At 38.3% G+C, this 288,358-nt stretch overlaps 1 protein-coding gene across 1 annotated transcript; it reads right to left on the bottom strand.

The window, feature by feature from the left end:
- Positions 1 to 4,456: 4,456 nt before the first annotated feature.
- Positions 4,457 to 217,675, bottom strand: ATRX (ATRX chromatin remodeler; the record flags this gene model as incomplete). Its single annotated transcript, NM_001009018.1, is given in 34 exon segments — positions 4,457 to 4,735; positions 16,875 to 17,003; positions 17,491 to 17,586; positions 18,347 to 18,472; positions 19,335 to 19,484; positions 53,972 to 54,166; positions 55,189 to 55,366; positions 70,732 to 70,840; positions 86,318 to 86,424; positions 90,187 to 90,340; positions 95,890 to 96,059; positions 96,195 to 96,283; positions 96,900 to 97,030; positions 113,095 to 113,212; positions 115,292 to 115,467; positions 116,882 to 117,019; positions 132,224 to 132,401; positions 132,583 to 132,729; positions 133,614 to 133,723; positions 134,937 to 135,078; positions 151,153 to 151,392; positions 153,143 to 153,245; positions 155,613 to 155,706; positions 162,437 to 162,613; positions 163,688 to 163,821; positions 175,269 to 175,341; positions 180,560 to 183,633; positions 183,979 to 184,046; positions 187,851 to 187,960; positions 192,861 to 192,974; positions 195,607 to 195,734; positions 196,612 to 196,664; positions 197,602 to 197,657; positions 217,563 to 217,675. Coding segments are annotated over 34 exon segments (7,459 nt in total), but the record flags the coding sequence as incomplete, so codon positions are not given.
- Between the last annotated feature and the right edge of the window lie 70,683 nt (positions 217,676 to 288,358).

The raw sequence follows: 288,358 nt of genomic DNA on the forward strand, positions 1-288,358 counted from the left end.
AATTCTGAAACAAAGCCTCCTTAGGGGGAAAGTAAAATAACAGGTTTTTATTATAAGTATCATTGTAAAAGTTCACTATCCTATACAGCCTCTAATGATTTTTTTTTCTTTTGTCCTTCATACTTGGACCAATTATCTTCCTGTCTCCAATCTTCCACCTTGCATTCTAAACCAAATTACCCTCACCCAAATAGCCATCTTTACTTGCTAAACATTATCATCTGCCTCACAAACCCTTGTTATCCTCTGTACTGAATTACTCATTCAGGATTTCAAGGCTCTTCATCAATCCACTCCAATTTAGTCTCTTTCCCGATCCTTCTTTGCTCTCTTTCAGTACTATACTTTCTCCTCATATAACTAAAACAAATCCCATCCTTGCATATAAGCCATCTTTCTTCACCTTTCTTGAAAAACAACACATATACGACACAAGGAGCATAGGGATGGACCTGGGTATACTTAATAGGAAAGTCTCTTAATAGTCATTGTATTTGCAAAGCTGAAGATTACAGCCAAGCTCCCTCATCCCTTACATGTTTCTATCAGAGAAGGGTAGAATGTTCAGGAACTTAATGTGGGGGAGTGTTGCTGGGTAGAGATTGCTTGTGATATGCTGTATTAAAGACGGCCTGCCTGCAGTATTTTAGGATTTGCCTCACTCCTTCATTCTTTCAATTATAGTTGTATCCTTATCTTTACTAATGGCCTCAATTTATATGCTCTCTTTCTTGGTGAAGGTGTGTGCAACAGTCGCTATCAAAAAGATCCCTAGAAAACGAGGAAGGATGATTCCCTTAGTTTAGTGGCACAATGGTGTCAGGAAGGTTGTTCCAAAGAGAGGGTGGTAGTACCTATCATAATGGAATTTTATGGCAGCTCTTGGGGGTGAGCCACTATCCTGTTATTACATCCAACGCTAGTGATGTTAACAGTTTAGTTACCTGGCACATATTGAGCTTTGACACAGTATATATTTCGGATTTAAAACTTTATTCACCCCATATAATAGTATATATAAAATGTTGTGAAGATGAAAGCATTTCTGAAACTTGATCACTCCTTTGGGACTGGCTCAGATTATAGACTTGAAAAAAATTAACGGTAGAAAAATGTTTATTCTCTAAGGGTAGATCTGATTTGGAGATAGCCAAGTCACTTGAGATTGAGTCTGGTGAAATAAAGTAGTAATACCCTGAACATAATTTTTAGTATAATAAACATGTAAAAGGATTGACCTGTTTTACTGTTAGAATAAGTCTCTATAGCCTCACAACATGCTACTCTCAAAGGAAACAAGGGCTACTGGGACAGAATGTAACTGCTCTTAAAGTTTTGTTTGGGGCACATAAATATCGATCTGATTTTATGATAATGGAGGGAAAATGAACATAGCTAAGGGAAGGCTACAAAATATTCAGCTTATTTGGAGGCCAGGTAATAAGGTTTCCATCTACCTGCTATAGCTTCTGAATGGTAAGCAGCTTTTCTATCAAGTGTGGGTTGGTAGCCCTGCTTGACTTAAAATGAGTGTTACAGCTGTTGGGAAACAGGAAATGGGGCTGGATTACACAAAGACATCCAAAACTAACACAAACACACATGGACTTCCTGGTATGTAAATTCTTTTTGAGATTAGAGATCTCCCTTTACAGAATTTAGTATATAACAGATTCAATAACCAAACTTCGTGACCTCTCAATATTAAATAACTAAATGTGCAAAAGAACCACCATTATATAGGACAACAAAAGCTATACATTTTCTATGAAACAGTATGTGCACAGATTTTCAAAGCTGTGAAAATACAATAAAGAGCACAACACATTTTGGTCACTTTATTAAATGACATTAAATAGTTTAAGTTTCAACTACTAAACAGCACTTTGAATGGTGAAAACACAGATAGTATATTGTCATACTTGAATGCTTTTCTTTAAAAACACAATTCCAGTCCTTATATATATTACAAAACAGCCTTAAAGGAAGAAGTGACATCTTTTCTACAGTACTTAAGATACTCAATACAGAACTGAAAAGCAGTCTAACAGAAACAAAGGCAAGTCTTCACAGCTGTAGGATTTCAGCAGCCAAAGCTGGATGATGGACTGAAACATTACTATACAACTGGGACAAAACATATACAATATCACAATACTAAGCAAAAACGCTTTACACCCAAAGAAATAAAACAGGTTACAAAATGTGGAGAATTTAGCAGGCAAAACTGTATTACAAGCAACATTTTAAATCATCATTTTTAATCCATTGCAACTATTTAAAACATCTAAAACAAATATAAAAATGAGTCTTTTAGTATTTTACTGACGTGATTTTTTTGTCTTTAAATATTTGTTAAAGCTTGATGTTATACTCAAAGTACATATTATATAGCTAAAATGTCAAGTGAGAAGAGTGTATACAAAGTGGTCCAAGTTTTATTTCAAACTCTGATTTCCAATTAACCCTTCTAAGTATTATTCTTTAAGTTATAGTTTCATCCATGGTGAAAAAGATTTAGAAGGTTGCCTAAAATTTTCACATCTATGTCTTTGAGTAAATAATTAGACCATGTTGAAAATTCCCAGGTCTAGTAAATCAGGTTTAAAATATTCTGAACTTGTAGAAATACCAACTGGTAACAGTTGGCCAGAGTGTACTGCCTTCAAATATTTCTCATAAATCTTGTCTTTTTCATTTTTTCTAAAGTAAATACACACCTGCCCCACCCAATTAAATAAATCTGATTACATGGCTAGCATAATATCTAAATATACAGGATTTATTAGTGATATTTCTCATGGGAAGGTGGGGGAGAGGGGTGTGGATCCACCAAACCTCACAAATTCTGTATCACAATCCTAGTGCTCTTGGATGTTTTACCACTAGTTCTTCCAAGATAAAAATGGCAATCTCTTAATCATCCAAACAACTCAAAGCAGTTTTAGCTAACGTTAAACTCATTCTAATCCAGTGATACCTAAAGCAAAGCCCAAACCCAGTTTTCTTTTCTTTTTTTTTTTTTTTTGGAATTCTTAAGCTGTTTCACTACCTGTTGTATCATCATCTCAAAAATGGTTCTGCCATGTTGAGTTGACTCCCATAGTCAAAAACAATGTTTTCTTTAACAATTCAAGTAACCAAAATTGTACATGAATAAATTTATAGGTCATTTTTGCAGAACTGGATTAAGAAAAAATAAAATGTAATACATTTTCTAGTAAAACTTCTAGTAAAGGGGTATTGGATGAATTAATTTTGATTTAATAATAGCCTCACAATCTAAACTAAGAAAAAAAAAAAACTCTGAAACAATTTTAAAAAATGTAAGGAAACTGGGGTAAAAGAACATGATGATGAGAGAAAAGAAGCGCATAGAAGCCAGTGATTCTTATCTTTCAGAGGAATTATTTCACAATACTGATAGTACTGGGAATTGTTAAAAGTACATTCCTCATGTGAACCTAAAGTCAGCAATGGTTCTGCCATTTTGATGTTGTTTATAAAACAGGGTGTGAACCTAACAACCACAACTTCAGTGTTAACCTACTAAAATGCTAGAACTTGATTTTCTAAGTCCACATCCCACTGCCAGCAACAGGATGAAGCATTAGCACTGGCACCATGCAGTTAAGAGATGTGCTTTATATTCGTGCCAGGAGAGAGAAAATTCATGTGTGGAAGATAATCCACAACCCTGAAATTTTACCAGTAATTATTTCAGCACATATAACTGAAAATAAAAAATGGCAGAAGGACTAAAGAAGAAAAAGGAATTCTCTTCTTAGGCTATACTTAAGGCTGTTTATACAATGCTAAGATAACTGCAAGACTTCTCCAACTTTTAGAGCAGTAGTATTTAAGAATATTGCACACAATTCTGTGTCAAAGATAACCCTCAGTTTCTAACTTTCAGTCACAGAGACAATAAAGCAGGAGCCCAGTTTCAGACTTCAGTCAAAAGAACATTAAAACCATTTCAATCACTTTAATCAAGAAATGGATTAAGTACAAAAGTATTTCATAACTTGAGGAATCAACTCTAAGAACTCAGCTGTGTGTTTTTATATGTAAAGAATGAATATATAAATCTTTATTCTTTCCTAAATTTATTAATTTTATGACAATTTTATGGTTGCTAAAAGCAGGCATAAAAATTTAGAGAGGAAATCTGTGGAGTTGTTACTATTATGGAAGGGCTTGTTTTCACTGAAAACAATTTGAAATATCTTCTGTACTCAGTGTGTGTAAGAAGATTCTAGGCAACATCACTGACAAATGTCAGGAAGAAATGGTATGCCCTATTTTTTTAAAAAAAAAGTAAAACTAATATGGAAGATTGGCATTTAAGGGGACCAAACTATTTATACAGTTGAGTTCTGTTAAGTCATTGATTCCTAAAAAAATAAAAGATCTTTCTATGATTTTAACAATCCATTAAGCTTTTAGTGCAAAATCACATTGATTTCCCTTGGGAAGGTCCTGGATTTTTGCTTCTCATTGGGGGTGGTGCACGCTGTAATGGTGGTGGCTGCATACCACCAGCCACTGGCTGATACATTCCTCTCATATCAATCTGCTGGTAGTTAGAAGGATTCATGATCAAATTTGGAGGCTTTGGCATCATGAGGTGACCCAGTGTTGCTTGTTGATAAGTCATTTGTTGCTGTTGCTGCTGATTGTACTGCTGCTGGAGCCTTCTGTTCATAAGTATTCGCTGAACACAGCTGATTAACTATAGAGAAAAAATGGGAGTCATTACAAGTGCATGACCTGTCTCAAAAGAGGTATCAAGTTTTGACTTAAAATCAATTTGTTAAGGGGGTACCATACCAAAAGGAAAACACATTATTGTTAACACCATTACTAATGTGATGGCATTCACAGGACCATTACTGTAGAAACCAGTTAGTAAGATCATTTAGGGCTAAATTCTCTTAATGTCTTGACTATTATATTGCAAGCAGCATTTAGGTTAGTTGCCATAGTAACGTGTTCTGTGATTAGTCTCAAGTATTAGTTACAACACTTTTTGTTAAGACTCCTTTCTTTGTCATTCTTTTGAATATTTCACATGATGACAGACAAACATTTTAGTGACAAACACCAAAGGGAAAGGCACTTGCAGTAGGAATAATTCTGACCAGGAATATCTCAAATTTACTAATATATTGTAAAACCACATAACCCTGCAGTGCTTTCTAAGTAAAATATATGCCACAGAAATAGATTCCCTGGTGTCAAGCGTAGAAATTTCCAAGTATAAGGCAGAAGGCTGGCAAACGACTGTGCTGGGAAACATGATCAAGGATCCTGGAATACAGTACCCTTTTAAAGAATTATATAACTTAGTAGGAACCTTTGATATGTATCATCCATAGCTCTACCTTTTATTCTCAAATTAAACACACTGATAAGTATACTACTATTTCAAGGTTGTTTAACAATGGCAAATGTGACTGGAGGCAGAGCAAGATGGCTGAATAGAAGCCTCCACTGATCGTCCTCCCCGAAGGAACACCAAATTGAAAAACTATCTGCAATAAAATCACCTTCATGAGAACCAAAAATCAGGTGAGCAATCACTGTACCAGATTTTAACTTCATATCACTGAAAGAGGCACTAAAGGGGGTAGGAAAGACAGTCTTGAACTGCCAATGCCACCCCTCACTCATCCCCTGGCAGCAGCCGTGTGGCAGGGAGAGAGAATCTATGTGCTTGCAGGAAAAGAGTACAGTGATTATGGGACTCTGCATTGGAACTCAGGGCTGCCCTGTCACAGTGAAAAGAAACACCAGGCAGAACTCAGCTGGCACCCACAGAGGGAGCATTTACACCAGCCACAGCCAGAGGGAAATCACCTATCCCAGCAGGCAGAACCAGAGTTCCGACAAGCTTTGCCACTGTGGACTAAAGAGTTCTGGGGGCCTAAATAAACCTGAAAGGCAATCTAGGCCACCAAGACTCCAAGTCCTGTACTGTGCTGGGCTGAAAGCCAGTGGACTGGGGGGGGGGGGGGGGGCACATGACCTAGTGAGACACCAGCCAGGGTGGCCAGGAGATTGCTTGTGCCACACCTTCGCAAACCCCAGGCAGCACAGCTCACAGCTCCAGGAGAGACTCTTTCCTTTTGCTTGAGGTGAGGAGAGGAGAGGGAAGAGTAAAGAAGACTTTGTCTTGCAGCTTGAATATCACGTCAGCCACAGTAGGACAGGGCACCAGGCAGAGTCCTGAGGCCCTTGTTCCAGGCCCTAGCTCCTGGATGACATTTCCAGACATAACCTGGGCCAGAGGAAACTCATTCTCTTGAAGGAAATGACTCAATCCTGACAGGATTCAACATCTGTTGTCTGAAGAGCCCTTGGGCCCTGAATAACCAGCAGTGGTACCCAGGCAGTACTTGCAGTGGGCCTTCAGTGAGACTCAGAGACATGCTACCTTCAGGTGTGACATAGCACATTCCCAGCTGTGGACACTATGGGAAGAGACTCTTGCTTGAGAAAAGAAGACGAAAGAGTAAAGAGAACTTTGACATACAGCTTAGGTACCAGCTCAGCCACAGTGGGCTAGGGTACCAAGCAGACCCTCGGGGACCCTAATTCCAGGCCTTGGCTTATGGATGGCATTTGTGGACCTTCCCTGGGCTGGAGGGGAGCCCACTGCCCAGAAGGGAGAGACGTAGTCCTGGTAGCATTTAACACAAGCTGACGGAAGAGCCCTTGGGCCCTGAGTGAACATCAGCAGTAGCCAGGCAATACCTGCTGTGGGCCTGGGGTGCTAGTGGTCACAGGGAGAGACTCCTTTGCTTGTGAAAAGTGGAGGGAAGGGTAGAAAGATTTTGTCTTATGGCTTGGGTGCCAGCTCAGCCGAAGTAGAATAGAGCTCCAGGCAGATTCCTAAAGATTCTGACTCCAGGCCCTGGATCTTAGATAGCATCTTGGGATCGGCCTAGGGCTGGGGGAAATCTGCAGCCCAGAAGGGAAGGACACAAGAGGAGCTGGCTTTGCCACCTGCTGAATGTGGAGCCTTAGAGCCTTGAGCAAACAAAGGCGGAGGCCAGTAGTTACTGTGGATCTTGGGTGAGACCCATTGCTATGCAGGCTTCAGGTCTAACCCAGTGTGGTCCCCGTGAAGGGAGCCAGAGGGGTGCTTGTGTCACCTCTCCACCAGCTTTCCAGACAGCTTAGCACAGACAGAGAGAGATTCTGTTTGGGAGAAAGTAAGGGAAGAGAACAAGAGTCTCTGCCTGGTAATCCAGACAATTCTTCCAGATCTTATCCAAGACCACCAAGGCGGTACCTCTATGAGTCTGCAAGACTACAAGAGTCACAGCATTACCCGGTTTGGGATGCCTTCTAATGCATATACAGATGCAGTGACCATTAGATCACAATATCCAACTCCCTTTGAATACCTAGAAAGCCTTCCCAAGAAGGATGGGTACAAACAAGGCTAGACTACAAAGATTATAATAAATACCTAACTCTTCAATGCCCAGACATGAATCAATGTCCACAACCATCAAGACCATCCAGGAAACACGACATCACCAAACGAACTAAATAAGCCCTCAGGGACCAATCCTAGAGAGACAGATACATGTGAATATATGTGACAGAGAATTCAAAAGAGCTGTCTTGAGGAAATTCAATGAAATTCAAGATAATATGGAGAAGAAACTGATAATCACATCAGATAAATTTCACAAAGATATTGAAATAATTTAAAAGAATCAAGCAGAAATTCTGGAGTCAAAAAATGCAATTGACATACTGAAGAATGTATTAAGAGTCTCTTAATAGCAGAACCGATCAAGGAGAAGAAAGAATTAGTAAGCTTGAAGACAGGCTATTTGAAAATGTACCATCAGAGGAGACAAAAGAAAAAAGAACAAAAAACAATGAAGCACATCTACAAGATCTAGAAAATAGCCTCAAATGGGCAAATCTAAGAGTTATTGGCCTTAAAGAGGAGGCAGAGAGACGGATAGGGGTATAAAGTTTATTCAAAGGGACAACAACAGAGAATTCCCCAAACCTAGAGAAAACTATCAATATTCAAGAAAAAGAAGGTTATGGAACACCAAGCAGATTTAACCTAATGAAGACTCCCTCCCACCATTTAATAATCAAACTCTCAAAGGTCAAGGATAAAGAAAGGATACTAAATGCAGCAAGAGAAAGGAAACAAATAACATACAAAGGAGCTCCAATACATCTGGCAGTAGACTTTTCAGTAGAAAACTTACAGGCCAGGAGAGAGTGACATGAGATATTTAAAGGGGTGAAGGAACAAACAAACAAACAAACAAAAAACTTTTACCCTAGAAGAACATATCTGGTGAAAATATGCTTCAAATGTGAAGGAGAAATAAAGACTTTCCCACACAAACAGAAGCTGAGGAATTTCAATATCAAACCTGTCCTACAAGAAATATTAAAGGGAGTTTCTCAATCTGAAAGAAAAGGATGTTAACAAACAACGAAAAGTTACATGAAGGTATAAAACTCACTGGCAAAAGAACATTAGTTTTCTCTTTGCTTGTTTGTTACTTTGTTTGCTTGTTTATGCAATCAGTGTTATCATCAGCTTAAAATGATGCATTATATTATTTGCAAGCCTCATGGTAACTTCAAAAAAACAAACATACAACAGATAAACAAAAAACTATAAGCAAGAAATCATGCCGGGCGCGGTGGCTCAGGCCTGTGATCCCAGCGCTTTGGGAGGCCAAGGTGGATGGATCGCCTGAGGTCAGTAGTTCGAGACCAGCCTGGCCAACATGGTGAAACCCTGTCTCTAGTAAAAATGTGAAAATTAGCTGCGCATGGTGGCGGGTGCTTATAATTCCAGCTACTCAGGAGGCTGAGGCAGGAGAATCGCTCAAACCCGGGAAGGCAGAGATTGCAGTAAGCTGAGATCATGCCACTGCACTCCAGCCTGGGCGACACAGTGAAACTCCGTCTCGAAAAAATAATAATAAAAGAAATTAAAACATACAACCACAGAAAATTGCTTTAACTAAAAGGATGATAGGAAGAAAAGAAGGAAGACAGGGATCACAAAACAACCAGAAAACAAATAACAAAATGGCAGGAGTAAGTCCTAACTTATCAAGAATAATGGGGTTGGAGGCTGGGCGCAGTGGCTCATGCCTGTAACCCCAGCACTTTGGGAGGCCGAGGCGGGAGGATCACAAGGTCAGGAGACTGAGACCATCCTGGTTAACACAGTGAAACCCCGTCTCTACTAAAAATACAAAAAATTAGCTGGGCGTGGTGGCGGGCGCCTGTAGTCCCAGCTACTCAGGAGGCTAAGACAGGAGAATGGCCTGAACCCGGGAGGCGGAGCTTGCAGTGAGCTGAGATTGCGCCACTGCACTCCAGCCTGGGCGACAGAGCGAGACTCCGTCTCAAAAAAAAAAAAAAAAAAAAGAATAATGGGGTTGGGCAAGATGGATGACTAGACGCAGCAAGGTGGAAAAGCTGCCACCGAAAGACAAGGATGACTGGCACACTCCTAACAGATCTTCAGAGAGAAGGCAATGAGAGTGGGCGGAGGGAAGAAACAGAAGCTTGGTTGGAGGAGGAAGCTGGGAACCCTGAATGGGGTTACCGCACACCAGGACTCATTCCTGGCCCACAAGAACTCCAGGGGAATGAGTGAGTTGAAGTGGCAAGAAGCAACTGGCTCTTGCCTCGGGCCTCTGGAATTCCGCCAGGAGGAGACCCACAGCCAACATTATACTGAATGGGCAAAAGCTGGAAGTATTCATCTTGAAAACTGGCACAAGACAAGGATGCCCTCTATCACCACTCCTATTCAACATAGTATTAGAAGTCCTGGGCAGAGCAATCAGGAAACAGAAATAAATAAAGCTTATCCAAATAGGAAGAGAGAAAGTCAAACTATCACAGTATGCAGATGCCATGATTCTGTATCTAGAAAACTCTAGTCTTGGCCCAAAATGCTTCTTAAGCTGATAAACAACTTCAGCAATATCTCAGGGTACAAAATCAATGTACAAAAATCAGTAGCATTCCTATACACCAACAAAAGTCAAGCAAAGAGGCAAATCAGGCATGCAATCCCATTCACAACTGCCACAATAAAGAATAAAATACCTAGGAATACAGCTAACCAGGGAGGTAAAAGGTCTCTACAATGAGAACTCCAAAAGACTGCTAAAAGAAATTAGAGATGTCAAAACAAATGGAAAAACATTCCATGCTCATGGATAGGAAGAATCAATATTGTTGAAATGGTCATACTGCCCAAAGCAATTTATACATTCAATGCTATTCCTATCAAACTACTAATGATATTCTTCATAAACTAGACAAAACTATTTTAAAATTCATATGGAACAACAAAAAAAACGTTGAATAGCCAAGGCAATCGTAAGCAAAATGAACAAAGCTGGAGGCATTATGCTATACAACTTCAAACTATACTACAGAGCTACAGTAACCAAAACAGTGTGGTACTGGTACAAAAAGACACACAGACCAATGGAACTGAATAGACAGCTCAGAAATAAGGCCACACACCTACAACCATCTGATCTTTGACAAAGTTGACAAAAACAAGTAATGGGAAAAGGACTCCCTACTCAATAAACAGTGCTGGGGTAATTGGCTAGCCACAGGGAGAAGACTGAAACTGGACCCCCTCCTTACACACCATATACAAATATCAACTCAAGATGCATTCAATACTTAAATGTAAACCCGAAAACTATAAAAACCCTGGAAGACAACCTAAGCAATATAATTCTGGATATACGAATGGGCAAAGATTTCATGATGAAGATGCCAAAAGCAATTGCAACAAAAGCAAAAATGGACAAATGAGATCCAACTAAACTAAAGAGCTTCTGCACAGCAAAGGAAACTATCAACAGAGTAGAGAGACAACCTACAGAATTGCAGAAAAGTTTTGCAAACTATCCATCTAGCAACTAATATCCATTATCTATAAGGAACTTGAAGAAATATAGAAGAAAATAACAACCCCATTAAAAAGTGGGCAAAGGACATGAACAGACACTTTGCAAAAGAAAACACACACGTGGCCAACAATCATATGAAAAAAAGCTGAACATCACTGATCATTAGAGAAAGGCAAATCAAAACCACAATGAGATACCTTACACCAGTCAGAATGGCCATTATTAAAAAGTCAAAAGATGCTGGTGAGGTTGTAGAGAAAAAGGAATGCTTATACACTGCTGGTGGGAGTGTAAATTAGTTCATCCATTGTGGAAAGCAGTGTGGTAGTTCCTCAAAGAGCTAAAAACAGAACTACCATTCAACCCTGCAATCCTATTACTGGGTAAAAATTCAAAGGAACATACATTGTTCTATTATAATGACACACGTATATGTTCATTGCAGCACTATCCACAAAAGCAAAAACATGGAATAAAGCTAAATGCCTATCAATGGTAGACTGGATAAAGAAAATGTGGAAATAAAAAATAAAAATAAAGAAAAAGTTCAGGAGGGGTAAAAAAAAAAAAAATCCACGTGTGTAAAGGTGTATTCTAAATGTGCCTTTCTTCCTGATACCTACAGTGACTGAAGCTCTAGATACATGTGCCCTCTGCCTACTCATACTCACGTCCCCTCATACGGCATTCATTACGGAATGCCCCATTATCAAGTTCCACAGCAAAAATTGAGGCGTTGCATCCTGTGATTTCCAAACCTCAGCTAGCAGAGCCATAGCCTGCTACTAATGCCTCTGCATTTGGTTTATTGAACGCAGCTCATCACAAAGAGTCTGACAAATTCAACATGTTATAGACAACTAGAGCTTTTCTCATTCCAACAGTAGCTGACTCAACTATTAGAAATCTCAGAGATCAAAAATCTACTTTCTCATTCTCGGCTTGTAAAGCTGAGCCCAGACCTCAGCACACATTTTCAAGACTGTTGTCAATCTATTTATTTAATTTTATTAATATCTTCTATAAACCTAATAATAAGAACAAGATCATGTCCTTTGCAGGAACATGGATGGAGCTGGAGGCCATTATCCTTAGCAAACTAATGCAGGAACAGGAAACCAAATACCATATGTTTTCACTAAAAAGTGGGAACTAAATGATGAGAACACATGAACACATAGAGGGCAATAACAGACACTGGGGCTGACCAGAGGTTGGAGGCTGAGAGGAGGGAGATGATCAGGAAAAATAACTTATGGGTGCTAGGCTTAATACCTGGGTGACAAAATAATCTGTACAACAAACCCGTGACACAGATTTACCTATATAACAAACCTGCACATGTATCCATGAACTTAAAATGAAGTTTAAAAACAGAATAACAGTGAATATAAAAGGACTAAACTCTCCAATCAAGACATATAGTGTCTGAATGGATTTTTAAAAAAGACCCAACCAACTGTTTCCTGTAAGAAATACATTGTACCTATAAAGACACATATACAGTGAAAATAAAGGGATGAAAAAAGATATTTCATGAAAATGGAAACCAAAAATGAGCAGGACTAGCTATACTTACATCAGCCAAAACAGATTTCAAGACAAAAAATATAAAAAGAGACAACGATGGTCATTATATAATGATAAAGGGGTCAATTCAGCAGCAAGATACAACAATTGTAAATATATGTGCACCCAACACTGGAGCACCAGATATAAAAAGCAAATATTATTAGAGCTAAATAGAGAGACAGACCCCAAAATAATAATAGCTGGAGACTTCGACACCTCAACTTTACACATTGGACAGATCATCCAGACAGAAAATCAACAAAAAAAACCAACGGACTTATTCTGCACTATAGACCAAATAGATATTTACAGGACATTTCATCCAATGGTCACAGAATATACATTCTTTTCCTTGGCACATAAATCATTCTCAAGGAAAGACCATATATTAGGCCACAAAACAAGTCTTAAAACATTCAAACAAATGAAATCATATCAAGTTTCTTCTCTGACCACAATGGAATAAAACTAGAAATCAATAACAAGAGGAATTGTTTATATATAACACATGAAAATTGAACAATATGCTCCTGAATGACCAGTGGGTCAAAGAAGACATTAAGAAAAAAACTGAAAAACTTCTTAAAACGAATGATAAAGGAAACACAACATACAAAAACCTATGGGATACAGCAAAAGCATTACTAAGAGGAAAGTTTACAGCTCTAAGTGCGTGCATCAGAAAAGAAAAAAAAAAAACAATTAAACACCTACCAATGCATCTTAAAGAACTAGAAAAACAAAACAAAACCCCAAATTAGTAAAATAAATAATAAAGATCAGCACAGAAATAAATAAAAAGTTGGTTTTTTGAGAAGATAAACAAAACTGACAAACCATTAGCCAGATTAAGAAAAAGGAGAAGATTCAAGTAAATAAAATCAGAGATCAAAAAGTAGATATTAAAACTGATACCAAAGAAATTCAAAGGATCATTAGAGGCTCCTATGACAAACTACATGCAAAAAATTGGAAAACCTAGAAGAAATGGATAAATTCCAAGACTCATACAATCTACCAAGATTGAAACATTAAGAAATCCAAAATCTGAACAGAGCAGTAACAAGTAACGAGATTAAAGCTGTAATAAAAAGTCTTCCAGCAAAGAAAAGCCTGGAAACCAATGTCTTCACTGCTGAATTTTACCAAACGTTTAAAGAAGAACTAATACCAATCTTCCTCAAACTGCTGTGACAAGTAGAGGAGGAGGGAATACTTCAAACACATTCTATAAGGCCAGTAACACCTTAATACCAAAACCAGACAAACACATCAAAAAAAGAAAACTACAGGGCAATATCTGAGATGAACATTCATGCAAAAATCCTCAACAAAATAATAGCAAACACAATTCAACAACACATTAAAAAGGTGTTGTTGAACATGACCAAGTGGGATTTATCCAAGGGCTTCAAGGATGATTTAACATATGCAAATCAATCAATGTGATACATCAAATAACAGAATGAAGGACAAAAACTGTATGATAATTTCAACCGATGCTGAAAAAACATCTGATAATATTCAAGATCCTTTCATGATATAAATCCTCAAAATACCGGTTATAGAAGGAACATACCTCAACACAATAAAAGCCATATATTTACAGACTCACAGCCAGTATCGTACTCAATGGGGAAAAACTGAAAGACTTTCTTCTAAAAATTGGAACACAACAAGGATGCCAGCTTTTACCACTGTTATTCAACATAGTTCTGCAAGTCATAGCTAGAGCAATCAGACAAGAGAAAGAAATAAAGGGCATCCCAGTTGGAAAAGAAGAAGTCAAATTATCCTGTTTGCAAATGTTATGATCTGGTATTTGGAAAAACCTAAAGACTCCACCAAAAATATTTTAGAACTGATAAACAAACTTAGTAAAGTGGCAGCATACAAAATCAGCAGCATTTCTAAATGCCAGCAGTGAATAATCTGAAAAAGAAATTGAGAAAGTAATCCCATTTACAGTAGCCACAGTCAAAATTAAATACCTAGGAATAAACTTAACCAAAGAAGTGAAAGATGTCTACAATGAAAACTACACAATGCTGATGAAAGAAATGGAAGAGGGTACAAAAAAATGAAAAGATCTTCCATGTTCATGGATTGGATAAATTAATATTGTTAAAATGTCCATACTACCCAAAGCAATCCATAGATACAATGCATCCTTATCAAAATACCAATGACATTCTTCAAAGAAATAAAAAAAAAAATTCTGAACTTTTCATGGAACCACAGAAGACCCACAATAGGCAAAGCTGTAGTGAGCAAAAAGAACAAAACTGGAGGAATCACATTACCTGACTTCAAATGATACTACAGAGCTACAGTAACCAAAACAGCATGGTACTGGCATAAAAAGACACACAGACCAAGAGAACAGAAGTGAGAACCCAGAAACAAATCCACACACCAGTAAACTCATTTTTTTGCACAGGTGCCATGAACATGCATTGAAGAAAGGACAGTCTCATTAATAAATGGTGCTGTGGAAGCTGGATATCCATACGCAGAACAATGAAAGAAGACCCCAAGCTCTTGCCATATACAACATTCAAATCAAAATGGATTAAAGACTTAAATCTGAGACCTCAAACTATGAATTTATTACAGAAAAACACTGGGCAAACTGTCCAGGACATTGAACTGGCAAAGATTTCTTGAGTAATATCTCACAAGTACAGGCAATCAAATAAAAAATGGACAAACAGGATACCACTAAGTTAAAAAGCTTCTGCACAGCAAAGGAAACAATCAACAAGGCGAAGAGACAACCCACAGAATGCGAGAAAATATTTGCAAGCTATCCAACTGACAAGGGATTAATAACCAGAATAAATAAGGAGCTCAAACAACTGCATAGGAAAAAAAATCTAATAATCAGATTTAAAAATGGGCAAAATATCTGAATAGATATTTCTCGAAAGAAGACATACAAATGGCAAACAGGCATAGGAAAAGGCACTCAACATCATCAGTCATTAGATAATGCAAATCAACACTACAGTGAGAGGCTGGGCATGGTCACTCACGCCTGTAATCCCAACACTTTGGGAGGCTGAGGTCAGAGGATCGTTTAAGCCCGAGAGTTTGAGACCAGCCTGGGAAATATAGTGAGACCTCGTCTCTACAAAACCAACCAACCAAACAAAAAAGATAATGAAATATCATCTTACCCCAGTTAAAATGGCCTTTATCCAAAAGACAGGCAATAACTAATGTTGGTGAGGATGTGGAGAAAAGGGAACTTGTGTACACTGTTGTTAGTAACGTGTATTAGTACAAGCACTATGGAGAACGGTTTGGAGGTTCCTCAGAAAACTAAAAACAGAGGTACTATATGATTCACCAGTCCCACTGCTAGGTCTATACCCAAAAGAAAGGAAATCAGTATATTGAAGAGGTAGCTGCACTCTCATGTTTATTGTAGCACTGTTCACAACATTAAGATTTGGAAGCAACCTAAGTATCAACCAACAGATGAATAAACAAAGAATATGTGGTACATATATACAATGGAGTACTATTCAGCCATAAAAAAGAACGAGATACTGCCATTTGCAATAGCATGCATAGAATTGGAGATCATTATGTTAAGTGAAATAAGCCAGGCATAGAAAGACAAAGTTCACATGTTCTCACTTATTTCTGGAAGCTAAAAACTAAAACAATTGAACTCATGATGATAGAGAGTAGAATGGTAGTTACCAGAGGCTGAGAAGGGTAGCAGGGAGTGGGGTAATGGGGGATGGTTAATAGGTACAAAAGTGTAGTTAGAATGAATAAGATCTAGTATTTGATACCACAACAGGGTGACTACAGTCAAAAATAATTTATTGCACATTTAAAAATAACTAGAAGAGTATAACTGGATTGTTTCTAACACAAAGAAAGGATAAATGCTTGAGGTGATAGATATCCTTTACCCTGATGTGATTATTATGCACTGTATACCTGTATCAATATACCTTATGTACCCCATAAATATATATACCTATTATATACTCACAAAAATTAAAAGTTAAATAAAATACAATTGGCAAATGTGGTAAAACTCTGGCAAAAATTCCTACGTAGATATCCAGAATATATGAGAAATAAAATTATATGGACTAGATCATATGTAAACTTCAAGGATTCCCATTTAGGTAGCTGTTGCATTTTTGTAACAAAATATATTACTTTTACTTGACATTCCTGGGTTTTTTACATTTCTTCCAGAATTATCAATGACTATCCATCCCTCCATAGTAGGAATAATTACTGACGTAGATGTCATACAAACTTATTATAAAGTCAAAGAAAATTAAACATAACCTAGAAATAGTCAGACGTCAGAATTCTTACCATCTGTTGTTTTGTCAATACATCATTGTAGATTGCTTCTCTTCGTTTAACATCAAGTTCCTGGCTGGCTTGTCTACTTAATGCTAACGCCTGTACTTGGGCCTCTGAGAGATTCATGTTCTCCTTCCACTAAAAGAAAAATTTTCTATTTACTCCTTATTACTGTACAATTGAGGAAAAATAATTAAGGTATTTTAAGATATTTGGGATTTCCCAAGGTTCCAAACCCCCCTTTTCCTTTATTCTTTTCTGAAGAAAAACATGATGCAAAACAGGGTACTAAGTTGTTCACTGCTGTACCTGGGCTGGCTATCTCTGGAATGAAACAATAATTTAGATTTAATTTGTACAACTGGTAATTAAAATGTTTATATAAACAATGCATACATTTCCATGTTTGATTTCTCAATTCTTACATTTTACCCATTTCTCTCTTGTGCCAACATCTATGTAAAATTGCTGGGTTACGGTTTGGCATTATCCATCCATTTTACCAGTATTTTACTATTGCAAATCAATTTATAAGAAGGAAACAATTAAAAATTTTAAAAAATGGCAGTAGGGGGTGGAGGGTACAAATTGGAGGTTGGAATAAGACAATTGCCAATTAGCTTACTACAGCTGAAATTATATCCTCAAGAGGTTGAATCCTCACTGCTGTCACACTGTTTGTTGCTTCTACGACTTTTTCTCTTCCTTGATTAATGAGGTCCTAGAAGAATGCAAGAAATAAGTTATATAAGGCAGAAAGACAGCATAGTGTTAAAGTATAGGGAATCCTTCCATTTGCCAACTTATAGCAGTCGGTTTTAAAACTTTAAATAATTGAAGAGAACAGCAAAATTCAGTATCAATAAAGTGGAGTAAACCATATCAATGCTCAAAGAGTCTTGTTAGGAAGATTAAAAGTTTGAGTTTTATCACACCAATAATTTAATAATGCAGAAGAATCCATAAGTACATTTTATAATGTGTTTCAGATTCAATTAAGTCATTATTGGTATAATAAAAACCCAGTCTTTCCTATTTAATTTACAATTGATTCTAGCTTTAAATCATTTATTTCATAATATTGGGCATTATATATTTAATTGTGCATCTATAATGCACTAGAATAGAAGTTAATGAGTATATTTATCTTACTTTCAAACAGTAAGATAGCAATTTATTATAACTATTTTATAACTGAAGAAGGTGCTATTTCCCAAGCGAGTCAGCAGCCCTATTGTTTCTTAATTAAAATAATTCAAACTACATTAATTCACCGACTGATTCCTTTGTGCTCTGAACAAACCACATTTTACAACATCATGTTGGTTCAAAACGGTCAACAAATAAAACAAAAATTTATTCGTCTTTTCAGGGGTAATCTTTTGGAGAATGTGATATTTCTGCATAGGGAACCCTCAACAACAAGGCACTTGAAATTGCCTTTAATTCATGTCAAACTACTTTTGTACTTCACAACTCACCTCCAGCTGTTGATTACTCATTGCTGACAGGGCTCCCAAATTGAAAGGAATATAAGGAGTTTGAGAGTTGAAACTGACAGGGGGTAAATTGGTCCCAGTTGGTATGTTGAAACGCATGGTCAGTCCCTAAAAACAAAAAAAATATGCACTTTTCACATTGTGATTTAAAACTTGAAATTCTACATCACCTACTGGTTTAGAAAAGAATCCACATTCTCAGATCCAGGAAATTATTAACACTCTTCCACACACAAACAAAACACCCTTTTCACCCGAAACCAAGATCTTATTACATGGAAAGCTTTAACCCCTAAAGGTGTACTTTTTTTTCTGATAATTCCCACAGAATGGGGGCAACTCAAAGAATTCTGATGAGACTCTGAACATCACACTAATGTTAAAGAAGTTTGGTACAATAAGTTAGGAGTTTGAAAAGGATTCAGGTATTAGGATAAGGTTTCCCATGCTCAGGCACATTTTTGCTCAAGTGGGTTGATGTTTAAAACAGACATAGAATGATCTTAAATAAAGTTGCTGCTGGAGCAAATGGCATTAATGTCTAATAATGAAATATTTTTGTGTTCTGATATTCAGCCAAAATTTAGATTTCATGGTATACATGCAAAGCTACATTTACTACAACCTCCAAACACTAAGCTCCTGTATGTTTGTTACTACAGAGAGGGTACTGATGGGAGGTTAGTGATGCTAAATATATGGCTTCCCACTCATTTCTCAATTCAACAAATACTAGGCAGAAATGGGATTACTACTCTTTAAGTGTAAACTGTTTTCTTCTGTCTTCTCCTCCTACTCTACCACTAAAGGTAGCTGAAACCAACCCATAAAGAGATTCTTGTAATTGGGGAATGTGTTCCTAAAACCCACTATATTATTATTACCTGTTTCAAATGTGACCCTTTTCTTCTGCATTGCTCTTTCAAATCACTAACATAACAAAAACAAAAACGCATTTTGCATCAACTACCTTCTTCTCTGCTTCATACTCAGCCCAAGCTGCTTTTCTTTCTTCTTCAGTCAACTCTTCTTCTTCTTTGTGGTCCAAAAGAGAATCATGTTCATGGTATCCTACAATGTGTTCTTTATGTATCTGAAGGAGTTCTGCAAGTATGGTATCCTGTTTAGAGGGGTTGAAATAAGAGACAATTATTTTTCCCCTCTGGACAGTATAATATCTCCATAGTTCTATGGTCAACTGTACTAGAAACTAAAACCTGATTGCTATATATATTTCTGATATATATGACAGATTACCTAAAAAACAGCAGCAAAACATGTAACACCAGCCTCTTATGTAAGACTTTCATGTTTATACAGTATGGTTTAGGCATTCCATTGTTTTTTAATTACCACTTTTCAGATTTCAAGGTCTTTCCACCAACTTAACATTTTTTTCATATGCATTTTATTTTGTGCTTAATTCTGAGTTGATAAATGCTAACATAAGTCTGCTTAAATTAGTGACTATATTGGATGCCTGTGCTAGAAATCAAGGCTACTCCTATTTATACATCATAAACAACTTTATTTTCACAATCATTTCAACTGCCAACCACTATATTAACAAAAAACTAATCTAAATTAATCCAAACAGTTATAGGAGAGTTTAACTGAAACATATAGCCCTTATATTCCAACTGCAGGAAGGTAAATGTTAAATTACACTGTAAAGACCCATGGGTCAAATTTAAATTGATATACATTTTTCAATTTATTATCATAGTATATATAGTTTAAAGAAATCATGGTATCTTAAGCCAGTCTTTTAAGATTAAAAAATTAAAAGCTTAAAAATTGGGATCATTTATATACTCAGTAAGAACAACTAAACTCCTGCTCTGTTTAATTATGACTGTGAGAGTGAGACACAAAGATAGATGGGGTGGGGGTTTAAAGTGAATTACAGATAATGTTACTTTTAATAAATTTAAAATATTCACAAGTTGTTCATTAAGAAATCACATATGAAAACCTGGATCTATAAAAGGCAAATTAATTCACTTTACAGAAGGATTTTCCATAGCTTTTAACAAGTTTTCCTAGAACACACTTTCTAAATTGTGCATTTCTGATCAAATGAAGGTAGTGGAGGTATACATACAGCACACTGAATTCAAATTTAATCTGCACCTAGTGATGCTTAATGCACTCATAAATTTTTGCATAGACAAAGCCCACATTTGAAAATAATTATGCCTTTACACACCTTGAGTATAGGGTCCAAAAAGTGGTAAGAACTCAAATGTGTATTAAATAACTCAAGATGAAAAATTCAAATCATGAGGCCCCAGGTTTTTTTTCTATATAATAGCAAATACTGACACTAATTCCAAATATTCTGATATTTAATATCTTGTAAACAACTTTTTATCTTGCTACCCCAATAAACATTTGAAACAATTATTTCCTTTCTTAACAGAACTGATATTCTTAATAGATACAACCATAATAGAGACTTTATAATTCTTTTTTTTTTTTTTTAAGATAGGGTCCCATGTTGTCACCCAAGTTGGAGTGCAGTGGTTTGATCACAGATCACTGCTGCCTTGAACTCCTGGGCTCAAGTGATTCTCCTGCCTCAGCCTCCCGAGTAGCTAGGACTACAGGTGCATACCACTGTACCTGGCTAATTTTAAAAATTTTGTAGACATAGGATCTCAGTATGTTTCCCAGGCTGGTTTCAAATTCCTGGCCTCAAGTGATCCTCCCACCTTGATCTCCCAAAATACTGAGATTACAACAGGTATAATCCATTTTGAGATGTATGTGTGTGCTATTTCCTTTGTTGAAAACAAAAAACAATAAAAGACCATACAAATGACAGGACTCAATAAAGTCTACTGATAGAATACATGGATGCTAACAGGCTTAGTTACTTTGAAATATTAGCTAAATGCTTCTCTCTCATGCCAATGTAGAAACTTGCTATCGAAGCTGACTTCTCTGGCTTATGCCACATACAATAGGTTTATCATCACTAGATCAATCTCCAAAGTCCACTGTTACTGACCAGGCAGGCAGGAAGACAGGCCAATCTGCATTAATTTATTCTACTAAAAGATAGGGCTTTCTTAAATGTGTAACTCCTATGCCCACCCCCCCAACACATACATGCCAAACATGACTCAAGAGATAAAATAAAACCAGATAACACTGACTTAACATTTTTAACACATTTACCAAATACAATGAGAAAAGTCAGGTGTTCTACAACACACCAAATAAATTACAAGATTAAAATGTTCTATGGATAATCTCTAATTTTACTTCTGTCTAGCAATAAATGATCTTAATCATAGTCAGATCAGTTCATTTCTCTAAGAAAGCAAACTGGTTAAGAGAAAGGCCAAGAAAACTGTATACTAGGAACTAATTCATTTCTATCTGTGCTACTGATTCTTTCAATAACATTGGACAATAACTTAGTCTAGCTATGACTGTAAATTAAATATGGATGATACACACATTCTCTGCTCACGTGTGTAACAGGATGGTATGAAAATACCAGGAATAAACAAAAGCACAAAAATACCCAATTCTTTGGAAATAAACATTGTCAAGTGTGGTATTTATTTCTCAATTATAAACAACACAATTTATAACATTAATTATATCTTTAATGGTTGGAGGGGAAGCCTTTCCAGAAATGCATGTGCACATACACATATACACAAACTCATAAACAGCCTTTTAAAAAATGTCTGAGATACCAGGAAAGCTTTATTAAGTCAGTCCTTAGCATCCTAAAATTTCTAAGTCCAACTGTGTCATCATAGAATTAGTAGAAATTGAGGCCCAAAGAGGCAAAGTAACTTTTTCCGATTATACAGCTAAGGACTACCTGGGACTGGAAACTAAATTTCCTGGCTCCTATGCAGTGATGATTCTATCACACCACAAAGAATGTCTGTTTTATTGAGATACAGTTCCCCTACTTCCCAGAACTATTCCCTTAGATAAAAAAAGGTAATTCAATGAAAGATTCCAGGGGAGGGGGAACTTATGTCTATTTTCTTACTTTTAGCACTTTTTAACTTTTATTTATTTATTTAGAGACAGAGTCTCACTATTGCCCAGGCTGGAATACAGTGCTCACTGCAACCTCCACCTCCCAGGTTCCAGCGATTCTCCTGCCTCAGCCTCCCGAGTAGCTGGAACTACAGGTATTCGCTACCACGCATGGCTAATTTCTGTATTTTTAGTAGAGATGGAGTTTCACCGAGTTGGCCAGGCTGGTCTCGAACTCCTGACCTCAAGTGATCCACCTGCCTCGGCTTCCCAAAGTGCTGGGATTTCAGGCATGAGCCACTGAACCTAAAAGTACTTTTGTACTTTTTGAACTTTTTAAAACAAGCATGTTAATTTAATAAAAGAAAACATAAAAACTGAAACAATGACAAGTCTCAAGACAAACTTGTGAAAGGCAAGTTCATGCTTATACTATGCCTGAAAATAATACCACGCACTATTTTACCATTTTCATCTTCAGGAGACACTTATTTTGAGAAACGCCATTTCTAAACCCCTTTAACGTATTCACCCCACTAATTCCAGATTTAAAACCTATCCTATCAAGTCAGACATGACTGTCTAAGGTCAGGTTATGGTGAAGGTTCAGCCTCTAATGACGCAATAACTTTCCTTTTGACTTACAGTCAACTGAAATGCCAATGTAAGTCACAGGAAAAGTACATGTGAATTTGTTTGTTTTCTATCTTTAAAAGTTTCAGATTTTTTGCCTAAAACATTACCTCCATCCTGGCTACTATAATCCTCTTTTCAAAGAACCGAACAAAACAAAGAAATGCAAACAATACTAACATCCAATTACAAAACCAGGAAATACCTACCAGTACCATTTTTTATTTTATTCCTCCACACATTGACACACACACACACCTTTGCATAAAAATGGAACTGGACAAAGGGCAAGATGGCTGATGAGAAGCAGCTGTGGTCTGTGGCACTCACAGAGAGGCATGAAAAGGGGTGAATGAATCCAATACCTTCAAATGAAATATCCAGGTTCTCACATTGGGACTGAATAGGCAAAAAGCATGGAGAGCAAGAAGGGCTACGGCCCATCCAGGAGCCACGTGGAGCAAAAGGAACCCCCACCCCCAGCCAGGGGAGGCAGTGAGTGATTGTGCAACCCGCTCAGGAAGCCACCACGCTTCTCCCATGGATCTTTGCAACATGCGGAGCAGGAGATCCCGTTGTGAACCCATTCCACCAGGACCTTGGGTCTGATATACAGAGCTGTGTGGAGTCTCAGCAAAACAGCAGCTCAGGCGCACACAGAGATCTGGGAGTTTTGCATGCTCCTGCCCCGGGATCCCCGCCAAGGCGTAAAATCCATCCATATACATCCCTAGGAAGGGGTCTGAATACAGGGAGCCAAGCAGCATGGCTCGGCAGGCCCCATTTCCATCGCACCTCACAGGCTAAGACCCACTGGCTTGGAAGCTCAGCTAGCCAACAGCAGAGGGCTGAAGTCCGCCTGAGACAAGACCAAGTTCCAGCAGGAGGGGCGGTCGCCATCTCTGCAATTCAGGGGAAATAGCCAATACAGCCTGCCAGCTGTGAAGAGTGGACACGGCCCAGAGGAGGAGGGGCCGCCCACAGCGCAGTGCAGTGGCCTTGCCAGATAAGGGGGCCAGACTGCTTCTTCAACCAGATGGACCCACTCCAAACTGAGCAGGACTTCCCATGCAGGGTCAGAGATCTGATCTCTCGCTGGGAGGGAGCTGGGGGTGGCGGGGGGGTGGGGGGCGGCTGATATCTCTGTGGTTTCTGGGGACTCAGTTGTTCCAGCCTCCCCATTGTGGAGAGTGCAGACCACCCAGACAAGGAGCACCCCCTCCTTCCCCGCACAAGGCACAGTGCAGCTGCCTTGCCAGATTGTAGCCAGACTGCTTCTTTGACAGGCCCCGACCCACTCCTGCAGACAGAGATCTGATCTCTCCATGGGAGGGAGCTCCCCAGGGGAGGGCCAGCGGCCATCTCTGTGCTTCCGTTAAATCAGCCATTTCAGCTTGCTGGTTATGGAGAATACAGGTGGTACAGAGGAAGAAAAGGGTCCACCCCAGTGCAACACACCTGCTCTACCAAGAAGCAACCAGACTGCTTCATTGGGTGGGTCCCTGATCCCATCCCTCCTGACTGGGTGAGATCTTCCAGTGCAGGTTGCCAGCCGCCTCCTGCAAGTGCTGGAGAAGCCGAGGAAACTAGGGTCTGGAGCAAACCCCCAGCTAACCACAGGAGCCCTACAGTAGGGTGGCGTGATTGTTAAAAGAAAAACAAACAAACAGAAAACAACAGCAGCAATGTCAACAACAACAAAAAAAGGCCCCGAAAAAAAACCCATTCAAAGGTTAGCAACCTCAAGGATCAAAGGTAGATAAGCCCACAAAGATGAGAAACAATCAATGCATAAATGCTGAAAACTCAAAAAGCCAGAGTGCCTTTTCTTCTCCAAATGACTGCAACACCTCTCCAGCAAGAGCACAGAACTGGGCTGAGGCTGAGAAGGATGAAATAACAGAAATACGCTTCAGAAGGTGAGTAATAACAAATATCGCTGGGCTAAAAAAAAGCATGTTTTAACCCAAGGCAAAGAAGCTAAGAATCACGATAAAACAATACAGGAGCTGATAGCAAGAATAGCCAGTTTAGAGAGGAACATAACCAACCTGATGGAGCTGAAAAACACAACATGAGAACTTCACAATGCAAACTATCAATAGCAGAAGAGACCAAGGTGAGGAAAGAATCTTAGAGCTGGAAGACTATCTTTCTGAAATAAGACAGGCAGACAAGAATAGAGAAAAAAGAATGAAAAGGAATGAACCTCTGAGAATTATGTGATTATGTAAGGAGACCAAACCTACGACTGACTGGGGTCCCTAAAACTGACAGGGAGAGTGGAACCAAGCTGGAAAACATACTTTAGGATATCATCGAGGAGAACTTCCACAACCTAGCAAGACAGGCCAAAATTCAAATTCAAGAAATGCAGAGAACCCCAGTAAGATATTCCACGAGAAGATCAACCCCAAGACACATAATCATCAGATTATCCAAGGTCGAAATGAAAGAAAAAATGTTGAGGGCAGCCAGAGAGAAAGGCCAGGTCACTTACACAAAAGAAAGCCCATCAGACTAACAGCAGACCTCTTAGTGGAAAACCTGTAAGCCGGAAGAGATTAGGGGCCAATATTCAACATTCTTAAATAAAAGAAATTCCAGCCCAGAATTTCATATACAGCCAAACCAAGCTTCATAAGCAAAGGAGAAATAAGATCCCATTTAGACAAGCAAATGCTGAGGGCATTCATCACTAGCAGGCCTGCCTTGCAAGAGGTCCTGAAGGAAGCACTAAATATGGAAAGAAAAAACCATTATCAGCCACTAAAAAAAACACTGAAGTACACAGTCCAGTGACACTATGAAGCAACCACACAAACAAGTCTGCAAAATAACCAGCTAGCATCACGATGACAGGATCAAATTCACACATAACAGTACTAACCTTAAATGGAAATGGGCTAACTGCCCAAATTAAAAGACACAGAATGGCAAGTTGGATAAAGAGTCAAGCCCCATCAGTATGGTGTCTTCAAGAGACCCATCTCATGTGCAAAGACACCCACAGGCTGAAAATAAAGGGATGCAAGAAAATTTACCAAGCAAATGGAAAACAGGAAAAAGCAGGGGTAGCAATCCTAGTTTCTGACAAAACAGATTTTAATACAACAAAGATCAAAAAAGACAAAGACAAGCATTACATAATGGTAAAGGGTTCAATTCATCAAGAAGAGCTAACTATCCTTAATATATATGCACACAATATAGGAGCACCCAGATTCATAAAGCAAGTTCTTAGAGACCTACAAAGAGAATTAGACTCCCATACAATAATAGTGGGAGAGTTTAACACCCCTCTGACAATATTAGATCATTGAGACAGAAAATTAACGAGGATATTCAGGACCTGAACTCAGCTCTGCATCATGTGGACCTGATAGATATTTACAGAACTCTTCACCCAAAAACAACAGAATATACATTCTTCTCATTGCCACACAACACATACTCTAAATTTTATCACATAATAGGAAAATACTCCTCAGCAAATGCAAAAGAACTGAAGTCATAACAGTCTCTTAGACCACAGCGCAATCAAATTAGAACTCAAGAATAAGAAATCCACTCAAAACCACAGAACTACATGGAAATTGAACAACCTGCTCCTTAATGACTCTTGGGTAAATAATGAAATTAAGGTAGAAATCAAGAAATTTTTTGAAACTAATGTGAACAAAGAGAAAACACATCAGAATCTCTGGGAGAGAAATTTATAGCACTAAAATGCCCACATCGAAAAGCTAGAAAGACTGGGCACAGTGGCTCACGTCTGTAATCCCTGCACTTTGGGAGGCTGAGGCGGGTGGATCACTTGAGGTCAGTAGTTCGAGACCAGCCTGGCCAACATGGTGAAACCCCATCTCTACTAAAAAATACAAAAAATTAGCCAGGCGTGGTGGCAGGTACCTGTAATCCCAGCTACCTGGGAGGCTGAGGCAGGAGAATCCCTTGAACCCAGGAGGCGGAGGTTGGAGTGAGCTGAGATCGTGCCATTGTATTCCAACCTGGGCAACAGAGTGAGACTCCGTCTCAAAACAAACAAACAAACAAACAAACAAAACAAAACAAAACTAGAAAGATTTCACATTAACAACCAAACATCTCAACTAAAAGAACTAGAGAACCGAGAGCAATCAAACCCCAAAGCTAGCAGAAGACAAGAAATAACTAAGATCAGAGCTGAGCTGAAGCAAACAGAGACATGGAAAACCCCTAAGAAAAAAAAAAAACAAAAAAAATTCAACGAATCCAGGAAGTGGTTTCTTAAAAAAATTAATAAAATAGTTAGACCGCTAGCTAGGCTAATGAAGAAAAGAAAGAAGAATCAAATAAAATAAAAATCAAATAAAAAATAAAATCAGAAATAAGGGGGACATCCCCTCTGACCCCACAGAAATGCAAACAACCATCAGAGAATAATATAAATACCTCTGCGCATATAAACTAGAAAATCCAGAAGAAACGGACAATTTCCTGGATAAACACACCCTCCAAGACTGAACCAGGAAAAAACTGAATCTCTGAATAGACTAGTAACATGTTCTGAAATTGAGGCAGTAATAAATAGCCTACCAGCCAAAAAAAGCCCAGGACCAGACGGATTCATAGCCGAATTCTACCACAGGTACAAAGAGGAGCTGAATACTGAAACTATTCCAAAAATTACAGAGGAAGGACTCCTCCGTAACTCATTCTATGAGGCCAGCATCATCCTGATATGAAAACCTGGCAGAGATACAACAAAAAAAGAAAACTTCAGGCCAATATCCTTGATGAACATTGATGCAAAAAAATCCTCAATAAAATAATGGCAAACTGAATGAAACCAGCAGCACATCAAAAAGCTTATCCACCATGATCAAGTTGGCATCATCCCTGGAATGCAAGGTTGGTTCAACATATGGAAATAAATAAATGTGATTCATCACATAAACAGAACTAAACACAAAAACCACATGATTATCTCAATAGATGCAAAAAACATCTTCAATAAAATTGAGCATGCCTTCATTGTTTAAAACTCTCAATAAACTAAGCATTGAAGGAACATATCTCAAAATAATATGAGCAATATATGACAAACCCATGGCCAATATCATACTGAATGGGCAAAAGCTGGAAGCATTCCCCTTGAAAACTGGCACAAGACAAAGATGCCTTCTCTCACCACTCCTATTCAACGTAGTATTGGAAGTCCTGGCCAGGGCAATCAGGCAAGAGAAAGAAATAAAGTATATTCAAATAGGAAGAGAGGAAGTCAAATTATCTTTGTTTGCAGATGACATGTCCCTACAGCTAGAAAACCCCACTGTCTCAGCCCAAAAGCTTCTTAAGCTGATAAGAAACTTCAGCAAATTCTCAGGATATAAAATCAATGTGTAAAAATTACTAGCATTCCTATACACCAACAACAGGCAAGCAAAGAGCCAAATCATGAATAAACTCCCATTCGCAATTGCTACAGAGAGAATAAAATACCTAGGAATACAGCTAGCAAGGGGGAAGTGAAGGACCTCTTCAAGGAGAACAACAAACCACTGCTCAGGGAAATCAGAGAGGATACAAACAAATAGAGAAACATTCCATGCTCATGGATAGGAAGAATCAATAGTGTGAAAACGGCCATACTTCCCAAAGTAACTTACAGATTCAATGCTATTCCCATTAAACTACCATTGACAATTCTTCACAGAATTAGAAAAAAAAAAAACTATTTGAAAATTCATATGGAACCAAAAAAGAGCCCAAATAGCCAGTGAATCCTAAGCAAAAAGAACAAAGCTGAAGGCATCATGCTACCTGATTTTATCTATACCACAAGCCTACAGTAACCAAAACAGCATGGTACTGGTACAAAAACAGACACATCGACCAATGGAATGGAATAGAATAGAGAACCCAGAAATAAGACTGCACACCTACAGCCATCTGCTCTTTGACAAACCTGACCAAAACGAGCAATGGGGAAAGGATTCCCTATTTAATAAGTGGTGCTAGGAGAACAGGCAAGCCATATGCAGAAAACTGAAACTAGAATCCTTCCTTACACCATACACGAAATTTAACTCAAGATGGATTACAGACTGAAATGTAAAACTCCAAACTATAAAAACCCCAGAAGAAAATCTAGGCAATACCATTCAGGATATAGGCATGGGCAAAGATTTCATGAGAAAAACACCAAAAGCAATTGCAACAGAAGCCAAAATTGACAAATGGGATCTAATTAAACTAAAAAGCTTCTGCACAGCAGAAGAAACGATCATCAGAGTGAACAGACAACCTACAAAATGGAAGAAAACGTTTGCAATCTATCTATATTACAAAGGTATAATATCCAGAATCTACAAGAAATTTAAACAAATCTATGAGAAAGAAACAACCCCATTAAAAAGTAGGCAAAGGACATGAACAGACATTTCTCAAAAGAAGACACACTTGTAGCCTATAAACATATGAAAAAAAGCTCATCATCACTGATCGTTAGAGAAATGCAAAGCAAAACCACAATGAGATACCATCTGATGCCAATCAGAATGGCTATTACTAAAAAGTCAAAAAACAGCAGATGCTGGAAAAGTTGTGGATAAAAATAACACTTTTATACTGTTGGTGTTCAACCATTGTGGAAGACAGTGTGGCGATTCCTCAAAGACCTAGAGGCAGAAATAACATTTGACCCAGCAATCCCATTACTGGGTATATACCCAAAGGAATAGAAATCATTCTATTATAAAGATACATGCATGCGTATGTTCACTGCAGCACTATTTACAAAAGCAAAGTCATGGAATCAACCTACATGCCCATCAATGATAGACTGGATAAAGAAAATGTGGTACATATACCAGATGGTACATATACACACTATGCAGCCATAAAAAGGAACAAGATCATGTCCTTTGCAGGGACATGGATGGAGATGGAAGCCATTATTCTCAAACTAATGAAGGAACAGAAAACCAAACCCCACATGTTCTCACTTATAAAGTGGGACCTGATCGATGAGAACACATGGACACATGGAGGGGGACAACACACACTTGGCACCTGTGGGGGGTTGGGGGAGGGAGTGCATCAGGAAGAATAGCTAATGGATGCTGAGCTTAATACCTGGGTGATGGGATGATCTGTGCAGTAACCCACCATGGCACACGTTTACCTGCATAACAAAGCTGCACATGTATTCTGGAACTTAAAAGTTGAAAGAAAAAAAATGGAATTGAAGTATATGTAGTTTTGAAACATACTCTTATCTCTTAATACCTTTCCGTGGATATCATTTTACATCAAATCCAAACCTTCATCATTTCTAATAGCTGCACAGTGCTTATATAGTTATACTTTATCATCTATTTAATCATTCCCTTACTTAAGAGTTTATTAAAACATTAAGACTGCTTCCAGTTTTTATTACCAAATCTGCGAACAAGGGTTAATGAATAAAGTTTAATGTATTTCAATCACTTCTTTATATGATTATGCCAAAAAATTCAAAGACTAAAGATAAGCATGCTTTCCATAATTTTCATTTTAACAAAGAAAAGACCGTGCAAGTAAGTTAACTGGTTTTTTAAATCGAAAATCATTTATGTAGTTCATAAGCAGGAAGGCAGAAGTCTTTCTTTCCTCCAGAGTGCTATGTAAGACATGAATAAGAGGAAAAAAAGACATAGGATTTCTGATACAAACTGTTTCTAAATCTTCCCCTTTTAAATTAATAGCAGCATACTATCAATATAAGAAACAAATAATGAAATTAAGAGGACAAAAAAGTATTTGTAACAGGATCTTCAGATTATTTCTTTGGGAAAAAACAGTTTTGCAAAGTCCAGAGCAAGTTATAAAAGTTAATAAAGAAAATTTCATCCCAATACACAACACAACTGGTGGAAAGGTTTTTGTTTTGTCCTGTAAAAGCATGCATTTATATTAGTTGCTAGAGTAACACTATTATTGAAAACAATAGTGGAACAGAATCTATAATCACTAGGCCAACAGTCATCAAAATGAGATTTAAATTACATCCAAATGTGTACCTTTACTTTTCTTTGTCTAAACTTTTTTTTCCTTAAATAAGTGAAAAAGCTTATACACAGGGAAAAGCAAGGTCTATATTCTAGCTCACAATCTAAATTAGTTTAAGCTTTTAAAACGACTAGTTCAATTAATAAAACAAAATTAATGATAAATTAAAAGTTTAAGTTAATTTACTTAGAAGTTTAAAGTATTTGGCAAGCTGACAAAAATTCCCATCTAATTAATTCTGAAATTCAACCTTGAAAATAAAATATCTAAAAAAATAATCAAGGCTTTGCCTGGGGGTAAGGGAGGGGGTTTGCCACGTTTCAAAAATATTTTGCTTGCCATTACTTTGAATTTGAGTTTTATAATATCTGGAAATAAAATCACCAGAATACTTAACTGCCACATGACCCACTCAAAAAGCTATGAAAAATTCCTTTTATTGCTTAAATAAATCTAGCTTCTTAGTAAAGAAATTTAATATTCCTGGTCAAAAAGCCTCTACTTTCAAATTTGAAGGTTCTTTCTTCCCAAACTACGCTGGAAAAAATGCAGTGAATTTGATAAGTAACTAGAGAGCTTACTGAATGAAATTCACATAACACCTTGTATCAGATTTTTTGGTCACGAGCACATAACCTTTGCCAAAGAGCATTTATAAATATATCCAGATTCCCAAATTGTTGGTATGAATAAGATAGTGACAACTACAGAACTTATCACTTTAAATGAAAGAAAAGGCAGGCCTGCCAAAATGACTTAGGTGGAAGGTAAAAGCCTCCTTTGATAAGAATGTTTTCTCCTTAACACTTAAAGAACTAGATACTATATTTAGCAATTTACCTTTAAAAATTGGATATCCATTACAACTATTACATATGCCACATGCCACTGTGAGGTAGAAAGTCATCATTCTAGATTTTATATGACTGCAGTGACATTCTAGAGGTTGCAGCTTTCCAAGTATAGCCTGAATCGAAACTCAATTTTCATTCTACACAATCTTGAGTTAACATTTCACAAACATTGTTACATTCTCTAACTCAATTATAGGTACAATGTAAAAAGGAAACAGAAGATATGAAATAGGAATGAAAGCAGCTATTTAGCAGTTTAAATTATGTCTTTTTTTTTTGAGACAGAGTCTTACTCTGTCACCCAGGCTGGAGTGCAGTGGCGCAATCTCAGCTCATTGCAACCTCTGCCTCCTGGGTACAAGCAATTATCTTGGCTCAGCCTCCCAGGTAGCTGGGATTACAGGCGCCTGCCACCACCACATGCCTGGCTAATTTTTTTTGTGTGTTTTTTTTTTTTTTTTTGTATTTTTGTAGATACAGGGTTTTACCATGTTGTCCAGGCTGGTCTTGAACCGCTGACCTCAAGTGATCCGCCCGCCTCAGCCTCCCAAAGTGCTGGGATTACAGGTGTGAGCCACCATGCCTGGCCACATCTTTTGTTTTTTAAGAGACAGGGGCTCGCTATGTTGCCCAGGCTGGAATGCAGTGGCTAGTCATAGGTGTGATTATGTACTGCATAGCCTCGAACCCCTGAGCTCAAACAATCCTCCTGCCTCAGTCTCCTGAGTAGCTGGGACTACAGGGGTGTGTCACCATGCCTGGCTTTCAAATATATCTTAGAGAAAGAAAATATTAATAAAAGATAAGAAGTACAATAATAAAGAAGGAAATAAATAAGGCCATCTAGTAATTCTTACACTGATCAAAATCTCTCTTGCAATTTATATTCCTTTAAGGGTCCAAAATAATAAATCTGATGTAAAAAACTTGGTCATGCAAACACTAGTAATGGAAGAGACAAAAGTGAGGTATTCACCTACTTAAACCCTTAAAAGGATCATAGCTTCAGTTTCTTGCTACTCTTACTCCAGGAGTGTTAAAAGACTTACATGTATGAATCAGTCAACCTAACCAATACAGTAACACCACTTTAGGATATTAATATACAGATACTGTGACATTCAAATATCTATATTAATTCAGAATCATTAATCATTCCAACATATTATGTTCTTCTGAACTTTAAATGAAAATGGGGAAAAAAATTAATGGACGTATAGCTTTGTTTCCCAGGTTTCTCTCTACAATGGATAATTTCATGAGCAGGTTGCCTGAAATGTAAACACCAATATAATCTCTGCAATCAACTTATTTGATAAAAAGAAGATCTGTTTCAGTCTTTTAAATTTCAGAGGTAAATTTAATGGAATGATTTAAATTATATATACTTACACACACACACACGCACATGCACACACACCAAAAAAAGGTGGTAACTTTGTCAACTGGGAGGCTTTAGGTGTAGTGATTAACATCACAGGCTCTGGAATACTGCTCTCTAATAGTACTCTCTGCAACGATGGAAATGTTCTGTGTTTGCACTATCCAAGACAGTAGCTACAAGCCACATGTGACTACTGAGTATCTGAAGTGTGACTAATGTGATGGAGAAACTGATTTTTTAACTTAGTTTTAATGTAAATGTAAGTAGCCATATGGAGCTAGTGGCTCTTGTATTGAACAGTGAGTCTCAAGCAGATTTTAATCCTAGTTCCACCACTTATTAGCCCTTTGTCCTTGAGCAAGTTAACTTGCTGAACCCTCAGTCTTCTGGTATATAAAATGGGCTACTAAGCATCTACTTCATGGGATTATTGTGGAGATTAAATACTACACATGAAGTGCTGAGTACAGTGCCTGGTTTACCAATGACCTTTGTGTCACTAAATCTAATTGGTCAATTATCAGACCTGATCCTATCTTACTCATCAGTAACATGTGACAGAATTTAATCACTCTCTTCATCAAAATACTCTCTTCTCTTGGCTGGCTTCTGGGAGAACTCTACTGGTGTTATTTACCACTTTCTATTATTTCTAACACCTTTTCTAATAGTGTGAAAGCTGACCCTCACCTTAAAAAGAAAAAAAAAGAAAGAAAAGAGCCTGGCATGGTGGTGCATGCCTGTAGATTCAGCAACTTGGGAGGCTGAAGCGGGAGGATTGCTTGGGCTGAGGAGTTCAAGACCAGCCTGGGCAACATAGTGAGATTCTATCTCTTAAAAAAAAAACATATTTCTATACAGAGGTGTTTTACACCCTAACCAAGTTTTTCTAATAAAAAATTGAGGAGATGTTTGACAGGACAAATTATCTGATATTGGAGTTGTCCAAGAAAATCCTAGATATATGGCTGTCATAACTTTAGAAAGACCAATAGTTATTACCTGTCCTGAATATATATATATGTATTTTTAAAAACTTAGCAGATATACAATAGCAAAGTCACGGAATCAGCCTAAGTGTCCACCAATGGATGACTGGATAAAGAAAATGTGGTATGTGCATGTTCTCACTTATAAGTGGGAGCTGAATGATGAGAACACATGAACACATTGAAGGGAACAACACACGCTAGGGACTGTCAGGGTGAGGGTTGAGGGGAGGGAGAGCATCAGGAAGAATACCTAATAGATGCTGGGCTTAATACTTAGGTGTTGAGGTGATCTGTACAGCAAACCACCATGGCACACGTTTACCCATGTAAATCTGCACATCTTGCACATGTGCCCCTGAACTTAAAAGCTGAAGGATAAAAAAGGAAATGTGTGTATACACACACACACACACACACACACACACACACACACCATGGAATACTACTCAGACATAAAAATAAATGAAATCATGTATTTTGCAACAACATTGATGGAACTAGAGAGGCCATTATCTTAAGGAAATAACTCAGAAATACAAAGTCAAATACTACATATTCTCACTTATAAGTGGGGGCTAAACAATGTGCACAAAGGGACAAACAGAATGGAATAATAGACACTAGAGACTCCAAAAGGTGGGAGGGTAGGAGGGAGATGAGGGATAAGAAATTACGTATTGTGTACAATTAACACTATTCAGGTGATGGTTATGCTAAAAACCCAGACTTCACCACTGTGCAATATATCTGTTTAAAAACAATGCACTTGTACTCCCTAAATCTATAAAAATAAAGAAATTTTTAAATTAAAAAAGTTAGCTGATGCATAAAGAACACCTCTCATTACCTAAAATGAAAAACACAGTAGCCTGAGCAATTGTGAGGATCAAATAATGTTGGAACTATAAGAAACTTTGGAAGTAAGTTAATTTGCTGCTCTTACTTTACCAGAGACTGAGGCGCAGACATTAAGTGATTTGTTAGTAATTTTTAAGTTTAAGTAAAGGTAAAGGGCCTTGTTGGATTTTTTTTCTTCTCTTTCTGAATGCTAACTTTGCTCCTTTTTTTTTTTTTTTTTTTTTTGATACAGAGTCTCACTCTGTCACCAGGCTGGAGTGCAGTGGCGCAATCGTGGCTCACTGCAACCTCCGTCTCCTGGGTTCAAGCAATTCTCCTGCCTCAGCCTCCCGAGTAGCTGGGACTACAGGTGAGCACCACCAAGCCCAGCTAATTTTTCTACTTTTAGTAGAGACAGGGTTTCACCATGTTGGCCAGAATGGTCTCGATCTCTTGACCTCGTGATCCGCCCGCCTCGGCCTCCTAAAGTGCTGGGATTACAGGCATGAGCCACTGCACCTGGCCACTTTGCTCCTTAATAGTTGGGCGATCCTTTACTGCAAAGGAATAATATCATCTATAGCTCAGAGCTATTGTAAGGAGTAAATGAGACAATGTATTTAAAAGTAGATAGTATAAGCACTCAATATATATATTACTCCTTTTCCCATACTGGTTTTTAAAAAAATATTAACCCCTTTTTACGTGTCATTCCTAAGACATTCTTGCCAAAAATGTATGTCATGAATCTAATCAAGCCTTTACATCTAATTTCTGATTTCTAGTATACAGAATATATAAGAGGTAGAACATATAAGAGGTAGAATAAGTTCAAACACCGTCAGGAAATAATCAAACAAATCCAGAATGGAGGGTGAGAAAATGAATGCGCTAAATAAAAAAGAGACATAACAAACAGAAACGACCACCACAGACTAACAGCAGATCTCTCTGCAGAAATCCTACAAGCCAGAAGAGAATGGGGGCTAATATTCAACATTCTTAAAGAAAAGAATATTCAACCCAGAATTTCATATCCAGCTAAACTAAGCTTTATAAGCGAAGGAGAAATAAATTCCTTTACAGGCAAGCAAATGCTGAGAGATTTTGTCACCACCAGGCCTGCCTTGTAAGAGCTCCTGAAGGAAGCACTAAACATGGAAAGGAACAACCAGTATAAGACACTGCAAAAACATGCCAAATTGTAAAGACCATCAACGCTATGAAGAAACTGCATCAACTAACGGGCAAAATAACCAGCTAGAATCATAATGATAGGATCAAATTCAAACATAAAAATATTAACCTTAAATGTAAATGGGCTAAATGCCCCCACTTAAAAGACACAGACTGGCAAATTGGATAGAATCAAGACCCATTGGTGTGCTGTATTCAAGAGACCCATCTCACTTGCAAAGACACTCATAGGCTCAAAACAAAGAGATAGAGGAATATTTACCAAGCAAATGGAAAGCAAAAAAAAGCAGGAGTTGCAATGCTAATCTCGGATAAAACAGACTTTAAAACCAACAAAGATCAAAAGAGACAAAGAAGGGCATTACATAATGGTAAAAGGATCAATGCACCAAAAAGAGCTAACTATCCTAAATATAAGAGCACCCAGATTCATAAAGCAAGTTCTTAGAGGCCTACAAAGAGACTCAGACTCCCACACAATAATAGTGGGAGACTTTAACACCCCACTGTCAATATGAGACAGATCAATGAGAGAAAATTAACAAGGATATTCAGGACTTGAACTCAGCTCTGGATCAAATGGACCTAAAAGATATCTACAGAACTCTCCACCCTAAATCAACAGAACAATGCATTCTTCTCAGCAACTCCTTGCACTTATTCTAAAATTGACCACATAATTGGAAGTAAAACACTCCTCAGCAAATGCAAAAGAATGGAAATCATAACAAACAGTCTCTCAGACCACAGCGCAATCAAATCAGAACTCAAGATTAAGAAACTCACTCAAAACTGCACAACTACATGGAAACTGAACAACCTCCTCCTGAATGACTACTGGGTAAATAACAAAATTAAGGCAGAAATAAAGAAGTTCTTTGAAACCAATGAGAACAAAGATACAACGTATCAAAATCTCTGGGACACATTTAAAGCAGCCTGTAGAGGGAAATTTATAGCACTAAATGCCCACAAGAGACAGCAGGAAAGATCTAAAATCAACACTCTAACATCACAATTAAAAGAACTAGAGAAGCAAGAGCAACATATTCAAAAGCTAGCAGAAGACAAGAAATAACTAAGATCAGAGAAGAGCTGAAGGAGATAGAGACATAAAAAAACCTTCAAAAAAAATCAATGAATCCAGGAGCTGGTTGTTTGAAAAGATCAACAAAATAGATAGACCGCTAGCCAGACTGATAAAGAAGAAAGGAGAGAAGAATCAAATAGACGCAATAAAAAATGATAAAGGGGATATCACCACTGATCCCACAGAAATACAAACTACCATCAGAGAATACTAAAAACACCTTGGTGCAAATAAACTAGAAAATCTAGAAGAAATGGATGAATTCCTGGACACATGCACCCTCCCAAGTCTAAACCAGGAAGAAGTCGAATCCGTGAATAGACTAATAACAAGTTCTGAAACTGAGGCAGTAATTAATAGCCCACAAACAAAAGGAAGTCCAGGACCAGATGGATTCACAGCTGAATTCTACCAGAGGTACAAAGAGGAGCTGGTACCATTCCTTCTGAAACTATTCCAATCAATAGAAAAAGAGGGAATCCTCCCTAACTCATTTTATGAGGCCAGCATCCTCCTGATACCAAAACCTGGCAGAGACACAACAAAATAAAGAAAATTTCAGGCCAATATCCCTGATGAACATCAATGAAATCCTCAATAAAATACTGGCAAACCGAATCCAGCTGCACATCAAAAAGCTTATCCACCACAATCAAGTCGGCTTCATCCCTGCAATACATGGCTAGTTCAACATACTCAAATGAATAAATGTAATCTAGCATATAAACAGAACCAATGACAAAAACCATATGATTATCTCAATAGATGCAGAAAAGACCTTCGACAAAAGTCAACAACCCTTCATGCTAAAAATTCTCAATAAATTAGGTACTGATGGAACCCATCTCAAAATAATAAGAGCTATTTATGACATACCCACAGCCAATATCATACTGAATGGGCAAAAACTGAATGCATTCCCTTTGAAAACCAGCACAAGACAAGGATGCCCTCTCTCATCACTCCTATTCAACATAGTATTGGAAGTTCTGGCCAAGGCAATCAGGCAAGAGAAAGAAATAAAGGGTATTCAAATAGGAAAAGAGAAAGTCAAATTGTCTGTTTGCAGACAACATGATTGTATATTTAGAAAACCCCATCGCCTCAGCCCAAAATCTCCTTAAGCTGATAAGCAACTTCAGCAAAGTCTCAGAATACAAAATCAATGTGCAAAAATCACAAGCATTTCTATACACCAATAACAGACAAACATAGAGCCAAATCATGAGTGAAGTCCCATTCACAATTACTACTAAGAGAATAAAATACCTAGGAATACAACTTACAAGGGATGTGAAAGACCTCTTCAAGGAGAACTACAAACCACTGTTCAAGGAAATAAAGAGAGGACACAAACAAATGGAAAAACATTCCATGCTGAAAGATAGGAAGAATTAATATCGTGAAAATGGCCATACTGACCAAAGTAATTTATAGATTCAATGCTGTCCCCATCAAGCTACCACTGACTTTATTCACAGAATTGGAAAAAACTACTCTAAACTTCAAATGGAACCAGAAAAGAGCCTACAAAGCCAAGACAATTCTAAGCAAAAAGAACAAAGCTGGAGGCATCATGCTACCCGACTTCAAACTATACCACAATGCTCCAGTAACCAAAACAGCATGGTACTGGTACCAAAACAGATATATAGACCAATGGAACAAAACAGAGGCCTCAGAAATAACACCACACATCTACAACCATCTGATCTTTGATAAACCTGACACAAAGAAGCAATGGGGAAAGGACTCCCTATTTAATAAATGGTGTTGGGAAAACTGGTTGGCCATATGCAGAAAACTGAAACTGGACCCCTTCCTTACACCTTATACAAAAATTAACTCAATATGGATTAAAGACTTAAACATAAGACCTAAAACCATAAAAATCCTAGAAGAAAACCTAGGCAATACCATTCAGGACATGGGCAAAGACTTCATGTCTAAAAAACCAAAAGCAATGGCAACAAAAGCCAAAATTGATAAATGGGATCTAATTAAACTAAAGAGCTTCTGCACAGCAAAAGAAACTACCATCAGAGTGAACAGGCAACCTACAGAACAGGAGAAAACTTTTGCAATCTACTCATCTGACAAAGGGCTAATATCCGGAATCTACAAAGAATTTAAACAAATTTACAAGAAAAAAACAACCCTATCAAAAAGTGGGCAAAGTATATGAACAGACACTTCTCAGAAGAAGACATATATGCAGCCAACAGACATGAAAAAATACTCATCATCACTGCTCTTTAGAGAAATGCAAATCAAAACCACAATGAAATACCATCTCATGCCAGTTAGAATGGCGATCATTAAAAAGTCAGGAAACAACAGGTGCTGGAGAGGATGTGGAGAAATAGGAATGCTTTTACACTGTTGGTGGGAGTGTAAATTAGTTCAACCATTATGGAAGACAATGTGGCGATTCCTCAAGGATCTAGAACCAGAAATACCATTTTGACTCAGCGATCCCATTACTGGGTATATACCCAAAGGATTATAAATCATCCTACTATAAAGATACATGCACACGTATGTTTATTGCGGCACTATTCACAATAGCGAAGACTTGGAACCAACTCAAATGCCCATCAATGACAGACTGAATAAAGAAAACGTGGCATATATACACCATGGAATACTATGCGGCCATAAAAAAGAACGAGTTCATGTCCTTTGCAGGGACATGGATGAAACTGGAAACCATCATTCTCCGCAAACTGACACAAGAACAGAAAATCAAACACCGCATGTTCTCGCTCATAAGCGGGAGGTGAACAATGAGAACATATGGACACAAGGAGGGGAATATCACACACTGGGGCCTGTTGAGGGGTGGGGATCTAGGGGAGGGATAGCATTAGGAGAAATATCTAATGTAGGTGACGGGTTGATGGGTATAGCAAACCACTATGGCATGTGTATAACTATGTAACAAAACTGTACTTTCTGCACATGTACCCCAGAACTTAGAATATTAAATATATATATATATACACACATAAAATAAAATTAAAGAAAATAACCACCAAATGCAGTGTATACAACTTGAATGGAACTTGATATGAACAAACTAGCTCTAAAAGACACTTTGGACACAAGCGGGGTAATCAAAATATGGATGTGTTATGAGATGGTGTTAGGGAATTAGGAAGTTATTCATTTTATGGTATTGTAATTATATAAGAAATGTCTTACTATTTCAAAGATGTATTATATACTGAAGTATTTACAAGTGAAATGCCATATACTTGTAATTTAAAAGATTTCAGAAAAATAGATGAGGCAAATGTGGCAAAACAATAATTGGTAAATCTAGCGGATGGGTATATGAATATATTTTTCTGGTTTGAATATGTTCACAATGGGAAATTTTTGAAAATTAATTAACAATTTTTTTCATATTTTCCTTGCAACAAGAGAGACAGAAAACATTAGAATATATGGCAGAATCCTGGGACAGCTCAAACTCTAAAAGAGAGGGTCAGTACCCTTCCCCCTTCTGATTAGCTCTATAATCTAGCTTTTCTTTTTCTTTTTTTTTTTAATTATTATACTTTAAGTTTTAGGGTACATGTGCACATTGTGCAGGTTAGTTACATATGTATACATGTGCCATGCTGGTGCGCTGCACCCACTAACTCGTCATCTAGCATTAGGTATATCTCCCAATGCTATCCCTCCCCCCTCCCCCTACCCCACAACAGTCCCCAGAGTGTGATGTTCCCCTTCCTGTGTCCAAGTGTTCTCATTGTTCAATTCCCACCTATGAGTGAGAATATGCGGTGTCTGGTTTTTTGTTCTTGCGATAGTTTACTGAGAATGATGATTTCCAATTTCACCCATGTCCCTACAAAGGACATGAACTCATCATTTTTTATGGCTGCATAGTATTCCATGGTGTATATGTGCCACATTTTCTTAATCCAGTCTATCATTGTTGGACATTTGGGTTGGTTCCAAGTCTTTGCTATCGTGAATAAACCTACTCATCTGACAAAGGGCTGATATCCAGAATCTACAATGAACTCAAACAAATTTACAAGAAAAAAACAAACAACCCCATCAAAAAGTGGGCAAAGGACATGAACAGACACTTCTCAAAAGAAGACATTTATGCAGCCAAAAAACACATGAAAAAATGCTCATCATCACTGGCCATCAGAGAAATGCAAATCAAAACCATAATCTAGCTTTTCAAAAGAGTATATTCGAAAGCTGGGATCTGGAAACTTAGCCATCTGTAGATTTGTTTAAAGCTAAACTGAATGCATGGCTGCATACCAGCACTGTTCTAAGAACTTCATTTAATTTTTCATAATAACTCTATGAAGCACATATAATCATCATCCCCATATTATGGACGAAACTACTCACATGGCAAACCAGCATGAGCTGCTAGCTCCTGCCCTCAAAACCAACTCTGCAGAAACTATAGAAGGGAAAAGGCAATATGAATTCCAGAAACTTATAGACAATGTGTGCATATGTGCATGTACACACACACAGACATCCCTGGGGTAACAACTGGCATCATATTTTATCTAAAACATAGTTACTGAAACAGATGAAATAAAGGAAGATATTACCAATATGGAATTCAAACAAATTTAAGAGTCTAAATGAAATATTAGGAAAAAAAATTAACAGTTGAAAAAATAACTCAGCATAAACAGCAAGCGGGGTACAGTTGAATATCTTAGTGAATTAGGAGATAAGACTGAGATACTCTTCCAGAAGATAGTAAGAAAGAATAAAGAAATATGAATGCAAAAGAAAAGCTAAAAGATATGGAGGCTAAAAGAGCAGGCATTCAGATAGTAACAGTCTCAGAAAGAGACAAAAATAAAAATGGAAAGGATGATATTTTTGAAGAACTAATGGACATACATTTCTCAGAAGTATAATGAAAAAACTGAGGCATAGAAGTCAGATATTTTGACTAAGATAAAGATTCAAACCCTGGTCTTGCCCCAGGACCCCTGTCCTTAACCACTCTGCTACACTGACTTAGGGCTAAGGATCAGTAAGTTCAGCACCAAAGACAATCAAGGAGGACTAGGATCAGCTCTGACACCGTAAGATTGTGTAGTAACTAGATGAAATCCATACCCTCCCCAATATTATACACCTTGATAACACTGTGCCTTTCCATAAACCCACAGTATTGATTAAAGCAGTGTAAAGTCATATCAAACCTCAATTTACTTCTCCGCAAGCTTAATCACATAGAATATTAATGTCAGGATAGTATAGTGTAATGGTTAAAGAGTGTGGAGTCTGGAGTCACAGCACTGAGTTCAAGCCCCGGTGCCACCACTTTCCACGCCATAATTTCATCAGAAAATAGAAAAAATTGTACCTGCTTTGTAAGGATTAAATAAGGTAATGCTAGTAAAATCCTTAGCACAGTTCCTGGCATAAACATTGCTCAATAAAGCTTAGATACTGTTTGTTTTTTTAATTCAAAGGTTTAGCTGATAACTATTGTAAAGGCAAATTATACTACTACATACCTTGTACACACAAGAGTGGTAGACCTTGTCAAAAATAGATTCCCAAGGCCTACCTCCAGAAATTCTGATTCAGTAGGTCTTAGATGAAGCCAGGAATCTGCATTTTTTTTTGAGACAGGGTCTCACTCTGTCACCCAGGCTGGAGTGTAGTGGTACAAACTTGCTCACTGCAGCCTCGACCTCCTGGGTTCAAGGGATCCTCCCAACTCAGTCTCCAAAACAGCTGAGACTACAGGTGCATGCCACCAAGCCTGGCTAATTTTTTGTAGAGACAGAGTCTTGCCATGTTGACCAGGCTGATCTTGAACTCCTGGATTCAAGCAATCCTCCCACCTTGGCCTCCCAAAGTGCTGAGATTAGAGGTGTGTGCCACTGTGTCCGACTAGGAATCTGCATTTTTAATCAAGCCACCAGGTGATTCTCCAAGAAGTACACACAAGGAAAAACACTATTTCAAAGGCATGTCAACTATTGCCTCACATCATTTAGCTTGCAATTTTAGCACAAAAATTCATTTGTTCACATAGCACATTTTTATTGAATACTTGTTATTTGCTATATTATGTATTATGCCAGGTATTGGGGATAGAGTGATGAAGATGCATTAATATAGTTCTTGCCCTCCTAGGCTAATAGGAAGTTCATATTCTAGAGAGAATAGATATTTTAATTTGCCTATAAAGTAAAAAAGCTTACCATTTAATTCATTTATTAAATGAGCATTTACTAAATGCAAACCTGGTATTTTAAATTTCAGGATTTCTATGACCTTAAGCAGCAAATATTTCTAGTACTTCCAACTCTCCATAAGGAGACACTTTTTAAAGTCTATCCTAAACTCTCCCCAATAGAATCTTGCATACCATCCCCAACTCTGCCCTCCACCCCAACACTGCCAGCAAGGCTGCCTTATCTACATTGATGTTTCCATGGACAATTATTTATAAGACAGCTTGCCAGCGTTAGGGAGGCTGCCATCTCAGGGTATCATTGGCTCCATGGTTTCTGTAACCCAAATGTTTTCCCTAAAAGACTTGGTAAATGGCTCCTTAATAGTTTTTCTTGTGTCATAAGGTGGTACAATAAAAAATAAGAAAAAACAGCACTATAAATAAAGTATGGTCAGTCTGTTAACAAGTATTTATTGTGTAGTTTGTGGAGGGAAAATAGAAGCATCTCTTTACTTTGGAAAATTACTACAGAAGCATCACTGGCTATAAGGTAGACTTTATTCTAAAGTTGCTTATATTATTTAAGAAAAAAAACCCCTTTCAATGTTCTTTGTCAACTGCATGCTAACTTTATTGAAAGTGAAGATCAATATCTAATAAATATTATATTCCTTCCTGATTACAACTGATCTCTGGGGGAATGCAAGCCTCAAATACCTATGTCTTCTGCAGCTTAGCTGAGATGATCTCCTCTGGCTCCTAAATGTTTTTAGTTTTCTACTGGTCTGTCATATATCAAGCTTAATTTTCTACTCAGGATCAGGACCTCACATGACTCCTCTGAAATTCCAAAAATGTAAGTCCATAAGTATTTCAGAGAAATGAACCTACTATAATGGTAATATTAATAACAATTATGGAAACAAAAACAGCAGCTAACATTTGAACACTTACTATGCGCTAGGTAGTATGTTTACATGAATTACCTCCTTTGTGAGAGAAGTACTGGCACTATTCTTATTTTCTTCAGAAAAATGAGGCTTAGAAAGCTTACATGGTTTGCCTAAGATTACATCTGAAAAGGGTGGTTGGCAAGTTATTTAGGAGAAGGCTTAAACAAGCTGCTCTTTTTACTTGGCATCAATCACCGCAACAAAAAACGAATAGGACACTTTTGTAATCTGCAAAGAAATGGTAGAATTCAAACAATTTTTCTGATGCCCGTTATTTTTTCTGGTGGTCTATTCATATCCTGATGAATAACAATCATTTTATACTAGTAAATACAAACATAGGAATAATATTCAAACTTGTTTTATTAAACAAACAAATCCAAAACCTGTGATTAAAAAAAAGGCAAAGAAGTAGGAGACAATGACATCAAACCTTATATATGCTTCAATTATGAGCATGGCTTCCTAGAAGAATATGACAACAAATATTAGGTTCACATACCACCATGTGGTTCATACCCCATAGGCTACTAACACTTGCTCTACAATTAAATGTGTTATTTTGAACCTTTATTCTCAAAAGTAAATGTAGGCATGTTACCAGAAAGTTCCTGAAATAAGTGGATTAGCTATTTCATACTTTACATCAAATTATTTTAATGGAATGTATTTCACACTGGTATTAAGAATGACTAAGGTGAAACCTTATATTACCATCTGCCGCCTAATAAAACTGTACAATAACATCTCTGTTCAGTAAATTATGCTTTGAAGTATTAAAGTTTGAATACAGGACTAAAGAAAGGGGAGAACACTGCACACAAATTCAGCGTAGAGAAAACAAACCTAAAGCCTCACTTAAGATACTTTAATTTAAATCCCCATTTTGTTCTCCCTGTAATCATCAAGTATTTCACATTTAAAAAGACATACCTAGTCCAGTGCTGGAAAAGGGAAGTATAAAAACATTTCTATGCCAGTTTTATTGGCTTTTGTTTTCTTAATAAAAGGTACAGAGTAGGCTGTGTATACTGTACTTAAGAGGAACAAAACACCCACTTAAGCATATTATAAAATATAACCTTGGCTGCAGGTGGTGACTCATGCCTGTAATCCCAGCACTTTAGAAGACCAAGGTGGGTCGATCACTTGAGGCCAGGAGTTCGAGACCAGCCTGGCCAACATGGAGAAAGCCCATCTCTATGAAAAATACAAAAATTAGCCAGGCGTGGTGGCGCATGCCTGTAATCCCAGCTACTCAGGTGGCTGAGGCACGAGAATCACTTGAACCCCAGAGGCGGAGGTTGCAGTGAGCTGAGATTGCAGCACTGCACTCCATCCTGGGTGACAGAGTGAGACTGTCTCAAAATAAAATAAAACATGACCTTGACCAAAATTTTCATCTCTGATATCTGTATAATTAATAAGTTTATTACCAGAAAAGGTACTTTCTCTAACATAATTTACATAAATGTTAACAGGTTAGCTATCAATTTAACATTTACATAAACGTTAACAGAGGTTAGCTATTAATTTAACATTTTAAACACAAGCCATTAAGAATAAGTTAACAAATCGATATTGCTAGAAACTTGTGTTAAACTACTTATAAGTCTAGATCATGCTACAGTTTCAAAATGGCTGAGAAAGATTATCCTGAACAACTAAAAAGATGCACAGATACTTGGTAGAGATGATTCAGGAGGCCCTTAAATCAACTTATTAAAAAATAGGTTCACAGGACGTCAAGGCTATTCTATTTCCAAAAGGGAAAAGCAGCAACAGTAAGAATCCAATGAGGGGATTTAAAATAATAAAGTGGACAGGCATAGTGGCTCATGCCTGTAATCCTAACACTTTGGGAGGCCGAGGCAGGAGGATCACATGATGCCAGGAGTTCAGGACCAGCCTAGGCAATAGAACGAGATCTTGTCTCAAAAATAAAATGAAATGAAATGAAATGAAATCAAATAAAATAAAAATAATGAGAGTAATGAGTAGAGTGGTGAATGAAGCTGACTAAGATAGCAAATTAAGAATCTAACTGAAGATATAAATTAAAGCTCGAATTCTCTTCCTTCCATAAACCCACTGTGACAGACTAACCAATCTTCATCTCAATTTTACTGCTTGAAAAGTAAGTCTAATTCCAACACTGCTTTTCAATGATATATGGATCACTAAGGAACACTATAAAGACAACTAGAATTTCAAAAAAGTCTAGATAAAAGTGCCAAGCAATTATCCACCATGATCAAGTGGGCTTCATCCCTGGGATGCAAGGCTGGTTCAACATACGCAAATCAATAAACGTAATCCAGCATATAAACAGAACCAAAGACAAAAACCACATGATTATCTCAATAGATGCAGAAAAGGCCTTTGACAAAATTCAACAACCTTCATGCTAAAAACTCTCAATAAATTAGGTATTGATGGGACATATCTCAAAATAATAAGAGCTATTTATGACAAACCCACAGCCAATATCATACTGAATGGGCAAAAACTGGAAGTATTCCCTTTGAAAACTGGCACAAGACAGGGATGCCCTCTCTCACCACTCCTATTCAACAAAGTGTTGGAAGTTCTGGCCAGGGCAATCAGGCAGGAGAAAGAAATAAAGGGTATTCAATTAGGAAAAGAGGAAGTCAAATTGTCCCTGTTTGCAGATGACATGACTGTATATCTAGAAAACCCCACTGTCTCAGCCCAAAATCTCTTTAAGCTGATAAACAACTTCAGCAAAGTCCAGGATACAAAATCAATGTGCAAAAATCACAAGCATTCCTATACACTAATAAGAGACAAACAGAGAGCCAAATCATGAGTGAACTCCCATTTACAGTTGCTTCAAAGAGAATAAAATACCTAGGAATCCAACTTACAAGGGATGTGAAGGACCTCTTCAAGGAGAACTACAAACCACTGCTCAAGGAAATAAAAGAGGACACAAACAAATGGAAGAACATTCCATGCTCATGGATAGGAAGAATCAATATCATGAAAATGGCCACACTGCCCAAGGTAATTTAAAGATTCAATGCCATCCCCATCAAGCTACCAATGACTTTCTTCACAGAATTGGAAAAAACTACTTTAAACTTCATATGGAAACAAAAAAGACCCCGCATTGCCAAGTCAATCCTAAGCCAAAAGAACAAAGCGGGAGGCATCACGCTACCTGACTTCAAACTATACTACAAGGCTATAGTAACCAAAACAGCATGGTACTGGTACCAAAACAGAGATATAGACCAATGGAACAGAATAGAGCCCTCGGAAACAATATCACACATCTACAACCATCTGATCTTTGACAAACCTGAGGAAAACAAGAAATGGGGAAAGGATTCCCTGTTTAATAAATGGTGTGCTGGGAAAACTGGCTAGCCATATGTAGAAAGCTGGAACTGGATCCCTTCCTTACGCCTTATACAAAAATTAATTCAAGATGGATTAAAGACTTAAATGGTAGACCTAAAACCATAAAATCCCTAGAAGAAAACCTAGGAAATACCATTCAGGAAATAGGCATGGGCAAGGACTTCATGTCTAAGACACCAAAAGCAATGGCAACAAAAGCCAAAATTGACAAATGGGATCTAATTAAACTAAAGAGCCTCCGCACAGCAAAAGAAACTACCATCAGAGTGAACAGGCAACCTATAGAACGGGAGAAAATTTTTGCAATCTACCCATCTGACAAAGGGCTAATAACCAGAATCTACAATGAACTCAAACATATTTACAAGAAAACAAACAACCCCGTCAACAAGTGAGTGAAGGATATGAACAGACACTTCTCAAAAGAAGACATTTATGCAGCCAACAGACACATGAAAAAATGCTCATCATCACTGGTCATCAGACAAATGCAAATCAAAACCACAATGAGATACCATCTCATACCAGTTGGAATGGCAATCATCAAAAAGTCAGGAAACAACAGGTGCTGGAGAGGATGTGGAGAAACAGGAACTCTTTTACACTGTTGGTGGGACTGTAAACTAGTTCAACCATTGTGGAAGACAGTGTGGCAATTCCTCAAGGATCCAGAACTAGAAATACCATTTGACCCAGCAATCCCATTACTGGGTATATACCCAAAGGATTATAAATCATGCTGCTAGAAAAACACACGCGCATGTATGTTTACTATTCACAATAGCAAAGACTTGGAACCAACCCAAATGCCCACCAATGATAGACTGGATTAAGAAAATGTGGCACATATACACCATGGAATACTATGCAGCCATAAAAAAATGATGAGTTCCTGTCCTTTGTAGGGAGATGGATGAAGCTGGAAACCATCATTCTCAGCAAACTATTGCAAGGATAGAAAACCAAACACCCCATGTTCTCACTCATAGGTGGGAATTGAACAATGAGAACACTTGGACACAGGAAGGGGAACATCACATACCAGGGCCTGTCATGGGGTGGGGGGAGGGGGGAGGGATAGCATTAGGAGATATACCTAACCTAGACGACGAGTTAATGGGTGCAGCACACCAACATGGCACACGTATACATATGTAACAAACCTGCACGTTGTGTACATGTACCCCAGAACTTAAACTATAATAATAATAATAAAGTGCCAAGCATTGCATTATTCACTAAGGATACTGAAGGAAGCACAGAATGCAGTTCTTGCCTTTAAAGAGGTACAAAGACAAGAAAAATAGTCAGGTGGCTAATTAAGTCTGAGGTATTAAATCAAATTAGAAGTAGAGAAGTAAAAACTGAACAAGAAGAGAAATGGAGAAACAGGAATTAAGTAATAATGACCTAAGGAGGAAGTGATGAAGCAGCAAGAGATACAGTAATCACATATCAAGTAAGTTAAAAAGAAGTGCTTTCGGGACTACCAAAAGACAAAAAAACCTCATAAAAGCATGGAATTTAATTATTACTTAGATAACAGCAATTGAAAGGATGAAAATGTATCATTTTTAGCAGTCTTTCATCTTAAAAATCATGGACAAGAAGGAAGGTGTTTGCAATTGTACTATAATAACAGGAACCAACTTCAAAATACCTTGAATAAAAGCAGCTTCAAATACCAAAAAATCCATCACCATGAATATCCAAACGTACCAAGAAATCCCTCGCCATGAATATCAAAACGTACCCATTTCAGATGACCAGTTTTCAAATTCTATTAAACTAGTGGCAATGTTACATGAAATTCTAATTATAAATCAAGGGAACATTAATAATTACTGAGTATCTATATTATGCCCAGTACTTCTCTGTCTCCACTGCTAACATCTCATATCAGGCCTGTATTACCTCTCCCACCTGAATCATTTTAGTAGCATCCTAACAAGTATCTTAATATCCATTTTCTTTTCTCTGATCCATCCTCCACACTGATACATAAAATGATTTTTTTCTAAAATGAAAATGTGACGGTAGTCTCTTGCTTAAAATTGTTAAATAGATACCACAACCTATAACACAACTTACAAACTAATTTCTATGATTTGATTCCCACCTACCTTTCCAGTCTTTACTTTTACCTCTTCCCACACTCACCCTTACTCTACCACTATCTCTTTATACTCTTATTTATTTTTAACTACTTGAGGTTCTTCAAACTTATCATGCCATGTTATGCATGTGCTTCTTTTTTTCTATTCCCCATCTTGAAGGGCCTTTTGCTCTTCTGCCGTCTTAGCAATGCAAACAGTTACCCAGTTCTACTTTCAACATCTGTTCAAGCACATCAATATCCATCCCAAACTTTCCAAGAAAGAAATGAATATTCCTTCCTTGGCACCTGCACAGATTTCTATTATAGGATCTGTAACTCTTACTATATTACTTGCTTAAGGTAAGCTTTTAAGACTATAGCTTCTTGGGAACAGAATCCTAGACTTATTTATGAGTGTATCCTTAGAGACCAGTACAATTGGCATATCATAGGCACCCCAAAAAGTTTAAATCAATGAATGAATAACTAAGCTTCATTATTTAAGATAAAATTTTTTGGCTGGGCAAGGTAGCTCATACCTGCAATCCCAGCATTTTGGGAGGCCAAGGCAGGTGAATCATCTGAGGTCGGGAGTTTGAGACCAGCCTGGCCAACATGGTGAAACCCCATCTCTACTAAAAATATAAAAATTAGCTGGGTGTGGTGGCACATGTCTATAACCTCAGCTACTCGGGAAGCCGAGGCACAAGAATCATTTGAACCCAGGAGGCGGAGGCTGCAGTGAGCCGAGATCATGCCGCTGCACTCCAGCCTGGGCAACAGAGCGAGACTCTCTCAAAGAAAAAAAAAAAATTTTCGCTGCCTATCCCTTTAAAAGCTAGTCTATTATCAGTTGAGTTCTATCATTTATTTTCATGAAATGTCTGATCGAGCCCACAATAATCACTCCAGGCTAATTTTCTAAAAGCCCAGATTCATCATACAACAGTCCCATTCAAGAACTTATAGTAAACATTATTTTAAAGCGCAATGCCTCCATTTGCCTTTCATGGCTTTCCTACTTATCTAACCTCCACTCTTCATCAATGCCAGGCCAATTTCATCATCCCTTAAGCCTGGTACATAAATTCTTACCTCTGTCCCTTTGCCCAAACTGTTCAATCACTCATTCACACTTGATTCTTCCCTTTATCCAATTAAATACTAACCATCTTTTATAGGCCAACCAAGTCTGATTTTTCTCCCATCAAAATTGTATCTGAATGCTCCATCCTTCCCCTATTATAAGCAAAGATACTCAGCACCAGTCACATCAGCACTTCATTCTTTCCCTTTTAAGAATGTTACTTTTTTCTCCCCAACCGGATTATCAGCTCCTTCAGGTATCTGATTGTACTTCCTGGATAGATCTCTCACAGTTTTTAGTTACTGTGATAGAAAGGCAACATGGCATTGTGTTTTAAAAACTTTTTTTTAAAAAGCAGGCACGTCCTCTCTTTGAATTAAATCTTATGTTGAAGTCCAATACATTAAAAAGATAAAAGAGGGGCTCTGACTGAAATGGGATGTCGGGATCAGAGTGTTCATTGCCTGGCCCCTCTGTACTTGCTTAGCCACATGGTAGCAGTCCCTAAAGCATCTCCTGGGGTTCCTTGTAACACAGTTTGAAAACGACTGGGTTCACAATGAGATGCCATCTCACACCAGTTAGAATAATGATCATTTAAAAAGTCAGGAAACAACAGATCCTGGTGAGGATGTGGAGAAATAGGAACGCTTTTACACTGTTGGTGGGAGTGTAAATTAGTTCAACCATTATGGAAGACAGTGTGGCGATTCCTCAAGGATCTAGAACCAGAAATACCATTTGACTCAGCAATCTCATTACTGGGTATATACCCAAAGGATTATAAATCATTATACTATAAGGCCACATGCACACGTATGTTTATCACGGCACTATTTACAATAGCAAAGACCTGGAACCAACCCAAATGCCCATCAATGACAGACTGGATAAAGAAAATGTGGCACATACACACCAAGGAATACTATGCAGCCATAAAAAGAATGAGTTCAAGTCCTTTGCAGGGACATGGATGAAGCTGGAAACCATCATCCTCAGCAAACTAACACAAGAACAGAAAACCAAACACTGCATGTTCTCACTCATAAGTGGGAGTTGAACAATGAGAACATATGGACATGGGGAGGGTTACATCACACACTGGGGCCTGTCAGGGGGTGGGGGGAAAGGGGAGGGAGAACATTAGGACAAATACCTAATGTATGCAGGGCTTAAAACCTAGATGACGGGTTGATAGGTGCAGCAAACCACCATGGCACATGTATACCTATGTAACAAACTGCATGTTCAGCACATGTATAACAGAACTTCAAGTAAAAAAGAAAAAAGAAAAAAAAAAAGGACCAGGCGCGGTGGCTCACACCTGTAATCCCAGCACTTTGGGAGGCCGAGGTGGGTGGATCACAAGGTCAGGAGTTCAAGACCAACCTGGCCAACATAGTAAAACCCCATCTCTACTAAAAATAGAAAAAAAATTGCTGGGCGTGGTGGCAGGCGCCTATAGTCCTAGCTACTTGGGAGGCTGAGGCGGGAGAATCGCTTGAACCCAGGAGGTGGAGGTTGCAGTGAGCTGAGATTGCGCCACTGCACTCCAGCCTGGGCGACACAGTGAGACTGTCTCAAAAAGAGGTAGAAGGAGAGGGAGAGGGAGAGGGAGAGGGAGAGGGAGAGAGGGAGAGAGGGAGAGAGGGAGAGAGGGAGAGAGGGAGAGAGGGAGAGGGAGAGAGGGGGAGAGGGAGAGAGGGGAAGAGGGAGAGGGAGAGAGGGGAAGAGGGAGAGAGGGGAAGAGGGAGAGGGAGAGAGGGGAAGAGGGAGAGAGGGGAAGAGGGAGAGGGAGAGAGGGGAAGAGGGAGGTGGGGGTGGGGGAGAGAGGGGGAGGGGAGAAGAGAGAAAGAAAACTACTGGGTTCAAATTCTAGCTGTAACACTTACTGGTCATGTACCCTTGTGTAATCACAAACTCTAAGTCTCAGCTTCCTGAGATAATGTATATGAGACAGCCCTTTGTAAACCTTAAAGTTTTCCATAAATTTGAGGAGTATTTAACCTTCACAAGACATAAGCTAAACTGACTATATTATACCATCTTAACAGTTATATCACACAATATTACTGACTGTGAAAGCATTCTATATTTTAAAGTCCAGATTTATTTAAACTAAAATAAAGCATCCTAAATGTCATTCAATTCTGGAAATCCCCGGTCCTCTGCTTTGCTTCTTGTATTTGAAAATAACTTTCTAATCTCCATTTGGAGGACAAAAAATTATAATGATTAAGAGTAATGCTTTTGAGTTGGTCAGATATGATTTGAAGACCAGCTTTACAATATGGTGTGTAAACTTGGGTAAGTTACCTAACCTCTCTGAACCTCAATTTCCTCATCTTGAAAATGAAAACAGGACTATCTGCTTTTCAGCTGCTGGATTGAGGGAGATAATCTGAACAATGTCTTGTTTTTCTTAGTATTCTCTCACAGTATACCTCTCAAAGTCAGCAAATAATACACGTTTATAAAATTAACTGGTTTCCTGCAACCCGAAATTCACCATATGAATAAATTCGAAGTAATTTCCCCTTTTCTAATTGGAAAATTTGTCTGTTACTTCTTATAAAAGTTGAAGTGTAAAGTATATTAGAAAATATGCTAATTAGATATATTATATGTGGCATAAAATATGTGTTTCAGAATATACTATCTTTTTGTGGTGCTATATGGAGAACTGATCAAGCACCCTATCATTTATAATTTTCTAGACAAAATTCATTAAATATCATTTTATTATCCTTGAAAAATTCTGAAATATAGCCTTAATCAGATGACTAAATTTGATATCAGTAGTAAAATTTCCTTAGTCCACGTTGGTTTGTTAAGCCAATAATCTAAATATGTTTACCTTTGGCAGCATGGGAGTATCCCTCTTCTTCTTCTTTTCTGAATTAGGGTCATCTAATAAGTCCGGCTCAAAAGTATAAAGTTCAGTAAGCTCATTCATAGTAAAATGACGCTCCACCTGCTGCTGATCAACAACTCGAAAAGACAGTGACTGCTTAGTTACTTGCCGATCATAAATCTTATCTTCCATGGTTCCCTTTGTAAAAAGAAGGAAGAATATACAAAAAAATAAAATTTTGTAAGCATGAAACTTAATCAAGGATAAATACGATTACTGGTTAATATGAAATGGTAAAACTTTATGGTAGTATATTGCCATAAAGAAAAACTCATCAGCAATTTTGCTTAATTCATGAAAGATTTCATCTGTTTAGCATAGTTTACCATAACAAATAAAATTACATTACTGATAATTATTCTATATTAACTGACCAAAATGCATTCATGTGTTGCTTTATTTATTTCTGTACTCTGTAGGAGGAGGACAGCAGGCAGATACCAGAGTAAACAGAAATAAAGGGACAGACACAAAAAACATTTAGGTAAATATTGAAGTTAGAATGCAAGAGAGCAGTTTGATTCCTTTTCAATGTAATATAATAAGCTATCAACAAACACCATAAAATGCCTTTATATCGTTTTATTTTCTATAATTTCAAGACAGAAAACAAATATAAAATACCATATCCATTACATATAAACTACATTAATTAAATGCATACATTATATTAAATGTATATTAAATATAATAAAAATTATAAATGAGAATGTACAGAAGTTTTAAACTTAACAGGAAAGAAAAAAATAAAAGAAAACTGAAAAAATAAACAAATAACAGGAAAGAGTTTACATAAAGTTGTCAATCAACTTATGTACTAAAGAAGATCAAATAAGCAAGGATCTATCAAAAAAACCCAGTCTCTGGTTAAGAAGCCCAGATTTGGAGGCAGGTTGAGAGGGGTTGCATCTGCTGTGGATAGCATCTGCTAAATGTGTTCATGCAAAACAATCTCAACCTGAGAAAGATGACATCACAGAAATGGATACACTACAAAACAGAAAATCAAGAAAAGCCAAAACTGACTTCTGCTGCTTTATGTACAGAAATGGTATTTCCAACTTTGTTTCCCTCTCTGTAATACACATATGTTCCATATCTCTAAAATATTATCAGTTTCACATGAACTTTCAATATGAAAAAGAGAATTATAAACCTACCTGAGCTAAGAACCTATATACATAAACAGGCTTAGTTTGTCCAAAGCGATAAACTCTGAATATACTCTGGATGTCATAAGATGGATTCCAAGAAGCGTCGAATATAATTACTCGATTAGCAGCTACCAGATTAATTCCTAGAGATCCTGCTTTAGTAGAAATGATAAATAATCGTCCTCTGAAAATGAAAATATAGAATAAATGCTTCAGTAATTAGTACTTTACAAATATTTTAATTACAATATGACTTTTTGATACTTAGTTTTTTTGTAACTATCAAGAGTTCATAGAATTCATTTCTTACTTACTGAAGAAAATAATATATTATCTAAGGAGTCAGGATGATAATACATATGCCCAGGAAGAATCCTATTGTTGGAAAATAAAATCGTCTGATTTAAGAATAAAGATGAAATGAAAAATCAAATATTTACAATGTAGTCAAGGTTTTATTTACAGATTTCTGAATAAATTTAGAGAATTTATATGTAACTTGAAAGTCTATATTGTATTGGGTACAGCTAGGGGCACTAAGTACATCAAAATGAAGGAAAATGCAAAAGTAGGTGAATATGTAGGGGTGACTCAACATTTATAATACAGCATAAAGAATGTAAGGAGAGGCGTTAGGCAGATGCAAGGTACTGAGGTAGATAAAACAGAAGCAAGAAGACAGACACGGGGCTCCAGGAAGGGTGTCTAAAGAAAAAAAAAAAAGAAACTGATAGATTACCTGATTTGTTGGAACACAAGCATTTATAATGTTTCTTTCTTTCTTTCCCTTTTTTTTTTTTTTGAGACGGAGACTCACTCTGTCACCCACGTGGGAGTGCAATGGCGCAATCTCGACTCACTGCAACCTCTGCCTCCCAGGTTCAAGTGATTCTCCTGCCTCAGCCTCCTGAGCAGCTGGGATTACAGGAACACCACCATGCCTGGTTAATTTTTGTATTTTTAGTAGAGATAGGGTTTCACCATGTTGGCCAGGCTGGTCTTGAACTCCTGACCTAAGGTAATCTGCCCACCTCGGCCTCCCAAAGTGCTGGGATTACAGACATGTGCTACCATGCCTGGCCAGGATTTACAATATTTCTACAGGATAATTTAGGAATGAATTGGTGATAGGTATATAGAAAACTAAGCAAATGGTAAAAACGAATCAATACTTCAGCAAAATATAATAAACGAGTACACGAAAAAGGAAAAACAATCACAGTATTCAAGTGGCTTACAAATATTCACGTAGCCACAATAAAGAAAATACTGCAAATTAATTTAGGCAAATATTATGAAAAATCATACTGGGAAAACGAGTGAGGAAAAGTGTGCATGTGCTTGTGGTAAATTACTACCTTACACTTTAGAAAGGATGTATGTAAGTAAGTAAGAATTGCCAAGAGTTGAAATTGGTTACCTCCAGAAAGTAGAAATCACAGGTAGAAAGAGGTTTGGTCACGGGACTGGTTTTTATTTGAAGCCTTGTAAAACTATCTGTTTTTTAAAAATATGTAAATATATTACTTTGATATTAATGAAAATTTAATTTGAAAAAGATTGGATAAACACTTTTTGAAAATAAAAACAACTCTAAGGAAAAGAATTACTCAGTTCCACTCCCCAGAAACAACCTCCATTCAAATCATGATATATTTCCTACAGGTTTCTTTTTTTCTAAATATATACTTTTTAAATTTTGCAGTCAGGATAATAACTGTATATACAATATGTATTATGAACATTTCCCCAAATTTCTTGGTAAACATCATGCTTGGTAGCTGCATAGTATTTCATTGGATGATTGTACAATAATTTATTTAATAATTTGCTTATTGCTGGTAACTTACAGAGTGACAAAAATCCCTGGAATATAATAAGCTCTCAATAATCAACACAAAATGTCTTCTTTTCTTTCATGAAAGAAAATTAATGACTAAAATGCCATACTAATTACATTTATAGCATTCATTATACACTAGAATGCAAAGAAACTCTAAATTTAAATGATGGGAAAAAGTTTACAATTTAGTCTACCAATCATATTATATACTAAAGAAAAATCCTGGTATAAAATAAATAGAGATACTAAATTCATGTTTTATGTCAATTTGGAGCTGCCACACATCTATGAATATAGACTATAGAAATTATCACAAAAGTTGACCAATTTTGAAGAAAATGTATTTATCACAGTGTTATTTTACAGTAGCATAAGGTTGAAAATTAAACAATATGTATAACATAGAGAAGTAAATTACACTCTGGCTATGTTACCATTAAAAATCCAAAATAATATGTTATGTGGAAGAAAAGCAGAATATAGAGCCTTACTAAATACAATTGCAAATGCATTAAAAACAAAACATATAAACACAATGTTAATAGTGGTTCTCTGTGGTCAGTGGGATTATGATGACAAGTTTCATCTTTATACCTCTATAACACATAGTCATTACAGAGAATAAACTGTAGCGTCTTTCATTAGAGGACATACTTGAAGGTATATGGGTAAATGCTGGTCCAAAATTATTCCAGTTATTAATATCTATCCCACATAAGCAAAAGATGGCATAGAGCTATACAAAAGAATCAAGCATATAGAATGGTATAAACTATGTAGGTTAAAAAACACACATACATACATACATACACACACACACAACACACATGAAACCTTAAAGAACTTCAATACGCAAGTCCATATTGAGATAAACTACCCAATACATTTTTTAGATATTCTTAATACTAAGTATTAGTATTAAAGTATATGCTCAAAACAAACATAATTAAAATATAAAGCATTATTTGCATAATGCTCCTATAAACCATCTTATACGTGTCTTTTGATAAAAGCATTTCTGTCAGGTACATATCTAAGAGTGGAATTGCTGAGTCATAGGGTATTTACATGCACTGTTAAACTGAACAAATTGTTCTATAAAGTAGTTATTCCAATTCATATTCCCACCAGCATTATATGAGGCTTCCAGTTGTTCAGGTCCTTGACAACTCATGGTACTATCTTTTTGTTTTTATTATAATCTTTCAAAAACAGTTTAAGGTTCACAAAAATTACAGCAGTCGAGCTCCCATATCCTTCACTCTCGGCTTCCAATGGTAACCTACAACTTATATAACAACAATACATTGTCAAAACCAGGAAATTGATGTTGGTATGAACTCAAGTACAGAGCTCATTTGGGTTTCATCAGTTTTTTGTTTGATGTATAGTGCTACAAAATTTTATCATGCATGTAGAATCACATAACCATTACCATAGCAGGATACAGAACTGTTCTATCATCACAAAAAAACACCTTCCTTGTGTTATCCCTTCGTATTCATGCCCTTCCCCTAACCCTAAACCCTGTCAACTACAGATCTGTTCTCTATCATTATACTTCTGTCAAATCAAGAATGGCATTTTCCAGTTAGCATGAGATCCATATAAGTTGTTATTGGATCAGTAAGCTGAGCAGCATTCCATTACATAGATATACCACAATTTGTTTATCCATTCACATGTTAAATAACATTTGGTTGTTTCTAGTTGAGGACCATTCTAAATAAAAGCTGCTGTGAACATTTGTGTTTAGGTTTTTATGTGAAAATGTTTTCATTTCCATGGGATACATTTCTGAGAGTGTAATTGCAAGGTTATATGACAAGTATGTTTAGTTGTTTAGTTTTGTTTTTTTAAACTGCCAAATTGTTTCCCAGAATGGTTGTTATTTTATGTTCCCACTAGTAATGTAGGATAGATCTAGTTTCTCTATATCCTCACAAGCATTTAATGTTGTCACTATTTTTTATTTTAGCCATGCTGATAGGTGTGAAGTGACAACTCATGTGGTTTTAAATTACATTTTCTTTCTTTTTTAGAGACAAGATCTCACTCTGTCTCCCAGGTTGGAGTGCAGTGGCACAATCATAGCTCACTGCAACCTCGAATTCCTGGGCTCAAGTGATCCTCCTTCCTCAGCCTCCTACGTAGTTATGACTATAGACATGTGCCACCATGCCCAGCTAATTGTATTTAATTTTTTGTAAAGACAGATTCTCACCATGTTGCCCAGGCTGGTCTTGAACCCATGGCCTCAAGTGATCCTCTCACCTCAGCCTCCCAAAGCCCTGGGATTGCAGGCCTGAGCCACTAGCCTCACCTAAATTACATTTCCCTAATGGCTAGTGATGCTATCTTTTCATATGCTTATTTGACATGCATAGCCTTCTTCAGAGAAGTGTCAGTTCAAGTCCTTTGCCCATTTACTAACTGGGTTGTTTTCTTTCTGAGTTCTTTATACATTCTGAATGAGTCCTTTGTTAAATATGCAAATTGCAAATATTTTCTCCAAGTCTATAAGTTGTCTTTTCCTTTCCCTAAGAGTCTTTCACAGACAAAAGTTTTTATTTTTGATTAAGTCCAATTATTGATTTTTTATTTAATGGGTTATATGCCTTTGGCATCATGACTAAGAACTCTGACTAACCCTAGATGCAGAAGATTTTCTTCTGTTTTCTTATACAAGTATAATAGTTTTACATTTAGATTTATGATTCCTTTTGACTTGATTTTTTAAAATATGGGTAAGGCTAAAGTAAAGGTTTTTTTTTGGCCTATGAAAGTCTAATTGTTTCAATACCAGTTTTTGAAAAGGCTATGCTCTCTCCATTTAATTGCTTTTGCATCTTTTGTCAAAACCATTTTTAACTTGAATTTCTCTGATAATTAATAAGGATCACCATGCTTTCATACATTTATTGGCCATTCAGATATCGTCTTTTGTAAAGTCCTGTTCAAGTTTTTGCCCATTTTTCTATTGGGTTGTCTAGTTTATCCAATTGATTTTTAAGAGTTCTTTATATATCCTGGATGAGACCTTTTTATATCTATGTATTGGAAATAGCTTCTCCAGCTTTGTGGCTTGCCTTTACACTCTTAATGTGAAATGACGTTTGTATTAGTCAGGGTTTTCCAGAGAAACAGAACCAAAAGGAGTTAAGAACTTGTGTGTACGTGCGTGTGTGTGTGTGTAGACATATTACGGCATTAGCCTCACTGTGATTATGGAAGCTGTGAAGTGCTACAATGTGCTGTTGACAAGCTGCAAAACCAGGGAGCTAATCGTATAAATCCTGGTCCCAGTTCAAAGGCCTGAAAATCAGGGGGTAGGGTTGTGGGTGGGGGCAGTTGGTATAAGTCCTAGTCTGTCTGAGTCTGAAGGCTGAAGAACCATGATTACCAATCTCCAAGGGCTCGATAAGAGGGATGTCCCAGCTCAAAGAAAGAGAGAGCAAATTTGCCCTTCCTCTGCATTTTTGGTCTATTCAGGCCCTCAATGGGTAGGATGATGCCCACTCACACTGATGAGGGCAATCTTCTTTACTCAGTCTATTAATTCAAATACCCTTTCAGGAGCACCCTCACAGACATATCCAGAAGTGTTTTATCAGCTGCATGGGCATCTCTTAGTGCAGTCAAACTGACACATAAAATTAACTATCACACCTTTGGTGAACAGAAGTCCTTAATTTTAATGAAGCCCAAATTACCAATCTTGTATATATACAAGGAACAGAAGGCAGCTCTGAAAAGTCAGAAGGATGAGGCAGATGGGTAGGGCCCTCAGGATATAAAGGATAATGTGGTACTGAGTTTCATGGGCTACCTTTTTATTTTTAAAAGCTTGTTTTTTTTGAGACAGGGTCTTGAATTGTCACCCACACTGGAGTGCAATGGCATGATCACAGCTCACTGCAGCCTTGACTTGCTGGGCTCAAGCACTCCTCCCACCTCAGCCTCCCAAGTAGCTGGGACTACAGAAATGCACTAATGCACCCAGCTAATTTTTAAAATTTTTGTGGAGATAGGGTCTCACTATGTTGCCCAGACTGGTCTTCAACTCCTGGGCTCAAGTGATCCTCCTGCCTCACTTCCCAAAATGCTGGGATTACAGGTGTGAGAGCCCAGCTGTTACAGACTTTCTTTCTGCCTCATGTATCCTAGATTGGTTCCTGAAGAACTCCAGAAGGTGCTGTCAAAAAAATCTCCAAGAAAAGCCTACCCTCCAGCCAAAGGACCAGGAAAGGGGCAGCACAGCAAGACAGAAAATGTTAGGATAACCACTCAATTCCAACCAAACAGTACAGCAAAAAATGCAGCTGAATCCTCACCTTTCTACCGTAACCAAGTTATAACAAGGCACTACCAGGGTGGGGTCAGAGAAGTCTGATTTCACAAGGTCCTCCCTGTGACCCAACAGTGTCAATGAAGACCATGTAGGGAAACAATACATCCACCCACACCCAGCAGTTACAAGAAAACCCCTTCCCTTCCTACTGGAATTATACCACCATCCAATAATAACTAATGAGTCACCCCCTGTGATGTCGGTGGAGGCCATCTGGAAAGAAGTAAACAGGTAATCTTGAGCCTCTGTCCCCCCACCCAGCCAAGGTAATACCAGTAGAGGCCTAGTGAGGAGACTGAACTCCCACTATCAACTGGCAACAATGTGGTAGGGCGCCTCATGCCCTGCCAAAACATTTGTCAGAAGATGCCTACTATACCAAAAGATTTAAATAAAATCCAGCATCTCATGATATAGTAACCAACATGCCCAGTTTAAATAGAACTTTCTCATAATAAGAACCAGAAAAATCTCAAGTTCAATGAGAAAAGACAATCAACAGACACCAACACTGAGATGATATAGATGTTAGAATTGTCTGACAAGGATTTTTAAAGTAGTCATTATAAAAATGCCTCATAAGCAATTATTAACATACTTGAGACAAATGAAACAAATAGTCTCAGCAAAGAAACAAGAAGACATAAAAAAAGAATCAACTGAAAATTTTAGGCTGGGCACAGCAGCTCAGGCCTGTAATCCCAGCAAGTTGGGAGGCAAAGGCACGCAGATTACTTGAGGTCAGGAGTTCCAAACCAGTCTGGCCAACATGGTGAAACCCCGTCTGTACTAAAATTACAAAAGTTAGCTGGGTGTGGTGGTGCATGCCTGCAATCCCAGCTACTTGGGTGGCTGAGGCATGAGAATTGCTTGAACCTGGAAGGTGGAGTGTGCAGTGAGCTGAAATCTTGCTACTGCACTCCAGCTTGGGCGAGAGTGAGACCCTGTCTCAAAAAAAAAAAAAATTAGAACTGAAAAATATAACAGAAATTAAAAACTCAGAATGTGTTCAGTAGAAAGCAGAGAACAGAAGATTTGGTGATTTTGAAGACTAAACAACAGAAATGGCCTAATCTGAACAACAGAGAAAAATGGAATGGAAAAGAGACTCATGTACCCATGGGACTATAACAAAAGATTTAATATTTTTGTCATTAGAGTCCTAAAAGAAGAGGAGAAGGAAGGAGGGGCTGAAATTCAAAGAAATAATGACTGAAAATTACCAAAATATATTAAGAAACATAAACCTGCAGGTTTAAGTAGCTGAATGAACCACAAACAGGATAAACCCAAACAAATACGTGACAAAATATATCAGTCATCTTCCAAAAACGTAGAAAAATAATCTTGAAAGAAGAGAGAAACGACACCTTATCTAAGGGGGGAAAAACAATTCAAACTGCAGGTTTCTCATAAGAAACCAGAGAGACAAGAAGGTAGTGACACATATTTTTCAAGTACTGAAAGGAAAGAATTGCCAACCCAGAATTCTATATCCAGCTGAAATACCATCCAAGAATGAAGGGGAAATCATTTGTTGCCAGCAGACTTGCTGTTAAAGAATGGCTAGGCCAGGCATGGTGGCTCACGCCTGTAATCCCAGCACATTGGGAGGCCAAAGCAGGTGGATCACTTGAGCTCAGGAGTTCAAGACCAGCCTGGGCAATATGGTACAACCCCATCTCTACAAAAAATACAGAAATTAGCCAGGTGTGGTGGTGTGCACCTGTAGTCCCAGCTACTTGGGACGCTGAGGTGGGAGGATGGCTTAAGCCTGGGAGGTCAAGGCTGCAGTGAGCTGAAATTGCACCACTGTATGCCAGCCTGGGTGACAGAGCAAGACCCTGCTTAAAAAAAAAGGAATGGCTACAATAAGTTCTCTAAATACAAAGCAAATGATATAAAAAAGAATACTGAAACATTAGGGAGAAGTAACAGCAAATAATAAATATGAGTCAATACAACAATTTCATTCTGTAGTGTTTTCTAAATTATATTCTATGGTTGAAGAAAGAATGATTACACTGACTGATATGGTTAAACACTTGAGACAGTCATATTATAAAAAGGGAATCAAAAGGATATAAAGAGGTAAGGTTTCTGCACATCAATTAAACTGGCAAAATGACACCAGTAGACTGTAATAAGTGTGTGTATAGGTATGATGTAATACCTACAGCAACCACTATCAAAGCTATACAAAGAGAAACACTAAAAAAAACTACAGATGAATCAAAATAGAATTTCAAAAATATAAAACTAACCCACAGGAAGGGAGGAAAAAGAAATCATAAACAAAAGAAAATAAAATGAAAGAGAACCAATTGAACAAAAAAATAAAACGGTAGACTGAAGCCTTACATTAAATATAAACGGTCTATATACACCATTTAAAAGAAAAATTAAGTGGATAAAAAATAAAACAAAAAACATGACCCAATCACATGCTGTCTACAAGAAACTCACTTCAAATACAACAACATATGTGAGTTGAAGTAAAAGGATGAAAAACTATATACCATGCAAACACCAATCAAAATAAAACAAGAGTGGTTATATTAGTATCAGATAAAACAGATTTCAGAGCAAAGAAGATTATGAGGGATAGAGAGGGGCACAGCAATACTAAACGTGCATAATAAACAACAGAGCTGAAAATATCAGAAGCAAAACCTGACAGAACTGAAGGAGAAACAGAAAAATCCACAATTATAGTTGGAGATTTCAACCTTCCTCTCAAAAACTGATAACCACATAGCCAAAAAAAAAAAATCAGCAAAAGTAAAGAAGAATACAAGAACTTCATCGAAGAACAAAATCTAATCAATATTTATAGAACACTCCACCCAACAACAGCAGAGTACATATTCTCTTCAAGGGCCAGTCTACTTGAGACATAAAACAAAGCATAACAAACTTAAAAGAATTGAAATCATACAGATTATATTTCCTGAACATAATTGAACTAGAAATCCACAACAGAAAAATAATGGGAACCTCCAAAGGCATGGAAATTAAACAACATGCTTCTAGCTGAGCCAAAGATGAATTCTGAAATAAAAATATACTGAACTAAATGAAAATATAACATATCAAAGTTTGTATAACTAAAGCAGTGCTGAAAGCGAAATTTATAACACTAAATGCTTACATGAGAAAAGAAAAAAAGTCTCAAATCAAATTAGTAATCTAAGCTTCTACCTCCAGAAAGTAGAACAAGAAGAGCAAAACAAACCAAAAGCAAGATGAAATTAAAATAGGAAAAAAAAAAAGAAAAAGAAAATCAAGGGAATAAAACACTAGTTATTTGTAACAATTAATGAAACTGACAAACCTCTAGCAAGACTAGTAAAAAGAAAACACACAAATTACCAGTATCAGAAGTGAAACAGAAGCTATCACTATAGACCCTAAAGACATGAAAAGGATATTAAGAAAATGCTATGAACAATTCTACACATACATCTGAAATTACGATGAAATGAACCAATTCTTACAAAAGCACAAACTAAAACAACACATTCAATATAAAATAGATCATTTGAATAATCCTAAAACTACTGAGGAAATTTAATTAGTGATTTTTAAACTCCCAAAAAAAGAAATCTTCAAGGCCAGAACTGGTTTCACTGGCAAATTTTACCAAACATTTAAGATTAACACAAATCCCCATAATTTTTGTCAGAAAATAGAAAACAATTATTGACTTATTTTATGAGGTCGATATTAACCTGATACCAAAACCAGACAACAACAACACGAAAACAACTGAATATATAAGAGTAACTCTCATAAATATCTCTCAACAAAATAATAGCAAACAGAACCAAGTACTATATAAAAAGAATTATCCTTACGATCAAGTGGAGTTTTATTCCAGGCATGAAAAGTTGGTTCAGTATTCAAAAACCAATCTACATAGCACACCATATTAACAGATTAAGAAGAAATAACAGATGATACAAACTGAGGCAGAAAAAGCATTTGTCAAATGTAAACACCCATTCGTCATAAAAACTCAGAAAATTAAGAATAGAGGGGAACCACCTCAACTTGATGAAGAGTAATTACAAAAAAGTACAACATGGCTGTGCATTCCTACTCAAAGAGGCTGAGGCAGGAGGATCCCTTGAGCCTAGGAGTTCGAGGCTGCAGTGAGGTATGATCACACCACAGAACTCCAGTCATGGTGATAGACAGAAACCTTGTCTCAAAACAAAAACAGAAACAAAAACAAACCCCCCACCCAAAAAAACAACCTTACAGCTAACATCATAGTTAATGAAGACAGAATGCTTTTCTCCTAAGATCAGGAAGAAGGTAAGGATGTCCACTCTCACCATTGCTACTAACTATATTACTCTTAAGTTTTAACTAGTATGAGGTATAGGGAGGGACACAGCAATACTAAACATGCATAATAAACAGAGCTGAAAATATCGGAAGCAAAACCTGACATAACTTAAAGGAGAAACAGACAAATTCACAATTATAGTTGGAGACTTTTCTTGCAGCAAGACAAGAAAAGGAAACAAACAGCATACAGATCATAAAAGAAGAAATAAAACTATCCCTCCTTGTGGATAGTACAATGATCTACTTAGAAAATCCCCAGAAATCTATAAAACAAACTCCTAGAACAAATGAAGTCAGCAAGATTACAGACAAAAGATCAACACAAAAATCAATTGCATTTCTATATCTGAGCAATGAACACATGGAAACAAAAATTAAAAATACAGTAACATTTACAATAACTCAGAAAGAGAAATACCTGGGTGTAAATCTAACAAAAGATCTACAGGACCAGTATACTGAAAACTACAAAACACTGATGGAAGAAATCAAAGATCAACGAATGGAGACATACACTGTGTTCACTGATCAGAAAACAATAAAGTTATCAATTCTCTGCTGCTAAAAGTATTACAGTTGAAAAATGATATCAATTCTCTACAAATTAGTAACAGGTTTAATACAATACCTATTAAAATTATTGCAAAACTTTTGTAGGTCTAGACAAGATTATTCTAAAATTCATATAAAAACAGCTAAAACAATCTGTGAAAGGTAGAACAAAGTGGGAAGAATCATTCAATGTGATATTAAGGCTTAGTACACAGCTACAGTAATCAAGACTATGTAGTAATGATGCAGAGAAAGACATATGGAATAAAGGAATAGAATAGCAAACTGAAAAACAGCCCAAAACAAGTATAGCCAACTGATTTTTCACAAAGGTGCAAAACCAATTCAGTAAAGGAAGTATGGTTTTTTCTTTGTTCTTTTTTTTTTTGAGACAGTGTCTTCCTCTGTTACCCAGGCTGGAGTGAAGTGGTACAATCATGGCTCACTGCAGCCTCGACCTCCTGATCTCAAGTGATCCTCCCACATCAGCCTCCAGAGTAGCTGGGAGTACTGGTGTGCATCACCATGCCTGGGTATTTTTTTTTTTTTTAGAGACAGGGTCTCACTATGATGCTCAGGCTGGTCTTGAATTCCTGGGCTCAGCCTCCCAAACCACTAGGATTACAAGTATGAGCCACTGTGCACTGCCACAGATAGCTTTTTTCAACAAATGATGCTGCAGCAATTGAACATCCACAGCCAAAAATATGAACCTTTAAACTTCACACCTTATACAAAAATTAACTCAATACAACATGGACTTAAACATAAAAGGTAAAATTACAAAACTTGTAAAATACAACACAGGACAAAGTCTTCAAGACCTAGGGCTTTGAGGAAGAGTTCTTAGACTTGACATCAGAACCATGATCAAAACAAAGAAACAAACACTGACAAACTAGATTTCATCAAAATTAAAATCTTTGTTCTCTGAAAGACCCTGTGAAGGGGATGAAAAGACAAGCCATAAACTGGCAGGAAGTATTTGCAAACCATATATCTGACAAAGGACACATATCTAGATTATATAAAGAACTGTCAAAACCCTACAATAAAAAAACAAGCAATCCAATAAGAAAATGGACAAAAAGACATAAAGAGATTTTCACCCAAGAGGATATACAATATTTGATGGCAAATAAACACATAAGATGTTCAATATAACTGGTTGTCAGGGAACTAACTGCAAATTAAGACCACAATAAGATACCACTACATACCTATCAGAACTCCTAAAATAAAAAATAGTGATAATACCAAATGCTGGTGAGGATGTAGAGAAACTTGATTTCTCACACACTGCTTGGTAGGACTATAAAATGGTACAGCCATTCTAATTAAGAGTTTGGCAGTTTCCTAAAAAAGTACTTACCATATGACCTAGCCACAGCATACCTGGGCATTTATCCTAGAGAAATGAAAACTTAGGTCCACACAAAAAGCTGGAACACAGTGTTCACAGCAGCTTTAGTTATAATAGCCAAACCTGGACAAAATGAAAATGTCCTGCAATAAGTGAATGATTAAACATCTGTGGTACATCCATCCCATGGAATACTACTCTGTAATAAAAAGGACCAAACTATTGATACATGTGACAACTTGGATGGAACTCAAGGGCATTATGCTGACTGAAAAAAGCCAATCTCAAGAGGTCACATATAGAGAATGATACCATTTACATGACAGTCTTAATATGACAAAATAATAGAGATGGAGCATAAATTAGTCATTGTCAGGGGTTAAGGTTAGTGACAAGGTTGGCAGTAAAAATGGGTGTGACTATAAAAGGGTAGTGAGAGAGAGAGAGCTTTGTGGTGATGGAATATTTCTGTATCTTGATTGTGTATATGTGGAAAAAAAGATATATGCAAACATTGAAACACTGTCAACTTCTTAGTTTTGATATTGAAATATAAGATTTAACCATTGGGGAAAATTAGGTAAAGGGTTCACAGGACCTCTCTGTACTTGCAAGTTCAGGTGAATCTATAATCATTTCTAAATTAAAAGAGAAACAAACCAAAAATAGTATCAAGCTAACGAGGCACTCTGAGACTGCTGAAAACTACTTCCAGGTCACATAAAACAACAACGTTACAAATGGTCATTATCTTAAAGTTTATTTTAATGTGTCTTTCAGATTGCTTTGGCATAAACAAGGATTATATTTATATCCTATTTATTGAAAATTACTGAGTCATGAAAAATTAGAATTTACAGAGATATAATCTAAAACATTTGTGGATTTTTTCCTTGCTCTTTTCATTTTGTTTTTTGTTTCATTTTCTGTTTGTTTGTGGATTTTGAGAGACTGCATAACATTTGTGGATTTCATGTGTATGGGTTCAGGTACTCAAGAGCAACTCCCCAAATCCATAATATACATGTACAGGTTGAACAGCCCAAATCTGTAAGTCTGAAATCCTAAATTCACCAAACTCCAAAACTTTTTGAGTGCCAACATAACACTCGAAGAAAATGCTCATTGGGGCATTTTGGATTTAGATTTTCAGATTTGGTATGCTCAACAGGTAAGAATATAATACAAATATTCAAAAATCTGAAAAAAATCCCATATCTGAAATTCTTCGGGTCCCTAGCACCCCCAAGCATTTTGGATAAGAAATACTCAACCAGTATATGCCTGAAGCATGAATTTGAATGACATGCTTTTTGGCATATGTTTAGGGGTAATTCACTAGTGAGTAAGCCAAGCTGACAGCTCAACATCTACATTTCAATGTTTTTCCCTACTAGTCATCAAGTATAAATGTCACGTGACAAGATTATATGCCACTGTCGTATTTTAAAATTTGGGAAACCTAGCAAGCCAAAGGTTTAGATTATGTTTGAGAAATTTGAGTTACTCAATAAAATTACTTCTTCACACTCATGTACAAATAATAATTTGTTTAAACATGAAAAACACAGAATATAAAAATGTATTTATTCTTTAAACAATTATATAATCAATCATATACATTTATAATTTAACTATACTCAAATCATCCCTTTGTAAGCTCTCTTAGGCTACGGGTTTTCAATAATTAATAATCTTCCTAAAATGTAACTGAAATTTCTCTAGCCTTAAGCCTAGGTCTAGTTCATGATGCTGCTAAAATTAAAACATGTTTTAAACACACAGTATAATATTCTCCATAGTTTAAAATATTTATTAAGGCATACTTCAGCCATCTTTCTACTAAACTAACCCCATCTCCTTTATCCTTTTCTTAAATGCCATGCTTTCTTATGTTTGTGTATGTGTATACGTATGCATATGTGCATATGTTTAGATGTATGTATAGTCATGTGCCACATAATGTGTTGGTCAATAACAGACAGCATGTACAAAGGCAATCTCATAAGAGTATAATACATATTTTTACTGTATCTTTTCTGTTTAGATATGTTACATACACAAATACCATTGTGTTCCAATTGCCTACAGTATTCAGTACAGTAACATGCTGTACAGTTTTGCAGCCTAGGAGCAATAAGCTATATCACAGAAAGCCTACTGATGTACGGTACACTCTATGATATTTGCATAGTGACAAAATTGCCTAATGATGCATTTCTCAGAATGTATACTGGTTGTTAAGCAACATATGACTATATATAAAACTTTTTCTTTCCAAATGTAGCTTGATTTTGTCAATTACTAACAGCTTAAAACAATATCAATACACACACAAATTGCCTTGTATCTACAGTTAACGATATTAAAATGGTCAATAAGCACATGAAAAGATGCTCAACATAATTTATCATTAGGGAATAGCAAATTAAAATCACAAGAGATACCATTACACATACATTAGAATGAGTAAAATAATTTTTTTAAAAAATGACAATACCATGTACAGACAAGAATGTAAGGAAACTGGAACTCTCATACAACTGCGGGTGGGAATGAAAAATTGTACAGTCACTTTGGAAAACTGCTTGATAGTTTCTTACAAAGATAAATGTACACTTACTATATGACCCAGCAATCACAGTCCTAGGCTTTTGTTTCATTTAAGTAAATACTTATGTTCACACAAAAACTTGAACATGAAAGCTTAGAGCAGCTTTGATTTTAATTCCAAAACCTGGAAACAACTCAAATGTCCCTCAAGTGGAAGTAGCTGAACAAACTGTGATACAGCCCTATAATGGAAGACTATACAACAATTTTTAAAAATTATTGGTATATGCAACAACGTAAATGATTCTCAAATAAATCTCACTAAGTGAAAGAAGTGAGACTCAAAAGGCTACAAATTATATGATTCCATAAGTGAATTCAGTGGGCAGGGAGTGATGACACTGTTTTGCAACCTGACTGTACCTTGCATTTGCTAAAAACATTCAAATACACAATAAAAATAGTGAACTTTATGTAAATTTTAAAATTAATTATTTTAATGTTTCTACATATACAGAAAATTTTTCCTACCTCACATTAGTTTCATCATTAAATTCTTCAGCCCACTTCTTCCTTGACTGTGCAGTAGTGGAACCATCTAAACGGTAATAGTCAATGTTTCGAAGCCACTTCCCCTCACCTGAAAATTTAACAAAAGAACACAAAAGGAATTTGATATATCGCTCTGCTTACTGGTAAGAACAGATTTTCCACCTTGCTCATCATTTAAAAGTGGGTTATATACATTCTATTTGTATAGCAAAATACATTATATACTATTCTTAATCAAGGAGTCATTACATTATAAATAAATTAACCACAGATTTCATTCAAATAGATAGTGATGAGCACAGGTATTTTTAAAGCCTATTTCATCTACATGAGAATTTCTTAAAAGGGTTTCCTTGATTAGAATCCTTAAAACTGTCAAAACAATATGATTAAACTTACATTTCGCTCATGAGGCATGCTTTAAGTTATATCTGTAAATGGCCACGTTTTTCTCCTTATCAACAACTTGATAATGATCAAATAAAAATGAGAGATAAAGAATGCCTTTATTCATTCACTGAACAAATCTTTACTGAATGCCTACTATGTGCCAAAAATTATTCTATGGGGTAGCTGCAAATTTCAGTGTACGTTTCCATTTCAAATGTGGTGTGTGTGTATGTGTGTGTGTGTAAAGGAGTACGACTTTATGAGTTAATGATATGACATGTCAATTTTAGACAGTGAGGTTAAGTTTTTTTTTTCCTTTAATCTACACCAGGAAGAAGTGAGGTGAAATTTTACCCAAGACTTGCATTGATACTAAAATACCAAGAGATTAAGGGCTTATGACATTTTTATATTTTATCATACATAATTTCTATTCTAATTATTTAACTGTAAACACAATGCTACTATTTCCAATCCAAGCAAAATTCTATCATGCCCCAGAGCCTTAAAATAAAACAGTTAACAAAACTGAGATTTATTTATGTCTTTCCAGCAAGCTCTTTAAATTTAGTACATTAGTTTAAAAAAAGATGCTTTTCCATGTTTCTTACCTATATCTTCACTGATATGGAAAACCCAGAATTTCCTTGTTAAAAATTCATTAATGCTTATGAAAGTCATTTTATTTATGATTTTTTTTTCAATTAGAAAAAAAGGCATACACATCCAAGGAAAAAAGAATTTGAGATGGATAGTTGCATAAAAAGGTAAGAGGCTGGAGTCACATTTGCATTAATTATTCACTTGAACAGGATAATTATTAAAATAAATAATCATAAATGAATGGAAAATGGTATGACTATTTTAAAAAGCATTTCAACATACTCACCTTTTATTATAATGCAAATGAATATCTCTAATACCACCTCGATGAATCCAACACTTAAAAACTGATAGAGTCATTATAGGTTAGTAGTTAAGAACACAGACTTTGGAGTGACACTCCCTGAGTTTAATCTCAGTTTCACCATTTACTAACATTTTCACTTATGGCAAGTAATTAAACTCCTTGTGCCTCAGTTTCTTTATCTGTAAAATGAAGATAATCAGAGTACCTATTGCATAGGGTTGTTATGAGGATTCAATGAGATAATATTTTAAAAACTACTTAGAATGGTGCCTGTCACATGGTAATTAAAAGCTTACTGAGTTCTTAATATTATCACTCAAGATCCCATGACAAATTACACCTGCCTCTATTATGGCACATAATATATGTGTCTGTTCCTCTTCTACACCATGATTTCCTGTAGTACCCCTTAAATCTTGCTCAGTGCTCAATACACAGTGGTAATGGTAATGGTAGTGGTAGTGGTAATAGCAGTAACTCAAAGGCAGACCAATCTGATTAGTAAACATTTGCTAAAGATAATTTACAAAATCAGAAATAAACTAGCAAGCATATAAAAGAAGTACAACCCTATTAGTGGTCAAAAAATTATTAATGAAAACAATGACAACTGTTTTTACCCATTAAAGATGAAGAAAATGTAGTTACAATACATATTAAGATAAGCATTTTCCATTTATTGATGGTAGTAAATTGGTATGTTTTTGTAACATAGGCTTTTCAATAATGAAAAACTGCCAGAACATAGAATCTAATAAAATGTATAGTGATAATAGAAAAAAATTTATTTAAGCTTATATTTAACTACAGTCAAATGTAAAAATACACATATATACTACACATATATATGTTAAAGATATGCCAAAAACTCACTCTAGAAACAAAGAAAGCGGGGAAATGAGAAAGATAAAAAGTGCAAGTATATACCTAGGAAAATGCCTAACTAGAGCATCATTCTCTGTATAAAAAAACTAGGGAAGTTACAGATAAGGGTAATTTATTCCCTTACCAGTTCAACAAGTATTCACTATGGACCTACTACATGTCTAGCTTGGTGCTAGACAAAGAGTATACAAAAATGGGTAGTAATGAACCTGTCTCCAATGATACATATATTTATGAGACAGACATAATCCCCATACAACATGGAGCACTCTGGGAAGCCCCGTGGAGTTATCTGTTCTCTCACACTCCCCATTTCCCCTTACCCACAGGCCCTGGCAAACACCATTCTATTTTATGTCTCTACAAATTTCACCACTCTAGGAACCTCATAATAGGAATCATGTAATATTTGTCCTTTTTAGACTGGCTTAGATCACTCGGCATATTGTCTTCAAGATTCATACATGTTCCACCATGTGTCAAAGTTTCCTTCCTTATTAAGGCTAAATTATGTTCCACTGTATGTATATACCACATTTTGTTTATCCAGTTATCTGTTGATGGACATTTGACTTGCTTCCATGATTTGGTCATGAATAATGCTGCTATAATGTGGGCGTACAAATACAAATACTTCTCTGACACCCTGAACTCAATTCTTGTGGGTATATACCCAGAAGTAGTACTTCTGGATCTCATGGTAATACTATTTTTAATTTTTTGAGGAACACCACACTGTTTTCCACAGCAGCTATACCATTTTACAGTCTAACCAACAGTACACAAGAGTTCCAATGTCTCCATATCCTCACCAACTCTCATTATTGTTTTTTCATAGTAGCCCATCCTAATGGGTGTGTGGTGGTATCTCATTACAGTTTTCATTTGCATTTCCCTAAGGATTAGTGATGCTAGGCATCTTTTCATGTGCTTCTTGGCCATTTGTATATCATTTTTAGAGAAATGTCTATCAACTCTTTTGCCCATATTTAAATCATATTATTTTTGTTGTTGTGTTGTAGGAATCCTTTATGTATTTTTGATATTAACCCCTTACCAGATGTATGATTTGCAAATATTTTTCCCATATGGTAGGTTGCCTTTTTACTGTCAAAATAGTAAATTTTATGTTATATATATATTTACCATAATACTAAAAAGAAAAAAAAACTACCTATAAGAAGAGCCCAGGCCAAGATGGCTTCAATGCTGAATTCTAACAAACATTTAAATAATTAAGCTCAATGCTTTACAAACAATTCCAAAAAACAGAAACAGGAACACATACCAACTCATTCAATCAGGGCAGTACTGGGGAAGGAGGTGGAATAAGATGGCTGAATAGAAGCTGCTACTGATCAACCTCCCAGCATAAACGGCAAATGTTATGACTATCTACACAAAAAAGCACCATCATAAGAAACAAAAATCAGGTGAGCAATTATAGTACCTGATCTTAACTTCATATCACTGAAAGAGGCACAGAAGGGGAAAGACAATCTTGAATCGCCAATGCCACTGCTATCTCAACCCCCAGAAGTGGCCACATGTCATAGGGAGAGAATCAGTGCACTTGCGGGAAGGAGAGTGCAGTGATCATAGGACTTTGAAATGGAACTCAGCCTACACGCATGAAGGGAGCATATAAACCTGCCCAAACCAGAGGGGAATCATCCATCACAGTGATCAGAAGTTGAGTTTTAGTAAGTCACGCCACAGTGGGCTAAAGTGCACTGGGGTCCTAAATAAAACTGAAAGGCTATCTAGGCCACAAGGACTGCAACTTCTGGGCAAGTCCTAGTGCTGTAAAGGGCTTGGAGCCAGTAAAATGGGGGCACTTGACTTAGTCAGATACCACTGGGGCGGCTAAGAGAGTGCTTATGCCACCACTCCTCACTCCTCCAATTCCAGGTAGCACAGCTTAGAGCTCCAAAAGAGACCTCTGCTTTCTACTTGAGGAGAGAAAAGGGAAGAGAAAAAGCACTTTGTTTTGGAACTTGGATACCAGCTCAGTCACAGTAGGACAGGGCCCTGGGCAGAATCGTGAAGCCCCCATTCCAGGCCCTAGCTCCCTGGGCCAGAAGGCAACCCATTGCCTTGAATCGAGGGACCCAGTCATGGCAGGATTCATCACCTGCTGACCAAAGAGCCCTTGGGCCCTGAATCATCAGCAGCAATAACCAGGTAGTACACATTGTGGGGCATGGATTAGACAGAAATGTGTTAGGTTATGGTGAGACCCAGCTTATTACAAGTTGTGGTGGCTACAAAGAGAGGCTCTTCCTGTTTGAGAAAAGGAGAGGGAAGAGTAAAGGGGACTTTATCTAGCAGTGTAGCTACCAGGTTGGCCACAGTGGACAAAAGCAACAAACGGGTTCTTGGGTCCCCAATTCCAGGCCTTAGCTCTTGAATGGAATTTGTGGACTGAGCCTGGGGCAGAGTGGAGCCCACTGCCCTGAAGGGTGAGTCTCTGGCCTGGCAGCATTCACCAAAAGCTGACTAAATAGCCCTTAGGCCTTAAGTGAACACTGGCGGTACACTGGCAGTACTCTCTGTGGGCCTGTCCTGGTGGTGGCCACGAAGAGAGGCTCCTCTGCCTGAGGAAAAGAAAGAGAAGAGTAGGAAGGACTTTGTTTTGTTATTTCTGTGCCAGTTTAGCCATAGTAGAATAAAGCACTAGGTATATTTCTAACATTTCTGGCTCCAGGCCCTGGCTCCAGAAAGCATCTCTATACCCGCCCAGGGACTAAGAGAATTTGCCAACATGAAGGGAAAGACCCAGTACTGGCAGGCTTCACCACTTGCTGAATGTACAGCCCTTGGGCCTTGAGCAAACATAGGCAGTAACCAGGTAGTGGTTACAGTGGGCCTTGGGCAAGACCCATTGCTCTGCTGGCTTAAGATCTGACCAAGTGCTATACCCGCAGTGGTAGTCACAGGGGTGCCTGTGTCACCCATCCCCCACCCCCAGCTCCAGGCAACTCAGCACAGAGAGACTCCATTTGTTTGGGAGAAAGTAAAGGAAGAGAACAAGATTCTCCATCTGGTAATCCAGACAATTCTTTTGGATCTTATACAAGACCACCAAAATGGTACCTCTACAAGGCTGCAAGAACTACAGCGTTACTGGCCTTAGGGTGACCCCTAATGTGGACACAGCTTCAGTGACTAAAAAGTTAGATCACAACACCCAAGTCCCTTCAAATACCTGGAAAGCCTTCCCAAAAATGACAGGTACAAACAAGCCCAGACTGCAAAGACTACAATAAATACCTAACTCTTCAATGCCAAGACACCAACGAAAATCCATAAGCATCAAGACCATTTAGAGAAATATGACCTCATCAAATGAACTAAACAGGGAATCGGGAAAATCCGGGAAAGACAGAGATATGTGACCTTTCAGAGAGAGAACACAAAATAGCTGATTTGAGGAAACAATGAAATTCAAGATAACACAGGAGGAATTCAGACTCCAATCAGATAAATTTAATGAAGAGGCTGAAATAATTAAAATGAACAAAGCAGACATTCTGGAGTCAAAAAATGCAACTGACATACTAAAGAATGCATAAGAGTCTCTTAATAGCAAAATTGATAAAGCAAAAGAAAGAATTAGTGAGCCTGAAGATAAGCTACTTGAAAATACACAGTCACAGGAGACAAAAGAGAAAAGAATAAAAAAGAATAAAGCAGGCCTACAAGGCATAGAAAATAGCTACAAAAAAAGCAAATCTAAGAGATATCGGTCTTAAACAGGAGGTAGAGAGAAAGACTGGCGTAGAAAGTTTATTCAAAGGGATAATAACAGAGAAACCCAAATCTAAAGAAAGATACTAATATTCAAGTAGAAGGTTATAGAATATCAAGCAGATCTAACCCAAAAAAGACTACTTCAAGGCACTTAATAACTCCCAAATGTCAAGGATAAAGAAAGGATCCTAAAAGCAGCAAGAGAAAAGAAACAAGTAACATACAATGGATCTCCAATATGTCTGGCAGCAGACTTTTCAGTGGAAATCTTTCAGGCCAGGAGAAGAGTAGCATGAAATATTTAAAGTGCTCAAGGAAAAAACTTTTACCCTAGAATAATATAAATGGAAAAAATAACCTCTAAACATAAAAGAAAAATAAAAACTTTCCAGACAAACAAAAGCTGAGGGATTTTATCAACACCAAACCTGTCCTACAAGAAAGGCTAAAGGAAGTAATTAATCAGAAAGAAAAGGACATGAATGAGCAGTAAGAAATCCTCTAAAAGTACAAAACTCACTAAAAACAGTAAGTACATAGAAAAATACAGAATATTATAACAGCGTAACTGTGGTGTATAAATTACTCTTATTATAAGTAGAAAGACTAAATGTTGAAGCAACAAAAATAACTACAACAACATATCAAGACATAGTACAATAAGATATAAACAGAAACAACAAAAAGCTAAAAAGTGGACAAAGTTAAGGTGTAGAATTTTTATTAGTTTTCTTTTTGCCTGTTTCCTTCTTTGTTTATAAAAACAGTGTAAAGTTGTTATCAGCTTACAATAATGGGTTTTAAGATAGAATTTCCAAGCCTCATGGGAGCCACAAACCAAAAAACATATAACGGATAAACAAACAAACAAACAAAAAGGAAGAAACTAAACCATACCACTAGAGAAAATCACCTTCATTAAAAGGAAGATAAGAAGGAAGGAAAGAAGACGAGCCCAAAAAACAACTAGAAAACAAATAACAAAATGGCAGGAGTAGGTCCCTACTAATCAATAATAACATTCAATGTAAATGGACTAAACTCTCCAATCAAAAGACAGAGGGGCTCAATGGATTTAAAAAAATACCCAATGATCTGTTGCCTACAAGAACACACTTCACCTGTAAAAATACACATAGACTGAAAATAAAGGGATAAAAAAGGATATTCCATGCCAATGGAAACCAAAAAGAGCAGGAACAGCTATACTTATATAGGACAAAATAGATTTCAAGACAAAAACTGTAAGAAGAAACAAAGAAGGACACTATATAATGATACAGTTCAATTCTACAAGAGGATATAACAATTTAAAATATATATGCACTCAACCCTGGGAGCACCCACATATACAAAGCAAATATTGTTACAGCCAAAGAGAGAGATAGACCCCAATAAAATAATAGCTGGAGACTTCAACACTACACACAGAAAATCAACTAAGAAACATCACACTTTATCTACACTATAGACCAAATGGACCTAATACATATTTACAGAATATTTCATCCAACAGCTACAGAATACACATTTTTTTCCTCAGCATGTGGATCATCCATATGTTAGGTCACAAAACAAGTCTTAAAACATCAAAAACAACCTGAAATAATATCAAGTATCTTCTCTCACCACAGTGGAATAAAAGGAGAAACTAATAACAAGGTATTTTGGAAACTATACAAATACATAGAATTTAAACAACACATTCCTGAATGACCAGTGGGCCAATGAAGGAATTAAGAAGGAAATCAAAAATTTTATTTAAAAAATGATAATGGAAACACAACATACCAAAAAACATAAGACACAGGGAAAGCAGTACTAAGAGGAAAGCTTATAGCTATAAATGCCTATATCAAAAAAGTAGAAAAACTGCAAATAATGTAACAAGGCATCTTAAAGAATCAGAGGCTGGTCGCGGTGGCTCATGCCTGTAATGACAGCACTTTGGGAGGCTGAGGCGGGTGGATCACCTGAGGTCAGGAGTTTGAGACCAGCCTGGCCAACACAGTGAAACCCTGTCTCTACTAAAAATACAAAAATTAGCTGGGCATGGTGGCGGGCGCCTGTAATCTCAGCTACTCAGGAGGCTGAGGCGGAAGAATCATTTGAACCTGAGAGGCAGAGGTTGCAGTGAGCCGAGATTGCGCCACTGTATTCCAGCCTGGGCAACAAAACGAGACCTTGTCTCAAAAAAAAAGAAAAAAAACAAAAAAGAAGAGAAGAGAAGAATTAGAAAAGCAAGAACAAACCAAGCCCAGAATTAGTAGAAGAGAAATAAAGATCAGAGCAGAAATAAATAAACTTGAAATAAAGAAAACAATACAAAAGATCAATGAAACAAAAAACAGGTTTTTTGAAGAAAATAAACAAAACTGATAAACTTTGAGACAGACTAAGCAAAAAAGAGAGAAGACCCAAAAAAATAAAATCAGAGATGAAAATAAAGATATTACAACTGTTACAGCAGAAATTCAAAGAATCATTAGTTGCTATTATCAGCAACTATATGCCAATAAATTGGAAAACTTTAGAAGAAATGGATAAATTTCTAGACACACACAACCTACCAAGATTTAACCGTGAAGAAGTCCAAAATCTGAACAGACCAATAAAAAGTAATGAGATTGAAGCCATAATAAAAAGTCACCCAGCAAGGAAAATCCCAGGACCCGACAGCTTCACTGCTGAATTCTATCAAACATTTAAATAAGAAATAAGACAAATCCTACTCAAAATATTCTGAAAAGCAGAGAACAGAATACTTCCAAACTCATTTTACAAGGCCAGTATTACCCTGATAACAAAACCAGATAAACACACATAAAAAAATTAAACTATAAGCCAATATCACTGGTGAATACTAATGTAAAAATCCTCAACAAAACAGTAGCAAACGGAATTCAATAATAAAATGATCATCCATCATGACCAACTGGGGCTTATCTCCAGGGATGCAAGAATAGTTCAACATATACAAATTGATGTGATACATCATATCAACAGCATGAAAGACAAAACCCATATGATCGCCTGGGTGTGGTGGCTCACGTCTGTAATCCCAGCTCTCTGGAAGGCCGAGGCAGGTGGACCGCTCGAGGTCAGGAGTTCAAGACCAGTCTGGCCAACATGGTGAAACCTCGTCTCTACTAAAAATGCAAAAATTAGCTAGGCGCGGTGGCACACGCCTGTAATCCCAGCTACTCAGGAGGCTGAAGCAGGAGAATCACTTGAACCTGGAAGGCAGAGACTGCGGTGAGCCAAGATCACGCCATTGCATTCCAGTCTGGGCAACAGAGTGAGACCGTCTCAAAAAAAAAAAAAACAAAAAACAAAAAACAAAAAACAAAAAACAAAACCATATGATCATTTCAATTCATGGTAAAAAAGCATTTGACAAAATTCAACATCCCTTTATGAAAAAACACTAAAAAAACTAAGTACATAAGGAACATACCTCAAAAATAATAAAAGCCATCTATGACAGACCCATAGCTAGTATCATACTAAAGAAAGAAAAACTAAAAGGCTTTCCTCTAAGATCAAGAACATGACAAGGATGCCCACTTCTATCACTTATTCAACATAGTAGTGGAAGTCCTAGCTAGAGTAATTAGACAAGAACAAGAAATAAGGGGCATCAAAATTGGAAAGAAAAAAATCAAATTATCCTTGTTTGCAGATGATCTGATCTTAACTTGGAAAAATCTGAAAACTCCACCAGAAAACTATTAGAAATGATAAAGAAATTCTGTGAAGTGGCAGGATATAAACCCAACATACACAAATCAGTAGCATTTCTATATACCAACAGCAAACAACCTGAAAAAGAAATAAAGAAACTTACAAATTAAAAGAAAATTTTTTAAGACATCAAGAAAGTAATCCCATATACAATAGCTATAAATAAAATACTTAGGAATTAACCAAAGAAGTGAAAGATCTCTACAATGAAAACTATAAAACGATGCTGAAAGAAACTGAAGACACAAAATCATAGAATGATATTCCAGGTTCAGGGATTGGAATAATCGATATTATTAAAATGTCCATACTACCCAAAGCAATCTACAGATTCATTACAATCCGTATAGAATACCAGTGACATTCTTCACAGAAATACAAAAAACAACCCTAAAAATTTATATGGAACCACAAAAGACCCAAAATAGCCAAAGCTATACTAAGCCAAAAGAACAAAAGTGTAAGAATCACATTACCTGACTTTATACTACAGAACTATAGTAACCAAAACACTATGGTACTGGCATAAAAACACATAGATCAACACAATAGAGAACCCTGAGATAAATGCATAAATCTGCAGTGAACTCATTTTTGACAAAGTTGCCATGAATATACCCTGGGGAAAAGACAGTCTCTTCAGCAAATGGTGCTGGGGAAAACTGGATATCCATATTCAGGAGAAAAAAACTAGACCCCTATCTCTCGCCATATATAAAAATCAAGTCAAAATGGATTAAAGATTTAAATCTTAGACCTCAAACTGCAAATCTACTACAAGAAAACATTGGGGAAACTCTCCAGGACATTGGACTAGGCAAAGATTTTTTCAGTAATACCCAACAAGCAGAGGCAACAAAAGCAAAAACAGACAAATGTGATTTCATCAAGTTAAAAAGCTTCTGCACAACAAAGGACACAGTCAACAAAGTGAAGAGACAACCCACAGGATGGGAGAAAATATATGAAAACTACCCATCTGACAAGCGATTAATAACCGGAATATATACAGAACTCAAACAACTCTACAGGAAAAAAAATTTAATAATCTGATTTTAAAATGGACAAAATAATAATCATTTCTCAAAAGAAGACATACCAATGGCAAACAGGTATAGGAAAAGGTGCTCAACATCATTCATTATCAGAAAAATGCAAATCAAACTATGAGATATCTTCCCACCCCAGTTAACTTGGCTTTTATCCAAAGTCAGGGAGTAACAAATACTAGAGAGGATTTGGAGAAAAGGGAACTCTTGTACACTGCTGGTGGGAACATAAATTAGTAAAACCACTATGGAGAACAGTTCAGAGGTTCCTCAAAAAATTAAAAATAGAGCTACCATAGAATCCGGCAATCCCGGCCAGATGCAGTGGCTCACTTACATAATCCCAGCACTTTGGGAGGCCAAGGCAGGCAGATAACCTGAGGTCAAGAGTTTGAGACCAGCCTGGCCAACATGGTGAAACCCTGTCTCTACCAAAAAAATACAAAAATTAGCTGGGCGTGGTAGTGTATGCCTGTAGTCCCAGCTACTGGGGAGGCGGAGGTGGGAGAATCCCTTGAACTCAGGAGGTGGAAGTTGCAGTGAGCCGAGATCACACCACTGCACTCCAGCCTGGGTGACAGAGTGTCACCTTGTCTCCCCCCACCAAAAAAAAAAGGATCCAGCAATCCCACTCCTAGGTATATACCCAAAATAATGGAAATCAGTATATCGAAGACATATCTGCACTGTTTATTGTAGCACTGTTCACAATAGCCAAGACTTGGAGACAACCTAAGTGTCCATCAACAGATGAATGGATAATGAAAATGTGATACATATATACAATGGAATAGTATTCAGCCATAAAAGAGAAAGATCCTGTCATTTACAACAACATGGATGGAACTGGAGGTCATTAAGTGAAATAAGCTAGGCAGAGAAAGACAAACTTTGCATGTTGTCATTTATTTGTGGGATCTAAAAATAAAAATAATTGAACTCATGGAGATACAGAGTAGAAGGATGGTTACCACAGGCTGGGAAGGGTAGTGGGTGGTTGGGGTGGAAGTACTGATGGTTAACAGGTACAAATATATAGTTGGAATGAATAAGAACGAGTAATTGCTAGCACAACAGGGTGACTACCGTCAAAAATAATTAAAAATTGTATATTTTTAAATAACTAAAAGAGTATAATTGGATTTTTTGTATCACAAAGGATAAATGTTTGAGGTGATAGATATCCCATTTACCCTGATGTAATTATTATCCATTGCATGCATGTATCAAAATATCTCATGTAACCCATGAATACATAACACCTACCATGCACCCACAAAAATTAAAAGGAAAAAATCAGACATTGGAGTCAGGAGGAGGGAAGTCAGTACTGAGGAGTGTCACTGGACATGAAAGATGAAGAATGGATAGGAATTAATCAGGTGAAGAAGATAGTGCGGGTGGAGAGAGCATTGCAGGCAGACAGAAACATAGCCATCAGTCAGCAGTAAAAGCAAAAAGAGATTAGCAGAGACAATCTATGTTACTGGTTATAAAATAAATGCAAATTAAAACAAATACAAGATATCATTATTCATCTATTAAGAAAGGTTTTAATTATTATGGCAATGGTGTAGTGATCATTCAAGGATTCCTATTAGGAGTACTAATCCAACTGTTCTGGAAAATAAGTTGACAATGTTTCAAAAGTCCTAAAAAAGATCATACCTGTTGGTAAATGATTTCTCCTCTTAGGAATCTATCTTAAGCAAAAAAGTTTAAAACGCAGATATAAACTTATGTACAAAAATTTTAAATGTTGAAAAATTAGGCCAGGTGTGGTAGCTCACACCTGTAATCCCAGTGCTTTAAGAGGCCAAGGCGGGTGGATCACTTGAGGCCAGGAGTTCAAGACCCAGCCAACATGTCAAAACCCCATCTCTACAAAAAATACAAAAATTAGCCAGGCATGGTGGCACACACCTGTAATCCCAGCTACTCAGGAGGCTGAGGCACAAGAATCGCTTGAACCCAGGAGGCAGAGGCTGCAGTGAGCCAAGATTGCTCGACTGCACTTCAGCTTGGGTGACAGAGCAAGACCCTGTCTCTAAAAAAAAAAAAAGTTGAAAAATTAGAGAAAGCAATCAAATGATTAAATAAGTTATGTACAGCCATATGACAGAATATTATACAGCCAATATTATATATGCAAGATATAATAATACTTTCATAATCAGGACAAAAAAAGCCAATTAAAACATTCCATTGCCAACAACAAAAAACACTAGCAAACTGAATCCAGCACCATATAAAAAGAATTATACACCATGACAAGTGGGATTTATCCCAGGTATGCAAGGTTGGTTTAACATCTGAAAATCAAAGTAATACACTATGTTAATAGAATGGGGAAAAAAAAACATGACATGATCATCTCAATAGCTGCAGAGAAATCAAGATAGTATGTCACACTCTTTCATGACAAACACATTTAACAAACTAGAAAGAGAAGATAATTTCCTCAACTTGATAAATAGTATCCACGAAACTAACATCATACAAAATGTTGAAAAACTGGATTCCTTCACACTATGATTAGAGACAAGACAAGGATGTCAGCTCTTGCCACTTTCACTCAACATTGTACTTGAGGTCTTAACCAGGGCAACTGGATAAGCAAACAAATAAAAGGCATTCAGATTAGAAAGGAAATTATCTGTACTTGCAGATGACATGATCTTGTATATAAAAAATCCTAAAGAATTCACTAAGAACAAATTTCACTCAGCCTCAGAAATAAAATATGTACAAATACATTTAACAAAAGTGTAAAATGTATACTCTGCAAACTATAAAATATTGGTGAAATAAATAAGAGACCTAAATAAACAGCAAAACACCCCATGATCATGGATAAGACATAATATTATTAAGATGGCAGTACTTCCTAAAATTAACTATACATTCAACACAATCCCTATTAGCATCTAAGCTGACTTCTTTGTAGAAATTTATAGGAGATTCTAAGGTTGATGTTGAATTCCAAGAGATCTGGAATAGCCACACTTTCCAATTTCAACATCACTTTCAAAGCAATGGTAATGAAATAGTGCAGTATTAGCACAGCGACTGACATATAGATCAATGGAATAGAATTGAGGGTCAGGAAACAAACATGTGTCTCCATCATCAATTCCTTTTTAATAAGAGTGACAAAAGCTATTCAATAAAGAAAGAATATTCTTTTCAACAAACAGTCCTGGGACAAATGGATAACCACAGCAAAAGACTGAAGTTGAGCCTTTACCTCATATCATGCATAAAAATTAACTCAAAATGGATCAAAGACCTAAGTGCAAGGACTAAAACTATAAAACTCTTTTAAGCAAACACAGGGGTTAAAGCTTCACGACTTTTTATTTCGAAATGGTTTCTCAGCTATGACAGTAAAAGCACAAGCAACAAAAGAAAAAATAAATTGGATGTCAACAAAATAAAATATTTTTGTGCATCAGAGGACACACTCAAGAAAGCAACAGATGGCCAGGTATGGTGGCTCACACCTTAATCCCAGCACTTTGGGAGGCCAACGAGGGAGGACTGCTTGAGCCCAGGAGTTCAAGACCAGTCTGGGCAAATAGAGGGAGACCTCATCTCTACGAAAAATTAAAAATAAATAAATAAAAGAAAGTGATACAGATCACCGGAACTATTTTTTTTTTTAATGAAAGCGAAAGATAACCCACAGAATGAGAGAAAATATTTGCAAATTATATATATGATAGGGGCCTAGTATGTAGAATATATTTTTTAAAACACTTACATTTCAACAACAAAAAGATAAGCAATCCAATTCAAAAATGGGCAAAGGACCTGAATAAACATTTTTTCCAAAGAAGATAAAGAAATAGTCAACAAGTACATTAAAAGATGTTCAACATTATTAGTCATTAGAGAAATGAAAATTAAAATCATAAGATACCACTTCACAACCATTAGGATGGTTATAACAAAAACAAAAATGAAAAATAACAAGTGTTGACAAGAATGTGGAGAAACTGAAATGCTTGTATATTGCTGGTAGGACTGAAATAGTACAGGCAGTGTAGAAAACAGTTTGGTATTGCCATTTGTTTAAATAAATGAAAACCTGTGTAACAAATGTACACAACAGCACTATTCACAACAGCTGAAAGGTGAGAACAACCCTAATATCTATCAAGACCATATATTACATGTTTCCATTTATGTGACTGGTCCAGAATATATGAATCTATTAGAAACATAAAGGAGATTAGTGGTTGCTTATGTGAGGGAGTTTTGGGCTGGATAGGGGAGTAATAGTTAAAGGGTACAGAGTTTTATTTGGTAGTGATTAAAATGTTCAAAAACTGACTCTAGTGATGTTTGTACATCTCTGTGAATATATTAAAACCATTGAGTTCTACACTTTAAATGGGTGACTTGTACAGGATGTGAATTATCTCTCAATAAAACTGCTTTAGAAACCAAAAAGTTTTAATTTATCCAACAATTTCAACAACAAAGACTGCTGTATTAGGAATTTTTCTTAAGTTGATATTAGCTGCTCTTGTCACCAAAAAAAACTATGTGAGATGATAGATATGTTCATCTGCTTCACTACAGTAGCCATTTTACTATCTATATGTATCCCATAACACCATGTTGTAAACCTCAAATATAAACAATACAATTTTATTTTGAAAAAGACTATACATATATATGGATAAGGACAAATAGACATTGCAAAAAAATTTTGGTATGTTAGAGTTGTGAGACTGGGTAGTTTTGTTTCTTTTGTTGCTACAATGTTTGTATGGTATGTTTAAATCAGTATTTTTAAAATTACGACACAGAAATATTTGTAGCTCACCTTTATAAATAAGGGGTTTATCTTTATCTTCTGTCTTCTCCCTACTAGCTAATTCAAGAAAATCTTCAATCAAGTCCAGAGATATGAGGGACTGGCTGAAAACAAGGCTAAAAAAACAGATTAGTGTTTATGGATTAGAAGATTCCTAGTAAAGATATCACTTCTTCCTAAATCGATCTACAAATTTAACACAATTATAACAAAAATCCCAGCAGGATTTTTTTGTAGAAATTACAAGGTGATTGTAAAATGTATATGAGAATGCCACCTCAGAGGAGGGAAGACAATTCTGAAAAAGAAAAACAAAGTTGGAGGGCTGACTCTTCATGATTTCATTACTTACAAAGTTACAGTAACCAAGACAGTGTAGTAAAGGGACAGGCACAGATCAATAGAACAGAATAGAGTCCAGATAGAGAGCCACATAGGATAATTAATTGTAGGGCCCAGGCATTTCAATGGTAAAAGGATAGTCTTTTAACCAATGGTCTTGGTAGCCGGGCGCAGTGGCTCACGCCTGTAATCCCAGCATTTTGGGAGACCGAGACGGGCGGATCACGCGGTCAGGAGATCGAGACCATCCTGGCTAACACGGTGAAATTCCGTCTCTACTAAAAATACAAAAAAAATAAGCTGGGCACTGTGGTGGGCGCCTGTAGTCCCAGCTACTCGGGAGGCTGAGGTAGGAGAATGGCGTGAACCCAGGAGGCGGAGCTTGCAGTGAGTGGAGATCGCACCACTGCACTCCAGCTTGGGTGACAGAGCGAGACTCTGTCTCAAAAAAAAAAAAAAAAAAAAAACCTACACAATGGTCTTAGCGAAACTGAACATCCACATGACAAAAACAATGGTCTTAGCAAAACTGAACATCCACATGAAAAAAAGTGAACTTCAACCTAAACTGCATACTTTATGCAAAAAATAACTTAAAATGGAGCATAAATCTAACTGTAAAAACTGTAAGAACAGAATGTTTAGAAGAACACAGAAGAAAATCTTCATAACATGGGTTAGGTAAAAAATTATTTACACATGACACAAAGTATGATTGTTTTAAAAGTTGATAAATTAGACTTCATCAAAATTTAAAACTTCTGCTCTATAAAACACACTGTTTTAGAGAATGTAAAAAGTTTCCCTATTACAAGTATTTCAGTAATTTAAAATTACATGCATTCTATAACACTTTGTCATTACATTTCAAGTATGTCTGCAAATTCCTGATTCTCTGCCCTAGTAATTTTCTAACTCCTTTTTAGCCATGAAAACTATTTGGTCACATCAAGTTTTGTGTAGAGTTCAAATAAAATAAATTATAAAAGCAAGCTGTTTTAGGCATTACGGGAGAAGGAGGAAAAATGTTACTGTTCCCTTACCCTCTCCTTTTGGTCACCAATTTGCAGGGGCTCTGAGAAATAGTTCTAAAATGACTATTCTGGTCTAACCCACTGGACAGAATTTATAACATACTTACACACTAGAAAAGAAATAAAATCTAGAAAGAGAATATAAGAGGTCTTCTATTGTCCTTTATATATGCAAACAAAGTAGATCAGTATATAAGAAACAATATACCTGTGGCAAGTATGCTTTAAGTTTTATTTTTATTCTAAAAGCTATACTATAGGAGAAAAAGGTACTTATGACTCCTGAAGATCCTTCAACATTCCCTGCTACATATCTTCAGATTTAGTAGAACTGAAAACAATTGAAGCTATGAAACGGCGGTTGGAGTTAACCACTTAAGTGTTTTTTATTGTATGACTTCCTGAGCTCCACACTGTTGGAGTCTACTATCTCCCAGTTAACTACTTCTAGAATGTTGGTAAGAAAATGAATTGACTCCTGGTGCTCAGCTCAAATGACCAAGGCCTATGCTTTGACCCCTCAGTAGTTTATCTTTCCCAAAATCAAAAACATAATTGAATCAATTCTTTCTGTGCTACAAATTAAGTTCTTGAAAGTTCCCATAAGTGAAAAACTTAAAGTCTTAGAAATACTAATTATTAAATTGGAATTAATCTGCAATCTGGGTTACTATACTGGAAAGAGGTTGATTTTAGTCAGTTAGCAATTAAGGCTGGTTCTGGGAACCACTGAACTCAGAGAAGTCTTACAGTAGAAAAGGAAAAAAGTTGTTAGGATTAAATGTCTATACTAATGGTTCTCTCTATTAACCTTTTCCAGTTGCAGACAACATGAAGAACTCTTTTGTTTGAGACCATATTTTGAGATTTTTTTTAAACATTAAAGATTATTTTATTTTAGCCTTATTTAAAATTTTTATTAAAAGCATCTCAAGCTAGGCGTGGTGGCTCACACCTGTAATCCCAGCATTTTGGGAGGCTGAGGCGGGTGGATCACCTGAGGTCAGGAGTTCAAGACCAGCTGGGCCAACGTGGTGAAACCCCCTCTCTATTAAAAAAACAAAATTAGCTGGGCGTGGTGGTGTGTGCCTGTAATCCCAGCTACTCAGGAGGCAAGGCTGGAGAATCACTTGAACCCAGGAAGTGGAGGTGATTTTAGTGAGCTGAGATTGCGCCGCTGCACTCCAGCCTGGGTGACAAGAGCAAAACTCCGTCTCAAAAAAAAAAAAAAAAAAGCATCTCAGATACCTTTTAAAAATCGTTTATAATCAGATGTTGGGACCTAGCAGCCTAGACAGTAAGTCTTGTTCAAAATTTTAAAAATATGTTTTTGGAGGCCGGGCGTGGTGTCTCACGCCTGTAATCCCAGCACTTTGGGAGGCTGAGGCAGGCAGATTACCTGAGGTCAGGAGTTTGAGACCAGCCTGACCAACATGGAGAAACCCCATCTCTACTAAAAATACAAAATTAGCTGGGCGTGGTGGTGCGTGCCTGGAATCCCAGCTACTCAGGAGGCTCAGGCAGGAGAATCACTTGAACCTGGGAGGCGGAGGTTGCGATGAGCCGAGATCGCACCATTGCACTCCAGCCTGGGCAACAACAGCAAAACTCCGTCTCAAAAAAAAATAATAATAATGTTTTTGGAAAAGTAATTTGAAGGGGGGTGAAGATGCAAAGAAAGGAATGGTGGCAAAAATGTTAGAAGTGGAACAAAAAACAAAGAATAAATGATAAAGAAAGAATAATCAGGCCAGGTGTGGTGGCTCACACCTGTAATCCCAGCACTTTGGGAGGCTGAGGCGCACAAATTGCTTGAGCTCAAGAGTTCAAGATCAGCCCGGGCAACACAGTGAAACCCTATCTCTGCTAAAAATAAAAACACTAGCTGGGCATGGTGGTGTGCGCCTGTAGTCCCAGCTACTGGAGAGGCTGAGGTGGGAGGATCACCTGAGCCTGGGAGGTCAAGACTGCAGTAAGCTGTGATTGTGCCACTGCACTCCAGCCTGGGCAACAGAGCAAGACCCTGTCTCATAATGAAAAAAAAAAAAAAAGAAGAAGAAGAAGAAAGAATAATCAAGCAGGTAAAATAAAATAAAGCCTGAGAGATGTCCACTAGATTTGAGGATTAGAAGGTCACTAATGACTTTACAGGGGGAAATCTCAGTAAAGCAACACGGTAGAAGTCACACTACATAAACCGAAAAATGATTTTGAAGATGGAGAAACACAAATTTCAACTAAGAGCTCTACCCAAGGAAATAAGTTCAAGTTGCAGTAGGTAGAAGCAGAAATTTACACTGAAGAAATAACCTGAATATGCAATCAGAACTAGTGGCTTACAAAAAAAGATAGTTGCTTGTATTGGCCTAGCACTACAATGACCAAATAAATCACATCTTTAGGAGGGAAGGAAAAGCAACAGATTTGTTCAAATACATTGTTTAAGCAATAAAAACATAATCAAAAGGTTAATTTATATAATAAATATGGTAAAGCACTTACACTTTATCCCCAATTTCCTCTGCCATTCGAAGAATTTCAAAGAGAAGTACCATTTTCCCAGAATGCTCTAAAACCTCAGCATCAGCATCTGTAACAAAATCTTTGTACCAGTCTGGAGCTGGGCTGCTTGGATTAGAAGAAGAAGTAGCTTTACCTAAATAAGACAAATGGAACATAAGTAGGTAAATTAGAAAAGAAGTGGAAAGAGAGCAAGAGAGACAGAAAAAGACCTACCCATGGGGAGAGTAAGAAAGAAACTGATGGGGACTTGGGAGAGGGGAGGGAAAAAAGAGAAAGGCAGGCACACGCACATACAGCACAGAAAGACAGAGACTATCCCAGAAGAGTGAGCTCTAGATAGAAAAAGGGAAAGGAAGGAGATGCCAAATAAGAGAACAAGCAAGAGACTGACTCTGAGAGAGTGCAAGTGTAAGAGACAAACCCTCGGGGTAGGAGTGGAGCTCAGAAAGACAGAGACCCAAAGAGAAGAGAAACCATCCCCCTCCCACCAGGCCCTAAGAGAGTAAAATGCCCCCAAACATACTCCATGAGACAGGAATCAACAGAGATGGAAAGGCTCAGTTATCACGAGAGAAAAGACCTTGGGGGTAGAAAACATTTCACTGTGCTACTAGGATCTGGAAACCGCCAACAAGAATTGACCCCAGAATCAGCATATCATATTAAATGATTTTGTTCTTATATATTTTCCCCACAAACTTTGATTATGAAAGGTGGAAGGAGAAAGTAGCATAAAATAATTTCTTAAAAGATTTAAACATAGTTTGATTCAAAATAAGAAATATGCAGGTTTAGCATGTTTATACACTTTCTCAATTGCTTTTTAATGCAAAGTATTTTAAAATATATTTTTGTTACAAAAATTTAAATACTCAGAAAAGTATATAAGATATAAGAAACAAATGTGCTTCCACATTCCATCTTCATCAAATTTTAACACTGTTAAAACTTCGGATGAAGCTGAAGCCTAATATATGATCCTACATGATCCCATTCTCTTTCCTTCCTTCCTTTCCAATAGGTAACTAAACCCCTAAATTATATATTTACCATTTTTTGCAGTGTTTTATGTTTTTTACTGCATGTGTATCACTAAACTGTACAAATGGCTATACTGTTTGTAAAATCCTACAAATTACTTTTTCACTCAAAGCGAGATTTACTCATGCTTGTCATGGAGCTCCCGTTCAATCATTCTAACTACCATGTAGTATTCCACTGCATGAATACACTATCATTTATTAGTTCTCCTCATAGACATCTAGATTGTTTCTTGTTTTTGGCTAATATGAAATAACTGCAATGAATGCTCATTGCTGAGTATATTTTTCTTAAATATTGTGTATTTAAAGTTTTAAATTTTCTGGCATAAAGTTATGATTAGGAATTTTAAAAATATCATTTTAGACATACTTATAGTCTTTATCAAATACTTCTATTATCAGAAGTTCTTGAGAATCTAATCATGCCATTTATTTTGTATGCTAACTTTCCTCAGGTTGACTACTAATACTTTCTGTTCCTAGCTTTTCCTAAGGTTATTTTCTCAGGTGTAGCTACAATCTGTGAAATTTCTGGGTAGCCTTGGTTAAGGTCATATATCTCCAGAGTGATTCTACATTTGCTTCTACCAGGTCTCCAGGGAATCACCAACTCAGAATTACTTGTGAAGTTAATATTTCAGCTTCGGATCTTTTAGACTATATGAGTAATATAAATTCAAACCATAAAGTATGTGAGGTGAAGGCCATGACCGTAAATTCAATGTAACTATTTTTCCCAACCAAGAGCCCTGGCTGAAATAGATAAGCTTCCTTGTCAACTCCCTGGATTGTCGATGGGATTGTAAACTTTAAAGGGATTCAGCTTTGAGAAGGGGTCACAGAACTCTCCAACTTATAGAGGGCTCGAAGTCTCAAATCCTGTCCCTGGATAAATGAAAATCAAAGCTGCTAGTCTCAAGACTAGCATCTCCCTAGGATTTCCATAGCATACCTTCTTCAATTTACCATTTAGGCTTATCAGTTCCCTCCTTATGTCTGGGCATATAGTAAGCACTTTATAAATATCTGTTGAGTGAATAAATATGGTATATTAGTACTAATATTACGGCTCTACATCATATACAAGGATTCTGTCACAAAACTTTATATCTATACAATTACATACGTTTTAAAATGCAAATGCTTACCAATGAAGCTTACTCTAAAAATACTTAAGTAATAATAAATCTAACACTTTGAAGTAATTTACATAGTCATTTCGTGATCATGAACTCTCCTTCTAATAAAACATTTAAAACACAGAAATGGGGATGATGTAAGCTAAACTTAAATGACTCATTCAAGATGCTGCTTCTCAGAAAAACGAGAAAGCCACTACAAAAGGATTAAAGCAAACAGTAACTCTTTGACGTGAAAATAAAATATGTGGCAAAAATCATATTGTAGCTCAATTATAGGTAATTAATTATTTAATATCCATTTCAAATTCCAGGTACAACATTGTTAGCCCTTTAATACTTCCTTCAGATTATGAGACCGATGTGCTGCCTACTGCGCTAAGGAGGCAGACTAGCCCCTTAATACTTCCTATTCAGATTTTCTTATATTTACTGTAAGAAAGTCATTTTTTTTAAAGTTATACAATACCAGCTACGTATGTCCATACATTATGATATACTCCATTTTATATGGAGTTAATTTAGATGCAAAGAAAAAAATAAATTTTTATTATCTATTAGTTCTGGAGAATGCTTCTAATATACTATACACGTATATAAGCTACAAAAATATATAAAATATATCCATATACAAATGACTTATATTTGACTGCACACAACTAAAATGAAACAAAAATCCTAGACAAGTGGTCAAAATTTGTCTTTTGGAACTGATGGCCTTCCCTGTGTGTTTTTGGGCTCACAACATGTAGCCTCCTACATTCTGCCCCCAGTGCTTTCCAACCCATTCACATTATGGCATATGTAAAAAACGTTAATGCTTATATAGCATACCAGGAAAAAGAGAAGAGACTACTCATTTACGGAGGCAAACCAGCTGCCTCAGATTCTAATTGTATTCCCAAGTGACAAAGGATCAATATCTCAGCACACTTTAAAAAAAAAAATCTCAGTATACTCTTACGTAACCCATTTATAGCACAGGATGATGCACACTGACTGGTCTACTCTTCTGCTCCTGTTAGCCATAAGCTATGAGAAAAAATTCAACAAGAGTATTTTAAGAAAATAATTTCCAGGAACATGTAAACTTTATATATTTTTAATTATGAGATGAGAGACTGAGGAATTTATGTGGAAAAGGCAGATTGGGGCAGCAGGGAGGGAGATACAGGAACTTCTCATTGCCTTAAATTACACTATAATAATTTATTATCCTGATAAAAATATTCTTTATATCTATCCAGAAGATGAACATTGATAGTAAACTGTTTTATGGGGTAACAGAAGAGAAGAATGAGAAGAGAAATTTTGTAGTTTAATTTTTACTATTCCCCTGATTTCTTAAGAGAAGTCAGAGTCTACTGTTAGACTGCCATCTGTCTATTCCATGGAGGTACTGAAGAGAGAAATGTTTATAAAGAAATCACCAAGTCAGAAAGAATTTATGACTAATTCCTCAAAAACAATTGCAACAGAAACAAAAATTCACAACTGGGACCTAATTAAACTAAAGAGCTTCTGCACAGCAAAAACAAAAAACAAACAAACAAACAAACAAAAACACAAAATAACAAAAAAAAACTATCAACAGAGTAAACAGACAACTTACAGAATGAGAGAAAATACTCACAAACTATGTATCCAACAATGAATATCCAGAATCTATAAGGAACTTAATTCAACAGCAAAAAAACAAGTAACTCCATTAAAAAGTGGGCAAAAGACAAGAACAGATACTTCTCAAAAGAGAACACACAAGCAGCCAACAAACATGAAAAATGCTCATCATCATTAATCACAGGAGAAATGCAAATCCAAACCACAATGAGACACAATCTCACACCAGTCAGAATGGCTATTATTAAAAAGTCAAAAAACAGCAGATGCTGGAGAAGGGGCAAAGAAAAGGGAACATTTATATTGGTGGGATTGTAAATTAGTTCACCGCCTATGGAAGGCAGTTTAGAGATTTCTCAAAGAACTTAAAGCAGAACTGCAATTTGACCCAGCAATCTCATTACAAGTATAAAACAAAAGAAAAATAAATCTGCCAGAAAGACACATGCACTCATATATTTATTACAGCACTATTCACAACAGCAAAAACATGGAATCAACCCAGGTGCCCATCAACAGTGGATTGGATAGAGAAAATGTGGTACATATAAACCATAGAATATACACAGCCACAATAAAGAACAAAATCATGTCCTTTGCAGCAACAGGGATACAGCTGGAGGCCATTATATACTAAGTGAATTAACACAGAAACAGAAAACCAAATACGGCGTGTTCTTACATATAAGTAAGAGCTAAACACTGGGTACACATGGATATAAAGAGGAGAGCGACAGACACGGAGGACTACTAGAGTGGGGAGAGAGAAAGGGGGCAAAGACTGAAAAACTAACTACTGAGTACTATGTTCAGTACCTGGGGATGGGATCAATCATACCCTAAAGCTGAGCATCATGCAATATACCCATGCTAATCAACTAGCATATGTACCCCCGAATATAAAAGTTGAAATTATAAAAATAAAATTAAAATAATTAATCACCAAGTTATTTCAGCTGTAGGCCTGAGACCAGCCAAGTTTATCTGGTCACAGGATCACTAACCTAGGTGGCCCCCACAACTCTCTTCTCCTTATAGACAGTTAACTGCTTTGCTCCACAACTCCCAAATGCCAAATATTTAGAGCCACTACCTTGTTCTCTCTTCATAATCTGCTATTTCAAATAGGCAGACATTTGGTCCCAGTTTTTAAGCTCCTAGGCATACAGGCTGCACTAGTAGGATACAGTGTCTCAACACTAATCCTTCAACTTACATATAGGTAAAGACAACTTAAACCACTGCAGAGTTCAATCTAAGACTTCACTTTCATGCACAAGAGAGACAGAAAGAAAACAAAAGAGGTGATAGAAACTGTACATAATACACAGGAAACCTAAAGTAGATAATTGCAGATTATGAAGAATCACAAAGGAAAAACACTAAATGATTAAAATTAGTTTTACTGTATATTACTGACTAAAAATTAACTACAATCACACTTGATTATCTGAAATGTTTCCATTTATTCCCATACAGTTAAGTGAAAATATCATGGTGGCTTTGAGATTAGACATATTTAGGTCTGAATACCAGTTCTCCTACTCATTTTTAAAACTATCAACTACATTGCAAGCCTGCTCAAGAATTCAGTTAGCTAACACATGTAGTGAAAATAATAGAGTTTAGGTATATGCAAGTAAATAAACATTAGTTTTTCTTTTTACCTTTCCCCCAAATACCAGAGAGCACAGAGTAGCTTGCTTATAATTAAAGATTCATCAGATATTTACTGTAATTATGAGTACTTGATTAGACTCATCAATTGAGGAAAGATTCCTTTGAGTCAATTAGTCAGGTAAGTGACTGAAAAAAGGACTAACGACATGACATTTTCCAAATTACTGTTCCATGATAAAGGCAACATTCATTAGACTCACTTTCTTCCAGTTTTAAAGAAACAGAAGGATTGTTTCCTGTTTCATCCACATTTCCTTCACCACCTCCCCGAGATCTTGAATTCCAGACCTTAATCACTTCAACATCATTGTCACTGCCACTTCCACTTGAGCTACTATCTTTTTTCCCCTTTTTCCCTTTTTTCTTCTTTCTAAAAACAAACAAACATATTCAGATTGTTAGAAAAGCATAGGAAAGATGTAAACGCCAATTATAAGAGGTCAATCAGCAAGTAGGGGTTTTAACTTTGTCAATACAGGATGGCACGAAAAAGTATTCGATTTACTTTGTATAATCATCGGAGCTTAAACTCATGGAGGTTTCATCAGAATCTGAGGCTATAAATTCATCCATACTGTCTTCATCAAAATAACCCTAGAGAAAAAAAAATGACCACTATTTTAATAGAATATCTCAACTTACACTGGAAATTATATTGATGTTCATTTAAGAATAAGTTAATTGGCACGAGCTGAGGAAGGACTGAGGAACTATTACAGATTTTAGTAGACAAAGAAGACAGGACAGATATGCTTACTAAATGCAACGGGAGGTCCTAGATTGGATCATGGAAAACAAAAAAGACATAAGTAAAAACATTGAAGAAATCCAAATAAAGTCTGCCATTTAGTTAATAGTATTGTACCAAAGTTAATTTCTTAGTTTTGATAACTTTACTATACTAATGCAACATGCTGATATTAGAAGAAACTGGGTCAAAGGTATAGGGGAATTCTCAGAACTATTTTTGCAACTTTTCTATAAGTATAAAATTATTTCAAAATAAAAAGTTTTTTAAAATGGGCTCAATAAAATAACATCTAACACTCCTTCTATAATCATAATACATGCAAGACATATAGAAATTAGAAATAAGACATAGAATAGAACAAAGCAATAGAAAATTTGAATATACAGTCTGTAGGTCAATTTTTTGTCTAAGTTTATTCTGCTTCCAATAGATGCTTTTAAACTAAGTTACCTGACTTACCTTATTTTCTTTGCTAATGTAGTCTAGCTGCAAACACCAAGGATGAGTCCATATTCTACTTAACATCTGAAAATCTTGGAAAAGCTTTGCACCTGCCTTTCCTCTTCCACCTTCACTATTATTGCCCACACCTGATCAAAAGAAATATGGTTAAAGACACAAAAATTGTCTATATCAACCAAGTTTCTAGATTAGGAGTTTTAATCTTACTTGTGACATAAACTCTTTTGGCAGTGTAGAGCTTATAAATTCTCTTGGAATATCATTTTGAAACACATAAAACAAATAGGATTACAAAAGAAACCCATCATATAGAAATTATCAAAATATTAAAGAATTTGTACTATAGAAATATGTGCTTTTTAAAATTAATGCATTAAGTAACAAAATATGCACAGGTTTAATAAATACCTAAAATTCTGAAGTATTGATAAACATAAATGATTTTGAGGTATCAGGAACAACATGTAAAAATATTTCTGATTTCTATTGGTAACAAAGTCATGGTTATCACTAACACTACTATAGATTGTTGCCTCTATTCATCACTGGGAAAAATGCTGCTGCTTTAGCTAGAGGTTAAGGGAAATCAATATATAATTTTTTTCTTATCCAGGTACATATAATCCCCTAAATTCTATCCATGGACCCTAGATTACAAACTCCTGTTATAAATAAACTTTGCTCCATGCAGATAGTCCTTTACTGACTCTCGCCAACTATGCTCACTCAAAAAAATTACTTCTAGGCAAGTGACAGTAGCTCACACCTGTAATCACAGCACTTTGGGAGGCCGAGGCAGGAGGACCGCTTGAGGCCAGGAGTTCAAGACAGGCCTGGACAACACAGCGAGACTCTGTCTCCACCAAGAAAAACAAAAACATTAGCCAGGTATGATGGCACACACCTATAGCCCTAGATACCCTAGATACTTGGGAGGCTGAAGTGGGAGAATCACTTGAGCCCAGGAGTTTGAGGTTACAATGAACTATGATTGCACCACAGCACTCCCGCCTGGATGAAAGAGCAAAACTTCGTCTCTTAAAAAAAAAAAAAAAAGACCTTCCAAAAATTATGTTTTTGATGTATAAAATGTAAATATTAGCTCTGCTCTATCCAGAATAATTTCAACAGAATTATCATTTTCCTATAAAACATAAAGAAAATGAATGCATGTTTCATTAATATAATAAAATTATCAAGAAGGTAATATGCAAAAGAACAAAACTGATTAAAAGGAAAAAACAGCATTTAAGCAATAACATATTTTCCTATCCACGGTTTTAAACTATGTAAGTTGTTTAAATAATTAGCAAATTTTGCCTCCACGAGTGAGAGAAAATTTAGTAGTGATATGAAACATTAATAATGCATAAAAATCTGCTGAGTATTATTTTGCCTGATAGAGGTTATTTCCATTGTGTAACAGAAATCACTGCTATGAAAATGAGGTATATAATTTCTTGGCATACAGCTGTTCACAATATTCACTTATAATTCTTTTTATTTCTGTAAGGTTAGTAGTGATACTCTTTCATTCCTTACTTTAGGTCATTTTTCTTTCTGTTCTTGTTTTTGTTTTTTTGATACAGGGTCTTACACTGTCACCCAGGCTGGAGTGCAGTGATGCAATCATAGCTTACTGCAACCTCGAACTCCTGCGGGCTCAAGCCATCTGCCTGCCTCAGCCTCCCAAAAGCTGGTACTACAGGCACATGCCACCAGGTTTGGCTAATTCTTTTTTTTATTTTTTGTAGAGACAGGGTCTCGCTTTGTTGACCAGGCTGTTCTTAAACTCCTAGCTTTAAAGGATCGTTCTGCCTTGGCCTCCCGAAAGGCTGGGATTAATAGGCATGACCCACTGTAGTCGGCACTTATTTTAGCTGTGCCTTTTTTTTTCATTACTTTGTAAGTGAAGGAAGGTTTGTCGATTATGTTAATCTTTTCAAAGAACCTACCTTTGGTTTCAATGATTTTCCCTACTGTTTTTCTGTTCCTCACATTTCTTTATTATTTCCTTCCTTCTGCTTGTTTTGGGTTTAATTTGCAAAGTAGAAGGTTGGATTATAAATTTGAGATCTTTCTTCTTTTTTAATACAGGTATTTACCACCATACATTTCTCTCTAAGTATTACTTAAGTTATATCCCATATTCTAGTACCCTGTGTTTTTGTTTTCATTAACCTCTAAGCATTTTTTAATTTCCCTTGTGATTTCTTCTTTGGTCCATTGGTTATTTAGATATATGTTGTTTAATTTACATGTATTTGTAAATTTTTAAACTTTCCTTCAGTTATTGGTTTCTAATTTCATTTGAATGTGGTTAAAGAAAATACTTTAGTAAGAAGAGGAATGTTTTAATGATAAATGCCTATGTCAAAAAAAGATCTCAAATAAGGAACCTATCTTTATACCTCTAGGAGCTAGAAAAAGAATAAGCTAAACCCAAAGCTTGCAGAAGGAAGGAAATAAGGATCAAAGCATTAGTAAATCAAATAATAGATAAGATATAGGGGGAAAAGTTGGTTTTTTGAAAAAAATAAGCCAAGCCAACAAACCCTTAGCCTATTAAGAAAAAAGAGAGAGGACTCAAATAAACAAAATAGACATGAAGACATTACAACCAATGCCTCAGAAATAAAGAAGGATCATAAAGAACTAGTATGAAAAATTATATACCAAGAAATTGAATAATCTACAGGAAATAAATTCCTACAAACATACAATATATCAACACTGAATAAAAAAGAAATAGCCTCAACAGACCAATTACAAATAAAGAGACCGAGGCTACTTGGGCTCTTATTTGGTTCCATATGACTTTTAGGATTGTTTTTTCTAATTCTATAAAAAATGACATTGGTATTTTGATAGAGTTAGGTTTGAATCTGTAGATTGCTTTGGGTAGTATGGTCATTTTAATAATATTAATTTTTTTTTTTTTCCTAGATGGAGTTTCGCTCTTGTTGCCTAGGCTGGAGTACAGTGGCGCGATCTCGGCTCACTGCAATCTCTGCCTCCCAGGTTCAAGCCATTCTCCTGCCTCAGCCTCCCGAGTAGCTGAGACTACAGGTGCCTGCCACCATGCTCGGCTAATTTTTTTTTTTTTTTTTTGTATTTTTAGTAGGGACAGGGTTTTGCCATGTTGGCCAGGTTGGTCTTGAACTCCTGGCCTCAAGTGATCCGCCTGCCTCCGCCTCCCAAAGTACTAGGATTACAGACGTGAGCCACCGTGCCTGGCCAATAATATTAATTCTTGAACAAAGCTGAAGGTATCACATTACTTGACTTCAAATTACCCTACAAGGCTACAGTAACCAAAACAGCATGGTACTGGTATAAAAATAGACACAAAGATCAATGGAACCGAATACAGAACACAGAAATAGAGACACATACTGACAGTCAACTGACCTTTGACAAAGTCAATAAAAACATATACTGGGGAAAGGACACTCTTTTCAATAAATGGTTCTAAGAAAATTGGATTCCCATATGCAGAAGAATGAAACTGGACCATTATCTCTAACCATATGCAAAAATCAACTCAAGATAGATTAAAGACTTAAATGTAAGAGCTGAAACAATAAAAATACTAGAAGTAAACCTAGAGAAGTAACCTAGAGAAAGTAAACCTGGAGAAAATCATTCTGGACATTGGCCTAGGCAAATAATTCATCACTACGACCTCAAAAGCAAAGCAACTAAAACAAAAACAGACAAATGGGACTTAAATAAAAAGCAGCAAAAGAAATAATTAACTGAGTGAACAAACAATCTGCAGAATGGGAGAAAATATTTCCAAACTAGACATCCAACAGGGGACTGATATCTAGAATTTACAAGGAACTCAAACAACAACACAAAACAAAACAAATAATTCCATTAAAAAGTGGGCAAAAGACATAAATAGACATTTTTCAAAAGAAGATATAACAAATGGCCAAAAAGCATATGAAAAAATTCTCAACATCACTAAACGTCAGAAAAATGCAAATCAAAACCACAATGACATATCTTCCCCAGTTAGAATGGCTATTATTAAAAAGTCAAAAAATAAATGTTGGCAAAGATGCGGAGGAAAGAGAATATGTTTACACTATTGGTGGGAATGTAAATTAGCACAAACTCCATGAAAAATAGTATGGAGATTACTCAAAGAACTAAAAATAGAACTAACATTTGATCCAGCAATCCCACTAGGTATCTACCAAAAGAGAAAGAAATCATTATATCAAAAAGATAAAAAAAAAAAGATACTTGCACTTACATGTTTATTGTAGCACTATTCACAATAGCAAAGCTATGAAATCAACCTAAGTGTCTATCAAAAGATGAACAAAGAACACGTGGTATATATACACAGTGGAATACTATTTGGCCATAAAAAAGAACAAAAGCATGTCTTCTGCAGTAACATGGATGGAACTGGAGGCCATTATCTTAAGTGAAACAATTGAGACACAGAAAGATAAATAGTGTCATGTTCTCCCTTATAAGTGGGGCTAAATAATGTGAACACATGGATGTAGAGTGTGGAATGATAGACAATGGAGACTTGGAAGGGTCGGGGGAAACGAGAAGAGTGAATGAGAAACTACTTAATGGGTAGAATGTACATTATTCTGTGGATACACTAAAAGCCCTGACTTCACCACTATAATATATCCATGTAACAAAATTACACATGTACCCCATAAATTTATACAAATAAAATTAAGATGGCTCACGTCTGTAATCCCAGAACTTTGGGAGGCCGAGGCAGGTGGATCACCTGAGGTCAGGAGTTCGAGAACAGCCTGGCCAACATGGCGAAACCCTGTCCCTACTAAAAATACAAAAAATTAGCCAAGCATGGTGGTGGGCGCCTGTAATCCCAGCTACTTGGGAGGCTGAGGCAGGAGAACTGCTTGAACCTGGGAGGCAGAGGTTGCAGTGAGCTGAGATCGCACCACTGCACTCCAGCCTGGGTGACGGAGCAATACTCTGTCTCAAATAAAACAAGACAAAATAATTAAATTAAAAATAGAATTAAGAAAAAGAAATAAGTAGTAATAAAAAAAAACCTCCCAACAAAAATCACCCAGAACCAGATAGCTTCAAAACTGAATTCTACCAAACATTCAAAAAACCATGAATACCAATTCTTAAACTCTTCCAAAAAACAGAATTACAGGAAATACTTCCAAACTCTTTTTGTGAGGTAAGCATCACCCTGATACCAAAGGCAGACAAAGATGCTGAAAGAAAAGAAAACCGTAGGCCAATATCACTGATGAACATAGGTATTAAAACCCTCAATAAAATACTAACTAACCTAATTCAACAACACATCAAAAAGTTTAAAAGTAGAAAAGTAGAAAAGATCAATGAAACAAACACTTGGTTTTTTGAAAAGATAAACAAACTCAACAAACTTTTAGCCAGACTACTTATGAAAAAAAAGAGAGAATACCCAAATAAATGAAACCAGAAATGGAAAAGGAGACATTAAAACTGATACCACAGAAATTTAAATGACCATTAGAGGCTACTATGACCAACTATATGCCAATAAATTGGAAAACCTAGAAGAAATGGATAAATTCCTAGACACATGCAATCCACTAAGATTGAACCAGGAAGAAATCCAAAACCTGAACAGACCAATAACAAGTAATGAGATCAAAGTAATAATAAAAAGTCTCCAAAGCAAAGAAAACCTAGAGACCCCAATTTACCTAAAGAATTTTCATTTTAGGTTCATGGGTACATGTATGGGTAAATTTACCCCAATTTATGTGCACATGTACCCCTGAAACTAAAATGAAAATGTAAAATGAAAGAAAATAAAATAAACATATTATGGCATGTAAAGCCCCAACCCCACCCCCCAAAGAAAAATTAAAAAATGAAAAGCCAGGTACCTAATACCTTCACTGCTGAATTTTACCAAACATTCCAAGAAGTACTAATTCCAATCCTCCTCAAACTATTCTGCAAAATAGAGAAGGAATACTTCCAAATTCTTTCTGAGACCAGTATTACAATGATACCAAAACCAGACAAGGACACATCAAAAAAAGAAAACTACAGGCCAATATTCCTGATGATCATTCATACAAAAAACCTCAACAAAATACTAGCAAAACAAATTGAACAACACATTAAAAAGGTCATTCATCATGACCAAGTGGGATTTATCCTAGGGATGCAACGATGGCTCAGTTTATGGAAATCAGCTGAGTGTGATGGCTCACACCTGTAATCCCAGCACTTCGGGAGGCCGAAGTAGGAGGATCCCTTGAGCCCAGGAGTTCAAGACAAGCCTGGGCAACATAAAGAGACCTCATCTCTACAAAAAAAAGAAAAAAAAAAAAAACCCTCACACACACAAAAATACATACATACACACATATAAATATACACACACACACATATATGGAAATCAATCAATGTGATACATCATTATCAACAAAATAAAGGATAAAAACCATATAATCATTTCAATTCATGCTGGAAGCACATGTGATAATATTCAACATCCCTTCATAATAAAAAGCCCTAAAAAACTGGGTATCAGAGGAACATACTTCAACATATTAAAGCTATATACGACAGACCGACAGCTAGTATCATACTGAATGGGAAAAAACTGAAAGTCTTTGCTCTAAGATCTTGAACACAACAAGGATGCCCACTTTCACTACTGTTATTCAACATCATACTGGAAGTCCTAGTAAGAGTAATCAAAGAAGATAAAGAAATAAAGCGCATACAAATGGGAAAGGAAGAAGTCAAATTATCCTTGTTTGCAGATGACATGACCTTATATTTGGGAAAGAAAAAAAACTAAAGACTCCACCAAAAAACTATTCGAACTGATCAGCAATTTCAGTAAAGTGGCAAGTAACAAAATCAATATACAAAAATCATTGGCATTTCTATATGCCAACAGTGAACAATTTGAAGAAATCAAGAAAGTAATCTTATTTACAATAGCTACAAATAAAATAAAATATTCAGGAATTTAAGAAGCGAGGCAGGGCACGGTGGCTCATGCCTGTAATCCCAGCACTTTGGGAGACCAATGCGGGTGGATCACTTGAGGCCAGGAATTCAAGAGCAGGCTGGCCAACATGACAAAACCCTGCCTCTACTAAAAATACAAAAATTAGCGGAGCATGGTGGTGCACACGTGTAATCCCAGCTATTTGGGAGGCTGAGGCATGAGAATCACTGAAACCAGGAGGTGGAGGTTGCAGAGAGCCAAGATCGCACCACTGCACCCCAGCCTGGGTGACAGAGACTCTGTCTCAAAAAAAAAAAAAAAAAAAAAAAAAAGAAGTAAAAGAACTCTACAATGAAAAATATAAAACATTGATGCAAGAAATGGAAGAGGACACCAAAAAATGTAAAGACATTCCATGTTCATGGATCAAAAGAATCAATATTGTTAAAATGTCCACACCACCTAAAGCAATCTTCAGATTGAAAGCAATCCCTATGAAATAAATACCAATGATATTCTTCACAGAAATTGAAAAAACTATCCTGAAATTTATAAGGAACCACGAAAGATCCAGAATAGTGAAAGCTATCCTGAGCTAAATGAACAAAACTGGAGGAATCACATTACATAACTTCAAAGTATACTATAGAACTACTGTAATCAAAACAGCATCGTACTAGCATAAAAAAGACACATAGGCCGGCCGGGCACAGTGGCTCACACCTGTAATCCCAGCACTTTGGGAGGCCGAGGCAGGCTGATCGTGAGGTCAGGAGATCGAGACCACAGTGAAACCCCGCCTCTACTAAAAATACGAAAAATTAGTCCAGCACAGTGGCGGGTGCCTGTAGTCCCAGCTACTTGGGAGGCTGAGGCAGAAGAATGGCGTGAACCCAGGAGGCAGAGCTTGCAGTGAGCCGAGATTGCGCCACTGCACTCCAGCCTGGGCAACAGAGCGAGACTCCGTCTCAAAAAAAAAAAAAAAAAGACACATAGGCCAATGAAACAGAATAATTAACCCAGAAACAAGTTCACACACCTACAGTGAATGCATACTCTACACAGGTGCCATGAACATGCACTGGGGAAACGATAGTCTCTTCAGTAAGTGGTGCTGGGAAAACTGGATATCCATACGCAGAAGAATGAATCTGGACACCTATCTATTGCCATATATAAAAATCATATTCAAATGGATTAAAAACTTAAATCTAATACCTTAAACTATGGAATTACTAAGAGAAACCACTGGTGAAACTCTACAGGACATTGGACTGGGCAAAGATTTCTTGAGTAATACCTCAAAAGCAGAAGCAACCAACACAAAAAAATGGACAGATGGGATCATATCAAGTTAAAAAGCTTCTGCATAGCAAAGAATACAATCCAACAAAGTGAAGAGACAACCCACAGGATGGGAGAAAATACCTGCAAACTACCCATCTGACAAGGGATTAATGACCACAATATATAAGGAGCTGAAACAAGTCAAATGGAAAAAAATTCTAACAACCTAATTAAAAAATTGGCAAAAGATCTGAGTAGACATTTCTCAAAAGAAGACATGCAAATGGAAAATAGGTATAAGAAAAGGTACTCAACATCATTGGTCATCTGAGAAATGCTAATCAAAACTACAATAAGATATCATCTCACCCTTTAAAGTGGCTTTTATCCAAAAGACAAACGCTGGCGAGGAGGTGGAGAAAAGGGAACCCACATACACTGCTGTTGGGAATGTAAATTAGTACAACCACTATGGAGAAAAGTTTGGAGGTTCCTCAAAAAAGCAAAAATAGAGCTACCATATGATCCTGCAATCCCACAGCTGGATATATACTCAGAAGAAAGAAAATCAGTATATTGAAGAGATTGGCACTCCTATGTTTGTTGCAGCACTGTTTATAACAGCCAAGATTTGGAAGCAACCCAAAGTTTATCAACAGATGAATGAATAAAGAAAATATGGTACATGTACACAATGGAGTACTATGCAGCCATAAAAGAGAATGAGATCCTGTCATTTCAAACAACATGAAACAGCAAGAAAGACAAATTTTACATATTCTCACTTATTTTGGGGAGCTAAGTTTTTTGTTTTTTGTTTTGAGGCAGCTCTGTCACAAAGGCTGGAATGCAGTGGCATGATCAAAGCTTGCTGCAGCCTCTGCCTCCCAGATTCAAGCGATTCTCCTGCTTCAGCCTCCTGAGTAGCCAGGATTATAGGCACATGCCACCACGACTTTTGTATTTTTTTTTATAGACAGGGTTTCACCATGTTGGCTAGGCTGGTCTTGAACTCCTGCCCTTAAGCCATCCACCTGCCCTGGCCTCCCAAAGTGCTGGGATTACAGGCGTGAGCCACCATACCCGTCCAGGAGCTAAAATTTAAAACAACTGAACTCACAGAGATAGAAAGTAGAACAATAGTTAATAGAGGCTGCGAAGAGTAGTAGGGCAGGGGGAAAGGAGAGATGGATATTAGGTACAAAAATATAGTTAGGTAGAATGAATAAGAGCTAATATTTTATAGAACAGGGTGACTACAGGCAACAATAATTTACTCTACACTTTAAAATAAATAAAATAATATAAATGACTTGTTTGTCATTTAAGGATGAATGCTTGAGATGGATACCTCATTTACCCTGATGTGATTATGCATTGCATGGCTGCATTAAAATATCTCATGTACCCCATAAATATATATACCTACTATGTACCCACAAAACTTAAAACAATAAATTTTTTCTCTATATAATATCATGTCACCTGCAAACTGAAATAGTTTTACCCCTTCCATGACACTGTGGCATACTTTTAGTTTTCTGGTATAATTGTCCTGGCCAGAACCTCTAGAAAATGTTAAATATAAGAAGCAAAAGTGACATCCTTGTTTTGTTCCTGACCTCAGGAGAAAGCCACTGAGTTTTACATTTCAATTAAATTCCTCTTAATAGCATAAGACACACATCCAAAGACAAAAACTACTTAGCTGGAAGATATGTCAGAATATACTAACTTAATGCAGCAGAGTTAAAATGATCAGGAATGTGGAAGAGATCTTGAGACGTGGTTGATGGAGTCAGAAGAGCTGATAAATGTCATATCAAAACAGAGAGAAGGGGATAGAGCCAATTTGAAGAGGTAATTTAATACACATTATAAACACAATTCTACTAATTTGAAAATATTAGAGTGTACACTAAAAAATATTTTGTGGCATTATCTTTTTGATCACTTTGCTATGCATTTTCATACATATCCTTTTTATTTCACAGAAATGGGTACTATTTCATCTTTATTACATAATATATTCTATATATTCCTAAATATTAACACACAATATTCCATGTTATAATATTTAATGTATCTTCCTGCATGGTATTAGATTATGGTGATATACCATAATATAAACTATCCCCAAAAGTTGAGGATTTGGGTTAATTTTCAATTTTTCATTATTATAAATAATGCCACAACAAGTAACAGTTCACTTTAGGTCACAAGCTGGATAATATAATTCCAGCCATTAAAAAAATAATAAATAAATATATATATATAGTATATAAACACAATGTATATGTATTGTGTGTTTATGTAGTGTGTGTTTATGACATTTAAGTGTCACACATACATTTTAAAAACTGGAAAGCAAGATATCAAATATTAAATAACTAGCAGTTCCAACTTCTAGTTTATGAGATTATAGGTAGTTTTTATTGTATTAGTGCCTTTCAATATTTCATATATATTTCACAATGAACACACATTGCTATTTCTGTAGCCAGAAAACTAAGTTTTGAAACAAACCCTGAGATTAACATCTTTTAATATAAATCTCTGCATACATTTCTGACCATTTCCTTTGGAAAAAAGCATACAATTGAAATTAATTTTGACGTCCCTTTCCAAATTACTGTCCAATTTATGTTACCATCAAGAGGGCTCATTTCTCTATAGCCTCAGAAACACTTAGTATCATTTTATCTTTGTAAATTTAGTAGTGTTCTGCATTTAATGGTGATTCTGACAGTACAACCACATTTGGAAATTACTATTATACATTCTTTTCCCAGCTTGAAGTACACTATTCCAATGTTAGTCATAATATTTTTAAACACTAAATTTAACTTAATAACTTATTGAAACAGCCAGATGAGGCTATTTCATGCGAGCATGGTGGCTCACACCTGTAATCCCAGCACTTTGGGAGGCTGGGATGGGGTATCACTTGAGCCCAGGAGTTCAAGACGAGCCTGGGCAACATAGCAAGACCCCATCTCTCTATATAAAAAATGTTTAAATAAATATTTTTAATTAAAAGAAATATAATTTTAAAAAATAGCTAGAAGAGAATTTTGAATGTTCTCACCACAAAGAAATGACAAGTGTTTGAAGTGATAGATATGCTAAATTACCCTAATTTTATCACTACACAATGTATACATGTATCAAAATATCACTCTGTGCCCATTAATATGTACAATTACCATGTGTCAATTAAAAACAAAATGAAACTTTAAACTATTTTTCTGATTATGGAAGTTTTATATATATGTATATTTCTTGGATTTTGTAATTTTGCAGAAATGTATATAACAAGTAAAATACAAAAGAATTAATATTTCCACCACTTAGAGAAAACCATCAAAGTTAACATTTCAGTGTCATTTCTCCATGTTCCCCTTGTCTAGTTCACTCATCTCAGGTCTCAGCTCACCCCTTACCAAAGAAAAAAATTTGGAGCAATGGTTCTTAAGCTGATGGTCCATCAAAATCACCTGTAGGGCTCATAAAACTGTAGATGCATCGGCCCTACTCCAGACCTTTTGAATCAATCTCTAAAGAGTGGCACTTGGGTCCATGCATTTTTAGAGACAAAAGCATATTACTGTGCTCCATTTGGGGGTACGTTTTAAATTCTGGTAAAATATACATTTTAAAAATTTACTGTTTTAAATGAGAACACATGGACACAGGGAGGGGCACATCACATACTGGGGCCTGTTGAGGGGTGAGGGGCAAGGGGAGGAAGAGCATTAGGACAAATACCTAATGCATGTGGGGCTTGAAAACTAGATGATGGCTTGATAGGTGCAGCACACCACCATGGCACATGTATACTTATGTAACAAACCTGCACGTTCTGCACATGTATCCCAGAACTTAAAGTAAAATAAAAATAAAATAAAATAAAAAATTTACTGTTTTAACTACTTTTTAAGTACACAATTGAGTGGCATTAAGTATAATCACAATGTTGTACAAACATCATCACTCTCTATTTCTAGAACTTTTTCATCATTCCAAACAGAACTTAGTACCCATTAACAGTAACTTCCCATTCCCTTCGTCCCCCAGAACCTGGTAATCACCATTCTACTTTCTACTCATAGAGTTTGGCTACTCTAGGTACCTTTAAGCAGAAGTATACAGTATTTGCCTTTTTGTGTCTGATATATTTCACTTAGCATTAATGTCTTCAAGCTTCATCTATGTGGTAGCAAATGTCAGAATTTCCCCCCTTTATAAGGCTAATATTCCACTGAAGTATGTCCATACCACATTTTGTTTATGCATTCATCCATCAATGGACATTTGGGTTGCTTCCACCTTTTTTTGCCATTATGAATGATGCAACTATAAACATAAGTGTCCCAGTATCTGCTTGAGTTCCTGCTTTCAATTCTTCTGGGTATACCTATAAGTGGAACTATTAGATCAAATGGTAATTCTATGTCTAACTTTCTGAGTTACTACAATGTTTTTCCATAGTAGCCACACCATCTGACATTCCTGCTAGCAATGTACAGGGTTCCACTTTCTCCACATCCTCATAAGCACTTATTTTCCTTTTTTTTTTTATAATGGCCACCACAATGGGTGTGAAATGGTATCTCACTGTAGTTTTGATTTGCATTCCTCTAATGAGTAGATATGTTGAGCATTTTTTTTATGTGCTTATTGGCCATTTGTATATCTTCTTTAGAGAAATGTCTATTCAAATCCTTTGCTTCTTTTTGAAACAGACTGTTTCTTTGTTGTTGAGTTGTAGGAGTTCTTTACATACAGTTGACCCTTGCACACCAAAGGTATAAACCACACGGGTCCACTTATACACAGACTTTGTTTCAACCAAATGTTGATTGAAAATACAGTATTCACAGAATGTGAAACCTATGTTTGACTTTTCATATATGCAGGTTCTGCGGGATTTGTGTATGAGCAAATTTTGGTATACACAGGCAGGTCCTAGAACCAATCCCCCACATATACCAAGGGACAACTATATTCTGCATGTGAATCCCTTATCAGATATATGTTTTGCAATATTTTCTCACATTCCATGGGCTATCTTTTCCTGTGTTCTATTTTTTGCACAGTTGTCAAAATAAGACAGTGTGTGAATTTTAAGTTTAAAGCCAGACTAATATTTAGTTATTAAAAAATTAAGTATCTACATGCTTATAAAACCTTAAGTGTTCACTGAATTGCAGAGGCTTACATGTTATTATAAACTTCTGATACCTGACAATAAAAGGCAAACCATAGAATTACACTGAAAAAAAGAAAACTAAGAAAAATTAAGAGGATTTTAGATTTCCTCAATATTCTTTAAAAGCCAGTCCCTTAGGACTTTCATTCTGCAAATATTATAAATTATCACTAAAATTAACATGAAACTGCTGCTAATGTTAAAAACAAAATTTGGGTGAACTTCTTAAAAGTAACCACAGTCTAAAAAAGCCTAATGTAGAAACAAAAAATTTCTGGAATATTTAACAGATAAAATACCAAACATTTTAAATGCAAGTAAAATAGGCAGGTGATATTTCAAGAGAAATACTGTGAAGATTTGTACTGAGAATCAAGACAGAGTAGCCATTCATATAACCCACTTGGCCTTTTATGAATGTTTTTCAAAGAGGCTATTTAACTCAGGTTATTCTACTCTATGGGTAATATTGCATTTGGTAAGGGGAAAACCCCACACCCTAAAACTTAAAGATTCACGGTACCAGGTGATAATTTAACAATCATATCTTTTAGATTTTAGCTATGGCAATTAGTGCTTTAGATATTTACTCCTATCAATGATAGTCACAAAGAATAAAGCAAAGCCCCCTAAATTCTTAAATAATTGCATTGCTCTCAAAAAGAGTGCTTTTTAAAATTTTTAAAAATTGATACATATTATTTTTACATATTTTGGGAGTGCATGTGATATTGTGTTACATGCATAGAATATGCAATGATCAAGTCAGGGTATTCAGGGTATCCATCACCTTGAGTATTTATCATTTTTATATGTTGGAAACATTTCGAGTCCTCTCTTCTAGCTATTTTGAAATATACAATGCACTGTTGTTAACTCCAGTCACCCCATTCTGCTATCAAACAGTAGAACTTATTCCTTCTATCTAACTATGTGTCTGTACCCATTAACCAACCTCTCTCTATCCCTCCCTCAACACACACATACTTCCCAGATTCGGGTATCTATCATTCTATCTACCTCCATGAGGTCAACTCAAAAGAGTAGAGCTTAACATTTATACCTGAGCTGTTACCATTTGTGATTGGTGGTGGTGGTTGTTGTTGTTGTTGAGACAAGGTAGTGCTCTGTTGCCCAGGCTGAAATCCAGTGGCACAATCATGTCTCACTGCAGCCTTGACCTCTCAGGATCAAGCAAACCTCCCGCCTCAGCCTCCCAAGTAGCTGGGACTACAAGTGTGCATTACCATACCTGGCTAATTTTTTGATTTTTCGTGGAGATAAGGTTTCACTATGCTGCCCAGGCTAGTCCCCAACTCCTGAGCTCAAGTAATCCTCCCACTTCGGCCTCCCAAAGTGCTGTGATTACAGGCATGAACCACCATGCTCAGCCTATGATTGGTTATTAAAGACAACTAATTCTATAAAACCTGAAAACACTATTGTGAGCATTTTCCCTAATATAAAACATTTTAAAAGGAAAAAATATTAAATGACCAAATTTATTACTCCTTATTACTGAGAGATTAATTAAAGACAGATCTGAACATCTGTCTCTTAAACTATACAGCAACTCTCTCATTGGGATAACTATTTGGTTAATTATGCCTGCAATTTTTATTATTCAAAACAGAATAGTATAGTAAATCTACCAGCTTCTGACAGATATACAAATGAAAATGTGTGCTTTATTGGAACTGATTTTCTTCCAAAAGTCAATACAAAAATTGCTTTTATAAAAGCAAAAAAGCAGTTCCATAAAATACTAAGATTCAAACACTGTTTTCCCCAGCAGAATGTTTCTTGAGAACCATCATATTTTACTCTCTAGGATGCACTGCTATTAAAAAAGAGTACCACTTTAGCTATAATTATCATGTTAATATGTGTGTACATACTTCCATCCTCCTTTATTTTTTTGATCAATTACTGTATTCACAATTGGCCAAAGAGCACCCTCTAACCTGTATCTCCTAATTAAATCTGTAATATCATTTGGGGAAAGGTACCAGAATAAGTGATCAACAAGTAAGAAATCTCACTCCAGTCCAAAGATTAGGTTTTGTTGTGTGAAGACAGACATCTTCAGGCACAGAGAGACACAGACACACACACACACACAAAAAGCTTATTGATGGTAAAACAAAAACTATTCATTGTATTATTTTAAAGCATAGAAAAATACAAGAAATAAACTAGAAGGTCTTCATAACAAAAGCACCTAGAAAACAACTTCTGTTAGCATTTTGGTGTATTTTAGGCATACTACATGCCTTGCCTTCTATTTTACTTTTGCCTTCAACCTTTGTTAATTAAATAACTGAGAAACAAAACTCATGAATTTAACTTATACACCTTTTATTATTAATGTGGGTAAATACTTTTTAAAAAAATACTCTGGAATTTTGTATATCTTCTTTTATGGATTTATTCACATTCATAACTTTTCTGAAATAAAAGCTCTCTACAAATTAAGGGCATTATTCATATGTGCTGTATATCTTTTTCATCAATTTGCTTCTTGATTTTAATTTTGACAGCATCAGTGTTTTAATTAGAAATATTTTATGCTTTTAAGCATACCCATTTTATTCAAATGCAAAACTGAAAAAGAACAACAGACATAGTAAGATGACTGAAATAATCTTCTTTGGAAAAAGAATGTCTTTATAGAGAAGATGAAATCAACAAGGTGTATTGGTTACCTGTTAAGTGATCTAAGTAGTACTGATAGAGCTTGCACTGAATAGAAGTCATTCTCACAGCTAACACATATTCGTGTTTTGGAGGCAAGAATTTTGTTAATGCTGTATAATCTTTCCTCTGTAATTAACAAGAAAGAGAATGAAAATTAATCTAAATATTTAACAGGAATGAACTACAAGTTCTCATTGCTTATAACTGAAATATACACATAAATAAATAGGCACTAAACATATAAGAAAATATTTTCTTAAATATATTTACCCTTTCTAAACCCACAATTATCTACACAATGTATTTCATATGACTATACAATATGGTACACTGGTAAAAAGACACTGCAACACACCAGGTAGGTTTTAAATTGAAGCAATCACATTACCAAGTGAACAATTTAAGTTTTCAAAATAGTCTTCTCTGTACAGAAAAAAAAATAACAAAAGGTATGGAGGGGATGTAGTAGGTAGTGTGAGCAAAATGCCTTGCTTTAATCATGTAATAAAACCTAGGAATCAAAGTCTAATGCAGTCTGAGTTGGCTTCTTAGAAAGATATGCTAATATGTCAAACAATAACATATAATTTTAGAGGGAATATTTGCCCAATTAAGAAAGCAACCCATCTACAAGCACTCTTGAAACCATTTTATTATAAGAGTAGAAAAACAGAACGCCAATGTGCTAAATAGAAATTACTCCTTAAACCAGAAAGAAAAATGCTGCCTGGGTAGTAGCAGCAATACAGAAACAGGGTACTTGCTAGCACATGTAGCCAACCTGACCAAATGGAACAACTACTCCTTATAATGATGGCAAGTACAGTCATGCCTCAGTATCTATGGGAGACTGGTTCCAGAACCCACCCCACCTCCACAGATACCAAAATCCATGAAAGTTCAAGTCACTTATATAAATAATGTAGTGTTTGCATATAACATATAAACATCCTCCCATATACTTTAAATCATCCCCAGATTACTTATAATGCCTCACACAATACAAATACTATGTAAATAGTTGCTATACTCTATTGTTTAGGAAATAATGACAAGAAAAAAGTCTGTACATGTTCAGTACAGACACAATCATCCATTTTTTTCTTAATTATTTTCTTTCTTTTTTTTTAAGAGACAGGGTCTTACTCTATCATTGAGGCTGAAGTACAGTGGCATAATCTTAGCTCCTTGCAGTCTTGAATTCCTGGGCTCAAGCAATCCTCCTGCCTCAGCCTCCCAAGTGACAGAGACTATAGGTGCGCACCACCGTGGCTGGCTAATTTTTTAAAACTTTTTTTAGAGACAGGGTCTTGCTCTGTCACCCAGCCTGGAGTGTAGTGGCATGATTTTAGCTCACTGCAGCCTTGAACTCCTGGGCTCAAGTGATCCTCCCACCTAGGCCTCTTAAAGTGCTGGAATTACAGGTGTGCACCACTGTACCTAGCCTCTGTCCATTTTATCTATTTTTTAAAAAAATATTTTTGATCCATGGTAGGTTGAATCCATGGATGCAGAACCTGCAGATATGGAGAGCAAACTGTATATCCAACCAAAAGAATAGCCTGTCTCATTTGTTAAAACATCTTTGAGGCTATCATCAGTACCTAACATCTACAGAGAAAGTGCGTATCTTGAGATCTATTAACTGCCAGCTCAGTCTCTAGACACTTATCCATTCATTAATATAGATTCACTGAAAATCTGTATGTAAACAACACCACTAGTCTGTTCAGGTTATTATATATACTTGAAAGTAACAAAACTGTTTCTCCAGGATTACTTTAAAAGTGGCTCCTCTCTTAATTCATACTGGCCTCTCCTATAACCATTTCAAAAAAGTGAGATTTATAATACTGTACTACAGAATTAGGGTGAGCATACGAACTTCATCATAGTAGCTATGTTCCTCTCAAGGAACTCCCTATCTTAAGGATGAAAAATCTAAACATTAACATAATAAGATATGAGGCTTTACACCTGGCAAATGAATTAACTATGTTTTAAACTTCTCAGCGGAACTTCTTTTTTAAAAGTTGAATGCAGCAGAAATTTTTTAAGACAACGCAAGGAGATATAACTGTAAAACTATCTGCTGAAACAGCGGGAAAGAAAACACAAAATTATTAAACGTTAAGCTCAGAAAATATGTTGGGGTTGTTATATAAAAAAGTAAGAATATTTTATTACTATGGAACATATTTGTACCTGAACACATCCAGCTAACATCTCATAGAGAATGTGAGCACGTTTTTTCATCACTCTGACATCTACCATGGTAGAATCTGCACACTGACCATTTTGAATTGGATTTATAAATCTATTCCTGAACTCCTTAATGGATCCAAGTAAATTTTCCTTGATAAAATTAACCATACAATGATCTAAGAGAGAAGACATTATTCATTAACAACATTAACAATCGTTAAAAAGACTTAGAAAAATTCCCCAATGAAATGCTCATGTCAAAAACACATGCATTAGAATTAAGCTATAAAGAAAGAATATCAAGCTAAGTATAGAATAAACATGGTTATAAGTCTGATCTACAAGTGAATTACCAAAACGAGAGAGAAAATTGAAGTAAAAACCATCCCTAAATACTAGACATGAACGTTTTTTAAAAATACCTAAGGACAGTTTATTCAAACTCACTATTCTTTATAAGAGATATGAAGTACAAAACAAGTGGTCCATTAATCTAACCATGATTTTATGGTCAGTGAGGCTATCTTGTGAAGAAAGGAGATACTAAGTCAAAACAATAAATAGGAGGTAATAAGCTACTATGCAAGTTAATTTATATTAACTGATTCATTTCCAGAATAACCAAATAATATTTGAGAGATCAAATAATAACAACTGTTATTCAGTATTCAGTTGGGGCTACACAAATAGTAAAAAAAAAAAAAATTAATTACTAATGTATTTTGTAAGACTAATCCATTTTGTAAAAATTAACAGAGCCATCACTTGTCCCATACTATATAGGACCACAATATGAAACAGCATTTCTATAAATAGGGTAACAGAATAGAAAAGAGGAAAACTGGAACAGATAAAAACAAACATAAAGTATAGGCTAAAGTGAAATGACTAGTATTACAAATAATAAAATAGCAAAAAGTTACCATAAATACACTAAAGGAATGTAACACAGAGAAAAATAACAAAAAGCCATTACAGTGGGAAAAAGAAAAAAAGTGAGAGATTATAACAGGAAATTTCAATTAGTTACTTGCTGAATAATCTCATGTTCCCTTCTTTAGTGTCACCACAGACATACGAAAATGAGGGAAATTCACAAGTCACTTCCCTAGGTTCACATCAACTACCTTTAGCCTCAGCAAACTGTCCTGCCATGGATTCAGCAAACCTCTCCTTCTCCCATCTCCACTTTACTAAAATGTTCACAGTTCCCATTTCTTTCTGATTTCTTGACAGTACATGCCCCAAAACTGGAATATCCCCTTAAAATTATCTGGAGTAATCACATATGCTTATGTACTTTCTAAAGCAATCATTAAGACTTCTGATACTCTTGCAATAATTCACATTCCATATTTATATATGAACATTCACAATAGCGTATCTCTTAACTGTATTTTACCACTCATATTTATAAAGCATCTCATTTGAAAAGTATGTTATTCTTTCACAGCAGACTAAGATGAACCTATGTAGATCATGGTCTAGGACTATACTAGAATAAGTAGAAGAAAGGTAAATGGTAAAGTTACAAAAATATATCTGAGGAAATACCGATATTCTACTGCATAATCAGAGATATTAACTCACACTCAATTAGGTTATTTTGAAGTGGTGTTCCTGTTAAAATAATCCTCCTCCTTGATCGTATAGAATTCATAGCTTTAGAAACAGCAGATGCTTCATTTTTTAGAATATGGCCTTCATCACAAACAACAAAATCAGGGCCTACAAAAATAAACAGAAAAATAACACAATTAATATATAATAAAACTGAAAATGTGATCCATTTAAGTAAATAAAGTTAATCCCTTTAAAGTGCTGATCTTACAGGAAGATAAAATGACATCGTTGTAAGTATAAACATATTTTATCTGCTCCTGTATTTGGTTAATACAGCACTAACTATATTAATTATATCCAAATGGTAGAGCATTGAAATACCACTATAAATGGTAGTCAGGGTCCTCTGAGATTACAAAAATAAGCAAAAATAAAAACAACAAGAGGGAAAAAGTTCCCCCAACAGACATAGCCTATTTTTAAAAATGTCTTTTAAAATTGAAAAGTCTTTAAAGCTATTTCAGCATTAGTATATCAACTTAAACTATCAGCAAAGACTAAGAGCAATGTATATATACATGAAAAGACAAATTTCAAAAGTTACACTTTAAGAATAATATATGTCACAATAGACCATATAATACTTCCCACTTAGTCCAAATAACTAACATTCATTGCTAGGGAAAAATTTTAACTGATAAAAGAAAGTGAAACTGGTTGTTACATGGGTATGGAGGGTAGGGAGAACAGCTTTTAAGCTATAAAAGATCTTAAAAGCTTAAACTCAGAAAATATTTGGGATTGCAATATAAAAAAGTAACAACATTTTATTACTATGGAATGCATTTGTACCTGAACAAATATGTTCCACAGCATCTGTGGACTCTTACAAGAAATACTAAAGGCTTATTTGTTAAAATAACATATATATTTTTTTTCTTTTCTTTTTTTTTTTTATTTGAGATGGAGTCTCCCTCTGTCGCCCAGGCTGGAATGCAGTGGCACAATCTTGGGTCACTGCAACCTCCACCTCCCGGGTTCATGTAATTCTCCTGCCTCAGCCTATCGAGTAGCTGGGATTACAGGTGCCTGCCACCACGCCTGGCTAATTTTTTTGCATTTTTAGTAAAGACGAAGTTTCACCATGTTGGTCAGGCTGGTCTCAAACTCCTGACCTCAAGTGATCTGCCCGCCTTGGCCTCCCAAAGTGCTGGGATTACAGGCATAAGCCACCACGCCCAGCTGATATATATTTTTTCCAGGGCATAATACATACTCTATTTGCTTGCTGGTTAACATATACACACATATTACTTAATTGCTGATTTCAACAAAGCAGCTGTCAAACTATCTCCCATCTGGTAAGCATTAGAGAAAATGCAACTTTTACATGACTTCAAAAGTAACAGCTTCAGTATGACAGATCAAATAATAACAACTGTTATTCAGTATTCAGTTGGGGCTACACAAATAGTAAAAAAAAAAAACAAAAAAAAAAAACAAAAGAAAACTAATATTTTGTAAAACTAAAATCTCTAGCTTTGTATTTAAAAATTATGCATCCCTTACTTTGAATCCGAAAACATTTTCTACAGAGAAAAAAATGCCTTTTACAGCAGTGATTTAAATGGTTTTACCACTTAATATTCGGTATCCATGAGGATGCGTTGAAATGGGTACTCTCATACACTCTGTGGGAGTCTAAATTAGTATCAAAAATTTTGGAAGTCAATTTTACAATAATTATCAAAATGCAAAATGTGTAAACCCTTTGACCCATATTTCAATTTCTAGGAATTGGTCCCAAAGATACTCTTCCACAGGCACCCAAAGATACATAAAAGAATGTTCTCTGCAGCATGGTTTGTTACGGAGGAAAATTGAAAACAACCTAAAAATTTGTCAGAGGGGATCTGGTAAATGGGGCTTAAACCATGGGATAATGGAATAAGTCACAGAGTTAAAATTAATGAGGTAGACACACCCCCACTGGAGAAGCTGAAGGTCTGTTTGCAGGAGAAATTCCTGACTTTAGCTGGAGTTAAGTGAGAAAGCCAAGCCGAGCGAAATACAGGGGTAGAGGAAGTAGCAGAAAGGCACTGGGAGCTTGCTGGATCCCCAAGCAGCCCATTCCTGCCTGGCAACACAGGGATCCATCAGGAGGGTGGCCATCAGAGCAGAGGGTAAAACTCCACAGGGAGAAGGACTTCTCTAGCTGAACTTTTTAACAATTTGAATGGGGCAAGAAGCCTTCTGGCCAGAACTCCGGGGAGGGCGCAAATCCAGATTGCAGACTTCACAGGTGGGGGATGAACTAAAGCCCTTTTCTTTTGCAGCTTGGAGGTGGAAAGCCGGGGGCAAGTTTTCAAGCCAGACTCAAACACACTCGGGGCTGTTTCGGCGCTGGAGGGGTAGGGGGTGCGGTACACCATGGGAGTGAGACAAGACCAGCCTTTCGGTTTGCGTGGGAGCTGGGTGAAGCCTGTGACTGCCGGCTTTCCCCCCACTTCCTTGACAACCTGCATGACTCAGCAGAGGCAACCATAATCCTTCTAGGTACACAACTCCAGTGACCTGGGAATCTCACCACATCCCCCGCAGCAACCACAGCAAGACCCATCCAAAGAGAGTCTGAGCTCAGACACGCCTAGCTCCGCCCCCACCTAATGGTCCTTCCCTACCCACCCTGATAGCAGAAAACAAAGGACAAATACTCTTTGGAGTTCTAGGGCCCCGCCCACCCCCAGTCCCTCGCCACACTACTACAGCTGATGCATTCTGGAAAGCGCCACCTCCTGGCAGGAGGCCAACCAGCACAAAAATAGAGCATTAAACCAGCAAAGTCAAGGACCCCCACGGAGTCCACTGCACCCTACACCACCTCCACCAGTACAGTCGTTAGTATCCATGGCTGACAGACCCATAGACAGTTCACCTCACAGGACTCTGTGCAGACAAACCCCAGTACCAGCCTGGAGCCGGGTAGACTCGCTGGGTGGCTAGACCCAGAAGAGAGACAACAATCACTGGAAGCCACAACCACAGGAAAAGGGGGAAAGTACTGTATCTAGGGAACACCCTGTGGGACAAAACAATCTGAACAACAGCCTTCAGCCCTAGACCTTCCCTATGACAGAGGGTACCTAAATGGGAAGGAACCAGAAAACCAACCCTAGTCATATGACAAAACAAGGCTGGTCAACACCCCCCAAAAATCACACTAGTTCACCAGCAATGGATCCAAACCAAGAAGAAATCCCTGATTTACCTGAAAAAGAATTCAGGACATTAGTTATTAAGCTAATCAGGGAGGGACCAGAGAAAGGCAAAGCCGAATGCAAGGAAATCCAAAACATGATATAAGAAGTGAAGGGAGAAATATTCAAGGAAACAGATAGCATAAAGAAAAAACAATCAAAAATTCAGGAAACATTGGACACACTTTTAGAAATGCAAAATGGTCTGGAAAGTTTCAGCAATAGAACTGATCAAGTAGAAGAAAGAAATTCAGAGCTCAAAGACAAGGTCTTCGAATTAACCCAATCCAACAAAGACAAAGAAAAAAGAATAAGAAAATATGAACAAAGCCTCTAAGAAGTCTGGGATTATGTTAAACTACCAAACCTAAGAATAATCAGTGTTCCTGAGGAAGAAAACAATTCTAAAAGCTTGGAAAATATATTTGGGGGAATAATCAAGGAAAACTTCCCTGGCCTTGCTAGAGACCTAGACATGCATATACAAGAAGCACAAAGAACACCTGGGAAATTCATCGCAAAAAGATCTTCGCCTAGGCACATTGTCATCAGGTTATCCAAAGTTAAGGCGAAGGAAAGAATCTCAAGAACTGTGACACAGAAGCCCCAGATAACCTATTAAGCAAAACCTATCAGATTAATAGCAGATTTCTCAGCAGAAACCCTGCAAACTAGAAGGCATTGGGGCCCTATTTTCAGCCACTTCAAACAAAATAATTATCAGACAAGAATTTTGTATCCAGTGAAACTAAGCATCATATATGTAGGAAAGATACAGTCATTTTCAGACAAACAAATGATGAGAGAATTTGCCATTACCAAGCCACCACTACAAGAACTGCTAAAAGGAGCTCAAAATCCTGAAACAAATGCTGGAAACACATCAAAACAGAACCTCTTTAAAGCATAAATCACACAGGACCTATAAAACAAAAATACAAGTTAAAAAAAAAAAAAACATAAAAAATGAAAAACCCCAAGTATGCAGGCAACAAGGTGCATAATGAATGCAATGGTACCTCACATTTCCATACTAACATGGAATGTAAATGGCCTAAATGCTCCACTTAAAAGATCCAGAACCCCAGAATGCATAAGAACTCACCAAACAACTATCTGCTGTCTTTAGGAGACTCACCTAACACATAAGGACTCACATAAACTTAAAGTAAAGAGGTGGAAAAAGACATTTCATGAAAATGGACACCAAAAGCGAGCAGGGGTAGCTATTCTTATATCAGATAAACAAACTTTAAAGCAACGGCGGTTAAAAGAGACAAAGAGGGATATTATATAATGGTAAAAGGCCTGGTCCAACAGGAAAAGATCACAATGCTAAACATATATGCAACTAACACTGGACCTCACAAATTTACAAAACAATTACTAATATGCCTAATAAAGCAGATAGACAGCAACACAATAATCATGGGGGACTTCAGTACTCTACTGACAGCACTAGACAGGTCATCAAGACTGAAAGTCTACAAAGAAACAATGGATTTAAACTATATCCTGGAACAAATGGACTTAACAGATATATACAGAACATTTCATCCAACAACCACAGAATACACGGTCTATCCAAGAGCCCATGGAAATTTCTCCAAGACAGACCATATGACAGGCCGTAAAATGAGCCTCAATAAATTTAAGAAAACTGAAATTATGTAAAACATTCTGTCAGACCACAGTGGAATAAAACTGGAAATCAACTCCAAAAGGAACCTTCAAAACCACACAAATACATGGAAAACAACCTTCTCCTGAATAAGCAGTGGGTCAAAAACAAAATCAAGGTGGAAATTAAAAAATTCTTCCACCTGAATACAATAATGACACAGCCTATCAAAACCTCTGGGATACAGCTGAGGCAGTGCTAAGAGGAAAGTTCATAGCCCTGAACGCCTACATCAAAAAGTCCGAAAGAGCACAAACAGACAATCTAAGGTCACTAGGAACTAGAGAAACAAAAACAAAACAAACCCAAACCCAGCAGAAGAAAGGAAATAACCAAGATCAGAGCAGTACTAAATGAAATCGAAACAAAACAAAACAAAAAATACAAAAGATAAATGAAACAAAAAGCTAGTTCCTTGAAAAGATAAAATAAAATTGATAGAACATTAGCAAGATTAACCAAGAAAAGAAGAGAGAAAATCCAAATAAAGTCACTGAGAAACGAAACAGGAGATAGTACAACTGACACCACTGAAACACAAAAGATCATTCAAGGCTATTATGAATACCTTTACGCACATAAACTAGAAAACCTACAAGAGGTGGATAAACTCCTGGAAAAATACAACCCTCCTAGCTTAAATCAGGAAGAATTTGATACCCCGAACAGACCAGTAACAAGCAGCGAGACTGAAATGGCAATTTAAAAATTACCAAGAAAAAAAAGTCCAGGACTAGACCAATTCACAGCAGAATTCTACCAGACATTCAAAGCATTGGTACCAATCCTTCTGACACTATCCCACAAGACAGAGAAAGAAGTAACCCTCCCTAATTCATCCCTATTCATCACCCTAATAGCAAAACCAGGAAAGATCACAACCAAAAAAGAAAACTACAGACCATTATCCTCAATGAACATAGATGCTAAAATCCTTAACAAAAATATTAGCTAGCCAAATCCAACAACATGCCAAAAAGATAATCCACCATGATCAAGTGGGTTTCATATCAGGGATGCAGGGATGGTTTAACACATACAAGTAAATAAATGTGATACACCACATAAACAGAATTAAAAACAAAAATCACATGATCATCTCAATAGATGCAGAAAAAGCATTCGACAAAATCCAGCATCCCTATATGATTAAAACCCTCAGCAAAATCGACATACAAGGGACATATCTTAATGTAATAAAAGCCATCTATGACAAACCCATAGCCAACATAATACTGAATGGAGAAAAGCTGAAAGCATTCCCTCTGAGAACGGAAACAAGACAAGGATGCCCACCCTCACCACTCCTCTTCAACATAGTACTGGAAGTCCTAGCCAGAGCAATCAGACGAAAGAAATAAAGGGGATCTGGGCCGGGTGCGGTGGCTCACGCCTGTAATCCCAGCACTTTGGGAGGCTGAGCAGGCAGATCACGAGGTCAGGAGATCGAGACCATCCTGGCTAACACAGTGAAACCCCGTCTCTACTAAAAATACAAAAAAAATTAGCTGGGCGTAGTGGCCGGCGCCTGTAGTCCCAGCTACTCGGGAGGCTGAGGCAGGAGAATGGCGTGAACCCAGGAGGTGGAGCTTGCAGTGAGCCAAGATCGCACCACTGCACTCCAGCCTGGGCGACAGAGCGAGACTCCATCTCAAAAAAAGAAAAAGAAAAAAAGAAATAAAGGGAATCCAAATCAGTAAAGAGGAAGTCAAACTGTCCCTGTTTGCTGATGATTATCGTTTACCTTGAAAACCCTAAGGACTCCTCCACAAAGCTCCTAGAACTGATAAAAGAATTCAGCAAGGTTTCCGGATACAAGATTAATGTACACAAATCAGTAGCTCTTCTATACACCAACAGCAACCAAGTGGAGAATCAAATCAAGAACTCAACCCCTTTTACAATAGCTGCATAAATAAATACATAAATAAATAAATAAACAAGAAAGATAGGAATATACCTAACAAAAGACCTCTACAAGGAAAACTACAAAACACTGCTGAAAGAAATCATAGACGACACAAACAAATGGAAACACATCCCATGCTCATGAATGGGTAGAATCAATATGGTGAAAATGACCATACTGCCAAAAGCAATCTACAAATTCAATGCAATCCCCATCAAAATAACACCATCATTCTTCAGAGTTAGAAAAAACAATTCTAAAATTCATATGGAACCAAAAAAGAGCCCGCATAGCCAAAGCAAGACTAAGCAAAAAGAACAAATCTGGAGGCATCACACTACCTGATTTCAAACTATTCTGTAAAGGCCACAGTCACCAAAAAAGCTTGGTACTGGTATAAAAATAAGCTCACAGACCAATGGAACAGAATAGAGAACTCAGAAATAAACCCAAATACTTAGAGCCAACTAATCTTCGACAAAGCAAACAAAAACATAAAGTGGGGAAAAGACACCCTTTTCAACAAATGGTGCTGGGATAATTGGCTACCCACATGTAGGAGAATTAACTGCATCTTCGTCTCTCATCTTATACAAAAATCACCTCATGATGGATTAAGGACTTAAACCTAAGACCTGAAACTATAAAAATTCTAGAAGATAAGATTGAAAAAACCCTTCTAGACGTTGGCTTAGTCAAGGATTTCATGGTCAAGAACCCAAAAGCAAATGCAATAAAAACAGAGATAAATAGCCGGGACCTAATTAAACTAAAGAGCTTTTGCATGGCAAAAGGAACAGTCAGCAGAGTAAACGGACAACCCACGGAGTGGGAGAAAATCTTCACTATCTATACATCTGACAAAGGACTAATATCCAGAATCTACAATGAACTCAAACAAATCAGTAAGAAAAAAACCAAACAATCTTACCACAAAGTGGGCTAAGAACATGAACAGACAATTCTCAAAAGAAGATATACAAATAGCCAACAAACATATGAAAAAATGCTCAACATCACTAATGATCAGTGAAATGCAAATCAAAAACACAATGTGATACCACCTTACTCCTGCAAGCATGGCCATAATCAAAAAACAGTAGATGTTGGTGTGAATGCAGCAATCAGGGAACACTTCTACACTGCTGGTAGGAATGTAAACTAGTACAGCCGCTATGGAAAACAGTGTGGAGATTCCTTAAAGAACTAAAAGTAGAACCACAATTTGATCCAGCAATCCCACTACTGTGTATCTACCCAGAGGAAAAGAAGTCATTATTCAAAAAAGATATTTGCACATGCATATTTATAGCAGCACAATTCACAGTTGCAAAATTGTGGAACCAGCCCAAATGCCCATCAATGAATGAGTGGATAAAGAAATTGTGGCATATATATATGATGGAATACTACACAGCCATAAAAAGGAATGAATTAACAGTATTTGCAATTACCTGGATGAGACTTGGGACTATTATTATAAGTGAAGTAACTCAGGAATAGAAAAGCAAACATCAAATGTTCTCACTGATATGTGGAATCTAGGCTATGAGGACACAAAGGCATAAGAATGACACAACGGACTTTGGGGACTTTGGGGTAAGAGTAGGAGGAGGGCAAGGGGTAAAAGACAACATATATGGTGTAGTATATACTGCTCGGGTGATGGATGCACCAGGATCTCACAAATCACCACTAAAGAACTTACTCATGTAACCAAATACCACCTGTACCCCAATAACTTATAGAAAAATAAATAATCTGAAAAAATGATGTATATCTCTATGTGCAAACCTTGAAAGATATGACAAATATATTATTAAATAAAAAGGAGTGTGTTGCAGAATAGTTATCCATATTATGATCCCATTTGTATATTTTTGCTGTAATAAACCATAACCATGAGTCTAATGGATTTTCTGAGTTCTGTGAGTCCTTCTTATGAGTTACCAAGCCTGAGGGTGGCTTTGAGGACCACCTAAATGTTGCAATACCAAATAAGGAGAATACATGCTTCTGTAAGCACAAAAAATTCCTATAAGGATATAAATGAAACAATAATGAGACTAGGAGGTAGGGAACTTTTACTTTTCAATATACAACATTTTCTTCTGTTTTTATTTTGCTTAAGGATATGTATTACTTTTATAATTTCTTTAACTTAAAAGAACTATTTGTTGGCATGGCAATGGAAGGAGAGTGGTAGCCCTATGGTTAGTACGGATATCTGAAGAACTAGAAGAATTAAGAATAAAAGTAAGCCAGGCGCGGTGGCTCACGCCTGTAATCCCAGCACTTTGGCAGGCCAAGACGGGCGGATCACGAGGTCAGGAGATAGAGACCATCCTGGCTAACACGGTAAAACCCCGTTTCCACTAAAAAAATACAAAAAAAAAAAAATTAGCAAGGCGTGGTGGCAGGCGCCTGTAGTCCCAGCTACTCGGGAGGCTGAGGCAGGAGAATGGCGTGAACCCAGGAGGCGGAGCTCGCAGTGAGCCGAGATCGCGCCACTGCGCTCCAGCCTGGGTGACAGAGTGAGACTCCGTCTCAAAAAAAAAATAAAATAAAATAAAAATAAAAGTAAATGCACTCATTAATAACCCTGAGTCAATGAAAAAGTTAAAATTGTTATTCATATATTAAACATGTTATTCATCATATTAAATAGAATATGAATTATAAGATAGGAATGTATATAACATTTACTAACATAAAAAATTAAAAATAAGTATTTTTAATGTTCGAAAGGAGTAAGTTTTAGCTGGACTTGGTGGCTCACACCTGTAATGCCAGCTACTACTCAGGAGGCTGAGGCAGAAGGATTGCTTGAGGCCAGGAGGCCAAGACTAACCTAAGCAACATAACGAGACCCTCGTCTCCAAAAAATTAGTTGTGTGTCAGGAGTTCGAGACCAGCTTGGTGTAACATAGTGAGATCCTCATCTCCAAATAATTATCTAGGTGTTGTCAGGAGTTCGAGACCAGCCTGGGCAACACAGTAAGACCCTGTCTCTACCAAAAAAAAAAATGTAGTTGGGCATGGCGGCACACTCCTGTAGTCTTAGCTCCTCAGAAGGCTGAACTGGGAGGATCACTTGAGCCCAGGATTTGAAGCTACAGTGAGCTATAATCATGCTACTGCACTCCAGCCTGGGTAACAGAATGAGATCCCCATCTCCCTGCCCCCTAAATACATACATACATACTTACATAAAATGAAATGTTTGTTACCTTATATACTTTCTAGAAAACTTAATTCCCAAACAATGACATATATATATCAGATAGGAGGGTTTCAAAATACCTACACTTATAAATAATTATACAGAAACTACAGGGGGAATGGCAGCCATGAGGCTCTGGAGAGCAGAAGAACAGGAATTTAGAGAAAGACTTGAAGAAAATTTCTTCTGTTCAAAAATTCAAGCCTGACTAAAAGAGTCTGTTAACTTAAGATGGTTCAATACACTATGGAAACCTGTCATTATTTTATAAAATTACATAGATATATCTTATTGCTTAAAGCAAACAGTACCTTGAGTTAATCCTGTGCATATGCACATTCATGCACACACATAAAAATTATGTCCTCTCAAGCTACAAAATGTGGAACATTCTTCTAAAAACAGTAATGTGAATTAGAAAACTCCACCAGATTGTTTAAGTACATTAAGTAGAAAAATATGCCTCAAAACAAATGGTAAGTTAGGGAAGAAAGGTCAAATAAAGGTTTTGTCACATGCTATTATAATAGTAATAAATGCAAATTATTTTTCAGTGTTACATTGCCACCTATTGAATTTTTTTACATAAAAAACCATAAAGATATTAGAGAGAAAAGTTGATAAAATGTTTAGAACTGTCCAAGTAAACCTCTATTAAATCCCTGACCCAGTAAAACTAGGAAAGTTAACAAAATGTTGTCACTTTCTTTTTTAAGAAACTGGGTCTCACACTCTGTGATGATTATGATCTCAGTGATCATAGTTCACTGCTTCCTTGAACTCCTGGACTCAAGCAATCATCCCATGTCAGCTTCCTGAATAGCTGAGACTACAGGTGTGTGCTACCACACCTGGTTAATTCTTTTATTTTTTTGTAGATATGGGGTCTCACTATGTTGCCCAGGCTGGCCTCGAACTCCCAGCCTCAAGCAATCCTCCTGCCTTGGCCTCCCAAAGTATTGTTATTACAGGTATGAGCCATTGCACCCAGCTGATTCTTGTCACTTTAAGCTACTAAGGCTTGGGATAATTGTTACGCAGGAATAGATAACCAGAGCAGCTAAGTTGAAAGATGAACACTACTATCTTAACTCTGGTCAGCTCTAAACACTGTTTCCAATCCTGATACATACTCCCAATTTTCCAGGCTTCTGATCTAATAGCCTACCTTATAAGTTTACAACCTCAGCTCATCCTTAAGAATCTCATACCCAAAACTGTCTGGTTCTGACATTTTGCTTCCATCTTGAACTTCAATTTAGACTTTTCTTTGACATTACACCCAAACTTCAGTCTTCACATACTCTGCTGCCATTTATATGATTCTTCACTATCACTAATTTGTTCCAAATCAGAGAAGATAAATTGGGCATAAAATGGAAAACATGTACTGGAAAATTAAGTGTTATACTTAACAGATCCCTTCTAATAAATTTAGAAGTACTGAACAGATCCTGACACTTTAGACTTAGGTGGCAAAGAAAATTATATCTAGATACTATCACTAAACCTTAAAACTTAACAACAGTTTTAATATATTCCATGTTATACATGATGGATATTAGAATATTCTTCTTGCAGATGGTTACCCAGCTATGGCAGAGGAACTATCTCTAATACTTATATATACTCTGGAAAATAAAATAAAAGTAGAGCTTCAGTTTCCTGAAGAACTTCCAATAAAACCTAATGGAGAAACCAGCCCCTCTTAAGTTTTAACAAGGGTAATCTAGGTATTTATTTTTTTAATTATTAAAACAAACAAAAAATATAACCCAATGTAGAACTTACTCAACCTGATAAAAGACACCTATTAGAAATCCACAGCTAATGTCATACTTAATGTTGGAGAACTGAAAGCTTTCCCTGAGATCAAAAACATGACAACCAACTGCTCTGACCACTTACGTTCGACATTGTATGGAAATTTCTAAGAAGGGCAATTAGGCAAGAAAAAGAAGTTGAAGATATTCATATTGGAAAGGAAAAAGTAAAACTATTTCTACTCATAGACTATGATTTTCTTAATAGAAAACTAAATCGCGCACGTGCGCGCACACACACGCGTGAGCGCACACATACAACTATTAGAACTTATAAATGGACTCAACTAAGTTGCAGGATACAGAATCAGTATACAAAAATCTGTTGTATTTCTATATACTAACAAATAATTATCTGAAAATAAAATTAAAACAATTTTATTTCCAAAAGGCTCAAAAAGAATAAAATATTTAGGAATAAATTTAAGAAAATAAGTCCAAGACTTTTACACTAAAGAAATTAAAAGACCTAAATCAAATTTCATTATTAAAAGAAATTAAAGACCTAAATAAACGGAGAGAAATTAGATGTTCATGGAGGGGAAGATTTAATATTGTTAAGATGGCAATATTCCTCAAATTAATCTACAGATTCAATGCAATATCTAACAGAATCCCAGCTAGTTTCTTTGAGGAAATATAAAAGCCAATCATCAAATTCAAATGAAATTTCAAGGAACCTCAAATAGCAAAACAACTTTGAGACAGAAAAATAAAGCTGTAGGACTTCTTCCTGATTGCAAAACTTACCACAAAGCTACGGTAATTAAAACAATATCACACTGGCATAAGGACAGACATATAGATCAATACAATAATATTGAGAGCCTAGAAATAAACACATACATCTATGGTCAATTGATTTTCAACAATGGTGTCAAGACTCTTCAATGAAGAAAGAATAGTCTTTTCAACAAATGGTGTTAGAACAACTGGATATCAAAATACAAAAAATGAAGTTGGACTCCCACCTCATGCCATATACAAAAATAAACTGAAAATAGATCATAAACATAAATACAAGAGCTAGAACTATAAAATAAGAAAACACAGGTGAAAAAATTCATGACCTTCGATTAAGCAATGAATACTTGGATATGCACTAAATGCAAAAGCAACACAAGAAAAAAATAGGTAAATTAAATGTAATCAAAATTTTAAAGATTAGTACTGAAAAGATGATATAAAAAAGTAAAAAGACAACTCACAGAATGGAAGGATATATTTGCAAATTATATGGGTGTGTTTACATTTGTAAATGTCAATTTTCAGTAAAAGGAACCATGATGTCTTCAAGAAATGGCTGATTCTGGGGCCGGGACAATATAACATGAACCTGGAGCATCCTGTAATGCCAGAAAGTAATAAAGTGCTCAAAGCCAAAAGGATAGGGACATATCAAAGGGTAGAGGACCTCACCTTAAAAAAAGCTCCTAATGGTCAAAGTGAAACAATTTGAGCAAAAAAAAAACAAAATGCAGTAATGGTTTATAGTCCAATGCACAAACTAAAAATAGATGAGTATATAATTAAATAAATCAAAGGCTAAATAAATGGGTAAGAAAAGATAATTTTTTCTTTAAAAAAATCCAAATTTTATGTGTAGATATTACCCACTATAGGAGATACAGCTTAATTTCCACCATCCTCCCATTCAGGTGGGCTAGATTGAGTGACTGGATTCCAATGAACAGATGAGGGACAGGTAAAAGTAGCAGCTCTACAGGAGAGAAACCTGACAAACTCTACCCTAGCCAAGTGATGAAAGTTAACATCATCAGTGACAGCAAGTGCTTATCATGTACCCCCGATATGAGATATGATGTGACAAAAAGGGTATGTCACCTCTGGTATATTCTTTCAAAACCTCAGTCTAATCTCAGTCTAATCACAAGAAAAACTATAAATTCAGATCAGAGAACACTCTACAGGATATCGACCTGGACGGTCCTCCTTAAGACTGATGAGATAATGAAAAAATAAAGATTGAGAAACCGTCATAGACCAGAAGACTGTTAGAGACATGACAGCTAAATACAATGTAGAACCCTGGATAGAAAAACTGGTGCAATACAAATGCAGTTTGAAGTTATTAATAATAATGTGTCAATTTCTTAGTTTTGACAAATCTACCATGGCAATGTAAGATGTTAACAATTGAGGAACCAGATGTAGGGTATATGGGAACTCTCTGCACTACCTTTTCAACTTTCATGTAAACAGAAAATTATTCCAAAATGAAAAGTTTTTTTTTGTTTTTTTGTTTTTTGTTTTTTTTTTTGAGATGGAGTCTCGCTCTGTCACCCAGATGGGAGTGCAGTGGCGCAATCTTGGCTCACTGGAACCTCCAGCTCCCAGGTTTGAGCGATTCTTCTGCCTCAGCCTCCTGAGTAGCTGGGACTACAGGAGTGCACCACCATGCCTGGCCAAAAATTTTTTTTAAATGTCACTAAATGATAAAATATGGCAATGACAAATGTTACCCTTCATGTTAGAAGCTTTAATTTCTTTTTTTTCTTCATTTTTTTCATGAACAAATAAGTACACTAAGCACCTGAAACTGTTGTATTAAACAGTTTCAAGGAAATCTTGTGGAAAAAATCTGCTACAATGATACTAGACACTAGCTTATAATTTTTCAACAATAAACCAGCCACAAGATTTATAGACACCTATTTAATCGTGGGAAAGAGATAAACTTATTATTAGGCCTTAGATTTGTGATGGCAGTTATTTTGCTATGTATTAACTACCTCATTATCTTTAAAAAAGAGGCAAAGCCAAGGATTCTAAAGATTACTATCACTTTGACAATGACAATTATCCAGACTTTCTCAACAAAAATAAAACCTCAATAGTGTCTTAAAGTAATATGATATGACAAGATAAACATATGAAGAAAAAGTTGCACAAATTAATAATCGTAGATTAAAAAATAATTTTAGTTTTGCAGACAGTACAACGTGTTGCTTTTCCAAGTGGCAAATATATCAACATCTGGCTCTCACATCAGATTACTATCACATAAGGATCAACAGTATTGAAAATATTAACCTTTCATACTGATGGCCCCTTAAAAGGAGATAAGCAAGCAGCAATTCTTCTAATGACATGAAGTTTGGAAAGACACAAACTGTTTTCAGGATATGGAGAGAGCTCTTGTTATCACCTAATATTTGGATAGCTGGAAGAATCTTTGATTGCAACACAGGCATTTGATGCATTTTTAAGTGTTTACAAGGTATCCCCTAAAACCCTAAACACTTTCAGACTCAGCAAATAAATTCTGAACAGCTGGCGACATTAAGGGTGATTTATTCTATTGAAATACTAAGAATTTTCTAAAAGGCAAAAACCTGAAGGATAACCACAACAAAGACCAGATACTTAGTAGCTGTGCAATTACTATTTGTTAAAATATAAACACATATTTTATTCAACTTGCTTCTCTATGTCACTGTCTATTAATACCTTACCTGGATCAACCAAAGCTTTGTTAAATATTTCTTTAAGTTTCCGACTCTTCACATTCCTTCCTTGAGCAAGATTTCTATACATCTCATAGCCTATGATCATAACACCACCATCTTCTTGCCACCTCTGCAGCATGTAGCTTCTCTCCTGAGGACGTTTCACAGTTGCTAATTCAGAAACCTTTTGTGGGGAAATAAAGATTTTTTTAAGTAGCTACTAAAAACATGTGAATATTAAATATTCCCACTGAAATATGCATCACTGGTTAAAAAACATTAAAAATTAAAAAAAATTAAAAATAGTTTACTATATGAATTTCATGTGACTATTTTAATAATAGAAAACATTTAAAATAAGTTACCTCAAGCTTCTCATCATCTTTTAATCCCTCTTGCCACTTCTCAAATTCATTCATCCAATTCAAAGCAGTATTAAGAGGACAAACCACTAACGCCGTGCTGAAATCCAGTTTGTCACACAAAAGAACTGTATGAAGAAAACTTACCACCTATAAGAAAACAGATTGTCACCTTCGTTTAAATATCCACAAAAAAATTTAATAAATTAAGCAATCTTACAATATTATAGCTTTGTTTTGCTTAAACAATAAACGGCCAGAATTTCCAAACCAGGCAAGGCACAGGGAAAGAGATAGTAAAATGCCAAAGTTCAACTAGATGATGTATCAGGCTCTTCCAACTCTAAAGCTCCATGATTCTATGATCAATGTGAATAGTATAAAATGATCCCATACCAATACTAAGTCCTAGGTCTCCACAGAATGTCCCTATAGTCTTTCAAAAAATACCATCGCTCATTTAGAAGAGAATCATGTTACATAATATTTTTCCACTTTAATGTGTTCTGACCCATTAACTCTATAATTACTTTATGGTTTAAAAGTACAAATACATTCACCAATTTTACATCTCTGCTACAACTCCTGCCATTTAGAAATGCAGCAATTTTAATAGTAAAAGATACTTTACTTTGTCATTACTTTAACATCATAAACCATTAAAAGTTGTAAAAAAAAAAAAAAAAAAAAAAAAAAAGGTAATTTCTACCTTAGAATCTTTGCAGTTGTTGTTGGCCATACCTGAAACCCCACAGCCTCGCTTCATTAGGACCTCTGCTCAAACATTACCTCCTAAAAGATGCCTTTCCTAACTCAATATCCTCCCTTAACATTCATTTTCTGAAAGTACATATTTCTTATTTGATTAGCAGCTCTCTCCTCCACTAGAATATAAGCTCCTTGGAGACAGATCTTGTTATTCTTGTTCACTGCTTTATCTTCAGCCCCTACGACTGTGCCTGAAACATAATAGAATCCAATATATATTAATGAATCCACAAAAACAGGATACCTTCATATTCTTCAGCTCTTACCTGTAAAGTCTTACCAAGGCCCATACAGTGGGCAAGAATGCATCCTGAACCTGGAGATTTCTTTGTTTTTTTCACAGACTCACAGCAGCAATCCCACATAAACTGAACACCTAAAAATAACAGCTTCATTAAGTTAAATTTAAAGGTCCAAGTTAAAAACTTCCTTTATATAAACACATCAAAAACATAACCAAAACTTCTAAGAAACAGCATTAAAAAAAACACTTAGCTAAATAATTTCTTACATGTAAATGGGATTTTTTCCCACCAAACTAAAGCAGAAACAAGTTAACACAAACATAGAACAGGGGGACTTTCCTTCATCTTCTCTAAGCTATCCACAGTAGATGTTCTCTATTCCCTGAGATGGTTCAAAGAAACATAAGAAAGTTACTCTAAAAGAGAAACGTGGCCGGGCACAGTGGCTCACGCCTGTAATCCAAGCACTTTGGAAGGCCGAGGCGGGTAGATCACTTGAGGTCAGGAGTTCGAGACCAGCCTGGCCAACATGGTGAAACCCCGTCTCTACTAAAATACAAAAAATTAGCTGGGCATGGTGGTGGTGTGCACCTGTAGTCCCAGATACTCAGGAGGCTGAGTTGGGAGAATCACTTGAGGCCAGGAGGCAGAGATTGCAGTGAGCTGTTATAGCACCACTGTACTCCAGCCTGAGTGACAGAGCGAGACTCCATCTCAAAAAATAATAATAATAATTTTTGTAAAAAGAGAGCAACTTTATCCAAAAAGAGAATGGCTTCCTATCAAAAATACCTTTGAGTTTATTGAGTCAATCAGGAAAAAAAAACCCAGGAGATAATTTCATCATCTTTTCCTTTATTCGATAGTAAACACTGAGCAAGAAAGGGGACTAGCAACTCAAAAGGTAGGAACTACAGAACCTCCCTTATGATTAATTCACATAAACACTCAAAACTGACTTACTGATTCAACTCTAATAAAGAAAACATACCTAAAAATGCTGAAATAGCATTTTCTGAAAAAGGCTTTTAGCTAGCTACAGCTCTTCCCAACCCCTAGCTGCCCTTAGGCCAGTCTTTGCTAATTAGGTGAAACCCACTTGCTATATCTACCCATTTGTAAGTAGCACTTCTTTCTCTTTTTATAACTCATTGTGTTTGCAATCACCCAATTTTGTTCTTCCTCATTTGTTTATGAGCTCCATAAAGGCAGGGGAATTGGGGATTCCCCACCCCACTCACCAATTTACCTCCAGGACTTAGCAGGATGTGAGGCAGCTGCCTCACACCCAAATATTGGTAAAAATTTAACTAAAAATTACTGAATCATCTAATAGTTTCTTACCATCTACTTGATGGGGTTTCAATTTGATAACCATATTTCTATGAACCTGCACTAAAGGTTCTTTGGTTTCTTCATCTTCATCTAAAACCAACTTGGTTGTTATTGGACACTTGGTGGGTGAAGCATCTTCAATTTCTATCACCTACAAGAAAAGGAGTTGTTGATAGTTAAGCTCAAAGAAATCATTCAAGCAATGGTCAGTCTTACCAAGGGAGATTTTCCAAAATATAGACACATTTACTCCCACACCACAAATCCAATTGGTATGATTTGGATCTGTGTCCCCACCAAATCTCATGTTAATTGTAATCCCCAATGTTGGAGGTGGGGCCTGGTGGGAGGTGGCTGGATCATGAAGGTGGATTTCTCATGAATGGTTTAACACCATCCCCTTTGGTGCTATTCTTGTGACAGTGAGCGAGTTCTCACAAGATCTAGTTGTTTAAAACTGTGCAGCACCTCTCCCTCACTCTCTTGCTCCTGCTCCCACCATGTGAGGTGCCTCACTCCCCCTTTGCTTTCTGCCATGATTGGAAGCTTCCTGAGGCCTCCCCGGAAGCAGAAGCCACTATATTTCCTGCACAGCCTGCAAAACCGTGAGTCAATGAAAACTCTTTTCTTTATAAATTACCCAATCTCAGAACTAATACACCACTATTTTGCTTCAATAAAGCCAGGACAGAGCCCAGGGTTTTATGTCTTCTAAAATCAAAACTCTCCAAAAAATTTTAAATCACTCTGATAATGTCAGTAATTTAGCTCAACAGATCTCACCCTGGATATTTCAACAACATTTATTACACAGAGTTGTGAAAAAAGCAGTGTTCCCTGTTGTTGGTTGCTATGCCAAAAAAAAAAAAGAAGAAGAAAGAAGGAAGAAGAAGGAGGAGGAAGGAGGAGGAGGAGGAGGAGGAGGAGGAGGAGGAGGAGGAGGAGGAGGAGGAAGGAGGAAGGAGGTGGAAGGAGGAGGAAGGAGGGAGGAGGAGGGAGGAGGAGGAGGAAGAAGAAGAAGGAAGAAGGAAGAAGGAAGGAGAAGGAAGAAGGAGGAAGGAGGAGGAAGAAAAAAGAAGAAGGAAGAAGAAGGAAGGAGGAAGAAGGAGGAGGAAGAAGAAGGAAGGAGGAGGGAGGAGGAAGGAGGAAGGAGGAGGAAGAAGAAAGAAGAAGGAAGAAGAAGGAAGGAGGAGGAAGAAGACAGTCCCAAACAAGAACTGTGCGACTCAGGATGTCAACATGACTACCACTGGAAAACACTGTAAATACATGATGTGAAAAGAAAAAAATATTTAGAAACACTGGTTTCAGAACCACAGGCTCAAAAATCATGATAGGAACATATAATACCTTCTAATTACAAAACGGAAACAATTATCACAAGCTCCTTATTTAGAATAAAACTTAAGTAGATATAATATATGCACACAGGTAACAAGTGTGTGTGCGCATATATTTTTTGCTGTCTTATCCTAATCTCTATCCGTTACATAGTATATTCAGTAACTACGCAAGATAGGTACAAGTATTACCATTTGACAGATGAAAAAACTGAGGGACAGAGAAGTAAAGTAACCTGCACAAGGTCATACAACTATTGAGTATCATGACACTGAGATTTACCCAGAGGGTTGATCCCCCAAGTCCATGCTCTTAAACATTACAAAATACTAGTTTAGTAAAATAAATGCTTGTGATAAACAGTTTTATGGTTCCATGAAAAAAAAATAGAAACTCGTGATTTTAAAATCATAAAAACATTACGCAGTTGGGCACGGTGGCTCACTCCTATAATCCTAACACTTTGGTAGGCTGAGGCGGATGGATCACCTGAGGTCAAGAGTTCAAGACCAGCCTGGCCAACATGGTGAAACCCTGTCTCTACAAAATATACAAAAATTAGCCAGGCTGGTGGCGGGCGCCTGTAATCCCAGCTACTCTGGAGGCCGAGACAGGAGAATGGATTGAACCTGGCAGCGGAGGTTGCAATGAGCCGAGATCATGCCACTTCATTCCAGCCTGGGTGAAAGAGCAAAGCTCCATCTCAAAAAAAAAAAAAAAAAAAAAAAAAAAAAACACAAACAAACAAAAAAAACTTTAAAAAAAAATTTAAAAACAAAAACATTACGATGGTGAAGAAATAAAATTTTAGGCACTTTTTTCTTATTTACAATTAAAACTAGTTAACAAATGAATTTGTTAATGTTCAATATAGAAATTTTCAAACATACACAAAAGTAGATGGAAGAGAATAATAAATCCTATTACCCATCACTCAGCTTCAAAAATTATCAACTTAAGGCCGGGCACGGTCGCTCATGCCTGTAATCCCAGCACTTTGGGAGGCCAAGGTGGGTGGATCATGAGGTCAGGAGTTTGAGACCAACCTGGTCAATATGGTGAAACCCCATCTCTACTAAAAATACAATAACAACAACAAAATTAGCCAAGCGCGGTGGCGCGCGCCTATAGTCCCAGCTACTCAGGAGGCTGAGGCAGGAGAATCGCTTGAACCTGAGAGGTGGAGGTTGCGGAGAGCCGTGATTGCTCCACTGCACTCTAGCCTGGGCGACAGAGTGAGACTCCGTCTCAAAAGAAAAAGAAAATTATCAACTTAAGGCCAGTTTTGTTTCACTGACAGCATTTTACCCATTGTCCAGTTCCCCAGATCCCACAAATCATTTTGAAGCGAACACAAGAAAATATGCAATGTCATCTATAAAATGTTTGTAAATGTCTCTTCAAAAGGACACTTCCTCTTTGTAAAACCATACGATCATTGTCACATCCAAAAAACTACAAATAAGTCACAGATTTGCAGTAAATTATCTGAATAGATATTGTACTTACATAAAATTGTGATATACAAACCAAGATTAACACTGAGAAACAGTGTGGTGAAGTAAAAATAGCATAGGCCATTCAGACCCAAATTCCATTTCATCAAGCTACCTAAACCCTCTTAGCTTCTGTGTCTGAATCTGCAAACTGGGAATGATTATCAATAGTTTCCACAAGGTTGTTCTGGAGACTGAATAAGGCAACGTATGCAAAGTATCTGGCATAGGCTAAGTATTCACTAAATTATTACTGTGTCCTAGCCTGGATATGTAGTAGCTTCATATCACTGGGGTAAAGCCATTATATAAAAATGGAAAATTCCCTAAATGTCTTGTCCTGTTTACAAGGTGTGGTACACAGAATCCTAAAATGGCCCCAGAATTACCGTCATCTGATATAAACACCCTGCATAATCCCCTCACCTTCTGAGTATGGTTGAGACCTGTAAATATGATTGGGCTATCATTCGCATAATTGGCCCACTAATAAGCTGACTCTGATTTAATCAAAAGGGAGATATTCTAGGTGAGCCTGACCTAATTAAAGTGAGCCCTTTAAAAGACTGAAATGCTTTTCTATTGATCTCAAAGATGAAACAATCTGCCATGTTGTGGAGAGAGAACTCTAGTAGCTAAGGACCTAAGTGTAATAATTGAAAGGAACTAAATTCTACCAACAAGTGAGTTGGAAAAGGATACAAAGTCTTAGATGAAAGCAAAACTCTAGTTAACATCTTAATTTCGGCTTGGTGGGACACTAAGCAGAAAACCCAGTAGAGCCACGCTCACTAAGCTATTCCCAACTTCCTGACCCGTGAGACAAATAAGTTTGTCTTAAGAGGTTAAGTGTGTGGTACATTTTAATGCCACAATAAAAAAAACTAATATACAAGGCTTTAATTAAGATTTCTGAACCATGTGTTCATCAGTGACTTGATGATACTTTTGTTATTAAGTGTTGTCTTCAGGATTGAGGATTAGTGTATCTTCATCCTAAATGTAGGAGGAGATAAGTTAAAAAGAAATCATCTGCCTATTAGTGACTAAGTAGATGTGTTTATGCACTCAAGCTATAATATAAGGAAACTTTATTTAACTAATAATACTGGGTATATACCCAAAGGAAAATAAATAATTCTTCCAAAAAAGACACTCATATGTTCATTGCCATGCTATTCACAATAGCAAAGACATGTAATCAGCCTAGATGACCATGAATGGTGGATTAGGTAAACAAAATGTGGTACATATACACCACAGAATACTATGCAGCCATAAAGAAGAAAATCATGTCCTCTACAGCAACTTGGAGGCAGCTGGAGGCTATAAATCTAAGCAAATTCACATAGGAACAGAAAACCAAATACCACATGTTCTCACAAGTGGGAACTAAACACTGAGCACACATGGACATCAACATGGGAACAATAGACACTATGGATTACTGGAGGGGGAGGGAAGGAAGAGGGCATAGGCTGAACAACTATTGGGTACTATGTTCACTACCACGGTGATGGGATCCACATCCCAAACCTGAGCATCACACAATATACCTAGTAACAAACCTGTACATGTACCCCCCGACCCCGTATCTAAACTAAAAGCTGAAATTTAAAAAAATGATAAATACACAGCAATGAAATAGGAGAAAAACTTAGGACAAATAATCACTTAAGGTGTAGTAAAAATAAATACAGACATGAAATATCTCCCATATCTGAATTGAAGGGAAAATAAAGGAAAAAAAATCATATGACCAAAATATTAAAAGGTTGAGCCAAACTTCTGCTTCCAGTCATGATGGTTTATTAGGAACCAGGTTTACCTTCCTGCTGTAATCAAGTAGAAAAGTAGGCAAAATATATGAAAAAAATTTTTTTCAGACATTAAATAAAGACACCACAGGACCCTGATCCCTCAGAGTAGGAAAACCAACAAGATCCCTATATTCCCCTTGAATTGGTGCCTGAAGTATCAGGGAAAAGGGATTCCCAAGGAGAGCACTGGAGATATATCAAGTTGAAGAAACAAAGGTCAGGCTGAGATGACTGAAGTTGCGGGGCAGAACTACAAAGAAAAAAGAGCTACACAAAAAGAACTCAAAATCAAGACAGGATTCACTTTGAGTCATAGCTGAACATTAAAATGCACACATGAGGAGTGAAACTTTGTGAGGCCAGGCAGAGCATGACCAAGAAGCTGTGAGCTAAACAGCTCCCAGTGATCACATGGTGCTGGGAGGCATTCGATTTCAGAGGAGGCACAGTAGCCTCTTCGTTTATAACCCAGGGCATTCAGTAGAGACCATGAAGAGACCAAATCTTAGCAGTGGGTCAAAGCAATTCATAAATTAAAGAGTATTGAAGAAATGCATTAACCAGGCTTTTTTAAAAGCTTCAAAATTAAACTGAACTTTTTAATAAAACATTACTAGGTTTGTCAAGAAGAAAAAAAATATGAAGAATAACCAGGGGAAAAAAGAGTCAACAAAAATGGGCCAAGAAGTAACAGAAATAATGAAATAGGCAGACAAGTAAAGTGAGACAGCTGATTAAAAATGCCCAAATAGGCCGGGTGTGGTGGCTCACACCTGTAATCCCAGCACTTTGGGAGGCAGAGGTAGGTGAATCGCTTGAGCTCAGGAGTTTGAGACCAGCCTGGGCAACATGGTGAAACCTCGTCTCTACTAAAAATATATAAAAATTAGCTGGGCATGGTGGCACACGCCTGTAGTCCCAGCTACTCAGGAGGCTGAGGCAGGAGAATCGCTTGAACCCAGGAGGCAGAGGTTCCAGTGAGCAGAGATCGCACCACTGCACTCCAGCCTGGGTGATAGAGCGAGCCTCCATCTCAGAAAAAAAAAAAAAAAATGCCCAAACACTGAAAACATGAACACAATGAAAACAAAAATAGAAGATATTTCAAAAAACTAAATGGAATTCCTAGTGATGAAAATTATAGTACACTGTAATTCACTAAGTGGATTAATATCATAACAGTGCACAAGAAAAGATCAACAAAATTGAAGACAAAGCAAGAAAAACTATCCAAAATGAAACAGAGGGGGGAAAATAAGAAACCTATGGAACAATATTAAAGAGCATAATATATAAGTCCCAAAGAAAAATAGAACAGAAAAAAATTATTTCAAAAAATAATGATGTGAACTTTCCAAAAATTTGATGGAAGCTGGATATGGTAGCTCACACCTGTAATCCAAGATCTTTGGGAGGCCAAGGTGTGAGGATCACCTGAGGTCACAAGTTTGAGGCCAGCTTGGGCAACATAGCAAGACCTTGTTTCTACGAAAAGTTTAAAAATTAGCAATAGGGCATGCCTCTAGTCCTAGCCACTCCGGAAGCTGAGGCAAGAGTATCTCTTGAGCCCAGGAGTTTGAGGTTACAGTGACCAATTATCGTACCACTGCACTCTAGCATGGGCAACAGAGTAAGACCCTGTCTCTAAAACAAACCAACAAAAATTTGATGAAACTATAAACTCACAGATCCAACAAGTTCAAGGAACCCAGAGCAGGATAAACAAAGAAAATAAAAATCTTCAATTTCCGAAAGCCAGACATTAACAGAAAATCTTAAAATACTGAAAAATCTTTTAAGACTATCTTTCCAAGAAATAAAAGGCACATGCAGAGGAGCAAAGATGAAGGAAAAAGGAGAAAGATAACAAACAAAATGTCACAAAGAAGTAACATCTTCAAAGAGATTTTTTTAAAGTATCAATTTAGAATTCTATACCCAGGGAAAACAACTTTCAAAAATGAAGAGATTAGCTTGCTCCTGTACTTCTAGCTACTCAGAAGGCTGAAGTGGGAGAATTGCTTGAGCCCAGGAATTCCAGGCTACAGTGATCATGCTACTGCATCATTCCAAGCTGGGTGACAGAGTAAGACTGTCTCCAAAAAAAAAAAAACAAAAACAAAAAGAAGGGAAAATGTAGATATCAACAAAACAATAGATTAGGAAGCTCCAAGCTCCAGTTCCCACACAGAACTATTTTGTAAACAAGTAGAAACTTTCTGAACCAACTTTGTCAGAGCTCTGGAACACAGTCAAAGGTTTACAGCAACCAAGCAAATACCCAATCAAGAAAACAACACCTTAGCCAGGCATGGTGGTGACCGCCTGTAGTACAAACAACTAGGCCTAGACAGGAGGATCGCTTGAGCCCAAGAATTTGAGGCTAGCCCGGGCAACATAGCAAGACCCCATCTCTAAAATAACGAAAAAGAAAAAAAGTCACCTTCAATACAATAGGAACGTTTTACAACATTTTTACTTGTCCTTGCCCCACCACCTACCAGAAGGTGAAGGTTTTAGTCTCAAAGCAGCAGCACCCTGTTTCCCAGTATCCTCCCACAAACCAGAGGGAGCAAAGCAGATGTTATTTACAAATTATTGTGTAAATTTTATCTAACCTGTCTGAAGGATACTTGAAGGACTGACATAAGGCTCTCATCATTTCTTCACCTAACTCAGAGCTTTGGTGAGAAGGACAACAAGAACAGCTTTAAAACACACACACACACACACACACACACACACACACACACACACACACACACACACACAAAACAACTGCAACGTGACTACAGGCCTGGGGCAAGGCATTACAGGGGAACACACCCAAAACACCACCTAAGGCCCAAATAGCTAGAGATAGGACACTTTTGGAATTTTTTTTTTCAAGATACAGGGTCTTGCTTTGTCACCAAGGCTGGAGTGCTGTGGTGTAATTATAGCTCACTGCAGCACTGAACTCCTGGGTTGAATTGATCCAGCCACCTCAACCGATCTAGCCACCTCAACCGCCCAAGTAGCTGGGACTATAGATGTGCACCACCACGCCCAACTAGTCTTTATTTTTGTAGAAACAGGGTCTCACAATGTTGCCCAGGCTGGCCTCACACAACTGGGCTCAAGCTATCCTCCTACCTCAGCCTCCAGAGTTGCTGGGACTACAGGTATGAGCCACCACACGCAGCTACTTTTAAATTTGGGACACTCAAAAGCAACCAGGTATATAGGATAATTCAAAAAGCCATATGTGCGTCCAGGTAAAATACATGCTCAGAAAAGATCTTTATTAAAATTTTAAGTTTTCCCCTCAGGCTTATCTTTAGGTTTAGTGGAAGCCTAGTTATGGATTAAAGGAGTGCACCAGCACAATCAATCTACAAACAGAGAGAGCAGGCATTAAAAAAAAAAAGCCTTCTTTTATTTTTTGAGATGGAGTCTTGCTCTGTCGCCCAGGCTGGAATGCAATGGCACAATCTTGGCTCACTGCAACCTCTGCCTCCCGGGTTCAAGCAATTCTTGTGCCTCAGCCTCCCAAGTAGCTGGGATTACAGGCACGTGCCACCATGTCTGGCTAAATTTTTTGTATTTTTAGTAGAAGCAGGATTTCACCATGTTGGCTAGGCTGGTCTCGAACTCCTGAATCCAGGTGATCCGCCTGCCTTGGCCTCCCAAAGTGCTGGGATTATGGGCGCGAGCCACCACACCCAGCAGACATTCAAAAAAATCTTTCAAAACATTAGTTGAACATGAAAGAAAGGGACAGAGACTTTACTGATGACACACAACAAGAACACTCTTTGAAAAAATAATGTGGGTGAGTCTTAAAACAATAGGTCTACTACAATTTATATATATTTTAAAATCCCAGCAAACCCTTGAAAAGGGAGAGAACCTCATATGCAGAGTTGCCAAGTTACAACAGTCAAATACCCAATATGCAATTTTAAAAAATCACACGAGTTGATGGGTGCAGCAAACCAACATGGCACATGTATACCTATGTAACAAACCTGCACGTTGTGCACATGTACCCTAGAACTTAAAGTATTAAAAAAAATCACAAAGGTACAGCCAAATAGGAAAATATGGCTCAATCAAAAGAGGATTAATAGCAGATTTGAGCAGGCAGAAGAATCAGTGAATATGAAGATATTAACTGAAATCCTCAAGTCCGAAGATCAAAAAGGGAAAAAAAAAACTAAAGTGAAGAAACAAAAAGGGATGGAAGGGAAACCATCATGAAGAACATCTTATGTATTACGAGAGTCACAGAAGGAGAAAAGAAAAAGAAAGAAGCAACAATTATTTGATGAAATAATTGTGGAAAACTTCCCAAATTGAAGGAGAGAGACTTAAATCTACAAATACAGGAATGAACTCAAACTGGGATAAACTCAAATACGTATAAATCAAAACACATTACACACAAACTGTCGAAGGCCAAAGACAAAGAGAATATTGAAAGCAGCAAGAGAGAAGCAAGTCAACACATACAAAAAAACTTCAATAAGATCATCACCTAATTTCTCATCAAAAACTTTAGAGGCCAGAAGGCAGTGTGACAATATATTTCAAAGTGATGAATGAAAAAAAAAGTTAGCTGAGGATTCTTTTTTCTTTTTTAAAAAATAGACACAGCATCTCACTCTGTCATCCAGGCTATAGTACAATGGCATAATCATAGCTTACTGTATCCTCGAACCCCCGGCTAAAGCAATCCTCCAACCTCTCAAGTAGCTTAGACCACAAGTGTGTGCCACCACATCCAGATAATTTTTTAATTTTTTGTAAAGACAAGGTTTCACTATGTTGCCCAGTCTGGTCTTAAACTCCTGGCCTCAAGTGATCCTCCCGCCTTGGTCTCCCAAAGTGCTGGGATTACAGGGGTGAGCTACTGTGCCAGGCATCAGCTGAGGATTCTATACCCAGCAAAATTATCCTTCAAAATAGAGGAACAAGTTAAGACACTCCTAAGCCGAATGAATTTGTTAAAACTAGACCTGCCCTATAAAAAATGCTTCCTACAGGGAAGTCTTCAGGTTGAAATGAAAGGATGCTAGAAGTAACTCAAAGCCATATAAAGAAATAAAGATCTCCTAGAAGAGATACATACAGGGGCAAATATAAAACCTAGTTTCACAAAATTTTGTTTCATAACCTCACTTTTTACTTTCTTTAGGATTTAAAAGACAAAAGCATAAAATACAATTATGAATATATGTTACCATTCACGACATGTATAAAAATGTAATTTGTGATATCAATAATTGTAACAGAGTCACCACATAATATACAGGGGAATGGAGCTGTGGAAGAGTAGAATTTTTGTATGCAACTGAAGTTAAGTTCACATCAATTCAAGTAAGACTCTCATAACTTTAGGATGTTATATGTAATCTCCATGATAACCACAAAGAAAATATAGAATATACAAAAATGAAAGTGAGATGGGAATCAAAATATGTCACTGCAAAAAATTAACCAAACACAAAAGAAAGCAGTAATGGAGGAAATAATGAACAAAATAATGAACAAAATGAAAAAGGAAAACACAAAATGGCAGAAGTAAATCCTTATTTATCACTACTTACCTCAAGTGTAAATGGATTAAACTCCTGGATCAAAAAGACATAGATGGACGTAATAATTTTTAAAAAATGATCCAAATACTGGTTATCTAAAAAAGGTTCGCTTTAGATCTAAAGACACAAATAGACTGAAAGTGAAAGAATGGTAAAAGACATTCCATGCAAATAACAACCAAAAGAGAGCTGAGATGACTATATAGACATCAGACAAAATAGACTTTAAGTCAGAAACTGTTACAACAGACAAATAGGATATTATGTATTGATAATACAGCCAGGTTCTCAAAAAATGTAATTATAAACATAAATACAACAAACAACAGAGCACCAAGACATATGAAGAAAGCACTGAAAGAACTAAAAGGAGAAATATACATCAGTGTAGTATGGGAAAACTAAAACAAAAAAAGAGAGAAACAGTTGGAGACATAAATAGCCCAATATCAATAAATGCGTAAAACAAGTAGACAAAGATAATTAAGGAAATATAGGACTCGAATAACACTATAAACCAATTGGAGCTGGCCACAGTGTTTCACGCCTTAATTCCACCACTTTAGGAAGCCAAGGCAGGAGGATCACTTGAGGCCAGGAGTTGGAGACCAACCTGGGCAACACTGTAAGACCCTGCCTCTGTAAAACAGTTTAAAAAAATTAGCTGGGGTGGTGGCATGCACCTATGGTCCCAGCTACTCAAGGGGCGGAGGCAGGAGGATCACTTGAGCCCAGGAGTTCGAGGCTACAGTGAGCTATGATCACGTCACTGCACTCCAGCCTGAGCAACAGAGCAAGACACTGTGTCTTTAAAAAAAAAAAAATAGACCTAACAGACATGTAAAGAACACTCCACTCAACAATGGTAGACTATACATTTTCTCTCAAGTGCACATTCTCAAGGACAGACCACATAATCAGGCACAAAAAAGCCTTAATAAATATAAAGAGACTGAAGTATCTTTTCCAATCACAAGGGAATGCAACAAAAAATCCATAACAGAAGACAACTGGAAAGAACAGAAATATGTGGAAATTAAATAAGTAACTAAAGGATCAAGTAAAAGATCACAAGGAAAATTAGAAAACACCTTGAGACAAATGAAAGTTAAAACACAAAATACAAAACATATGGGATGTAGAGAAAACAGTACTAAGAAGAGGATTTACAGCACTAAAGGCATACAGTAGAAAAGAAGAAAGATCACAATCAAGAACCTAACTTTACACCTTAAGGAACCAGAAAAGGAAGCACAAACTAAACCCTAGCTAGAGAATAAAAGGAAATAATACAGATTAGAGCAGGGACGAATAAAATGGTTGATGGATGCATACATAAAACAGATATGTAATAAAGCAAATACAGCAACATGTTAAGAAATGAAGAAGCTACATGGTAGGTACATTCGTGTTCATGTTTACAATTCTCTCCATATATTTACAAATTTCACGATAAAATTGTGGGGGAACAAAATTACTAGAAAAAAATAATGAGAAAATATACACCACATATTATTCAAAAACAAATGTACACAAGATTTTTGCCTTTCATTTTAAGTAAATTTCCTTTTACATAAAAAGGAAAACACATAAATATTGAACTTTAGCTAATGATACACCTGCTAAAGCATTTGAGATAAATGAAATGATGTATGCAATTTACTATGAAATGCATAAAAAGATGTACTGATGGATAAAGATTCGTACATAAATAGGAATGTAATAAAGGAAAGATGAAAATGAAAAATATGACAATGAAAAAAATCTAGGAAGTAAGTTTACAGGAAATCAATGAAATACTTTCAACCTGGCTGTATAAATGAAACTTTTCCTAAGATGTTGGAAAAGAAAGATGATGATGTCGTTACCATTATTATCAAATACAGCAGACTTCAGGTGAAAGAAAATTACCAGATAATACAGAGTCACATTACATGTTGTTAAAGGGGGAATTAACCAGAAAGATGTAATCCTAAATGTATATGTACCTAACAAAACAACTTCCAGCAAACATGAAGCAAAATCTGAGAGACCTACAAGGAGAAAGAGATGAATTAACAATTATAGTTGGAGACATCAACACTCCTCTGATTGGAGAGAATACCATTAAAACTACAGAAGATGTGAATATAATCAACCATCAATATAATCTGATCAAAATTTATAGAATATGTCACCCAACAACAGCAGAATATAAACATTGAACATCCACCAAGACAGATCATATTCTGGCTCATAGAAATTAGAAAAGATTCAGAGCAGAGTAAAAATGAACACAAAATACCAAAATCTGTAAGATGCAGTGTTTAAACAGTATGCACAGTGGCAAATTTTATACCTTTAAAAATGCATACGTTAAAGAAGATCCAAAATCCACCTTAAGTAGCTAGAAAAAGAACAGAAAATAAGTCCAAAGAAGGATAAACACAGTAAAAAGAAGAATGAAAATCAATGAAATAGAAAAGGGTCAAACAATAGAAAAAAAATTAATGAAATCCAAAGCTGCGTTTTTTTTTTTTGAGATAGTAAAATTGTGAACTTTTTGCACAGATTAATCAAGGAAAAAATGATAAAACACAAATTCCTAACAGAAACAATAAATGACAGAACCTACAAAGTATAATGAAAGACTATAAACAAATTTACATAAATAATTTGACTACTTAAATGAAATGGAAAAATTCCTTAAGTTTGAAATTTACCAAAACAGACCTAAAGAAAAAGAAAAGATCTAAATAGTTCTACATGTATTAAAGAAATGGAATATGCCAGGTGTGGAGGCTCCCTACTATAGTCACAGCACTTTGGGAGGCTGATGGGAGAGGACCACTTGAGGCCAGGGGGTCAAGACCAGCCTGGGTAGCATAGTGAGACCCAATCTCTAAAATAAAAAATTAACCAGGTATGGTGGTACATGCCTGTTGTCCCAGCTACTTGGAAAGCTGAGGCAAGAGGATTGCTTGAGCCCAGGAGTTTGAGGCTGCAGTGAGCTATGATCACACTATAGCACTCTAGCCTGAGAGACAGAGCAAGACCCTATCGTGAAAGAAAGAAAAAGAAAGAAAGAAAGAAAAGAAGGAAGGAAGGAAGGGAGGAAGGAAGGAAGGAAGGATTAGCAAATGCAATACAATATATAAAAGGAGTAATATAACGTGACTAAGCAAGGTTTATTCAAGGAATACAAGACATTTTCTAGGTCACTCCAACAGATGCAATGAAAAGCATTTGAAGAAATTCACCATTTATAATTTTAAAAAAATAAATGACAGATTGGAATGGAATTAGCAAAATAGTTTTTCTTTACAGACAACACAAACGTATACATGAAAGTCATAAAGAATTTATCAAAAAAGCTACTATAACGAGTAAGTAAATTTAGAGCTTAGGACACAAGGTCATTATGCCAACATTACGTGAAACTACATTTACTATATGATATGGCTTGGCTGTGTCCCCACCCAAATCTCATCTTGAATTCCCACATGTTGTGGGACGGACCCAGTGGGAGGTAATTGAATCACGGGGGCAGGTCTTTCCTGTGCTGTTCTTGTGATAGTGAATAAGTCTCACAAGATCTATAGTTTTAAAAAGAGGAGTTTCCCTGCACAAGTTCTTCTCTTGTCTGCCACAATGTGAAATGTGCCTTTTACCTTCCACCATGATTGTGAGGCCTCCCCAAGCCACATGGAACTATAAGTCCAATAAAACTCTTTCTTTTATAAATTGCCCAGTCTTGGGTATGTCTTTATTAGCAGCGTGAAAATGGACTAATACAATTTAACATCAAAAATCATGAATTACTTGGGGATAAATTTTTTAAAATATGTACTAGACCTGTACAGAGAAAACTACAAAACATTCCTAAGAGAAATTAAAGAGAAGGTAAATAAATAGAGAAGTACACTATATTCATGTAATAGGAGACAAAACACTGTTAAGATGTCAATTCTGGCCACATTACAAGAAAGATTCAACAAAATTCCAACAGAAATTCCACAGGGATTTTTGTAAAAACCAACAACGTAATACTATGTGGAAATGCAAAGAACTGAGAATATCCAAAAAGATTCTGAAAAAGTGGAACAAAGTTAGAGGAGCTGTACCACAAAAAAAGGGACAAGCAGTTTTAAAGTACCTCTTAATGAGATCCAAAAGGAAGTACATATTACTGCCCATGAGTATTTCTACCAAAAAGAGAACTGAATCTAAATCTGATCAGGACTCTAGATCTTATTACCAATTTATACGAAATATAGAAGCCAGTGAAACTGTACCACAGGGATGCAAATAACAAAACTCAGAATATAGAAAATTTTACAAAAATAATCTGGTTTCTTAAGCAAATGAACTGTAAGAATGGGTAAAGAAAAAGAAAGAACCAAAGGGAAACTAGGTTAAAATTAGGTAAGAGATGTAACATCCAAATACAACAGAATATGCAGATGGCCCTTGTTAAGACCCTGATTCAAACCAACTATTTTTTTTTTTTTTGAGACAGAGTTTCACTCTTGTCACCCAGACTAAAGTGCAATGGTGCAACCCTGGCTCACTGCAAGCTCTGCCTCCCAGGTTCAAGCAATTCTCCTGTCTCAGCCTCCCAAGTAGCTGAGATCACAGGCGTGCACCACCATACCTGGCTAATTTTTTTTGTATTTTTAGTAGAGACGGGGTTTCACCATGTTGGCCAGGCTGGTCTCCAACACCTGACCTCAGGTGATCCACCCGCCTCAGCCTCCCAAAGTGTTGGCGTGAGCCACCGCGCCAGGCCCATACCAACTATTTTTTAAAACTACTATGTGAGGCAATGAGAGAATTCAGTTTAATAATGGCACTGCAGTAATGTTTAAAATACCATTATCTTTTAACAATACATTCCCAACTATTTATAAACAGAATATGATTTCTGAGATTTGCTCTGAAATAATCTGAAGGAAAAAGAATAGATGAAACGGCCAGGCATGGTGGCGTGCACCTGTAATCTCAGATACTCAGGAGGCTGAGACAGGAGAATCACTTGAACCCAGGAGGTGGAGGTTGCAGTGAGCCGAGATTGGGCCACTGCACTCCAGCCTGGGTGACAAGAGTGAAACTCCATCTCAAAAAAAAAAAAAAAAAAAAAAGATGAAACAAGACTCGTCCTGTGTTAGTAACTGCTGAAACTGAGTTAATAGATCCAGGGAGAATTATTATATTATTCTCTCCACCTGTGAATTTGAAAATTTTTGTAACATAAAGTCCATTTAAAAAACTGAAATCTTTTATGGATTTAAGAAGTAATTTTGAAACATTTCTCTACCCAAAATACAACATAACCATTTTGGTGATCATTCAAGAATCTCAATGCTTTCCATGCACTTAATTAAATTAATAAAGCTTAATGACTATTTTAAGTTGCATGAAATAGTGACAGTAGGAAAAATCAATTGCAACTAGAAATCCTGTGGTTGAGGCTGGGCAAGGTGGCTCACACATGTAATCCCAGTACTTTGGGAGGCTGAGGCAGGTGGATCACTTGAGGTCAGGAGCGCAAGACCAGCCTGGCCAACATGGTGAAACCCCGACTCTACTGAAAAATACAAAAATTAGCTGGGTGTGGTAGTGCATGCCTGTAGTCCCGGCCACTTGGGAGGCTGAGGCACAAGAAACACATGAACCCAGGAGGCAAAGGTTGCAGTGAGCTGAGATCATGCCACTGCAATCCAGCCTGGATAACAGAGCCAGACTCCGTCTAAAAAAAAGAAATCTGTGGTAGATTACAACATTCTACTCTTAAAATGCTGAAATATATTGAAGTCATATACCAAATAAAATAAATCATTAATAGAAATAAATTAAGGCTGGGTGTGTTGACTCACGCCTGTAATCCCAGAAGTTTAGGAGGCCAAGGTAGGAGGATCACTTGAGCCCAAGAGTTCGAGGCCAGCCTGGGCAACAGAGCGAGACCCTGTAGCTACAAAAGAAAAAGAAGAAGAAAGAAATTAGTTACCTCTCTCAATTTTTCTCGCTCACGCTCCCTCTCAGCAATACGTTTTCGTCTCTCTTCCTCTTCCTTAAGAGCATTTTGTGTTTCTGTTCTCAGTTTATCATCTTTAAGAATCTTCCGAATTTTCTTTCTGCCTTTTCCAGGAGACTTGGAATCATCATTTTCATCTTCCTCCTCCTCTTCCTCCTCCTCCTCCTCTTCCTCCTCCTCTTCTTTTTCCTCCTCTTCTTCCTCAGAATTACTCTACAGAATTTAAACAATTAGAGGTAAACAGTACAAAGTCATTTAATTTATCCATTTCATATTCCATTAATTAACACAGCAGGAAAAGGTGGAAGAAAACATGCTGAAAACCTTTAGAATTATATTCAGCAATAGAGTAGTATTAAAAAAAAAAAAAACAACTCTTCGGCCAGGCACGGTGGCTCACACCTGTAATCCCAGCACTTTGGGAGGCCGAGGCGGGTGGATCACAAGGTCAGGAGATCGAGACCATCCTGGCTAACACGGTGAAACCCCGTCTCTACTAAAAATACAAAAAAAAAAAAATTAGCCGGGCATGGCAGTGTGCACCTGTAGTCCCAGCTACTCAGGAGGCTGAGGCAGGAAGATGGCGTGAACCCAGGAGGCGGAGCTCGCAGGGAGCCGAGATCGTGCCATCACACTCCAGCCTGGGTGACAGAGCGAGACTCTGTCTCAAAAAAAAAAAAACAACTCTTCAACACCTATTAAAAAAAAACAAACAACTCAATTAAAAATGGGTTACCAACTAGAATAAACATTTCTCAAAAGAAGATATAAGCATATGAAAAGATGTTGAATATCACCAGTCATTAGGAAAATACAAAACAAAACCACAAAGAAATGCCACTTCCCACTCATTAGGATGTTTCTTGTTAAAAAAAAAAAAGAAAAGAAAAAAAAGAAAAAAGAAAGAAACAAAGGAAGTGTTGGCAAAGATGCAGACAAATTGGAATCTTGGTACACTGCTAACAGGAACGTCAAATGTTACAGATACCAGAGAAAAACAGTGTGGAGTTTTCCAAAAGTTAAACATACAACTACTATATGATGTAGCAATTCCATTTTTCCATATATACCTAGAATAATTAAAAACAGGGACTCAGATATGTAAACACCCATATTCATAGCAGTATTATTCAAAATAGCCGAAAGGTAGAAACAACCCAAATGTCCATCAACAGATGACTGGGCTAACAAAATGTGGCACACACTTACAATGGAATATTATTCACCTTAAAAAGGGAATGAAATTCTGATATATGCTAAAACATGGACGAACCTAGAAAATATTATGTCAATGAAATAAGCCAGACACAAAAGGACAAATATTGCATGATTCAACTTATATACATGAGGTACTTAAAATACACAAATTCTTGGAGACATAAATGAAAATAGAGGTTACCAGGGGATGGGGGATAGAAGGAAATGGTGTTAATGTTTAATGAGTGAAGAGTTTCTGCTTGTGAATATAATTAAGGCCACTGAACCGTACATTTTAAAATATTTTAAAAGTTAATTTTCAAAAGATAAATATCCCTCTGGAAGAGCATTGTGTTGACAGAATCAAACATATTACAGACACCTTTTACTTTATGTAAGCCTGCTTAAATACAAAAATTCAAATTGGCTGATTTCACTATGAGAAGAAATTTATTCATATATGAGTCATCATTCAGGATAGTATTTTGTCTTCAGAAAATAGAACACTCACATCACTACAAATGTAAAATAATGAATTAGAATGGCTTAAATAAAATTCCATTAGAAATTAAGGAATAGAAAAAAACTGATAATGTCAAATCAATACTTTTACATATATATATTCAATAACCAATCCTTCCACAAGTGTAAAATATAAATAAGCCAGTACAATACAATGAATGAATGGAACAGAGAGGTAACAGCATAATTACCATAGTCTACTGTACTGGTTATAATTCAAGCATGTGGTAAATGTCATTATTACCTTGTTTTCACTGGATGAATCTTCTTGAACCTTAATACGTCGCCTTTTCTTTTTCTGTTTATAGCTCCGCTGATTTTCTTCCAACTCTGCTTTCTTTGCAGACCTGACGAAAATTTAAAACACAAAATAAAATATTTCATGATAAACTTCCATCAATAAGTTATGTACTATTTTAAAACTGTTCTACCTCTGTATGCATTCCTAAAAACAAACAGAAAAAAAAAATCAATAGGTTCAAAATGGATATTCCAGCAGCAGCCTAACCCTTCATTTTAATCCAATGATCAACATTTTACAGTATCCTGAGGGGAGGTTTGCTGTATGAGTAAGAAGATGCATAAAAGGACATTAAGACTATTCTTCTAGTATAAAATACAAACAGCCAATAGACATACTAAAAAACATTCATCATCACTAAAAAAAAGCAGATTACAAATTTGAATACTGTTTTCTTCATAACAGGTCACAGAGATTTAAAAAAAAAAGTAACAACTTTTGGTGAGAAAAATATTTCTGGGCTTAGAAATTGGTACACAAAGCTACATTAATCCAGACAAAATAACCACTGTCGGTAAGGATGTGGAGAAAGTGAAACCCTGTTCACTATTAATGGAAATGTAAAATGGTGCAGCTGCTATGGAAACATTATGGCAGTTCGTCAAAAAATTAAAAATAGAATTACCATGCAATTCCTTTTCTGGGTATATACCCAAAAGAAATGAAAGCAAGGACTTGAAGAGATATTTCTACACCCATGTTCAAAGCAGCATTATTCATGATAGCCAAAAGGTTACAAATCAAATGTCCATCAACAAATAAACTGATAAACAAAACGTGGTATACAATGGAACATTAAGTCTTTAAAAGGAAGAAAATTCTGAAACATGCCTCAACATACATGAACCTGGAGCACATGATGCTAAGTGAAATAAGCCAGTCAAAAAAGACAAATACTGTATGATTCCACTTATATGAGGTTCCTAGAGTAGTAAAATTCATAGAGACAGAAAATAGAATGGTGGTTGCCAGGGGCTTCAGGGAAGAGGAAAAAGAGAGTGGTTTAATGAGTAACATTTCAATTTTGCAAGGGGAAAAGGTTTTGGAGATTGGTTCAAAAAAAGTGAATGTACTTAACACTACTAAGCCATACACTTAAAAATCGTTAAGATGAAAATAAAAATTCCCAGTAATACCATGAAAGAAAAAAAATGGTTAAGATGGTAAATGTTATGTTATGTGCATTTTACCACTATTAGAAATAATCATTAAAGAAAGAATGAAGTACTGATACAGGCTACAACATGGATGAACCATGAAAACATTACGCTAAGTGAAAAAAAAAATCCATTCATAAAAGGATATACATTATATGAATCAACTCATGCAAAATGTCCAGAACAGGCAAATCCATAGAGACAGAAAGTAGATTTTAGTGTTTATTAGAGTACGAGGGCATGGGGAATGGAAAATGACTGCTAGTAAGTACAGGGTTGTTTTCTTGGATGATGGAAATGTTCAGAAATTATAGAGTGGTGTTTGTTGCACAACTTTGCAAATATTCTGAAGACCACTGTATTCCACAGTATAACATGCTGAATTGTATCTTGGTTTTAAAAAAAAAAAAACCTCTCATCATATCTTATCATTTTCATTTTATATTGACTTAAAGTATAATATATTGCTATACTCTAAGCACAACCTGGTAAGTATTAACCTAAAAAAACCTCGAATGTTCTAAAACTTACAAATGCAGATAGACACCTTTGTAGACATACATACACAAACACACACAGATTGTTCATTTGATAAACTGTAGAAAGATTATGTTATTCTGGGGGAAATAAGAAAATTGTAGTAGTAGTATTATCTAACATACCATACTAAGAAGGAAGCCAAATTTTAAATTACAGGTAATCTAGATCAGTGACTGTTCGTGTTACAAGAACAAGCATATCATTATTACTGTAGTACTACTGAGACCAATAATTTATATATTGAGCACTTACTATTTGCCAGGTAGGTACTATTATAAACCTTGTACACGTATTGTCTCATTTAATGCCCACAATAGTCAGTCAAGTATATTGTAATCCCCCACTTTACAGATGAGGAAACTGAAGCATAGATTATTTATACAAACAGAAAGTAGAAAAGCCCAAAGTTAGACCGAGGCAGTTTTTCTATAAAGCCTCTTTACTATTATCCTACAATTTCCCCAGTAACAATAAAACACTGCAGACACGAGTGGTTTTGCAGACTGAAAATCTACCCAGGTTAGAATACATAATTCAACTACACATAAAATATGCTTAGATTCTTTTTAAACTATTAAGTATAACAATTAGTTTCAAATCAAAATATTATATATCACACTAACTTAACTTTATTGGTAACAGTAACCATATAAATCATTTGAAGGCATGGTCATTCAGATTAATTCCTAAAATTTTTTAAAAACCAATTATAATACCTTGTTCTGGGCCGCTGTTCATCTTCGGATTCACTAACTTCTTCACTAACTCCTGATTCCTGAAAATCAGAATCTTCCGAATCTTCACTGCTCACTTGAATTTTAAAAAATACATAAAATTATTAATTATTTTTCAATAGAAACCTAATTCACTTAATTTACCACTGACTCGACATTAAAACAGAGCATTGTAAGAACATCAGAGGTATATATGTGAATGGATAATACATAATATAGAATATACCAGTTAATGCTTTACATGATATACATAAATAAAATTCAGATGTATTTCTAATGTAATTATAAAACTGTGGTTGTACATTAAAATATAAGTATTCAATTGTATATGAATTGACAGAATAAGAATAAATTACCTGTCAATAAAATATATGTAATTACCAAAGGTAAATTAATGAAAAAGAAGTTTGGCTATTCAAAACAAGCAAGGTAGGCTGGCCAAGATGGAGTAAGATTACAGATTGTCTCCACCAATGATGACACAACCGAAGAACTCGGAAAGGGAAACAATAATAGGCAGATTGGAGACTGAAATCAAAACTTGAATAATGACCCCTCTACAATTGGTGGAGGGGAGAGAGCTGTGAGGGCATATGGTTATTTTCTTTCTTTGTTTCCTGGTTTTGACCAGAAGGCAGGCTAAATTCCAAAGGTATGCAGACGGTACTGACAACAAGACTGTGAAGAAAAATCCCTATTTCTAGCCACAACACCAGGAAAATCAGGCTCTACATGTGGAATCCTCAATTTTCTTTTTCTCACAATTAACACAGTAATGGAAGCATATAAAATTCCAGGAGAAAACCTCTTTCTGGCCAGAGGAAGCAGGGCAGAAAAAAATACAAGATAAGCTTACAACATCTTATAGTGCCAGAAAACAAAGCAGTGTTCAAACATGGGCAGGCACATGTTGAAAGGACACAAGATCCAACTTGAAGGAGCTCCCAACAACCAAAGCTAGAACAATTTGAGCAATAAAATAAATGATACTATTTGATTATAACTGGTAAAATAAAAATCTATAAGTCATATTGATATAAATAATGCAATAAATAAATAGGGGAAAACAAATCTCCCTTACAATTACTAAATGTGGAAGTAATGAAATAAATAGAAAATTACAACTAGGCAAATACCACAGTACTAACTGCTTCACCCAAGATGCATACTAAAATTAGTGGGCTTAAGTATGATAAGAAACAGGATATATGCATGGTCACAAAGTATCTCCCAACAAAATACTAAATATAGATAGAAAAATAATATTTTCTTCTTTACAGTGGAAAAATACCAGCAGACACCAACTTAAGCAAGTAACAAAAGTTAACCGTGAGAGTAATAAGACATATTGACGGCTGGGCATGGTGGCTCACCCCTGTAATCCCAGCCCTTTGGGAGGCCAAGTTGAGAGGATCACTTGAGCCCACGAATTTGAGACCAGCCTGGGCAACATAGGGAGATTCTGTCTCTACAAAAAAAATTTAAAAATTAGCCAGGCATGATGGTACACACCTGTGGTCCCAGCTACTTGGGAGGCTGAGACGAGAGGATCACTTGAGCCCAGGAGGTTGAGTCTGCAGTGAGCCATGATCGCACCACTGTACTCCAGCCTGGGCAACAGAGCGAGGTCTTCTCTCAAAAAAAAAGACATACTGACATCATCTATTCTTGATATCATGCACTGAAGACACAACATCACTTCTGTGGTATTCTGTCAAAATGCATAATAATCTCAATTCGATCATGAGAAAACATTAGACAAATATATATCAAGGAACAGTTGAGAAAATAAGGAATCAACACTCCACAAGTGTCAAGGTCATCAAAGGAAAGACTGAGGAATTGTCACAGGCTGAAGTAGATTAAGGAGACATTATAACTCAATGCAATGTGAGATCCTGGATTGAATCATAGAGCAGAAAGAAAACATTAGTGGGAAAACTAATCTCTGAATAAGATCTATAGTTTACTTCAGAGGTCATAAAACATTTTATGTAAAAAGCTTGATAGTAAATATTTTTGACTTGTGGACCGTATGGTCTCTGTTGCAACTACTCATCTCTACTCAACTTTGCCATTGTACATATATGAAAACAGTAAATTAATGAATATGGCTGTGTTTCAATAAAAGCTTATTTATAAAAACAGGCAGAGGATCAGATTTGGCCCACAGGTGCAGTTTGTAAACCCCCGGCTTAGTTGATAGTATTGTGCCAATATTAATTTCTTGGTTTTGATCATGGTACTATGATAAGGTATTAAATCAGGGAAGCTAGGTGAAAGATACACAGAACTCTGCACTATTTGTGTAACATTTCTGTAAATCAAGAATTGTTTCAAAATAATTTTTTAAAAAAATCTATCATAACCTGAGATCAGAATCAAAGATCTATTCCAGCTTTTTAAAAAATGAGAGAACATAAATGCTAACAGAAATGCTATAAATGGGAGAACATAAATGCTATAAAGAAATGTCGGAGGAGAGGGGAACAAAGAGTTATTGTTTAATGGTTAAAGAGATTCCATTTGGAATGACGACACGTTTTAGGGACAGACAGAAGTGATGGTTGTATAAAAATGTGAATTTACTTAATGTCACTGAATCGTACACTTAAAAATGGGTAAAATGGTAAATTTTATGTTACATATATTTTACCACAATAATAAAAAAAAGAATAGCTAAGCAACTGGAAAGCTGGGAGAATACCAAAAACACACACACTGACACAAAAAAATCCTGTAATTAAGTATAATTTTAAGCCTAGTATTAATTGTTCACCCAGCATTTTAAAATTTTTGAAATCTACCAAAAATTTGAAAGAATTATTGAATGAACACTTGTATCCCTTCTCCTAAATTCACTTATTGTTAGCAGTTTACCACATTTGCTTTTTTTCTTTCTCTCTCTACACACACACACACACACACACACACACACACACACAGAGGCACACACAACTTTTCTTACACTGAACCATGTGATATTAAGCGCAGATGACACTTTACCCCTAAGCATAAGGATACTGCCCTACATAACTAAATACCATTATCACATCTGGAAAAAAAATTACTATCATCTAATGTGAAGGCAATATTTACAATTTCAAATTGTCACTAAAATAATTTTGTAACATTTTTTCTAATTTAGGAGAAAATTAGAGTTCACATGTTGCACTTTGTTCTTATACCTCTTCAATGCATTTCAATTTAATTCAACTAGATTTAATAAGTAGACTATTCACTACTGATTTTTTCCCATCTCTCAATTCAAATTTCCAAATAATATAGGAACATTAGAATTTACAAAACTCAGAAAATCATGCAACTTCAACTATATATCAACCACTATGATCACAATCCATATTAGAAACACAAATATGATGAGATTTTAGAAGTTTACTCTGTCCTACACAAACAAAAAACAACAACAACAAAACCACTTGGGTAATAAATTACCCACAGAATCAGGCTGTAGAAACACAGATGATAGAAAACTCAGGTTTTAATAAAGCAAATCTCAAATGTAATCATATATATTAAAAGGGTCTATATATTGAACTAAGCTTCAGAAGCAAAATCAATATTGCCCCTTTTGTTGAAGAGGCACAGGAATCCATGTTGTGATATATAACATGCTAAATCACACAGTTCCTTTATAGAATCTGTAAGAGCTTGCAGCCATATTGCAAAGAAATTTATAAGACAAGCTGGGCGCAGTGGCTCACGCCTGTAATCCCAGCACTTTTGGGAGGCCAAGGCGGGTGGAACACGAGGTCAGGAGATCGAGACCATCCTGGCTAACACGGTGAAACCCTGTTTCTACTAAAAATATAAAAAATTAGCCGGGCATGGTGGTGGGCACCTGTAGTCCCAGCTACTAGGGAAGCTGAGGCAGGAGAATGGCATGAACCCGGGAGGCAGAGCTTGCAGTGTGAGCCGAGATCGCGCCACTGCACTCCGGCCTGGGCGACAAAGCAAGACTCCGACTCAAAATAAATAAATAAATAAATAATAAAAATAAAAAAATAATAATAAAAAAGAAATTTATAAGACAAGTAGTCACAAAATGATGTACTATTATTTATTAACATTAAAATATCCATGACATATTAATTGTATATGTGTGTGGCAAGAACTTCTCCCCCTCATCTTTAGTGAATAACTCTTGCCCAAAAGCCCTATAAATGTTTAGGATTCCAAGACTATGTCCTTAGCTTTCCATTTGTAAAACATTACAACTCCACCGAAAAACCTCAACTATTTTTGTGATATTGTACATACACCATGACAACTCTAAAAACCTGACACTCATTGTAGACTTTTCCCTTTCATACCAATTAAGAAGACCTAACAATTCAACCTCCTATAAGACTCAAGTCAATCTTCCTCTTCTCCAACAACCCCATTTGTCATCAACTACAGCAATACCTTCCAAACATTCAGTGCCTTCATTCTCACTGAATAGTAAGGAACTAATCTGATCATATGATATCTTTGATTAAAATCTTTCAATAGGGAAAAAAGTGGTCATGCTGAGATTGTGATTCTTGAGTGTTAGTAATCAACATCTTGTTCCTTGATCTGGGTGCCCTACGTTTTCATCAAGATGTCTACTTATTGATAATGTGCACTTCTTTATACATACATTTCAAATAAAACATTTTTTAAAGTGGTGGTAATCCTCTACGATTATACTAAAAACTGCTAAATTGTATACTGTAAATGGTGAACTGTGTGGTTTGTGAGTTATATCTCAATATAGCTGTTAAACAAAAAATTTAAAAATAAGGCCGGTACGGTGGCTCACGCCTATAATCCCAGCACTTTGGGAGGCCGAGGTAGGTGGATAGCCAGAGGTCCAGAGTTCAAAAATAAATACAGTAATTGAAAAAAAAAAAAAACTTTTCAATGGCTCTGCATCCTTTAGAGCCTATTATATTTCCCAAACACTTGCAAAAATGCATTCCTATTCCTAGTTGGCAAAGAAGAGTTCATCTGCCATCCATGGGTTGGGTACTAACAACAGTCTTCAAAATTTACCCCTAGTCATCAAAAAGCCCACCACAGCAACAACAAAAAAATTCTTTGAACTTTTTGTTACCCAAAATTCGCAGGCAAGTATCACATTTAATTACCCAATATATATTATTTAACATAAAATGACCTTCCCCAAACCTCAAATTATAAATAGAGACACCAAAGAGATGTACACCTTGGTATACCACCCAGTACTCCAGTGTGAAAAACACAGGCTTACAAAGATCTCCAGTATCTGGTCTCTGTTTTACAGGCCCAGCTTCATCCCCTGTTGTTCCTTTCCCTACTCCTATCTACAGAGCAGCTTATACTATATTAATTGTATCCCATCCATCATGTGCCAACATTTTACACAGGTTTTAAAAATTTTTTTCCCTGCTTGTGTTGTAAATCTTCACAACAATCTACGTGCTCCCACATTTTGAATTTAATCTGTTGGGTAAAAGCCTTCTTTGTGAAGCCTTCTCTGGGGTAACTCCTACCCCTCAAGAAGCTAAAGAAGCCCTTCTTTGTGCCACATTATATAATTACATTACACAAAATGTCCCTCATGGTGCTATAATTTTTTTATAATATAAAGGTCAATAATTCTTACTAAACCAGTGACTGCCAAACCTAGTTACCTATCAGAATCACTGAGATACATTTTTATTCATTTTTGTATCCTCAATGCCCACCATACTGCTGGAAACATGTAAGCCCTCAATGCAAAAGGACTCAGGCTTTTAATGAAATGGAAATCTACTCTGACTATATGCCAGTCAAGTTCTGCATATAAGCTTGCATAAATTTACCCAAATTAATTTCATTTTCTACCCTTCTACAGGAAAGCACTAATTCTGCAGTTGTATGCAATCTTATACTTTCTACATAATGTTTTATTTATTAAATCATATTTATTTCTCTTTATAATCTAAAGGTTAAAAATATTCTTTGTGTCATCTAAAGTTTCTGGGTTATCTTCCCACTCTAAATTATTAATTTTAATCTCATGTGATAGTATACTTGTTGCCAGTGTACTGACATTTGCTTAATATAAGTGGTCAATTGTTTGAGCAGATATGCTTAAATTTCTTTTTTTTCTTAATTTTCTTGGAGAAAGAGTCTCGCTCTGCCGCTCAAGTTGGACTGCAATGGCGCAATCTCAGCTCACTGCTGCAACCTCCGCCTCCTGGGTTCAAGCGATTCTCCTGCCTCAGCCTCCAGAGTAGCTGGGACTACAGGTGCGTGCCACCAAACCCAGCTAATTTCTTATATTTTTAGTAGAGACGGGGTTTCACCGTGTTAGCCAGGATGGTCTCAATCTCCTGACCTTGTGATCCACCCGACTTGGCCTCCCAAAGTGCTGGGATTACAGGTATGAGCCACCGTGCCTGGCCATACACTTAAATTTCATTACTATAATTAGTTTACAAAACCAGTATTTTTTTTTGTTTTTGCTTTTGTTTTTGAGACAGGGTCTCACTCTGTCGCCCAGGCTGCAATGCAGTGCTGCAATCGCTGCTCACTACAGCCTTGACCTCCGGGGCTCAGGTGATCCTCCCACCTCAGCCTCCCAAGTAGCTGGGACTACAGGTGCACACCACCACACCCAGCTATTTCTTCTATTTTTCATAAAGATGAGGTTTCCCTATGTTGCCCAGGCTGGTCTTAAACTCCTAGGCTCAAGCAATCTGCCCACCTCAGCTTCCCAAAGTGCTAGGATTACAGGCATAAGCCACTGTGCCTGGTCCAATATGTTCTTTACATTCAGAATTAAAACATCTTACCCTTTCTTCTGTTTCTGCCTTTGACTTCTTTATGCTCTTTAGGCTTTGTCTTTTTTTCTTCTCCAGATTCTCCGTCACTCACAGTCAATTTGTGCCTCAAAAGCCTATGTCTGTATCTTGGCTTCTTAGATTCTTCAGAATCTGAATCTGATTCAGAATTGACTTGATTTTTTGCTTCTAAATGAAGGAAATAAATCAATAAAACCTTCTTCAGCCTTTAAAATGCCTCGTAAATCTATTTTGCCTGTTGACAACTACTGCAACTTATGAAAAAAATCAGAGTTAGACACATACTTTGGTATCATTGGTGTTATCAGGTAATCTCACACATCAGACTTGACATATTACTATTATTAAATATTGACTAAATATCACCTATATATTTATAGAACCTTTTGTAAGGTATAAAATATTTTGCTTTGAAAATCATCTGTTTAGGGCCGGGCGCAGTGGCTCACACCTGTAATCCCAGCTCTTTGGGAGGCCGAGGTGGGCAGATCACCTGAGTTCGGGAGTTCAAGACCAGCCTGATCAACATGGAGAAACCCCGTCTCTACTAAAAATACAAAATTAGCAGGGTGTGGTGGCGCATGCCTATAATTCCAGCTACTCGGGAGGCTGAGGCAGGAGAATCGCTTGAACCCGGGAGGCAGAGGTTGCAGTGAGCCAAAATTGCGCTATTGCACCCCGGCCTGGGCAACAAGAGCAAAACTCTGTCTCAAAAAAAAAAAAAATCATCTGTTTATTGGCAGTAACTGACAAAATTAGAGTAACTTCCATAATTATTACAAGATATTCAAGAGAAGTCATGGTAATAAAGTTTTAAACATTTCCATGAACTCTAAATACAAGTATTAAGAGATTTTTTTTCTTCTTCTTCTTCTGAGATGGAGTCTCGCTTTGTCACCCAGGCTGGAGTGCAGCAGCGTGATCTCGGCTCACTGCAACCTCTGCCTCCCAGGTTCAAGTGATTCTCCTGCCTCAGCCTCCTGAGTAGCTGAGACTACAGGCACGCACTATCACGCCCAGCTACTTTTAGTAGAGACAGGGTTTCACCATGTTGGTCAGGCTGGTCTCAAACTCTTAACCTCAAGTGATCCACCTGCTTCGGCCTCCCAAAGTCCTGAGATTATAGGCGTGAGCCACCACGCCGGGCCATATTAAGATATTTCTTGGTCAGATATTCTTCAAAGACTGAATTAGTCAAGGAATCAAATTATGACATTATAAACTTCTCTCTGGGGAGCTCACCCTCATCTCCTGGGTTTTCCTCATTTTGTTTTCCAGTTCTTTTTTTCCCTTCTTCTGGCTCATCATCTGAAGATCCATCCTCATCAGAGGAAAGATTGGCTTTAATTTCTTCTAAAAGCATCTTCTTGGCAATTCTTGAGAGTAAAAAACAATAAAAAAAGAACTATATATCTGGGGGTGAAATACACCAAATTAAAAATAAAAACAGACTTCTTTGAATCAAAATAGAAATAAATGTGCCAATAGATTTTATATTGTAAATAAACAACTAGCAAAACCATGTTTTAACCTAAGCTATAAACAAAAACTTTTAAAAATGTTCTTTACACTTATTATTTCTCAATTCTATACAATTCTGCAATATATTGAAAACTCTGAAGGACATATTCTATTGACTATTTTTACCAATTGCAATTTGATGCTGCATAACCTTCCAATCCTCTATTTGCTTTGCTGACACCATCCTACAACTACAAAGTCAGACAGGTCAACAACAGTAAATGAACTTGTTCAGATAAATGGCATTCCAAGATAAAACTCCACGAGAGGTTTTATTCAACAGCAAAATATATTCTTGGAAAACCAATGTGTAATAAACCACTATATAATGACACCTTGCTTCAAACTAGAGGATGATAGTTTTGGACCTTAATTTCAATGTACTACATAAATGCTGTGAACCAGATGAAAGCATACACAAATGTTAAGTATTACAGCAATAAATAATCTCTAATAATATTCAAGACGGGGGAAAGAAGGGACATGAGTGCTATTAATTACATACATGGTAAAAAGAACACGAATTACCATAAATGGGTTACTTTAAAAAAAATAGTGCAGTTGCTTCACTCACAACAAAATTTCTCAAGATGCTCCTCAAAGACCAATTTGCTAATGGAAAAATCAATTACTAAAAGCATAAGAAAACACTACTTTTACTCCTACCATCATATGTTAAAATAAAATATATTCCTAGGAAATCTCCATGTTTATACTCAAGAAAAATAACTGAAAATGTAAGATTAAAGCAATCATACAGCTTTTGTGCAAGACAAGATGTTTTGATAAGTCTGGGTATCCTTTCAATATAAATTCACAAATCACGGTAACAAGAAAATAGCTTATAGAAAAGTTCAAAAAGAAGATGGCATGATCCTGACAGTCTGCCATGAGCTAATCTGTATGGCATAAACATGTTCTCTGCAATCAAGACTGACTCTCTAAGTCAAAAACTTGTAGCTGAGATGATGGAACATTTGTTATTTCTGGATTTGAAACCCCTCTTTACACTTCTTAGCACGCACCCACATTTCAATGAAGAATTCATTCAATGGCAGGAGATATTAATGCATGTTAGCTGCCTCCTAAATTTTATTTGACAGATAGATTGTTCATTACTATTCATATTCAAAGATGCATAGCAAAGGCATCTAAATAGACTGAAGCAAAATAGGCAATCACTTCCATAAATGTTTATTATATGCCTTTTGGTGCTTTCTCCCTCAAACAGATGGATCAGGAATATTTAGACAACACACAGAATCATCAATTGCTAAAGGAAGCCACAGATGGGTTTGCTTTTCTGAGGATTTCTGCCCTGATTTGTATTTCAATAAAGTGAAGATTAGATCACACCAATTTAAATCTTACTAAAGTTGAGCTATAAAGTTTTGCTCTTACATTTCTAGATCAATGGTTTGCACACTGTAAGCTTTTTTAAAATGGGACAAATACAGGGTTGCCAACTTTTCATTTTGCCAAAAAAAGAAATTTAAACCCAAATTCCATTTACTTTCATCATTTATAAAATAAAGACTATTTACAACATACCCTCCCCAAATTAGGAAACAGTTTCAGAATAAAGGGAAACCCTTTAAATTGAAGAAATACATCTTTCTGGAAAAATTCTCTAAAATCATCTTTTTAAAAAAAATTTCAGCCAGGCGTGGTGGCTCATGCCTGTAATCCCTGCACTTTGGAAAGCAGAGGCAGGCAGATCACCTGAGGTCAGGTGTACGAGACTAGCCTGGCCAACATGGCGAAACCCTGTCTCTACTAAAAGTACGAAAATTAGCTGGGTGTGGTGGCGCACGCCTGTAATCCCAGCTACTCAGGAGGCTGAGGCAGGAGAATTGCTTGAACCCGGGAGGCGGAGGTTGCAGTGAGCTGAGATCATGCCATTGCACTCCAACCTGAGCGACAAAACTCTGTCTCAAAAGAAAAAAAAATTCATGTATGTTTATTACAATGTTGTCTGCAATAGCAAAGGGTGAGAAAACGTTTAAACATTCAATATCAGAAACTGATTAAATAGTATTTTCACATGATTATCCATAAGAGATAGAAATTAAAATGATATTCTAAATAAGATTAAGATAGAAAATATTTATTAATATTCAGTGAAAAAGTAATTTATAAACCACAATATAGTTCTATTTAAAAAAAAAAAAACTTCTAAAATTTGTATGTCCCTAAAAAAGACTAGAAGATACTAAAATAAAATGTTAGCAGCAAATTTCTATGTCTGGCACAGCACTTTTTTTTTCTGTTGGTATATATTAAAACCATCTTTAGTAATACTACACTGTCATTTCTCATGGACCAGAAAAACTTCCTCAAACTAATCTGAATAATGAATTTTGGGACGAATAAATATGTGTATGTGTGTGTGTGTGTGTGTGTGTGTGTGTGTGTGTGTGTGTGTGTGTGTATAAAATATGTGAAGCATTGAATACTGGATTAGAAATGGAAAAACACAGTTTACTTGCAAGTACAAGATCTCATACCATCATTTGGGTTGAACACTAAACAGCCAACAAAAATACAATTCCTAATCTAGTTACTTGAAAGCCTAGTTCAACAACCTGATTTCAGTTTGTGTTTACAAGTTCAAAAAAAGTCTTTAAAAAATTCCTATTAACTATAAAGATTTGGTTGTTAATTGTAGGAAATCACACAATTTTTCTTCTTTCAAATCCCAGTCTCCAAAGAATATGTCTACTAAAAAACGGAAAGTCACAATACATAAACCTACTTAATGCATTCTCAAGTTCTGGATTGTCATTAGACTAAGAAATATGATGTACATGAGATAAAATACAATTGTATACCTATTAATAAATCATATAAAGTGAAATCAGATCCACATACTGTAGAAGTACAACTTAGCGACAACTTTCAGTAAGATCATAACATATAGAACAATCATAGTACATTCAGAAGCCAAAAAATTACAAACTTCAGGTCATTTTTCTCCAAATCACAAATTATATACAGAGTGATGGAGACTACCTGGCTAAAGGTTTTATTTTTGCCCTCTAACACCTTTTGTCCAAAGGAAAACCTAATTTATAGCTATGTAAATTAAGCCCTAAAAAGAATAAGTTGAATCATTTTGCATAAGTTATTACTGAAGTCCAATATGTCAAAGACCCAGTCTACCATAAACCTAGCCTGTAACATAATAACCTACATTTCAAAATTAGAACTTAATTTAACGGACCTAAGGGCTGAGGCTGACCTTCAACCTGAGTAGTCAGCAAGCATGTTGAAGTGAGATGTGTCCCATCTACAAAGCCTGCTGTGAGATGCTTTAAAGGGAAACTCCACTACCTTAACTCTGGAGTCACGGGCCACAGAGACTTCAAGGATATCATCACTTGAGAACCAGCTGAGGCTGGCAAAGCATCATTTTGGAGGCCTCGGCTGGACCCATGCTGGATCATGCTGGATGTATAGTCATGATCCCTAGTTGATTCTGTTTGCTCTGAAGTTTCCTTTCTTGAGGCTTTCCAGGACGATGTACTGCCCCTGGAATCTCAATGCTCAATATTACATCTTGGGGCAGGTGTAGCATCCAAAGCAGTCACGACTCTATCAGAAGCATTAGAGGCACAGGCCGTGCCACTCTTGTGGCAGAAAACCTGGGCAGAGCCAGAAGTAATGGAGCCACTCCTCCATTTTCCTGAAAGGGAGGGAAGGGAGAGGGGGAGAAAGCAAAACAATATGGGAGGAAGGGTAAAAACCCACAAACAAACAATGATCGGAACTGGCGCATGAGAAAATAAATAGGACCCCAAAACCCACATATACTAAGTCTTCCAAAGTACATAATGAACACCAAGATAACACCATTACTAAAAGAAAGCACAAATAAAATAATAAGAAGTGAGCCCAACAACACAATGACAAACAAGCAATCGGGGAAAAAAAAAAAAAACATAGAAGAAAGCCAAGAAAGCCTTTATTAACTCCAATCCTATCTAGAAAGGAAATGAGTAGTGTCGCTTGTTTAAACGCTCAAACAGGAAAGGAAAGTAAACCACCTCTTGCTGATAGGTAAATCAATAATTTGAAATGTTGAGTTTCTTAAAATGCAATCAAGAGAAGGACCTCCTGCACCAGGGAGCTTTCGAGCCATTAACAAAAGCAATACAAAATGTTAGAGCCAGAAGGACAAACCTCAGAGTACAGCTTTGTCATTCTACAGATGAGGAAACAGGCTTAGATATAGGAAATGACTCAGCCAAAGAAACAAAGCTAACTAGTGGCAAAGTCAGCAGTAGAACCTAAGATCCTAAATCCCAATCTGCTATTAATTTTACTGTGCCAGCACTATACCCTCTACTTGTTAACACTTGTATGCTAATGAGTGCCTGGGCAAATACAGATGATGCCTTTTTTTTTTTTCAGACAAAGTCTTGTTCTGTCACCCAGGCTGAAGTGCAGTAGCACAATCTCAACCTGGAGTGAGGGAGGCTCACTGCAACCTCTGCTTCCCAGGTTCAAGCAATTCTCCTGTCTCAGCCTCCCGAGTACGTAGGACTACAGGTGTGTGCCACCACACCCAGCTAATTGTTGTAGTTTTATTAGAAACAGGCTTTCACCATGTTGACCAGGATGGTCTCAAACTCCTGACTTCAGGTGATCCATCCACCTCAGCCTCCCAAAGTGCTGGGATTACAGGCATGAGCCACCGCGCTGACCCCCATTTTTAAAAATAAGTGTATTTCGCATATTTTAAATTTATGTATTTAGAAATGCAAGAATTCAGGCTTTAATTTTTTTTTAAATTTTATTTTAGAGACAGTCTTGCTCTGTTGCCCAGGCTAGAATGTAGTGGCACAAACACAGATCCTTGTAACCTTGAACTCCCGGGCTAAAGCAAGCATTCTGCCTCGGTATCCTGAGTAGCTGGAACTACAGGCATGTACCACCATGCCAGGCTAATTTTTTTTTTTTAGTAGAGACAAGGTATCACTATGTTGCCCAGGCTGGTCTTAAACTCCTGGCTTCAAGTGATCCTCCCACCTCAGCCTCCCAAAGCATTGGGATTGCAAGTGTGAGCCACTGCATCCAGCTTGAGTTTTTAAAGACTATAAAAGGAGTTTTAAACATATTTAATCCAATATGCATGCTAAAATGCACGATAGGTCATCTGAGATACATTCTACAATGACCATTTTATCTTTTAAGAGGTTCTGAGAAAAGGTTTGAAGAAAATTGCTGGAAAAAAATATATTTTTAGAAGGCCAAAATACTGGGCATCCATAAACAAGGTGATAAAATTTGCTTAAAAATTGGTTTTTGTGTACAATATCATAATAGAGTACTTAATTTACAGAATTATAAATAAGATAATGGGTTTAAATGCGTGCTCTTTAGAGGTACCTAAGTATATGTAGTACTAAAGCATCACACCATATTTTAAAGTTTGATATATAAAATAATTCAAAGGAGTATAGCCAAGGAATGTTAAATATTTTAGTAGGGTGTGAGGCTTTGTTTTAATAAATGTCATATATTTAAAGGATAGGAATTAAAAAACAAAACATGTGGCCGGGCACGATGGCTCACGCCTGTAATCCCAGCAATTTGGGAGGCCAAGGCAGGCAAATAACCTGAGGTCAGGAGTTTGAGACCAGCCTGGCCAACATTGCAAAACCCCATCTCTACTAAAAATACAAAAATTAGTCGGGCATGGTGGCAGGCACCTGTAGTCCCAGCTACTTGGGAGGCTGAAGCAAGTGAATCACCTGAACCCAGGAGGCGGAGGTTGTAGTGAGCGGAGATCATGCCACTGCACTCCAGCCTGGGTGACAACGCGAGACTCTGTCTCAAAAAAAAAAAAAAAGTTATGGAATATGGAATTCTTCAAAATTCATATTAGTATATATTTCAACTCAGGTTCAAAATTAGTATCTTAAGTTTTCTATTAAAAAATATGACTGGCCAGGCACGGTGGCTCATGCCTGTAATCCCAGCACTTTGGGAGGCCGAGGCGGGTGGATCACTTGAGGTCAGGAGTTCGAGAGCAGCCTGGCCAACATGGTGAAATCTCATCTCTACTAAAAATTCAAAAATTAGCCAGGTGTGCTGGCGGGTGCCTGTAATCTCAGCTACTCAGGAGGCTGAGGCAGGAGAATTGCTTGAAACAGGGAAGTGGAGGCTGCAGTGAGCCGAGATCATGCCTCTGCACTCCAGCCTGGGTGACAGAGTGAGACTCTGTCTCAAAAAAATAAATATATATATATATATAACTAAGGCATAATGATCTGTACCCCAAAATGGTGGAATTCACGAGATAATAATGAAGTCACCAAATAATCAAAAAGCTAAACAATGGTTTGAAATATTTTTTTTTAGTCGCAAATCCTACAATGTGGGTAGTTAATGAAAAGTAGCTCTGTATCCTTTTTGGTGAGGGTACCAGGAAAATTAATATCAAATGACTTTTTAAAAAAATCTTGGAGGTAGAACAATAAAAACTATGAAATTAAGAACCCACAGTTATTAATAATTCATACAGACTTATGTTTCAATAGGCCTGAATTATTACATGTGTATTCCCTAATTTTATACAAAAATCTAAACCAGTTTTAGAGGCATTTTAACAAGAAAAAATATATTCAAATTAATATGGGAAATTTGATCATATTAAATAACTAGTTCAATATTTTTATACTTGAAAAATGAAAACACAGAATTTACTCATCTCAAATTTCAAAATTTTATTTTGAAATTTCAAAGTTAAAGACAAAGGATATTAAGTCAGAAAAATGAATCACTTTTCCTAACACTAGAAATCCAAACTCTTCCTTTTTCTCTTTTTCTTTTTTTTCTTTTTTGAGGAAGACCTATTTCTTATTTTCTGAAAGTCCCAATATCACCAAAGAACAGAGAACAAGAAAGAAACACTGGTTATAATGTTTAAATCTTGACCATAGAAGGACAAAGGTCACCACTACACATCATATGTCTTTCCTGACTGGGAATTCTAGTAGAAAAAAGAAAGCCAGTAACAACTACAGCCAGTTCAGATATCTACAAGTAGATCCTATCTACTGGCTGGACACCTGTGTTATACTTAAATGACTTGCAATACTTACCTGTGCTATACAGACAAAGGAAATTGAAAAAAAAATTACCGTAAAATTGCTAGATATTTAAAACCCTTACTCAAATTGAAAAACAAGTAAAATACTTAATTTAAAACGCCACCTTTGTTTTTCAAGTACAATAAAGGAGAATCAAAGAAGTTTTGCTAACAAAACAGAACTACCACAAAAAAAAAATCACAGAAAAAAATTATTCCAAATTTAGCAAATTTGCATAGAGAATAGACAACATGTGTAGGAGACAGACATTTGAAAAAGTGTTTAAAATGAAAGCAAAGTGAACATCAAACGATTAAGGGACTTGTGATACACCCATGCCATTAATTGTACTGAAATCAGGTAAACAATCATTAAATATCTTCTTAGGCATAAATAACATCGAGAAATCATTAGTTTCCTCCGAAAATATGCTGGATTAACAATACAGAGCCTTCATCAACAGCATACCCACACCAAGCCAGTAGGAAAAAAAAAAAACATTAGCATATTTTCTAGTTTGAAACACAAAATTATCATCAAATGATACAACAACAGTTGGAAATTTAAAATGCTATGGTCTAGTCCCAATATAATTAAATATAACAATGGGACAATTTTTTTTAGCAATCTCCACATCAAATTTCGCTTCTATGAAAAAAAAAGCATTTAGTCGCACCCACAGAGAAATTATGAGAAAAAATGTGGAGTATTACTAGACCCAATTAAGCACATTTCAACAATAAAGTAAATGTGTTTGTTAGGGGAGCAGACATCCACGTAGAAATCTCAGCTCTTAGTCAAAGTTGTCAGGGAGAAAGAATGCTTATTTAGAAAAACCTAGCACTTTGGTCTTTTGCTCTCAAAAGCTCAATTGTAAATATTTCTCACATCCTGCAAAATAAGCGAATAAAGAAATTTCAAAAGATAATTCTTTTTTGGGATAAATGGTCTCTTCAGTGATTGTTCAGTATGCAATCTCTAAAGACAAGCCTAGTTTAATGATCCTCAAAACTAATACTGTTAAAACTTGAACACACTACTATCGTATTACTTGAGGCTCATTCCCAGTACAGATATTAAATTAAAATATATGATATTATTAGAAAATGTTTGATCAAAATATCCCCAGTTATATTGAACATATAAAGGAATTATGGTGTATTTTCAATGCCAGGCTAATTATTGAATTGAAATAAATTATATGAATAGATGTCTTTTCAGAGAAAGAACCAATTTAAAATCCAACTAACAGGTATTTGAAAGGCCAATGAAACCCTACCCTAATGGCACTTACAAGTATATTACTTTAAAATTACATGTATAAATGTGAAAACCTGACAACCTATTTGGTATTATTATTCTGCCATTGAGAAACTACATAAAGCCTAAGCTCTAAAAATTTGAAATAAATTTTCAGTTATATAAAATTCAAAATATATGATTAGTCTACTTTTTTTTATAAAAAGCTAAACCAGAAACATACAAGTGTTGATCAATCTATAATATTCTGTCCTTGTTCATTAAGTAAATCCAATTAAATAGAAATTAATTTATAGGTTAGACCACTGTCTCATAATAGTATACATTTACTTTCAAATATGAGTGATGCTACATAATAGCATGCTAAAACAGAAATGTATTCACATTTACTAAAATATTCAGGATATGACTAAGTTTTTTAAATGCCCTCAAAAGCCATCATAGCTTTAAAACAGAAAAAGTAAATAGTAGTTAAATCTGTTGCAAAACTTTCACACAAATATATATAAGTATATATGTTAGGGGAATTAAAAGTATTTACATCCTAAATTTCAAAATTTCAAAACTTCTTTGGCTACAAACTAGCCTCTATATTTTAATAACAAATTATGTCAACTCTCATGATATAAAAAAGTAACATTATTATTAAAATTAAATGCTTGAACAAGAAAAAAGGTTTACAAAAATTTATTGCATCCAAATAGTTAACCATTTGCAATAATACACTATCGCTTCATAAACACCAACACTGAAAATGTATTACAATACTGCTAAAAAGACAAAGCATATAAGATTTATACACAATTTACACACAATTGTGTACAAATTTACATACAATTACAATATGCTGTCTACCAAAATACAACCTACTCAAAAATTAGGAAGTTAGAAAAATAATTCTAAGACTTAATCGTGATCTGCAAATGAATTTTTTAAGTTGCTTAGTGCATATTCAAATATGCTCAAATATATAATCTATACTAAAATAGTGCAAGAAAGTATTTGTATCCCCATCATGACTACATAACCCATGGGTATTAGATATCTCTTTGGTATAGTGAATATTAAACAAGTTAATAAATTGTATATTTTATAAAAACAAATTAAACTGAGTATAGAAAGACATGCTCAAGATAAAATTCAATTCTTCTCAAAAGTACTCAACAGGGTTGTATTTTTTAATCACAAATTCAAGGTGGAATTAAAGATACTTTCCAATAAAATACTTGCCAGTTACAGAGAGATACGATCAGGTAACTTAAAAGTTGAAAATGATATTTATATTTTGACAAGCTCTAACACACACAAAAAAATTATACCTTAACAACACTCTTATTTGGTGGTTAAATATGAAATTAAAGTAAATCATTCACAGTTAAATTAAGATATAGAATGTTTAAAACATTATTAGCCTCTGAGTAACATCTGAGGCCTCATGATGTATAGAAAATCAAATAGTAGCAAATATAAATGAAGAAAAATTAAAGTATCTTACGAAAGAGTAAAATTTTAAATGCTTTCAGTATCTGGCTGTGATGATATAATGTAAAATCCCTGATGAATAAATTGTATGCCCTTATCACTCCATTCTGGAACCTACCACCTATCCCATAAAATAAATGGATATACATTTTTAAATTTAAAAAAGTAGGCAAGCAGAATCTGAATATTTGTGTCCACAATTAAGCTCTATTCAAAACTGTAAAATAAAACTGTTCATTCACCTTAATAAAAACATTCTTCTGTTAATTAGCAGAATGCTGACCTTTGAAACAGAGAAACCTAACAGCATCAGCAAGATATAAAAGAGCGAAACTAACAGCTGAACCCAGGGCATTTACTAAGTCAGTTAACTTCTTACAAAATTATGACAGAAAATTACATGTATATTTTTACATTTTCTTAATGTTAGAACTTACTATTAGGAATAAATGAATGGTTAATGTAGTGCTCTTTAATGAAATCATCTCAAATCTATCATGGATTTTTTGGTACTAGAATTACAGAAAATTTCGCTCAACTTTTTCTTGTTAAATATAGTAAATTTTTGACAAAAAGTAAAGTCACTTGCCCATGATGACACAGACAGTTGTTAAAAATGTTAGAAATCAGATACCCTTATGCCCATTATTCCAAAATTCCATGCACTATACCATGCTGTCTTCTTGTTGAAGATTATGAGCATGGGGTATGCTATTGTCCAGGAAGTGTTTAAAAGTTATGTTGAAACATTATAGCTATAGTCTTTAATACTGTTGTTTTCCTTATTCTTCACTACACTGATAGTGTCTTTTTTTTTCTTCACCCAGCCAGCCCTTACTTAAGTATATCTGTATAGGCTACACTGTTGACATTTAAACCTATTAAGTCTTATTAAAGTAAATGCTCTCATACCGTGTATTTCTATTTTATTTGAAAACTGGTTAAACTCTAACTCAGTCTAGATACCTTGTAAACTGACACTTATTTTGAAAGCAATTTCTTAATCTTAAATATCTGAGTAATCTCTCTTTTTGTTTATTCTCAACAGGCCTTAATAAATAGGACCACCATATTGGATGGCAATTAACAATAGTCAAATATAGAGGAGATGTCTGTTGTTACCAATTTATTGAGATACGATTTACTTTCATCAATAATCTGTCAAAATAAATTATTCCAAAAAAATTACTGCAGTTTACATAGAAACATAAAATTGACAGTTCTGTATTTATAACACACCCTATGCTAGGTGTGTAAATAATGATATTACTTTCTCTTAAGGTTTCTGAGTTTTAGCCCATTTTCTGGCCTTTCTTTCAAACTTGCAGGAAGACTGTGAGCGAGTCTTTCTAAGGCAGGCACTCCTGGTTTTTACAACCTGCTTGCTGTTCCGTTGCTGCTGTTTGTGCCCATGCCTAGGGTGTGTTATAATCTTTTTAAAGTCCTTACAGATGGAATCATACCTATTCTCAGGATCATTGTCGTCGTCATCATCATCCACTGTGACAGGCACTGATTTAGATAAGGCTTCATCTCCTTGAGGGAAAAAAGTGTACTTAAAATTAGCTTTAAATAAGCTATATAATTAAAACCATGTAAAATAAAACTGAAAGCCAAAAACTTTAAAGCAAACTAAGTGGGGTCTAAACTCTGGAATCCAAAATATGAGTAAAAAGCATTCTTATAGAAAACATAACAGGTTATTTGTGAAGTGCCAGCAGTAAAATGATAAATAGCTGGACCTTATATATTTCAGAGTTCCTTCCCAGGGCACAAGGCTTTTAAAGTCCACCCTTCTCAGTAACAATTCTGTATCAACGGCCATCATATTAGCATAAGTTTCTTGCCACAATAACCTTCGTACTGGTCCATTTTAATTTTGACGTTAACTGGTGCTGTATCTTCGAGGAATAGCAAAACCAGTATTAATATTTTGGCAGTAGCAAGTAATTTTAAAATGCAATTGAATGTGTACGGTATTTGTGACCTGAGTTACCCAGAGATACAGTTCAGTACAGTAAAACTTATTTTCTTATAAAAAGCTGCATTTCTATATTTTGATTAAAAATCTAAAGAGGGCCGGGTGAGGTGGCGCACGCCTGTAATCCCAGCACTTTGGGAAGCCAAGGCGGGCGGATCACCTGAGGTCAGGAGTTCCAGACCAGCCTGGCCAACATGGCGAAATCCCGTCTCTACTAAAAACACAAAAATTAACCAGGCATGGTGGTGTGTGCCTGTAATCCCAGCTACTAGGGAGCCTGAGGCAGGAGAATCACTTGAACCTGGGAGGCGGAGGTTGCAGTAAGCCAAGATCGCACCACTGCACTCCAGCCTGGGTAACAACTCTCTCAAAAAAAAAAAAAATCTAAAGAGTTTAAGATTTGGGCATTTCATTCTATATAAATTTTACTTCAAAAGAAAAACTGAAATATTAAACTGTAGGTTAATACTATGCATGCTTAAGTATTTCAGGAGAAGTATGCTGATGTCTACCATTTAATTTGAAATGCATCAAAGATTTTAAGGGTATTATACTAAGTGAAAAAAGCCAATCTCAAAAGGTTATATACTTCATGATTCCATTTCAAAATAGCAAAATTACAGTGATAAAGAACAGATTACTAGTTGCCAGATGTCAGGAATGGAGGTAAGGACAGCAGTATCACAAGGGAGCCTTGTGATAATGGAACTGGTTTGATATATCGGTTGTGGTGGTGATTATACAAAGATACACACGTGGTACAACCGCACTGAACTATACTTATACACACACAAATGAGTGCATGTGAAACTGGTGAAATCTGAATAAATCTTCAGTTTTCTGGTTTTGACACTGTACTAGAGTTACAAGATATTACCCTTGAGGGAAACTAAGTAAAGGGTATCTGAGACCTCCCTGTATTTTTTTTTTTTTACAAATTTCTGTGGATTTATAATTATGCAAAATAAAAAGCTAAAAAGGCAAAAAAAAGATATACTGATGGATAGACAGAAGGATATATAGATATGTTATCAAGAAAATACAGTATAATATTAATGGTAGATGCTTTGGTGTATACTTAAATGTTTTTCACAATAAAATGTTGAAGAGAAATGGAGGAAAAAATCTATAAAGGAAACAGACACCTATAGGCTCAGGATAGAAATACACTAAATAAGGCCAGGCGTGGTGGCTCAAGCTTGTAATGCCAGCATTTTGAGAGGCTGAGGCAGGCGGATCACTTGAGGTCAGGAGCTCAAGGCCAGCCTGGCCAACATGGAGAAACCCTGTCTCTACTGAAAATACAAAAATTAGCCAATGTGGTGGCATGCACCTGTAATCTCAGCTACCCAGGAGCCTGAGGCACGAGAATCGCTTGAACCCGGAAGGCAGAGGTTGCAGTGAGCAGGGATTGCAGTGAGCCGAGATTGCACCACTGCACTCCAGCCTGGGTGGCAGAGTGAGACTTCAACTCAAAAAAAAAAAAAAAGAGAGACAGAGAGAGAGAAGAGATTTCATAATATCCCAGCAAACTCACAATAAATATCTCATTCAAACAGACCCATCTTCAAATGAAATATAATTAGTAACAGTACTGTCACTCCCTCTTTACTACACCTTTCAAAATTTGACCTATCCTTTGAAGTTCAAATGCCAACTATTCTTCTAAATATTTCCCCAAATATTTAAGTAGCTCACTTGCCATTTATTGTGTAGCCCCATTATAGTTTGTTGTGTTTGTTGTTGTTTTTGTTTTGAGACGGAGTCTCGCTCTGTCGCCCAGGCTCAAGTGCAGTGGCGCGATCGTGGCTCACTGCAATCTCCATCTCCTGGGTTCAAGCGATTCTCCTGCCTCAGCCTCCCAAGTAGCTGGGATTACAGGTGTGCGCCACTACACCTGGCTAATTTTTTTGTATTTTTAGTAGAGATGGGGTTTCACCGTGTTGGCCAGGCTGGTTTCGAACTACTGACCTCAGATGATCCACCCACCTTGGCCTCCCAAAGTGCTGGGATTACAGGCCCCATTCTAGTTTTATATCTTTCTTCTGTTACTTTTTTTAATGATTTCTCTATGTCTGTCTTGCATTAAACTGCAATCTCCTAGGACCATGTTCTTCATCTTGGTTATTCATGCCATTACCAAGCCCCAATTTCTAGGAAAATACTGTAGCTGTAATATGATACCCAAATACTGCGAATAAACTGGAATCCTCTAAACTCAATAGGGGGCAGGGTTTTTCTTTTAACCTTCTAAAACTGTGACCTAAAATTAAGTTAGACAGAGGAGTACATAAATTCAGCATGCTTACATAAGCATGTAAGTAAATTCTGAAGGAATATCATAACACTGGCTCACACGCAAACTTATCTTTAAAAACAGAACTTTTTACAGCGCTTATTTTCAAGGCACTCATATTCTATTCTACTTGTTTCTATTGACAAGGCCCAATTTTTCACAGGTTAAATTCCCTAACAAATTTATCTTCTTTCTTATTTCATCCCAAATAATCAGCTTAGCCCCCAAAAATATCCAGGGTAAAGAAAATCTCAACAAGGCTTATTTCACCAAGCAGTTGAAGGATTGGAATTTGCTGAAGTGACGAATTCTCAAAGTTTCTCTTGATACACACCTGAGAAAAAGTTTACTCCCCATCAGCCTATTTGTCCTTCAGATCAAAGTTAAATAAATCAAAATGGAACACAGTGATCTAGATCAGTGCTGAGATAAGTAATTATCAAGAGATGCATCAATTGAGTATTTGCCATATATCACCATCCCTTCTTAAGGCCTAATGAATTCATATTAATTATTACACTAAATATTAATAATTCTCAACATGAGAGGTGCATAACAGAAACTTTCATAGGTATCAATAAATCAAGTGAGATCTTAAGAAAAGTAGTAAAATACTTGAAATCAAACATACTGATTTCACCAGTGAAACTGTTTAATCACAGAAACCAATTTTCCAAAGTTTAAAAATAGCCAGACTAAGAAAAAAAGAGAGAAGATCCAAATAAATAAAACCAGAAATAAAATTAGCTCAGTGACATATAATTTTTAATGGATTTTTAACTAATTTTTAAACACAATTTATTATTCTTAAACTCTAATCCTTAATAAGGATTTTCACAGCTAACCTAACAACTAAAACATTGATTTGACATCAAAGTAAATATTAGATTCTGTATTTTTAATATAAGTCCACAATCCCTTATATATAATTTTGAAATCTAAAACACTCTCAAAATGGAAAGTTTCTGTAAGAGGGTACCAAAGACAATCTGGCAGCAAAACCTGGTCTAAACTGCTTATTCCTTTAAATGTGAATCTTCAAATGTTTTGCTGCAGAAATACTATGTGTTTGATTATCTAGTGTTGCATCAGGCCCCACTGGAGCTTTTATAAAATATATAGTAACTGCTCTCTATTATTTTTCTAAAAACCAAAAAGTTGCAAATTCTGAAACACAATAGACTCCAAGAATTTCAGGTAAGAAACTGTGAACTTGAAGTTACAACGGCCACACAAACAGAGCTCCATCTAGTCATCTGATATAGCAGAGCATTCAATTGAAACACACACACTGCATATCACATGTGGTTTTCAAGTCAAGTCATAAGTACTCCATAAAAGAAATGTAAAGTTTTATTAAAAAACAAGATTTTGCTGGGCACAGTAGCTCATGCCTGTAATTCCAACACTTTGGAAGGCCGAGGTGGAAGGATTGCTTGATGCCAGGAGTTCAAGATCAGCCTGGGTAACATAGCAAGACCTCATCTCTACAAAATTAAAAATTAAAATTTAAAAAATAGCCAAGATTCAAATTAATTCCATTAAAATCCAATTGGGATAAATTGAAAACTGTAACATAAGAACTGGAAGGAAAAATTTTTAAATTCTACCTATGTTGGAAATACAATTTTATGTAAAACCCACTTTATAAAAAATTTTAAATAAATCCTGAGTATCCATAGAACTGACAGGTCTTACTGACTAAAAAAAAAAGACAAATGACCAATACACATTTATTATACAACTGATTTTTAAAATAACTTCAATAATAAAAACTTATTTTTAAAATTATTTTTCATAAATTTTAAAGATTTTAATTAATTCATAAAAATATTTTCATTCACCAGCTGACCCAAACTTTAATGTTCCTAGTACTCTACCTCATCAGGGTAGGCTAATCCAGCTAATGTTTGGATTTTCTTCCTTCATTTTGACAGTGTTTTTAAAAGAAAAACATCTGTTCATGTCATTAGAAACTAGTTAATAAGCATCAACAAAGGGTTTTAATGAGGCAAATTAAAAATAATTAAAGGGGATTTCATGAGACACAAAGTTATCTGTTCAAACTTAAAAAGCCATATGCATGGCAGTTAAAATTTTGACACACCATGTCATACCAGTACCAAGCACTCACTTCCATTATATAACTTAATAGCTACTGAACCACTGGCACCAGTCTGCTTTTCCTTCTGCTCATTACTCCAGAGAAAAGCACTAAACATTGATAAAGAAATTTTGTCATTTACTCAACAAATTTGAGATCCCTGATACTGAATACTAGCAATGTTCAAAATATCTTCCAATGGCAGCATAAAAATAAATAGGGAAAATTTTTTAAATAAACTCCTAAATAATTTTTAAGTGGTATTCTCCTAAGTAGTAACCCTAAATTTGATTAGCTTCAGGGGAAATTAAACAATGTAGTAACTCAAGAGGGGGAAGTACAAATTATGAATTTTTTATTTATTTTTGCATACCTGAAGATTGGCAAAATCCAGTATGTGAAGACAGCACTAAATTTTCAGTCACAGGCTTAATTTTCTGTTCATCGCTGCTTCCCTCACCTATAGAATTCTGATCATCATCTTCTATATCAGAAGAAGATGAGGATGTAATGTCAGCTTGCTTCCTTTTAGTGCTTGTTCTTAGGGAGTTTCTCTTTTTCTCCTTGACAATGACTGCCTTCTTTTTAGATGAAGTTCTTTGCTGCTTCTTTTTATTATCTTCAGAACTTTCCTCAGCATCAGATGATGATGAGCCACTTTGTATTTCCTTAGTATTTCTCTTTGAACTTAAATTTCTTCTTTCCCTCAATTCTATTCTTTTCAGTCTCTTATCAGAAGAGTTACAACCATCTTCTTTCATGGAATATTTCTCAGTATCAGATGATGAACAATCTTGTCTCTTCCTTGAACTCTTTCCAAGCAACTTGCACCTTTTCTTCTCTCTACCATATGCTCCATTCTTACTCTTTTTATCCTCTGAAGAGTCACAACTATCTCCTTTCCCTGTTGACTTCTCAGCATAATCAGATAATTCATCCTTCTTTTTAGAAGTTTTATCTCTTATTTTTTTACTTTTCTTTTCTCCATCAGTTGTTCCATTCTTAATTTGTTTTATGCCCTTAGGAAAATGACAAATTTCTTCTCGCTCAGGTAACTTTTCAGTGCCATCAGATGAAGACTCATACTGTTGTTCCATTTTAATTACTTTTTTCTTAAAGTCTGAAGGTTTCTTTTTTTCTTCAGTTCCCTTTTTGCTCTGCTTTTTATCATCTTCGGAAGTTTCATCGCTCTGGTCTTTCTTTAGGAATTTCTCCGCAGTATCAGATAAGCCATCCTGTACTTTTTTACATGTTTTGGTTTTGAGATGCTTGCTCTTTTCTTTAGTTTCAGCAACTTTTCTAACTTCCAAAGAAGTAAAACTCTCCTCTTTCCCAGAAAACTTATCGACACCATCAGTGGAAGCACTTGCTTGCTGCTTCTTAGGAAGTCGATCTCTTAATTCCATGATGGTCGTGTCTTTATCAACTGTGCCTTCTGCTGAAGAGAAATTCTCTCTCTCTTGTTTCCTTTCAGCATCATCAGATGATCCTTCTTGTGAGGTCTTCAAATTTTTGTGCCCTTGATTATCCATTCCTTTTTTGCTGTGTTTCTCATCTTCAGAAGAGTCAAAATCTTTTGTATTTGGAATTCTTTTTTTGGTGGTTCTGGCAGCACCAATTTTACTCATGCTCTTTATCTCTTTTTCTAATTCTGAGTCATAATTAGAAGACTCAGACTGGGTTTGTCGTTTCTTTTTAGAAATTATAGAGCTCTTAGCTGATTTGCCCTTTTTAGTATCAAAATCTGAGCCAGATGTAGAACTTTTTCGTTTCCTTTTTCCTTTATCATCTTTCCCCGCCTGAGTCTTTAAATCATACAAAGTCTTATGGTTTGTATGAATTTCATTAATATCAGTATCTGAAGAAGAACTGTGACTCATCCTGCTCACCTCTTTGAGGATTGCTAGCATTTCATCAGAATCTGAATTTTGATCCACAGTCTCTGATTGCTTAGATTTTGGCAATTTATTAGGCTTAGGATTATCTATAGCACTGTCAGAAGAATTACGCTTATCCTTTTTTCTCACTGGAACTGATAGTTTTTGTTTCTCCTTAACTGTTTCATTACATTCTTCATCTGAATTAGATGTTACAGGGTTAGTTTCTGTCGGTCGCCTCAAGGGTGTAGTCTTTACACGTGGGGATCTTCGAAGATCAGATTCCTCTAAAAGTAATGAAACTTCATTTTCAACCAAATGCTCATTATCACTGTTTTCCTGTCCAAGTCCACATTTCTCTAACTTGGGGTTCAGACCACAACTTTTATAGCCATCTTTATCTTGTGGAACTTCCTGACAATCAGCACCTTTAATTGGGGAATTAGAAAGGGAAACAGGAGTGAGTTTAACATATAATTCTTTTGTTACTTTAGCTGTAGTTTTTGATTTAATACCTCCTCTGTTGTCTTTTGAAGAAATATTTAATTTTACAGATGAACTCTCCACTTCTTGTTCAGTTCCACTGCTGCCATCCCCTTGATGATCAACTGAACTCTGAACTTCCATAGCAGTCTCAAGATTCTCAAAAATGTCTTCTGGAACTGAGGAAGGAACAGACACAATATCCATGTCTAAATCTTCAGAAGTGTTGGCAGGTTCATATTGAGGTTCTTCTTTTCTATCAGATTTCTTATGTTCACCACCGGTACTTTTATTTGCTCTTTGTTCCTCTGTTGGAACATTCTGATCCATGTGCTCACTATCTACCTGTTTTCTTGAAAGTTTAGCTTCTGACTTTGAAATATCCTTCTTTTCCAAAGCACAAGGTTTTTCTCCTTTTCGTGCTTTTGTTTCAAACTTAGCATCTATGACTTTATGCTCTTTGGTATTTTTCTCTTTGTTTACAGCATCCATCGCTCGAAACTCCGAATTTAAGTCTTCTTCCAATGCAAGATGAGCCTTCTTAATATCAGCCAACACAGACTTAAAAGCCTTAAGCTGACGTAATTTTGTAGCAGAACTGATTTCTGAATTATCTGTTGCCTGCTTTAAAAATTTAACATAACTGGAGTTCATGTTGGCTGTGGTCTCAATCAGTTTTTTTGCCTTCTTAATCATCTCTTTGGGCACAATTAGTGCGGAATAAGAGTAGGTTACAGAGCCAGAACAGGAATCATCTAATTTCTTTTCTTCTCCATTACAATTTGAACTAGTCTTCTTTGGAGAAAATCTGGATGTATGTTCATATACTTTATTACTCTTTTCACTGTCAACTTTTATCTTCTTCTTATTTTGCTGCAACAACTGTTCTAAATTCTCAAATACGCTGTTACATGCAGTGACCAAGTCCAACAAAGGCTCTGGGTGACAAATGTAGCAATACCATTGGTTGTTTTCATCCATTATTGTGGACAACTCCTTTCGACCAAGGTTGCGTAGAATGCATTTCTTGCAGAAAGCATTATGGCAAAAGTCACAACAAATCAAGTTTCCACCTTCTGCACACCACCTGAAATGTTTTAAAGATTAAAACATTATTCCCTTTTTTCAGGAAACTGAAAAGATATGTAAAAAAATAAAAATAAACATTATTCCCAACAAAACTCATTTTAATCTCTTTGTTATAATGCAATTTAAATTTTACTGCCAGTAATTTTAGTGGTAATTTAGGTCATCTGCTTACTCTTTATTAGAAACTTAAACTAGACATAAATCCAGGGTTTTATGGAAAAGAACAACCTTTCATTAAAGACATCAATGATGATACTATGAAAGACAAACCTCATAAATGATTATGTAACAATTCCTCCCAAAAGTAGGAAACACTGAATGTTAGCTCATCTATATTACCTACCTACATTGTTCATCCATTCCATCTGAGTCACGGCTAATATCATCACTCATGTAATACTTAAAGCAATTCTATTAAAAGAAAAGAGGAAGGGGAAATTTAATTCGAAATTGATAACATTCATAAAGGACAAAAACTTTATTTTTGTAAGTAATTAAAAACACTGGGGAAAATCTCCAGGACACTGGTGTGGGCAAAGATTTATTGAGCATATTACACAAGCTCAGGCAACCAAAGCAAAAATTGGCAAATGAGATCACATCAAGTTAAAAAGCTTCTGCACGGCAAAGGATACAATCAACAAAATGAAAAGACAACCCACAGAATGGGAGAACATTTTGCAAAGTGCCCATCTGACAATGGATTAATAACCACAATATATAAAGAGCTCCAACAATTCTATAGGAAAAAATCAAATAATCCAATCAAAAAATGGGCAAAAGATTAGACTGGACATTTCTCCAAAGAAGACATACAAATGACAAACAGGCATATGAAAAGCTGCTCACCATCATTGATTATCAGAGAAATGTTAATCAAAACTATAATAAGATATCATCTCACCCCAGTTAAAATGGCTTATATCCAAAAGACAGGCAATAACAAATGCTGGCAAGGATGTGGAGAAAAGGGAACCCTTGTATACTGTTGGTAGGAATGTAAATGAGTACAATCACTATAGAAAACAGTTGGGAGATTCCTCAAAAAAACTAAAAATTGAGATACCGTATGATCCAGCAATCCACCTGCTGAGTATATACACAAAAGAAAGGAAATGAGTATATCAAAAAGATACTGGCACTCCTATGATTGTTGGGCCACTGTTTACAATAGCAAAGATTTGGAAGCAACCTAAGTGCCCATCAACAGATAAATAAATAAATAAAATGCGGTACATATACACAATGGAGTACTATTCAGCCATAAAAAAGAATGAGATCCTGTCATTTGCAACATGGAAGGAACTGGAGATCATTATGTTAAGTGAAATAAGCCAGGCACAGAAAGACAAACACTGCATGTTGTCACTTATAAGTGGGATCTAAAAATCAAAACAATTGAACTCATGGATGAACTAATGAAGGATGTCATGAAGGACAGTTACAAGAAGCTGGGAAAGGTAGTGAGGGGATAGGGAGGAGGTGGGGATGGTTAATGAGTACAAAAAAATACAAAGAATAAGACCTACTATTTAATAGCACAATAGGGTGACTACAGTCAATAGCAACTTAATTGTACATTTTTAAATAACTTAAAGAATGTAATTAGATTGCTTGTAACTCAAAGGATAAATGCTTGAGGGGATGGATACCCCATTTTCCACAATGTGCTTATTTTACATTGCACGCCAGTATTAAAACATCTCATGTATGCCATAAATATATACACCTACCGTGAACCCACAAAAATTTTAAAAATAAAAACAATTTTTTTTTAAAAAAGGGAGTATGTGTGCATGTTTCAGAGACTCAAAGCAAAAACACTGCACTACCGCAGCCGGGTACAGTGGCTCATGCCTATAATCCCAGCACTCTGGGAGGACGAGGAGGGTGGATCACCTGAGGTCAGGAGTTCAAGACCAGCCTGGCCAACATGGCGAAACCCAGTCTCTACTAAAAATACAAAAATTAGCCGGGCGTGGTGGCAAGCGCCTGTAATCCCAGCTATTCTAAAGGTTGAGGCAGGAGACTCACTTGAACCCTGAGGCGGAGGTTGCAGTGAGCCAAGATCACGCCATTGCACTCCAGCCTGGGCAACAGAGTGACACTCCGCCTCAAAAATAAATAAATAAATAAAATAAACACTGCTACCCACTACCCAATGTCTGTATTTTCCAGACATCTAACTATCTCAAGAATTAATGCCTTGAAACAGATTTCCATACACTCAAGTACCACTATTCCTTATTTAAAAGTGTATAAAAGATTTTTGGCTGGGTGTTTGGTGGCTCATGCCTGTAATCCCAGCACTTTGGGAGGTTGAGATGGGTGGATCACTTGAGGTCAGGAGTTCAAGACCAGCCTGGCCAACAGGGTAAAACCCCGTCTCTACTAAAAATACAAAAATTAGCCAGGTGTAGTAGTGGACACCTGTAATCCCAGCTACTCGAGAGGCTGAGGCAGGAGAATCACTTGACCCAGGAGGTAGATGTTGTCGTGAGCCAAGATCGCGCCACTGTACTCCAGCCTGGGCGACAGAGCAAGACTCTGTCTCAAAAAAAAAAAAAAAAAAAAAGTTTACAAAAGATTTTTAGTAAAGCTAATTTCTGGTCTCATACAACTAGCTACTAAAGCTCTACATAAAAATGTATTAGATGTGGGTACTTAACAATTTTAATAGCCACCATATACAAACAGCTACTATGTATACAGCTAAACAATTAATCTATATTATCTTTAAATACCAAATACCTACCATGCAAGGTAGGACATATTATGAGAGAAAAGGCTAACTTTCATTAATATGTAAATAAATCTAAAGTCATACAACTAGTAAGAGGCAAAGCTGTTATTCAAATCCAAGTTTGACTGACTTCAAAGTCTTTCCAGTGGGACTGCAGAAAGGGAAAAGGTGCTCACTGATACAAACTACCGATTACTGAAATGGCCTAGGCTCAACAGACTAGTTCTTGAAAAAAGACAATCACATAGATAAGAAAACAGAAAGGCAAATACATGTCACAAATCCAGCAATATTAGATTCTACTGTCACAATTTAAAATGAAACTCTCTAATACATACCCTAGATAGGCCCCTGGCTGAACTGAATTCAAGGAAAGGAGGGATACAAATTGCTAAAGAACAAAGTACAGTTCATTTAAGCATGTCTGAATCTATCAAAAATTCATGCAAGAAAAGATCTAGAGCTAGAATTCCAAGGAAAACATGGCCTGCCACTGCATTTCAAAGGCAGCTTTTTATTGGGAAACAAACTAACATAGGATTAATCTTAGCAGGAATATGAGTTAAGAAAACCATAGCCTTGACATTTATAGGTAGGTAGGTAGTTACTGAGACGAAATTTCCCTCTTGTTGTCCAGGCTGGAGTACAATGGCGCGATCTCGACTCGCTGCAACCTCCACCTCCCGGGTTCAAGCGATTCTCCTGCCTCAGTCTCCCAAGTAGCTGGGATTACAGGGACCCGCCACCATGCCCGGCTAATTTTTTGTATTTTTAGTAGACATGGGGTTTCACCATGTTAGCCAGGCTGGTCTCGAACTCCTGACCTCAGGAGATCCACCTGCCTCAGCATCCCAAAGTGCTAGGATTACAAGCATGAGCCACCATGCCAGGCCCACATTTATTGATATTTAAAATTAACTCCAAGGTATTACTAACAAAAAAGTGGCACAGACTGTTAAAATTATAATCAACACATAAAAAACATTTTTAATTCTATCATCTCCAAGTTATGTCAAAACCCTGCTCCACATAGATAGTTTACATTTGGGGAAGTAGGATATATAAGGGGAAAGATTATAAAACACAAACATTACACACATCCACTCTTGAGATTTTCAAACACACCAAGCTCTCCCTCAACTACCAGTATCTGAATACTATGTTGCCTCTTCCCAGAACATGATGAACCAATCTCACTTACCAGGCTGATTCTTATTCATATTTCACATACAGCTTTCCACTAGAAAGCCATCCAAATCCTATTTACACAGGCTTCCGGTGTGCTCCCATAATCACAGTATCTCCCCTATCATGACACTTAGGCTTTGTACGTCTATTTTCCCCACTATAGTAGAAGTCTTCCAAGGGCAGATACCATTTCCATCTTTCTTCAAGACTGTGCCCTCAAAGGCCTGGTATATGGTAAGCATTCAAATATTTACGGTATGAAATATCAACAGATCATTACATACCTTACAAATAAGAACTTGCAATGAAGGGTGTCTATAAATGGAATCTTTTTGAAAATGATTGACCTGTTGTCCACAAGCAGTGCAGCTCACAATCCCATGAAGCCCATCTTCTAGGAGAAAGGAGTGGCTATTATTCACACATTTATACACAGAAAAAGATACTTACTTTAGTCAGCATTTTGTAACTTTTGTATTAGACATGAAATACCTCATAATCCTTAGAAAAATGGCATATTGGACACAAGTAAAAAAGGTTAATATTTTATCGACTTACTAAGCACATGACAACCTTGGCAAATTCCAAGTTACAAATCCTAATTGTTTCCTTTTACAGATGCAAATGCCATTTTTTACAACTTGAAATAACATTAAGAGAACCCATAAAAAGTTCTAAAACTAGGGGCCAAGAGCTCTTATTTTGTTATTGCTTTGCAAATAAATTCAGTATCAGTCCTTAAAGAATGGGGAAGTAAGTAACATATACAGAACAGATTCTTTTGCAATCCTACACTTAAGTATGCCATAAAGGTTTTTATTCTCATTGGAATTGTCTGCACAGATCCTATCAATATGGTATGTAAAAACTTGGTAATTTTATGATATTACCAATTTCCTTGCTAATATTTACTTCAACACTATACATAAATTGTCATTAACCTGCCTTTTTTCTATGTGTACTCCACTATCCACTCCATATCAATACTGTCTACTATTTCCAAATAAAGACAAACAAGACATTGCAGGTATATCTATTTTGGCAGCAAAACATCAGAACGACTGGGGGAAAAAGGCAGAGTCCCATTCTGTACTGTCTCCTGAAAAACAGACTGAAGAAAACCTACAGAAACCTCTCCAGCCTCCCTCTTGTCCCTAGTTCTGCTAAGGCAGTGTTTCACACCCTGAGCTAAACATTAGAGTCATCTGAAGAATCTTTTTAAAAACAGCCATTCCCACCCCTAAACCACTGAATTAAAATCTCTCAGGCATTTTCTTAAAGTTTCAAAGATGATCCTGATGTGCAACCAAGACCTTGATCAAAATAAGATGGTAGATTATAATTCAGAAGAAGTCACTCAAAATGCTTACATTCACAAATAAAAAGGAGACAACTAAAAAACAAATTGGCTCCATCCTTAAATAAAAAACAAAACATCACATATATTTTTCACCCTTTTAATTTTCTCTTTTGGGTTTCTGTTAGGTTTAAGGTCCAAAGCGCCATGGACCCAAATATTATCATGAATATTTTTATTTGTAGAAACTTTAAAAAAACTTTTAAGAGCTAGAGTCTCACTCTGTCACCTAGGCTGGAATGCAATGGTGCAAATTCAGCTCACTGCAGCCTCTACCTCCCAGGCTCAAGCAATCCTCCTACCTCAGCCTCCTGAGTAGCTGGGACTATAGGCATACACCACTACACCCAGCTAATTCTTTTTAAAGACTGGGTCTCACTGTGTTGCCCAGGCTGGTCTCCAACTCCTGGGCTCAAGCAATCTTCTGGCCTCAGCCTCCCAAAGTGCTGGGATTACAGGTGTGAGCCACCACACCTAGACAGAAGCTAAAAACGTTAATGTATAAGAACACCATCATACTTTTTTAGAAGATAAAAGTAAACTTGAAGGTTTACTATTTATGTTGCTAATATTTTTATTTTTTTTTTTTTAATTTTAAAGATGGGGTCTCAATCCATCACCCAGACTGGAGTACAATGGCACAATTATAAATCACTGTAGCCTCAAACGCCTGAGTTCAAGCAATCCTCCTATCTCAACCTACCTAATAGCAGGCATTACAAGCCTAATGTATTATGATCACATTATTTACAAACACCAGTTTGATCTTGGGTATTCATATATTCTGTATTTGTTTTAACAGAAACAAATATACCACAGCATACTTTTTCATTTCAAATAATGATTTCATTCAGATAAACTAACAAGATAAATAAAATGTAGAATCTGAATGTTCATCCAGTGTTAAGTAATACTTACTAAGTATCTTCTATGTGCTTTGGTGCATACATCGCTCAAGAATTAAACAAAACTAGGTAATTCTTTGGAGATTTTCTCCCACATGTGCACAAGGAATCAAATATAAGGATATTCACCACAGCACTAATTAGAAAATTAGAAAATGAAAAATTGGGAATAACTTCCTATGTGGGAAATGAATAGTGGCTTATTGATATAACATAATTCTATAGAGCAGTGAAAAATAAACAAACTAGATGTACATTTACTGACATGAATACAATTCAAAAACAATGTTAAATGAAAAACGTTCCCAAATGATATATACAGCATATTATTTTGTTATACTTTTAAATGAAAAATGTTTTATGAATACATATATAAAAAACATAGAAAAACATGCACACACATGCACATGCATAAAACTTCAATATAATCATTACCTGTGGGGTGGGAAGAAGGGGAAATGGATGAGAGTAGGACTGAACCAATATTTTACTTAAGTGAGATCTGAAGCAAATATGGTAAAATGTTGAAATGTTACTTTATGTACTTGTTGCTGTATACATGTTTAAATTTTTTATTTTTAATTATGAAATATATTTAAAATTGTAACACAGGGTATAAATGGAAAAGAGGCATTTTCGTTTCTGAGCTCAATAGATTTTAATGGTTTTAAATAGAACAAAATTATTGTGTCATGTAAAAAAGTTAGGTGTAAAATATACTTTCTAACAATTAAACTGGGAAGAGAATGTCAAAATAGGGTATGATACTGAAAATTTTTTAAAAAATCAGCTCCTGAAATGTTAACTTTAACCATATCTTTGTGTTATAATATTATTCCAAATCAATATAAGACTTTATATATTGTCTTACATTCTTGTAATGTCTTACATTTCTTGTAATACAAGAAAGTTTACATTCTTGACAGTTTCCTAAGTTAGGCTTCAATTTGGAACTAGCTTTCTTAAAAAGTTTAAATATTAACTACACCAATTCAGTATTTCAGATCACCAATTTATCTATATATGTGTATATAAAGTAAACCTAGTGTTAAATTTCCTGTGTGATTTCTGACAGCTTAAAAATGTAACAAATCATTAAGATGAAAATAGACGTGAAAGATTTAAGTGCTACTGATGGCTATAAATGCATGTATTCCCTTAAGCGTGATACCAAAACATTCCTACACAGAACATTCAATAAAATGTTCCTGAAACTTATCAGCTGAGACCAAATGTCAGCGGCATACCAAAGTGGCACTAGGAATACCCTCGTCAACAACAGTGGTTCTTTTATTCTTTCAGCCCTTATCCACATTTCAGACACTGACTGCTACAGGGTCCCTTCCCAAAAATAACACCATTTAGACACTCTGTACACTAAGTGTACACAATGCAGAACACTTAGTTATTTGTCTTCTCTAGAGAACCTATGATCAGAGGAAAGAAACTCTTACTACTGATCTTTACCATCACTTTATAATTGAGGATTCTCTTAAATTTTAAGACTACTACCTTAGCTTTAATGAGCTCTGTTGCTGCAATGGCAGTTTCCCTACCATGAACTAGATTCTCAGAAAGATTCCTTATGCTCAAAAGGAGTTGACTACCCCTTTGTGGACAAAAGACTAAATAATATTTCCTTTATTTTTGCCAACAATCTTACAAATTATTTAATCGGAAAATGAATATATAAAATATGTTATAAAAATAGATATATTTTACTGGTTCCAGCAAGATAATCATAGCATTAAAATAAAAATCCACACAAAATTTCACCAATATAAGAACTTCACTATAATTTCACAATTATATAATCTGATCAATATTAAATGGATATGCTTTCACTACACTTCTACTTAGAAATTTAGTGTCATGTTCTATCATTTGGAGAGTCATTCCTTTTATAGTTATGAATTCTGGCTTTATTAAGCTGCCCCAAAATATATATAGGCACCATTTAAGAATCACACACAAACAAGTGGGACACATAGTCCACTATTATTTCTAAATGAATCCTTCTGATGCAAACTTTTTATAGATGGTTAGCCAATATTAGAGAGAGTGTGTGTGTGTGTGTGTGTGTGTGTGTGTGTGTGTGTGTTTTAATTTTTTTGAGACAGGGTCTCACTCTGTCATCCAGGCTGCAGTGCAGTGGTGCAATCACGGCTCACTGCAGCCTCGATCACCTGGGCTCAAGTGATCCTCCCACCTCAGCCTCCAGAATAGCTAGGACTACAGGCATGCGCCGCTATGTCCAGCTGATATTTTTATTTTTTGTAGATATGGGGTCTCACCATATTGCCCAAGCTGGTCTCGAACTCCAGGACTCAAGTAATTCTCCTGCCTTGGCTTCCTAAAGTGCTGGTATTACAGGTGTGAGTCATCACTCCCCACCGTTTGTGTGTTTAAGGGAAGATAGACAGACAAAGGGAGAGGTGCCTCTGGAAGACAGAGGGAGGGTTATCAGCTCTAGCTCCCTACTCCTTCCTACTTATGTCCATGTTGCCATTCTTAGATTAGTGGATTTGAAACTTCAGTGTACACAAGAACAAACTGGAGTACATTCTTGACCTCATCAACAGAAATTCTAATTTGTGAGGAGTGGAGTCAAGGGACTTGCATTTATAATACCCCAACTAATACTAATGCAGATGTACGTCACTCTATCCAACTCTAAATATATATAAAGTTACCTGTAGGCCACAGACAAGATTTTGCATGAATCTAAAATTCTTTCAGGGTTGGGGGGAAAACATAGTATTATGGCATATATGTATTATAGAACATGTGGAAGAAGGAAATGCTACGCTTCTTGAGATAACTTAATAGCCACTGAAGGCAAAGGTGTTTCGATAAATGGTGCTTAACCTTTTCTGCTTCAGAGCTCAGAGAGAAACAGAAGTTATATTTAAGTAGTGCTTTTAATAAACAAAAGGCAGAAAAGTGGAGGTATTTTTAGTAAGCACATCCGATTTTCCAATATGGTCATAAACAGCAATTTAAATTCATGTTTCATTTTCACTTGTATTTACCTCCGCGTTTTTTGAGATTTTCAGTTTTCATTTTACTTCTGCTTCTAAATTCAGGCCCTTTAAAATCATCTTTGTCTTCATTCAGCACTGGCTCTGGCTGTACAATCACTGTACCTAGAATGATTTCATTTAAAAAACCATTACACATATTAAATGTGCAAGTGAAGTACAAGACTTCAGTTCAGATAAAGCCAACATTGCTGGTACATAGTTTGTTTCTTTCAAGCTTTAGATATTGGTGTAAGGACCTCACAAAAGTAAATAAAACAGGGAAATAGTAAAAGGGCCAGGTGTCAACAGTTTATTTGTTGAAATATAGTTCATAAAAACAGGAAAGGGAGGTATTATGGAGTGATTACAAAACAAATGTGTGAATCAAACAGAAAGCCTCAACCCAGTTCTGAATTTTTATAGTGCCTATCACAAAAGCTGTTATGAATATGAACATCTATGCTAAGTTCCATAAAGAATTCATAAAATATGTGGTTCAGAGGGAAAAAATTTTTAAAGACATCCTATTTTCATAATCGAAATCATAAACTCAGAAAGATTTTTAAGGGTAGTTTTATATTGCAAGGGAGGGGTATTGGTGGGGGAAATGAAGTTCATTCTATTACTCCTGTATCTATACTGCAGCATTTCCCAACTGGTATGTCAAAGTTTCACTACTCTGTAAAGTCCTTAAAGAGTTTTAACAGATTAAGATACTTTAGCTGAAGTACCCTAACAATAAATTGTAGAATGAGATCATTTGTTGATCCCTATGTTAATATTTTAGAAAGAATGTCCTTCCTTAACTATAAAACATGTGAATTGAAGAGAGAGGCTGTCAATTTAAGTTTTCATTAGTTCTCTCAAGAGCAAATAAGACAGGCATAGTAAAAAGGGTTTAGGTTTCAATGTTTACCTACATTGCTGGGCTTAGTAACTGGCTATCATTGGCAACAATTAAGGAAAAAAAAAGCAGGTAGTCACCAGGGGCTTTCTCTGAAATATGGCTCTATGTTATTCAACAAGCAAATTTTGACAAGTTATAGCATCTAGTTGTTAAATGAGTTTCTGAGTCTCTGAAAGGGGGGGGAGGACACAGATGATTGAGATTTTACAGATTGTAGTAAAATTAAATAATCCCCACCAAAAAAAAGTTATTCACAGCAATCATTGCATGTAGACACTCAGAGAAGCCCCAGCATTTGAAAAGAACTAAAGATTTTAAATTAACAACAACGACAAAAAAAAAAAAAAACTGAATTCTCCCTAGATTTCTTCTAGGGAGAATTGGAAGCAAAGCAGCAGAGTGAAAAGAGCACTCACTAGGCTTTGGATTCAAGCAGACCTGGGTTGAAATCTTAGCTTCTCAATTTAAAGCTGAAAAAGTTCCTTGGGTTCTGAATTTGTTCCTTTATCTCTACAAGCAAAATAATAACTACCTTACAGTGTTGTTTTGAGGATTAAAGGAGTTAATTCTGTAAGAGCCTGGTACTTATACATACTCAATAAATATTACAACAATAATATAAACACCCAAATTTAACCTTATGAAACGGGTCTGTTTTTGTTTTGGTCTGACAGAATTAGGCATAGTTCAGGTTAGTAACATCATATGCTGACTTTCTTCCACAGTACAATTAAAACAAAAGTTTGAATTCCTATTTCTTACATCATAAACACTCCCAGTGACAACCACTGAGAATGTAAAAATCCAAAGTAAGTCACCACCTATGGGACTTAGACTCCCATGTTAGTTGTTTCTGCCCTTGGCCACCAAAACCATTATATAAAATTGTCATAAATGATTTGCAAAACTAAGTAAGCGGTAGGCCCCTATCTCTCTTCTTTCATTAATTTCCTTTCCTCATTTCATTTATCACCTTTTGTAACTTCTAATTTATCCTAGTCAAGGAAAGTCCCATCCCTCCTACCTACTGTATTTTTTAAACTTCCATAATCTGAAAATATGTCATAAAAACATAGACAGGGAACAAGGTTTAATAAGCACTGCTGTAAAAGATCTATGAGAATGAATTTGAAAAATGTGCCAAGAGACTACAACATATTATTTAACAAAGAGAAAAAATCTAAAATTTGACTCTTTGAACCAAGTTCCCTGTCATTCTCATCATCCAATTATATTGCTCTCAGACTTGAGCTATGAAGAGTCCAAGATATTCATTTGGCTATTGTTCCCTATTCTTATTAACAAGGTTTTATGGTTAGAACTTCAACAGTTGAGAGGTATGTGACAAAGTTTTTTTAAAAAGATAACAGCAAGAAATACAACTAAATCTATCTATGATAGTTAACTTCAGCTTTTAGCCTTAGGGAATTTAAGAATGCAATAAGACTAAACTAGACTGTACATGATTTTTAAGTTTTCAGGAACAGTCATTACATTTTTGTATAAAGCAAGCACATTAACATTGACTGAACCAAAACCTAATATATTAAATTTTTAAACCTGCTTACACACTGAAGTATAATTTGGAAACTAAAGCCCCTTGTCTAAAACTCAAAGGAAAGAAAAAAATAGATTTCATTTTTTACAAAACTAACTGAATATTCCAAATTTTTAACTTCAATAACACATATTATCATTGGCATACAAATATATTTCTAGACAGCCACTAGGAAAATGCCATGTTTGGTCGTTTGTACATAGTTAACAGTAATCAAGTTCCAATTTTATAAAAATGATGTTTAAAAATTCATTTCAACTTTAACTTCATGAAAAATTAACACACATTACCTTTTGGCAAGCTCTGCATAGTAATATCATTTTCTGAATTTTCATTAGACGCATCTTCATTTACAGTTTCATCATCCAAAGGTTTTTCATCATCTGATTCTACATACTTTGTTACAATTGAAGGTTTCCTATGAAAGAATTAAGTTCATAGAATTATGAATGTTTCTGACAACTGGAACAATACCCAAAGAACATAAATAACATGTTGAGATTGAGCAGTGGGTCTCAACAAGGAAGCACATCAGAATCACCTAGGGAAGCATGTATGTCTATACCATATCACTGAAGATTATGATTCAGTAGGTCTGGAGCAGGACCAAGGCATATGCATTCTGAAAAAGCTACCAGGGAGACCCTGGAGGACACTCTTCTTTAAGAATCACTACTTCAGAGAATAAATTAATATCAAACAAGCTTGGTTTTTAAGAGACATTCCCACTGGTTAGAAACAATGAAAGTCCAATAGACTAAGCGGCAAACTTCTAATAACAATTATACTGCATAGTATATTGGGTACTATATTATGTTAGAAAAGTTTCAGTTTTTATGTATGACTTGAGTTGACAATTTAGCAGAAAAAAGTGTTTTTTACCACTCTTTTTTCTCCTTATAACTTACAACTATGATGACTAACTCCCCATCCTAGACAATTTCATATAACCCAAAAAACCCACTGCCTCATAGGCATTCAACAATTATTTTGTCCTTTTTCAAGGACATATATTGTCTAATGAAATAAACTACATATTGCAAGGGCCACTAATATATAATAAATCCTTAAAAACCCTTTAGAATTCAAAGTTAGAATGAATAATAATTGTTGAAATCAGGTGATAGATACAAAGGGATTCATTATATTATGCTAATCATTTTCAAATATGTATATTTGTATAGAATAGTTAACTCAGAATAGTGGTTGACATGAGTTCAGAAAAAACATGGTTTTAGAAACAGAAAATAACCTGAAAAAGAAAATAACTTTTTGTCCCTTCAACATCAACCAACCTCTTTGATCGTGACGATCCTGAAGACTTGGATTTTTCTGAAGAGCTAGTTCCCTAGATGTGAGACATAAATATAAAAGTGAATAAAATTCTCGAAACGGCATCCCTACAATTAGCTATTTCCCTATAGCAACTTCAATACAGTGATATAATGAGATGCTATTTATGTGCCTAGAATATTTTTCTAAAAGGAACTTCAAAAACTAATTCTCTACCACATAAGGAACACAGATGCAAAAAAATAAAAATTAAAACTAATTCTCATTTACTGCCAGGTTTCCTTGGCTGAAGATTAAATTTCTCGTTTTTTACATGGTTGCTGTGGCATGCTGCGGGGAATACACTGCTGCAAAATGATCATGGCCCCAGTCAACAAAGACAAAACAAAGATGCAGAAGTAATCAGATCTCAACAGAAGTAGGGAGTTTCAAGGATCTAAATATGTTTCATTCTTCTCTAAGCTAACATATGGCATGAACTAACTTCTACAACTTGCTTTGAGATACTAAACTTACCCTCATTTTGCCAGTATAATCAATATATTTTACTGGATTCAGTTTTTTTTATAGTAGGTCAAAAAATTCCCAAAACCACAGTTGTAGACCTGTGTATCAGGCAAAGGACCTTGTTATGAGTTGCTATAATAATGCTTAGCAGACTCTAGATACCAAGTTTTGAGAGATTTCACAACCATGGAGTTCATGCCCTTAACATCCACCTCAAAAACCTTTGGGGCAATATAAAGACAGTTTAATATCTATCTGTTGGAAGTCTTCAGTTGTCTGACTTTAGGTAAACCACTGAAGTGAACCACAACAATAACAGAAACAATGAACACCTGTTCTCAAACTGGAAAACAACGAAACTGAAGTATAATGACAACTGAGTATCAGTAGCCTTCGACACATACATGTGTCCAGAAGCAATCTAAAGACATATGCTCTAGTTGGTTAATCATAACTAACAAATATCTCTAAATAATTATCCTTACCTCTTCCTTGCTGTTTTCCATCATATCAGAGTTACTTCCAGAACCACTGATTTTATCTAAAAAAGAAGAAATAAAGAACATTATTTATCTCTTCGATGCATTATCAAACAGAACATCAATACCTATAACTCCACAAACCCATTCTCACACTATGAAGTCTGGCAGTATTGTTAACATACTACTCACATTAAAATATTCCTAGAAGTGTTCTTTCACTAGAATCACTCTCCTTTTGCATACTAACCCCTCCTTATAAAGCATGAAATCTCTGTAAAGATTACTTTGGTATAAAAACATTTCCTGTTGTAGTTTATAAATATTGCGAGACATTTCCCAGCAGAAGAAAATTTAAACTATTACACTAAAAATAAAAAACATACTACCAATAAAGTATATTTCATTTTACCATAAAATACTGGGAAAATAAGAGCAAACTAAACCAAAATCAAGGAGAAGGAAATAATAAAGATTATGGCAGAAATTCATGAAACTAATGAAATAGGAAATAGAAAAGCAATAGAAAAAAAAAAAATCAATAAAACCAAAGAGTAGTTCTTTTCCTTTTCCTCCTTTTTTTTTAGAGATAGGGTCTCACTCCATTGTCCATACTGGAGTGCAGAGGTGCTATCATGGTTCACTTTAGCCTCAACCTCCCGGGTTCAGGTGATCCTCCCCTCTAAGCCTCCCAGGTAGCTGGGACTACAGGCGCACACCACCACACCCGGCTAATTTTTTGTGGAGATGGGGTTTTGTCATGTTGCCCAGGCTGGTCTCTAACTCCTGGGTTCAAGTGGTCTGCCCACCTTGGCCTCCCAAAGTGCTGAGATTGCGGGCGTGAGCCACAGGCACCTGGCCAAAAACTAATTCTTTAAAAAGATGATCAAAGAGGACCTTGGCCATGAAAGTTGGAATCTGCTAGGGATTGTGTAACAACTTACCTGTGGGGGAAGAAAAGATGGACAAACTTTAGGGTAGACTGACCAAGAAAAAAAAGAAACAAGACTCAAGTTACTAGAATCAGAAATGAAAAAGAGGACATTACTACTAATCTTACTGAAATAAACGGATTATAAAGGAATACTATGAACAACTGTGTGCTAAAAAATTAAATAACTTACATGAAATGAACAAATTCCGAAACACAAACTACTAAAACTGACTCAAGAAGAAACAGGTGTGAACAGACCTGTAACAATTGATGAGATTAAATTAGCAATAAAAAAAGCTACCCATAAAGAAAAGGCCCAAATGTTCTCACCACTTAATTATAACAAACATTTAAAAAAGGACTAATACCAATCCTTCACAAACTCTTCTAAAAAACAGAAAAGGAGGCAACATTTCCCAACTCATTTTATGAAAACAGTATTGCCCTGATATAAAAAATATATCACAAATAGAGAAAACTACAGGCAAGTATCACTTATGAATATAGATGCAAAAGTCCACAAAAATATTAGAAAACTTCAAATCAGAAGACAGGCTAGAGACTGGGAGAAAATCTTCACAAAGTACACATCTGATAAAAGACAATTATCCAAACTATAAAAAGAATGCTTAAAACTCAACAATAAAACAAACAACATGATTTTAAAGCAAGGAAAAAAAAAGAAATATGTGAACAGACACCTCACCAAAAAAGATATACAGACGCAAATAAGCACATGAAAAAATGCTCAACATGTCATTAGGGAATTGCAAATTAAAACAATATACCCCTGCATGCCTATTAGAATAGCCAAAATCCAGAACACTGACTACACCAAAACTGCTGAGAAGCATATGGAGCAAAAGAAACTATCATTTATTGCTGGTGGGAATGCAAAATGATACAGCCACTCAGGAAAACAGTTCAGCAATTTCTTACAAAACTAAGCATACCATATATAAAGCAGCAATCACACTCCTTGGTATTTATCCAAAGAAGCTGAAAACATACATCTACAAAATAACCTGCATGGAGATATTTATAAATGTCTTTATTTTATGTAAACATCTTCATTTACTTATATAAATATCTTTATAAGCAGCTTTATTCATAACTGCCAAAACTTAGAAGCAACCAAGATGTCCTTTAGAAGATGAATGGATAAACAAACTGTAGTACATCCAGACAATGGAATATTATTCAGCACTAGAAATAAATTAGCTATCAAGCTACAAAGAGACATGGAGGAAACAAATGCAGATTACTATGTGAAAGAAGCCAGTCTGGAAAGGTTACATACATATGATTACAACTATGACAATCTGAAAAAGGCAAAACTATGGAGAAAGTAAAAAGATCAGTGGCTGCCAGTGCTCACAGGGGAGAAAGGGATGAAGAAACAGGCACAGCACAGGAATCTTTTTAGGGCAGTGAAACTATTCTGTATGATACCACAATGGTGAATGCAGGTCATTATATATTTGTCAAAAATCTTTAAAATGTATAACACCAAGAGTGAACCTTAACATAAACTATGCATTTGGGGTAATAATGACATGTCAATGTAGGTTCATCAACGTTATATAACAAATGTACAACTCTCTTACGGAATGCTGATAGTGGGAGATGCTGTGCATGTGTGGAAGCAGGGACATATGGGAACTCACTGTACTTTTTGCTCAATTTTGCTATGAACCTAAAACAGCTCTTTAAAAATATCTTTTTTTTCTGGCCAGGTGTGGTGGCTCACACCTGTAATCCTAGCACTTTGGGAGGCTGAGGTGGGCGGATCACCTGAGGTCAGGAGTTCGAGACCAGCTTGATCAATATGATGAAACCCTGTTGCTACTAAAAATACAAAAATTAGCTGGGCGTGGTGGCATGCACCTGCAATCCTAGCTACTCGGGAGGCTGAGACAGGAAAATCGCTTGAATCCAGGAGGTGGAGGCTGCAGTGAGCCGAGATTGTGCCATTGCACTCCAGCCTGGGCAACAAGAGCGAAACTCCGTCTCAAAAAAAAAAAAAAAATCTTTTTTCTAATAAATTAAGGAAGAAAGGAAATTTTAAAATCTACAAAAACCCACAGGTAGGTAATATCATACTTAATGGCGACAGACTGAATGCTTTCCGAAACCCTTAAGATCAGGAACAAGGCAAGGAAATCTGCTCTCACCATTTCTATTCAACTTTGCACTACGGATTCTACTCAGAGCATGCATGTTAAAAAAAAAATTGAAAGTCATCAGTATTTAAAATGAAGGTATGAAACTATTCCTATTAGAGGGCCAGGCACAGTGGCTGATGCCTGTAATCCCAGCACTTTGGGAGGCTGAGGCAGGTGGATCACCCGAGGTCCGGAGTTCAAGACCAGCCTAGCCAACACGGCAAAACCCCGTCTCTACTAAAAGTACAGAAATTTGCCGGGTGTGGTGGCGCATCCCTGTAATCCCAGCTACTAGGGAGGCTGAGGTAGGAAAGTCACTTGAACCCAGGGGGTAGAGGTTGCAGTGAGCTGAGGTCATGTCACTGCACTCCACCCTGGTCAACAAAGCGAGACTCTGTTTCAAAAAAAAAATAAAAAATAAAACTATCCTTATTAGAATGTGACATTATCTCATACATAGAAGATCCTAAGGAATCCACTAAAGAATTATTGGAATAGGCTGGGCGCAGTGGCTCATGCCTGTAATCCCAAAACTTTGGGAGGCCGAGGCAGGCGGATCACCAGAGGTCAGGAGTTCAAGACCAGCCTAGCCAACATGGCAAAACCCTGTCTCTACTAAAAATACAAAAATTAGCTGGGCGTGGTGGCAGGTGCCTGTAATCCCAGCTACTCGGTAAGCCGAGGCAAGAGAATTGCTTGAACCTGGGAGGCAGAGGTTGCAGTGAGCCAAGATCGCACCACTGCACCCCAGCCTGGGGAACAGAGCAAGACTATCTCAAAAAATAATAATAATAATAATAAAAGAATTATGGGAATAAAATTAGTTCAGGAAGATTGATGGGTACAAGGACAATAAACAAAAATCAATGTTATGTCTATACACTTGCAATGAATAATCTCAAAATGAAATTAAGAAAAGAATTCCATTTATAACAGAATTAGAAGGAAATAATTTTTAAAAAAAAAGAAGTATAAAACATACTCTGAAAATTATAAAACGCTATTGAAAGAAATTAAAGACCTAAATCAATGGAAAAACACTTCATGTTCATGAATTAGAAGATAACATTTTTTTTTTTATTAGGGACAGAGTCTCACCCTATTGCCCAGGCTGGAGTGCAGTGGTGCAATTATAGCTCACTGCCGCCTCAAATTCCTGGGCTCAAGTGATCCTCCTGCCTCAGTATCCTGATTAGCTGGCACTACAGGCACATGCCACCATGCCTGGCTGGTTTTTAAATGTTTTGTAGAGATGGGTTCTGGCTATGTTTCCCAGGCTGGTCTCAAATTCCTGTCCTCAAGTAATCCTCCCACCTCAGCCTCCCAAAGTGCTGGAATTACAGGCATAAGTCACCGCACCTCGCCAGTGATAAAACATTAAACATCCTTGAGATACATTTTACACACCATATAATTTACCCATTTAAAGTACACAATTCCTTCAGCCACCAGGCCAAGCCATAAGATTTATCATTCTTATGATGCCAGTGTTACAGAATCTTTGGGGTGTCACTTTTCTGGCCAGAAACATCTGCGGCTGGTGGCACCTGTGCCAGAGTTTTGCTCAGGCCTGCTGGGCTCGTCCCGCCTATTTGGCCTGGCCGGCTACACTCGGCTCATGCTACTGGCCTGTGTCCTATGATAGCCAAGGAAGACTGGATGAAGCAGCAAGGGGTATGTGAGCAAGTGTGGGGTCCGGTCACTGAGCAATCAGACATCCTGGCGGCTGCAGCAGGGCACGCAGCTCCAGGTGCCAGCACGGGCATCAGCTCTTTTTCTGTGAGGCTGCAGCTGGACCATGAACACCACAAGCAGCATCCACAGCTGGCACCAGGGAACACGGTGGCACCCAGAAGTTTGGAGACACCAGGAACGCAGGCAGGGCCCCAAAGAGGGAGTCACAGCCCTGGCTTGGGGAGTTCCCAGGTCTGGGCTGCCCAAAGGGCTGCAGCTCTTCTTTCCTTCTCTTCACCTGCAACAAGGTGAGCAAGGGGCATGTCTCAGCCCTGTTTGTGTTACAGCTATTTTAGCCTCATTTGGCAGGTCCCAAGTTCTTGTCCTGCACCCAAGAAGAATGAGGTGCATAGAAAAGTGGAGAGTAAGCAAGATAAAGAGGGGCTTTATTGAGCAATAGAACAGCTCAGAGGAAACCCAAAGGGGGCAGCTCCTTTCCACAGTCAAGGTATCCCAACAAGTGTTCAGCTCCTAGCAGAGAGGGTGGTTCTTCTCTGCTAGGCAAGTCGTTACTACAAGTGTTCAGCTCCTAGCAGAGAGGGTGGTTCTTCTCTGCTAGGCAAGTCGTTACTACAAGTGTTCAGCTATCAGCAGAGAGGGTAGCTCCTCTCAGCAGCTGATTATCCCATCATCTGCACAGCTCTCAGGAGAGAGGAGGCCTGAGAGTGGGTGGCTCCTCTTTGCAGGCAGGTCATCCCATCATCTCCCCATCATCTCTCCTTTGTTTCTGCAGCTCTCAGTAGAGAGGAGGCCCTAGTATGAGTAGTACCTCTCTGCAGGAAAGTGGACCCATCGTCTCTGCAGCTCTCAGCAAAGAGGAGGCCCTAGAATGTGTGGCACCTCTTTGCAGGAAGGTCATCTTGTCACCTCTGCAGCTCACAGCAGAGAGGAGGCCCTAGAGTGGGTTGCTCTTCTCTGCAGCTGGTCATCCTGACATCTGTTCAGCTCTGGCTGAGCCTGGGGTTTTTATGGGCCTCAGAGGGGAGGATGTGCATGCCAATTGGTCCACAGGCAGGCCCAGAAAAGGCACCACAAGTTCCCACTCTGATCCATGCAACTGGCAGCCCAACCTCCAGCCTTCAGGCTTTCCCTGGCCTGAAGGTGGGTCCTCACCAGGGACCCGCCACCTTCCACTGAGGAACCTGTCTACCTCCTGCTGCCATTCATGGTGCCCAGGCTGTAGATGCAAGGGGGCACCTGCAGGCCAGTGCTGAACTGCCCTCAGCCCTGCCTCAGCTTCCCTATGTTTGTCAGTACCCAAAGTCCGGAGGGGGTCAAGGCAGCAGAAGGCTGGCATGTCAGCAGTTCCCCAAGCATGTGCATACCTGGCCAGGCTACGACAGCACCCAGGCTCGGCCCCAACTTTGCCGCAAGATCAGAGCAGGTGCCAATAGCAGGGCGAAGCCAGGCAGCAGGAGCAGGCACTCCCAAGCCTATGAGAGCAAGGGGGGCCTTCCCAGGCCCCAAGAGTGCAGAGACACCTGGGTCTGCAGCCCCCCCATGATTTGGGCGGCTGCAGCTGCACCCAGTGGGGCAGGGCTCCTGCCTGCCCCATAAAGCGGGAGGCCCAGGTCTATACCCACAATTTGGGCAGCTATAGCTGTGCCCAGGAGGGTGGGACTCCAGCCTGCTCCATAAAGCAGGAGGACCAGATCTGCAGCCATGGTTTGGGTGGCTGCGGCTGCACCCGGGGCTCCTGCTGCACCCAGGGCTCCTGCCTGCTCGTGGAGCAGAAGGCAAGGTTCTGTAGCCGCAGTTTGGGAGACTGCAGCTGCACCCGGGAGGGTGGGTCTCCTGCCTGCTCCATGGAATGAGAGGCCTGGGACTGCAGCCACGGTTTGGCCAGCTGCAGTTGCACCTGGGAGGGTGGGGCTCCCGCCTGCTCCCAAGACTCAAGAGCACAGGGATGCCCAGGTCTACAGCCATGCTTAGGAAGCTGCAGCAGGACCCAGGGAGCTCCAACTTGGAAGGGGCAGGGCTCCTGCTTGCCCCTGGCTCCCACCAACTCTATAGACCGTGCAGCCCTGGCCATGTCTCCCTGCTGCAGCCAGTGTGATGGCAGCAGCCACTCCAGACGGCCCACCGCTGCCATCACCAATACTCCACAAACTAATCTACAGACACGCTGCAATCTCTGTCAGAATCCCAGCTGACTTCTTTGTAAAAATTGACAAGCTCATTCCAAAATTCACATGGACCAGGCATGGTGGCTCAGACCTATAATCCCAGCACTTTGGGAGGCCAAGGTGGAAGGATCACTTGAGGACAGAAGTTTAAGAACAGCCTCAGAAACATAGTGAAACCTCATCTCTACCAAGAAAAAACAAAGAGTTAAAATTCATAGAGAATTGAAAACATTCAGAATAGGCAGATAATTTTGAAAAATGAAAAGTATGAAGACTCACACTTCCTGATTTTGCCAGTACTGCACAGACTTGATTGCCAGTTTTGCAAAACTACACAACAACTTTGGTGCAACTTTGCACAAAACTGTAAAACAATGCAATCAAGACCGTGGAGTACTGGTAAAAGGACAAACAGAATTAAGAGTCCAGAAATAAACCCATATATCTATGACCAGCTGATTTTTTTTTTTATTTTTTTTTTGGAGACAGGATCTCACTCTGTCACCCAGGCTAGGGTGCAGTGGTACAATCATGGCTCACTGCAGCCTCAGTCTCCTGGGCTCAAGTGATCCTTCTGCCTCAGCCTCCTAAGTAGCTGGGACTACAGGCACACACCACTACGCCTGGCTTTTTTTTTTTTTCAATAGAGATGGAGTCTCACTGTGTTGTCCAGGCTGGTCTGGAACTCCTGGGCCCGAGTACCCCTCCCGCCTCGGCCTCCCAAAGTGCTGGGATTACAGACATGAGCCACCATGCCCAACAGTCCCACTGATTTCTGTCAAGGGTGGCAAGACCATTCAATGAAGAAAGAATTGTCTTTCAATAAATGGTGCTGAGACAACTGGTTAGAAACCTACAAAAAATGAAGCTGGACCCCTATTTCGCAACATATACAAAACATTAACTCAAAGTAGATCAAAGACCTAAATTTAAGAACTAAATCTATAAAACTTTTAGAAGAAAACATGGGGGTAAATCTTCATTACCTTCAATTTGGTAATGGATTCTTAAAGACACCAAAAGAATGAGCAACAAAAGGAAAAACAGATAAATAAAAGTTCATCAAAATTAGTAACTTGTGCTTCAATTAAAGACAACCCAACCGGGTGCAGTGTCTCATGCCTGTAATCCCAGCTACTTGCGAGGCCAAGGTGGATCGCCTGAGGCCAGGAGTTCAAGCTCAGCCTGGGCTACATGGTAAGACCTCATCTCTAAAAAATAAAAATAAAAAATACTAGCCAGACATGGTGGCACACAACTATAGTCTCATCTACTTGGGAGGCTGAGATGGAAGGATTGCTTGTACCCAGGAGTTCAAGGCTGCAGTGAACTATGATCTTGCCACTGCACCCCAGCCTGAGCAACAGAGCAAAACCCTGTCTCTAAAAATAAATAAAGACAACTCAAAGAATAGGGGAAAATATTTCGAAATTATATATCTTATCCAAGTGTCCATTGAAATATGAATAGATAAACAAAATGTGGTATATACATACAATGGAATGGTATTCAGACTTCAAAAGAAATGAAATTTTGAGTTATACTACAACATGGATAACCTTCAACACATTGTGCTAAGTAAAATATGTCAGAAGGACAAATATTGTAGGATTATACGTATATGAAGTTCCTAGAGTAGTCAAATTCCTAGGAAGAGAATGCAGAATGGTGTTTGCAAGGCTAAGGAGAGGGAAGATTGGGGAGTTAGTATGTGATGGGTACAGAGTTTCACTTGGGGAAGATGAAAAAGTACTAGACATGGATGGTGGTGGTGAATGCACAACAATTTTACTTAACGTTACAGGACTGTACATTTAAAATTAGTTAAAATGGCAATTTTTATGTTATGCATATTTTACAATAAAAAATTTAGAATATATAAAGAATTCTTACAAATCAACAATGAAAGCATAAATACCCATTTTAAAAATGGGCAAAGGGGCTGGGCACGGTGGCTCACGCCTGTAATCCCAGCACTTTGGGAGGCCGAGGCAGGTGAATTGCTTAAGCACAAGAGTTCAAGACCAGCTTGGTCAACAAATTAAGACCCATCTCTATAAAAAATAAACAAAAATTAGCTGGGCACTGTGGCACACACCCATAGTCTTAGCTACTCGGGAGGCTGAGGTGGGAAGATCATTTGAGCCAGGGAGGTTGAGGGTGCTGTGAGCTGAGATCATGCCACTGCACTCCAGCCTGGGAAACAGAGCAGGACCCTGTCAAAAAGAAAAAGACTGGACAGAGGGTTTGAATAGAAATTTCTCCAAGGAATATATACAAACTACAAATAAGCACATGAAATGATGTTCAACATCATTACCCTTCAGGCAGTTGAAAACTAAAATCACAATGAGATACTACTTCACATGCACTAGAATGGCTAGAATCAAAAAGTCTGTTATTAACAATGGTTGGCATGGATGTGAAGAACTCACAATCTTTATATACTCCTGGTGGAAAAGTAAAATAGTATCTCTACTTTGGAAAACAGTTTGACATTTCCTCAAACAATTTAACATAGTTACCATATAAATCCAGCAATTAGATTCCTAGGTATATACACAAGATAAACAAAAATATATGGCTACACACAAAAAACTGTACACCAATATTTACAGCCGCATTATTCCTAACAGCCAAAACATGGGAACAAGACAAATGTCCATCAATGGATAAATGGATAAACAAATATGGTATACACATATAATGGAATATTATGTGGCCATAAAAAGGAATGGAGTACTAACACATGTTACAACAGATATCTTGAATACATATGCTAAATGAAAGAAATCAGCCACAAAAACACGTATTATATGATGCCATTCATATGAAAGTCCAAAATAGGGAAATAGGCCAGGCGCAGTGGCTAACGCTTGCAATCCCAGGACTTTGGGAACCTGAGGTGGGCAGATGACTTGAGGCCAGGAGTTTGAGACCAGCCCGGCCAACATGGCAAAACCCTGTCTCTACTAAAAAATACAAAAATTAGCCAGGTGTGGTGGCGCATGCCTGTAATCCCAGCTACTTGGGAGGCCAAGGCACAAAAATCATTTGAACCTGGGAGGCAGAGGTTGCAGTAAGCCAAAATAGCCACTGCACTCCAGCCTGGGCAACAGAACGAGACTCTGTCTCAAAAAAAAATAAAAATAAAAATAAAAATAAAAAACTCAAAACAAGAAACTAGATTAGTGATTTCTTAGAGCTAGGGGGTGATAGCTAAAGGGTATGGAGTTTCTTTTTGAGGTGATAAAAATATTTTAAAATTGATGGTGGTGATGGTTGTACATATGTGTAAATATTAAATATACTAAAAACCACTGAATTTTATACTTTAAATGGGTTAATTGTATGGCATGTAAATTATATTTCAATAAAGATGTTTAATGTTTTATTACCAGCCAGATGCAGTGGCTGATGCCTGTAATCTAAATACTTTGGGAGGCCATGGTGGGAAGATCGCTTGAGGCCAGGAGTCTGAGACCAGCATGGGCAACAGAGCCAGACCCCGTCTCTACAGAACATTAAAAAATTAGCTGGGTATGGTGGCATGTGCCTGTAGTCTTGGCTACTCGACAGGCTGAGGCAGTCTCAGCTACTCGAGAGGCTGAGGCAGTCTCAGCTACTCGAGAGGCTGAGGCAGGAGGATCACTTGAGCCTAGGAGTTTGAGGCTGCAGTGAGCTATAATTGCACCACTGCACTCCAGCCTGGGCAACAGAGCAATATCCTGTTTCTATTTCAAAAGAATTTATTACTCATTAAGTAAATGCAAATTAAAACCACAATGAGATACCATAAATATCAAATGGCTAAAATTTAAAAATAGTATTAACACCCAGTGTTGGCAAGGATGTGGAGAAACTGGATCACTCATACATTGCTGTGGGAATATAAAACAGTACAACCACTCTGTATAACAGTTCAGGAGTTTCTTTTAAAAAAAATGAACATGTAAGAGTAGACAAGATAACTATTAGGTACTGGGCTTAATACCTAAGTGATGAAATAATCTAAACAATAAACCCCAGTGATGCTACCTTACCTATGTGACAAACCTTCACAGGTACCCCTGAACCTAAAAGTTAAAATAAATAAATAAATAAATACCAATAAATAAATAAAAGCACTGATAGAGTCCAATGGAGTAAAAAAAAAAAAAATGCAAACCAGGTGCAGTGATTCATGTCTGTAATCCAAGGGCATCCAGAGGACAAGGCAGGAGGATTACCTGAGGTCAGGAGTTCATAACAAGCCTGGCCAACACAGTGAGACTCTGTCTCTACCCAAAATAAAATAAAATGTAAATGTAGTTTAATTAATTTAATAAAAATAAATGTGTAACCATCATATGAACTGCAAAATGCACTCCTGGCATTTATTGCAAAGAAATGAAAACATAAATTCATATAAAAACGTATATATAAATATTCACCACCAGCTTTAATTTTAACAACTGAAATCAGGAATCGGCCCAGATTTGCTTTAACAAATAAATGGTTAAACAAACTGTGGTACAGGCCAGGCGCGGTGGCTCACACCTGTAATCCCAGCACTTTGGGAGGCCGAGGTGGGTGGATCACCTGAGGTCAGGAGTTCGAGACCAGCCTGGCCAACATGGTGAAACCTCGTCTCTACTAAAAATACAAAAATTAGCCGGGTGTGGTGGCGCATGCCTGTAATCCCAGCTACTCCGGAGGCTGAGGCAGGAGAATCACTTGAACCTGGGAGGCGGAGGTTGCAGTGAGTCAAGATCATGCCACTGCCCTCCAGCCTGGGTGACAAAACAAGACTCCATTTCAATTTAAAAAAAAAAAAACAATACAAATACAACTGTGGTACAGGTTGCATATTCCTTATCCAAAATGCATGGGACCAGAAGTGTTTCAAATTTTGGATTTTTTCGGATTCTAGCATATTTGCACTATTCTGGTTTATTCACATTAGGGATTCAGCATCCCTAATCTGAAAATCCCAAATGTTCCAATGAGCATTTCCTTTGAGTGTCATGTCAGCACTCAAAAGTTTCCGATCTTGGAACATTTCAGATTTCTGATTCTGGGGTTAAGGATACTCAATCTGTACATCCATACCATGGAATATTACCCTGCAATTAAAAGGAAAGGATTGTTGATACATACAACAACCTCAATGAATCTCCACAGAATTATGCCAAGTGAAAACACTCCAACCCCAAAAGATTATTTACTATATAACTCCATTTATTTAACATATTTGAAATGACAAAATTTTCAAAATGGAAGACAGATTAGTGGTTGCCAGGTGTTAAGCATAGGCAGAGGTAGGCGGAGGGAAGTGGGTGTGATTATAAAATGCCAAGATGAGGAATCCTGTGTTGATGAACTATTCTGTATCTCAACTGTGGTGGTAGATGCATGAATCAACCCAGGTAAAAAAAAAATGTATAGAACTTTAACACACACACACACACACACACACACAAGTAAAACTGACGAAATCTTGATTAATAGATTTTATCAATGTCAATTTCCTGGTTGTGATATTGTATTCTAGTTTTATATGTTACCATTGAGGGAAACTGCCAAAGTGCATAAGAGCTCTCTCTATATTAGTTATTACAACTGCATGTGAATTTATAATTACAAATAGAAATCAAATAGAAATTTAAGCTTAAAAAAATTCTCAGCAAACTAGGAATAGAGGGGAACTTCCTCAACTTGATAAAGAGCATTTACAAGAAACCTATAAAGCAAACATCCTTCACTGTGAAAGACTGAATGTTTTCCCACTAAAATTGGTAACACTAAGAGGATGTCTGCTATCATCATTATTCTTCAATGTAATACTGGAAAATACAGAAAATCCTAGCTAATATAATGAAGCAAGAAAAGAAATTAAAAGGTATACAGATGGAAAGGAAAAAATAAAACTATCCCTATTTGCAGGTGATATAACTGTCTAAGTAGAAAATCCCAAAGAATCTACAAGAGGGGGAAAAATACTATTTAGAACTAATAAGTACGTTAAGCAAGTTCACAGGATACAAGGCCAACATAAAAAGTCAACTGGGCTGGGTGTGGTGGCTCACGCCTGTAATCCCAGCACTTTGGGAAGCCGAGGCAGGCAGATAACCTGAAGTCATGAGTTCAAGACCAGCCTGGCCAACATGGTGAAACACTGCCTCTACTAAAAATACAAAAATGAGCTAGGCGTGGTGGCAGGTGCCTGTAATCCCAGCTATTCAGAAAGCTGAGGCACAAGAATCACTTGAACCCGGGAGGTGGAAGTTGCTGTAAGCTGAGATCGCGCCACTGCGCTCCAGCCTGGACAACAAAAGCGAAACTCTGTCTCAAGAAAAAAAACAAAAAAAAAAACAAAAAGTCAACTGAATTTCTATATACCTATAATGAATAAATGGAATCTGAAACTTTATTTTATTTTTATTTTATTTATAATTTTTTTTCTGAGACAGAGTTTTGCTCTTGTTGCCCAGGCTAGAGTGCAATGGCACGATCTCGGCTCAACACAACCTCCACCTCCCAGGTTCAAGCGATTCTCCTGCCTCAGCCTCCCGAGTAGCTGGGAACACAGGCATGTGCCACCATGCCCGGCTAATTTTGTATTTTTAGTAGAGACGGGTTTCTCCACGTTGGTCAGGCTGGTCTCGAGCTCCCGACCTCAGGTGATCCGCCCACCTCGGCCTCCCAAAGTGCTGGGATTACAGGCGTGAGCCACTGCGCCCAGCGCGGAATCTGAAACTTTAAAACAAAAGAATTTAAAACAGCACTCAAAAACCTGAACTACTTAGGTAAAATTCTCACAAAATATGTGCAAGATTAGTATACAGATAACTACAAACACTAGGCCAAGTGAGAGTTTCTGTTGACTCCTTTTCTTCCTGAATACGGTTTAAACATTCCTATCCTTTACATGTGTTTGGTTGATAACGATCCCATTTTATAGTTGTTTCTTGGAGAAAGGATTCAAATTTTTCTGTATACTTTTTAATGTTTTCTGTGTTCTACTGGCTCTATTGGTCTATTAGTCAACCATCAAATTCAAGGACATTTCTACTGCTACCTTGCATGTCTTGTTAAGTACAATGATTTGTTATTCTGAACTTAGTAATTTATTCAGAAATTAAATTTGGCAGTTCTAGAATTTCAAAATGGTTTTTAACAGTTTCTATTTCTGCACTGAAATTTTCTACCTGTCCATCCATCATAAACATATTTGCCTTTTTGTACTCAAGTATGACTATAATAGCCGCTTTAATATTCTTGTTGCTAATTTCAACAGATAAGTCAGTCTCTATTGATCCCTTTTCCCTTTGATCATGGGTCACATTTCCTTTCTTTGTCTATCTAGTATTTTGGACTGGACACTGGACACTGGACACTGTGAAAAATACAGCAAAGACACTGCATTCTTTCCATTCCTACAAAAAGTTGACACTTTCGTTAAAACAGATAGTTGGCCGGGCACGATGGCTCAAGCCTGTATTTCCAGCACTTTGGGAGGCCGAGGTGAGCAGATTGCCTGAGGTCAGGAGTTCAAGACCAGCCTGGCCAACATGATGAAACCCCATCTCTATTAAAAATACAAAAATTAGACAAGTGTGGTGGTGGGTGCCTGTAATCCCAGCTACTGGGGAGGCTGAGGCAGGAGAATCACTTGAACCCGGGAGGCAGAGGTTGCAGGGAGCTGAGATGGCATCACTGCACACCAGCCTAGGCAACAGAAAAAGACCCTGTCTCAAAAAAAACCAACCAAACAAACAAACAGATAGTTAACTTACTTGAAATGAAACTCCAAACCCTTTCCACCCTGTAGTACCAAACAACTCAAAGCTTTTGTTCTGTTCTTTTCGTTCTAATCAGGCTGGTTGGAATCTGGAGTGCACTTAGGCAACAGGACCAGAGCTATCGGTAGAGTTTTCGTGCAATCTGGTTTTCCCATTCTGTGGCTCTTTTCTAGATGGGATCTCTCTACTCATGTTACAGCTGCTGTGGTCTCCCTAAATTTTTTCCTTGATTTCACATCCAATAAGACTGTAGATTTTTATCCAAGTCTTAAAGGCCACAGATGGAGCTAAGAGGATCCTTGGCTGAAGCAAAAAGGATTAACAATGGGGAATTCAGCCATTGCCACTTCTTCTTCCATGTGTTGACTCCCCTCCAGTTTATCTACTTTGTTGATATCTAGCCTTCAGTATGCTGTCCAGAATTTATAATTGGTATTTGTGAGTGACATCTGTTTGTCCAACTGGAGATACCACTACTGAAGGAGTTCCTCAACTAGTGAACACAGGACTCCGACGACGTAACATCATTCTAAAGACAAAAAGAACTTTAAAGAAATACTGAACTATAGTTACGTTTCTTTAATGCGATGATATGGTTAACAACTCTGAAACTGTGGGTACAATGAGGACTAGAAAAATGAATACAAATAAATTGGGGAAAGGCCGGGCTTGGTGGCTCACGCCTGTAATCAGAGCACTTTGGGAGGCTGAGGCAGGTGGATCACCTAAGGTCAGGAGTTCCAGACCAGCCTGCCATCCAGAGATGGCAAAACCCCGTCTCCACTAAAAATACAAAAATTAGCTGGGCACGGTGGTGTGCACCTGTAGTTCCAGCTACTTAGGAGGCTGAGACAGGAGAATCGCTTGAACCCAGCAGGCGGAGGTTGCAGTGAGCTGAGATGGCGCCACTGCACTCCAGCCTGTGTGACACAGCGAGACTCCATCTCAAAAAAATAAAAATAAAAATAAATAAATAAACTGGGGATAGGCTGGGCACAGTGGCTCACACTTGTAATCCCAGCACTTTGGGAGGTCGAGGCAGGCGGATCATGAAGTCAAGAGATCAAGACCATCCTGGCCAACATGGTGAAACCCTGTCTCTACTAAAAATACAAAAATTAGCTGGGTATGGTGGCGCATGCCTGTAGTCTCAGCTACTTGGTAGGCTGAGGCAGGAGAATCGCTTGAACCTGGGAGGCAAAGGTTGCAGTGATCTGAGATCACGCCACTGAACTCCAGCCTGGCAACAGAGTGAGACTCCATCTCAAAAAGAATAAAAAAAAATAAATAAATTGGGGATAATAGGAACCAGGTTTCTTTCTGTTGGAGAAAGAAGTTAAAAACATGAAAAGGGGAAGTCTAGAAAGAAGACTGGAATTGAATTAAAAGTATCAGTATCAACTCATGAAAATATAAAACATATTATTGGCTTTCTCTGTGAAAGAGCTTGGAAACAAAGACATCTTGGTGGCAATGAGCACATCACACACCCTGATCTTGATTTCTAAACACTATATCCCACTAAAAGGAATCAGAACTCTTGCAAAAAATAACTGATTGTAGGGCTGGGGAACAGAGAATGGAAAGCAAGTCTTGAATACTTTGAAGGGACAGAAAGAAAGTGTTCAAGAAATGATGAGGATTTGTAAAAAGGTCAGCAGGAGCCATCCAGATGAGGCTCCTACTAGCCAAAACTGATACAATTTCAGGATCAAAATAAATAATGACAGAGAATATTCATGGAAAAAATTGTAAGTATATACTGATACAAATAATTGAATAGGTTAGAACATGAACCCCCTCCCTTACAATAAAATATCAACTAATAAACACAGAAGGAAAGACAGATTAGAACATCACCATTTTGAACCCATCATAGGAATAAATTATTCAGCTAAGAATCACAAATGTATGCTGTGATAAACAGACCTTCTAGGAATGGCCCACAAGATTCTACACCGCTAATCCCCAGAAATTATCAATGTGATGACATATCACTCCCATAACTGTGTTATGTAATATGGCACAGTTGATCTTAAACTCAAGAGATAATCAGGAGGAGATGAGAGGGAGAGGGACCTAATCTAATCACATGAATCCTTAAAAACAGAAAAATGTCTCCAGCTGGTAGCAGGTGGCAGCAGAATTAGCAAGCAAAAAGCTAGGTCAGAGAGCTTCAAAGCTTGAGAGAGACTTGATGTGCTGTTGCCGGATTTGAAGATGGAGGGCATCATGTGAGAAGAAATGAAGACACCTGAAAAGAACTAGGAGGGGGTCTTGGCCAATAGTGAGTGAGAAAGAAGGACCTCTAACCTATTATCATAAAGAACTGAATTCTGCCAACAACCTGAATGAGCTTAGGAATGGATTTTTCTACAGTCTCCAGAAAGGAACCTAGTCCTACTAACATCTTGACTTTGACCTTGTGATAGCCTGAGAAGGGTCCAGCAAGGCCCACCGGACTCCGAACCTACAGAACTGTAAAATAACAAATTTGGGTTGTTTTAAGCTGCAAACTTTGTGGTCATTTGCAAAAGAAAACATATTAAGTTTTGATAATAAAAAGAATACCTTAGTAATCTCAAAGTGCCCCCCATTAAATTAGTTATTAGTTACAATGGAATAAATCATAACTTTAGACTGGGTTTATCTAGCAAACACAACCATAACCAAACAACCTAAGTTAACATCACCAGTAAAGGGGCAAATCACATCATGTGCCATGTAACAGGATGCATGGAGAACAGAACACCACTTTATGTAGTATTCCTGCCAAAAATGTATAACCTGAATCTAACCATAACTAAACAGATAATCCTGAGGGCCATTTCACAAAGTAACACACCTGTACATTTCAAAAAAAGTCATAGTCCCAAAAGGCAGACAAACTGCTTCAGATTTTTAAAAAACCAAAGAAACAGGACTACTAAATCTTGAACTGGATCCTGAATTTAAGGGGGAAAAACTTATCTGTGAACACTACTGGGGTAATTGATGAAATAAGAATAGGGACTGTGGCTTAAATAACTTTATGTTATTTAGTTTACCTACCTATTTAGCTTTCCCATTCTTATTCATTACTTCCTGTATTTTGGTGTTGCCATTTCAAATTATTTTCTTTCTCATTTCAGAAAACTTGTAATTTCCTCTAGTGTAGTTATTCACTCCAGTGTAGGTCTGTTGACATCAAGTTCTCACTTTTTGTTTGCCCAGATATGGCCTTATTCCACCCTTCATTTATGAAGGATGTTTTCACTGAATATACAGTTCTATGCTGGCAATTACAACCACATGCTGCATAAAGACATTTCACTCAATGACTGACCACATATACATCGGTGGTCCCATAAGATTATAATACTGTATTTTTACTGTACCTTTTCTATGTTTCCATGTGTTTAGATACACAAATATTTACCATTGTGTTCCGATTACCTACCGTATTCAGTACAAGAACACGCTGCACAGGTTTGTAGCCTATGAGCAACAGGCTATAACATATAGCCTAGGTGTGTAGTAGCCTATGTAAGTACACTCCATAATGTTTGCACAATGACAAAATCACCCAACAATGCTTTCTCAAAAAAACCTATCCCATAGTTAAGTGATGCATGACTGCACTTTTCTTTGACATTTTAAAGAAATAATTTCATTGTCATCTGCCTTCTATCATTTCTGTTGTTAAGTGAGCTGCCAGTGTTACTGTTATTCCTTTGAAAATAATGTATTTTTTTCCTCTGGCTACTTAAGATATTTTTCTCTCGGTTTATGTTCTTTAGGAGTTTGGTTATGACATGCCTAGCTGTAGTTTTCTTTATATTTATCCTGTTCAGGGTTCACAAAACTTCTTGAATCTCTAGTTTGATGTTTTTCATCACTTTTTAAAAAATGCTCAGCCCGTATCTCTCCAAATAGGACTTTTAACCAAGTCTCTTTATTCCTTCTAGAACTCTAATTACACATATGGTTGAACTTTTCACTATAACTCTCTTATACTTTTTTTGTACATATTGTGTGTGTCTGTGTGCATGTGTATTGTAGTTACCCTTGAAAACCTGAAAATGCTAACTGTCACATGATACAAAATGTTTTTTAAAAAAGGGAACCAGGTACAATGGCTCATGCTTATAATTTCAGCTACTCAGGAGGCTGAGGCAGGAGAATCATTTGAGGCCAGGAAGTTCAAGACCAGTCTGTACAACATAGCAAGACCATGTCTCTAAAAATTTTTTTTTTTTTTTTTTTTTTTTTTTTTTGAAATTAACCAGGCATGGTGGCACACACCTGTAATCCCAGCTACCAGGGAGGGTGAGGTGAGAAGATTGCTTAAGCCCAAGAAGTCTGAGGCTGCAGAGAGCTATGATTACACCACTACACTCCAGTCTGGGTGACAAAGCAAGACCTCGTCTCTAAAAAAAAAAAAAGAAAAAGAAAAAAAATATATCTTTTTAAAAGAGAGAGACAGGGAGGTAGAGAGGAGGTGTTAAGTGGTTTTATTTTAAAAAATAAATACACCAAATCTACTCAGGGATATTATCAAACAACATAAAAATTTAACTCTTATGTTGGGTGTGATGGCTCATGCCTGTTATCCTAGCACTTCGGGAGGCCAACGAGGGCAGATCACTTGAGTTCCAGACCAGCTTGGCCAACATGGTGAAACCCAGTCTCTACTAAAAATACCAAATTAGCCAAACATGGTGGCAGACGCCTGTGATCCCAGCTACTCAGGAGGCTGAGGCAGCAGAATAGCTTGAGCCCAAGAGGCAGAAGTTGCAGTGAGCCAAGATCATGCCATTGAACTCCAGACTGGGTGACAGAGCGAGACTCCATCACAAAAATAAAAATAAAAATTTAACTCCTAATACATGAATAATTGCTAGGACAAAACATTCCTATACTTCTCCTGCCTCTTCTAATACTATTTTTTCACAGTCAACATTCACTAGCCATTCTATAACACATTTCCATTACATATAAAACCATAAATGCTTCCTTTTCTAAGCTTTCTATAGTCATACTTACCAAAATTAAAATCTCCTGTATCAGATATAGCTAAGATACATAATAGGGGCTTCTATAAAGCTTGCTAATCTGTCATTTTCCACAAACTGAAATCTCTTTTAAAAGCTGCTCTCTGAATAAAATAAATGGTTACCTCCATAAGTGTAAAAAAAAAATAGAAAAAAGACTAGAAGGTATAGCACATTCTTTTTCAATTTACCTGTGTTTTGATTCATTGCAAGTCGTGGAGGAGAACTTGTTTCTTCAGATTCTTCTGATGAGTGTGCAAGGAAGTCATGAAGCTTCTGCACCAATGTATTCAACTTGCTTTCACTATTAAAACAAAATTTAAAGAATTCCCTTAATTAGCCTTTCATGTTTTAAATTAATTGTAAAGCTCTAGCAAACTGAAAATATAGCCATACTGTAAGTCGTGTAAGAGTATGCACATTCAAAGTAAAAACTAAGGGAAATGTTACAGTTGTGGGTGTAGAAAGAAAAAATATTAAAGAAAACGAATTTTAGGCCGGGTGTGGTGGCTCATAATAGAGCATGAGTGGCTCATGCCTGTGGTCTCAGCTACTCAGGAGGCTGAGGTGGGAGGATGGCTTGAGCCTTGTGAGGCAGAGGTTGCAGTGAGCCAAGATCATGCCACTGCACTCTAGCCAAGGCAACAGTCAGACACTGTCTCAAAAAAAAAAAAAAAAGAATTCTATTTCACTAAGGATATAAAAATATGAGTAACACAACCTACCTGTACACTTACCTAGGATTAAAATATCATTTAAGGAAACTACTGATATTACTTACTAAACATTTCGAAAATACTGAGGTCTTTCAATGTACTCTATATGATGTGTTTAAACAGAAGTTAAACTTCGTGTTACTTAAAAATGTATCAGAAAATACTACCCTTAAGTTAATTCTTAAGAAACAATAAACCTACCTACCACAAAAGAATTTTAAAAGAAATCAAAAGAAAATTTGGGGGATTAAACAGCAAAATGGTATTCATATTTAAATTATATACATTGCTATTTCACAACAAATAGCTGACCCTTGTACTTATCTTGTCATATTATCATTAGGCACCTAAGTTATTATTTCCTCTCACTTATATATAGCTTATATTTGGGAAATCCTTAGAAATCAAAACACAGATGTAGATTATCACTTCAAGAAAGATTTATACTAGCCAACACCCAGAAAAAGAGAGGGCAAGATTTTCCTTTCCATCATTTAAAAAAATAATTCAGTAATTTATCGAATATATTTACTGAACACTTACTCTCTGAAAGCCCTAAGCAGTGTTTTGGTTTATTATTCCATCCTCTGCTTGACATAGAAGAACTGTGTAACTGACTGGCATAAAGATGAACAAAAAATACAACAGGACTTGCAAGAGCTCCATCGCCCAGGGAAATATTTCATTAACTAAGTTTTATAGCATCAACTCTTTTTTTTTTTTTAGGACGGAGTCTTGCTCTGTCACCCAGGCTGGAGTGCAGTGGCGCGATCTTGGCTCACTGCAAGCTCTGCCTCCCAGGTTCACGCCATTCTCCGGCCTCAGCCTCCCAAGTAGCTGGGACTACAGGCGCCCGCCACCACGCCCGGCTAATTTTTTTGTATTTTTAGCAGAGACGAGGTTTCACCGTGTTAGCCAGGATGGTCTCTATCTCCTGACCTCGTGATCCACCCATCTCGGCCTCCCAAAGTGCTGGGATTACAGGCGTGAGCCACCGTGCCCAGCCTATAGCATCAACTCTTAAGTTATATAATAGATGTATCTGTAATTCAACAGGGTTTTAAGAAGTTAAAACTTTAAATAAGGAAAGTATAAGTTTACCCCATTTTTTTTCCTTAGAGTTAGCCTCTTGCTCTGTCACACAGGCTTGAGCACAGTGGCATGACCTTGACTCACTGAGGTCTCAAAACTCTTGGGCTAAAGCAATCCTCCTGCCTCAGCATCTTGAGTACCTGTGGCACACACCTATGTTCTTAGTTGAGGAAGTGCAGCACACAACTATACTCTTAGCTAAATTTTTTCTTTAATTTTTTGTAGAGATGGGGTCCAGTTATGTTGCCCAGGATGGTCTGAAACTCCTGGCCTCAAGAAATCCTCCACCTCAGCCTCCCAAAGCACTGGGATGACAAGTGTGAGCTACCATGACCAGCCCCATTTTTAATAAAAGTCAAAACTTTTGCATGTCAAAGGGCACCATCAAGAAAGTGAAAACACAACAAATACAATGAGAGAAAACGATTTTCAAATCCTGTATCTCATGAGGGTCTGGTAACCAGAATACATAAAGACTTCTTACAATTAAACAACAAAAAGACAACCCTATTTTTTGAATGGGGAAAAGACTTAGATATACATTTCTCAAAAGAATATATACCAATGGCCAATAAGCATATGAAAAAATGCTCAAGATCATTAGTCATATCAGGGAAATGCAAATCAAAACCACAACAAGAAACCAATTTATACTAAGTAGGATGGATATAATAATTTTAAAAACAAATGAAAGACATACATAGGCTCAAAATAAAGGGATGGAGAAACATTTACCAAGCAAATGGAAAGCAAAAAAAACCAGGGGCTGCAATCCTAGTCTCTGATAAAACAGACTTTAAACCAACAAAGATCAAAACAGACAAAGAAGGGTGTTACATAATGGTAAAGGGATCAAAGCAACGAGAAGAGCTAACTATCCTAAATATATATGTACCCAATACGGGAGCACCCAGAACATAAAGCAAGTTCTTAGAGACCTACAAAGAGACTTAGACTCTCACACAATAATAGTGGGAGACTTTAATAACCCACTGTCAATATTAGACAGACCGACAAGACGGAAAATTAACAAGGATATACAACACTTGAACTCAGCTCTGGACCAAGCAGACCTAACAGACATCTACAGAACTCTTGACCCCAAAGCAACAGAATATACATTCTTCTCAGCACCTCATCGTGCTTATTCTAAAACTGACCATATAATTAGAAGTAAAACACTCCTAAGCAAATGCAAAAGAACGGAAATCATAACACTCTCTCAGACTATAATGCAATCAAATTAGAACTCAGGATTAAGAAACTCATTCAAAACCGCACAACTACATGGAAACTGAACAACCTGCCCCTGAATGACTACTAGGTAAACAAAGAAATTAAGGCAGAAATAAAGAAGTTCTTTGAAACCAATGAGAAAAAAGACCCCATCAAAAAGTAGGCAAAGGATATGAACAGACACTTCTCAAAAGAAGACATTTATGCAGCCAAAAGACACATGTAAAAATGCTCATCATCCCTGGCCATCAGAGAAATGCAAATCAAAACCACAATGAGATACCATCTCATGCCAGTTAGAATGGCGATCATTAAAAAGTCAGGAAACAACAGGTGCTGGAGAGGATGTGGAGAAACAGGAACACTTTTACACTGTTGGTGGGACTGTAAACTAGTTCAACCATTGTGGAAGACAGTGTGGTGACTCCTCAAGGATCTAGAACTAGAAATACCATTTGACTCAGCCATCCCATTACTGGGTATATACACAAAGGACTATAAATCATGCTGCTATAAAGACACATGCACACGTATGTTTATTGCAGCACTATTCACAATAGCAAAGACCTGGAACCAACCCAAATGTCCATCAATGATAGACTGGATTAAGAAAATGTGGCACATACACACCATGGAATACTATGCAGCCATAAAAAAGGATGAGTTCATGTCCTATATAGGGACATGGATGAAGCTGGAAACCATCATTCTCAGCAAACTATTGCAAGGACAAAAAACCAAACACCGCATGTTCTCACTCATAGGTGGGAATTCAACAATGAAAACACTTGGACACAGGAAGGGGAACATCACACACCGGGGCCTGTCATGGGGTGGGGGGAGGGGGGAGGGATAGCATTAGTAGATATACCTAATGTAAATGACGAGTTAATGGGTGCAGCACACCAACATGGCACATGTATGCATATGTAACAAACCTGCACATTGTGCACATGTACCCTAGAACTTAAAGTGTAATAAAAAAAAAATCTCCATTAGAGAAAAGTGGGTTCAGCCTTCAGGCTCACATTCACATAACTACAAAAGGAGCTTGAGGCAGATGGCAGTCTATGAGATCTGATCTGCCTATCTGCAATTGGGTCAAAAAAATAAATCTAAATCCTGATGTTAGCTAACTAAAATAAATGATTAGGTTTCATACCAGTTTTAAATCCTAATGTCACTTAAAAAAAAAAAAAAAACTATAGGCCATGATCATTACCATGAATGTTTTACTGCTTTTTTACTGATGAGGAATTGGAAAATTTTTTTTAAAAAAAGTGTTTTTTTATCCATCTGACAAAGGGCTAATATCCAGAATCTACAAAGAACTTAAATTTACAAGAAAAAAATCAAATAACCCTATCAAAAAGTGGGCATAGGATATGAATAGACACTTCTCCAAAGAAGACATTTACATGGCCAACAAACATGAAAAACAGCTCAGCATCACTGGTCATTAGAGAAATGCAAATCAAAACCACAATGAGATACCATCTCATGCCAATTAGAATGGCGATCATTAAGAAGTCAGGAAACAACAGATGCTGGAGAGGATGTGGAGAAATAGGAACACTTTTACACTGTTGGTGGGAGGATAAATTCGTTCAACCATTGTGGAAGACAGTGTGACGATTCCACAAGGATCTAGAATTAGAAATACCATTTGACCCAGCAATCCCATTACTGGGTATATACCCAAAGGATTATAAATCATTCTGCTATAAAGACACATGCACACATATGTTTACTGCAGCACTATTCACAGTAGCAAAGACTTGGAACCAACCCAAATACCTATCAATGATACACTGGATAAAGAAAATGTGGCACCTATACACCACGGAATACTATGCAGCCATAAAAAAAGGATCAGTTCATATATTTTGCAGGGACATGGATGAAGCTGGAAACCATCACTCTCAGCAAACTAACACAGGAACAGAAAACCAAACACTGCATGTTCTCACTCATAAGTGGGAGTTGAACAATGAGAACATATGGGCACAAGGAGGGGAACATCACACTGGGGCCTGTTGGGGGGTTGGGGGCAAGGGGAGGGATAGCATTAGAAGAAATGCCCAATGGAGATGATAGGTTGATGGGTGCAGCAAACCACCATGGCACATGTATACTTATGTAAAAAACTTGCACGTTCTGCTCACGTATCCCAGAACTTAAAGTGTAATAAGAAATAAAAAATACAAAACTGAGAGTTTTAAAACAACAGTTTTCTTATAAACCAGAGAAGAAGTCTGAAGAAACAACAGATTATGGCAGAAAAACTCAGACTGTCTACAAATTTACAAATGATGCATTGGTTCAACACCAGGAACGGAATGGGAAGGAAAGCACAATGAGAAAAGTGAAAGATGGAAAATTAACGGTAGAATGTGTTATGTACAATGCCACCTCTCCTCGAATCCATAAAAAAGTGTAATAAAAATTCCACTATTAAACCAAGTGTGGTGGCTCATGCCTGTATTCCTAGCAATTTGAGAGGCGGAGATGGGAGGATCACTTGAGGCCAGGAGTTCGAGACCAGCCTGGTCAACATAGCGAGCCCCCATCTTTATTAAAAAAAAAAAAAAAAAAGTCATTATCACTTTGCACAAGGATTAGCTGAAAACAAGCTCAGTTTAATGAGCAAATTTCTGTAATACTTTTTTCATTATTAAATTCAATTATCTCTATCACAGACATTTTACATGAAAATAATTCCAAGTGTTGGCTTAATTAGGATCATCCTTTTGGTTAGTAATTAAATATGTTTGGTTAGCAAAATAAATAATGAAAAACACATTACTTTGCTCTCATTCCCCTATAGAAACTTTTGAAATAGTACACAAAATGCATGAAGAAATGAATATAAAACTGCAACTTCTTAAAGCCTATGAAGTGTTAAATGTGATAGCATTTTTCAACTTATCAAATATTTAGGGGTAAAATGACTATTCATTGTAAGCTAAGTTTCCATGAAATAGACACTCTCATAGATAGCCTGTGGTGATACATACATTTACAAAACAAATTGGCAAAAACCATCAAGAGACTTTGATCTAGTAATTCTATCTCCCTTTATCTATACAAAGAAAGTAAGAAAGTATTTCTTTTCTTTTCTTTTTTTTTTTTTTTTTTTGAGTCGGAGTCTTGCTCTGTCGCCCAGGCTGGAGTGCAGTGGTTCGATCTCGGCTCACTGCAACCTCTCCACCTCCCGGGTTCAAGCAATTCTCCTGCCTCAACCTCCTGAGTACCTGGGACTACAGGCATGCGCCACCATGCCCAGCTGATTTTTGTATTTTTAGTATAGACGGGGGTTTCACCATATTGGCCAGGCTGGTCTTGAACTCCTGACTTCATGTTCCACCTGCCTCAGCCTCCCAAAGTGCTGGGATTATAGGCATGAGCCACCGCACCCGGCCCAAAAAAAATATTTCTACATAATAACTTTACTCAAGAAAGGTATCTGCCAGATGCTCACAAAAGCAAAAAAAAAAACAAAAAACTGTAATCAATTAAAGTGTATAATAAAGACTAGGTAAACAAGGATGCATACAAGTCATACAATATCATACCAACCATTAAATTTTAAAAGTTCAAATAATATGGAAAATAGCTCATACTACAATGCTAACCAAAAATAGCAGGCTATAAACTGTCTATGAAGTATGATGACAATTATGTTTAAAATTGCATTAAAATATTGCTAATAAATATACCCCAAAAATATCTTTAGTAAGTAATATCTAGCTAATATTACAGAAGATATTTTTCTTCTACCTTTTTGGTACATAATACGCTCATTGCTTTCATGCAGGAAAAGTTTTATTTTCTTTAATTCATAGACTTTTCTTTAAAATTTGAGAAATAAAGACATGTATGACGCAAAACTAATTTAAAATTAAAAACATCATTTTTCTAAGATTCTTCAAGGTAATTCAATTCCATTTAAGAAATTACTCACATGTGCGTGTGTTTCCAGTTTCAAAATCATCATGTTTAAAGTACATTATATGGCCGGGCATGATGGCTCATGCCTGTAATCCCAGCACTTTGGGAGGCCAAGGTGGGTGGATCACTTGAGGTCAGGAATTGGAGACCAGCCTGGGCAACATGGTGAAATCCCATCTCTACTAAAAATACAAAAAACTTAGCTGGGCGTGCCAGTGCATGCCTGTAGTCCCAGCTACTCGGTAGGCTGAGGCATGAAAATTGCTTGAACCCGGGAGGCGGAGGCTGCAGTGAGCCAAGATCACGTCACCGCACTCCAGCCTGGGCAACAGAGCAAGACCGTCTCGGAAAAATAAATAAATAAAGTACAGTATAAGGCATACAGTTATTTGTTAATACCTATAATTTCAGTTTTAAATTAAACAGTAATTAACGATTTTGACTTTTCACTAATCCAAGAGATTCTGTTCATACCTGCTTTACTTACAAGTTTACTACTCACTGAAGTGTTGAAAACCTCCTAACATGTGTCCTTATCAAACAGAATTACGAGAAATCTTTTCCAAAGCCAATGGAAACCAAAAAAGTGCAGAAGTGGCTATACTAATATAAGACAAAATAGATTTCAAGACAAAAACTATAGGAAAAGCCAAAGAGGGTCACTATATAATGATAAAGCAGTCAATTCAGCAAGAGGATGTAATCATTTTAAACATAAATGCACCCAACACTGGAGCACTCACATATATAAAGCAAGTATTATTAGAGCAAAAGGGAGAGACAGGCCCCAATATGATAAAACTTGGAGACTTCAATATCCCACTTTCAGCATTGGACAGACCTTCCAAAGAAAACCAACAACGAAGCATCAGACTTAATGTGCATTAGAGGCCAAACGGACCTAATAGATATTTACAGAAAAATTCATCCAAGGGCTGCAGAATACACATTCTTCTCCTCAGCCCATGGATTATTCTCAAGGATAGAACATATGTTAAGTAACAAAACAAGTCTTAAGACATTAAAAATATTGAAATAATATCAAGCATCTCCTCTGATAATGGAATAAAACTAGAAATCAATAATGAGAAATTTTGAAAAGTATACAAATACATGTAAATTAAACAATATGTTCTTGAATGATCAGTAAGTCAATGCAAAAATTAAGAAGAAAATTGGAAAATTCATTGAAACAAATGATACTGAAACACAACATACCAAAACCTATGGGATACAGCAAAAGCATTACTAAAATGGAAGTTTATAGCTGTGAGTGCCTACATGAAAAAAGAAGAAATACTTCAAATAAACAACCTAACAACACATCTTAAAGAATAAGAAAAGCAAAAGTAAACCAACCCCAAAATTAGAAGAAATAATAAAGATCAGAGTGAAGCAAACGAAACTGAAATAAAGAAAATAATACAAAATATCAATAAAACAAAATGTTGGTTTTTGTAAAAGTTAAAAGAAAATTTAAAAACCTTTGGCCAGAGTAAAAAAAAAAAAGAAAAAAAAAAAAGAAGATCCAAATATATAAACCAGAGATGAGAATGGAGACATTACAATGATAACCAATACTGCAGAAATAAAAAGGTTCATTCATGGCTACTATGAAAAACTATATGCTAATGAACTGGAAAACCTAGAAGAAATGGACAAATTCCTAGACACAATCTACCAAGATTGAACCATGAACAAATCTGCAACCTGAACACAGCTATAACAAATAACGAGATTGACGCCATAATAAAAATTCTCCCAGTAAATAAAAGCCTGGGACCTGATGGCTTCACTGCTGAATTCTACCAAACATTTAAAGAAGATCTAATACTGATAGAGGCAGGAGGCAGAGAAATTCTAGGACGACAAGGGCAGTCCCTGGTGAAACCCCACATTCAAGCCAAAAAGCCTGAAACCCACAGCCCAAAGTGAAAACTTCTATTCCTGTTTGTCCGCTCTCTCCCGATTGGTTCTGTTTGAATAATGTCTCTTTACCAACAGAATGTTGCCTTTTCCAAAACTTCTACAGTCTGCCCCGCCCCCATCCTGTGCTTATAAAAAGGATCCTATGCTTATAAAGACCCCAGATTCAGTTGGTAGAGAGGAGAGAAACGGCTTAATTTCGGAGAGAAGATGGCCAAACTTTGGGAAAGGAGACAGCATGACTTAGGGAAGAAACGGCCGGACTTCAGGGAGATCAGCCCTTCCCATCCCCTCTCCAGCTCCCCTCTCCGCTGAGCCATTCCCACTGCTCAATAAAATTCTTCACCTTCACCATCCTTCAAGTGTCCACTCAACCTCATTCTTCTTGGATGCCAGACAAGAGCTCAGGACCCACTGAGTGCAGGTACCCAAAAAAGACTGTCACACCAGCCCTTTGCCCTCACCAGTGGAGGGCAGCCACCCCACATGACAAGGCAAGAGGCCAACTGAGCTGTTAACACACAGCCATCAGCAGACAGCAGAACTAAAGGAGCACTGTTAACACCCCCTCAGGGGCCTCGGGGTCACAGAAACCACCCCCCTCCCCATCAACCTGGGTGCTGTGCACAGGCCTGCTCCTGCTGGTGCTCAGATAGCTGGGTCCCACACTCACTGGCTTGTGCCTGGTCTGGCCGTGGTCCCTGCACAGGGCTTGCTGCTGTGTCAGTGCCCCCACCAGCTGGCCAGGTCCCACACTCACTCACTCACATGCACCCTCCAACAAGGGGTTGAGCACGGCAGGCTGAGTAAACATTCGCCCCTGTCACAAGTCCAACAAAGGGGCCGAGAAAATTCCTGCATCAATACTATTCCTACTCAAACTATTCCAAAAAATAAAAGGAAGCAATACTTCCAAACACATTCTGTGAGGCCAGTATTACCCTGTTACCAAAACCAGACAAAAACACATCAAAAAAAGAAAATGACAGGCCAATATCTCTGATAAATATTGGTGCAAACATCCTCAACAAAATACTAGCAAATCAGACACATTAAAAAGATCATTCATCGTGGGGACTTTCCTGCCTTTGGGTAGGGGGACCACCCAAAGTGATGAAAGCTATTTCATCACTCAATAAAACTCCCCGCCGCTCCCGTCTCCCATCTCCCGTCTCCCTCTCCCGTCTCCCTCTCCCTCTCCCGTCTCCCTCTCCCGTCTTCCATCTCCCGTCTCCCTCTCCCGTCTCCCGTCTCCCTCTCCCGTCTCCCTCTCCCGCCTCCCTCTCCCTCTCCCGTCTCCCGTCTCCCGTCTCCCTCTCCCTCTCCCTCTCCTTTCCACGGTCTCCCTCTCATGCCAGGCCAAAGCTGGACTGTACTGCTGCCATCTCGGCTAGCTGCAGCCTCCCTGCCTGATTCTCCTGCCCCAGCCTGCCGAGTGCCTGCGATTGCACTCACGCCGCCACGCCTGACTGGTTTTCATGTTTTTTTGGTGGGTTTCACTGTGTTGGCCGGACTGGTCTCCAGCTCCTAGCCGCGAGTGATCCGCCAGCCTCGGCCTCCCGAGGGGCCGGGATTGCAGACGGAGTCTTGTTCACTCAGTGCTCAATGGTGCCCAGGCTGGAGTGCAGTGGCGTGATCTCGGCTCGCTACGGCCTCCACCTCCCAGCCGCCTGCCTTGGCCCCCCAAAGTGCGGAGATTGCAGCCTCTGCCCGGCCGCCACCCCGTCTGGGAAGTGAGGAGCGTCTCTGCCCGGCCGCCCATCGTCTGGGATGTGAGGAGCCCCTCTGCCTGGCTGCCCAGTCTGGAAAGTGAGGAGCGTCTCTGCCCAGCCGCCATCCCACCTGGGAAGTGAGGAGTGCCTCTCCCCGGCCGCCATCCCATCTAGGAAGTGAGGAGCGTCTCTGCCCGGCCGCCCATCGTCTGAGATGTGGGGAGTGCCTCTGCCCTGCCACCCCGTCTGGGATGTGAGGAGCGCCTCGGCCAGGCCGCGACCCCGTCTGGGAGGTGAGGAGCGTCTCTGCCCGGCCGCCCCGTCTGAGAAGTGAGGAGACCTTCCGCCTGGCAACCGCCCCGTCTGAGAAGTGAGGAGCCCCACTGCCCGGCTGCCACCCCGTCTGGGAAGTGAGGAGCGTCTCTGCCCGGCAGCCACCACGTCCAGGAGGGAGGTGGGGGGTCAGCCCCCCGCCAGGCCAGCACCCCATCCAGGAGGGAGGTGGGGGGTCAGCCCCCCGCCCGGCCAGCCGCCCCGTCCGGGAGGGAGGTGGGGGGGGTCAGACCCCCGCCCGGCCAGCCGCCCCATCCGGGAGGTGAGGGGCGCCTCTGCCCGGCCGCCCCTACTGGGAAGTGAGGAGCCCCTCTGCCCGGCCAGCCGCCCCGTCCAGGAGGGAGGAGGGGGGGTCAGCCCCCCGCCCGGCCAGCCGCCCCATCCGGGAGGTGAGGGGCGCCTCTGCCCGGCCGCCCCTACTGGGAAGTGAGGAGCCCCTCTGCCCGGCCAGCCGCCCCGTCCAGGAGGGAGGTGGGGGGGTCAGCCCCCCGCCCGGCCAGCCGCCCCGTCTGGGAGGTGAGGGGCGCCTCTGCCCGGCCGCCCCTACTGGGAAGTGAGGAGCCCCTCTGCCTGGCCAGCCGCCCCGTCCGGGAGGGAGGTGGGGGGGTCAGCCCCCCGCCCGGCCAGCCGCCCCATCCGGGAGGGAGGTGGGGGGGTCAGCCTCCCGCCCGGCCAGCCGCCCCGTCCGGGAGGGAGGTGGGGGCTCAGCCCCCCACCCGGCCAGCCACCCCGTCCGGGAGGTGAGGGGCGCCTCTGCCCGGCCACCCCTACTGGGAAGTGAGGAGCCCCTCTGCCCGGCCAGCCGCCCTGTCCGGGAAGGAGGTGGGGGGTCAGCCCCCACCCGGCCAGCTGCCCCGTCCGGGAGGGAGGTGGGGGGCTCAGCCCCCTACCCAGCCAGCCACCCCGTCCGGGAGGTGAGGGGCGCCTCTGCCCGGCCGCCCCTACTGGGAAGTGAGGAGCCCCTCTGCCCGGCCAGCCGCCCCGGCCGGGAGGGAGGTGGGGGGGGTCAGCCCCCCTGCCCAGCCAGCCGCCCCATCTGGGAGGGAGGTGGGGGGCTCAGTCCCCTGCCTGGCCAGCCGCCCCGTCCGGGAGGGAGGTAGGGGGGTCAGCCCCCCACCCGGCCAGCCGTCCTGTCCAGGAGGGAGGTGGGGGGGTCAGCCCCCCGCCCGGCCAGCCGCCTCGTCCGGGAGGTGAGGGGTGCCTCTGCCCGGCCGCCCCTACTGGGAAGTGAGGAGCCCCTCTGCCCGGCCACCACCCCGTCTGGGAGGTGTACCCAACAGCTCATTGAGAACGGGCCACGATGACAATGGCGGTTTTGTGGAATAGAAAGAAGGGGGAAAGGTGGGGAAAAGATTGAGAAATCGGATGGTTGCTGTGTCTGTGTAGAAAGAAGTAGACATGGTAGACTTTTCATTTTGTTCTGTACTAAGAAAAATTCTTCTGCCTTGGGCTCATGTTGATCTGTGACCTTGCCCCCAACCCTGTGCTCTCTGAAACATGTGCTGTGTCCACTCAGGGTTGAATGGATTAAGGGTGGTGCAAGATGTGCTTTGTTAAACAGATGCTTGAAGGCAGCATGCTCGTTAAGAGTCATCACCACTCCCTAATCTCAAGTACCCAGGGACACAAACACTGCGGAAGGCCGCAGGGTCCTCTGCCTAGGAAAATCAGAGACCTTTGTTCACTTGTTTATCTGCTGACTTTCCCTCCACTATTGTCCTGTGACCCTGCCAGATCGAGAAACACCCAAGAATGATCAATAAAAAAAAAAAAAAAAGATCATTCATCGTAACCAGGTGGAGTTTATCCCTTGGATGCAAGAGGGGATCAATATATGCAAATCAATGTGATACATCATATCAACAGAATGAAGAACAAAAACCATATTATATCAATTGATGCTTAAAAACTATTTGATAATATTCAACATTCCTTCATGATAAAAACCCTCAAAAAAATGGGTTTAGGAGGAACATACCTCAACATAATAAAAGCCATATACAACACACCCACAACTGGTATCAAACTGAGGGGAAAAACTGAACGCCTTTCCTCTAAGATCCAGATCACGACAAGAATGCCCACTTCCAGCAGTTACTCAACATAGTACTACTGGAAGTCCTAGCTACAGCAACCAGACAAGAGAAAGAAATAAGGGAAAGGAAGAAGTCAAATTACCCTTATTTGCAGATGATATGATCTTATATTTAGAAAAACCTACAGACTCTACAAAAAAACTATTAGAACGGATAAACAAATTCAGTAAACTGTCAGTATAAAAAATCAATATACAAAAATCAGCAGCATTTCTAAACATCGACAGTGACCAATCTGAAAAGCAAACTGAATGAAATTGAAGAGGACACCAAAAAATGTAAAGATATTTCATGTTCATGGATTGGAAGAATCAATATTGTTAAACTGTCCATACTATCCAAAGCAATCTATAGATTCAATGCAATCCCTATCAAAATACCAATGACACTCTTCACAGAAATAGAAAAAACAATCCTAAAACTTACACGGAACTACAAAAGTTCCAGAATTCCCAAAGCTATACTAAGCAGAAAGAACAAAACTGGAAGAATCACATTATCAGACTTTAAATTATACCACAGAGTTATAGTAACCAAAACAGCATGATTCTGGCATAAAAGCAGACACATAAACCAATGGACAGAATACAGAACTCAGAAACAAACCCACACATCTACGGTGAACTCATTTTCTATTTCTAGAAAGGTGCCGAGAACATACGCTGGGGAAAAGAAAAAGGCTCAATACATGATGCTGGGGGCCAGGCACAGTGGCTCACATCTGTAATCCCAGAACTTTGGAAGGCTAAAGCAGACGGATCACTTGAGGTCAGGAGTTTGAGACCAGCCTGGCCAACAGGGTGAAACCCCATCTATGCTAAAAAAAAAAAAAAAAAAAAAAAAAAATTAGCCAGCCATGGTGGCAGGCACCTGTAATCCCAGCTACTTGGAAGGCTGAGGCAGAAGAATCACTTGAACCCAGGAGGCAGAGGTTGCAGTGAGGGGAGATAGCACCACTGCACTCCAGCCTGGGCAACACAGTGAGACTCACTCTCAGAAAAATAAATAAAAGGTGCTGGGGCCAGGCACGCTGGCTCACACCTGTAATACCAACACTTTGGGAAGCTGAGGTGAGCAGATCACAAGGTCAGGAGTTCGAGACCAGCCTGGGCAACATGGTGAAACTCCATCTCTACTAAAAATACGAAAAAAAAGTTAGCCAGGCGTGGTGGCATGCACCTGTAATCCCAGCTCCTCAGGAGGCTGAGGCAGGAGAATCACTTGAACCTGGGAGGCGGAGGTTGCAGTGAGCCGAGATCGTGCCAGTGCACTCCAGCCTCGACAACAGAGCAAGATTCTGTCTCAAATACATACATACATACATACATACATACATACATACATACATACATACAAAAATTAGCTGGGCATGGTGGTAGTACACACCTGTCATCCCAGCTACTCAGGAGGCTGAGGCAGGAGAATTGCTTGAACCCAGGAGGAAGAGGTTGCAGTGAGCCTAGATCACACCACTGCACTCCAGCCTGGGTGATGAAATGAGACTCTGTCTCAAAAAAAATTAAATAAATAAATATAAATAAGTAAACGGTGCCGGGAAAACTGGATATCCATATACGGAAGAATGAAACTAGACTCCAGGTTGGGCATGGTGGCTCATGCCTGTAATCCCAGCACTTTGGGAGGCCAAGGCGGAAGGATCACCTGTGGTCAGGAGTTTGAGACCAGCCTGGCCAACATGGTGAAACCCCGTCTCTACTAAAAATACAAAAATTAGCTGGGCATCATGGTGGGTGCCTGTAATCCCAGCTACTTGGGAGGCTGAGGCAGGAGAATCGCTTGAACGCAGGAGGCAGAGGCTGCATGAAGTGAGATGAGATAGCACCACTGCACTCCAGCCTGGGCAACACAGGGAGACTCACTCTCAAAAAAATAAGTAAAATAAAATAAAAATAAATGGTGCTGGCCCGGCACGGTGGCTCACGCCTGTAATCCCAGTAATTTGGGGGGCCGAGGCAGGTGGATCATTTGAGGTCAAGAGTTCGAGATCAGCCTGGCCAACATGGTGAAACCCCATCTCTACTCAAAATATAAAAATTAGCTTGTAATCCCAGCTACTCGGGAGGCTGAGGCAGGAGAACTGCTTGAATCTGGGAGGCAGAGGTTGCAGTGAGCCCACATCACACCACTGCACTCCAGCCTGGGTGATGGAATGAGACTCTGTCTCAAAAAAAAATAAAATAAATAAAAATAAATAAATAAATGGTGCCGGGAAAACTGGATATCCATATACAGAAGAATGAAACTAGACTCCAGGCCGGGTGCAGTGGCTCATACCTGTAATCTCAGCAGTTTGGGAGGCCGAGACGGCCAGACCACCTGAGGTCAGGAGTTCGAGGCCAGCCTGGCCAACATGGTGAAATCCGGTCTCTATTAAAAATACAAAAATTAGCCTGGCGCAATGACTCACGCCTGTAATCCCAGCACTTTGGGAGGCCAAGGCAGGCGGATCACGAGGTCAGGAGATCGAGACCATTCTGGCTGCGGTGAAACCCCGTCTCTAATAAAAATACAAAAAATTAGCCGGCACAGTGATGGACGCCTGTAGTCCCAGCTACTCGGGAGGCTGAGGCTGGAGAATGGCGTGAACCCGGGAGGCGGAGCTTGCAGTGAGCCGAGATCGTGCCACTGCACTCCAGCCTGGGTGACAGAGCAAGACTCCGTCTCAAAAAACTAAATAAATAAATAAATAAATAAAAATAAATAAATACAAAAATCAGACGGGCATGGCGGTGGGCTCTTGTAATCCCAGCTACTCAGGAGGCTGAGGCAGGAGAATCGCTTGAACCTGGGAGACGGAGGTTGCAGTGAGCTGAGACCGAGCCATTGCAGTCCAGTATGGGCAACAAGAGCCGAAACTCCACCTCAAAAAAAAAAAAAAAAAGAAAAAGAAACTAGACTCCTATCTCTTGCTCTATACATAAATAAAATCAAAATGGATTAAAGACTTTTATCTAAAACTTCAATTTATGAATCCTCTACAAGAAAACATTGGGGAAACTCTCTAGGCCATTAGTCTGGGCAAAATTTTCTTGAACAATACCCCACAAGCACAGGTAACCAAACAAAACTTGACAAATGGGATCACATCAAGTTAAAAAGCTTTTGCATAACAAAAGAAACAATCAACAAAGTGAACAAACAACCCAAAGAATGGGAGAAAGTATTTGCAAACTATCCATCTAGCGATTAATAACCAGAATATGTAAGGAGCTCAAACAACTCTACAGAATAAAAATCTAATAATCCAATCAAAAATGGGCAAAAAATGTGGATACACATTTCTCAAAAGAAGACATACAAATTGCAAATAGGCATATGAAAAAGCGTTCTACATCACTGATCATCAGAGAAATGCAAATCAAAGCTACCATGAGATACCATCTTGCCTGTGTTGACATGGCTTATATCCAAAAGACAGGCAATAACAAATGTTGGCAATGATGTAAAGAAAAGAAAATCCTCATACGCAGTTGGCAACAACGTGAAATAGGACAACCACTACAAAGAACAGTTTGGAGGTTCCTTATAAAACTAAAAATTGAGCTACCATATGATCCAGCAATCCAGCTGCTTGGGTATACACCAGAAATAAAGCAAATCAGCATATCAAAGGGATACCTGCATTCCCATGTTTATTACAGCACTGTTCCCAATAGCCAAGTTTGGATGCAACCTAAGTATCCATCAAAAGAGATGAATGGATAAAGAAAATGTGGTAGTTACACAAAATGGACTACTATTCAGCCATAAAAAAGAATGAGATCCCGTCATTTGCAACAACATGGATGGAACTAGAGGTTATTATGCTAAGTGAAATAAGCCAGGCACAGAAAGACCAACATTGCATATTCTCACTTATTTGTGGAATCTAAAAATCAAAACAAACTCATGGAGACACAGAGTAGAAAGAAAAGAGAAGTGCTAGGGGGGGCAAGATGTGGTGACGTTTAATGGGTACAAAAAAAAAAACAGTTGGAAAGCATGAATAAGACCTAGTATTTGGCCAGGCGCAGTGGCTCACACCTGTACTCCCAGCACTTTAGGAGGCCGCAGCGGGCGAACCACGCGGTCAGGAGTTCGAGAGCAGCCTGGCCAACATGGTGAAACCCCATCTCTACTAAAAATACAAAAATTAGCTGGGCGTGGTGGTGGGCGCCTGTAATCCCAGCTACTCGGGAGGCTGAGGCAGCAGAATCATTTGAACCCGGGAGGCGGAGGTTACAGTGAGCCAAGATCGCACCATTGCACTCCAGCCTAGGCGACAGGGCAAGACTCTGTCTCCAAAAAAAAAAAAGGGGGGGGGGGGCCTAGTATTTGATGGCACAACAGGGTGTATATAATAAATAATAGATAATACATTAATTAATCTAATTAATCATTTGAGGTCAGGAGTTTGAGATCAAATTAATGTATTATTTACTGTATTAAATTAATTGTACATTTTTTAATACCTGAAAGAATAAAATTGGATTGTTTTTCAACTCAAAGGATACATGCTTGAGGGGATGGATAGCCCATTTTACATGATGTGATTAGTACACATTTCATGCCTGTCTCAGAATCTCATAAATCCCATAAATATATACACCTACTATGTACCCACAATTTTATTTTTTGTTTAAATTTCATGCCTTAATTTTACTCCCAAATGTGATACGAGCCCATATACATTTCCTCCATGCCACCAAATTTCAACCACTTAAAAAGCATCTCTTAGGGTAAATGCTGGAATTTTTTGTAATGGGTCCACATGTCTTTGGTTTTCTTACTAACCTTACCAAATTCTAACATGTACATTTAATGCACACTGACCTCATTTAAAACTTATAAGAACCTTATTACAGGAAACTGAGGCTCAAAGACATTTATTTGCTGAATAAAATAAAGGAGTTAAATAATTTGCACTTCCGGCTGGGTGCAGTGGCTCACACCTATAATCCCAGCACTTAGGGAGGCTGAGGTGGGAAGATGATTTGAGCCCAAGAGTTTGAGACAAGGCTGAACAACATAGTGAGATCCCATCTCTACAGAATTTTTTAAAATTAGCCGGGTGTGGTGGCACGTGCCTGTAGTCCCAGCTACTCAGGAGGCTGAGGTGGGAAGATTGCTTGACCCTAGGAAGTCAAGGCTACAGTGAGTCAGGATCAAGCCACTGCACTCCAGCCTAGGCGATACAGTGACACCCTGTCTCCAAAAAAAAAAACAATAAATAATAATAATAATAATTTTCACTCCTAAATACTAAGTGGAAAATCAGGAAGTCTATCTCCAATCAAAAGCCTACTCTATACTGCATCCTTTCAGGGAAATCAAGGCATAGTCACTAATGGAATTTAATGAGTAGAAAAGTACTTACCCTAGTAGATAATCATCAAAACTAACAATACGTTTTTTTTGTTTCTCTTTTTTGTCTTTTGTCTTTTTTTTTTTTTTTTTTGGAGACAGAGTCTTACTCTGTCACCCATGCTGGAGTTCAGTGGCACAATCTCGTCTCACTGCAACCTCCGCCTCCCAGGTTCAAGTGATTGTCCTGCCTCAGCCTCCTAAATAGCTGGGATTACAGGTATGCGCCCCAACGCCCGGCTAATTTTTATATTTTCAGTAGAGACGGGTTTCACCATGTTGGCCTGGCTGGTCTCAAACTCCTGGTCTCAAGTAGTCTGCCCACCTCAGCCTCCCAAGGTGCTGGGATTACAGGCATGTTCCCGGCTAAAACTAACAATATTTAAATGGACGAAGGATAAGCTAAGATATCCATAAAAGCACTTTCAGGTAATACAGCATACTTTTTCATCTTTGTTCTTTGCCATCTTTGTTACTGTCATATTTACATTTGCAATTTTTTTTATTTTTTATTTCCACAGGCTTCTGGGGAATACGTGGTATTTGGTTACATGAGTAAATTCTTTAGTGGTAATTTCTGAGATTTTGTTGCACCCATCTCCCAAGCAGTACACATGAACCCAATTTGTAGTCTTTTATCCCTCACCTCCTTCCCACCCTTTCCCTCTGAGTCCCCAAAAGCCACTGTGTCATTCTTATGCCTTTGCATCCTTATAGCTTAGCTCCTACTTATGAGCGAGAACATACGATGTTTGGTTTTCCATTCCTGAGTTACTTCACTTAGAATAATAGTCTCCAATCCCATCCAGGTTACTGCAAATGCCATTAATTCATTCGTTCTTATAGCCGAGTAGTATTCCATCATATATATATAATCAGATATATATACATAATCAGATATATATATAATCAGATATATATATATCAGTTTCTTTATCCACTCATTTGCAATTATTTAATTTTTAAATAAAACACTTTATAAACACATAAAATTATGAGATCTCTAGTTATATTTCTCATGCCTAAGCCACTGTGCTTACCACACTACCCAAATAAGTACAGCAACTAAACATAGGGTGCTAATAATAAGAAAAACAAATTATTTTAAAACGAATTCTTAAAACATCCAATTGAAAGCAGAACCTGATCCTCACAAAGACTAAGACCTGGAAGGTATTTCACAAGAATTTCCAACAAAGGAGAACATCAAAAATAAGCCCACAGACACCTATGACAGTTTACGTGACGTTATTTTTACTAAAAGTAAGAAAAAACGGGCCAGGCAAGGTGGCTCATACTTGTAATCCCAGCACTTTGGGAGGCCGAGGCGGGTAGATCACCTGAGGTCAGGATTTCAAGACCAGCCTGGCCAACATGACGAAACCCCGTCTCTATCAAAAATATAAAAAAAATTAGCCAGATATAGTGGCGGGCACCTGTAATCTCAGCTACTTGGGAGGCTGAGGCAGGAGAATTGCTTGAACCTGGGAGGCAGAGGTTTTAGTGAGCCGAGATTGCGCCACTGCACTCCAGCCTGGGGAAGAAGCGCAAAACTCCGTACCAAAAAAAAAAAAAAAAATTTTTTTTTTAAAAAGAAACAAACAAAACTCACCAGGCAGCTATAATATGTAAGGATTTTGGAGGTCCTCACTTCTATCCTGACAAGAAAAAACGCTGAGAAAACTGAAAATCAGTAATTTATCTTAGATCAATCCAAAAACTGAGGTCACAAGGCAAACCACCACCAAAAAAAACTAGAAAGACAGATACAGAATATCACAGCTTTCCTAGAACAGAAACACTCAAGTAGAAACTGACAACTTCTGGAGGCCAAATATGGATTAGTTTGAGAGTTTAAAAATCCTGACATCCCAGTCTTAGAGGGGCCCCTACACTTTCCTAGGTTTTACCTCCAGGAATCCTACGAGGGTTTTAGTATGTTTTCACTGCAAATATTTGAGGAAAATTTCCTTGTGCCTTGAGCAGGAGGAGAGGAAAGAAACTATATTCAAATATGCTCACACCATTATCTACCAAGAGGAAAGACAATTAGAAAACCCCCGAGGCTTATAGCCTTCCTGTCTCATCTAAGTGGGAGGGCAAGGGCTAAGAAACACTTCTGAGAGTCACAATTCAGGGACTCAGGACCAACAAAAAAAAAAAAGAAATGACATTTAATCATGAGATTACAAAACACTTCCCCTCCCTAATTCCTTACCACTACATCAATAGGGTTCCAGTGTAATAACAGTGAATGACAACTGAGACAGCAGCAAGACAGATTCTCAGGGAAACTCAAAAGACAAATGGGGAGGAAAAAAATTAAAACAAAGAAACTAGGCCAGGCACAGTGAATCACGCCTATAATCCCAGCCCTTTGGGAGGCCAAGGAAGGTAGGATTGCTTGAGCTCAGGAGTTCGAGACCAGCTTGGGGAACATTTAGCAAGATCTCATCTCTACTACAAATAAAAATAAAAGTGAAAGGCTCACTTGAGCCCGGGAGGTCAAGACCAGCCTGAGCAACATAGTGAGACCCTGTCTCTACACACACACACACACACACACACACACACACACAAAGTCACATGTGGTAGTGTGAGTCTGTCATCCTAGCTACTCCAGAGACTGAGGTAGGAGAATCACTTGAGTCTGGGAGATCAAGGCTGCAGTGAGCCACAATCACACCACTGCACTCCAGCCCAAGCAAGAGAGTAAGACTTTGTCTCAAAAAATTTAAATTTAAATTTAAAAAAGTAAAGTCATGGCTATTGAAGGCCTTTGTTCATTTCTTGAAGGCCTTTGTTCATTTCTTCATTGAGTTTTCTTTTTGCTACTCAGTAAAAGTTCTTTACACATTCTGGATATTAAACCCTCATCAGTCATATGATTTGCAAATATTTTCTCCCATTCTGAGTTGTCTTTCTTTTTATTCTCTTGATAGTGACCTTTTTTTTGGGGGGGGGGGATTGCTTCATTTTGTTTGTTTGTTTGTTTTGAGATGGAGTCTTGCTTTCTCGCCCAGGTTCTAGTGCAGTGGCACGATCTCAGCTCACTACAACCTCCACCTCCCATGCTCAAGTGATTCTCCTGCCACAGCCTCTCAAGTAGCTGGGACTACAAGTGTGCGCCACCATGCCCAGCTAATTTTTGTATTTTTAGTAGAGACAGGGTTTCACCATGTTGGTCAGGCTGGTCTTTAACTCCTGACCTCAAGTGATCCACCTGCCTCAGCCTCTCAAAGTGCTGGGATTACAGGTGTGAGCCACCACATCCAGCCGATAGTGACCTCTGATGTAAAAAAATTTTTAAATTTTTAATGAAGTCCAACTTACTTATTCTTTTGCTGCCTGTGCTTTCTACATTATGTTTATGAAATCATTGCCAAATCCCAGGTCATGAAAATCAGCCCAAATGTTTTCTGCTAAGAGTTTTATAATTTTAGCTGTTAACGTTAAGATCTTTGATGCATTTAACTGTTTTATATGGTGCAAGATAGGGGCCCAACTTCATTGTTCTATGTACATATAGAGGGTTTTATTTGTTTTTGGATATAGAGTTTTGTTGGGGATGATGAAAAAGTTTTGGGCATAGGTAGTAATGATCATGATACATTATAAATATATTTAATGCCACTGAATTGTACACTTAAAAATAATTAAAGTGATAAATATTAGACCAACTAAGAAGAAAAGGCAGTAAGTTCTTCATTCTGATAGATAAGTGGAAAATAAACCAACAAACCCATCCAACATCAACTCTAATCCTCCTAATCAAGACAAGTAGAGTAGTTCAGATTTTCTAACCTAATGTTCTAATCTTTTCTAACCTTTATGGTGCTCCCTCAGCCCTGATTTTCTCTGCTACAAAATGTTCCACAGAACCACTTTAAGTAGCAATTATAGCGGAAACCTCATCTGGGTGGACAAAGGAGAAGCAGGATTGGGCAGAAAGAAAACTGCCTTTCCCACATACAGGGGAACTGTGAGACCCTGGAGGAACCTGGGGAATGGGGCAGAAGAAACAAGATCAGGAAAAGGTGGATGACTGCAAGAATTTCAAGCGTGCCTCATCCATGTACAAGAGCTAAAATTGTGTAGACAATGACACTTTGGATATATTATCCCAGAGGGAACACAGGAGTTAAACAGAAAAGCGACAGCAAAAACCAAAATCTAGGAAGCAAAAGGAAAACAGAGAGCCTGTGTGGCTGGGACCCACAGGGAACCAGAAGTGATTCCCCAATATGGGAGAGGGTGAGTATTTTTCTGTGGTCCACTACCATATGGTAGTACAATCCAGCCCTCAGTAGAGCACCCTGACCCTCTTAAGCCCTGAATCTAATTAATTTAGGGAATGACTGGAAGACTGTGAGAAGGAACTGTTTCGGGGAGGGAACACATTCTGTGTCCCACGCCATTTTTGAAACCTAAGCAGCTGTAACAAGACACGATGCAGGATCTCAGCTCATAACTGTGAGCAGTACGGGGAAGCAACAGGGCCAGTCCTAGCCATTAGGGAAACTTGGGCTGCTGTTTGGAGAGGCAGAGTGTGAGTAGGGGCGGGGATGGGGTGGCTCTGCCTGGTGTGGGATGCAGCCACCACCAGTGCTAGAAGCAAACACCACCCCCAGGATTTGAGCACGATTAATTGCCCTGGAGGCTTAAGTCTTGAGCTGGATGGGGCTTATATGACCCGACCCTGGGATGATTTAGGGACTAGGCAAGAACTGCAGAGTTCTGACTGAACAGCAGGGACAAGAGGAAGGAGCTCCGCCTGGACTGGGGCATGAAAGGAACACAACTCACTCCTGGGACCAGGCCCAATTTCCCCATGGCAGGATCTCAGCAGTGGCACTCATCCCTCACCCAAGCATTTTGCCAGCAGCCTGAAGATCATTCCACCCCGCCTATCATGACATTACACCACTGTGGGGGCCTGAGTGCAAGCTTTCCCAGTCCAGCTCTACCAGGCTTTGACCTGGCTGAGAAACAGTGCAGGATCCAGGTTACCAGGGGATTCCACAACCAAACCCACTACCTGAAACACTCTGAAACACCAGAGTACTTCTCCCAGGGGACAGAGGTCAGGGATAACACCCTACCAGTACCGCCTCAGCTGCCTCATGCCTGCAAGTACCACCTTACTGGCCTGGATCCCATTGTAACCACTGCTAACACAAATGCAAAGTGCTTGGGACCCACAAGAGTATCTCAACAAAACTACTACCACCATAAACTACGCCATGCCAGTTGCCCAGGAGCTCAAGAGCCAGCTCACCCACCTGGTACACCATTACAACAGGCATCTGAGAAAGTCACTCAGAAGCCCAAGAATCAGCCTGCCTGGAACTGCCAACACAGTTACCAGCACACACTGCCCCAGGGCACATGGATAGACATGCTTAGCCCACCATCACTACCATTGAAACCTAAAGACAGGCCTATTAGGCATTCCAATCCCCAGCGCAACTTCAGCCTCCACAAATAAACTCAAGCTAAGACATCAAGGAAACCACATACACCATTAATGCTATTTATAGCCAAAGAAATCATACAGAGGCTGGGCATGGTGGTTCATGCCTGTAATCCTAACATTTTGGGAGGCCAAGGAGAGAGGATTGCTTGAGACCAGGAGTTCAAGACCAGCCTGGGCAATATAATGAGACCCCCATCTCTACAAGAAAATTGAAAATTAGCCAGGCATGGTGGCGCACGCCTGTAGTCCTAGGTACTTAGGAGGCTGAGGCAGAAGGATCACTTATGCCCAGGACTTTGAGGCTGAAGCAAGCTATGAATGTGCCACTGCACTCCAGCCTGGGCAACAGAGCTGTCTCAAAATAAATCATACAGAGACTTCACTACTGCACGCACCCAGAAGCAAGGCCCAACCAACATTATAGTCACATCTTCAGGAAGAAATCTCCCCTCACCATGAAAGTAAATTCAAAGATAAGAAGTGACTGTTACAGCACATGCACAGAAATCAATGAAAAGACAAAGGAAACATCAGAAACCAAGGTAATATGACACTGTCAAAGGAACACAATTCTGCAGCAACAGATCTTAACCAAAATGAAATCCACGAAATCCCAGATAAAATATTCAAAATATTGATTTTAAGGGTCACTGAGATGCAAGAAAAGTCTGAAAACCAATACAAGAAACTCAGAAAATCAATTCAAGATATGAATAAGAAATTTACAAAGGAGAAACCCTTAAAAAAAAATTCTGACCAGGCACGGTGCCTTGTGCCTGCAATCCCAGCACTTTGAGACACCAACGCAGGAGGATCACTTGAGTCGAGGAGTTCGAGACCAGTCTAGACAACATGGTGAAACCCCGTCTCTACGAACAATTAAAAACTAGCTGGGTTAGCCAGGCATGGTGGTGGGCGCCTGTAATCCCAGCTACTTGGGAGGCCAAGGCAGGAGAATGGCTTGAACCGAGGAGGCAGAGGTTGCAGTGAGCCGAGATCGCACCACTGCACTCCAGCCTGGGTGACAGAGTGAGACTCTGCCTCAACAACAACAACAACAACAACAACAAAAACCTAGCTGGGCATGGTGGTATGCACCTATAGTCCCAGCGACTTGGAAGACTGAAGTGGGAGGATCGCCTAAGCCTGCGAGGTTGAGGCTGAAGTGAACCTCCGCCACTGCATTCCAGCCTGGGCAACAGAGTGAGACCCTGTCTCAAAAATGAAAAAAAAAAAAAAAAACTAGAGAGCTACCATATAATCCAGCAATTCCACTGCTAAATATGAACCCCAAAGAAAGGAAATCAGTATATCAAAGAGTTATCTGCACTCCCATGATTACTGCAGCACTATTCACAATAACCAAGATTTGGAAGTAACCTGAGTGTCCATCAACAGACGGACGAATAAAGAAAATGTGGTACACATACACAATGGAGTCCTATTCAGCCCTTAAAAAAGTATGAGATCCTGTCATTGCAACAACATGGATGGAACTGTAGGTCATTATATTAAGTGAAATAATCTAGACATAGAAAAACAAACTTCACATGTTCTCACTTATTTGTGGTATCTAAAAATCAAAACAATTGAACTCATGGAGATAGAGAGTAGAATGATGGTTACCAGAGGCTAGGACGGGTAGTGGGGGCCAGGGCACTAATGGGGATGGTGGCACAGTGGGGATGGCTAATATGTATCAAAATATAGTTAGATAGAATGAATAAGACCTAGCATTTGATAGCACAATGGGGTGACTACAGTCAATAATAATTCATTATGCATTTTAATATAACTATTAGAGATTAGAAACTATTAGAGATTAGAAACTAGATTGTTTCTAACACCAAGAAAGGATAAATGCTTGGTGATGGATACAACCCTGATGTAGTTATTGAACATTGTATGTCTGTATCAATATTATCTCATGTACCCCATAAATAAATATACCTATGTACACACAAAATTTTTTTTTATTTTAAAAATACCCACAATGAGGTATCATCCAGCCCCAGTTAGAATGACTATTACTAAAAAGACAAAAAATAACACAAGTTGGTGAGGTTGCAGAGAAAAGGGAACACTCATACACTGTTGGTGGGAATAACACGTTCTCATTCACATGTGGATGCTGAAAAATGTGTACACATGGACGTAGAGCATGGAATGATAGATAACAGACTTGGAAAGGTGAGAGAGCAGGAGGTGGGAGATCATGAGAAATTACTTAATGAATACAATGTGTGTTATTTGGGTGATGGAAACTCTAAAGGCTTGACTTGACGGCTCTGTAATCTATCCATGTTTTAAAAAAAAGTGCACAAGTACCCCCGTAAATTTATATAAATAAAAAAAGATCATCAACAAAACATAAATTCCTTTGAGAATGTTTAGAAATGAAGCATAAAACCCTCTTTTCATTAATTAAAAAAAGACAACTAGAGTTCCTAGTCTGTATATACTTATTGTATTTGAGCATCTTGCCCTAGATACATGTAACCTAACAATATCACAGTCTTACCACCTAAAACTACATATCACTCCTTGTCCGTCTGGTTAAACTTATTTATTTTCAGATGATGGTTCTATTCCTGGAGAATCTAAATTAGTACACACTCTCAAAATGCAAATTCCTATATTCAACTATTAAATGGTTTTCTTATCAAAATGGCAAATATCCTGATTTTCTAAATTTCTGGCCTGGCTTTAACATCAACAAAAGTCCTATAGGTCTGTTTCTTTCAACAGGCTAATGCCTTAGGGGAGAGAACAGTCATAATCTGGGATTAATAACATAAGCAAATAGATTTAAGAGACACAATTTTCTAATTGTACATGATTTTTTGAAAAACCCTTTTTTTGAGATGGAGTCTCGCTCTGTGGCCCAGGCTGGAGTGCAGTGGCGCGATCTCGGCTCTACTGCAACCTCCACCTCCCGGGTTCAAGCAATTCTCCTGCCTCAGCCTCCTGAGTAGCTGAGACTACAGGCGCACACCACCACGCTCGGCTAATTTTTGTATTTTTAGTAGAGATGAGGTTTCACCATGTTGGCCAGGATGGTCTCGATCTCCTAACCTCGTGATCCACCCGCTTCGGCCTCCCAAAGTGCTGGGATTACAGGCGTGAGCCACCGCGCCCGGCCTGAAAAAATCCTTTTACAGCATCTGTGTAGCATTAAAATTTCAAAACAAAGGCCACTCATGTCAAATTCACAAGTATCTCTTGCCTCGAAAACTTCCATTTAACCTCTTCTGGAACTGACATAAAGGATTTTAACACAAAATCAGCCAGACGCAGTAGATCATACTTGTAATCCCAGCACTTTGAGAGGCCAAGGCAGGCAGATCACCTAAGGTCAGGAGATCGGGACCAGCCTGGCCAACATGGTGAAACCCCATCTCTACTAAAAATACAAAAATCAGCCGGGTGTGGTGGCACACACCTGTAATCCCAGCTACTTGGGAGGCTGAGGCATAAGAATTGCTTGAATCCCGGAGAAGGGGGTTGCAGTGAGCTGAGACTGCGCTACTGCACTCCAGCCTGAGCTATAGAGTGAGACTGTCTCAAAAAAAGGGGGCGGGGGGCTTAACCCAAAATCAGAGTTAACTTCTATTCAAGAGCACATTCATTTACTCATTTTATAATATTTACACCAAATGCTGAATATATTCTTGGCACTTGGTATTGAAATAAAAAACAGATAAAACCTGACCTCAAGGAGCTCACAATCTAATAGTAAAGACAAGCCATTAAGCAGCCCAGGGGTAATCTAGGGTAGAAAAGGGGGATCCATCTCTCTGTGAATTTCCTAATGTTTTCTAAATTTCTGACTATATCTAATCTTTATATAGTTTCCTTTAAGTGTTAAAACTCTCACCTTATTTCCAACACCTGCTAACCTCCATTTTAAGAAACAAAGTTTGCTAGAGAGTCAAGACTTTCCTGAAGAATAACTTGGGAAAGCAAATATATATTATTATGCAAAGAATACTTAATCCTGGTTTAAATAAGAGTCTGATTTCACCTTTGATAAAGAAGGGGAGAAGAACAAAATCTAGGTTTCCTGACAGAAAATAATCATGCATTCCTATACCTGTAGCTAAATATCCCAGTGCTTTAACTAAACCCATCTACAAATCATTAGAGTAATCATTTAATTTGGGGCCCACTATTCAATTATTTTTCTGATCCATGCATTTATTGTATATAAATTTAAAATAAAACAATATAAGAAAGTTTTCCATGTACTGATATATGGAAAGCTTCTCAAGACACATCAAGTGGAAAAAGCAAAGGGGAGGCAAGTGTACATAACATGCCACCTTTTATGGTATAAAGGGGAATGATTAAAGATCTGTGGTTAACTGCTACTGAACACACAAAGGACTCTGGAAAGATAGGTTAGGCATCAGTAGCAGTGATTGGGCTGGGGGGTGGTAAGCTGCTGGCAGCTGTGGGAACAGAGAACAGGGAAGTGGGGGAAATTTCTAACTTTTATACTTTATACCTTTAAAAATATCTTTTATACCTTTTGGTGTTCAAACCATATAAATATTATTTCTTATTCCAAAAATAATTAAATAAAAAGAAGATAACATTGAAACAGAACTAAAAAGGTTTTTTTTTATTATTTTTATTTTTTTTTTGGAGATGGAGTCTCGCTCTGTTGCCCAGACTGGAGTGCAGTGGTGTGATCTCGGCTCACTGTAACCTCCGCCTCCTGGGTTCAAGTGATTTTCCCGCCTCAGCCTCCCGAGTAGCTGGCATTACAGGCGTGTGCCACCATGACCGGCTAATTTTTATATTTTTAGTAGAGATGGGATTTCGCCATGTTGGCCAGGCTGGTCTCGAACTCCTGACCTCAGGTGATCCACCCACCTCGGCCTCCCAGAGTGCTAGGATTATAGGCATAAGCAACAGCACCCAGCCTAAAGGTTTTAAAGTGAGATACGAAATGGTTTCAATTATTCCCTATGGCAGGCTATTTACTAAGTGTTTTAAAAAACTTTTATTTGTATATATTTAGGGGGTACAAGTGCAGATTTCGTACATGCATATATTGCATGGTGGTAAAGTGGGATTTTAGTGTACCCATCACCCAAATACTGAACAAAGTACTCAATAGGTAATTTTTCAACCCTCACCCCCCTGCCACCCTCTCACCTTTTGGAGTCTCCAATGTCTATTATTCTACTCTATTCTATGTGTAACCATTTAAGTTCCCACCTGTAAGTGAGAACATGTAGTATTTGACTTTCTGAGTTATTTCAGTTAGGATAATGGCCTCCAGTCCCATCCATGTTGCTGCAAAAGATATGATTTTTTTTTTCTTTTTTGTGGCTGAATAGTATTATTCCACAGTGTATATGTATACACACAAACACACACACACACACCAATTTTCTTCATCACTTAGGTTGATTCCATATCTTTAATCTTGTGAACAGTGCTACAATCAACATACAAATGTAGGTATCTTTTTGACATAATAATTTATTTCCTTTTCGATATATACTCAGTAGCCACTACTCAATTTTGAGGAAGCACAAACAAATCACTCCAGATAAAAATAAAGCTTATTTCCCTAATCAATAAAAATGAAATCAGACAAATTCTACAATGCAAGCACTAGCTAGACAGAGTTTTGAAAAATGCTAATTAAAATCTGAAATAATACAGTAATCCCACTTTGTCCATGGTTGTTTTGCTTTCCATGAATTCAGTTACCTGTGGTCAACTGCAGTCCAAAAACATTAAACGGAAAATTCCAGAAATAAACAATTGGTAAGTTTTAAACTGCACGATTCTGAGTAGTGTGACAAAATCTTGCACTCTCCTGCTCTGTCCAGCCGTGGACATGAGACATCCCTTTGTCCAGTGTATACATGCTATATACGCTGCCTGCCCATTAGTCATGGACACTGCCTGCTCCTGACAACCAGCAACAGACATCATCAGGACGTGATGATTCAGGACCACCCAAGCAGATGATCCTCCTTCTGATGTAACACGAGAAGGTCAATAGTAGCTTCATGCTACATTACAATGCCTAACATAATTCACCTACCTTCATCTCATCACATAAGCATTTTATCATCTAACATCATCATCATAAGGGTGAGTACAGTACAATAAGATATTTTGAAACCAAATTCACATAAATTTTATTACAGTATATTGTTATAATTGTTCTATTTTATTATAGTTGTCAGTCTCTCACTGTGCACAATTTATAAGTTAAACTTTATCATAAATATGAGTGTACAGGAAAAAAACATAAGTGTATATAGGATTCAGTACTATCCACAGTTTCAGGCATCCATTGGGGTCTTGGAACTTATCCCGTGTGAATAAGGGGAGACTATGGTAGTATTAAATTTATTACACAAACGATGAAATCATCATGCCCGGGGCAAAAGATACACAAACGTATAACACCACCTTTGAAAACAGTGTTTACTTTATCATTAGAATGTAATAAACTTGTTCTACATAATAGACACCTAAGGGAGGAGGTATAAACATATTTTATTAACGCGCATAGTAACTTCCATATCTTTTTTTTTTTACTTTACGATCTGAAATACATGTGCAGAACATGCAGGTTTGTTACACAGGTATAGATGTGCCATGGTGGTTTGCTGCACCTATCAACCCATCATCTAGGTTTTAAGCCCCACATGCATTATATTTGTCCTAATGCACTCCCTCCCCTTGCCCCCCAACCCCTGACAGGCCCCAATGTGTGACGTTCCCCTCCCTGTGCCCATGTGTTCTCACTGTTCGACTCCCACTTATGAGTGAGAACATGCAGTGTTTGGTATTGTTACTGTGTTACTCTGCTGACAATGATGGGTTCCAGCTTCATCCATGTACCTGCAAAAGACATGAACTCAATCTTTTTTATGGCTGCATAGTATTCCATGGTGTATATGTGCCCCATTTTCCTTATTCAGTCTGTCATTGATGGGCATTTGAGTTGGTTCCAAGTCTTTGCTATTGTAAATAGTGCTGCAATAAACATACAGGTACATGTGTCTTTATAGTAGAATGATTTATAATCCTTTGGGTATATACCCAGTAATGGGATTGCTGGGTCAAATTGTATTTCTGGTTTCTAGATCCTTGAGGAATAGCCACACTGTCTTCCACAATGGTTGAACTAATTTACCCTTCCACCAAAAGTGTAAAAGTGTTCCTATTTCTCCACATCCTCTCCAGCATCTGTTGTTTCCTGCCTTTTTAATAATCGCCATTCTAACTGGCGTGAGATGGTATCTCATTGTGGTTTTAATTTGCCTTTCTCTAATGACCAGTGATGATGAGCTTTTTTTCACGTTTGTTGGCCACATAAATGTCTTCTTTTGAGAAATGTCTGTTCATATCCTTTACCCACTTTTTGATGGAGTTGTTTTCTTCTTGTAATTTAAGTTCCTTGTAGATTCTGGATATTAGCCCTTTGTCAGATGCATAGATTGCAAAAATTTTCTCACATTCTGTAGGCTGCCTGTTCACTCCAATGATAGTTTTTTTGCTGTGTGGAAGCTCTTTAATTAGATCTCATTTGTCAATTTTGGCTTTTGTTGCCATTGCTTTTGGTGTTTTAGTTATGGAAGTCTTTGCCCATGCCTATGTCCTGAACGGTATTGCCTAGGTTTTCTTCTAGGGTTTTTATGGTTTTAGGTTTTACATTTAAGTCTTTAATCGATCTTGAGTTAATTTTTGTATAAGCTGTAAGGAAGGGGTCCAGTTTCTGTTTTCTGCACATGGCTAGCCAGTTTTCCCAGCACCATTTATAAAACAGGGAATCCTTTCCCCATTGCTTGTCTTTGTCAGATTTGTTGAAGATCAGATGGTTGTAGATGTGTGGTGTTATTTCTGAGGCCTCGGTTCTGTTCCATTGTTCTATATATCTGTTTTGGTACCAGTACCATGCTGTTTTGGTTACTGGAGCCTTGTAGTATAGTTTGAGGTCAGGTAGCATGATGCCTCCAGCTTTGTTCTTTTTGCTTAGGATTGTTTTGGCTCTACGGGCTCTTTTTTGGTTCCATATGAAATTTAAAGTAGTTTTTCCTAGCTCTGTGAAGAAAGTCAATGGTAGCTTGACAGGAATAGCATTGACTCTGTAAATTACTTTGGGCAGTATGGCCATTTTCACGATATTGATTCTTCCCATCCATGAGCATGGAATGTTTTCCCATTTGTTTGCGTCCTTATTCCCTCAAGCAGTGGTTTGTAGTTCTCCTTGAAGAGGCCCTTCACACCCCTTGTAAGTTGCATTCCTAGGTATTTTATTCTCTTTGTAGTAATTGTGAAAGGGAGTTCCTTCATAATTTGGCTGTTTGTCTATTATTGGTACATAGGAATGCTTATGATTTTTGCACACTGATTTTGTATCCTGAGACTTTGCTGAAGTTGCTTATCAGTTCAAGGAGTTTTTGGGTTGAGATGATGGGGTTTTCTAAATATACAATCATGTCATCTGCAAACAGAGAAAATTTGACTTCCTGTCTTGCTATTTGAATAACCTTTATTTCTTTCTCTTGCCTAGCCAGAACTTCCAACACTATGTTGAATAGGAGTGGTGAGAGAGGGCATCCTTGTCTTGTGCTGGTTTTCAAAAGGAATGCTCCCAACTTTTGCCCATTCAGTATGATACTGGCTATGGGTTTGTCATAAATAGCTCTTATTATTTTGAAATATGTTCCATCAATACGTAATTTATTGAGAGTTTCTAGCATGAAGGGGTGTTGAATTTTATCGAAGGCCTTTTCGGCATCCATTGAGATAATCATGTGGTTCTTGTCACTGGTTCCGTTTATGTGATTGATTACTTTTATTGATTTGCGTATGTTGAACCAGCCTTGCATCGCAGAGATGAAGCAGACTTGATAATGGTGGATAAGCTTTTTGATGTGCTGCTGGATTCTGTTTGCCAGTATTTTATTGAGGATTTTCACATCGATGGTCATCAGGGATATTGGCCTGAAATTTCCTTTTTTGGTTGTGTCTCTGACAGGTTTTGGTATCAGGATGATGCTTGCCTCATAAAATGAGTTAGGAAGGAATCCTTCTTTTTCTATTGTTTGGAATAGTTTCAGAGGGAATGGTACCAGCTCCTCTTTGTACCTCTGGTATCATTCGGCTGTGAATCCATCTGCTCCTGGGCTTTTTTTGGTTGGTAGGCTATTAATTACTGCCTCAATTTCAGAACTTGTTATTGGTCTATTCAGGGAGTCAACTTCTTCCTGGTTTAGTCTTGGGAGGGTATATGTTTCCGGGAATTTATCCATTTCTTCTAGATTTTCTAGTTTATTTGCGTAGAGGTGTTTATAATATTATCTGATGGTAGTCTGTATTTCTGTGGGATCAGTGGTGATACCCCCTTTATCATTCTTTATTGTGTCTATTTAATTCTTCTCTCTTTTCTTCTTTATTAGTCTGGCTCATGGTCTATTTTGTTAATCTTTTCAAACAACCAGCTCCTTGATTCATTGATTTTTGGAGAGGTTTTCATGTCTCTATCTCCTTCAGTTCTGCTCTGAACTTAGTTATTTCTTGTCTTCTGCTGGCTTTTGAATTTGTTTGCTCTTTTTCTCTAGTTCTTTTAATTGTGATATCAGGGTGTTCATTTTAGATCTTTCCTGCTTTCTGATGGGGGCATTTAGTGATATAAATTCCCCTCTAAACACTGCTTTATCTGTGTCCCAGAGATTTCTGGTACGTTGTCTCTTTGTTCTCATTGGTTTCAAAGAACTTCTTTATTTCTGCCTTAATTTCGTTATTTACCAGCAGTCATTCAGGAGCAGGTTGTTCAGTTTCCATGTAGTTGTGGGGTTTTGAGTGAGTAAGTGTGATGTGGTGCTGAGAAGAACGTATATTCTGTTGATCTGTGGTAGAGAGTTCTGTAGATTACTATTAGGTCTGCTTGGTCCAGAGCTGAGTTCACGTCCTGAATATTTTTGTTAATTTTCTGTCTCAGTGATCTGTCTAATATTGACAGTGTGGTGTTAAAGTCTCCCACTATTATTGTGTGGGAATCTAAGTCTCTTTGTAGGTCTCTAAGAACTTGCTTTATTAATCTGGGTGCTCCTGTATTGGAAGCATATACATTTAAAATAGCTCTTCTTGTTGCATCGATCCCTTAACCATTATGTAATGCCCTTCTTTGCCCTTTTTTGAACTTTGTTGGTTTAAAGTCTGTTTTATCAGAGACTAGGATTACAACGCCCCTTTTTTTGTTCTTTCCATTTGCTTGGTTAATATTCCTCCAACCCTTTATTTTGAGCCTATGTGTGTCTTTGCACATCAGATGGGTCTTCTGAATACAGCACACCAGTGGGCCTTGACTCTTTATCCAATTTGCCAGTCTGTGCCTTTTAATTGGGGCATTTAGCCCTTTTACATTTAAGGTTCATATTATTATGTGTGAATTTGATCCTGTCATTATGATGCTAGCTGGTTATTCTGACCGTTAGTTGATGCAGTTTCTTTATAGTGTCGATGGTCTTTACAATTTGGAATGTTTTTGCAGTGGCTGGTACCAGTTTTTCCTTTCTGTATTTAGTGCTTCCTTCAGGAGCTCTTATAAGGCAGGTCTAGTGGTGACAAAATCTCTTAGCATTTGATTGTCCGTAAAGGATTTTATTCCTCCTTCGCTTATGAAGCTTAGTTTGGCTGGATGTGAAATTCTGGGTTGAAAAGTTTTTTCTTTAAGAATGTTGACTATTGGCCCCCACTCTCTTCTGGCTTGTAGGGTTTCTGCCCAGATATCCGCTGTTAGTCTGATGCGCTTCCCTTTGTGGGTAACCCGACCTTTCTCTCTGGCTGCCCTTAACATTTTTTCCTTCATTTCAACCTTGGAGAATCTGACGATTATGTGTCTTGGGGTTGATCTTCTCAAGGAGTATCTTTGTGGTGTTCTCTGTATTTCCTGATTTGAACGTTGGCCTGTCTTGGTAGGCTGTGGAAGTTCTCCTGGATAATATCCTGAAGTGTGTTTTCCAACTTGGTTCCATTCTCCCCATCACTTTCAGGGACCCCAATCAATCATAGGTTTGGTCTTTTCACATAGTCCCATATTTTTTTAGAGGCTTTGTTCGTTCCTTTTCAACCTTTTTTCTCTAATCTTGTCTTCATGCCTTATTTCAGTAAGTTCATCTTCAATATCTGATATCCTTTTTTCCGCTTCAGCGATTTGACTATTGATACATGTGTATGCTTCACGAAGTTCTTGTGCTGTGTTTTTCAGCTCCATCAGGTCATTTATGTCCTCTAAACTGGTTATTCTAGTTAGCAGTTCTTGTAACCTTTTATCAAGGTCCTTGGCTTCCTTCCATTGGATTAGAACATGCTCCTCTAGCTCAGAGGAGTTTGTTATTACCCACCTTCTGAAGCCTAGTTCTGTCAATTCGTCAAACTCATTCTCCGTCCAGTTTTGCGGCCTTGCTAGAGAGGAGCTGTGTTCATTTGAAGGAGAAGAGGCATTCGGGTTTTTGGAATTTCCAGCATTTTTGCACTGGTTTTTCCTCATCTTCGTGGATTTATCTACCTTTGATCTTTGAGGCTGATGACCTTTTGATGGGGTTTTTGTGTGGGGGTCCTTTTTGTTGATGTTGATATTATTGCTTTCTATTTGTTAGTTTTTCATCTAACAGGCCCCTCTTATGCAGGTCTGCTGCAATTTGCTAAAGGTCCACTCCTGACCCTGTTTGCCTGGGTATCACCAGCGGAGGCTGCAGAACAGCAAATATTGCTGCCTGCTCCTTCCTCTGGGAGCTTCGTCCCAGAAGGGCACCAGCCTGATGCCCACGGGAGCTCTCCTGTGTGACGTGTCTGTCAACCCCTGCTGGGAGGTCTCTCCCAGTCAGGAGGCACTGGGGTCAGGGACCCGCTTGAGGAGGCAGTCTGTCCCCTAGCAGAGCTCAAGTGCTGTGCTAGGAGAATCCTCCTTGTCAGGATCCACTGCTTTCTTCAGACCTAGCAGGCAGGAACATTTAAGTCCGCTGAAGCTGCGCCCACAGCTGCACCTTCCCCCAGGTTATCTGTCCCAGGAAGATGCGAGTTTTATCTATAAGCCCCTGACTGGGGCTGCTGCCTTTCTTTCAGAGATGCCCTGCCCAGAGAGGAAGAATCTAGAGACGCAGTCTGGCCATAGCCACTTTGCCACGCTGTGGTGAGTTCTGCCCAGTCTGAACTTCCCAGCCTCCTTAGTGTTGTCAGGGGAAAACTGCCTACTCAAGCCTCAGTAATGGCAGACGCCCCTCCCCTCACCAAGCTCAATCTTCACAGGTCAGCTTCAGACTGCTGTGTTGGCAATGAGAATTTCAAGCCAGTGGTTCTTAGCTTGCTGGGTTCTGTGGGAGTGGGACCCGCTAAGCAAGACCACCTAGCTCCCTGGCTTCAGCCCCCTTTCCAGGGGAGTGAATGGGTCTATCTCACTGGGGTTCCAGGCACCACTGGGGTATGAAGAGGGGGAAAAAAAAAAAAACTCCTGCAGCTAGCTCAGTGTCTGCCCAAACAGATGCCCAGTTTTGTGCTTGAAACCCAGGGCTGGTGGAGTTGGCACACTAGGGAATCTCCGGGTCTGCGGACTGCAAAAATCATGGGAAAAGTGTCGTATCTGTGCCGGATAGCATAGACTCACGGGTTCCTTTGGCTTGGGGAAGGGAGATCTCTCGCTCCTTGCACTTCTGGGAGAGGCGACGCCCCACCCTGCTTCTGCTCCCCTCCATGGGCTGCACCCCCTGCCTAACCAGTCCCAATGAGAGGAACTGGGTACCTCAGTTGGAAATGAAGAAATCCCCCGCCTTCTACGTTTTGGTCTCACTGGGAGCTGCAGACCAGAGCTGTTCCTATTCAGCCATCTTTTTTTTTTTTTTTTAAGATGGAGTCTCAATCTGTCACTCAGGCTGGAGTGCAGCAGCACAAAATCAGCTCACTGCAACCACTGCCTCCTAGGTTCAAGCAATTCTCCTGCCTCAGCCTCCCAAGTAGCTGGGATGACAGGCACACACCACCACGCCTGGCTAATTTTTGTATTTTTAGTAGAGACGAAGTTTCACCATGTTGGCCAGGCTGGTCTCGAACTCCTGGCATCAAGTGATCCATCTGCTTCAACTTCCCAAAGTGCTGGGACTACAGGCGTGAACCACTGCACCCGACCTATATCTTTTGATATATACATCATATCATGAAATTTATGCTCTTTTTATGAAATCCATACTCTTATAAATTCAGCATCCAACTGTTAAATGCATCCACTCTGAAAAATAGATGTCTACACTAGACATCTCATGAAATCTTCATCTTGGTATTGTCTCCACTGCACACATGAAGAAACAACTCAGATGCTGGGTAAATTTCCCAAGGTTACACAGCAAGAGAACTGGATGTGAACCCAAATCTGACACCACATCATGTAATTCCAAATTAAATCAAGTTGAGACTAGAGCTTAAACTGTCTGAATTTTATTCCAAAGGATTGGAGATGAATCCATTTCTCCACCATTTCCTTTCTCTGAAACTAAAAAATATCAGATGCAAATGGAACTCTTACTGAAATTAAATGGCAATCTCTAAATGATGAATAATCTCTAAATAGATAATAAATAAAATAATCTCTAAATCAAAAAATATTCTTTGAAAAACTCCTCTAACGCTGGAAAAACAATGGGTAAGCAATAACATAGTTTGGCTGGTTCCATTTGTAACTTAAGAAAAGCCTGAAATTGAATAGAAGGAAAGTATTATCTTTTTTTTTTTTTTGGAGACAAAGTCTCACTCTGTCGCCCAGGCTGGAGTGCAGTGGCACGATCTCAGCTCACTGCAACCTCCACCCTCTGGGTTCAAGCCATTCTCCTCCCTCAGCCTCCCGAGTAGCTGGGATTACAGGCCCCTGCCACCGTGCTCAGCTAATTTTTGTATTTTTAGTAGAGATGGGGTTTCTCCATATTGGCCAGGCTGGTCTTGAACTCCTGACCTCGTGATTCACCCGCCTCGGCCTCCCAATTGACTTATCTTTAAACATGGGAACAGTGACACCTCATTCAATCTCTTCTTTCCTATAATAATATTCCAACTATGAAAATTTCAGGTTAAGAACTCTTCCCTCCTCCTTGCATTCCCCTTCCCTGGTAATAGTAAATCCACTACAGAAAATGAAATATTAAAAGTGTGAAGTACAGGCTGGGCACGGTGGCTCACGCCTGTAATCCCAGCACTTTGGGAGGCCGAGGCGAGTGGATCACTTGAGGTCAGGAGTTCGAGACCAGCCTGGCCAACATGGTGAACCTCTGTCTCTACTAAAAATACTAAAAATTAGGCAGGTGTGGTGGCGGGCGCCTGTAATCCCAGCTACTCTGGAAGCTGAGGCAGGAGAATCGCTTGAACCCGGGACACGGAGTTTGCAGTGGGCCAAGATGACGCCATTGCACTCTAGCCTGGGCAACAAGAGCGAGACTCCATCTCAAGAAAAAAAAAAAAGTGTGAAGTACAAAATAGAAGTTACCTACAATCTGACCATCCAGAGATAAGCATGTAAGGAAATGCTCGCCGGGCGCGATGGCTCACACCTGTAATCCCAGCACTTTGGGAGGCCAAGGCGGGTGGATCACTTGAGGTCAGGAGTTCAAGACCAGCCTGGCCAACATGGTGAAACCCCATCTCTACTAAAAATACAAAAAAATTAGCCGGGTGTGGTGGCATGCTCCTGTAATCCCAGCTACTAGGGAGGCTGAGGCAGGAGAATCGCTTGAACCCAGGAGGCGGAGGTTGCAGTGAGCCGAGATCACGCCACTGCACTTTAGCCTGGGTGACAGAGCGAGATTCCATCTCAAAAAAAAAAAGCTAACATAGACCTGATTTTAACAAAACGAAATGGTTACTGCTTTATAACCTTTTCTTTCCATTAAGATACTGTGAATATTTTTCTGCATCATTAAATATTCTTCTAAAACATCATTTTTAGTGGCAGCACAGTATTCCATGACGTAAAGCTGCCATTTCTTTTTCAAGCTAATGGAACTTAAAGAAGGGACATTCTTTGGTTGCGTAACTGCAGCTGCCTACTAATAAGATATATAACATGGCTGTTAAATTTTAAATTTATTTATTCAGATCAGAAGCACTACAATAAAAAATGGGCAATGTGAGCTGACTATTACAAAAGATTCACTGAGAAAAATAAGCTGACATTTTATATTCACTTAAATAATTACCAATGCTTCCTTATGCTTTTGACTTTAAGTATTAAATTACAGTTATCTACACAAAAACATCGACCAGGATGAAGAACTGCAGAACAAGAACATTCTCAAACTGCCAGTGGAAGTATAAATCAGAAGAACCATTAGGGAGAAAGAAACTCTAGCATATGTGCAAAGGAGACATGTTTAAGAATGCTCATGAGAACAGTCTTTAGTAGCACCAAATTCGAAAAAAAAAAAAAAACAACTATCCACCAGTAGCAAACTATTATCTATATAACTTAATACTAAACAGGAGTGAAGGCTGGGAGCAGTGACTCACACCTGTAATCCCAGCACTTTGGGAGGCCAAGGCAGGTGGATCACTTGAGGTCAGGAGTTCGAGACCAGCCTGGCCAACACAGAGAAACCCCGTCTCTACTAAAAATACAAAAATTAGCCGAGTGTGGTGGTGCACAGCTGTAATCGCAGCTGCTTGGGAGGCCAAGGCAAGAGAATTGCTTGGACCTGGGAGGCAGCGGCTGCAGTGAGCAAAGATAGCACCACTGCACTCCAGCCTGGGCGACCCAGCGAGACTCTGTCTCAAAAAATAAAATAATAATAAATAATAAATAAACAGGAATGAAAAGTGGGCAATATAGATCAGTGCTGCCCAACAGACATATAATGTAAGGCATTTCAAATATATATTTAAATTTTCTAGTAGCCATATTTTAAAAAAGGAAACCACTGGTAAAATTTTTACATTTTATTTAATCCAATACATCCAAACTATTATCAGTTCCATATGTGGTCAATATATCAGATTTTTTCAGATTTTGGAATATCTGCATTAAACCTTTGAGCATTTCCTTTGAGAGTCATGTCAGTAATCAAAAAATTTTGGGTTTTGGAGCATTTTCTATTTCAGATTCTTAGGGATACTAAACTTTTAGTGAGATATTTTACATGTTTTTAATACTAAATATTTGAAATTCCATGTACAAATATATTTCTAGCACATCTCAATGTGGACTAGCTACATTTCCAGTACTCAATAGCCACAGATAGTTAGTGGCTATTGTATTGGACAGTGCAGATCTAGAGTTACATCAAAATCCTAAAAACAACATTGAGCAAACAAACAAAAAAAAAAAAGGCAAGTTGCAAAATAATATGTACTGTATGGTGCCACTTACATGAACTTATAAAACTGAAAAAATTTCATTCTCAGTAAACTATCGCAAGAACAAAAAACCAAACACCACATATTCTCACTCATAGGTGGGAACTGAACAATGAGATCACATGGACACAGGAAGGGGAACATCACACTCTGGGGACTGTTGTGGGGTGGGGGGAGGGGGGAGGGGGGAGGGATAGCATTGGGAGATATACCTAATGCTAGATGACAAGTTAGTGGGTGCAGCACACCAGCATGGCACATGTATACGTATGTAACTAACCTGCACAATGTGCACATGTACCCTAAAACTTAAAGTATAATAATAAAAATAAATAAATAAATAAATAAACTGAAAAAATTCTAAATAAGGTTTATGTATATGGAAACATGTTTATGTAGAAAACATTAAAATAACCCATGAGGCTTCAACTCTATCTGTAATGTTTTAATTCTTTAAAAGAAATCTAAAGCAAATATGACATAAGATTTTAAAATATTTCCCATTTAAATAATAAAAAAATAGAATATGCTTGCTTCTGTTTATATTCAATTACTTACTTCTGAAAATATGCTACAGAAATATTTAGTGTGTAAATTTTGTATTTTACTTTGTACTACATAGATCCATAGCATCTTTCTGTTGTTCATGTATTAAGTTTGATAACAGAAGTTCAAGGAAAAGTTCAAAAAATTAAGTAAGGATAAAAACTGATGAATTTTGTCTTGTTTATTCAACAAGCATTTACTATATGATTATTGTGTGTATTCAGTGAGTTCATAATGTGGTGAACAGCTTTTTGTTACAAGCAGTCATATGGAGATGTAAGTATATTTTAGCACTACATAGAACACCAAGATCAAAGTAAAAGAGCAAAATACTTAAACAGTGAGTTTTGGCCCTGAGAGTAATTGTTAAATGGAAAATTTTTAAAGGCATTCTTCTTTTTATGTATATATTTAAAGGGTATGGCCAGGCACACTGGCTCATATCTGTAATCCTAGCACTTTGGGAGGCAGAGGCGGGCAGATTGCTTGAGCTCAGGAGTTCAATACCAGCCTGGGCAACATGGCAAAACCCATCTCTACAAAAACTATAAAAATTAGCCAGGCATGGTAGCATACACCTGTAGTCCCAGCTACTTCGGGGGCTGAGGTGGGATGATTGCTTGAGCCTGGGAGGTCAAGCAGGCAGTGAACTGTGATCGTGCCTCTGCACTCCAGCTGGGGCAACAGCGAGAGACCCTGTCTCAATCAATCAATCAATAAAGTGTACAACATGAATGTTTTGATATACATATACATAGTGAAATGATTACTATGGTCAAGCAAAATGTCCCATCTCCACATATATTATCTTTTTCTGTGTGTGCTGAAAACACCTGAAATCTACTCTTTTAACAAATTTCCAGTATATGATACAGTATTATTAACTATAGTGTTCATGCTGTACATTAGATCTCTAGACCTAGTCATCCTACGTGATTCCAACTTGGTAACCTTTAACCAATATCTCCCCATTTCTCCCACCTTCCCACCCATTTAACTACCTTTCTACTCTCTTCTTTTGCAGACTTGGCATTTTTAGATTCCACATATAGGTTGAAGTCATGAAGTATTATTTTTTCCATGTCTGGCTAACTTCACTTGCCATAATGTCCTCCAGGTTCATCTATGTTGTCACAAATGGCAAGCATATTAGTTTAGTGTACCATCTTAAGATACGCAATGACTTGGCCAGGCGCGGTGGCTCATGCCTGTAATCCCAGCATTTTGGGAGGCCGAGGCGGGCGGATCACGAGGTCAGGAGATCAAGACCATCCTGGCTAACATAATGAAACCCCATCTCTACGAAAAATACAAAAAAAAATTAGCCGGGCGTGGTGGCAGGCGCCTGTAGTCGCAGCTACTTGGGAGGCTGAGGCAGGAGAATGGCATGAATCCGGGAGGTGGAGCTTTGCAGTGAGCAGAGATCACGCCACTGCACTCCAGCCTGGGCGACAGAGCGAGACTCTGTCTCAAAAAAAAAAAAAAAAAAAAGATACACATTGACTCACTAGAAGAGATTTTTTTTAAAGACTGCAATAAACACACAAGCAAAACCCTCATTCATTCTAATTTTAGCTAAATACTGTATATATTACTTGTACATAGCTCTAAATATTCTAATAAAGGTTCGTAGAACATGAAAGGAAAGTTCAAAATGGGAAGCACTGGAACCATAGAGACTATGAGTTGTCATAATGTGGAACTTCAGATATAACAGTCTTTCAAAACAAGAAAAACAATTAGTTGAAAATATGACTTTAAAAACTGAACCTCAACTATACTAATATCTGTAATTTACTTTGAAATGAATAAGAAAATAAAATGAAATGTTACATCAATGGAGAGTTGGACAGATGGATCAATATGTGATAAAACAAGAAGAGTAAAAAAAAAAGAAGAGTAAAATGTTAAAGGTAGAATCTAGATGCTAATAATATTGGTGTTCAGTGTAAAATTTTTAAAGCTTTGCTGTAAGTTTTAAATTTTCATAATGTGTTAAAAATTAAACTTTAATGTGAGGATAATAGCTTTTAACTACAATTATGATGTGTACTGGCACCAGAAGAAAAAAAATCAACTTATCTTTTTGCAAATAGTTCATTTTAGGTAAATACCCCATAGTATAGTTTGTTCAAAAAACACTTCAATACAATATGATTATGTTTGGAAATTTAGTCTAGACTAATCCACTGAAGGGTAAGTGTTAACCAAATTCAACTAACTGCAAGATGATAATTGTTGAAGCTGGGTGACAGGTACTTAGGGGGTTTCGTTATATATATATACATATATATATACATATATATATACACATATATATATATGTATATATATATGTATATATATAGTTGTCTTTTGTTTTTTGTTTTTTTTGGGATGGAGTCTCGCTCTTGTTGCCCAGGCTGGACTGCAATGGCACAATCTTGGCTCACTGAAACCTCCACCTCCCAGGTTCAAGTGACTCTCCTAACTCAGCCTCCCAAGTAGCTGGGATTACAGGTGCCTGCCACCATGCCCAGCTAATTTTTGTGTTTTTAGTAGAAACAAGAGTTCACCATGTTGGCCAGGCTGGTCTTGAACTCCTGACCTCAGGTGATCCGCCCACCTTGGCCTCCCAAAGTGCTGGATTACAGGCGTGAGCCACCGGGCCCAACCCATTATACTATTTTCTTTTTTCTTTTTTTTTTAAAAAAAAAAAAAAAAAGATGAGTCTTGCTCTGTCACCCAGGCTGGAGTGCAGTGGCGCAATCTCGGCTCACTGCAACCTCCGCCTCCCTGGTTCAAGAAATTCTCCTGCCTCGGCCTCCCGAGTAGCTAGGATTACAGGCGCCCACCACCACGCCTGGCTACTTTTTGTATTTTTAGTAGAGACGGGGTTTCACCATGTTGGCCAGGCTGGTCTCGAACTCCTGACCTCGTGATCTACCTGCCTCAGCCTCCCAAAGTGCTGGGATTACAGGCGTGAGCCACCACACCCGGCCCCGTTATACTATTTTCTTATTTCTGAATATGCTTGCAATTTTACAGAATAAAAAAGTCAAATAGCCTGGGCGCAGTGGTGCACACCTGTAATCCCAGCACTTTGGGAGGCTGAGGCAAGCGGATCACTTGAGCTTAGGGGTTTAAGACCAGCCTGGGCAACAAGGTGAAACCCCGTCTCAACAAAAAATACAAAAATGAGCCAGGTGTGGTGGCAAAGGCCTGTAGTCCCAGCTACTGTGGAGGCTAAGGTGGGAGAATCACTTGTGCCCAGGAGGTCTAGGCTGCAGTGATCCAAGATCATGCCACTGTACTCTAGCCTGGGAGACAGAGTGAGACCCTGTCTCAAAAAAAAGAGTTAAATATATAATGTTTTAATACCTAGCTCCGTATACTATAGCCTAGAACAGATTAAATAAGCTATTTCAATTTTTTATATTAAAGGTATAACTAATCCTGGCTCAACTTTAAATCATTATCTTGTAGAAACATACTGATCCTTGTTTTTATGAACAGTTACTTCTAAGTCTGCCGGATACCTCTGCCTTCCTTGATCTACTATTGTATTGTACACTTAGGGTATTAAGAGACATGTCATGAACTTAGGATATTAAGAGAAGTGTCATGAGTTCCCTAAGTCTGAGCCAAGCTTCTGGACTCTGCTCACTCTGATCAAAGAATTTAAGAGAATGTTACCTATTCTACAGTCAACTTCTAACTTACTCCACATTTTTCACAACAAAAACCCACAAGTAATGAAGAAATGGTGATCCAGATTCCAATACATATAGAAGGCATGTGATGCAAAAATCAAATAAGATGTATTTTTCATGTAGAAGGAGTAGAGACAGAAATTACTCAAATTTTACAGAAGACTGGAATTGTTTTACTCCTCACTTTTTTCCTCCCACCACAGACTTCCTCCTAGTACAGTAAGCAGAAGGACTGTTCTTTCTAGTAGTTAACCTACTCTGACCTCTAACAAGTATACTACTAAGCTAGTTATTGAACTTAAAACAGTCAAAACTACAGACTACACAAATTCAATGTAGAAACTGCATTTCACAATAAAGAACAGATACAAGCTACTTTGAGATTAGGAAAATAAACTTTTCCAATCAAAAACGACTGTGTTGGCAGGGTGCGGTGGCTCATGCCTGTAATCCTCACAGGCCGAGGCAGGTGGATCACATGAGGTCAAGAGTTCAAGACCAGCCTCGCCGACATGGTGAAACCCTTACTCTACAAAAATTAGTCAGGTGTGGTGGTGGGTGCCTGTAATCCCAGCTACTCGGGAGGCTGAGGCAGGAGAATTGCTTTAACCCAGGAGGTGGAGGTTGCAGTGAGCCGAGATCACACCATTGCACTCCAGCCTGGGCAATAGAGCAAAAACTCTGTCTCAAAAACAAACAAAACAAACAAAAACAAACAAAAAAACTATGTCAATGACAAATTGCATACTCTTAGAAAACCCCCTTAGCCTCTGGGCTATACCATAATGATTTTAAATAGCAAGGAAACAGCTCTGAAGCCCGGGAACAATAATACAAGTAATCAAGAAGATTCTAAATAATCTATTGTCACAGCAATAGAAGTGTAGCTAATTTACTTTCTTCAGATTGTGGCATTGACAGAAAAACATAAAAATCACTTTAAGATACAACAGGTGTCCTTTACTGTATTTTCTCGAACAAGAGTTTTAACATACCTTAGAGAAAAATATTCCACTTTCTTACAGAAGTGTTATAAAATACACAGAAAACAACCTAATGGACTAGTTAAAAACACAGTACTGTACCAAGAACCTTGAACTGGGAGTCAGATAACCTTGGTTCTAGTCCTAATTACTAATTAGATCTATGCTGTTAAGCAAACTGCAACCTCAGGAGAGCTCAATTTTCTCATTTGTTTTTTTTTAATTTTTTTTATTTTTATTTTTATTTTTTTTATTGATCATTCTTGGGTGTTTCTCGCAGAGGGGGATTTGGCAGGGTCATAGGACAATAGTGGAGGGAAGGTCAGCAGATAAACAAGTGAACAAAGGTCTCTGGTTTTCCTAGGCAGAGGACCCTGCGGCCTTCCGCAGTGTTTGTGTCCCTGGTTACTTGAGATTAGGGAGTGGTGATGACTCTTAAGGAGCATGCTGCCTTCAAGCATCTGTTTAACAAAGCACATCTTGCACCGCCCTTAATCCATTTAACCCTGAGTGGACACAGCACATGTTTCAGAGAGCACAGGGTTGGGGGTAAGGTCACAGATCAACAGGATCCCAAGGCAGAAGAATTTTTCTTAGTACAGAACAAAATGAAAAGTCTCCCATGTCTACTTCTTTCTACACAGACACGGCAACCATCCGATTTCTCAATCTTTTCCCCACCTTTCCCCCCTTTCTATTCCACAAAACCGCTACTGTCATCATGGCCCGTTCTCAATGAGCCGCTGGGCACACCTCCCAGACGGGGTGGTGGCCGGGCAGAGGGGCTCCTCACTTCCCAGTAGGGGCGGCCGGGCAGAGGCGCCCCTCACCTCCCGGACAGGGCAGCTGGCCGGGCGGGGGGCTGACCCCCCCACCTCCCTCCCGGACGGGGTGGCTGCCGGGCGGAGACGCTCCTCACTTCCCAGACGGGGTGGCAGCCAGGCGGAGGGGCTCCTCACTTCTCAGACGGGGCGGCTCCCGGGCGGAGGGGCTCCTCACTTCTCAGACGAGGCGGTTGCCAGGCAGAGGGTCTCCTCACTTCTCAGACAGGGCGGCCATGCAGAGACGCTCCTCACCTCCCAGACGGGGTTGTGGCCGGGCAGAGGTGCTCCTCACATCCCAGACGGGGTGGTGGGGCAGAGGCGCTCCCCACATCTCAGACGATGGGCGGCCGGGCAGAGACGCTCCTCACTTTCCAGACTGGGCAGCCAGGCAGAGGGGCTCCTCACATCCCAGACGATGGGCAGCCAGGCAGAGACGCTCCTCACTTCCCAGACGGGGTGGCGGCCGGGCAGAGGCTGCAATCTCGGCACTTTGGGAGGCCAAGGCAGGTGGCTGGGAGGTGGAGGTTGTAGCGAGCTGAGATCACGCCACTGCACTCCAGCCTGGGCACCATTGAGCCCTGAGTGAACGAGACTCCGTCTGCAATCCCGGCACCTCGAGAGGCCGAGGCTGGCGGATCACTCGCGGTTAGGAGCTGGAGACCAGCCCGGCCAACACAGTGAAACCCCGTCTCCACCAAAAAAATACGAAAACCAGTCAGGTGTGGTGGCGCGCGCCTGCAATCGCAGGCACTCGGCAGGCTGAGGCAGGAGAATCAGGCAGGGAGGTTGCAGTGAGCCGAGATGGCAGCAGTACAGTCCAGCTTCGGCTCGGCATCAGAGGGAGACCGTGGAAAGAGAGGGAGAGGGAGACCGTGGGGAGAGGGAGAGAGGGAGAGAGGGAGAGAGGGAGAGAAGGAGAGAGGGAGAGGGAGCCTCATTTGTAAAATGAGAGAATTTTACTTGATTAATTAAAATGCTTTCCATCTATAAAATTTGCTTCTGGAAAAGACCATCTATCCAACATAATAGATTTTTTTTTTTCTTTTTGAGACAGAGTCTCGCTCTGTCACCCAGGCAGGAGTGCAATGGCACAATCTCAGCTCACCACAACCTCTGCCTCCCGGGTTCAAGCAATTCTCTCACCTCAGCCTCCCGAGTAGCTGGAATTATAGGCACCCGCCATCATGCTCGGCAAATTTTTGTATTTTTGTAGAGACAGGGTTTCACCACGTTGGCCAGGCTGGTCTTGAACTCCTGACCTCAGGTGATCCGCCCGCCTCAGCCTCCCAAAGTGCTGGGATTACAGCCATGAGCCCCAGTGCCCAACCCCAACATAATAGATTTAAGAGTAGCTGCAAATCCACTCCTGGAAATAACCTTTTCCTCTGCAATATATTGATGCCCACATCCCTCAGCTGTTTTATTCACACTATCTTCGGACCAAAGGAGAAGTCTGGATCACTTAAGGATTCCCAACCCCAAACTGTATTTCTGAAATGTTATTGCCTTCCTCTTATCTAGGTTACCTGATACAATTGTTATATAACGCAACAGGTCACTGAGATAAAATTTTAGAGCTAAAAGCAGTTTAAAATGAGAGACTGAACTAAAAAATATCACTACAGATTAAAAGGAAAACACTGAGGCTCAGGGTCACAGTTATCATAAGACCCAGAATTAAAAGTTACAGAAAGCATAATCCAGTGCTTTTTCAACACTCCATTCTATTAATAACACTATGTTCCATAACTTGAAAATATTTTGATTCAATTTCATGTTACCCAAAGTTTCAAAGTTATTTTATTTCATCAACTAAGTAAAAATCAAGTTATTATCGCTTAATGGAAGATATGTCATAACAAATCTACTTTACCTATCACACCACTGTTAATTTATCATCCTGTTTATAGCAGAAAAGTCAACAGTCCTCATAGACATCTGGTCCCAGGGTAAGGAAAGACTTCTCCTTACCTTATGTTTCCTGCATTTTAGAAAAGCACATAAAACAATAACAAAGATTATATCATTACACAAATGAATACTGCTTTTAACAATAATTTTTATTGAAAAACTTACGAATAAAAGGAGATGTTTTAACTGTCCAGCTGACTTTTTTAGTACAGAAATTATCCTTTTATTTTCTATTTATTTATTCAACTGATTTTTAAAAATTGGATCACAACTTAAGCCATGCTACTCAAAACTAAGGAAATGTGAACCACACCCATGTTTCCTTTAGAAGAAGACATTAAATCCACATACAGAAAAAATTCTGTTCATAGGCAATTTTCTTACAAAATAGAGACAGAATACATAAGTGATATAAACTAAATGCATCTATGGAAACACTCCTAGCTACTTCTTAGAGGGCAAAACACTATCCATACCATTATAATAATAACATTAAAAACCATGAAAATCTCACTTCTGAAATCAATGTCAACAGTGTCCCTTTGAGAAATCCTGCTTTAAAGTAACAAAGTTTGGTGCCTTCTTTCAAATTTAACTCATCTATGTTGTATCTATGTATCTAATGTCTGTTTGCATGGTTAACAAAAACACATTAAAGGCTCAGAGCTTGTAGCCTATCAACTTTTTCTTTCCCCACAAACCACCATCACAAGCCACAATTTTTACCCCAAAGGAAGAGAGAGGGGATCAACGGACAAAAATGGAAAAAGTAAGCGAGGCACTGTGGTGTGCACCTGCAGTCCCAGCTACTCAAGATGCTAAGGCCAGGAGTACGAGGCTGTAGTGTACTATGTTCACACCTGTGAATAGCCACTGCACCCTAGCCTGGACAACATAGTGAGACCCCATCTCAAATAAGTATTTTTTAAATTTTCTAAATGGGAAAAGCAGCAAATTATGTCATACACAAGGATTGTTTTTTCCCACAAACTGTTTTTTGTTTTTTTTTTTTTTTTGAGACGGAGTCTCACTCTGTAGCCCAGGCCAGGCTGGAGTGCAGTGGTGCTATCTCGGCTCACTGCAACCTCCACCTCCCGAGTCCTGGTTCAAGCAATTCTCCTGCCTCAGCCTCCCGAGTACCTGGGATTACAAGTGCATGCCACCATGCCCAGCTAATTTTTATATTTTTAGTAGAGACAGGGTTTCACCATGTTGGCCAGGCTGGTCTTGAAATCTGACCTCATGATCCACCTGCCTGGGCCTCCCAAAGTGCTGGGATGACAGGCGTGAGCCACCGTGCCCAGCCCAAAAACTGTTCTTAAATGGATTGCAAGAAACGGAAACAATCTGGGAGAGGTAGGCTTTAATACAATTTCCACAGACCTGTCCATATGTGGGTTTTTATTCTTTTTACAATATTATTTGATCCTCTCATTTGTTTCATTACATCAATTTATTTTCAAATATGAGAACTGCTATTGTTTTACACCATCCAATTCTCCATGATAATGTAACCGTTAAAAATATTTTTCAGGGCCAGGCGTGGTGGCTCACACCTGTAATCCCAACACTTTGGGAGGCTGAGGTGATCAGTGCCCTTGAGCTCAGGGGTTCGAGACCAGCCTGAGCAACATGGTGAAACTCCACCTCTACCAAAAAATACAAAAAGCAGCCGGGTGTGGTGGAACACGCTACTTAGGAGGCTGAGGTGGGAGGATCACTTGAGCCCAGGAGGTTGAGGCTGCAGTGAGCTGAGATTGTGCCAGTGCACTCCAGCCTAGGCAACAGAGCAAGACTGTTTCAAAATAAAAATGGGAAATGATAAACTTTTTTTTTTTTTTGACACAGAGTCTCACTCTGTCACCCAGGCTGAAGTGCAGTGGCACAATCTCGGCTCACTGCAACCTCCACCTCCAGGGTTCAAGTGATTCTCCTGCCTCAGCCTCCTGAGCAGCTGGGATTACAGACGCATGCCACCATGCCTGGCTAATTTATGTATTTTTTTAGAGATGGGGTTTCACCACATTGGCCAGACTGGTCTCAAACTCCTGACCTCAAGTAATCTGCTTGCCTCAGCCTCCCAAAGTGCTGGCATTACAGGCGTGAGCCACCATGCCCGGCCAAAAATGATAAACTTTACATAGAAAAATCTACTGGAAACCACCCAAGTGATTAAAATTACCATCATCAGTAATGGGACCAACCAATGTCATGCATCTCCTGTTACAGGGGCACTGAAAACAACATACTATCACTTCTGTTATTTCTTCCAAAAATGCATACCCTTCATCTAATCATAAAGAAGCATCACACAAACCCAAATAGAGATACATTCTAAAAAATAATTGTTCTATACTCTTCAAAAATGTCAAGATCAGGACAGACAAAGAGAGGCCACAGAACTGCTCCAAATTAAAAGGACATTATTAGGGTAATGAAAATTAGAATACAGATTTTTGCCCACTTCACTCCTGCTTTGAATACAAAGAATCTTCATCAGTATTGACAATATGTCAGAATTTTGACAAATGAGGATGAAAAAGTCTACACACAGGGTGATGTGATTTAAGGGCAACATATGACATCTAGTTTTAGTTTTATATAAATCTCCATCCCTTCCTATTTTCCTACTTTACAGGCTAGAGTTATCTTCTTGAGTTTAATATTCACCATTGACCATTTTTATCATTTCACTGTATCACTATTCTTTTAAAAAGCTGATCATATAACTCTATAGACTTTAAAAGTATTTGTTGATTTTCTATAATGAAAGGGGGAAAATGAAACATTTTAGCATAGCATAAAAAGCCTTTCTCGGCCGGGCGTGGTGGTTCATGCCTGTAATCCCAGCACTTTGGGAGGCCGAGGCTGGCGGATCACAAGGTCAGGAGTTCTGAGACTAGTCTGGCCAACATGGTGAAACCCGGTCTCTACTAAAAATACAAAATTAGCCGGAAGTGGTGGCACGCACCTGTAATGCCAGCTACTCAAGAGGCTGAGGCAGAAGAATCACTTAAACCCGGAAGGCGGAGGTTGCAGTGAGCCGAGTGACGCGCTGCACTCCAGCCTGGGTGACAGGGCAAGACTCCGTCTCAAAAAAAAAAAAAAAGCCTTTCTCAAACCTGACCCCAACTAGCATCCTTCTTTCCAATTCTACCTCCCATATTCTCTCCAATCATACTTATTATCTCATTTTTCTCAAGGCACCCAAGGGCTCCTCTACCGTATCTCTAGACATAACCCGTTCCACCACCTAGAATATTTCCCCCTCCTCACCACATTTCCCCCCACCATCCCCAATGACCCAACTCAGAATTGCTGTCTCTCTTGGGAAAATACTTGCTATCAACTCTCTAAGGAAATTTTTTGCTATTCTTCCACATCTCTTGGTTTATATCTCTGTAACTGTACTTAACCACATAGTCTATTTCAACCATTTACTCCTCCACTTAGCTCAGTATTCATTATCTACAAATGCCTATTATCTAGAAAAGTGGTTCTCAAACCCATACCGCCCACAGGGAACATCTGGCAATTTCTGGAAATATTTTTGCTTGTCACAACTCAGGGTAGGGGTGTTACTGGTATCTAGTGGGTAGAGGTCAGGGATAAAATGCATTCACAGGACAGCCTCTAACAAAAAATTTTCTGGACAAAATGTCTATAGTGCCAAGGTTGAGACAATCTGTTCTAAAATAATACTTAGCTCATGTTAAGCCTTAAAAGTGTTTATCAGCCAGACACGGTGGCTCACGCCTGTAATCCCAGCACTGTGGGAGGCCGAGGCGGGAGTCACCTGAGGTCAGGAGTTCGAGACCATCCTGACCAACATGGGGAAAACCCGTCTCTACTAAAACTACAAAAAAAATTAGCTGGGCATGGTGGCATACGCCTGTAGTCCCGGCTACTCAGGAGGCTGAGGCAGGAGAATTGCTTGAACCCGGGAGGCAGAGGTGCAGTGAGCCAAGATCATGCCACTGCACTCCAGCCTGGGCAACACAGCAAGAATCCGTCTCAAAAAAAAAAAAAAAAAAGTGTTTATCAAAATAGAAAAATGAGGCCAGGTACAGTGGCTCACTCTTGTAATCCCAGTATTTTGGGAGGCCGAAGCAGAAGGATTGCTTGAGGCCAGAAGTTTGAGACTAGCCTGGGAAACATAGCGAGATCCCTTCTCTCAAAAAAAAAAGCTTTTTTTTGAGACAGAGTCTCGTTCTGTCTCCAGGCTGGCGGGCAGTGGCGCCATCTCGGCTCACTGCAACCTCTGCCCCCTGGGTTCAAGCAATTCTCCTGCCTCAGCCTCCCGAGTAGCTGGGACTTCAGGCATACACCACCATGCCCAGCTAGTTTTTTTTTTTTTTTTGTATTTTTAGTAGAGACAGGGTTTCACCATTTTGGACAGGATGGTCTCCATCTCTTGACCTCGTGATCCATCCGCCTCGGCCTCCCAAAGTGCTGGGATCACTCCCAAAGGCGTGAGTCACCACACCCAGCCAAAAACAAACTTTTTTAATGGTTAAAATGCTAAATCTTGTGGTATGTGTATTTCACCACAAATTTTTTTTTTTTTTTTGAGAGACGGGGTCTTGCTCTGTCTCCCAGGCTAGAGTACAGTGGTATAATCATAGCTCACTGCAGCCTCAGACTCCTGTGCTCAAATGATCCTCCCTCCTCAGCCTCCCAAGTATTTAGGACTACAGGTGTGCACCACCACACCTGGCTAATTTTTTTTTTTTTTTTGAGACAGAGTCTCACTATGTTGCCCAGGCTGGAGAGATATTTCCCTGTGGCAAATTTCAGCTAAAAAAAAAAAAAAAAAAGGACTGAGATATTCAACAAGCTATGTTGGATGCACTATAGTATAGTCAGCCTTTGAAGGAAATATATTATTTCATATGCTTAACAACAGGTCCAATCACTTTAACATGAAACATTCACCCTTAATTCTCTGCTTTTAGCTATATGTTCAGAATACAAAATGAAAATTCATAATCGGGGTGGTTGGTTTTGAACTTTGGGGGTATCTGAGGAAGGAGGAAATGGAAAAAGCAAGAAAAATGGGAGGTGGGAAAACTCTCCCCAATTCTGTAGAAATTAATCAAGCCAAACTTCAAACCTCTAAATAAAATGGCAGAGAATGAGCTGATTAATAATTTTAGCATGAGAAGCAAAATCGGCCAGGCACGATGGCTCACGCCTGTAATCCCAGCACTTTGAAAGGCCAAGGCGGGCGGATCACGAAGTCAGGATATCGAGACCATCCTGACCAACACAGTGAAACCCCGTCTCTACTAAAAATATAAAAATTAGCTGGGCATGGTGGTGCATGCCTGTAGTCCCAGCTACTCAGGAGGCTGAGGCAGGAGAATCGCCTGGACCCAGGAGGCGGAGGCTGCAGTGAGCCAAGATCGCACCTCTGCACACCAGCCTGGGCGACAGAGCAAGACTCTGTCTCAGAAAAAAAAAAAAACAAAGCAAAATCATTCTAAAACATAGTAAAAGCAAAGGCATTATACACCTCCTGATAAAATGTGCTGTGAAGGACAAAACATCACTTCATAGTGTTCCTACCAAAATATATAATCAAAGGGAAACATCAGACAAATTCAAATCAACTGGCCTGTGTTCTTTTAAAAATGGAGAAGAGGCCGGGCGCAGTGGCTCACATCTGTAATCCCAGCACTTTGGGAGTCCGAGGCGGGCAGACCACCTGAGGTCAGGAGTTCAAGACCAGCCTGACCAATATGGTGCAACCCCATCTCTACTAAAAATACAAAATTAGTCGTGCGTGGTGGGGCATGTCTGTAGTCCCAGTTACTCGGGTGGCTGAGGTAGGAGAATCACTTGAACCTGGGAGATGGAGGTTGCAGTGAGCCAAGACTATGCCATTGCACTCCAGCCTGGGCAACAAGAGCAAAACTGTCTCAAAAAAAAAAAAAAATGGCAAGGTGAGCTGTTCCAGATGACAATGAAATATAATGAGCGTTCTAGAATTAGATGGTAGATCAGAAAACAAGAACTTTTTGTCTTTCATCATGAAGGATGTCATGAAGCAATTGGTAAAACGTGAATAAGGTCTGTAGATTAAAAATGGTATTGTATCGGCCGGGTGCAGTGGCTCACGCCTGTAATCCCAGCACTTTGGGAGGCCGAGGCAGGCGGATCATGAGGTCAGGAGATCGAGACCATCCTGGCTAACACGGTGAAAACCCGTCTCGACTAAAAATACAAAAAATTAGCTGGGCGTGATGGCGGGAACCTGTAGACCCAGCTGCTCGGGAGGCTGAGGCAGGAGAATGGCGTGAACCCAGCAGGCGGAGCTTGCAGTGAGCCAAGATCGCGCCACCGCACTCCAGCCTGGGCGACAGTGTGAGACTCTGTCTCAAAAAAAAAAAAAATGGTATTGTATCAATGCTAATCTCTCTTTTATTTTAAGAGATGGGGGTCTCACTCTGTCATTCACACTAGACTGCAGTGGCATGATCATAGTTCATGGCAGCCTGGAACTTCTGGGCTCAAGTGATCCTCCTGACTCTAGCTTTCTGAGTAGCTGGGACTCCAGGCATGCTCCACACCAGCTAATTTAGTTTTTTTGTTTGTTTGTTTGTTTGTTTGTTTTGTAGAGACAGGGTCTCACTATGTTGAGAAGACTGGTCTTGAATTCCTGGCCTCAAACAATCCTCCCGCCTCAGCCTCCCAAAGTGCTGGGATAACAGGTGTGGGAGGCCGCACTCAGCCTTAATGCTAATTTTTAATTTTGCTAATATACTGGGATCATGTAACAGACTATTCCTAGTTTCGAGAAACATGTATTAAAGTATTTGGGAGTAAAGGGACATCATGTCTGCAATTTACTCTGAAACAATTCAGAAAAATAATAATAGAGGATGATAAAGTAAACATGGTAAAATGTTACCCCTTGCTGCATCTGGATGAAGCACATCTGAGAATCTTTGTGCTATTTTTACAAAGTTTCTACAAGTCTGAAATTATATTTTGTAACCTTTTATACAGTAAAAAAAGGAAGGGATGATTACTCTTTATCTCCCTAACGATAGATCGGATTCATCTCCTGAGGTTACAGTTACAAAAAAACAATCACATGGCCAGGTTTGGTGGCTCATGCCTATAATCCCAGCACTTTGGGAGGCCAAAGAGGGCAGATAGCTTGAGTCCAGGAGTTCGATACCAGCCTGGGCAACATGGCAAAAACTCATCTCCACAAAAAAATACAAAAATTACCTCAGCATGGTGGCATGCACCTATAGTCCCAGATATTCGGGAGGCTGAGGTGGGAGTATCATCTGCAACCAGGGAGGCGGAGGCTGCAGTGAGCCATGACCGCACCAATGCACTCCAGCCTGAGTGACAGAGTAACAGCCTATCTCAGAAAAAAACAAAAATTAAAAACAATAATTCTTTATTTATTTATTTATTTATTTATTTATTTTTGAAACGGAATCTCATTCTGTCGCCCAGGCCGGAGTGCGGTGGTGATATCTCGGCTCACTCCAACCTCTGCCTCCCGGCTTCAAGCAATTTTGCCTCAGCCTCCTGAGTAGCTGGGATTACAGGCATGCGCCACCACGCCCGGCTAATTTTTGTATTTTTAGTAGAGACAGGGTTTCACCACGTTGGCCAGGCTGGTCTTGAACTCCTGACCTCAGGAGAACCACCTGCCTTGGCCACCCAAAGTGGTGGGATTACAGGCATGAGCCACTGCACCCAGCCAAAAACAATAATTCAATAAAATATTATACCCTATCAAGGAGACACTGCTGAGAAAGCTGTTTTAAGTGAAATGTCTTTGACTTGTGGATGGATCTTAAAATATTATTTTGTGTAACAGCAAAACTTTTCTGTGGGGCAAGGGCTCGGTTACTAGCCAAAATGTATATTAATAGATTTTTAAAAATACAATGTAAGCTTCATGGAGACAGGTCCCTTATCTGTCTTGTTCATCAATGCACTACTTATTACAGTTCCTGACACATGGTAATAGTAATCAGTAATAACTAATATTTGAGTAATAATAAAGACGTAAGTGCTTTATGCCCATTTAACTCACTTAATATTCACATCACCCCAGAAATGTTTGGTGAATGAATTAGTACTTTTTGCAGGATGATAATTAGTCAGTTCCTCAATAATGTAACATATGGGTTCCTAAAAACCACCAAACTATGTAAAATTGTGCAATTAACACCATAGAACTCATAGGAAAAATGAGGTTAGAAGAACAACATTCAAAAATTTCATCAGTGACTTTTTTTAAAACAAAGAAACCAAAGAAAAATGGTAGCACAGTTTGACATGTTAAATAATAAATGCTCAAATATAACAATAAATGTGGCACTTTACTTTGAAAAAGACCTGAAGTTTGCTTGTGAAGTGGGCATCAAAAGGGTTGCAGCTCATGAATTATTGTGAAGTGGTAGAAGGAAGGTTATCTGAAATCGGATTGAAAATTGTACAACAGATGTAAATATGTGTGGTTTATAACCCAAGTGGTGAAATGAGGTAGCTGGTAGATGTCAGACGTGTGTGCATCTATATGCATGTATTTCTATGCAGCTCTTTTTAGAGGGGTGTAGTATCCTGCATTCATCTAGCACAATAATCAGCAAACTCTTTCAATACAGGGCCAGACAGTAAACATTTTAGGCTTTGTGGGCTACTAGGTCTCTGCTGCAGCTATTCAACTCTGCAACTACAGTGCAAAAGCAGCCACAGAAAATGTAAATAAATGGACATAGGTGTATTCCAATAGAACTCTATTTACATGGCTCACATCTATAATCCCTGCACTTTGGGAGGCCAAGGCAGGCGGATCACCTGAGGTCAGGAGTTCAAGACCAGCCAGGCCAACGTGGTAAAACCCTGTCTCTACTAAAAAAAAAAAAAAAAAAAAAAAAAATACAAAAATGAGCCAGGCGTGGTGGCAAATGCCTGAAATCCCACCTACTCGTGAGGCTGAGGCATGAGAATCGCTTGAACCCAAGAGGCGGAGGTTGCAGTGAGCGGACATCACACCACCGCACTCCAGCCTGGGCGACAGAGCAAGACTCCGTCTCAACAAAACAAAACAAAACAAAGATCAAAAACAAAAAAAAAGAACTTTATTTACAAAAAACAGGCCGCTGGTTGGTAGGCCACAGTTTGCTGATCCCTGACCCTGCAGACAAAATCCCCCATAAGCAAATGCAAATTTTGTCGTATGCTTCAAATTGTTCCCTGAAATATCAACCCTTTTGGAAAAAATCCACATCTTCAAAACCAGCATTATAGCAAAACTAAATCTGGAATGCTATCAAATAAACCAAAAAATAACTAATATAATCCAAATAAGCAAAATAACAAATCCAGTATTACTCAGAAATAATTTTTTATCTTAGATTCTATAAGTCAAACGTTACCCACCCAAAAGTCAACTGAGCACTTCAAATGAGCAAAATGAAGACAACTAAGGATGCATTTTTATCACAGTGATTCAAAATCTGTGCATTAAATCCTACACAATCTTATTTAAAAGTAGGTAGATATCAATTTAGAAATCTTCATCAGAGCCCTCTCCCTCTCCCTCTCCTCGGTCTCCCTCTCTTTCCACGGTCTCCCTCTCATGCGGAGCCGAAGCTGGACTGTACTGCTGCCATCTCGGCTCACTGCAACCTCCCTGCCTGATTCTCCTGCCTCAGCCTGCCGAGTGCCAGCGCACGCACCGCCATGCCTGACTGGTTTTGGCGGAGACGGGGTTTCGCTGTGTTGGCCGGGCCGGTCTCCAGCCCCTAACCACGAGTGATCCGCCAGCCTCGGCCTCCCGAGGTGCCGGGATTGCAGACGGAGTCTTGTTCACTCAGTGCTCAATGGTGCCCAGGCTGGAGTGCAGTGGCGTGATCTCGGCTCGCTACAACCTCCACCTCCCAGCCACCTGCCTTGGCCTCCCAAAGTGCCGAGATTGCAGCCTCTGCCCGGCCGCCACCCCGTCTGGGAAGTGAGGAGTGTCTCTGCCTGGCCGCCCATCGTCTGGGATGTGAGGAGCCCCTCTGCCTGGCTGTCCAGTCTGGAAAGTGAGGAGCGTCTCCGCCCGGCCGCCATCCCATCTAGGAAGTGAGGAGCGCCTCTTCCCGGCCGCCATCACATCTAGGAAGTGAGGAGCGTCTCTGCCCGGCCGCCCATCGTCTGAGATGTGGGGAGCGCCTCTGCCCCGCCGCCCCATCTGGGATGTGAGGAGCGCCTCTGCCCAGCCGCGACCCCGTCTGGGAGGTGAGGAGCGTCTCTGCCCGGCCGCCCCATCTGAGAAGTGAGGAGACCCTCTGCCTGGCAACCACCCCGTCTGAGAAGTGAGGAGCCCCTCCGCCCGGCAGCCGCCCCGTCTGAGAAGTGAGGAGCCTCTCCGCCCGGCAGCCACCCCATCTGGGAAGTGAGGAGCGTCTCCGCCCGGCAGCCACCCCGTCCGGGAGGGAGGTGGGGGGGTCAGCCCCCCGCCCGGCCAGCCGCCCCGTCCGGGAGGGAGATGGGGGGGTCAGCCCCCCGCCTGGCCAGCCGCCCCGTCCGGGAGATGAGGGGTGCCTCTGCCCGGCTGCCCCTACTGGGAAGTGAAGAGCCCCTCTGCCCGGCCAGCCGCCCCGTCCGGGAGGGAGGTGGGGGGGTCAGCCCCCTGCCCGGCCAGCCGCCCCGTCCAGGAGGGGGGTAGGGGGGTCAGCCCCCCGCCCGGCCAGCCGCCCCATCCGGGAGGGGGGTGGGGGGGTCAGCCCCCCCGCCCGGCCAGCCGCGCCCGTCCAGGAGGTGAGGGGCGCCTCTGCCTGGCTGCCCCTACTGGGAAGTGAGGAGCCCCTCTGCCCAGCCAGCTGCCCCGTCTGGGAGGGAGGTGGGGGAGTCAGCCCCCCGCCCGGCCAGCCGCCCCATCCGGGAGGGGGGTGGGGGGGTCAGCCCCCCGCCCGGTCAGCTGCCCCGTCTGGGAGGTGAGGGGCCCTTCTGCCCAGCCGCGCCTACTGGGAAGTGAGGAGCCCCTCTGCCTGGCCAGCCGCCCCATCCGTGAGGGAGGTGGGGGGGTCAGCCCCCCGCCCGGCCAGCCGCCCCGTCTGGGAGGTGAGGGGCCCCTCTGCCCGGCCGCCCTTACTGGGAAGTGAGGAGCCCCTCTGCCCGGCCAGCTGCCCTGTCCGGGAGGGAGGTGGGGAGGTCAGCCCCCCGCCCGGCCAGCCGCCCCGTCTGGGAGGTGAGGGGCCCCTCTGCCCGGCCGCCCTTACTGGGAAGTGAGGAGCCCCTCTGCCCGGCCACCACCCCGTCTGGGAGGTGTGCCCAACAGCTCATTGAGAACGGGCCAGGATGACAATGGCGGCTTTGTGGAATAGAAAGGCGGGAAAGGTGGGGAAAACATTGAGAAATCGGATGGTTGCCGTGTCTGTGTAGAAAGAAGTAGACATGGTAGACTTTTCATTTTGTTCTGTACTAAGAAAAATTCTTCTGCCTTGGGCTCATGTTGATCTGTGACCTTGCCCCCAACCCTGTGCTCTCTCAAACATGTGCTGTGTCCACTCAGGGTTGAATGGATTAAGGGTGGTGCAAGATGTGCTTTGTTAAACAGATGCTTGAAGGCAGCATGCTCCTTAAGAGTCATCACCACTCCCTAATCTCAAGTAACCAGGGACACAAACACTGCGGAAGGCCGCAGGGTCCTCTGCCTAGGAAAACCAGAGACCTTTGTTCACTTGTTTATCTGCTGACCTTCCCTCCACTATTGTCCCATGACCCTGCCAAATCCCCCTCTGTGAGAAACACCCAAGAATTATCAATAAAAAAAAAATTTTTTTTTTTTTAAAAAGTAGGTAATACTGGCCAGGCGCGGTGGCTCATGCCTGTAATCCCAGCACTTTGGGAGGCCGAGGTGGGCAGATCACGAGGTCTAGGAGTTCGAGACCAGCCTGGCCAATATGGTGACACCCCATCTCTACTAAAAATACAAAAACTAGCCAGGCATGGTGGCTCACACCTGTAGTCCCAGCTACTCGGAGGCTGAGGCAGAAGAATCGCTTGAACCCAGGAGGTGGAGGTTGCAGTGAGCTGAGATGGTGCCACTGAGCCCGGGTGACAGAGTGAGACTCTGTCTCAAAAAAAAAAAAAAGTAGATAATACTTTTGACAATTCTGAACTAAAATTATCAGGCCCATTCACGAAGGCACATGTACCTTTTACAAGATCATCAAGCCACAAAAGCTACCATACAAAATGCACAATAGTAGCTGGGCATAGTGGCACATGCCTGTGGTCCCAGCTACTCAGGAGGCTCAGGTGGGAGGATCACTTGAGCCCGGGAGTTCTAGGATGCAGTAAGCTATGAGCTATGATCACCCCACTGCACTCCAGGCTGGGTGACAGAGTAAGTCCCTGTCTCTTAAAAAAAAAAAACACAATAGGCAGGGCGCGGTGGCTCACGCCTGTAATCCCAGCACTTTGGGAGGCCAAGGCGGGCGGATCATGAGGTCAGGAGATCAAGACCATCCTGGCCAACACAGCGAAATCCCATCTCTACTAAAAATACAAAAATTAGCTAGGCATGGTGGCACACGCCTGTAGTCCAAGCTACTCGGGAAGCTGAGGCAGGAGAATCGCTTGAACCCGGGAAGCGGAGGTTGCAGTGAGCCAAGATCATGCCACTGCACTCCAGCCTGGGTGACAGAGCGAGACTACGTCTCAAAAAAAAAAAAAAAAAAAGGCACAATAGTTATACAGTATTTGTCCAGAAATTAAGTTTAAAATTCGATGTTGACCTTCTTCCAAATAGAAAATGCTAATATACACAACATTCCTTTGCTCAAGCTGCTACTCCTCACATCTGGAATTCTCCCACAGTCTCCTTTGTCAAAACTGTACCTATATTCCAAGGACTAGATTCAAATGCTATCTCTCTTTTTTCTTTTTTTTGAAACGGAGTCTCGCTCTGTTGCCCAGACTAGAGTGCAGTGGCGCGATCTCGGCACACTGCAAGCTCCGCCTCCCAGGTTCACGAAGTTCTCCTGCCTCAACTTCCCGAGCAGCTAGGACTACAGGCGCCCGCCACCATGCCCGGATTTTTTTTTTTTTTTTTGTATTTTTAGTAGAGACGGGTTTTCACCATGTTAGCCAGGATGGTCTCGATCTCCTGACCTCGTGATCCACCCGCCTCGGCCTCCCAAAGTGCTAGGATTACAGGTGTGAGCCACGGCGCCTGGCTCAAATGCTATCTCTCTATAAAGCTTTCCTTGGTCCCCACCAGAAATGTCTTTCTACTTTGAACTCACACAACGACTTACTTTTTACTTCATGCAGCATTTATCACTTTATATCTTGCGCCAAAACTAATCGTGTACATGTCTTATTTCCTCTGATATATGGAAAATAAGACTAATCTTTAACCATACTAATAGCTGTCTGGACTGCCCTCTCACAGTCAACCCTTAACTGCTAACTCATTCAAGACTCAATACAGTTAACATCTCCTTTGCAAAACTTTCCTAGACATCCCCCAAATTAGGCTTTCTTTCATTTCTGATCCCTAGCGCAATCAATATATTTCCATATTTTAGCACTGCTTTCTAATTGCTCATTTACTTACCAATCTCCCTCACTTGACTAAGAATGCCTTAAGATGGCAGGAATTTTATTACCTTTGGCATAACCCTAACACAGTGCCATGCCTGGCCCCAAATTGATACTTAAGTATTTGATCAACTAATAAAGCATTCCCCCAAAATATGGAGTGCAGGATATATACATGTGAATACTACTGCCAGAACAATAATTTCTTAACAAATATTGTATGGGGCAGTTAACAAGAGTGCTGGACTACAGATACAGGAAATGGCTACTTCAAGCTAAAACTGAGAGACAAAGTTTTAGAGACAGGATCTGAAAATAGCAGCTACAGTGCAAAATTCAAAGACTTCCCAGCGCAAAAAGAACAACCAGCTAGAACTAACATAGGTATTTTCAGACGTACATCTTCAATCATAAAAGGGCAGAAATATACTGGATATAGCAATCTTTCAAAATAGAACATATCCTAAGCCACAATAATTACCAAACTTTCCAACAAAAATGTTTTTTCCTTTCCAATAAATGTTTATACAACCAGGTATACATGATACTATGACAAGTATCAGCAACAAAACACCTGTAACCTAACCATGTAAGTTTTAAGGCAAAAAGATATAAATACATTGAATAAAGAAACTTTATCTCACCACTACCCTTCTCCCTAACCCACAAAAGGCAGATAAGAGAAAATGATAAACACTCATATAAGCAGAATTTTTTGCTTATTTGTTTTTGTTTTTGAGACAGACTCTCACCCTGTCGCCCAGGCTGCAGTGGCGCAATCTCAGCTCACTGCAACCTCCGCCTCCTGGGTTCAAGCAATTCTCTGTCTCAGCCTCCCTAGTAGCTGAGATTACAGGTGCCCACCACCACACCGAGATGATTTTTTTTTGTATTTTTAGTAGAGATGGGGTTTCACCATCTTGGCCAGGCTGGTCTTGAACTCCTGACCTCATGATCCACCTGCCTCGGCCTCCCAAAGTGCTGGGATTACAGGTGTGAGCCACTGCACCTGGCCTATAAGCAGAATTTTTTTAAAAATAACTTTAGGCAGGGTATGGTGGTCTACACCTGTAATCCCAGCACTTTGGGAGGCCAAGGCAGGAGGATCGCTTAAGTCCAGGAGTTCAAGACCAGACTGGGCAACAAAGTGAGACCACTGTTTCTACAAAAAAATCAAAAAATTAGCGGGGCATGATGACACACCTGTGGTCCCAGCTACATGGGAGGCTGAAGCAGGAGGATTGCTTGAGCCAGGAGGTCAAGGCTACAGTGAGCCATGTTCAGTGTCACTGCACTACAGCCTGGGTGACAGTGAGACCTTGTCCCAAAAAAAAAGTAATGCTACAGACCATCTAGTCTTGTTCGTTCTGCAAATGACAAAGCAGAAGCCTGGAACAGATAAATGATTTGTCCACAGTCATACAATCAAGCAACAGAGCTATAACTGAAAAACCAAGGCTTGGCTCACAGTTCAGTGTTCATTCCTCTATACAAGCAGTTCTCAAACCATTTAGTCGCAGCACCTCTTTTCACTCTTAAAAATTAACGGCCGGGCGCGGTGGCTCACACCTGTAATCCTAGCACTTTGGAGGCCGAAGCGGGTGGAAATCACGAGGTCAGGAGATCGAGACCATCCTGGCCAACACGGTGAAACCCTGTCTGTACTAAAAATACAAACAATTAGCCGCACATGGTGGCAGGTGCCTGTAGTCCCGGCTACTCGGGAGGCTGAGGCAGGAGAATGGCGTGAACCCGGGGGGCGGAGTTTGCAGTGACCTGAGATCGTGCCACTGTACTCCAGCCTGGGCAACATAGTGAGACTCTCTGTCTCAAAAAAAAAAAAAAAACTAGGACCCCAGAGCTTTAGTTTCTCTTTTAAGAACCATTGTTACAAACATGTTACCTCCTTCAGAATACCTTTAGACTTTATCAATATCTATTATTGATAAATATTGATATTTACTCCCATTTGAGCTTACTCCCATTTTACAGATGGAAAAATAGAAGTTAAACATCTTGCATGTCAGCTTCCAAGCTGATCATAAGACAAGCATTAGGATAAAATTAGAGACAGACTGCTTAGACCCTCCTTTCACTGCCCTGTTATATTCAACATTTCTAAAGGAAGATCTATGCATCAGTTTTCACTGGCTTCAACTATTTAAATAGTTTCTGATATCCAAAAGAACATTCACGGTCTGGGGGAAAGCACTTCATGTAAATTCAAGAATTGCCCGTATCCTATTACCCAACCCATAAGTTTATTCAGACCCCAAAAGTGAAAAAGACACATACAATTACTTATGAAACAATTATTTCACACACCTACATCAATACTTAAAAGAAATATTATTTTAAGTACTACATTTATCTTATCTCTAGAAATACAATACATAACTGAAAGCTCAAGGCCAACTATGCCAAGGGTGGCCAATAATAAAACTGGGCCTGATAAAAATTAAGGTCACAAATGTCTTTCTTTTCACCCCAACCCATTACATAACCAAGCCATTGATATTTAAATGCTTTTCAAAAACCTTTATAAAATTTGCATCTCCTCCCCCTCCAAGGGCCTGGTTTCATGCTTTTCATAGTGGAAATGCAAGTATTTCACAGATAACATTTTTCAACAATTAGGTTACAATGTAACTGCTTGTTAACTACCACCTTAACAGATACTTTCTAAGACATTCAAAATCTCTCAATTTAGACAACTTCTGCCTTTTTATATTTAAGATCAATAACAAGGTAATATAGCTGTCAGCTTTTCAAGTAATCAATTGCCATAAGGATTAGAATGACAAATTTCACCAAATCTCCCAATACTGAAATCTTTATATGCAAATAAATTAAGGCCAAGCGCAGTGGCTCACACCTGTAATCCCAGCACTTTGGGAGGCAGAGGCGGGCAGATCACCTGAGGTCAGGAGTTTGAGACCAGCCTGGCTGGCCAACATGGTGAAACCCCGTCTCTACTAAAAATACAAAAATTGGCCAGGCGTGGTGGCACTTGCCTGTAATCCCAGCTACTTGGGAGGCTGAGGCAGGAGAATCGCTTGAACCCAGGAGGCAAAGGTTGTAGTGAGCCAAGATGGTGCCACTGCACTCCAGCCTGGGCAACAGAGTGCGACTCCATCTCAAAAAAATAAAAATAAAGAAAACAAATTAAAGTTCATCAGTCATGAAGCCTCCCTTCCAGGCCCTAGCTCCAGGATGACAATTCTAGACACATCCTGGGCCAGAAGGGAATCTGCTGCCCTGAAGGGAAGGTCCCAGTCCTAGCAGCATACATCACCTGATAACTGAAGAGCCCTTGGGCCCTGAATAACCAGCAGAGAGCCAGGCGCGGTGGCTCACACCTGTAATCCCAGCACTTTGGGAGGCCAAGGCAGGTAGATCACTTGAGTCCAGGAGTTCAGGACCAGCCTAGCCAATATGGTGAAACTCCCTCTCTACTAAAAATACAAAAATTAGCCAGGCGTGGTGGCACACACCTGTTAATCCCAGTTACTTGGGAGGCTGAGGCATGAGAATCACTTGAACCTGGGAGGCGGAGGCGGCAGTAAGCCAAGATCACGCCCCTTCACTCCAGCCTGGGCAACAAAGTGAGACTCTGTCTCAAAAAAATAAATTTAAAAATTAAAAAATAATCAGCAGTGACACCCAGGTACCCAAGTACTACATTGAGAGCTTGGTGATTATAAAAGACCTTATCTTTTATAATGCCAGAAGCAAGTCAATCTTATTTCAAACAACACAAACAACCAAAAAAATCCTTTAAAAACAACAAAACCTTTAAAGACTGAGCCACTGATTAGTCAGTGTATGTTTTAGCCAGGTCATCGGTTTATTTTCCTTCCTCTTGTCTTCTGGCCATTTTTCCACCACAGAATCCTAGAATATTACTTTTTTTTATAAACACAAGTAAAAATTAGAACTAGTCTTTGTTCCTGCTTTTTAAGTGCTTGACAAAATATTTGATAAAGAGAAAATCTGGAACTACTGTGTAAAATAATATTAACAATAATGCTTATATTATTTCTGCCTCACATCAGAAAAGACTCAAGAGGGATTTGGTACTGTGGGTTCAACTCAAGCATTACCTGTCAGATTCTCCTTTAACCATGATTATGGTTTAGGAGATCGATGACACTTCAGCCTGAGACAGTTCTGAACACCTACTTGGAGCTCTTTCATAGTAAATCATCAGGGAGTGTCACACTTTTTAATTAATTCCCTACATGCATATATGCAGTTCTTTACTAGAGGTTTTCCATGTAGCTTAAGACTCTCCTAGCATTAAATATTTCAGTTATCTCGCTACATAGTATATCTGGACACAAAAAATGTAACATTATAAACAGCTACAAAATCATAGACCTGCAACAAATCAGAGTAGGTAATATGAACTTCTTTCATTGTAACACTTGGGCTAAATTTAAATGGTCATAATCAGGTTAGACCTGGCAGCTGAAGGGGGCATTAATGCCTTGTGGTTAAGAACATAAGCTGTGAAGTCAAGATGGGGTTCAATTCTAGCTCCACCAATTACAAGCTGTATAACTTCGGTCAAGTTCTTGATCTATGTCTCACTTTCCTCCTCATCGGTAAAATGGGCAAAACCAAGTACTTACCTCACAGGTTTGAGAATTCATCAAGATTATAAAGAACGACAATAAGCACTCAACTTAGTTATGATTATTACTCTTATCATCAAGATCTACAAAAATCCAAGACTAGTAAGAAAAACTGACCCTTGTGTAAAATTATTCTATTCAGAAATTCTATATACGTAATTTGTTCATTCTAAAGAAACTGAGAAGATCCGACTTCAAACTAGTTTCAAATGTAGACTTTGTGAAACTTAGTAAAATCTAGAGGTCATAATTTAACTGTAAGGTACACCATCCATGCATATGAACATGAGTGCCTGGTAATTACAGGCCAACAAGTTATACTGGGTACCACTTACGTGCCTAATACCCCACAGATAAAGATTTGTTGTATTTGAGCCTACTGACAAATTCAGAAACCAAGGCCACAATCGTGTACACAACTAGAGATCTACAATCTAAGAACTGAAGCATATCTTTCCCCAAGGTAAAGAAAATATAATCTACTGCTTGTTCATGCAGAAATACAGACATACGTATCATAGGCTCATTGCCCAATTCTACATTCTAGCTAAAGTGCTCTAAAAACATATGCCAATCTAAGAGTTACTCAAAGGCACATTTCGCCAACTTGAAATGCAATTCTGACCCATGCTCTTTGTAATTTTATTTTGCCACTGGACGCCAAGGATGCATCTCCGAGTAAAAAAATTACTTAATTCACATTGTGGGATGAATATTCAAATGTCAAACTGAAACGCCAGCCAGCCACCTGGGTAAAAGTGTATACATTTCATATTGACTACCCAAATTTTCAGACCCGTCAAGAGGCAAATCAGAAGCACACAGAAAAACAGCTTCAACCTAATAAACGTGCTTGATTGGTTAAGAGGAGGCCTGCCAGGCATTTTCCCTTGCAATAAATCTTACTTCGCATCAGCCCACGTTAACCTGCCCTTCATCCTTCATGGAATAAATAAGTAAATAAAGATAGGGCCTAATTACTCCTCGAAATTTGCCCAGAAAGTGGGGAAACACTTGAGGTCCCATTAAGGCTGGACATCACAAAAAGTAGTATACTAGGGTCCTCTGGAAGCAAAACCCTGTGTTAAGTCCCCCCTCGCCTAGAAATAAACCCAAGGATATCCTTCAGGATATGGAGTAGAAAAGATACCTAAATACCTGGAACTGCACCACAACCCAATCAAAAAAAGGCTTGTCTCCTGGGGCTGCAGAAAAAAAATCCCGCAGGGCCCGGGTGCTTCCCATCTCCAGCAACCTAAACGCCTCTAAGTCGTCCTGGGATCTCACATCCTCGCGCCCGCCCACCCCTCCCCCTCTTCTCACCCTCCCCCCGCTTCTTCCCCACGCAGTTTCTAGGCCCAAAGATTAGCAAAAATGACCGGGATACCAAAGACCGCCTCCGACTTCGAGGTCTCAATCCCACAGGCACCAAAGAATAAACAGAGGAGCCCGACCAAGCGTCACCGTTTAGGGGAGATTGCAAGAAGCGCCCCATACCCTAGGCCGCGCCCCCCCCCCACCTCCCCCCACCCCTATCCCCACCCCCACCCCCGTCGGAGCCTTGCGCCGATACCCCGAAACCCTTCTCACCTAAAGAGAAAACGATGCCTCTTTCGGCTAAGCAACACACAGGCCTAACCCACCAAGCGAACGCCTTCCCAAACACCCGACTCAGACGGTGCCTGGGCCCAGACCGCTGGGGCCCATGAGACGGGGTTGCGTTTTACCTCATGGGCTCAGCGGTCATGTTTTCGCTTGAACGCCTTGTCGGCTTCTGTGATTGCTGGGCGCCGATCTGCGCTCCCCCGCGCCCGGTTACGATAGAAATGCACTGGAGTCTTAGTCGTCACTGTAGCTGCTGCTGGAACCTCCCCACAGCTCAAAGGCCGCTACCACTGCCACCGCCGCAGGAGCCGCTGAAACAAAGCGACACCGCTGCCGCCGCCATTTTGTTGGGCCGAGGCTCAGGCAGGAGAATTGGCGCGTCCTCCCTCTTTCTCTTTCCGTCAGCCATTGGCTACCTCCTCCAAAGCACAGAGTCTTATTGGCTACGGAAATTCACCTTCTTTGGGGGCCTGTTGCTAAGGCGGTCGACGTCATTTGATCCCCTCCACCTTTTCGCAGGGGGTCCAATTTAGTCCCAATTGACCTGCAAGTGCTAGTGACATAGTTTGACTTTATTTTGAAAATGCTCTTTTGGTCCAACCTCTTTTTTCTTTGACATATTAACGAAGTAATAACAGCAACCTACATTTATTGAGAGTTTACTATATGCTCGGCACTACACTAATCCTTTATCCGGGTTATCTCATTTAATCTTTACACTCTCTGAGGTAGACAAACCTACATTTTCCAGATGAGGAAACCAAGACACAAAGTCCCACAGTAGTGGAGCCGAGATTCACCAGACACTCTTAACCACTAATCTGTATGGCCATCCTATGTAAGTATTTTCTTTCCTATATGCTAGGCTATCATCAAGTTCTTTGCTTTCCTAGATGTTTTATACATAATATTTGGCACACCAACATGCTTGGAAATGTATATGTGTATAATATACTTATATATATGTATATGTGTGCAGACGACATAAGACCAACTTGAACGCTGCATAAAATTCTTTCCATATTGAATAAAGTGTCTCTTAGAATACACACACACACACACACACACACACACACGGGCCATTTCCCCAATTTGATGTGATGTTTAGCTCACAAACCAATCAATTTAGATCTGCTTCCTTCTCATTACAGAGGAAGCTTGGTTGGATGATCTCTAAATGCCTTTCCAGCTTTTATGATCTATAATTTGATTTTACATTGGTAATCTCTGCTAATCACAAACAAGTTTTGTAAAATCTAATCGCTTCGAAATTTATTTCCAAATTTATTCTGCCATGCATGCTTTAGTTCATTCTATTTATTTTTCTTGAAATATGCAAGAGCTCCTGTCGGGGTTAGGTGACAGGGTTGCTGCTTTCTACTGGGATAGCAAGAGGGGAGCCTTTTTTGAATGAAACACTTTGAAAATCTGATAGGCTCAGGCAACTTTTTTTTTTTTTTTCCTGAGACAGGGTCTAGCTCTGTCACCCAGGCTGGAGTGCAGTGGCGTGACGCAGTTCACTGCAGCCTCGACCTCCTAGGCTCAAGCAATCCTCCCACCTCAGCCTCTCAAGCAGCTGGGACTGCAGGCGCGCGCCATCAAGCCCAGCTAATTATGTATTTATGTACTGGTATAGATGAGGTCTGTCTGTTGCCCAGGCTGGTCTCAAACATCTGAGCTCAAGCCATCCTCCAACCTCGACCTCCCAAAGTGCTGGAGTTACAGGGGTGAGCCACCGCGCCTGGCCTCAGGCAACTTTTTAATCAACAGACGCCTGTACACATTGCAATTATATCTTTCAAATGTTTGAGTTCAGTTGGCAATTATAGAAACCAGATCTCTGTACCTGCTATACTGATTTTGTCTTGTACACATTAAATATCATTTCAACATACAATTTACAGGAGTCATTGTTTTCTCCTTGGTAAATGCAGTGAATTTGAATGATGTACTCCATCACAAGGCAGCACAGAAATGTGCTTGCTGTCGAACTGACTTCACTATGAGAAAAATAGTAAATAGTCAACATGTTACCAGGTTATTGGCGTTTCGAACAAGGAATTGGACAAAATGCACAAAGCAAGGAAAGAATGAAGCAACAAAAGCAGAGACACGTTGAAAATGAAAGTACACTCCACAAGACTGCAGGAGCTGCCAGAGCACAGGGGCTCAAGACCCCCATTACAGAATTTTCTGGGATTTAAATACTCTCTAGAGGTTTTCCATTGGTTACTTGGTGTACACCCTATGTAAATGAAGTAGTGGCCCGCAATCAGAGGCTAAAGTGAAGTTACAAGGGTCACACCCTATGCAAGCATCTAATTGGTTGTGGACAGCAACCAATCAGAGGCTAAAGTGAAGTTACAAAGTTACACTGCTATACAAACATCTGCTTTCTGCAACCAATCAGAGATACTTTCAGTTTTCCATCTGCCAAGCGGAAAAGGAAGAGGATTTGCAAAGGGAGTAGTCTTTTTGTTACTTAGGTGTGGAAAGTTGGGGTTTTCCTTTTGATTCAGTTCTAGGAAGTCAACTTTACTCAGCCTTAGGTTCCCTGCCTCCAAACCCTATTCTCCTGCCTCACATTATTTTTAAATGAATTGAAATTATTAAGGTAGAAACTAGCTGTTGCTGAGAGACTTCTTAACACTAAACAGCTTTAAATGACAAGTCTCACAAAAGAAACTTAATAATAAAACTATAATCACAATTTGTTTTTGTTTTGTTTTGTTTTGTTTTGTTTTTGAGATGGAGTCTCGCTCTTGTAGCCCAGGCTGCAGGCTGGAGCGCAGTGGCATGATCTCGGCTCACTGCAACCACTACCTCCCAGGTTCAAGCGATTTTCCTGCCTCAGCCTCCCGAGTAGCTGGGATTACAGGCACCCACCACCACGACTAACTAATTTCATATTTTTAGTAGAGATGGGGTTTCACCATGTTAGCCA

Source organism: Pan troglodytes, chromosome X (genome assembly GCF_028858775.2).
Source record: "Pan troglodytes isolate AG18354 chromosome X, NHGRI_mPanTro3-v2.0_pri, whole genome shotgun sequence".
NCBI lineage: Eukaryota > Metazoa > Chordata > Mammalia > Primates > Hominidae > Pan > Pan troglodytes.